The sequence below is a fragment of the Alligator mississippiensis genome, chromosome 4, assembly GCF_030867095.1.
Source record: "Alligator mississippiensis isolate rAllMis1 chromosome 4, rAllMis1, whole genome shotgun sequence".
NCBI classification, from domain to species: domain Eukaryota; kingdom Metazoa; phylum Chordata; order Crocodylia; family Alligatoridae; genus Alligator; species Alligator mississippiensis.
Window position 1 is genome coordinate 115,575,451 of NC_081827.1, and position 259,309 is coordinate 115,834,759.

General features: G+C 45.4%; 3 protein-coding genes across 11 annotated transcripts; all 3 read right to left on the minus strand.

Annotated features, from left to right (window-relative positions):
* Window positions 1-16,624: 16,624 nt before the first annotated feature.
* On the minus strand, window positions 16,625-73,548 carry SLC6A12 (solute carrier family 6 member 12). Of its 6 annotated transcripts, none has more exons than XM_014609113.3 (16): window positions 72,416-72,501; window positions 72,219-72,315; window positions 59,851-60,047; window positions 54,388-54,522; window positions 53,691-53,831; window positions 50,951-51,038; window positions 49,105-49,237; window positions 47,072-47,206; window positions 43,109-43,212; window positions 40,917-41,041; window positions 40,319-40,431; window positions 39,288-39,425; window positions 38,385-38,487; window positions 30,205-30,305; window positions 28,209-28,379; window positions 16,625-21,045 (listed from the first exon to the last, which is right to left on the minus strand). In XM_014609113.3, the coding sequence occupies exons 3-16, from the start codon at window positions 60,041-60,043 to the stop codon at window positions 20,884-20,886; spliced, it is 1,842 nt and encodes a 613-aa protein (XP_014464599.1). In that variant the 5' UTR covers window positions 60,044-60,047; window positions 72,219-72,315; window positions 72,416-72,501; the 3' UTR covers window positions 16,625-20,883. The 6 variants fall into 6 exon arrangements, with proteins under 6 accessions (XP_014464599.1, XP_019345184.1, XP_019345186.1 ...); XM_019489639.2 differs by lacking the exon at window positions 72,416-72,501 and adding an exon at window positions 68,497-68,711 and having other exon boundaries at window positions 72,219-72,395; XM_019489641.2 differs by lacking the exons at window positions 72,219-72,315; window positions 72,416-72,501 and adding an exon at window positions 73,291-73,548.
* Window positions 73,549-85,232: 11,684 nt separating this feature from the next.
* On the minus strand, window positions 85,233-134,913 carry LOC102563415 (sodium- and chloride-dependent GABA transporter 2). 3 transcript variants are annotated; one of them, XM_019489721.2, is made up of 16 exons: window positions 134,823-134,913; window positions 133,004-133,288; window positions 127,241-127,324; window positions 123,174-123,314; window positions 122,550-122,634; window positions 119,568-119,700; window positions 112,891-113,025; window positions 97,235-97,338; window positions 93,104-93,228; window positions 92,307-92,419; window positions 91,232-91,369; window positions 88,525-88,627; window positions 88,149-88,249; window positions 87,387-87,557; window positions 86,538-86,665; window positions 85,588-85,694 (listed from the first exon to the last, which is right to left on the minus strand). In XM_019489721.2, the coding sequence occupies exons 2-16, from the start codon at window positions 133,209-133,211 to the stop codon at window positions 85,679-85,681; spliced, it is 1,785 nt and encodes a 594-aa protein (XP_019345266.1). In that variant the 5' UTR covers window positions 133,212-133,288; window positions 134,823-134,913; the 3' UTR covers window positions 85,588-85,678. The 3 variants fall into 3 exon arrangements, with proteins under 3 accessions (XP_006265753.2, XP_019345266.1, XP_019345265.1); XM_019489720.2 differs by having other exon boundaries at window positions 127,241-127,375; XM_006265691.4 differs by lacking the exon at window positions 86,538-86,665 and having other exon boundaries at window positions 85,233-85,694; window positions 127,241-127,375; window positions 134,823-134,912.
* Window positions 134,914-162,745: 27,832 nt separating this feature from the next.
* Window positions 162,746-247,533, minus strand: KDM5A (lysine demethylase 5A). 2 transcript variants are annotated; one of them, XM_019489381.2, is made up of 28 exons: window positions 246,926-247,533; window positions 245,313-245,390; window positions 244,140-244,262; window positions 241,145-241,315; window positions 240,541-240,675; window positions 224,790-224,895; window positions 224,130-224,218; window positions 214,015-214,173; window positions 210,507-210,626; window positions 210,103-210,261; window positions 203,952-204,133; window positions 200,963-201,125; window positions 196,651-196,770; window positions 194,692-194,886; window positions 194,399-194,580; window positions 194,015-194,139; window positions 193,562-193,712; window positions 186,744-186,861; window positions 185,877-186,232; window positions 185,221-185,359; window positions 184,047-184,226; window positions 182,226-182,387; window positions 179,965-180,516; window positions 179,115-179,258; window positions 175,301-175,460; window positions 174,801-175,021; window positions 171,387-171,797; window positions 162,746-164,706 (listed from the first exon to the last, which is right to left on the minus strand). In XM_019489381.2, exons 1-28 carry the CDS (start codon window positions 247,097-247,099, stop codon window positions 164,503-164,505), a joined length of 5,079 nt encoding a protein of 1,692 aa, XP_019344926.1. In that variant the 5' UTR covers window positions 247,100-247,533; the 3' UTR covers window positions 162,746-164,502. The 2 variants fall into 2 exon arrangements, with proteins under 2 accessions (XP_019344926.1, XP_019344927.1); XM_019489382.2 differs by lacking the exon at window positions 240,541-240,675 and having other exon boundaries at window positions 246,926-247,532.
* Between the last annotated feature and the right edge of the window lie 11,776 nt (window positions 247,534-259,309).

Genomic DNA, 259,309 nt, shown 5'->3' on the forward strand with positions numbered 1-259,309 from the left:
GGTTGATGAAGTGAAGTTTGTAGGCTCATCTGTGAAAGGTGTTTTGTAAATTCCCTTTGAGGATTAGAACTGAAAGATTTGAAAGAGAGTGGTTTTCTTGTGAGAAATGTGTCCCCAACAGGTAATTGGGTATTCTTGTCTTTGACAGATTTCCAGTGTGCGTTCATTCTGGTATGCAGTTGTTTGGTTTCTCCTACTTATTTTCCATCAGGGCATTTAGTGGACTGGATGAGAGACGTTACATTTCTGGAGGTGCCGGTGTAAGATCTAGGAATGCAAATGGTTTTGTTTTGGAGTGCAGTTATCATGGGGGGGGGGGGGGGTGCAGGGGGGGAGGTGGAGATATGCTGACAGATTTTGCAATACAACCTTTATGGGAGAGTCAGTTCTTGTAACTGAAACAAAACAGACAATTTTCTGCAACTAATACCATTTACCAACGTGCAGAGAAAGCAAAGCACAGAGCAGTTGCTCTTGCTGAAAGGATGAAAAATAGGTTTGAAAGGAATGCCTGTGTTATATATAAAAAATGAACTATACATACATATAACATGAAAGAAATATGTTGCTGGCATCAAAGGCAGTGCATTCCAGGCTAATAAGGACTTACTACAATATAGCACTGAACTGAGTAAACCTTCATATTTGAGGCCAAAGGACAGTAAACTCAAAAAGAACAGAGGGGAAGGGAGGAACATTCCAGGCCTTTACAATTAGATGTTGGCATTTGGAGTACTGTTTAGAAGAGCAGAAAATTCATTTTGATAGATGGTATTTGGAATCCTTTAATTGGTTGTTTTCTACAGACATTCATGTAAGTGAATTCTCATTCACTGGAGTGTTTGCAGAGAGTGAAAGTGTTGCAAATACTCACGCAAACATGTGTTTTTCTTGAGCATTCAAGGCAGCCACCTGCAAAAGCTCTTTGCAATTTGGAAAGTTACCCAACAGTGGAACGGCAAACCTACCACATGACCTGGGTAACCAATCATGTTGTGCAAATAATGTTCCATGAATAATTGCCTTTTAAAGCAGTAACAACAGTAAAATAGCTTGCAAGTTTAAAAGTCACTCGCATAAATTATTAGCTAAGCATTTTTAAAATAATGAACAAAGCCATACAAATTTAAGCCTGGCCAAAGGTAATTTGTAAAGAGTACACTATTTATTGAAAAAAAATTAGTTGTAGTGGTTAGCCTGCCTGACTCTTAACAAGATATTAACAACATTCAGGGAGAAGGTGAAGAGCTAAGCAATGCACACTTGGCAGCATCTGGATTTCGAAGCCCATTAGGAAAAAGATTTTTCTAAGATTTTTAGCAATCCAATTATTTAAATTCAGGACCTAGCTAGACACATTTTTTACAATAATTAGACAGACTGGCCTTAATAAAATCAGTTCATCTCCAGCTCTGTTCAGCACAGGAATGAGGCAAAAGTGGGTTCATATCCTTTGTGCTTCCACAACTCTTCACATAGCCAGGCATCTGCCCAGCTAAAGCCACAAGCCAGAGCAGCCTCCGGGCTGTTCTAGCTTACACTCAGGTGCTAATGCCCTCCTCTTGCACCTGTTCCTGAGTTGTGCGGAGCAGCAGTTACCAATAGACAAGGACCCAGGTCTTCACATCTTAACTAGTGTTTCCAATTAGTTACACTAAACATTGACATGCGTTCTTTTCAAAGCAACAGACATTAAAGACACTCCACAAACATGGATAAATATTAACACCATTTTACAGATAGAAAAATCTAGACACAAAACAAGTTCTTGCCCAAGGACACTCTGTATGCTATTGGGCATTAGGAGTCTGACAATATAGAAACCTTTCCCTCAGATTGTGTTGTCCTGCTCTCTCCTCAGATTTTCAGAGGCTCCTTCATAGATTTCATAGACATTGGGGCTGGAAGGGACCTTGGAAGATCGTCGAGTCCAGCCCCCTGCCCCAGGGGCGGGAAGTCAGCAGGGGTCATAGGATCTCAGCAAGATAAACACCCAAATGTCTCCTGAAGGTATTCAAAGTAGGTGCTTGAACCACCTCCAGTGGCAGTCCATTCCAAACCTTGGGGGCTTGGACAGTAAAGAAGTTCTTCCATATGTCCAGCCTGAATCGGCCGTGGCGGAGTTTGCGACCGTTCAATTTTGTCATCCCTTGGGGCGCTCTGGTGAATAGACGTTCCCCCAGATCCTGGTGAACACCTCTGATAAACTTATAGGCAGCCACCAGATCACCCCTGAGCCTGTGCTTTTCCAGGCTGAGTCCCATGGCGCTCAGCCTCGCATCATAAGGTCTGTTTTCCTGACCTCTGATCATGCGCGTGGCTCTTCTCTGGAATCTCTCAACCTTCTCCACATCCTTTTTGAATTGTGGAGCCCAAAACTGGATGCAGTACTCCAGCTGCAGCCTCACCAAGGCCGAGTACAAAGGGGGAATGATTTCCTGGGATTTGCTTGAGAAGCATCTATGGATGCAAGCCAGTGTTTTGCTCACTTTACTAGCAGCAGCATCACATTGAAGGCTCATGTTCATCTTGTGGTCAATCATGACCCCCAAGTCCCTTTCATCCATAGTGCTAGCCAGCGTAGCACTGCCAAGCCTATAAGCATGCTATGGGTTTTTCTTCCCAAGATGGAGAACATTGCATTTTTCGGTGTTAAACACCATCAGGTTCTCATCTGCCCATTTCCTGAGCCTCCCAAGGTCAGCCTGGATCGCCCTCCTGTCCTCAGGTGTGGATGCTTTACCCCGAAGTTTGGTGTTGTCGGTGATGTTTGCCAGTCCGCTTCTGACTCCAATGTCCACATCATTAATGAAGATGTTGAATAATATAGGCCCAAGGACAGAGCCTTGAGGGACCCCACTAGTCACAGGACACCACGATGATAGACTTCCATCAACCACCACCCTCTGGGTCCGACCACAGAGCCAATTCCCCAGCCAGCAGACCGTGGTGAAGCTGAGGCCGCAGTTGGCCAGTTTTGCTAAGAGGTGATCATGGGATACCAGATCGAAGGCTTTTTTAAAGTCAAGATATACGACAATCTCTTCCCCCTTATCCAGGTGATAGGTCACCTGGTCGTAAAAGGAAATAAGATCGGTCAAGCAAGACCTACCCACAACAAACCCGTGCTGGCTATCCCTCAGGATTTTGTCATTGGCCAGTCTGTTGAGAATGGTCTCTTTGATAATCTTTTCTAGGATCTGGGATAGAGGTCAGGCTGATAGGCCTGTAGTTTGCCAGATCCACTTTCCTACCTTTCTTGAAGATAGGCACCACAGTGGCCTTCTTCCAATCATTGGGCACTTCACCAGAGCACCAGGAGTTCTCGTAGATCTATGCCAGGGGCTAGGCTATGATGCTAGCCCACTCCTTGAGTACCCTGGGGTGTAGATTGTCAGGGTCGACTGACTTCCCAGCCTCTCAAGGTGTTCCTTCACAAAGTCAGCACTGATGGAGGGTAAGGAATCTCCCTCTCCCAGCCCTTCCCATCCTGTAATGGGCAGGGGTATCCCATGGGACTGGTGAAAATCCTACGCAAAATACCCATTTAGCAAGTTGGCTTTTTCCTGGGCATCGGTTGTCAATTGTGCCATCGGGTTTAGCAGGGGTCCAATGTTGCCCTTATTTTTCCTCCGGCTCCCCACATATCTAAAAAAGGACTTTTTATTGTCTTTGATACTTGTAGCCAGCTGGAGTTCAGTCACAGCCTTGGCTTTCCTGGTTCACTCCCTGCAGATCCGGACCAGTGCAGAATATTCCTCTTTGGAGGTGGATCCCGTCCTCAATCCTTTTTAGGCCTTTCTTTTCAGATGCAGGAGGTCCGCTAGTTCCCTGCAAAGCCAAGGGGGCCGCTGTGCCCTTTTGCTGCCTTTCCTCTGAGATGGGATAGACTTTGCCTGTGCATCCAGGATCGCTCCCTTGAGGAGCAACCACTCTTCCTGAACATCCCTCCCTTTTGGGTAGTGGTCCCTCAGGGCCTCACTGACAAGCTTCCTGAGCTTGTCAAAGTCAGCTTTCCTGAAGTTGAGGACTTCTGTATTGCTGACTGACTTGCCAGCTTTACGGAGGATGGTGAAGATGATCAGGTTGTGGTCACTGTCACCCAACTTCCCTTCAATCGTTAGGTCACTGATAAGGTCATCCCCCATTGCCAGTACCAGGTCGAGCAGGCTTTGCCTCTCGTCAGCCCGTAGACTTCTTGCGTCAGATAGAGCTCATCTACACATGTGGGAAAGCTTTGCGACCATTTGAATTTGGCTGAGCACTCTTCCCACAAGATGTCCGGGTAGTTGAAGTCTCCCATGACAACTATGGACCAGGAGCATGTGGCCTTGGCAAACTCCTGGTCAAGCTCTTGACTTTGGGTGGGAGGTCTGTAGTAGACTCCCACCATTGTGTCCCCTGTGCCGTGTTCCCCATGGATTTTAACTCAGAGGGTCTCTAATCATCCATCCCGGGCACCAATGTTGGCTTGCAGGGATGCATAGCTTTCCTTGACATTGAGTGGATAAAAGGGGTGGGGGTGTAACTCTCTCTCTCTCCTTTACAAGGTATAGCCATCTATACCTGTGGCCTAGTCATGGGTGGAGTCCCACTAGGTCTCCATTATCCTTATGACATCATAATTATTTGTGTTGAGCAGAAGGACAAGCTCCTCCTGTTTGTTCCCCAAGCTCCTGGCATTTGTGTACAAGCAGGCAAGCATCCCTATGGGGGCCCTTGCCTTGTCCACAGATTGTTCCAGGGCTGGGGCAGGGGTAGGCTTCTTAGAGTGCCTTGGCCTTCTGGCTTTGCAAGGGTTGTTCAGCGGGCCGGCAGTGGCTGTAGTCCCCCCAGCCCTCGGCAGGCTTAACCTAAAGGCCGGTGAAGCAGGTCAGCCAGTCTGGCTGAGAAGAGCTTCCTCCCCAGTGGAGAGAGGTGAAGGCTGTCCCTTCCCAGCAGCTCACTGCCTCTTTCAAGGAGTGAACTGTGGTCATGGAAGCTGAAGCCTTCCCAATGACATCAGTGCTGCAGTCTTTGGTTCACTACCTCGATCCTCCTCTCCCTACTCAGCCCGTAGCCCAAGACTGGGAGGACCGAAGAGAACACTACCTGCGCCCCTGTAGCAGGTGGGCCTCTCCGGGGTCTGTCTACTGGTGACCCCACCCACCTGTTATGGGTCAACCCCCCACCTTCTCACCTGCCATGCCTTGTTGTTAATTGATATTAATTAGCGGAAAGCTGCCCATTTAGTGCCCCCTGGCATTGGGGCAGTATCTGCGGCTCCTTTTCCTCCCTTACACCACAGCCCAAGCCTCACCGATGGTACTGACGCTGTTTGTCCGGGCTTTGTTATAATTTGGCCCCCTTGTCCTCCCTGGGCTCTCCACGGCCCTATCTTGCACTGCACCTCACTAGTGCTCAGCAATCACTGCCCCCTCTCCTGGGGCTTCTCACTGCCCCCTCCCCTGGGCTGGGGTCTCCACACTGCCATGGGTCCCCTATGAGGCCTCCTCCATCCCCTTATAGTCTCACCCAAGCCACCAGTTAAAACAGCAAACAAAACACAAGCCCCTGGGTTATAACACAAATCCTAGCCACCCAGCTATAATATTATTCCAGCCCCACTAGGGATGCTCCATCCTTCCCCAATCTCGGGGCTGTGCCTGCTCTGGGAGAGCACCTTCCCCCTTGGCTGCTGGCAGGGAACTGCCTCCTGGCCTCAGGCCTGGGACCTATATGTGAGCCAGGCCCTGCCCCTTCCTGTCAGCTGACCTGTAACAGGTGGGTGCTGCTGGCTCACTCTGGTTGCCCTGGTAACCCCCAGCTGGGGCTCCCTACTCACTGCTAGGGCTCTTTCCCTAGCAGTTCCCAATCTTATAGGAGCCAGGCATCTAAAGTGCCCTGTGACAGCCCCCAACCCCTTAAGCCCCGCCCTCAAATCCCTGTAGCACTTCATGACCCAGCTAGTATCTTCCTATGTCTGCCTCAGGTCATCTTGTGCAATTGCTCTCTGTTGACTTGACACCAGAAATGTATACAGTGCTTGCCTAGGGTATGCCCTAATGCTTCCAGTAACACACCAATTCCTAGCAACACTCCCATGGCCCACAATGAACTTCCAAAACAGGCTGTCAAATAAGATCAACAGCCAGCCCTTTTATTTACAGTCACCCACTGCACTTCAATACAAAATTTATGTGACTTGCCCCTGCAGCTTCTTGGAGCCCATGGGAACAATTCACTCTGATGCTTACTTGTCTCAGACATAGGGAGTCCTTAATCACCTTCACTATATTGCCAGCAGAGTAAGCAAAGCAGAACAAAGTGAGAGAAGCAGAAAGAAGAGAAACACATAATGAAAGAGAGAACACACAAGCAGCTCTACTGCCTCTTCCAAGATCTGAGGTCTACTGAGCAGCAGCAAGTGAGTGGGGCATGATTTTCAGTAGGACATCTGGACTCAGCATAGAAGCAGCGCAGACAAGTCCAAATAATGCTATTGTGATGGCAGCCATTTGATCAATGTACTGGGGATTTACCCAGGGCCCTCCAGAGCTAAAAGCATTAGAAGCTACAGATTGAGCTAAAGAGCCAAGACAGTTACGGACTTAACAGCTTCTCTGAATCAGGAATAATGATGAACGTGTAGCTTGCACTCACCCACAGGTTACATATCTGGCACAAGAGGTGTTAGAAACTGTTTTAGGTCTGGTCTACACAAGCTTGAACCAATGGATTAGTTAAATGAGAGCAACCCCCTCCATAAAACTGAGCAGGGACAAACAAGCTATCCTGGAGCAAAGAGGGATGGGCTTTACCACACATCAGTTACTCTGCAATAACTGCCGGTGTGCACATTCTTACCCCTGGTAAGTGGGTACTAAAGTGCAGTGGTTTAGCCCTCAATGAAAGGAGTAAGTTACCACAACTTACTTCCCACTTACCACAGGATAACAGCATGAACACATAGTGAGAAGTAACTGATTTATCCCTGTATCCTTTTACCTTGCAGGAAGTGTTTCATATGCCCAGACTCGCTCAGTCTCAATTAAGTGTGGTTTAGAAGCTGTTTAGAAGTAAGAGTTAAATTCGCACAACTACTGGTGTGCATACACATACATCAATATGAAGGCACTTCTACCAGCAAGACTTGTCCTGGTCATTTCAATTAAAGACACGAACATCTTTATATCAATTTAACTGCTGCCACACAAAGGTGTGTGACAATTTTAATCAATGCAAAAACCGTATCTAAGCCAAAACTACATTAGGGCATCTGAACACGTTCCCAGGCTGAGATCTGCAATCACAAAGGTTGCTTTAAGCTGTGTGATCATAGATTGGGTCCCTGCTTGTGCACATGTTCACCAGTGCTGGGAGCCACACCAGGAATGCAATCTAAGTAAATTGGGATGGGTGGGGGGAGGAGGGAGCAGGAACAGTGAGGGATAGCAGGTCTACTGGTGGGTGGGGGTCAGAGTTGGTGAGTCTGGGAGGATTTTCACAGGTCCATGGTGGGGGTCATGTCCTACAGCAAAGGGTATGGTTCATCCAGGGGGAAGGAAGGGGTCAGTGGGCTAAACATAGCCCAAATGGAGGGAGGAAGGGGTTAGAAAAAGTGCATCGCCAGGACTGGAGTGAGTGGCTAGGCTTTTCCAGGCCCAGGGCTGCTCTGAATGCATGCACACATCTGGTTAGATCAGGCACAGGTTAGCCTGATCTACACCATGAACCTCCTTAGGTGAACTAAATTAAATTGGGCCAGCCACTTTTGCCCAATCTAAATTCCCCAAACGTATATACAGATAGGCCAATCTAAGCGTAGCATCTACATGTACCTTTAATTTACCTTAAACCTGATCCAAACTGACTGAAGTTGAGTGGACATTGGCCTAGTTGAAGCCTAAATAAGTACTCACATGGTCTTCTTTGGTAATTAAGTCACATTCTATGTTTTAAAAATTACCTTTCACATTGAACCCACATCACGTCAACGTAGCAATTTAGTGTGACCCTCAAGCATGCCACATACTACTCTGTTCATGTTCCTCCCTAACTAGAAGCAGTATAGATGCATCCACATGGGGTGCAGACAGAAGAGCAGCTCCCTGCTGCAACGTATAGTGCTTTGTAGGAAGCATGATGAGTTGCAATGATCCCCTTACCCAACAGAAGCTCACTGTTCAGTCCAGGAGTGGGGGAATCCAGCTGCTTGCTGTAAGCCTGCAGCCCAGTCTTTGTAGCAATGCCTCTCCCCCCTCCCACGCCAGATGCTGTTTTCAGAATGGGAGGGGGGAAAGGGAGCAGAGGGACTTGTTCTTGAGGTTCCTCAGCCAGCACTGGGGGGTGGGGTGGGGTGGGTGGATTGGAGCCCCTCCACTTTTAGCAGGGGGAGGAGGGCTCCAATCCGCTTGCCCCACCCTCCAGTGCCAGCTGAAAAGACCCCAGACCAAATTCCCTCCGCTCCCTTTCCTTCCTCCCATTCTGAAAACAGCAACAGACTGGGAACTCCACAAATGCAAGTTACAGAACATGCACTGTTTTGGAGTGTGTTCATTTGGACCCTCATGCAATGAGGGTCTAGCTTTTCATGGGATCGGGCCCTTTTAAAGTGGTCTGTAGCCATGCACTTCTGTTTGGTCACACCATTTTCTGTTAATGGTCTGTTTGGTACATCATTTTCTGTAACCAGATCAGGCAAAAATTGTCATTTCTGTCTGCACCGATGGTGTCACAGGTGGGCTAATTCAGCCATGTTAATTAGCCCACCCAAAGCTGCAGGGACATGGATGTGATGCCTCTGGTTTTGAAGATAATCTGGCCTGGTACATTTGTTGTGTAGACATGACCTGTAGTTAGATAAACGTTTAGGTCTGGTCTCCACTTAAAAGTTTTACAGATATAGCCAAGTCTACCAAGCCAGTAGGGGCATGATTTGTTTGGGTTGTGGTAGGGGATTATTTTATTAATGTAGCTATACTAATACAAGCCCTAGAGAAGAGGCTGTTGCACAAGAATAAATAGATTTACTGGCATAGTTTATGTCAATTTTCCGGTATAACTCTAACAGCAAACCTCTTTCAAAGAACAGACAAAGCCATAGTCACTATGGCAGTGTGAAAAATGTGACCTGCCCATTGGACTCTCACCTTAGAAGCACTTGCGGGAGAGGCTGTATGAGAGTAGAGTGGATAAAAAGAAGAGAACAGCAGACTTGTTTAGGAGATGTGAGAAGGACAAAGGGGAGGAGAAAAAATTAGAGGTAACACAGAAGGAACACCAACCCCCCTTCTTTAATACTATGATCAAGAGGCTAGAAATAAAAACTTGAAGAAAAAAGAGACAGCAGAAGAGATAAAAATGTCACATGAGACCCAAAACCTCCTGTCAGTCACAGATCAAACATATTGGTAATGTAGAAATAGGAGAATATGGAAGGTTTGACCTTAACTTTAAACTTTCTGAACCCTGTCTCTTTTGGGGGGAGGGAGGAGTAATACTTTCCCAGCTTCAGTGTAACCCATGAAGAGAGTGGATCTTTATACCATCTGACCCTATGGTGGTAAGGTGTTTTTGCGTGGCTGTTTTTTTCCACAATGGCAAAAAATGTCGCCCAAGAAAATGGTGTCCTAGAAAGTTTTCTATATCTTAATATATAATGTTATACATGTCTTTTAACCCTACAAGTTAAACTATTTTATACATTTTTTTTAAATGTTACCTTGGAAAGGCTGGTGCTTTCAACTGCATGTTTATTAAGATTGTGACCTGCTGGAGATGGTCAGTGAATGAGCAAAAGAGAAGAGAAGACTTTGAGCTGGCCCAGAAGAGCAACTACCGGACTCCACAATCTGATCCACATTTGAAAGTGCTCTGCTGATGAAAGCTTGGACACGCTTTAGTGGTAAAGTAAGCAGAGAGAGAACCTGTCTGTGTGTGTGCCTAAGGAGAAAGAGACAGATAAAAAATGTATGGGAGGGGGGGAATAAAAATCTCTCAAGCCTGGAGTACTGCTCTTGTTTGCTCATGTGACCCACTGGCACAAACGGAGCTTTTGTTTTCAGTAATAAGTTTTCATATCCCCAGTGGGGGAGTTGTTGCTGTCAATGGAATTGGACAGCTGGAAATTGCTTTGCAGTCGTTCGATGGGTCGTACGTCAGACTGTCGGCAGGAGTTTTGCCAGAATGACCCAGAGGTGCTGCTGACGTTTCTGACCACTGTGCATAGCACACCCTTCCCTTTCTTCACACAAGGAAGAGGCTTCAGAAAGCTTTACCCAGGTTATAAACTACCTCTATTTATAGCTGTGGCCCACAGTCTTTTAAACTTGAAATGCTAACCATGAAGTGTTTATTCCCCAGGATTTTGTCACAGCACGTCCGTCAGATTGGTGCAATCAAGAAACAGAAAATACACGGGCATAATTCTCCCTCTGACTTGCAGGCACACACAGGAAACCAGAGAAAGCTCCAATTTATCCCATAGATGAGGAAATCATCTTGAGCATGCAAAATTAAGTGATCAGGTGTTAACCCTGCATTCCTAATCCACCACAGGGAAAGAGAGGCACGTACAAAAGTCAACCTAGAGGAAAAACAACAGGCATTCCTGCTGTAAATAATGCACATTGTTTATAACTCCACATCCATGGGATCTCCACTGGTAGAGCCTGCTGAGGGGCTGTGCCAAATCAGTGCACTACCCAGTCACACACATCTCCTTCCTGGCCAGCCTCACCCCCTTTTTTTGGCTTGATGCAGGTTCTTGTTGAACAGGGCTCCAGTTCCAGCCTGAACATCTTGGCCTATGTCCTTGAGGACTTCAGGACACATATTTAGATGCCCAAGAATGTAGATAGCTACCTCATGGGCTTTTCAAAATAATCTATCTTCAGTGGACAGCCATCTTTGAAAATCCAATAAGGCATCTATGTACATTTGTAGACACAAAGACCCACTCCCTTAAAAGTCTGACCCTGTCTGCCACCATACAGTATCCCTGTGCATGGGAATACATCAGGGAAGGCTAGCATAAACAGCATTGCCATAGCATGTGATTATCACTAGTCTTATAATTGTCTCATCCCCAGGAATCAAGAGTGTGAGAGAATTTCAGCTTCCACAAAAGCTGGGGTCAGCCACCTACAGTCCGTGGGCTGGATCCTGCTCTGCAAATGGTCAAATCCAGCCCATGAACCCAAGGTGTCTGTGGCACTTTAAAGGCAGGGGATGTATGTGGGGCTTCTGTGGGAGGCTGGCACAATGAGGAGAAGCAGTGGCAGGTTGGCACAGCACAGTGAGGGGAAGCAGAGCCAATACTGGCAACCAGGTCAGAAAGAGTGGCTTGCCTTTGGAGCTAGTTCTGTTAAAGCAGCCCACCACTTCAAAAAGTTGCTGCTATCTTCACTAAAGCATTTCTAACCCTAAAGGTTGCAAGTAAAAAAAACTTGAAAATGTCCAAGAAGTGCACTCTGAAAGTACAGAAAACAATGGAAAAGAATCATAAATTTACTATTATTTTCAAAAGTACTCATGCTTTGTTGGGGTCTCGAGTCACGCGTTTTGCATCCTAACTGTTAGCAGGCTCAGTTTCACTCCCATCAGTCTATCAGTCACTCCTGTAATACCTTCTGGAAAAGACATGATTCCTCTTCAGAAGAGTCATTTTTGGATATCCCTATAAATCAGGCTTTGGAAGCCATCAGTATAGAATTGTCAGAACTGTTTTAACACCCATCCATCAGTGAAATCTTGATATTTTCAGATCCACCAAAGCTATCCCAGTTTCTATCATTCTTTGACACTGCAAATAGCAAAGCTTGCAATGGGACTTGTGCATATTTGGGGAACATATCTTTAATGAATCCAAAACTATGTCAACCAGCCAATTTCAGAGGCAGAACTTCTTATAAAAGCTTAGTCAGTGTGAATTCACATACCTGAAATCTGGAGAAGGGGGCATTTAGCGCTCACATCATTTTTGCTTCACATTGCCTCTCTAGAGGCTTTAAGAGAAGGTATATAACAATGCTACCCTTTTAGTGATTTTTTTTCTGAATTCAAGGCAAAAAGTACCTCCTAGTTGGTGTTTGTACAGCACCTACTTCAGGGGGGCTCCATTCTGGTTTGGTTCTGAGATACCACTGTAGTAAAGAAGACTATTACAAAGAACAGCGACAAGAATAGCTTTGCTTGCCTGTATCAAAGAGACCCAACACTTTTGAGCATTAGAACCATCTTTTGAGCATTAGAGGAGGTAATATGGCATGTGAATCACTATGTGGTTTATTTTGCATACCTATAACACATCTATCTATGCATATGTATTCGCAATAATGCATTATATGGGAGAGCCCCTATGCGCATTACACTTCCTTCCAGAAAATTCCCAGCCTGGACAAAACCAATTAAAACAGTCCCTGAATCATACCATTACCCAGGCTCACGCAAAGTGGAGGAAAGTATTTATTTATTTATTTACTTAATTTTCATTCCATTGGTGTGATCTTGAAACGGGAGTCATCTGAAGAGGGAAGAAAAGAAGAAGAGGGATGGCTAAGAAATAATGGAAGATGTTGTCAGGCTTCTCTGCTTTCATCCGTGGTGGTGTGAGTACTGGCATCAGTGGCCATCTCTGCATCAGACAACCTCAATTACCAGGAGATGCTCAACAACTTGCAAAAAGACATGAACCCCAAACAGGTGATCCCCCCTTCATGCAAAAACATAAATAGTAATGTAAACCTTGTTCAAGGCAGTGTCTGAATATCCTGCCCTCCCAAGGGGGCTGTAGATCCACTTAAAGAAAATGGAATAAGAATGATATGTTCTCACACACACACACACACACACACACCCCTCCCATCCCTGGACAGTGTGGTTCCTTGAAACAAATCTAGTCTCGTTGGCTTGCAATATTTATTAGAAAGGACAACCCTCTACCAATCTAAGCAACAACCGAAGCTGCAGTTTCGCTTAACAAGTAGCTGTATCATTCTGGGCTGTGATTGCATCAATTCTCACAAACTAAGTAGCAGAGGGTAAATATCACCTTCAAGAAAGCATGACAAGATGGGAGGTTTTTTTGGCCTCTCCTAGCTTGTATCAACTACTGACAAAGCAGGGGGCTCAAGAACTCAACTGCAGAATCCAATCAATCGCCTGCTGCTGGTCTCTGCTTGTAGCACTGAGCCTGCTCTCAGATGTGGCATGCAGCAGTCTTACATACTGCAATGCATCATCTCTGAAGCAGCTGGAGCTGCCCATTGGCAGAGGGAAATGCTACTGAAATAGATGGACAAGTAGTCTGATCCACTGTGGCAATACCCTTGCTCCTCAAGGTGCTAGCCCTCCCTGTACTAGGCATAAAGCCACCTAGTACTGAAACCATAGCTGTTGTGCTAAAAGCCCAGGAAAAAGGAAAGCAGAACAATTGCATTTCCTAGCACGGTCACAGCTTTCGCAGCGTGTTACAACAAGAGATGACAATAAGCAGCCGATGGCTGGATGTGCACGGGCACTGAATACATTTCTCTGTGGGAATTCCTTTCCTTCCTACATGCTTTTCCATACAGAGGCATGACAAACCAAAACAGACAGATCTAAAAATAAGTGTCCTCTGTTTCAGTAAAGGGATGTGGGTCAGGGATACAGAACAGTCCTGCGATCCAAACTAGTGAAGGGCCCAGGATATTTTGGGTATTAAAAGAAAGGCTTTGTTAGAATTGTTTCCATTTGCATTCTCCCTAATCCCATGGGTAAATTCTTCTTCCTTGACAACTAGTACTACAGCAAATGAAGCATAAAACAGCAACAAAAGGGAGAAACAAGTTATGTCCCTTTTGGTGCCCAGGACAAGGAATTGCATGTTTCTTCCTAGGCTGATGAAGTTCTAAAGACTAAAGAGGAGAGAAATCTCATCTGTCATTTCCAATGTCAGTTCCCACTGTCAGAAATAACAATTCATTGCATTTCTACAGAACGTTTCTTAAACGACCAAAGGGCCTTCTGGGCCACTTTTACATGTGCTCCCTGGGTAGGAGGTCTGTGCTTTAATTAGACTGGCTCTGAGAGCTGCTCTAATTAAAACGCTGCTGCATCTCCTGTGTCAGCATCCCCATGCTTAAAAATGGTAGCGGGAGTGCTTGAACTAAAGCTCATTTGACAAACTTCAGTTCAAGCACCCCCAGTGCCATTTTTAAGCATGGGGATGCTGATACATGAGCCACATGAGGCTGCTGGAGCGCAGCAATTACCACGCTCCAGCAGACTCAATTAATCGAGTCTGTTTTGATGCATTGGAAATCCAGTGTGTTGGAGCAGACTCCACACTCACGTATAGGCACCATTGTCCTTCATTTGGATCTGCCAACCTGGATTCTTCACCTGCGTGGAGGCCATGGGGTTTGAATTTTTAACCTTCACTGCACTTGAATGAGGAAGGTGTCACTAGGACAACTGTACAAATGGGGAAACTGAGGCACACATCTGCCTAAGAAGTTATGGGTACAGAACCCATAAAGTTTAATCAACAAGCCTGTATTCTGACCACTAAACTCTGTTCCCTGCTTTACCAGTTTACTTGTGTGCTTTATTTCTCAGAGAAATCCTTCCCTTCTGCAGACCTGTATGTCCTGGTCTTGCATTCTGGGATTCTGGAGACAGCACAAAGCAAGAACATGACCCCTCTTTTAGCCAAATTAAGTTTCTTCAAAAAGTGCCAAGCTGTCCAAACTCTTCTGGCTGAACTCTCTCTGCAAAGGGTCAGATGCACTGCTGTTGGAGTATAGTATATGTCTGCATTATTGATTCATTCAGGGACTCTAATGAAACAAAGTGGGGTGGGTCAGCTGGGCTAAGGCTAGAGACAGTATCTTTAGGCTGAAGACAGAACACCTAGTTTCTGTCCATTGGGATACTGAACCCACAGACCCCGAGTTACTGTCCAGGGAGATTTTCTTAATTCTGATTTCCTGGTTATGCTCTATTTGATTCCATGCCAGCATGTAGGGACTCAACCCACACACCCATGGTCTTGTCTGAACTAGGAAAAGCGTTTGAATGTATGTCAGGTTTAAATGGCATATGATTTCATCCTGTTTTTAGAATCATAGAAGTAACACCCTCTACCTGGATTTAGCTGGTTTAATAATTGCCTAAGTTCCTGAAAGGGTTAGCTGACCTGGGCCTACATTTAAACACTGTTCCTAGTCAAGTCACTTTGACTCCCAGTCAACACACACTGTGTTGGAGGGTTCCTCCTCCCCCCACATGTTAAAGTGACAGATGGCATGTGTGACTTGACTAGGAACAGTGGTCAAGTTTAGACCACAGTCAGCTAACCCCTACAGAAAGATTGGCAATTATTAAACCAACTAAATCAAACTAGAGGGTGTTACTTCTAGGATTCTAGAAACAGGATGAACTCATATGCTAGCTAAAACTGACATACGCTAGGTGCAACTAGAAGTGCAGCTCCCAGCTGTAACTTGGAACGATTTTTGCAAAGCGTTCTGAGTTACAATCTTACCCTCAGACCAAACAGAAGTTCACTGCCGGTACCCGGGGGGAGGGAAATCTAGCTGCCAGCTGGGAGCCTGCAGCCAGGTTCCCATATCAATGGCCAGGCCTTTCTGCCCGTGCTGGCTGTTTTCAGAACAGGAGGTGGGAAAAGCAGCAGAGGGAGGTCGTTCTTGGAGCTCCCCAGCTAAGGTTGTCAACTCTGTTTGAATCTATTCTAGGAAGTTTCTGGAACACTAGTGTACCTGCAACACACTATATAAATGCGCCCGTGTGCTTGTGTATATCAATTACGGATTACGGTGTATAGAAGTTACATCAGGAAGGCAAATGCACGTGACTATTACATTTTAAAAACTCACTGGACTTCTGTACAAATCGGATTCAACATTTAATATTTATTTTAATGAATGCCCTATCATTTATCTCCTGGGTAACTCTCAGCAGTCTCCTGGAGATTTATACCTAATTCCTGGAGACTCCAGGACAATCCTGGAGGGTTGGCAACCCTATCCCCAGCTGGTGCTGAAGGGTGGGTTGGGTAAATTGAAGCCCTTGGGGGTGGAGGGGGGAGGAGGAGGGGGGAGCTCCAATACACCCATCCCACCTTTTAGCAGGGACTGAAAAACACTCAGACTGAACTCCCTTCCCTCCCTTCTCCTCCCCATTATGAAAAGAACAATAGGCTGGGAGCTGGCAGATACAAGTTACAAAAGATGCTACATTTTGAAACATCTTTATCTGATACTTCATACAAGAAGGGGCCAGATTTTCACTGGATTGGCCATTTTTGAAGCTGTCTGCAGCTGTGCACTTGTGTTTGGTCACAGCTATAAACTGCTTTCTGTGGCCAGATCGGGCAAAACTTGTCACTTCTGTCTGCACCCAAAGTGTTAACCCATTTGTTAGAAACCAGGTTGCTCAACAAACGAACAAAGCAGGGGAAGCTTTCTGAACATTTGCAGACCATTTGGTTTAGAAGTTGCTGAAGAATCGGTTTGTTTCTTAAAACATTTTCATTTCCTTTCAATTTCCTTCCCCCTCCTCCCCCTTTATTCTCATCCTTTTTCCCCCCTCACAATTTGCCATTGCAAAGGCAGAAATGAAAGCAGAACGAAGAAACTGAACACGTTTTTGTTTTTATTAAAGTTTTTAAATGAAATATTTTCATGATTTTCATTACTGGAGGGAAAAATGGCCTTTTTGCCAAAATTGTGTTGGCAAATTTCTTCCTTCCTTACTACATGCCTTTTATCTAGCCACAAGCAGCAACAGACAGCAGTGATCCTGCAATTTTTCTTCTACCTTCTGATAGCTTCAGTTTTAACCTGCCACTCTGTGCTTGGTCCTAATGACAAGCAAAATAATCAATTGCTCTCCTTTCCACATCAACCCCTTAAAGTATCTGCAGACTGGTTGCATATGGCAGTGTAGTAGCTCTTTAAACAGAATATGAGAATTAAAGTGGCACACACAATATTCTGTGTTCTCGAAGCTGCCTAGAACCAGTTGGAGCAACCCTGTGCATGTAGCTAGGCCTGTCATGTTTGTATTTGGGGATGTTGGTTGTAGCCGTGTTGGTCTAAGGACATAGGTAGACAAGTTTCTTTGGGTAAATGTGATATCTTTTAATACACTAAATAGTTGGAAAAATTGTTCTTTACAAGCTTTTGGATACAAGGGTACTTCAGGAAGAAGGGTGTTTGTACCCAAAAGCTTGCAAAGAACAATTTTTCCAACTATTTGGTTGGTCTAATAAAAGATATCACATTTACCCAAAGAACCTTGTCTGCCTATGTTTGCATTTGTGCACATTTAGCAAACCTGCCTTTTTGGTATCCACCTAGGCCCAAGTGTTTTCTTCATATTGTTTTGTGATATAAAGAGCAAAGGACACAGCCGCTGTTGAGTGTCTTCTTAGTCTTTTCTTTAGGCTCAACCTACCTGGTTCTCTTTTCCACAAATGTTTTAGTATTCTATTGATCTCTTCCTAACTGATTAAAAAAATACCTGAGTGAAATGCAGAATTGGAGTCAGGGGGAGTTCTACCATTGATTTCAACACAGCTATGATTTAGCCTTCTGACAGCATTAAATTGCACTGCACCGAGCATTGGTGGAGCACTGAAGTCCAACTACAGGCAAGCAGAGGAGAATCTTTGCCGCACAGGGGATATTCCTTTTAGTACAATCCAGTATTTACACCAACAAGACTCAGATCAGAGTCTGAATAAAGACGGTTTTCTTTCGAATGAGCAAAATCCTTTCCACCTATCTAGGAAGATTCACTGTCCCCTGGCCACAGCACGGTATCACCTCACACACGAATGAACGTACCCTCACATCTCTGGGAGGCTCAGAAGTACCATCTGGCCATATTTTTTTTTTAATTATGGAAAAAGAGCTTAGCAGCTTGCCCAGGGTCACGAAGGATGGCTGAAACTGAACTTTTGCCTTCAATGTCATCCCTGTGCCTTAACCACCCTTTCCTCGGTGGTTTCAACCTTTCCCTTGTATCATTTGAATTACAGGTGTGAGAATTAAAATGCCACACTCTTTCAAACAGGACTGCAACAAAAAATAGCTAAAGCCATACACTTTAATGGCCTGGGCATAACTTTATTGAGGTCTAGCACCAGTGTTTGGCTGGCAGAGAATTAGAGGAATAATGAGGGGGGAAAATAAAATGATGTAAATGGGCACTCTGAGCATGCTCAGTAGACATCCGCTCAAATTTTAGCAATCTTAAGATCTGCCACTTTTGCAACAATACACATTTGCACTGGCTGGCAGCTGCTGCCACGCTTAAGCTACTGCCAGCCTGAACATTGTTCAAAGAAGTATTTGCTACACTGAAACATATATAGCTCCCTCAAATAAAAAACAAATCACTACAACCATCAGGAAAAGCAAGAAAGAAAAAAAAAAGAACAGTTGCCCTTCTGATTTTAAGCCTTTTCTACCACACAATCTGCAGATTTCTGACATTTCTAAAATTGTGTCCTTCGCAATGCTACACAATGAATTATATGTGATGTAGCTCTATGTCAGGGGTGGGCAAAATGCGGCCCGCCAAGCCATTCTATCCAGCCCACGGGGTCCCTAAAAAATTTAGAAAATTAATATTCATCTGCCCTGGACTGCCTGTCATGTGGCCCTCAATGGCTTGTCAAAACTCAGTAAGTGGCCCTCTGCCCAAAATAATTGCCCACCTCTGCTCTATGTCCTCCCACCTTTGCCAAAAATTCCCCCCAATCAGATTTCCCCATCTTCCCACCATTCACCTTCCTGAGGTGTGAACTTTGACATTTCATGGGTACCATTCAAGTGCTAATTACACCAGCATTTTTTCTTTCCTGTTCTTTTTTTCTTTTAAAGGAAGACAATTAAATGGAAAGAAACTATGTTAGTTTAGCCATTATAGTCACAGAAAGTGTAAAAGCCTCCAGCTGCAATGTGAGAGCTCCTATACACATGCAGGGAGGCGGCTCGGGCACGCTGTAATCACAGCATGTTGGAGCAGACTTGATTAATTGAGTCTGCTGGAGTGTAGTAATTACCACACTGCAGCAGACTCCAGCATCATGTGTATCAGTGTCCCTGCACTGAAAAAATGGCAACTGAGCACTTTAAAATAAAGCTTGTTCAATGAGCTTTAGTTCAAAGTGCCCTGCTGCCATTTGTAAGTGTGGGGACACTGATACACGTGATGTTCTGGGCACTTTTAAATACTGCAGCACCCAGAACTGCACTAAATAAAGCATTTCCTCCCCCATCCCCTCCCCCCCCACCTCCCAGAGCACATCTATAAATGCCCTCAACGTCTTCCAGATCTGAGACATGGATTTTCTACTTTCTTTCATTGGTGCTGCTGTTTTACAGCCACTGAGCATAGGTGTGAAAAACTACTCAAAGTGAAAGACATAAGAAAACTGGTCCCCATCCCCAGAATTGCTATTTCTTTCTGTTTAAGTGCATACATTAGTTTTATAGGTTAACATTTGACCTGAAATATATCAAATAACACAGGTACCATTGGCTTGAATGAGGGGACCTGTTGGGACCATAACATATTTTTTCCCTGTGATTTTAACAGTGAAATCTTGACATGCATTTATGTAGTGTTTGGCATTTAATTTTATGGAGGTTCCATTTAAATGCACAGACTCCATAGGAGAATGCCATGTGGAACTGTAACAAATGCCTTATTCAGACTGAAATACCACCAAGGCTAAGGCAGTCTTCTCATGTGCTAATGTATTAAATAAACAAAAAATTGTTTGACATTATTTGTTTCTGGTTAACTCATCTTGCTTAGCCTTTATTGCCCTATTTTCCCATAGCTAGTCTCAAGTCCTGCCCAGGTCTCCACTGTCACAATACCTCACGTATTGTGGTAGAAGTGGTAGAGACCCCTCCTATTCTGTAGTGGGGTCACTTTGTCCTCAAGCTGCAATGCAGTAGCAGAGTGGGCCTGCTAACTGCTTCAGTCATTCATCTACAGACTGGCCGGGAAGCACAATTAAACTCCCTAGGGTGAAATCCCAGGCGTGCCTTCTGTCTACAACATACTACGTTCACTCTTCGCCACCCTCTGGAACTGTGCCTGGACTGCTCCATAAGATCCCCTAAGGAATTGCTAATGTTTTTAATATTCCTCTACAGAACGAACTGTCACTGAGCTGTGTTAATCTGAATAAGTGAGAGCCATTTATATGCTCTTCATCCTGTTCCATCCTGAGACTGCCATGAGCTCTGTCCCTTTCTTCAGTAACTATGATTTTATTAATCATCCTGTCAGTCTTAGCCTTCAAAAGTGACAACGGAAGCCTAACTGGTACTGCAGCCTCCTTTATTGGAGCTTATGATATGCTATTGGCTCTCCTTGCCTGGTGTGTTGGTGACCTAACTGAGTGTTTTCTTTTGTCAGCTCTAGTTTCATACATACTTATAAACCATTTAGCTTGTTCCCTTTGCTAACACCCTCACATTTTGTGCCTTTCCCTTTGACTGCTTCAACTTGTCTTTAACTCTGCTCTCCTTCACCACTGGAACTTCTTTATTTTTTTGCCATTTTCTATATGTGCTATTCCCTTTTTCAGTGGCAGGCTGTACTGTCTCTGGTAAAGCCATGTTGCTTTTTCCCCGGGCAGAAGGCAGGGGATATCAAAAGAACTGCAACCCCCGGTCTGTGCAATTAAGTGTCAAGTAAAAGTAGGGAGGGAGAAGGGTGTCCCAAGGTCATTAACTCTGCACCTGGAATGCCTGTCTCAGGTGTGAGGAACAGAATTGAAGAGTGCATCCCTTAGGTGTGAAGAGAGGCCATTTAAGGAATGCAAGGATAAATCACTCTAGATTAAGACATGGTCTTCTCCTGTGTGCCTTAAAAGCGGGTTCCCTTCTCTGTGGTCACAAACACTTTCTTAGCTGAAGGGGACAAGCTCTTGTATCCTGATTGAGAGGTCTCCTGTGCTTCACACAACTCAACCAAGTGTTTCTTTGGCTGTGGCAGGTCCTCAGCTGGAGTAGTAAGCTGTTTTAGCCGCTGTGGAAAGACAAGCAGACAGAGGAAGACTCTTGTTAATTAAGCTGCTTAACAAAGTAACACCCAATACCAATCCACACCAATTGCTGTGGGCAAAGGCATTTAGAGAGCTATTCCTCTCCACTTCCCATCCCTCTCTGTACACACACAATTTTCTTTATTATCCATGTACTGTGCATGAATGTGTGTATGTATGAAATTATATATATATATATATAAAATCTCATACATACACATATTCATGCACAGTATATGTATAATAAAGTGAATATAATTATATATATATATATATATATATATATATATATATATATATAAAATCTCTGTCTCTTGGTATATATATAAAAAGAGAAACTAGTTTACTTTTTTACCTTTAAAGAGTTCTCAGCCATGATTATTTCACCTCCATGCTCACGGCATTGCTATTTGTTTGCATCCTGGGGCATATTTATCACAGGGTACATCAGACAAATAATTATGGGAGGAAGATGATCTATGAATTACTACATAAGGACCCAGAATTCCCTTCTGTGGCTTCAGATGAGCTCTCTTAACATCCATTTTCCCTAAAGACCTGAATAGTCAGACCTCCTGATTTGTTTGTGGTTCCTCTGAACTTAGCAGACTTCCAGGGCTCAGTCTGAAGTGCTCATCACCCACAGCTCCAACTAACATCAAGGATCTTAAATCAGGATCTAAAATTCTTATTCCTTCATTGTCCCCATCTGCAGGGCAGGGTTGGTAAAGGTATATTTATGGTAGAAGTGCTGAACTGGCATAGCAAGGCTAGTGTACCATAAAGGGAAGGTACTCCTTATACCAGGGCTGTCCAACTTCTGAGTAGCTATGAGCCACAACCTCCTTGGATACATTATGCAGGCCACACATCCCCAGGACTCCATGACATGCCATGCTGTGTGCCCCTCCCATAAACATCACAGATACCCCCCACCCTACATTAACACACCCATGTCCTACACACCACACCATGTGGGTCCCCTCACACTGTGTCACATAACAGGAGTCCGCCCCCAGGGGTTACAAGAAATAATGGCCACAAGCTAGCAGAGAGCAGATTTAGATTGGACATTAGGAGGAACTTCTTCACAGTTCGAGTGGCCAAGGTCTGGAACGGGCTCCCAAGGGAGGTGGTGCTCTCCCCTACCCTGGGGGTCTTCAAGAGGAGGTTAGATAACCATCTAGCTGGGGTCATCTAGACCCAGCACTCTTTCCTGCCTATGCAGGGGGTTGGACTCGATGATCTATTGAGGTCCCTTCCGACCCTAACATCTATGAATCTATGCCTCCCCCGTTCCCCAACTGTATTGTGCCTGTGCTCCTGCCCTGCACTGTGTGGGGTTCCCGGGTCCCTCCAAGCCATCCAGCAGTAGGCTCCCGTGGCTCATCCCCAGTGGGTGCAGAGACGGGCAGCAGAAACTGGAAAGGGAGCAGGAGTCTAAAGACTCCAGCTCCCCTATCCTGGGAACTCCAGAAGCAGCTGGAGCAGTGCCCAGACTGGGAGCCCAGAGACTGTAAGCTACCCTTTTGGGATCACATGTGGCCTGAAGGCTGCCAGCTGGTCAGTTCTGCCTTATACAGTCACAGCTATACTACAAAGGTTTGCATTGTGTCTCTCTAGTATCCAGCCCTCACCCCCAGTGAGCAAAACAGTCTGCACTGGAAAAAGCAGTTTTCCTGGTATAACTGTCTCTATTAGGGTGTTCATCAGCACAGCTATGTCAGTCAGTCACACCCTTCACTACTTCGAGTGGCATAGCTGTGCTTCCAGAAATCAGTTGTGCACATTTAGCCTAACACTTCCTTATGTCAACAGGGAGGAAAAGTGGGGTTGTGGCACCCCACAGTCATTAAGGGCTTTGAAGAGCTTTGAGATCACCGGATAGAAGGGGCTAACTGCAACTGTCCCCTCACACCATACTCCTAACCAGTCCCCCCAGAAGGATATGTTGTCAATGTTTAATCTTTCCCCCTCCATATTTGTCAAGTTCTTTGCACACTGTACCTTCCCAACACCCTGCACTCACTGGGCCTACTCCAAAGAAGTGTTTCTCCCTGGTTTGCCTGGACTCCCTGAGCACCATCACATTCTTCTACCAGACACCATTTATTCATAACTTCTGGCTTGTTCTTGCTCAGTCTGTCTGGCTCGGCACACAGCACATGTGATCAGACATTTACAGACCATGTCACAAGCAGAGCTCGACAATTCATTTAGAACTCATCTGACTAATTTTGATGCTCTCTCCAGTTGTGAATTGCCTGCCAACAGATCATGATTAGCCTAATTTACTCAGAGTTATTCACCCAATAATGTCTGAAATCATTCTTTGCCCATAGCTTATTTGCAAGCAGTTCATTGCAAGGGTACTATGTTTGGAATTTGAGCTGTTCGGATTGGATGTGTTAGGTAATAATGTTTGCATCCCCTGATTGTCCAAGTGTAATTCTAGGATCAGATTATTGGTGGGAAGGGTCATTTGCCAATCAGAAATGTGTCTTCTTTTAACATTTTTTCAATATTCATTTCAAATATGCTATTCCCAGGAGTACTCATTCCATGGAGAGTGAAAGAAAGGGATCACAATCACATTTAAACAGTATGTTGTTGGGTTTTTTTTTAAAAAGGCACAAATATTCAGAGTGGTTTTTATTGAGGGTGGGGAGGATAAGGGGTACACCCAAGTAGTGAGTTTTTCTGATACTGTTAATGTAACACAACTTAAAAAATCCTTTCCTAATATAAATGAAGCCAGACAGGTTAAGGCATTTTCCTAACACCCCAGAAGTCATCAGTGATAAAAGCCAAGACTAGACACCAAGTCTCCTGACTGCCAGGGCTGTGCCTGCTCCAAAAGGCTGCATTCCTCCTCCAGCACACGAGAGCCTCTCTACAAATATACTGTCTCACAACAACTGTAAACCATACATCAAGTAGCTGAACAGTACGGGACCTGGCAGATTATTTTACTATATTGCAATCCTACTCCCACCCTTCCCTCAGCTGTGCTTTTTGTGCCCTCTTCTCCTCACCATTGGCTCAAGGCTTTCCATGCCCTCTCTTCTATTTGAGGCTTTGCTTTGTACCTCATTATGAACCCGAGGTGGGCATTAATCAGCACTGCCACAAAGCCTGTCATTTCTTATTAAATTAGAGCTCCTAGGCAGTAAATAAGAGCCTCCTGGGCACAAATTCACCTTCCCCTCAGTGACAGAGCTGGAAAGGACATGCTGAGCCTCATCCATTGCTAGCTGTATTAGGAGTGCAGGGTGCCTCTCTCCACTTATCTCGCTCAGCAAGATTTGAGCAATCCCCCTCCAGCTCCCCAGAGACACTCCACCTTGCTTACTTCATTTGAGGATCCATGCGCCTGAGCTGTCATTAAAACCAGAACCAACTGTGGGAGAGATGGCATTTCCCAAGATCCACATAAGATGGTAACCCACAGGCACTGTTCCTCCCATGTGGAATGGGAGGTTATCACCTCCCTGCTACCGTTTCCCCATCCCCTGCCCCCCAACAGGTCTGTCACCCCTAGTACCTGGTGTGAGGTTCTCACAGGGTCAGGAGTCCTGTGGCAGAAGAAGAGGGTGCTGGGCATGGGGAAGGCAGCCATGTGCAGGCTGGGAGGGAAGTTGGATGCCCTCCCACCCACAGGCTTGGGGAGAGTGAGAGGAGACCAGGAGACTAGTCAGGACTTTGCCTGGTCCGTGGGCAGGAGACTGAAATGACAAAAACTAAAGTGGGGACCTACAGGCAAAGACCAATGTGTGGATGCACAACAACCTCTGATCCTGGAGTGAATCTGACTCACATTGGCGTGGTTCTAGGGAGGGGTTGTGAATGAAGGCAACTTTGTACCATCCTCACTTCTGCTGATCCTGGCACTAGCTGCCCACCAGTGTAAATCAAGCGCAGCAGCTTCCAATTTCAATGGACCTTGCTGAGTGTCAGAAATTGCCATGGTGTAAAGAGGCCCCATTCAAGGGTCATGAATGACAAGAACTACTGTGACAGTCCTATACCACCATGGGACTTTCCCAGGCTGCAACAGTCATTTAGGCTAGCACTGTTCTGCATCACAACAGTCAGGTGTATCATTCGCAGTAGGATTGAGAATCTGACCTCTCCACAGAAGGTCCTAAATATTGCCAACTCCCTGGAAGTCTTGTTGACCCCTGGGCACTTCCCCTGATTGGTGGTGAGCACTGCAAACTATTCTGTGGGAAGACAAGCTCCACCCCACCCTGACTGAATGACCGGGGAAGAACTTGCCAAGGGCTGTTCTTGTGGCTTTTACCAGGGGAGGGGCAATCCAGACTGGTGGGTTGCCCAATGACCATGGGTCCCTATGCCTTATTCAGTCCTGGCTTCTGAAGTCACTGGGAATTTGGCCTGAATAAGAGGTATAATATTTGGGCTCCTGAATGGAAGTTCACTTGTCCCAAGAAGGCCACACACATCAAATTCAGTCCCAGCCGCAAGTGATCCAGCTGCTTCCCTATCTGTTCCAACATGTAGTTCAAAAGTTCTCTCCTTTTAAAACCTCCCATAGATTTGTTCCAGCCACTGTGCTACACAAAGGTTGGCTTCTCTCTCTGCTTTCCTTCCTACTCCAAATATTTTCTACGCTGGCTTCTTCTCCAGTGTTGCACACAGTCTCACCACTTCTATCGCATTCTCATGACGTCTCCTGCATAGCTTCTTCCATATAGCAACACTCTGCTAGAGAATCAAACAGCCAGAGGGAGAAGAGATGCACTGGAAAGAAGTGACCCGTGAATGACATACCCTACAGAAAACCCCAATGGTCCCGAGAGGAAACAGGGTACAACCAATCTGCCCCCTAACCCAGGGAACTTTACTGTGGTTCTAATTCTGAGTAATTTCTTCCCAGAGTAAGGTAACTTCTTTCCAAGACATCTGCTTGTTTCTCCTAGTCTACATTGCAAAGTTTTATACTAGCAGATCTATGTCAGCAAATCCTCCCTCCTCTGGCATAGGCACTCTGACAGAAGAAGGCTTCTGCTGTCAGACCCTCTGCTGTTTACAGACGTGGCATTACAGAGCCAGCAGAAAAGCACCCGCAGCTGCCATACACTGCACTTCCAACTCAAGGGGTGGACACATGTAACACCTGAGCCACTTCAAAATTTCACCACCCATTCACATGTCACAGGTCAGAGGTGTCTACACATACAGTGCCCTGGCATTCCAGGTAGAAGTCACCTTTTGGAACTATGGTAAAAATCCCTGGATTAGGGCAGATTAGTTGGACTTTGTCTGCTTTTGGCACTGCTAGAGTTTTTCATAGATGTCATTCATGGGTCAATTCTTCTCAGTGCATCTCTTCTCCCTCTGGCTTGGATTCTGACACCAAGGGGTGGGAATGAGCACCCAGTCCAGCAAGCCTCACAGTGAGTGGAGCGGGGGAGCAGGAGAGGAAGAGTGCTTGTACTCATGCTTTTTGAGCCCTGGGGGTGAGTGACCTGTAAAGGGCAGTGTTTTCACTTTTCTGCTTTCCTTTCTCTCCTAAATACAAATTCAATACAGTTCAGCAGCCTGCACTTGACTGAACTCTGTAGTGTGCTTGCCTGACATGTGGTGCCTGGGAAAGTGGGGGTTGGGAACTGCCTGAACCCATGTTTTTGGGTTCCCAGGGGCTGTGGGGTGGGGTATGAAGCATGATGAGGGGTTGCAGTAGAGTAGAGTGAGGACAAAGCTGGTTGTTAGAATGCTAGCTTTCTGAATAAGCAGTGCAAAGGAGCTCATTGATAAAAAGTGCCAACAAAAGGTAAAAATAAAAGGGGGGGGGGGCAATAGAGTGCTGGCTGTGTACAAAAGCAGCCAGTTAACAGCAGTGAGGTTGGGGGGAAGCGTTGCAATGCAGAATTGCCTGGAGGACCAACCAGACCCAGATCACAGAACACTTAGTTTCCTCACATACTGACCTGGCTCAGGATAAACCAGTTCAAAAATAATACTGGGTTTTCCAGATACACCTTTGAACCATTCCACAGTCTGCTAAACCAGTTTAACTGACCTGTATGTCTATCGATGTCAGATTCAAACTACATGTATACCAGTCTAACAGTTACATGCATCTATACCCTAAGGCAGTGGTTCCCAAACTGTGGGTCGCAACCCCAAATGCAGTTGCAGCATCAATGGATGGGGTGGCAGGGGTGGGAGGCTGTGGCTTGGAAGTGAGGGGCCATGCTGAGGAAATGGGGTCATGCTAAGGAAATGGTGCCATAAACGGTGTCATGCTGAGGAAGTTTGGGAAGCAGTGCCCCAAAGGGTCCTGTCACCATAGCTCTGCTAGCAAATCAGCAGCTGCACCCAGTAGACAAGTCTGCTGTGCATAGTTGCTCTGAAGCAGTCACCTCAAGGTTTTGCCTCAAGGCTCCCTGTCTCAGGGCAATGCTGCTCCTAGAGCTATAGCTTGAGAGAAGTGTTCCCATCTCTACAGGGCAGACACAGACAATAGCAAACATTTCCACTTTGGTACATGCCTGGCTGAATTGCCAATCTGTTCCAAAATACTGAAGCAGTCTGAGCCCAATTCCTCATTTCCCAGCACCTGGTATCACTTCACATTAGTTCAAAAGGTTCCCCTTCCTGATTTACACCTACTTTGCACAGGTATAAACAATGATGCATGGGGCAGGACTATGGTGAACCAGCCCATTTATTCCTAGCCCTTTAAAAAAAAGTGTTATGAGCTGAATTGTCTGAATGGCATATTCTTGCTGGTGCAAACTACTGCTCTGACAACCTCAAAGACTGAAACCGTTTTTTCCTCTATGAAAGAGGGGCTGCAAGAGTAGTGGCAGTGCCAGTGCCAGCTTCACTCACACACTCTCACCATGTGCCTCAGTCTGGCCTGCAAAGATCGCCTCCCAGAGCAAGCAGGTACTAAACTCCCCACACCTCCATTCATCTGCAGCCTGCCTTCTAAGCTCATCAACAAGAGATTCAAGTAGTTCCAGTTGTACAGATTTTTTTTAAAACCAGTAGTTTCATACTAAGATTGAATGGAGACCACACATTCACTTCATGTAAGAGACAGCACTCTGACCACCTCTCAGGCACAGCTCACCTAGGCTGAATATGAACCAAGAAGTTTTCAACCTTCTTTTACCTGCTTTAATGATCCCTTGGTTTTCATGAGGATGAAAATGGCGTAGAGCGGTATACATATCATGGAAGAGAGAGCCATCAGCCAGCCCAAAGCATAGCCCCATGGAGGGTATTCATAGACATTGTTGTATTTAAGAGGCATGTACTTGATCAGTGAAAACAGGAAGGTCGCCTGGGGAACGGAAAAGACAGCCACAATCAGAATTCCACACTGGTAAATGATAGGTCTGAAAGAGGCACTGAGAGAGAGTCCTGAAGAAGGGAAGTATAGGCAATGTCAGATTCGCGATTGACTTATCCAGTCATTGCCTACTTCCTAAGTGCTCGGGTTTGGCAAAAGGCATGAAAAGTAAGGGCAGTGGTATCACTCACATACCTTCACCAATTTCTTAACCAGGTTTTCATGGACAAGTTTTTCCAAATTTCTTTTTAGGTTCAGAATTTTACTTCTCGTAGTTTACTGCTTCCTATTCACTAAAACTCACCAGGTGCTCAACACACACACACCTCAACACCCCACCTCCTTCTCTCCCCCGGAATTTAGGGGTTCACATCTCAGTGCCTTCCACCTTCTGCCATTTGTCTATCCCTTATCCTAATCCTCAGCCCCCTCTAATTCCTCCTTCCCAATAGGAATCTGAACAACTTGCAGAAAACTTCCTCTCCTATGTGTGTTGGCTCAATATTCAGGCTGAACAGACACAAAAGCAGCGAGGAGCTATAGGCATCTTGACTTAGTCATGCTTCTGATCTGACTAGTTATGAGAAGCTGAAAAAACCCTGGGACACCCTGGTGCCCTTTTGAAAATACTCTGGACACTGATCTCCTAAACCAGTAGTGCTTAACCTCCAGCCCCTGGGCCAGATCCGGCCTATGGAAGTGTGCCATCCAGCCTGTAGGATTCCTCACAGGTCCAGAAATTTGGGAGTAGGGGTGTGGTATGTAGCAGTGCTTTTTGCCACTCCCTTGCTGCCAAATTTCTGGATCCATGGGGAGTCGCACAGGCCAGATGATGTGGCCCTGCATGCTAGATCACTGGTCCATGGTGGGACCATAAACAGGGTCAACTCCATGGCTGGATCTGGTGCATGGAGTCAGGTTAGCACACAGCCAGATCCAGCATATGGGGTTATGGTGGGCCAGCACACACAGCCAGATCTGGTGTGTAGGATCCAGCTGGTACATGGGACTGGACCAGCCCATGGCCAGATCCAACACGCAAGATCAAGCCAGCACATGAGATCAGACCAATGAGCTTCCCAATCTGACATGTAAGATTGGCCTGGTGTATGGGAATGCACTCGAGGCCAGAAGATTGAGAACCACTATTCTAAAACAACCACCCAGAGGACACTCAATGCACTGAACTTGCCAACAGAGATGTGTGGTAGGACATTCACTTATAGTACCCCTCTATGCCATGCACACCACCCAATTGTAGGAGTTGGGTACATGTGAGTAGATAGGGCTTATTTCCACAGAAGAGATCCTGGGCTTGGCAATGCGGCAGTATAAATATGGCCTCCATGCAAAACTGGCTTAAAAAATAGTTAATAACTTCCCAGACTTATATTTTCCTCAAAGATGGTTACTGGAGAAGCTTTCAAGGAGATTTAATCATATGGAAAGCAAAGGGTAGTAACAAGACATTTTTGAGCTAGAGGGAGTAACAAAAATATAGGCAGAAACAAACATCTCCAAGCAGGTTAATTTTCAATGATCTGCAATTCAAGAATAATTTGATCAATTCCCTTCAGACTTTGAAGATGCATTTTGCTTTGCCTTTTAAAATAAACATGCTGATTTTTAGCTAAATGAGTTTTCCAAGCCAAAGAAATCTTTACAATGGAAAACAGCAACCTTAACTATGAAGAAGCTACTATTATTCCATAGTAATTCTATGAAATTATAGCATACCTCACAAATTTTCCTTTTCTGCTCAAATTTCAGGGTTCCTGTAGATCTATACCATGCCATTAAAAGATACTGTACTTACCAGACAGACACCAGGGGTTAAAACCAACCAGCATATCTTGATCATAGGCCATGGCCGGTGACCAATCATGTCCTCAATATTATCATAGAAACGATCAGCACCTTGACCATCATAAAGAGGAGGGAGAGAGAAAGAGGTGAGGCAGCAAGAATTTTTCAGAAAGTATTCCTGGTAAGTTAAAACCGACTTAACTCCTATTGTTTTCTGCCTGAAAAATGAAAACTCTGACTCACTGCAGCAGAGGATAATTTGGTCTTCCAGGTGCTCAACATCTTTGATATTCAGATGACCTGTTTAAATACTTAAATATCAAGTAAGTTGTCTAATTTTGGACCCCACCCTTAAAAATTTGACTTAAAAAGAACTCCCTAATCTTACTGAAACTCTCCCCCTCAGAATAAGAACATAGGTCTGAAAGCACTTGACAGTCAATGAAAGGAAGTTCTACATACTGTGCATATACATAACTTTGCAGGGAGAAAAATGAAGATTGAAAAGAAATCCTGCCCTAGTAACCAGACTGGCATCTGGGTTTTCAGGTCAAGTGGCCTATCTGATATCTAGAAACAGTGAAACAGCTTTCCCCAGAAATCATTGCTTTCTTGCTTGAAATCAAAAAAGCTGGAAACTAGAACTTGCTGCTAAAAACCAAGCCACTGCAATGCTTCTTGGGAGCTGTATCTGGGATGCCCAGTGGTTACCTCACCTTTCTCTATGGAATGGATTGCCTAGCTAGCCCATATCTTCATGGCATGCTACAGCCATGTGGTCCCCATGATGTGTATCATGAGAAATGGACATATTTAGGAAGATGACTGGTCAGGCAGTCCAACATGCAAGTAGTGAATGGGAATATGGGGCACTCAAACTACAGCTCCCGCTAGTCACCAATGTACCATGTGCAAGTACAGTTTTCTTTCGGTGTTGATTTTAAGAAAAGAAATTCAATTTCCCCCTCCCCCATTTTTTTTGGCCAGAGTCAAAATTTTCCATGAAAAATTTAAAAAGCAGTTTTCTGAACAGCTTTTAGTCACCAAATAAGTATATGACCTCAGGATGGCCTCTTACATTGCACAGCCTTTCCATAGGTGCACATTGTCATGACAGCTATGAAGCTAATAATTCATCCCTGATGTAACAAGGCTGAAGTCAATGGATTAGCATGAATTTTTGCTATATAAATGTATAAGGGGAACCCCCAGAAGATTAGGAAGAGAGCTCTTATGGAAATAGAAGTAAGCCAAACACTAAGCAAGGAGAACACAAAAAAGAAAAGTCCACAACATTCTCGTAGCATTAATTACACTGAGTAACAATTTCCTTTTTCAAGTTTCCTCCAGCAAAAACACTGTGCCCTGCAGTTTCTGTGCCTTCATCATAGGCACTGGATGATTTAGTGGAACACAATGAGACCTGACATGAATGGACTCAGTATGTCTTTGAATAAGATGTTTGCATGATCTATATTTCACGAGCAGATGAAAAAGCAATCAGGCTTAAGAAGCCATCAGTTCAGTCGATCAACATTTTTTTAAAGCTAATAAGAAACTGCAGAGAGCAGGCATTCTGTTTTCTCCTCAGTATGTGTTTAGAAGGATTAGCTACGTATTTGGCTGGAATTACTTTAAAGATCCCCATTAAACAGATCTCTCTCTCTTGGACATCCACAGATATAGGAGTTGCCATAGCAGAATAGAGCACTAGGCCATGAATGCTAATATCTTGTTTTCTGAGAAGCCCAGTTCTGAATATTTCAGAATGACCATTAAGCCCCATTGGCAATTCACCTAATTTTGCAAACATAAGGGAAGTTTCCTACCAAACTCAGGTACTGACAGATTTATGCCCTGAGACATCATGATTCAGAGCCTTTATCATTTTTACCCAGTGTATAACTGCAGGTGATATTCAACTTCAAATATTATGTTTGAATTTGACATTGATAAAAGGAATTAGGTGGATTTTAGTGCATAATTAAGATCCAAAAATAAAATCAGCAGCCATGTAAACTAATACAGCACTCCCCTCTCCAACTTGAAAATCCCCTTCAGTATCTGCAGTTCTACTTCTGGTCATATACAGGAGTGTTCCCACCTGAGCAGGTGGGTCCCTAGATGTAACTCCTTTTACTTTAAGGAGAGAAACTGCAGCAGATAGACCCTGGGAAGCAGAATCCAGGCCAGATCCAAGAAGGAAGGCAGTAGAGGAACACTACTGCCTGGGCTGGGAGTGGCTCAGTAAAGGGGCGCACCTGCAGTCTGGTCAGGAGAACTCTGCTTAGAATAGCCTATTATTGCAAAGCTAGCTTCAAGGCAATAAGACAGTAGGACAGAGTCTAGCAAGGGCAGCAGGGGTACTACCAGAGCAGCAGTCACAAGCTGCCATGGAAACCAGCCATCAGACCCTAAGGACAAAGCCCAGCAGCTGGCCACCTGACTGGAAGGGCCAGGATTTAGGCATTTTATAAGCCCAGAGTCTGAGCTAGAAAGACAGGCTAGCCCTGTCAGCTGCAAAGAGAAGAGCTCCTAGTCTGGAAGGCTGCAAGAGAATGCCCAGCTGACTCCTAGCATGCCCTGGGAATGCAAGTAAGGCACTGAAGGCTAGCTACCAGGGGAATATGATCTATTGGCAGGGAAGAAGTTTGTTATACAGCCAGTAGGCTTGGAGTTTTTTGGATTTTGTTCACAGCCAGAGTGCTTAAGTTTTGGTTTGAGTTTTGACCACTGGTTTGGGTGCGACTGTAAGGGGGGGGTGTGGAGGCCTCAGCGGGGTGCTTGAGGGGCCGCATTACAGTTAAGCACAGCAAGGTACTAGGGGCTCACCAGTGGTCTGGAGACCTGCCTTGGGCTGGGCTCAAGATGAAGGAAGCTGGGCTGGAGAGGGCCAACACCTAAGACAGAGGGGAAGTGAACTAGGGCCAAGAAGGCTAGAACTGGAGGCCAAGAAGGGAAGAAACCAGGGCCAGGGGCCCACAGAGAAGAGGGGCAGTAACTAGGGCCAGGGGCCCAGGGCCCAAGAAGGGGCAATGACTGGGGCCAAGGGGCACAGGCAGACCCAAAGTAGACTTGGTATCCAGATCAGGGTGGAGACAGAGCCAGGGGGGCCAGAAAGAGCCAAAGTAGGTTTACTGCCTAAAGCAGGGTGGAGACAAGGCCAGGAGGCTCAAGAACAAAGTAACTGGGAAAAGGGCTGGAGCCCAGAAGCTAGGTCCAACACAGGGGGCCTAGGCTAAAAGGCCCAGTGAGAGTAAAATGTCAGGGGCCAAAAAGGCCGAGGCCCCAACAAAGGAGAATGGCTGAGCAGGAACACCTAGAAGGCACGGACACAGCTGTAGGAGAGGTCAGAAGCCATGAATAGACTTAAGACTACAGGTGTCCTGCAGTACATGAACAGATCAAGAGGGTGCACTTAGCCCAAGAAGGGCAGAACTGAGACCAGGAGTGCCTGGGAGAAATGCTCTAAGACCCTTAAGAAGTCTCCCTTTCAAAAGGGCATGGCAGACAAGCAAGAAGGGGAGGGTGCCATAGAGCTGGAGCAGGGCAGGGGTTGCCTGGTCACCATAGGGTGTCACAGCCACAGCTGGAACCAGAACCTTCCTTACACTTGAACATGCCTAAACCTAAACAGAATCTAAAAAGGATATGGAGTAACACTTACATGCTCAGGGAGAGGAGCAACCCTCAGTTATATTACCCAAGATGCTGATGTTTGCATTTCTACTGAGTCTTATCTGAGAGGAAATCACCATATTGGAATGCAATGTTCACAAAAACACAAGAACTGCCATGTTGTATTAGTTATGTTATTTCTATCTTAATGTAGCTTCAGTCACTGCTATACCCTAAGCAGATGTCCTCACTGAGCTGACCATACTGGTATCTGTATGTCTCCACTGAGAGGTTAAAAATACTAATTCAGAACCCATCAGTGAGTGGGTGCATTTGAAATTATTCCTCTCATCTTGCATTGCTTTGCATTCATCTGCAATGAATTTCATCTATCCTGGTACTGACTTCTTGAGCTACTTTTGAAACAAGTCATTTCAGTTCAGTGTGTGATAAAGAATAAGTGTAAAAGTATTAGCCTCCGGACTGCAGATTAAATTAGAAACCCCATGTGCCCGGGACCAGCTGCAGAGTAATCTGGTACATCACCCCGACCACGCACTGGTAGAGCAGCATTTCTCAACCTGTGGGGTGCAGGAATATATGAAAAGGTCGTGAACAATCACAGAAAAACATGGAAAAATGTGAATGTCACTTGGGAGTAATATAGGGCCACATGTTGATATTGCTGTTAGTGTTTTCCTCTTGATTTTGATTTCTGTCTTTAAAATTAAGACTGTTGATCTGCTTTAACTTGTAGTGTGTAATAAGTATTTGGGGGGCCAAAATACTTGTGTGTTTTCTACTTAAACTATTTACTGGTAGGGACTGGCCATTGATGTTTACAGCTGGGTCCTGGTACCAAAAAAATTGAGAACTGCTGATCTAGAGCACAGGGCCACGTCATCAAGCCCACAGGGCTCCACACAGGTCTGATGAAACAGCTCTGTGGGCTAGATGTTGCCTACAGGGCTGGAGGTTAAGCACTACTATTGCACAGTATTTACACCTGTGCAAAGTAAGTGGAGCCCTTTCATGCCTACAAGTGAGTGTGAGATTGCCCTCTGGTGGCTGGCTCACAAAGAGGATTTGTGCAAGGCTGTGTGTTAGGACCTATTAGAGATGTATAAGCTGCAGCTTCTAACACCTGCTCCCCAGTTGAGTGCACGAGAAAGAGAGAGACTGATTTAAACACAAAAGCCAGAACATGGCTGGAGAATACGACCACCCACAGAATTACCATGGGCATTGTTTCCCCTCCTGTCAACTCTGGTTATCTACAGCAGCCCTAATGGCTTCAGTCTCAGCTCTGCTCTAGCAAGAGGAACCTGTGCCAGTTCTCTTCTAGAACAGTTAATCCCACTGCGCTCACACTGCGACTCTTTGGCATCAGGTTTCAAATCCCAGAGCTCAGAAAACTCATCAGCTTCTTCTACAGGAGGTTTTCCGAAGTGAAGGGAAAAAAATCCTAGCACTTCCCTTTGGCAAATGCAATCAGTATGTTTGATGCAGCATGATCCTTCCGTAGGACTAAAGCATATATGGGAAATCCTCAGATCCCAGGAACAGCAACAAGCAGGAGGAAGCTGCCAAGCAGTGGGTAGCATCAGCACTGCTGGGAATAGGGAGGCTTGGAATGTGTGTTTGTGTCAGTGATATTGCTGCGACAGTTCACAGCGCAAGCAAGAGGCTTGGTCCTGCCAACTCAGGAGCAGAGGAAAACCATTAGCTGGCATGAGGCACATTTCTTCCACAAGTGCACTCAGCTTTTTCTACTGACTAAATGTCAAAATTCTCCAAAATAAAGTCAGCAAGGGCAAATTAGAATGTAAAGATGCTATAATCGCAACACATAATTATGCACGTTAGAACACAGCAGCGACATGGCTCCCAACAGGGAAGGCTCTCTTCTCTCTTTCCAGCTGCTACGTCCCATTACAGGCTGCTAATATTGTATGATCTGCTCTGCTAATATTTTTTTTCCCGTGTGAGCAGTTGCCAGTGAGATGGTGCACGATCACAGATGGGAAGGTGCTCAGTATGTGTGACTGTGGATGGGAGAGGCAGGGCCAAAGAGGCACTCTTGCTTCCTATTTAAATGTAGTCCAGGCCAGGACAATGTTTGAGAAGCCTTGCAGCAGGCGGGAGGAAACTTTATTGCCATGGAAAGCTCCTCACAGAGCAAAGGAATGGAAATTCCCCATTAACGGAACATGTGCTTGCTCCCTCAAGGTATCCAGGTACCTTGCAGGGGAGCAGTGGGAACATTCATTGCCACATCTTTCAGAGGCATGGCAATGAATGCAGCCACCACTCCCCCACTGCCAAATTTCTGGAACCGTGGGGAACCCTGTGGGCCACATGACGCAGCCCCAGGTGCCAGATAGCACCCATGCATAGTCAGGCCATGACTGGATCCCATATGCGGAGCCAGCATGGAACATGGGGTCACTTCATGACTGGATGCAATGCAAAGGGTTGCTCTGCAAACCAACCTCTGCACACTGACTCCATGCTGGATCCAACCTAGCTCTAGCCCTATCATCCTGCCCATGAGGCCAGAAGGTTGAGCACCACTGCCTTAAACAGTTCTCCAGATTTTGATTTCTGGTCTGGAGAAGGACCTGGTTTCTGGCTGATTCTGGATCTATTCCTGGTTTTACTAAAAAGGAAAGAAAGTAGCTCCTTTGGGAAGTGTTAATATGTCTCTAATCACTACAGCAACTGGCTCCTTATATGTATGACAAGTTACAAAGAACAAGTAGTCTCCCTGCCACCTCCATCTAACTTTGTGTCCAACTGCACAGGGTGCGCAGGAGCTGCATGGGGGTGCACTTAATAAATTCATGGTCTGGCATTTCCAATATTCCTCATCCTATATGAGTGGCAGAGCACCTCCCACTCTTACTGGAGTCAAAGGGAAATAAGGATGTTCACAGCTTGACACCAGCTTCTTCTGCCTGGAAATGTACAACCTCCAAGCACTTCTTAACAAGACCAGTTGTAAAAGATGTAACCAGGAGCCATGCATGTAGAGTGGTAATATCTTATATCTTATTATTATGCCTCAGAGTATATAAAGTTTCCCAATTAACAAAATGGGGTGTGCTCCTTTCAACCCTTACAATAATCACAATGACCAGTTACAGGATCTGTAAAGATATAATATGACTAGAAAAAAAATCAATTCATATAGTTTCATTTATATAGGAAAATAAATCATTGCTGTTAAAAAGATAGCTATACAACTACATAGCCAAATTTTCCCTGTGATAGAAACCAAACATTTCCCCCAAATTACGGTAATTAAAAAATTGTTTGCAAGTATAATATATAAATCACTTCAGTTCCTCTGTGACTTCCACAGATTTCAAAGGGTTTCAACATGAAATTAACTTGAAAATTCCAGGTTTTAAACACAGCTAAAAAGGCCTGTTTTAAAATATTAAGTTTGAGATAAATATAAAAAGGAAAGGTCCGTTTAAATCCAATCTACCTTAATTACATGGCAAGACTAAGTTGTAAGACATCAGTCTCCAATAAATTGTGGCCTTGGGAGATCGAACTAATAGTAATGACCTTGTGCTGCAGCAGAGGAAATTGAGGTTGGAGATTAGGGAGACCTTTCTCACTATAAGGGTGGTCAAGCATTGGACCTTGCTACCTAGAGAGGTTGTAGAATTTCCAACCCTAGCAATTTTCAAGAGCAGGTTAGACAGACATTTGACTGCTTTAGTCAGGGATGATCTTGCTTTGAGCAGAGGGATGGATTAGATCAGCAGTTCTCAACCTTGTTTGTACCAGGGCCTATTTGTAAACATCAGTGGCCAGTCCCGACCCAGTGCCCCTCGCTCCCAACCCACTACCCCCCATCCCTAGGCCCCAGCCCTGCAGTGTGTGGGATAGAGGGGTGTGTGTCAGGCATGGGGGGGCTCCAAGCAACCCCTCACAGGCTGGAATTCTGCCAGTTTGCAAGGGAAAAGCCATGGTTTCCCATGTTTTTCCTCTTTAAAGGGGAATCAATTTTTAAAGTTTGCTTGTGACCTTTTTGTGTGTTCTTGCAACCCACTTTTGGGTCAAGACCCATAGGTTGAGAAACACTGGGCTAAATGACCTTATGAATTCTCTTCCAGCCCTATTTTCCCATGATCCAATGAGAGCATGTAGCAATAATTTTAGATTAGATAAATTGTGACGCTTAAATTGAGAGAGATACAGAGAGATCACAATAAGTCAGCCAAACAATGCCAGCCACAGGTAGTGCTCTATGGATAATCACACTCTTCTAATGTAAAGAAAGGTCTATTAGCAAAGCTGTACAGCATGCAGGAGACAGAGACTCTGAATGAATGAGCAGAAATGCTGGATTCACTTCCATTCTGTAGAGAATCCTAAGAAAAGAAATGAGAAGATCCTTCCTACCTAAGGTGCACTGGGGTTAAGGAATTCCACACATAAATAAATTAGATCAGAAGAGAGAGGGTTATGCAGAGTGAGTCTCCCCCAGGACAAATGTGTTTTCATTTTCTACCCCACCCCACCCACAAGCAGTATGGCTCCTTGTGTTCCACTTACCGTATACCCACCCTACACAGATGACTTCAAAAATGGCCAGGAACAGTAGGCAAGTGCCGCTAGCAGCATAATAATCAAATAGCTGAAATATGTACATCCCACCCTGTGAGGGAAACAAAGAAAATGTGGGGGATCAGCTAAAGAAAATGTGCAAGAGAAAGTAAGGAGGATGGAGATGGGTCAAGTACAGCAACAGAAGGAGATAAACAAGGAAACGGCATATACGACACAGGAGAATAGATCTCTCTCTAGTCCTGCCTACACTAGGAGATAAATCATGCTACATAACCAATTCAAATTCAAAGGTCTACTTGCACATAATAGTCCTGAGGGTTAACAAAATTAAGGTATACCAGTTTCTGTAGCCAATGGCACACTATGCCAGCATCACATCCAGCCACCTTTGGCTTCCCTGCATAAATGATCAGGTACCTATAAAAAAGCTGCCTCGCAGTCAACACAGCTATAATCATGAATTAAGTCCAATACAGGAATTAAATTTAAGCTGTAGCCAGATGTCTTAACCACTCTGTACTGCACCTCACCTGCTACATGCCCCCTTGTCCTAAAAGGATTGTTAGGCATAATGCCAGTATCATTTGAGAACCCTTAGCATCATTTCGGTGTCCTCATTTTTTTTTAAACCAGACTACAGACTATTCTTCCCAGCCACTTTCTAGCACAGTTTCTGGATACCATCTGTGCTGATCTTGATCTTTTAGCTAGAATCACAAAGTTTGGAACCAGGTGTAAATCCTGACAAAGTTCAGGATATTCTTAATCCAGGCACTTCTCTGCATGTGACAACGGTTCCAAGGTTGTGAGAGGCCAATATAGTATTCTCTAAATAGTTTTTGATAGCTTGTATGTCTGCCTGCTACCAAAACACATGGTTCTTCTCACCTCAGTGACCAGCATCAGGCCAAGCAGGTAGCATATGATCGCAATGAACAGGATCAGCAGCTCCCGGCGCCCTTTCCTACGGAACACTTCTGGGTACATGTCGACGATCGCTGTCACCAAGCTCTCAACACAGACAAACTGCAAAAGACCTCATGTTAGAAAACCAACGGTCCCATGTCCTCCCTTTCCCACCTATCTTCTCTCCTTCTTTCATTCTCCTCCTCAGGCAGCGTCTTCTATTAGTATGGAAGTATGACTTGCTTGAATAAGAAACAATAAATCTTCAACAGGGGTAGACAAAACAACACTGCAGCAGTGGTGCCTGTGGTTACTCAGAACATACAGAAGCCAAGTTATTATAGGGGCACCTCTGGAGCAGAGAAACCTACTAATGTGGTCATAAGCCTCATACCTCAATATTCTCCCTATTCTAGGAATAAAAGGAATAATACATGGATCCCATAAACAAATAAGGGATTTTAACACAAGAAGAAACAACTGAGGGAATCCCTATGAGGGAAAAAAAGAAATACAGGTAAGCAAGTACTACTGTAGAGCTAGCTGACTGTAAAGGGGCAACATGTCATAGCTGGAATCAAGAGGATGCAGAGTAAGGAGTGGGCCATCTACATACAGTGATGATCCTGGTTTTCTGGTGATTGACATAAACTGTGTCATAAAAGTGCCTGATGCAGGAAGGATGATTTCTAGCCCTAACCAGCTGACTCTGTGGGAAGGACACAGGCAAGCATGGCTAATGACCAGCCCTTGATTGTTAGGATGTAAGATGGACAGTACAGGAGCTACAGTTCACTGTTGAGGAATAATTGAGAGCATGCCAGCTAAGTGATGTGATGTACTGGCCAGTTGTAAGTATGGTATTACCATTTTGAAGTAACATGCATGTATGATTGCTCTGAGGCATTTCCCATCAGCACAAGAGTTATAACCTTCACAGATGTGAAAAACTCTCACAGATGTGTTTGACACCTTGGAGTAAGGTAGGGGTTGGAGAGTGTTATTTACTGTACCTGACTGTCCAGTCCCAGGAAGATCAGCATAAGGAAAAAGAGGCAGGACCAGAGCTGAGACACTGGCATCATTGTTACAGCCTTTGGATATGCAATGAATGCTAGGCCAGGACCTGCCAACCAGACAGCTGAGTGAGTAAGAGGTTTCACAGCCATCTGCATGCACTACACAAAGCAGTTTAACATGCTGTTTAAAAACTCAACCCACCAAGATCTCCCCTCCCAAAAACGTAGTGGCAGTGATGGTGTCACTGCCATACAGCTCACTGACTGCTGACTCAGACAGACTAACTGGGTTTGGAGAAAATAACCAGGGGGTCCAGAATGGTAGGAAATGCAACTTTAGTTGTGGGGGGGTGGAAGCAGGAACTTCAGGCTGGCAGAGAATGAAGTAGTTGTTCTGAACAACAGCACCAAAGACTTCTAGGCTGACAGAATATGCAAATAAACTGGGAACAGCAAAGGTTGCTGAGGCTGTAGGACTGGTTCTATGCAACAGCACTGATAACTTTATAAACATGTTTAATAATCAAGTGTACCAGCTCCTAAAAAACCCACCCAGACTCTTATGGGTTACTTCTGGCCCTGTTGCACATACCTGACTCTGCCACTTCTGAAATGGGCACGCCCTGTTCTTGCGCCATGAAGCCCAACACAGAGAAAATGGCAAAGCCAGCCACAAAGCTGGTGGCGCTGTTCAGAAAACATAGCATGAAGCAGTCCCTGTTGGGGGAAAAACAAGAAAGGACATTGTTTTCCTCTGCAGATTTTACCACCTTTGGTCACTGCTTCCTACTGGAACAAAGCGTATGCATGAACTTGATTATATTAACATTCTGCGTAGAATCCTGCAGAGTCCAGCCATCCAGAGCTGAATTCAAGGGACTACTGCCTTGATCCCTGATAATGCAAGAACTGTAGGATTATGTTTGGCTATAAAAGTGGCAGAGGACAACAATCATGCCTTAGGAATAGAATGCTCAAATGAAATCAGTAGGGTCTCAACCTCATGCAACCAATAAGAGTCAAAATATTACAACACAGCAAGGAAAATGAAAGAGAATGAGTTTTAATGAAGGCCTTGTAAAAGTAGCATATGCTCCCCAAGAAGAGAGAGAAGAACCTATGGACAATTTGAATATGTACTGATCAACAAGTCTGATAAATTAAGAGAATGGTCAGCTAACAAGTATTAGCAAAAGCAACACAAATACCAAAACAATCCATGTATAATGATTACCTTTGTAAAGCCATGGGAAGGTAATGACATGCTGACTTAAAATAGGTGTCATGCCAATTTGAAATTAAAAAGTGAGGTATAATAATTCTGGAAATTAGCATCAGGTACTTATATCCCCAAAACAATAAAATAAAACAATTGAGAGAAAAAGAATAGTTGAGCAATGTGGGGCCTGCTCCAAAGGCCACAGAACTGAATAGAAAAATTTGTATTGACTTGAGTTGGAGCTAGGATCACATGTCCTAGAAGAAAAGGGAACTAGAAGCATAAGATGAAAAAGAACAAATTGAGCCAGACAAGCCTGATTATTTGTTTCTGATAGGATTAAGGCACAGTACTGGGTGCAGTAGAAGCAACATCACCATGTTTTAGCAAAGCATTTGATGCAGTGGCTCAAGCTGCCCTCTCCTCTATACCAATTTGAACCTGAAGTACCCTGTTTATTTGAATTTAAGATGACCCTAAACTTAAGATGACCCCACAATAATTACATTCTACACATAGAAAATTTATAAATTTGTTATAATTTTCCATGTATAGAACTGAAGTATGTGAGGGTTATCTTTAATTCATTCCCCCACCGCTGCAGGAGGGCAGGCATTGGGGGTGCAAGTGGTATGGGGAGGTCAAGCAGCTTGCCCCCTGCTTGTGCACCTGCCCCCCTGCAGCCTTGTGCCCCCCTGCCCCTTCCTGCCCTTCCCCTTGTCCTCTGCTTTCCCCTTCCCCTCCTTACCAGCCCCTGTGGTGTGCAGGCTGTGTGCTGCTGCTACAGGTCAAGCTGTGGCTGGGCTCAGTGCCCCAGGTTGCAGCCAGCATGGAGCAAAGGTAAGGGGGTTGCGAGGGGCAGGGCTGGGGGAGGGGGAAGGGAGTAGAGGCTACATGGGTGGGAAGATGGGGGAAAGAAACTGCAGGGAGGAGGTGGCAGGGTGCCGGAGCAGCTGGGGGGCCAGGGGGAGGAATATGAGGGGCAGGCAGCAGTTGTGGCTGCAGCTACAGTCCTGACCCCAGGTAGGGGCTGGAGCCCAAATCTAAGACACAGCAGCCACCTGCTTCCCCCCCTTCCCCCCCAGCCCTGCCCTTGTACATGATCCTAAGACAAGGGGCTTTCCCGCCACCCCATGTCAAATTGGGGGGGGGGGGGGGGGGGGGGGACGACACACCTCATCTTAGAATCAAGTAAATACAGTAATTCCTCTGAGCTGTGCAACTGAATAGCCCTTTCCCTAGAGCTCCCACCATTTTGTCTCCAGGATGATTTATCATCTTGCAGTACACACATTAAGTGAATAATGGCACCTCCAGCAACATTCCTTAACACTAGGGTTCAGGTCTGACTTGGACAGAAAGCTGACACCCAAGCCATTGCTTGCAGTACCCTTTTTTGCCTGAGCAGTCTCCCATGCAGTTGTCAAGCTCTGCTCAGCTTGAAAAAATCTGACAAAAGCATATCACAAAACAATGCGAGTCCCTGTTTTTGAGGTGGCTCATGCACATTGTTTGAGCTGCCCATCTACACTTCTAGCTGGATATGAGACACAGACTGCTCTTACCTGTAACAGTTGTTAGTATACTTGTTGTAGCTGCCCAAAGCGGTCAGGCACCCTTGGCAGATGGCATAAGAAAAGAAGATCTGAGTGCCTGCATCCATCCACACCTGGAACAGAAAAGGACAGTGATTTCCAGCCGTGGCAGATGAAACAAACGGTTCCAAGAATGACAGCTTTTGTGGCAGCGTCCTGTCTAAGGCAGAGAAATCCCCATCCAGCACAAAAAGAAAGAACCCACAAAGTACAACACATACTTGGGCAGACCAGGCTGACTAGAGCCAAGTATAAAATTCTTCAGGAAAAGAGAGGGTTTCCTTCTTGTCTCCACTGAATTTTCTCAGCGATCCAGGAAGTAAGGATTTAAATGGGAAGGAAGGAGAACAATTTCTAAGCTGCAGGGATTTGTTGCATAAACTGTCCTTCACCCAGTAGCCTGATCGAGGGCATACCCTGAAAGTCATTCACACTGCAGATGCCAATGACTTGGACAACATTGAGTGCAAACACCATTCTCTTTTTTTTTTCAAAGCTAAAGGGCATATACAACATTCACAGAGAGTCTGGGACTGGCATGGGTATGGGACCTCCTCATTGCATGGAGTCACAGAACCATGAATGCCTTACAAGAATCCCCCCAAATGAGTGCCAGGAAAACCTTTACACAACATCACACAGCCTCATTTCCCATGCATGTGAGACCATGGACAGGCTGTGGGGAGAGCAGAAAAAGAGATGCTGGGTTTGGGCATCACACTTCATGGGAGATATGGACATATTGGAAAGAATCCAGAAAAGAGTAATGAAACTAATTAGAGGTCTAGAAAACACAACATGAAAGGAAAGATGGGAAGAATTTGGATTAAGTTCTGAGAATAGAAGATGGGACCACCTCTGGGATTTGATGCAAATACAGGAAAAAGCTTGTTTTAAAGAGAAGGTGACCAGTTGTGTTCTGGACTCGCATGGAGACAGGACAAGTACCACAGTACTGGGCTTGAATTCCAACTAGAGGGATTTAAATGGGAAACTGGAAGGAGCTTTCTAACGCTGTGTGGTTAAGCACTGGAACAGATTACCTAAAAAGATCATGGAGTCTCTAGCATTGGAAGTTTTTAAGTGCAGGTTAGACAAACGCATGCTTGCCTGAGCTGGAATAGACAGGGTGACCCTGCCTTGAGCAAGCAGTTGGATCAGATGGCTTCTCATTGGGCCTTCCATGCCTATTTTCCTATAATTTTAAAATATCACCATAGTTTTCATTAACTCAGTTTCTCTTTTCATTCTGGCACCTACTGAAAGTAACAGAATCTGTTTATTATTGGTGTCTGTAGATGTGCAGGGATGCTGCTCCGATGTGCTGTAATTACAACACGTCAGAGCAGACTCGAGTATACTAATTAGTGCACTCCAGCAGCTTCTGCATCTCAAGTATTCAGCATCCCTACACTTCAAGATGGTGGTGGGGGAGCTTTAACTAAAGCTCATAAAATGAGCCTCAGTTAAAGTGCCTTCACCACCATTTTGAAGCGCAGGATGCTGAATACATAAAATGCTGTGGACGCTTTAGAGCAGCTTCAAGAGCCACTCTAATTAAAGAGGCTCTTTCCCCACCCAGAGCATGTGTAAGATGCCCTTTATTTCTGTTTTCAGCCTCCAACTCCTTCCCATGCTCTCCCTCCCACCCTGGCCCTTCATATTAATGCCTTAACAGTTCCTTCTCTCACACAGCACCATGCAAGGAGCTATATGACGTACATAGAAGCACTGCAGCACGTATCTTCCACAGATGGTCCTTATCAGAAGGTTAATGGGCTCGGAGACAAATCCCAGCTAGCATCCTCACAGTCCCCTCAGCAAAACCCAGCAGCAGGCATCCAAATGGCTGCAGTTTGGCAAATTTTCAAATACTTACAGTTATCCACCACTACTAACATTCACAGGTGCCCTGATGGATAGGGCTCCTGTGCTCTCTCCAGATTTATGCCTATATGAGTAGTTATCAATCTTTTCAGACTCAAGGCACCCTTCATGAGATGCAAGGCACCACTCAGAAAATGTTAATTCTTAGCTTGTACTTGTTTTTAAGTGCCTAAAAAAATAGCAATTCTTCTTCTGCAAAAAAACTCAGAAAGACTGCAACAGACCAGAATGCTTTGGCACCATGGATTCCTATTTGAAATCTCTGGGTTTATCTTGTTCAATCATGTAGGTGTGTGCACACCTAACAGTGCTGATACTACATAGCATCCTGCATCATCCTCAAAAGGATCTTGTAACACCCTGGTTGAGAATCACAGGCCTGTACACATAGAAGGCCTCATGTTTTACCTAGCAAGATGGACCTAAATTCTGCCCCTGGCTCCAAAAGCACTGTAGTGCTACAGACTGGAAGTTTCATGCCAGCTTCATTTGAGTTAAAAAAACCAGAGGTTAGTAATACATTCATCATGAACAGGAACTAAACATTCTGTTCAGGAACTCCTGTATTGTTGGACAATGACATTCAATTTATTTCAGGCCATCTCTATGTTTATAGCAAGCCACCATTTTTTAATTTTTTTAGCACATCAAGAGCACATAAATGCATCCGAAAATCATCAGGAGAAAGCTGGAGGCTTTGGCAGCCAGGTAGGGAGCAGCTGGGGTGTTTGTCATCTAGGAAGATGCAGGCAGCGGTTTGGGATTGAGGGGAAAGCACATTTGTTGGATGGTTCTGCTAAAATAATCAGCAGTGAATTTATGAGTAGTGTTGATGTTCATGGGCTCATCTTTAGGTCTCAGGATTGACACCTCACTGGAATGACAGAGGCATTGGGAACAGTGCAGTGACTTTAGCTTTCCACTGAGCTGACTTCCACCTAGGTATCTGGGGTTCCAGTACCAATCTAGCCTTGGCAGCCAAAAACTCAGAAAGGGTTAATTTACCCTGCTTTTTAGGCCAGTTCTGCAGCCTGTACTGAGCTCCCTGTTTCTGTGGCTGAGCTTTTACCAGTACCAGGGCAGTGACTACAAGGCCATCCCCTCAGGATGATATAACACTGCTGGGCACATCAGCCATTTTCAAGACTTTGTTCAATCATAAAGGCTAGAAGCCTAATGATCTTTTAAAAATCAGAGCTGCAGCTATAGGGCACCAGCTCTGTAGGAAAGAACCAACTTCAATGCCTGTTCTGAAGTTACAAAATTATAGAAAGAGCAGGGCTCAGACTGCAATCCCTGTGCATTAACTCTCACACAGGACATGGTGACACTGGCTCTACAACTTTGGAGAAGTACTGCTTTCAGCCACACCACATCCAGCCATTCCCACACTGCATATGTCAACCCCAGGAATAAGGCAGTAAAAGGGCTCAGAAAGCTCTCCACATTGTTGCCCCCAAACATCCCAGAGGCTCAGTTGTCAAGTGTGAAGGAGACATCCTCAAGGCTGATTCACTTTGAGGCATGATGCATGCACAGTGGGCATGTATGAGAGCAATGCTGGACAGAGCTGGGGAAGCAGTGTAGACATACCCATAGCCATCTACTACACTAGCTCTCTCACACTAGGAGACTGATGTCTCTGAGAAGCTCCAGCCAGGCCAAAAAAAAAAGAGAACGGGAGAAATACCTCTCCTTAATCATTTTAATTTAACATTCAGCAAAAACTGGAATCTGGTGTATTCCAAATATTTAATAGATGTGTCTGCATTTGCCAAGTTCTTCAATGGAATTGACCTAATGATCCATGTGTTTCAAATATGTTGACAAAAGAAATCCGCATGTATCCTGAGGCAAGATGCCCCCACTAATGCTTTTAGTGAGACCCCAGTATTTGGTCAGTCCCTTGGGAGAAGACAGTTAAAACTAGATATAGATAGCAATCAAGGAGGGCCCAATCCTACAAGGTGCTTAGTATCTCCTGTCCCCATCACTACCTTGCTGAGACTGCATGCACCTCATAGGACTGGGTGTTCGTTCACTCACCTGTGGGTCTGTAAGCCTGGAAACATCTGGATTCAAGTAGAACTTGATCCCCTCCACTGCCCCAGGCAGAGTGATCCCTCGAACAAGCAAGATAATAAGCATCAAGTACGGAAATGTGGCAGTGAAGTAAACTACCTGGAAGCAAAAGAAATAGTAAGGAGAGGAACTGAAAGGGGATGCTGTCACCACATGAATTATACAGCCCCAAAATTCCTTTAACTCTATAGCTAACAGACACATCTGAGATTACTAGGTTGAAAAATGGTGGTCTGAAAAAAATCACATTTACTTTTTCCTGCTTATACCTAAACTTGATTTGTGGACTTTATGGGACAGAGAATCTACCAACTCCGTAGGGTAAGTTGCTAATTGTTCTGTGGCTAATTGCTGTCACTGTTAAAAAATTGCCCCTTATTGTTCTGGTCTGAATTTATCTAGCTTTAGCTTCCAGCCACTGAATCTCATGATGCCTTTTCCTGCCAAATTAAAGAGCCCTCAGCTGCTGATGAAATATTCTTCCCATGGAGTTGCTCAGGACCCCAGTCACCTATGAATCTTCTTTGGTTAGGCTGTGTTTCTCTCATTTCCCACCATAAAGCAGGTTTCCTGAACCTTGGATCATTCTTCAATCCTCATCAATTTTTCAAGATCCTTTTAAAAATATGCATATAGCCCACACCCTATACATGAGCAGTTTTTTTTAAGTCAAAATAGGAGGTGGCCACCAACAATTGGGAGCTGAAGCCTGGAGTGACTGAGTAAATTTGCATTAAAGGCAAGCAGTTGTGCAGATTCCACAATTCACCATCTGAAATCCAAGCCAGTCAGAGCTCAACAGGAAAAAGATTATAAGTATGGGACTGGGAGACGACCACGGAGATTCCACGTCTGGCTGATACAGGACCTGTTTTGGAATCTGTCTCAACCAGTGCCAGGAGAAGCCGTATGTGCTGGGAGAGGACAGTATAGGTAAGTCAGTAGTTACTCTGAGGAATAAAGGGGTCACCTACCCTTCAAGGATAGTCATACTTCCTCTGGAAATATATTTCTTATGTATAACCTAACATCACCACCTACTATGACTTTGATTAGAGCATCCAATCAAAGCTACAGAGACTTCTTTGACCCCCTCATCAGATTTATTATGCTCACCCTGTTCAGAAATGGAAACAATGCCATGTGATTTGTGACTCAACCCAACGTGCCAGCCCAGATCAAATTTTTAATGTCAAATGTGAAACGTTCAAAGCAGCACTCCAACTCTGAGCAATCCACTGAGCTAAAGAAAAAAAGTAACGTGGAAAGAGCAGTGGATTATGTAATTACATATAAAGAGGAAGTAATTGCAATAGATCCTGAGTAGATTATTTGCAGTGGGTTATACACTCAGCTTCATTGTTGATTACTGTAGGGTAAGTGGACTTTTGCCACTGAAACTGTTTAGTGTTGCAAAAGGCACCAAACTACATGGGGTGTATGCATCGGTGACTAGGTCAGGGGTGGCCAACCTGGAGTATGCAGTATGCACACACAAATGGCATGGGCAGCCCGCATGTGCGGCATGAAGCAGATTAGGGAAGAGGCAGGCAGCACAGTAGCAGATAGTGCAGGGTGCAGAAAGCAGAACAGTAGATCAGGCTGTGGTAGTGAACCACAGTGGCACTTGGGGAAGGGGCAGGGCTTAATTTGTGGCACACCTGCCAAAAAGGTCGACTCCCACTGGATTAGATGATTGTGTATTGCTACTAGCACAGTAGCCTCTTCCCTCATCATGGTGGGTAGCATTAGTCTAGGACTTTCCTGCTTCTAAACTCTCCTTCTCTGTTCAGTTTGATCTACTTCCTTTGTTTTCCATGTTATGGACCAAACTGAGATTTCAGTTTGTGTGGCCCAGTGCAGTGGTACCCACTCAAATCTGACTTGGTCCCATGTTCTGTGTGCCTTGCCTCTTTTCCTCTTCTCTGACAACAAAAGGTTTAGCCTTCAGGGGAGATATAGCAGCAGCTAAGAAAGGGAACAGAGTCTGATTTTACCTTGCCTGTGGACTTGACTCCCTTCCAGATGCAGAAGTAGCAAACAACCCATGCAAGCAGGAGGCAGAGAGCCAGCTCCCAGCGCAGGGTACCCAGATTGTGAATACCATCAGTGATCCCCAAAGCTCGTCTTCTGCCAGTGCAGGGGTGGGGAGAAAGGAAAGTTAGTGTCCCAGACCTGATTCTTCCAACATGCTCTTTCCAATAGCCCCCCAAATCAGACATTTTCATACATGTCCCATAAAAATGGCTGCCCAGCACCCTCCCACATCCCGAATGACCCCCAGCCATTCTGCAACCTTCATCTCTATAACACTTCTCTCTGGGATCCTGTTAGCCTGGTCCATGTGCTTCATCAAGTTCTCTTGTTAGGCTGAGCTTACCAGCTCCCCTAAAACCTTCCACTATGCTGATAACTCCATTATAGTCCCAGGACTTTGAACTTGTATAGCATAGAAGTCAACTTGCACAGAACCTCTATCCCTTTGGCTTCCTTGCAATCTATGGGCTCCCCTGCTACTCTGCAATATCAGTAGTGGTTCCCAGTCACTCCTTGGGCTACTTGGGTTTCTCTAGTCATCCCATGTTCTATTGCTAGTATCTCCGATTCCCCTAGGCTCCTCCCCCACCACACAAAAAACCCTTCTGGCCCCTTCTGCAGCTGGCAATGTTGTTCTGAAATTGCAGATGGTTATTCTAGTGGCATCTGGGGAATCTGCTTGAGGGGCCCAGTAGGCAGGGCACAAGATGGGGAGCCAGGAGCCTCATGCTGAAGTCCCAACTCTCCAACTCATCTGCCATGGTGCAAATCTCTTAGCTTCTCTGCATCTGTTTTCCCATTGGTCAAATGGGTAGGGAGAAAGGTTAAAGGACCCTGGTCACCTTTGTAAGTACTTTGAAAGCTATGGATCATAGGATCATAGAAAAGTAGGGCTGGAGGGAACCTTCAGAGGTCTAATTCACCACCCTGCCAGAAGCAGGATTGTCCCTATCCAAACTGTCCTATACAAATCCACTGTCTAACCTATTAATAAAACTAGTCAACCCTGACACAATCCTGACCCTGGGTCCATAATACCTTAACCTTTCCAAGATAAGGCAGGGGGGTAGAATAGTGCTTCTAGCTTCCTGAGAACTCCCTGGATAAGGCATGGGGAGGGACCGGGTGTATCTAGGTCTCGTAATGTTCATTCTCTCTAATATCTGGTGCAAAATGATTCCCTTCAGTGCACTCTGATGCATTTCTCCCTTCTGTATATTTCTCTTAGGCAATAGGCCTGTTTGCCCTGGGGCAATTTCTTGGAATTCACAGGCATATACTCCAGCGGTAAGGAATCAAAGAAAGAGCAGTTTTCCTCAGGCACTGAACAAGGAGCCTTATTAGAATAAGAAAAATAAGCTGCTTTGTCTCTCTCTGCTTTACTGCAGAGCATCTGTTCAGAATCTCCCCTGGCTCCCTGCTTCTAGCTATTCTTCTAAACAAACTGTACCGATATACTCCTACATGAACTAACTGCCTGTGTGCCCCCTAGGTATTACCAGGGCCAACCTTACCAAAATGGGTACAGGGCCTGTGTACCCACATCTGGAATACTTTACAGTATCTGCCAGGTCAGTAGGGGGATGTGTACATACATGCTTAAGGGGGTGGGGTTTCATAGACTCAAGTCAAGCTGCTTCTGTATGTGCCCCACAGCGTTTTGATGCATCACATGCCATAGGCCTGGGTTCTGAATCTGAAACGTGGTTATAGCACATCTTTTCTGTTACAACAGAGGCAGCATTCCAGGTATTCACATTGCCATGACCTTTGGAGGTAAGTAGGTTCAGAAATGGGGGTACGTACTCCCAGAATTCAATAACTGGGGAGGTAGCGTTGGCTGGTGCTGTCCAGTTCTCCGAACCAGAGGCATTCAGGAAATCCACGCACAGGTCTAACAAAACAGAAAAGCAAGTTTGTCAGCCAGCAGAAATCTCTTGCCTCTCAGCCTGGATGCTCCCACCTCCTCTTCATTTACTGCAACTGCAAACAAATCCTTCACTTGCTATTACAAAATGTCACTTTTTCTCCCCTCACCCAGAATCCCAGCCTGGGAACAGCTAGAGGGCTGAAGGAAGAGGCAGATCCCTACTGAATGGAAACCAGATGGCTGTAGAATGCAACTACAGTTATCCAGGATGTTAAATCTCATTCTTCTCTGCCCTCCCCGCACTTTTCCTGGTTCCCCACCACAAATAGGTACCCCTTCCTCCCCCCCGCTGCTTTGCAAGTACGCCTCCTCCTCCCCCCTCCCACAGAGCCAAAGTGCAAATGATATGTGAAATTCCTAAAATGGGTAGATAGAATAAATAGTGCCTCATCATTTATTTAGCAAACAATAAATTAAACGCGGGGTGGGGGGGGGGGCAGGGAGAGACAGACAGACAGAGAGCCTGTCTCTAGGCTGAGCCTTCACAAAATGTTAAGAGACAGGTCAGAAAGGACTTTCCCTGCCTTTCTACAGGCCTGCTCATGGAGTGGTGGGAATCAGACCCCTTTTTTTTTTTGGAAGTGTAGGGAAGACAAGGGAAGGCTGCGAGTGGACTGAGTATGGAGGGGGATATTCAGACATGTCAGAAATGAATCATATAACACAAGTGAAAGAGGAGAGGAATGGAGCAGATGCCAAAGCTCTCTCCAGCTCTGCTTTCTAGCATACTGCTGGGAAGGGAGCCAGATCAGTGTAGTAAAAACAAGGCCAAAAAGTCTGTGAAGAAATAGGCTATAGGCCAACACTGAACCCATTTCACCCTCAACAGGCATTACAGGCACTGAAGGCAGGGTTACTCTGCAAGCTTTTGCCAGCATGGCTACTTTGGTCAGGGGTACATGGAGCTGTGATCCCTAATCAGGATAACTGGACTTACAGTAGCTCCTTGTGTTGAAGCAGTTACATCAAAACAACTGGACTTTTACCAAACAGGTCATGTTTATCAGGGAGCCTTGAAGAGGAGAGGGAAGTCCAATTATGTTGGACTAATTGATATAGATTACTGTTACATCCACACTTTGGACACTTGACTGCTACATAGACCTGGCCTGAGTAAACACAGACTGACAAAACAAAGGCAAACTCTTGAGGTGGGCATACACAGAGGCTAACTGAGTCACTTGCGGGTGTGAGGTGTACTTGAGTACGAGAGATAAGAGGCAGTGCCAGCCCTAATGGAAAGTTGTGACAAGGACTGCAGACCAAAGCTGATATGAAAATGGTCTCTCCTCCTGCTGAACAGTTTAATTTTCCAGCAAACCCTTCCCTGCCAAACTCAAAATCTTCCCATTCAGCAATAGTGCTTTATGCCCCCAAGTTTTTTTCCAAGGGCCAAGCTCCCTGGTCAGACTTTGCACCCAATGATGCCTCACAGTCTCCCTTCCTGGTGAGGAGAGACACCCAGGCCAAGGTGCAGCATAGGAGATGCTATCCAGCTGGGGAGTTCCCCCAGCTGGGGAGAATGGGAACATTAGAAAACCATACTACAATAATAAAGATGAACTGCAGCAGGATATCAGCATTAAAGTAACCGGTTTCTCAATGTAAATATTGTAGGATTACCATACGTCCAGGTTTTCCCAGAAATTTCCTCTTTTTGGACCCTTCAATCTCCATCTGGGCAGTTTTTTGAAATCTGAACCAATGTCCGGGATTTTGCTCCGCTCCACTGGCAAGAGCAGGGGGAGGGCAATTGGAGGCAGCAGGCGTATGTCCGTCTGTTTGCACAAGCACATGGCCAGCAATGCCAGGGTGGTGGGAGCAGCCCTGGCAGCTGGATGCAGGTAAGTCTGGGGGGGGAGGAGTTGGAGGGCCAGGGCTTGGGGACTCTCCAGTGTATGCATGTGCATTGCAGGGGTGTGTATAGGGGATGAGTGTGTGATGGGGGGCAGATGCCTGCCGGCACTGAGGGAAGCACGGTGTCCAGGCGCTTGGGCTGTGGCAGGCAGACACCTACCCCTCCAGTGGAGGAAGGGGGCAGGGGGGCAGCAGGGAACTCTGTAGCCAGGCCAGCAGCACAGGGGCCAGCGCCCATGCTCACAGGGCTCGACCAGCTGGGAGAAACTGCCCAGGGGGACATGGCCAAGCCCCCTGTTGCAGCCCTGGAGTCCCAAATCGGAGCTCCTGAGCTCCAGCCCAGTTGGGACAGGGGCACCTGGGGCCCCCTCCGGCAGGGCTGGAGGAGTAGGGGGCTGTGGGTTGGGAGTGAGGGGTACTAGCAGGGCCGGGTGGGGGGGAGTGAGGGGTACGAGCAGGGCTTGGGGTCTGTGGGTCAGGAGTGAGGAGCAGTAGCAGAGACAGGGGGCTGCAGGTGGGAGTGAGGGGCACTGGCAGGGTCAGGGAGCTGTAGGTAAGGAGAGAGGTGTCTCCCTGATAGGTCTTTTTTGGAACTGGAAATATGGTAACCCTAAATATTGCAAATAAAAAGTATTTTCTCCACATAAAGCAAATGCATCTTGTGCAAATTTTGTTTAATTGAAAAAATCAATTTTATGTTTTGTTGACAATCCCCAACCCCTGGTCCTCTTCCCAGGCGCAGATTGACTGGAGCTGTACCTGAGTTCCAAGGATTATTGCAATTGGACCAGGGTAGCACAGCAGCAAAGGAGCTGAACAGGTAGAAGAGACCCCAGGACAGAATGACAATGTAGTAGATATTCAGATAGGATTCGATGACTTGTGAGGCATATCCAATTCCTGTGAAGACAAATTAATGGGGAGTTAGGCCATCATTTATAATAGCCCCCAGTATATCAGTCTTTACCCTCAAATAGTGACACGGACCATCCCACTGGAGCGGAGGCAAGGAAAATCAATTGGTTTGCTAGAAAATGCTGAAACATTCATTTCAGGGGAGTATTCTTGGTGAAACAGGAAACAGTGGACCTTTTATCAAGTTCAGGCAGGGAAAGAGCTGTATGAGGCCATGGAGAATTTACAGCTAGCCCCCTGCGGATGATATTTTTCTAGCCTGTGTCAGTGTTCAGAGTCATTTACTTCATCCTCTCTTCCCCTGTTCTTCCTGTCTGTTAGCTCCACTGTCCTGCTGCACCTTCCCTGAACTGGACGCTACGCTCCATGTCCTGTCCTGTGTTGGTCCAGTGCCCACTACACGCAGACGCTAATCATTCTTGTGGGTGCTACTGCAGGAAACAACCTGGACGGAAAGGAAGGGAGAGTGAGAGGAGAGGAAGGGAAGAAGGATGAGAAGAAGAAGGACTTAAAAGGAAGTGCTATCCAGTAATGGACTCACCTTCAAAGATGGGGCAAATCTTCCTCCAGGCAGTGACGCCTCCCTGACTGGTGTACTGCCCCAGAGCAGTCTCCAGGAAGAACACAGGAATCCCACACATAAACAAGAAAATGAGGTAGGGGATGAAGAAAGCACCTGCGGAAAGTGAGGCAGTTAATGATGCAAGGATCTGTACTAAGCATGTCACTAATTTCCACACCACCCCCTGCCATTTGATATGCTAACCAGGGAGGTGGAATATTTCCTTTAGACATGGCTGATCACAGAATATAACTGCTTGTCTAAACTAACTGACCCTCTTGGTCTGCAGAGCTATGGGGAGCTTATAAGAGAACAGGCTCTCCAATTTCTTCTTGAGCTGGAAATACTACCTGCCTCAGGCTATTTTAGTACTTCTGCGTCTGGTATTGGCCAGGATCTGGAAGTGCAAAAATTGCTGTGGGGGAAATGAGAGCTGACCCTTTTTTTTACAACCTTCATGATAAGTTTGAGCAAAGTTGGGAAATGTAGGGGGAATTCTTATTATACCTAACAAAAATGACTTTTCCTACCCAGCAGGAATAGGACTAATGTCTCAGCTCCAGTTGATGCAACCTGCATATATTTTTTCAAAAACCACTACATTTGCCAAGAAATTATATTTTTAGAGGAACCATGATATTCATGAATTCAATTCAAATTTGATTAATAAGTTTAGCCTTAAAATGTGGGGGGACATTCAAATGTCAAAAGATTTTAGCTTTGACATTTTCCAAATTTCAACATTTCTTTTCAAAATGACATTTTCTTTTAACAGCTTGCCTACATTTTTTAAACCAGGAAAAAAGGTTTTAAAAAGTGTAAAACAACCTGAAACCAAAACCAACTGACTGGGGGTCAAATGCAGCAGCATAACTAAGAGAGGAAAATTGGGACACAAGCCACGAGTTCTCAGTAAGGAAGGCAAGAAGGCTCAAAGCAGGTAAAGCAGAGAGGGGTTAGGATTTCCTTTGTCAGCTCCCTGCTCCTCCTCCTCTTGGGAAACACCAGGGCTGTGAGGGGTTGTATTAAATGTCACCATCAAGAGCCAAGTTAATCCTTCTCCGGCCTTGCAGCCACTGGTGAATTCAGGGCTTTGGATCCTCATTTATCACATAAAAGTGCAGTGGTTGCTGGGCCAGGGGAGGGTTAACCTGGCTGTTGACAGTGACATCTCCCCCAGCAGTCTACTCTGTATGCTAGTCATGACCCCCCTGCCTCTTTTTCAGCATCCCAGGATGCAAGTTCTACCTCTAGTTGGTTGAAACACTGCTGGTGGGAAAGCGGGGTGGGGGGAGGATTGATGTTTTAGGGGGGTTGTTTCTTCAAAATCCCTTCACAAGTTATGTTTTGGTTCAGCCTGACCTGAAAATAGTTTTCCAATTCTTGCCACAATCTCAGTTTAAACTCCAGCCTTTCCTTCCTCAATCTTGTAATCTGTATTTCCATAATACGCATCTGGATTTCAAGCCTCAAAACCACCATTGTCCTCCTCGTTGAAACAGTAACCCTAAAGGCCTCAAATGATCATTAGCAGCTTTCTACCCCAATACCCAGTCCCATGGCAACAACACAGATGTTTGTAATAGGCGTCTTCTCCTTGCAGACTCTGCGCTCTCGGCCTGTCTTTCCAGGCCCAGTAACAGTCATGCCGAGAGAAGTTCCTTTCTATGATGGATAATTAGCAACTGGGTTTAAACAGAGAACATTTCCCCTTTGTTTTGTGCCAGTAATGCTAAACTGAAGAAAAACATCCAGATGTTCCCTAAGCACAGATGTCTCATAGCTGCTGGGAACTTGCAGAAGGATCTCTTTCCACATCCAGAGAGCCAGTCTAGGGCCAGAGAATATATATCCCATACATCAGGGACAGACAAAATATGGCCCACAGGCCAAATCTTAATATGGCCCACCAGGCCATTCTATCTGGCCCACAAGGCCCCTAAAAAAATTTAAAAAAATTATTATTTATCTGCCCCTAGTTGCCTGCCAAAGATGACAGGAGACAGGGGCAGTAGGACCCAGGGGAAGCCACCAGCAGGCTGAAGCAGCTGCAAAAGCAAGGTACAATGAGCCGCCACTTCTTCCCCAGCAGGGAAAACAGGGAAGAAGGGCAGCGGTGGTAGACAGGGGGAAGTAGCTGCAAGCCACACACTGGTGCCCTGGGGGCAAGAGCGCGGAACCCAAGCTTGGAGAAGTGCTGCAGGGGGCTCTGCCTGCCGCAGGGGGCTGTAGGCAAATCTTCCCCGTCCACACATGCCACAATCCTCCCCAGCCACCTGCCCCTCAACACACTCACAGTCCCCGACAAACCCCCTTACCCCCCCACACCCAATATCCACACACCCACCCACACACATGCTCCTCCCACCCCACATACACACATCCCCTGCACCTATCCACACCCCCACACTGTCCCCACAGTATACAAGAGTAAGACTTCATTTTAAGCTATTGTGCAATCACCTCTATGTATACTACACAAGCACATGTAAATCAGGATGTGCCGGTTTATCAAATTAATGAATGTTGCAGTAAATGTTTGATTTTTAGAATATAATTTGGTATTTTTCTGGTTCTGAGATGGCAAAACCTCTTGCTGAAAGGAGTACTTCTAGGGAGGCAGGGAGGGACTTCCAGTGGCAAAGGCCAGGGGCTAGGTGTGGGACTTTCAGTCCCAAGATGGTGACCAGGGAGCGGGGCACATGTCAAGGGGCGGAGCTACCCTTACAGCCCTCAATGGCTTGCCAAAACTCGGTAAGTAGCCCTCCACCCAAAATAATTGCCTACCCCTGCCACACAAACTCAGCTAAAGACTGCTGCCCCTTTTGATGCCACATAAAAGGTCATCACAATCAGAGTTTTTGTGAGAGAATAATATCCTCAAACACTTGAGTAGATGGTTGCATAAGGAGATCCTTGGTCCTGTTTTCTAACACCAATTGCCCCAGTGGCTGATCAATTTAGCACATAATAACAATTAATTATAGTGCCATTTTACATTTATCCAGCTTCTCTTCTCTCTGAATTTCCCAAAGCACTTTACAAACTACAGTTATGACCTCCTGACTGTGTTACTGTGCCACTGAAGGTGTAAACACATTGTGGAAGACCAGCAAAAAACAGGCACACTTGTTTTTTTTATTAGTCAATTATATGCTTAGGAGACCATGACCATGTAAAGGAAGTGTAGCCATTTGTATGGTGGACACCAAGAGTTTCACATTAACACTGCACAACAATTAAGGATAGGAAAGTGAAGAAGGAAGCACAACCAATTTAATTTGTTAGGAGCATACATCGCATCATTATCCAGTTTGGAGTATACAACCATTAAGACATATTGAGGTCTGGACTAGATGACAGCTGGAGGACCCTTCCAGCCCTACTTTACTATGATTCTATTTTTACAAAGGGTGCTGAAGCCATTTCAATGAACTGATTTGCTGGGAAGCTTTGATGACCATACAGAAAGTCAGAGTACATGTTGGTGTTGTGTGAAAGAAAGCACTCCCTGACTTTACACCCTGCTGGTCCACTGGTCCAGAGTGCAAGTGGGCTGTCTACTAAAATCTTCAGCATCACTTTATGCAAGCTTCCTGGATTTTCTGTAAGCAGCTCCCATTTTAGTGCTGATTAGGTTTAGTTCTATTTACCTTGGGAGATCTAACAAAATCAGTGCCTGAGGGGACATACCAAGTTAAAAATAATAATAATGTGAATAATAGTAATTTTAATGCAATAGGCACTTACATTTCCAGTTATGCTAATTGGGGTGAAATTTACAAGGGCTATCAATCCTAGTATAACTGGGCATGAATTGATCAGATATAACCTGAACTCAGGAAGGAATGTTCTCAGTGGTATTCAGAGGTTTCTATCCTTTTTCTCAAATCATTAGGAAAAGGGATACTACTAGATGGACCATGGGTTTTTGCTGATGTAGCAACTCATATATATGTTCTTATGCAACTCCCAGCCAAAATTTAAAGAATTACTGACAATGGTTAGCCCTCAGAGAAGACATTAAAGTCTCATGAAGATCAGCTTAAATTAAGAAAAAGCTCCTTGCATTTCAGAAGCTGATCCAAACCCCATTAAGTTAATGGGAGATTTTCTATTGACTTCTATGGACACTGAATCAGGTCAGTGCAGAGAAGTTCTGTGATACTAATTCAGAGGACAGAAATCTGGGAAGTCTAGAACTATTAGTCAGCAAACGAGTCAGTGTAGGAGCTGCACATGGGAAAGACCCAAAAGTATGGAGTGTCAGGCCTCTGTAACACAGTCGGTAGAAAACAGGAATTCCAAGGTCAAGGAGAGGTGTTTATGACTGTAGACATTATCTCGAAATGTGTTCATAGAATGGGAGGACCGGGTATGCCCTTATTGCATTATTGGGCCATATTTTTTTACTCCTAGTTTTCCTTTATAAAAAAAAGTTGGACTTTGGCTTATTAAGAAACTGCTTACACTCAATTATCCCCTCTTTGTTTCATTTTATTGGTACTAGAAAATTTAATTTTTAACCATGTAATGGTATTATTGCAGTTTTATTGGAAAAGGAATTAAGGAAGTCATGCAAGAAAGGGAGGTGAAGGGGAATGGAAAATGTTTCCCTTTGCTATGGATAGGCTATTCAGAGAACTATGACTAGGGAAGAGGTAGTGATGCCCTTCTCTCCCCGACCCTGCCAAGAATACTTCCCTGAGGCCCTGTAAAATTTATCTTTGCCTACATGGCAAATTTGCTTGGTTATTCAGCATTGAAACTCTGGAGCCTTTTCTCTTTTCTAGAAGTTAAATGGATACTTGTTTTTTTCCAGTCAAGGTTGTTACAAGACATATTCCTGTACTGTGAGGAAGGTTTTGCTTCCCCATTTCAGGAAAAGGGAGCAGGTATTCAGTTGGTTTGAGAAGGAAACCAGGCCCTGGAGCAGATAAAAGCAGCAGAGCCTTTTACTCTCAGGAGACCAATTATGATCAGAAGGAGCTGAGGTATGGTTGGGATGGGAGGAGGTTTTTCAAAGGGGACTGGTTGAGGAAGAGAAGGTCCTAGGGATTGTTGGGTGGAGGTGACTGTGGGGGAAGTGACAGGAGCAGCGAGCTCTCCCCTGTTTTAGGAGACCTCAAAGGTGTTTTGACTAAGCTTCTGGCTTTTTGGCTGTCCATAAACATGTTAAATCTTCTGATGGGTCACTCAGATGGGTCCCTACTAAAAAGCTGAGTTTAGCAGCTACTTTGAGAAATGGCCCACCTGAGCTCACCTTTATGGGGCTAGATTCATCTACCCCTACAAAGCCTTCCCTAGTCCATGAAAAAGACACACCAAAGAAGACGTACACGTGCGTGCGTGCATGCGTTGGGAGTCAATGGATGGATGAATAGATGAAACTTTCTCCTGTACCACTCACATCTCGTATATGCCGCACATTTCCAGACTTACCGCCTCCATTTTTGTAACAGAGATAAGGAAACCTCCAGACGTTGCCCAAGCCAATGATCTCCCCAGCCACGGACAACACAAATTCCACTTTGTTACTCCACTGGCCTCTTTCCTCCATTTGCTCCTTTTCTGGCTCTTCAGGCACTATGATAACCCCATTGGGCTTAACCTCCTTTGCTGCTTTCTTCCCCATGGCTCTGTAAAAGAGAGGATTACCCCAAAAAAACAGAGCATGAGAAATGAAACAGAACACCAAACCGATACATTCACGTATCAGCTACTCCAGGGAAACACCATTTGAAAGTCATCTGCTCCATGCACAAGGCGGTTTCTTACATTGTGTAAACTAGCTGATACACCCACTGAACTCAGCACTGGTGAGACCGCAGCTGGAGTACTGCGTCCAGTTCTGGGCACCGCATTTCAATAAGGACATGGAAAACCTTGAGAGGTTCCAGAAAAGAGCCACCCATATGATCTGGGACTTGCAAGGCAAGCCATACGAGGAAAGGCTGAGGGACCTGGGCCTCTTTAGCCTAAAGAAGAGAAGGTTGACAAGGGACTTGATAGCAGCTTACTGCTATATCAGAGGAGTGCATCAGGAGCTCGGTGAACAACTGTTCACTAGGGCAGCCCTGGGGAAGACCAGGACCAATGGATACAAACTCCTGGAAGGCTATTTCAGGCTTAATACCAGGAAAAACTCCTTCACAGTCAGGGTGTCCAGACTGTGGAATAAGCTCCCTCCAGAGGTGGTGCAATCGCCTACCCTGGAGGTTTTCAAGAGGAGACTGGACGGTCACCTCGCTGGGGTCACCTCACACCAGTTGTCTTCCTGCCTAGAGTGGAGGGGCTGGACCCGATGATGTGTGAGGTACCTTCCAGACCCTAACAATCTATGAATCTATGAATTTATGAATAAAAATGCCCTGACTATGCAGGTGGTCAGGCATTGGAACAGGCTACCCAGAGAAGTTGTAGAATCTCCATCCTTGGGAGCTTTCAAAAGCAAGTTAGGCACTTCATAGGGATGGTTTAGTCAGGGGTGATCCTTCCTTGAACAGGGCCAGCTGACCTTATGAGGTCCCTTACAGCCCTACTTTCCTACTACCCTATGAGCCTATGATATTGGTTTCTGTCAGCAGCAGTCAGTGACTCTGATAGATCCCTACTCTGAATGAATATAGAAAACCCTCCACTCCTATAGTCAGGATTTCCTGTTTTTGACCCCCCACTGGCCAGCTCAGCTAATTAAAGTATAGTACACACAGAAAAATGCAAACCCACTTCTTTGACTTAGGTTTGCTTCCATAGCAACGAGAAAGAACAACAAACCTCCACACCAGCGTCCACCCCTGCAAACCAAACAAGGTAACAATGCCCCTGAGATTTAAGACACATAAAATCTATACTCCTGTAAATGCTTGTGAAATGTTCAGGTACTTTAGTGTTAGGCTGGATATAAGAATATTAAACAGGTAGATTAAATGACTAGTGAAAACATTAATAGAAAAAAAATGTTGTTTAGCCATGTTTTGGCCACATTTACACTGTGAAAATACATCCTATTAGAAAATGCATTCAGCATGATATCAGGGGTATAGGTTGTAGCCATGTTGGTCTAAGCACATAGGCAGACAAAGTTCCTTGGGTAAATCTTATATCTTTTATTAGACTAACTCAAACAGTTGGAAAAATGTTTTTTTACAAGCTTTCAGGTATGGCTCTTAGAGAGGTCTAATGAAAAATAGTAGAGTTAATCATGGCCAGATAGCAAGTTTATAAAGATGACTTCCCCTTTTCATATTAAGTCCTAAATTGTATTTATACCTTCATATTAATTAAAACATGTTCATGAACACCTGTAACAAGGTGCCTTTCCCCAGTGTTGACAAGATCCTTACAGCTGGCTAGTAAACTGGAACCTAGCCCAAACTCACAGAAACAAGGTCAGGCCTAATCGGCATCAACACCTTCACTCTGGCTGCTAACATTCAAGTGTCAGAGAAAAGTTGTGGGTAAGGTTAGGGTTGAGCCTTACTCATGACTGATTGAGCCAAAGGCGCCATCTTCATTCTGCCTAGGAAAATGATCCGGTGGCTGCCTAATTTCAAGTGAGCCCAAGTGATGCCACTTGGAAAACACAGAGATTCACCTGAAAGTGGTTCATGTGGAAAGTGTGACTAGCTAATAAACTGTCCCAACAAAATCCTAGTTATGGCTAAAGCTCACTTGTGACACCACAGAACAAATATCATTCATAATTTTAGCTGCAGGTGGGCCCAACTATAGGATTATAAATGGTCTGAATCCAAACTTCCCAAAAGCAATGATGTTTTACTTCAGGGGTTCTACCCTTGCCACCCCCAAGTACTCAGAAATCAGAAGCATGTCCCTTCCTCTCCACCCCGCCTCACAAAAAATCACTAGATTAGATCAAAAGACACAAAGAGATGTTTTTGTTTGTTTTTGTTTTGTTACAAATATACCTTGAGTTCTTTTCCCTTCTAGTTTTAAGTCTTTACAGCACATGTGGGTCACACTTTCAACTATTCTCTATAGCCATGAGCTCTAGAAACACATACACACACACAGACTTCTCAAATAATTACATCCCTCCAGGAACTGGAGCTTTAGGAAAATCAACTATCACAAGACTCCTGATACAATCATTATCATTAGTAGCAGCAATACCACATTCCAGCTGGACTCACTGGAAACAGGCCTGAGACAGAAAGATGGGATCCAAATCTGTATCCAAACTTCTTCAACAGCTGGGCTAGGGTCCATCTTTAATGAGCACCCTCTATGTGTCTGAGCCAAATAAAGCCCATGTGTAAATCCTTTGCTTGTCAGTACCCCTGCAAGTCTACAGTGCACAGTGAAAATGGATAACTCTGGTCTTTTGGGTTTGGCTGGATAACCCTGCCCATTAGAGCAGGTGGTGTTCTAACAGCTTGTTAACTCAATAGCCTGACAAACACAAATAATGCCCCGGGCACTTTTATCAGCATAAGGCACACCAGGGTGGAGATGAAGCAGGATTTTGTGCTAAGTGGCAAAGCTGACACAGTATTGTACAGAGGAGAATGCTATCATTACTGTACCTTGGTCATTTCCATAGGTCGCACAATGCAAATGAAATGGTCTAACAAATGCCAATTCTCTGGAAAAAATAGGCCAAGGGGGGAGGAAAAAAAGAAGACGACATAGGAGAAAGCAACTTTTATCTAACTTTCATCACAAAATAGTCCATAATTGGAACAATGCAGCTTTTCACCATATTTCACTGAAGTAAACATCAAACAAGAATTGGCTGGGCACGAAGCAACAACATCCTTCACTCATACAGCTGGCCAGATGCCACAAGGCTGCATCCAGCTTGCTTTGAAAATCACTGGCAAACCTCCCATCAACTTAAAACACAGATAGGATCAGTCTCTGGGCAAAGCTGTTAACATGGGCTTTTGTGAGGGAGACTGCAGCAACAGGACAAAAACCTTGGGTGGGTTTAATAGAATTCTACCATACAATTCAGCTGCAAAAAATCCTTAGAGAGACTCTGACTCTATTGAGGTGCACACAGTGTTAGAGACATCTACTAAGGGCTAAAAGCATTTACAATATTTAAAACACATGTCTAAACACAGGCTTTGGATCACAGCCAAAATATTGAGCTATTTACAGACTTGATCTTCACATCCCTGTAGAACTCAGAGGCAGAATGTCCATAAAGAAATCCTTTAACCCTTCCCATAAGGGTTTGTTTCCCCCTGGCTGGCTAAGGTGGAGAACCTGTCAAACCCAGTTTTGCCCTCTTCAGTCAGATCTCTGACTAAGCTGTCAATCTGGATTGCAGCTCTGAGATGCAACTTGCTCTTGCCAATCTTCTCTAAGCTTTTTTAAGCAGGGAAAGCATCTTTCACTGCTCCCTAATCTGTAGCAGACATGTCACCCAGCTAATCAGTTCATTGAGGTTTCAGCACAGGCTCCTCCTCATCTAAAGAAAGCAGAGTTCTGTGTCCTGTCAAATGAAAAGGTATACTTAATGAAACTTGTTTGATCTGTCTCAGTCTTTGCCACATTCCAATTTGCCACAGTCTAGTGCACATCATCAAGCAGAATGATGCTTTTGTCTAGGTTTATTAAGGATGACTTAAAATGCTGGCAGTAGACAGTTTAGGAGTGTTGGAAATGGACCTAAAGAGAACCACAAAGCCAACTGCCTTTGCTTGATATTTATTAGTATTACAGTAGTGCCTTCAGGCTCAGAGCTAATCAAGGTTTTCTTCTCCTCAGTCCCGCACAGTCTCTGCACAAGCTAAAGAGATGAAGCACAAAGGCAGGATTCCCATCCTCATCTCATAGATGGGAATTGAGGCACAAGGAAATTCAAATCACTTGCTCTAGGTGATGCACAGGAATTTGATGGTAAAGTAAGGAGCTAACTCAAACTTCCCATGTCCCAACCTATAGCATTAATCACAAGACTGTTCTGAGCCTCAGAGACACTCGAATCTGGACTGGAACTTTGCAAATGCCTTTGTTTGCCCAGACCAAATGCCAACAACACTGAGATACCGAATGATAATGAGACGGGGAAAACATCTACAGACAGGCAATGAGAGGCCTTGTGCATAAATGACAAAGCATGGTATCTTTGTAGCTTTATTTTCCTGTTAAAGAGGAGAGACTTATCATGCATCTCTTATGTCTTCTGACTTTCCAAACGGGCATGTGACCGCCAAGATTGGAGTTGTGAAATAGATGCCCACAGTTTAGGTTGGCCCTAGCTTCTCTTTCATCAGCCAGACTCGTACAGTACCTTACTTAGGCTGGCTTTGGTGAGTTTGCCTCCTCTGCTTTGCTTGATTCTAAAATGCGCACACACTGCAGAAGTGTGGCCCTCTTACATTTTTATCTCATGTGCTCGTAAGTCAGATATGATCTGGGATAGTTTCTTGCTTCCAGTTTAGAACAAGTCTCCCCTCAGGCAGCAACTGAGGAAATATCATTTAAGGATAAAACTTTCTCCATCTCTAAACAAACTGGCTTTGAAAGCAGCTTTTCCCCATCTCCACCTGCCTGGCTATGTTGCATATCTCAATTTGGAACAAAAGTGCCCCCTGAAGAGCATTCTTCAGTCTTCCAGTGTTGAGACACTCACAGTAAGTGTTTCTCTGAGACTGCCATTCTCAAGGGGGTTTTGATTTCTTCATGCAGCACTTTCCACTCTAAGGCTATCATCCCACTTACATTGACAAAGTTTCTATCCTCCTTAGAAACACACTAGACCTATATTAGAGTCACAGGACATCTCTCATCCTTTCTCTCATGCTCAGCAATGCCTTCTTTTTCAGCTGCCCAACCCTCGGTGCTTCAATGTGGGGTTTCTGGCTGCATCTGTGGGCAGCCTTTCTGTGTGCAGCAATCAGCTTGTCAGCTCCCAGGGCACATCAAGTGATTTTCCTTCTAGCCGCTTTTAACAGGAGTCATAGCATAAAATTGCAGCAGCCATGGGGGGTCAGCACTGGAAACACAGCTTGTAGGGCAGTAGTGTAACGAGGGGTGGGCAAGCAGGGCATGAACCCTGGGCACCAGGTTAGAGGCATGGGAAGCCCCTGTGGGGGTTGCTATTGTGAGGAGCCTGCACTGCAGCAGCATGGGAGCAGCAGCCTTCAGTCCCCAGCCATCATTGCCCCACCATAGTCCTTTGAGAAGGATCTATGCTGCAGACAGTTGGTTTCAGCAGAGATTGAGAGCCCACTCTGTCTACCCTACTGCTTAAGCTACCTCAACTCCCCTATATATCAGGAGAAACTGTTTCTATTAGACTACCTCATTATCTTAAGCAACTGGATGATGGATGAGTGCAAGGTAACGTTAATTGGAAAGAGTCTTTTGAAGCACCCCCTCACAACAATGGCTTCTGAGTAAGCTTCTTTCCATTGGAAAGAAATCTAGCTGGCACATGGATCACAGTTCATTTATGATTAACCTCATTATGGTAGTCACCATTACAACACACAAAGGATATGCCCTGTCCTAAGGAATTGGAACCTTAACATGGAAACCAGCAGCAACAAGAAGCAAGATGAAGACAACAGGAAGGACAGGAATCGACGACTAGATAGGCTGTTGGGCTTGGGGAAGAAGGGAAAAGAACCACCTGGGAAATGTTCTGATGCTATTCTACAAACTGGCAGCTCATTTAGTTGAAATGCTGCATTACATTTTAGTTACTGAAACAAAAGGGCCACTGACAATGGAGTGAGACACTATGGAAAGGAATCCACAGGAGGACAGATGAAAACACAGGATCATCTAGGGAAGCATTTCTCAACCTGCGAGTCATGACCCAAAAGTGGGCTGCAAGGAGATTTCAGAGGGTTGCGAGCCACAAGCTGAGAAACGCTCATCCTGGGAAAGCACCGAGACTGCGGCACGGCACAGTGGCGGCAGGAAAGCGCCTGCCCCTTCCAGTGGGAGAAGGGGGCGGGGGAAAGCTGCAAGGCTGGGCTGGGTGCTTATGGGGGCAGGGTAGCCAGAAGATGCTGCTCAGGGGGCAGAAGGGGCTGTGACCAGGCTGCCTCATGCAGCATGGCAGCTGCACCTAGGGCAAGGGCTGCCACAGGCCTCCTCGCTCTGCTGCCACTTGTGTGAGCCAGAGCCGCCGCAGCTACTGCATTCTGGCCTGAGTGGGATGGGGACAGCTGGGGGCCCCTCCGGTCAGGAGTGAGGGACACCAGCATGGCCCAGGGAGGGCCAAGGACTGTGGGTCATGCACTGGCTGGGCCAGGGGTGTGTGTGTTGGGACTGGCCATGAACCTTTGCAAACGGGTCCCAATAGGAAAAAGGTTGAGAACCACTGATCTAAGGGATGGGTGTCAAACATACAGCTTATGGGCCAGATCCAGCCTGCAGAATCATGTCATTTGACCTACAAGGCTCCTAGATGGTTCAGGGATTTAGGGGCAGGGTGTGCACAGGCAGGACCCACCACAAAACCCAGGGTATAGAGACCCACTGGGGACACATGCCAGCACCAGGGGGAGTGAAAATCCCTGTATTAACCCCCACAGCTCCTTGATGCTGCTTGTCCTGCCTCTCACTCTGCTGCCAGAGGTGGGGATCTGAATCTAGCCCCCATGACACAGATCTGACCAGAAGAATTTGACATGCCTGAGCTAGGTGGTGGTTAACAATGTTCCTGGACAGTGTTTGAAAAGTTCCTGAACCGGTATAAAAGTCTAGGAGGTCTCCAAAAATTATGGCAGTGAAACAACAAGACCACGTCCCACCCATGGCAATACTCCAGTGGACAGAGGTGATTGGCACATATGCCAAAATTAAAGTGCACCTACAAAGGCCATGTGTTGAGCATGTCACATGACTACTTACCAAAGCAGCTTCTCTATTGTGAGTTGACATCTAGTAAATGAAACTGTGGTAGACCATACAAATGCTTCAAAGACTTTCTGAAAGCTCAATGCAAGCTGTCCAATATTGACTCCCACATAGGATAGGCAACAAGCTGCCAAACAGCCTACTCAGGTATAGCCCATTTTAAGAGCCCACAACAATCAAGATATTGAAAGAAGTGTCAAAGGGAAAAAGTAAAGGTCACTTAATGCAGCGTTTCTCAACTTGTGGGTCACAATCCAAAAGTGGATCACAAGAATATTTCAAAAGGTCATGAGTAAGTGCCAGAAAAATGTACGAAAGCATGGATTTACCCTTGTAGGCTGGCAGGGTCATGGGAGCAGCCCCAGCAGCCAGATGAAGGTAAGGGTACGGGGAGCAATGGTGAAGGGCCAGGGCAGGGGGACAGCGTGTGCGTGTGTGTGTATACACACAGAGTGGAGGACAGGTGCCTGCTGGCATTGGGGGAGGGTGGCCAGGTACCGAGGCGGCAGCAGGGCAGCAGGGCAGTGGGTCAGGCACCAGAAGGACCATGACTCTGGGTCAAGCACTAGTAGGGCCAGGGGGGTGTGGGTTGGGACAAGCCATCAATCTTTACAAATGGGTCCTAGTACATAAAAGGTTGAGAACCACTGGCTTAATGCATCCTATATGATAGCATGATGTATCCTCTTTGATGAGAAAGATTGGTAAAGTAGAAGAATGCCAGTTTAGAAACAGATACACTTAATAAGGGCCAAAAGTGCATCTATTGGTACATGTCATACCTGTAAAATGTACAAAAAAACCCCCCTAGACCGGTACAAATGCACTGGAATAACTCCATCAGATACCAGTTCTTTAAAAGGAGCATTAAAAGAATGTGGGCTTGTTTTTATTCACATTCTATCATGTCTGCTTGCTTCCCCCTGGTCTAATGAGTAGTTCTAATAAGGATTTATTGAACAGTATGATATCAAATACCATGATGCTGGTGTGGTAGGTAGGGGGGATATACTGCTTTAACTGTATCTGCTTCCAAATTAATAGAATACCTATAGCATGGTAAATATGTACAGACAAGCTCCTAGTTTCAAAGGAGAGTAGCAAGAAGGAAAAAAAATTACAGAGAACACATGCTCAACATACCTATTTGCCTTGTCCTCCAAGAGGTCACTGGAAATTAAAGTGGTGTTAATTTGAAGCTGATAAAAGATAATTGGGTTTTACACCTCTAGTAATTACCTTGTGACATGCTGCTGCAGGGCATTTTCAAGGCATATGCTCCATGAGAGCCATGGAGGACAGTGGCAGGAGCAAGGAGGGCACAGGACTGGATCCTGCTCTCATTTTCACCAATGCCAATCCAGAGTAACGCTGCAGAAACTGGTGCAGTTGCTCCAGCTTTACGCCAGTGTGAGTGGGAGGAGCATCTGGCTCTGCATCAGCAGATATGCTACCTAGGATATGAATGACTAGAATTATTGATCCTCAGGCTTTAGAGTAGGAAGGAGCTTCTACGGTATCACATGTTGGTCATAGGAGGATCTCTGTATCTAGAGCAAGTTTCTCCTGTCATTTAGTGACTCACCTGTAGCTGATGAAATCAGCAAGATTATGCTGCTGTAGGTGAGATCAGAATCAGGTTTCAAAGCCTCTGTTTTTATATTAAACATAGGTAACGTCTTTGATCTACATAAGGTAAAAGAACTCAGCTCAGCACACGGGCTGGTTCTCTTTGCTCTCATAAAACACTGAACCCCCTGCACATTCCAGCAATGGGACCCCTGGCCTGACCCCTTCAGCATCTCCGAGAATGGAAGCTCTCCTTTTCTCAGCTTCAGAAAAGATGTTCCACAACTGCACCAAGCTTGACTTCTATTCTCCTATACGGGGTCACTGGAGCACAGCACATTGATGTGGGTTGAAAGAATAAAGCCAGGTAAATGACACAGAGATTAAAAGACATGTACCTCAGATGTGCATGCTGAGTAAACAGATTTGCAAAGGGCCCTCACATCCTCCGGGGATGGGAGGAGAAAAGAGAGGCAGAACCTATGGATGAGGCACAGAAAGCTCATCTAAAGCAAAGAGGGAATGCAGACTGAATCTTCGAAGGAGACATGAAGGTTAATATTGGGAATGGTACCTGATTGCACTGAGATAAATGCAGAGCTAGTGACTTACCACCCACTAAACCCAGACATTCCCTCAAATTCACAAGGGCAGGATAGGAAGGATAGTCTCTGGCAAAGGGGGAAGTATTCCTACCTAAAGCCCTATCAACTCAGCTGCCTTCCCCAGAACAAAACCAGTCCCAAAAAGGGGGCTGCAAGGATCCTAAACCTCAGCTGGAGGCTAGTGTCACTGTACTCTCAGGACAGGAACACAGCCAAACTCAAGTGCCAATGCCTCCAAACACTGGGGCATCTGAAATCTGCATCAAAATTGTACAGCTGGGACCCATTTCTGCTTTAAAAGCCTCATGAGGCCATCGTTTTGCCAACAGAATTGCCAGTACAAAGGTCAAAAGGGGCCAGAGCCCTGGAGATCACTGGTGACTAGGAGAGCCAGTGTTTTGGAAGCTCTAGCCTGAGACCTGCATCTCCTACAGTCCTTCTGCAAGGTCCCAGGCAACAGTCTCTCTTTCTCTGGAGCATGCATGGTGCCTTGGCAGGGGGTGGCTGAATCCAAGCCAAATGGGTGATTAAGACACAGAGCTGGGGACCTGGTTTCATACTGTTCTAAATACACATCTACCAGATCCTCTCACACTGGATTATGCTCTGGCATGGGTGACTGGTGTGGGAGAGTGCCCCAGTGGTCAATCCCTGAGCCCAGAACCACCAGCAGCAAAACCGGCGAACCCAGAAGTGCACTTCTGCCGGCACTTCTGGTTTCACGGCTGGTTCTTCGGGGCGGTGCACAGCCAGGGGGTCTACACGCACCCGCGTGCACCCCCTACATGTCGCCAATGCTTTTTGGTGTCACTTGAAGTCACATACCAGGATACACACAGGCAGATCCAACCCTAGGGGGACCCTTCACAGCACAGAAGACAACCAGTTAAGCAAAATTCCCATAAATGCGGAAGGGACCCATCAGATAGAGGGAGAACCAGGTCCCCATGTTAAACCTTCTCAGATGTGGAGCGTGCAGGGGCCAACAGGCAGGTGAGGTTACAGGCAGTGTTTAGCAGGAGTGCTCACAAAATCAGGCCCCTCAACACATAGGAGTGTATATACAATATAACCACTGAGAAAGGAGCCTTCTTGGTTCCGACATGATGCTCCTATAACAGCCTTTGCCAGAACTACAGAGGTCTCATGCTATGGTCATGGAGAGCTCCAGAAGTACAAAACAATCTGCCATTCACTTCATCCCTCCATATGGTACATGCGCCAGCCCTGCCCCACTGCTCAGACACAGGCCTGTCAAGGAAGGGGCCTGCCCAGCTGATTTACTGATAATCCCAGATATCCAGTCCCCTCATGGCAGGTAGGAGAGAACTGTAGAGGCAACACACACTTGGAGCTGTGATTGCAATGGCAGGACTAGGAAGCATAGGTAGAGATGTGTGGGGCCCAGGACTGGAATATCAAAGAATTCTGCTGGCAGAACTGACAAAGCAGGGGAGAGGAGTCAGCCCAGGCCCGCCAAAGGCATGCCTTGTTCAAGCTAAGAGAACAGCGCCATTCTCTAGCATGCCTGCGGAAATTCACTGACAAAGTAAAGACTCACACAACCCAGCTGACAGCAGCACATTTTACTATTTGCCCAGACTTCCCTCCAAGCATCCCTGCAGCCTGCACTTAGCAGAAGCAGCCTGTGCCTGCCACAGGGAATCCAGTGAATGCAGGAGGCAAGTGCATCCAGTGGGAAGTCTGGCCACTATGTGACTGCTTTGCTAAAGTCCAAGGTTTAGCAAATTTCTGTCAGCAATTATTGATTGGAAAAATTAAGCAAGGATTTTTTTTTCTATTGGGATAGGATTACCAGCAATTACACAGAAAGCTTTGCTGGGTCAGAGAAATACGGAATATCTTTTCTATAGTGTTCATATGATCAGCTGCACACATACACACACACAGACCTACGCACATGGGCATCTACATACACAATCCTTTTTGCATTCAATCACCCTGTCTTCACAGAGCGGTGCACACATGCACAGAAACACACCAGCACCAGAGCAAGCATAAATGGAAAACACTAATGAAGTCACTGGAGCTAGAGCAGCGGAGAATCCGCCAAAGCGACATGCCAGTTGGTACCTGGGTGCATATAACCTGACCATTCACAGTAGTACAGAAAAAGCCTCTGTTAAGGGCATCTTGGATGCCCATCACGTCCTCTAGCTCACAGCAGAGAATTCACAACGCTTCCCCCTGCCCCCGTCCTCCCCGCTCACAGCAGGGGATGCCTGCAAGTGGTGCTGCTCTAGGCAGGAAAGGATGTAGGAGAAGGAATTCCTCCTCCTTTTCTCCCTGTACCTATCCCTCCCTACCTTTGCTGATGAGCCCCCAGTTTGTCGGGTGCTGTCACTGACCATTCCCTTGGCTAGCTGCCCACTGAGTCTCTCCAGCATTCCTTGCTGTCAAGCCCCGTCCTTGCCCATTTCCTTTTCCAGCCTCCCCATCTTCTGTCTCCAGATTCTTCAATGGAAAATTGCTGACGAAATAGGACCCTTTACTAGGCCCCTCCAAACTAATTCATTTATTTCACCACCTCTCTCTTCCTCTACTATGCTGGAGGCTTCTCCCTTCTCCTCCTCCCAAAATGCTCCCTGCACCCCTGGGGCCAAGCGGGTAGCTCTGCAAAAGCCTTTGTGAAGGCTCCAGAGTTACTTCATGAATGACAGGAGGTGTGGCGCCCTCCCCCACTCCCCCCATTCGCCCCTCACCATGGCCCCGAGCACTTGCAGTACAGCACACAGACTCAGACAGGGCCATGGACAGAGCACATACCCAGCTCACCAAAATCTCCTTCAGGCTGTTCAGTCCCGTCTGGGGGCCCTGGACACTGGCAGGGAATCCAGTGAATGTAGGAAGCAAGTCAAGGTGCCTATAACTCAGAGAGCAAGAGACAGAGTTAAAAAAAAGATCCCGTCTCTCCCCTGCTTCTGTCCCTCCCCTTCAACCAGATCTCCATGCCAAATTATTACCAACTTCACTTGTGGGTGGTGAAATTAGAAAAAGGGGAGTGTGCATCAGAGAGAAAGAGAGAGAGAGAAAGAGAGAGGTTTCATTCCAGCTGCCTTACAACATTTCTCTTGTCAGACCTTGAACTGTAATATGAGGCCCTGACAGAGGCAAAATGAGGCAGAAGCCATGCTCGGCAGAACTAAGGCCAAAAGTTTGCAGCCAGCGATTACAACACTCAGTGGAACTAATCCAAATCCTCTCACACTCACTGGAACGAAGCAAACTCTGTTCTTGTAGATAAAGCCTGACCTGACTGCTATGCGAGCCCAGCTCTTTAAATTGTGGAATCCCTTTAGAGCACCCTGAGACATGGGATGGATTGCCTCAACATCCAACAGGAATGATTATGTTAAACCTGCTTAAGTGGTGGAGCGCAGAACATAATAGCAAGGATCAAGCGTACAGCTGCCAACAGGCAAAATGCAATGCAAGAACTGGGAGAAATGTTTATTCCACTGCACTCCTCTAGTTCACTAAAATGTGTAAACTACTACAAGTTCCCTTGCCACATTCACTTGCTTGATGAGGTCTCTCATCCAGGGTAAAGAGTCCCCAGGTTTTGTTTGATAAAAACACCTTGCGTTCCCCCTTGTCTTAATGTTTTGTTAAAATGAACCCTCTGGTATCTTATAACTGGACCTCTCTCTATATTAGAGCAAATTTGTATCTCTCTTCAGCTGAGCTGTTCACGTGGTGAGTAACAGGGTGGGATGTGCTAGTTCCTCCAGTTTGCTCACTGGTATTTGGCTTTCCCCTCTGACTCTAAAATGCTCTTTTGTCTAATTGCCTGAATAACAATGGTGTAGCCGCTCCCCATAAACATGTGCCCACATACCTGTAAGATAAACTTTGTGTTATCAGGAGCCAGAAGTTCACACAGGGTTCCTAGCACATTCTTTGACTCCACCATATGTTGAATTGCCCATTACTGGAAGGAACCACAGGTGGAAGAGCAAAGCCGCTGGGAATCAACACATCTCCTTGCAGGGCTGGGTCCTTGAGAAAACAAAGGCAGTGTGCAAGTGTGTGCAGGCACTCCAGGTCACAGCTAAATATTTTGAATGGCTCTTGATGGTGCAGGACAGGTCTGGACGGCATTCGTAAAGAGACTATAAAGCCGTGCTGAGTGACTTCTCCAGACTGAATGAAAGCTTCTCACTGCCCTTTTCCAGCCCTCCCATTCCTCCTACACAGCAAACACATCCAAGGTGTAGCCAGGGATTGCCTCTTTCCTTTGATTCTTATGCTTGGCTGATGTAGCAGGCTCTAAAGGTTGGTAAAGCTGCTATAAGTCAAAACCAGTTACACTGGGACCCACAGTGGCCTACACTACACCCATGGGCAGATCCAGGATTTTTAAAAGGGGGGTGTGCAGGGTGCAGTATTCCTCCCTGTTCCCAGTCTCCTTCCCCTCTCTCTCCCTCCATCAGGGCAAGCAGACCACAACATGGGAGCAGTAGGTAGGGACTTTTTTTAAGTCCCCGAGTCACGTAAGAATTCTCCACCCTGCTCTCGGCACCCCAGTCAGCTCTCAGTTTGAAAATGGCTAAACCCCTCCCCTCCGTTCCTTACCCTGTCTACTTACACCTGAAAATGGAGTGCGGCCTCACCACTGTATCCCTTCTGGATCCACCCCTGAGTATTCCTGGGATTGATGGAAACCCAGCATGCCTGCCAGTTATGCCACATGCCAAGCCAAAGTGTCAGAGCCCCTTATCCAGTATTCAGCTCAAGCACACTAGCCCTTTTTGTCCTACTTCAATACAAACATTTGATTTTTTCAGATTTTTCTGCAGAACAGGATTTGTTATTTGTTTGTTGGTGTGGTTTTCCCAGCGATAGCTATAAGGAACCTCCTACTGGCATAGCTGTTCAAACTGCGTATTACCATCTTGGTAAAAAAGAAAAGAAAAGTTAAACTGCTGCCTTGTACAATATGCTCTTTTAGACCAGCCATGAGAAAGGCCTCATGAAGATTTAGCCCAGCCACAGTTCCCTAGCTGCCATGTTGTGCTGCAAGAAACAGCCTCCCATGGATGCGAGTGTGTGACCAGAGGCATTTTATGACATGCAACAAAACAGACTCCAGACAAGAAATCCCTGCAAAGGATAAGTAACATGACAGCAAATAGATCCCTCTATTCAAGTTTTCTCTTCTCCAGCCACTATGCAGCTAAGGCAACTCCACACAGTGGGTAGTAGAGGAAGTTAAATATATGTACATGACATTTGCAGGAGGTAGTAAAGGACTGAGGATTAATGCAAAAGGGCCTATCCACACAGAAATTAGGGACACAGGCAAGAAGAAGAAAAAATGAGGTTCACGCTGGAATGTAAATACAAACCAGTGGAAAAACCTTGAAACAGATATGCACAGTGCTGAGAGAGAAAGCAGGAAGCAGACATGCTGGCAATGGGGCTCCAACACATGGGTACATGGAAGGAGTGAGAGTAGCCTTCTTAAAAGCTCTGCCTACGTAAGTCACCAAGAGATAGCTCAGGGTAGATTTGGGCTGTCATTCAGTATAGAGCCATGTGTACTTCTTGGGTTCACTGGCCTCCTTGAGCTTGGCTGCCCCTCAGCTGGACCACAGTGGGCCCAAGGGCTCTGCCAAGTCTTTGGGTTTAGATCAGGACAAAAATCAGTGATGTCAACTCCAAGAGGTTTCTGACCTGTGGCACCAAAATGAAGCAGCACCTGCAGTCAGATGTAGGGATGCATGATCCTCCCACTCCTTTCCTGCAGGAGCAATGGGATAGTTAACACTGCTGACATTTAAATTATCACCACTGGGCATCCCAAGTTAACACCTCCACAGCTCATGAGAGGCAGTTCACACCTCTCAGAGCAAATGGCCCAGTGCCTCCCCAGATCTACTTGCACACCCTATGTTCAATTCACATTGCTGAGGCTTTCTTCACAACTCTAACAGCTGGAGAGTTCATTTTTCTTTAAAAAAAAAAAAAAAATGAGAGCAAGAGATTCAAGCTGGTGGCTTCAGGGAGATGCCAGCATGCTGTATTGGGGCAGGCTGGATGTTTACAAGCCCTGGCTGAAAGAGAACTAACAGCCATAGCAGAAAGAGAATCTGACGCAAATTTGAATAAAGACCCGGTCACAAAAATAGCCAATGTGCTTTTGGGCTGTGTACAAGGAAGTGTCATGCCTCGGAGCAGAGAGCTTAATAGTCCTTCTGTAGATGGCTCTGGCACAAGAATAGCCTGCTTTTGTACAGCACTGTTTATCTGCAACTCTGAAAAGTGCTTTACAAGGATGTCCGTATAATTACCCCCATTTTACAGATGGGGAAGAAAACTTATCTGACATCACTCAAAAGGCCAGAACCAGAGCTGGGAATAGAACCCCATTTCCCAGGGCCCAGCCCAGTACCCTAAGTACTACCTCCAGCTCCTTGCACATAAATTGTGATGTACCATTCTAGTGGTGTTGTGGAGCTATCCTTCCTCTAGAATCTTTATGGGGTGCAAGAAACCAGAGCAAGGTGTGATCCTACTCTGCTCAGAAGCTGACAGCACGCTTCTAGAGAGAATTTGCATGCTGCTTTAGATTAGAGATAATTTCATAGTTGGTACGGTCAGAAGGGACCTGAGCAGATCATCAAGTCCGACCCCCTGCCATGGCAGGAAAAAGTACTGGGGTCAAACGACCCCAGCGAGGTGTTCGTCTAACCTCCTCTTAAAGACCCCCAGGGTAGGAGCCAGCACCACTTCACTTGGAAGTTGGTTCCAGATCATAGCCGCCCTGTGAAGTAGCGCCTCCTGATGTCTAGTCTGAATCTACCCTCTGCCAGCTTGTGACTTATTTCTAGTCACTCCTGGTAGTGCTCGGGGGAACAGGGACTCACCCAATGCCTGCTGGTCCCCTCTGACTAGTTTGTAACAGGCCACTAGATCCCCCCTCAGCCTTCTCTTGTGGAGGCTGAACAGGTTCAGGTCCCTTAGCCTCTCCTCATAGGGCCTGCCCTGCTGTCCCCTGATCATATGGGTGGCCCTCCTCTGGACCCTCTCAATGCTGTCCACATCCCTCCTGAAGTGCAGCACCCAGAATTGGATGCAGTACTCCAACTGCAGCCTGACCAGTGCCGCGTAGAGGGGGAGGATCACCTCCTTGCACCTGCTCAAGATGCATCTGTGGATGCATGACAAGGTGTGGTTGGCCTTCCTGACCGCGTCCCCACACTGTCGGCCCATGTTCATTTTGGCATCAATAATGATTCCAAGATCCTTTTCTGCCTCTGCACTGACAAGAATGGAGTTCCCCAGCCTGTAGGTATGCTGCTGGTTCTTCCTCCCCAGGTGCAGCACCTTGCACTTGTCAGTGTTGAAACCCATCCTGTTCTCATCTGCCCACCCCTGTAACCTGTCTAGGTCCAATTGCAGCCTATTCCTCCCTTCTAGAGTGCCCACATCTTTGTGTCATCAGCAAATTTGAATAGGGTGCTTTTTACCCCCTTGTCCAAGTCACTGATGAAGATGTTGAACAGTGAGGGTCTGAGGACCGAGCCCTGGAGGACCCCACTGCCCACATCCCTCCAAGTCAAAAATGACCCACTTTCCCCTTGCAGCATCACTTAAAACTGCGCTGGAGTATACCACATCATACACACTGAAGGCCTTGCAAAGTCATTTACACTCCGACTGGAAGATGCACTTTGCCATTAGAAACATGAGCCTGGGAATTTCACCCATGAGTCATGAAAGTTTCCTTCCTCTTTTGCTCCCATCCATCTTCAATAGGCAGGGGATGGAGAAGGACTTTCACGCAGTTTTCAACCTAATCCCCCAAGGAGCAAAATAATGGGGAAGGGCTTTCCTGTGTAGCTGAGGTTAAGAAACACAGAATTCCCCTGTAGTCAGTGTCAAGGGGGGCTAAACACTGGCACAACTCCATAGCTATGGAGCTTGACCTTCCTGGTCAAGCATGAAAGAAGGTGGTATGAAACACCAAAAGCAGGACTGCCCACACTGTACTTGTTCAGAGAAGGAGGACTCTGGACTCCATAGCTACCAACCCGGCACAGGTCACACTGAAGTACCCTTCTTGGGAGGATCGCTCCTGCTCTCAGCCTGGCAGGTAAGCAGGGTTCCCACCAGACATGGGCATGAACTTTGGCACTGCTAAGAGGCCAAACACTGAGCTGGCGCGCTGAGATGTAGCAGGCTTCTTCAGCCTGTGGATGCTTTTGTTCTTTTCCATTGACTGCTAGCCCTCACAAAGGCAACATGTTATGTCTCAACAACCTTCCTCTTCTCTATTTACTTCTTGCCAGCTGGCAGAGCTCCTCTGCTTCTCATCCCTTTCTTCTCTAAGCAGGTGCAAAGTTTTAGTGATGTTATTCAGGTTCCCCCACCCCATTTATTTCTTCTGTGTTTTGTTGTGACATGGCTTTGAAATGATCAGCTTCGAGCAGTTCCAGGAAACTCCCTTCCTGGCACAGAGCAGACACACAAGGATGGGGTGGAACAGATGCCAGCAGCACTATCCCACGGACACACCAGTTCCCAGGAGCTTGGGTACTACTGTCAGCCCATCAGCTCAACGACCCTTGAAGGGCCACAGCATGTGAGACTGCACAGCAGTGCAGCTCTGCCAACTCCTATAAGTGCATCACGATCATGATCTGTGTTTTCCCCCAAACCCCAGTGAATGTGTGCGGCCTAAGAGCACCTTAAAGGTTCTGAAACCAGAAGCCAAGGATAAATGAACTCAAACCTTACCGGTAGTTTTTTTGTGTGTGTTTTTTGGGGGGGTTTTTAACAACATAATCTTAACAGCCAGGTTTTGATTTCTCAAAGCCTGGGATAGCAACACTGATAATGTATTGCACTCAGCTGCTTTTCTCACTGTGACCGCATGGCCTTTGTGGTTATTGTCAAGGACAAAAGGTAGCACTTTCAGTTTCAAAACCACTGGCCTCTATAACCTCAGCTATAGACAGCTGTCAAGTGTATTAGCTTATGTATATCTTCTGAAAGCACTGAGGACAGCAGAGTTTCCCATTCTCTCCTCCTCCCCTTGGCCTATCCTCTTCTGCCTGGGTACTGCTGGGTTTCTCAAATATTACCTCTGCCCTGAAATCCCCTCCCTCCTCAGGCACTTGCAGAGAGGACCCGAAGAGCAAGGACAAGACTTAGCCATCTGAGGAGTGAGGGAGCTGATGCCAAAGTCGTCGGTAGATGAACTTTGTTGTAGGACCCGGGGTCAGGAGACCAGCAGCCCCCTGGACTCCGCAGGCTGTAAGGGTACAAAGGGAAACATGGATCTGGAAAGTTAGGCAAGATAAGGCTGCCTGTGACCTTTGCTAGCCATAGTGCTGCAGAGGCAGATACACATGGAATGAAAGAGAAACTGGAAGAGGGAAGTAGGAGAGACCAAGTGGAATGGTAACACCATGGCTTCTTTATACTCTGTCCTGGGGGGGTCCCCTCCTCTACTGCCATGCCCACTGCCCCAGAAAGAGGGCAGCAGACTAAAGGAGGGCAGCCATCTTTGAAACAAATCCACCTCATGCAACCTAGTTGTAGACTAATCCCAAACTGCAGAGCTCCACTCAGAGGGGGACTCAAGAGCTCTAGATTAGGGTATGCAGCTCCCTTTTATCCTCCATATTGTTATAAATGCAGCCTCCTCTGCAGACCTCGCGACCTAAGCTTCTATTTCTGGCATGGCTGTGAGCACATTCCTACTTAAAAGCGAGACTGTCACCATCACCTCTTCTTCCAGTTATAGAACTCCAAATTCTTCCCCAGGCAACACTGACGCAAATGCTGTAGTGTGGGAAAAACAAGAGGACAGTTTTCTTTTAAGATTAGATATCTAGAAAGGTCCAACTTCCTTCTGATGATCAGTGACCCAGTTTGGGGTCTCGGAGACCTCTAATTTTAATGTAAACCTCTCCCATGTGCAGGAGAGGCCTGAGTCTCCAGCCTCATCCCCATTTTCCCCAAACTACCATATTTTCTCACCTACAACACACAACAGCATAAAATATGCACCTTGCTTTTGAACGGCAGAATGAAGAACAAAACCCCTTTCCTTCTGGCAGGTAGCTGAGTAGCAGCAGCTAGGGAGCCGAGCCTGTTGCTGTTTTGTTCCCTGAAAATCATGTGCAAATTTTACTTTTTGCTTCTGCCCAGTGGAGCACAAACTGCTTGTATCGTATGTCTCGCACATAATGCACACTGCAATCACCAGCAGCTGGCTTTTCAAAAAAAAAAGTGTATGTTGCATCCAAGGAAGTACAGTATTAGATTCACTTTTCAGATTGGTCAATTAAACATGCAGTATTCAAGGTCTTCAGCTGTCTCTCAGCTAAGATACTATCAAAATGTCTCCAGCTGAAGGAGGCATGAGTAACAGTAAAGCTCTCAGGTGACCAGAGTGAGCACCAGAAACATGTTCTAAAGCAGGGGTCAACAACCTACAGCTGGCAGGCTGGATCCAGCACATGATCTGCTGTGATCTGGCCTGCAGAAGGAATTAGCAGCATGCAATGAGAAGGGTGCCAGAATGGAAGCATCCCCTCCCCACAAGAAGTCTGTTTCACCTTACAACAACCACTAGTTTTCTTACTGCCCGTTGTTGCCAACACTGGCAACCAGCAGCACTCAAGGTGAAAGGTGGCAGGAGCTGCAGTAGGGAGCATAAGAGGACTCACCTGGTTTGCAAAGCACAAGTCCAGTAGACATTGTCGGGGGAGAGGGATAGTCAGGGAAGTGTGCAAGGGCCAAGTGGTGATCTGACTTGAGGCTGAAGTATGTAACTTCAGTCCATCCTTTGTAGACAGTAACTGACTCCTTCCAGAAAGAGAATCCCAAAACTTTGCTCATGTCAAATTCAACCCCCTGCCAGAACAACTGCACCCATATAGGGAAAGGTAGTACTGGAAGAGGCCTCCCAGGCCAGTGCATCCAGTGCTTTCTTATGTAGACATCCATTTATCCAAAGATTCCTAAAAACAGTCCACTCCAAAAAACTGCACACCACAATAAGGCACAAAACTGGAAACACCATAAACACCTTGCTATGTGCCATAGATAAAAGCAGGAGACAAGGGCACAGTCAATGCCACTTCAATGGCAGATAAGTAATGTTTTTTAATGCATGCTCACAGGATCCTAAAAAGAAAACCATGCTCTGCACCACAGAGAAAGACAAAACCCCAGCCACACATACCTTGCAATTTAATCTGTGGGGAGGAATTCCTTCCTGACCCCAAATTTGATTATTGGTGTAACCCTGAGCAGAAGAGCTATATCTCCTAGTCAGGAACTTAAGGCACTACTTACCAGTAAGTCCCCAGTCCAAAACCCCGATCCTCAGCTGTGGCCAATGTCCAGTACTTCAGACAAAGGTGAAAAAAGCCCACAGAGGTTCACATAACAGATTCTGCTCCATTGTGCTCCAAGCTTGACATTGTAGACAGAAAGAAGAGTGTCTTAGATTCATATTCATACCATGGTTTACTGGGTTTGGGGTTTTTTGGTTTTACTCAGACATCAGGGTCACTGGAAAAAGGACTATTTTGATAACCAAACTGAGGTGGAACCCTCTTAGCAGACTACCACTCTGCATATAGAAAACTCACTGGACTTCAGACATCAGCCATTCCTGAAGGCAACTGTGAATGATAAACAATGGTTTATCAGAAGAAAAGTCTTAGAGAGATGAACAGAAACATTAAAATCTCTGTAGATTTTTTTCTTTGAGCAATCCTGAACGATTTTATAGACAACAATAACTCCACAGTTGAGATCTCTGGCAGGATCTCCACAAAATCCAAAAGAAAGGGTTTAATTCTTGATTGGATACCACAGAGTAAAAGTACTACAGGTCACTATTAATTTCACGTGGAGTCCTTTTGAGTTCATCCCCTTTCAATTATCTGGGAATTTTCCTTAGGAGTCTTTGCCACAGATTTCAACACACTTTTTAGACCTGAATCCTCACATCACGGGGTGGGTGGTGTAATCCCCATGTCACAAATGAAGAAAACTGAGGCACTGAGAGGTTACGTGTTTTGCAAGGAGAGGTCACACAGAGCTTGGACCTGAGCCCATTTCTCATGACTCCTAGACCTGTGCACTGGCCCCAGGACCTTCTCTGCCAGCAGAGGCCTTTGGTTGATCCTCTAAATGACAATCCAGGGGATGACAGCAGAAGCCACGCATGCAAATAAAACCCATGAATGAATCTAAGTCTGCCCAATGTCATGCATAATTCTGGGAGGGGGGAGGGAGGTGATCAAGCCTTTCTCTGGACATAGGCAACCAAGTCTCTAAGGACCATCCCTCACACTCTGCCCCTCTAGAAAGCCACATGCAGCCACAGATGAATGAGTTAGAAGAACATCTCTTCTGGATGAAGCAATGTAGAAGCTGTATCAGACAGTCCTACACTTGCTGTTTGAGTACAGTCATATTACAGAGTCATAAGAATCCTTCCAACAGATTTGTTCAATTCTTTGGACTTTGCCATAGTTCCATGCCAAAAAGGACCAATAGATTACCTAGGCTGAATTTGTGTCTATCAAAGGCCATTCAGTTATAATCAGATACCCCTATATTGGGCTTGATCACTTGGGCTTAATAACTTGAAATAGACTAAAATATTAGTCTCTCAGGAGACTAAACTGTTTCATGCCATGGGCAGTGAACAGGACTTGCGAGAGCAGGGAACTGATGTGGTAAGAGGCACTCTGAGGATCCTCGGAGGTGAGCCCCACCCCATATTAGAGGAAGGCAAAACCTCACAACAGGTCCCTGCCAATCTGATACAGGGGAAATACCTTCTGGTGTCCAGTAGGACCTTGAGCAATTAAATTAAGATCTAAACATGAAAAAGAAAGATAAGTTTTAAAAGAGGAGGATTTTCAGTACTCTCTCAGGGCACTGCTCAACCCAGTCTGATATCCCACATCCAGCTGTGATCAAATCTCTCATACTTTGGCAGAAGACAAAGAAACCCCCCCAGAATACATCAAGCCAGGTTTGCCCCATGGAAAAGGAAGTGGTTAACTGTGGTAGTCTGAAGTCAGGCAAAAGGTAGGGCAGATCAGCACCTCAGAAGCTAACTGGTTCAAATAGGCATGAGTTGTCACAATAAGGCAACAACCTACTTCATCAGATTTTAGGAATGGATTGGCACTCAGGGGGACTGATCAGATCAATTAAGATAACCAGACAACATTCTTTGTGTAAATCTGATATCTTTTATTAGACAACTCAAATATAAACAGGGCATTGAGCACCTAGAGGAACACTGCTTGGATGAAGGAATAGAGGCAGATGTTATTTACTTAGACTTTAAAAAGGCCTTTGACACAGTGTCACTACCAATTGTTATAAATAAACTAAACAGTTGCAATGTAGATTAGTACAGTCCAGTGGGTAGAAAATTGGCTTATGGGATGCACCCAAAGAGTGGTGGTGGATGGGTTGGTTTCTACCTGGCAAAATGTAGGCAGCAGAGTCCCGCAAAGCTGTGTCCTGGGACTGGTACGATTCAATATCTTCATTAGTGACTTGGACGAGGGAGTAGAAAGCATCCTGTCCATGTTTGCTGACAACACCAAACTATGGGGGGAGGTACACAAACTAGACAGCAGGGAGCAAATCCAGGCTGATTTGGACAGGCTGAGGAAGCGGGCTGAACAGAATAGGATGCAGTTAACAAGGATAAGTGTCTTGTGTTGCACCTGAGGAGGAAGAATCATCCACACTCCTGTAGTCTGGGAGATACCACTCTAAGTAGCACAGCTACGGAAAGGGATCTCCTAGTCAACTCCAAAACAAACATGAGTCACCAGTGTGATGAGATAATAAGTAAAGCAAACCGCACCCTTTCTTGCATAAATAGGTGCATCACAAACAGGTCTAGGGAGGAGATACTCCCCTCTATGCAGCGTTGGTCAGGCCCCAGCTGGAGTACTGCATCCAGTTTGGGGCACCGCATTTCAGGAGGGATGTGGATGGCCTGGAGAGGGTTCAGAGGAGGGCCACTCGTCTGGCTGAAGGCCTACAGAAAAAACCTGTGTGGACCGATTAGGAGACCTGAACCTCTTCAGCCTCCGCAAGTGTTTACCAGGGCACCTGTCAGGGTAACTAGAAATAATGGCCACAAACTGGAAGAGAGCAAATTCAGATTGGACATTAGGAAGAAATTCTTTACCTGAATCCTCACATCACGGGGTGAGGGGTTGAGGGGAGTGAGGGGAGGGGTGTGAGGGTTGCTAAAATATGGAATATGCTTCCAAGGGAGGTGGTGCTGTCCCCTTCCTTGGAGGTGTTTAAAAGGAGATTGGACAGACACCTGGCTGGGGTCCTCTGACCCTAGCACTCATTCCTGCTCAGGGCAGGGGGTCAGACTCAAATGATCTAATAGGTCCTTTCTGACCCTAACTTCTATCTATGAAACTATAAAAACCTAAATAAACCTCCTTTGGGCATCAGGATCCTATTGCACTGGGGGCTGGTAATAAGAAACCTAATAGTGGCTGGGCTGAGCTCCTCTTTGCACTCAGGGGTTGGGAAGACAATTTCCAGGATGACAATGTGGTTACTTTCACAATCTTCCAATAATGTCAGCCTGCTCAGGGATGGATGCACAGGACTGACATTTTTAAAACTGCTGCTAGAATATCAAGTCCCTGAAGTAGTAAGGCCACCTTGTGGCTACTGGCAGGAATTGCAGAGGAGATTATGATTATTCATCCATTAGATATCCCCAAGCAACAGCACTAACGGAACGGGTAAGTAGCACCAATATGGATTCCCCAGCAGTCCCCAGACAGCTGGGGACCTTGGAGTAGTCTGTCAACTCCTTGTGGTTTCCAGCACTTTTCAGGTTGTGAAAAGAGAGCAAAAGGGGTACATGGTCTCTGAAGACAAGTAGCACAATGCAAGGGTTTACCACCCACCTAGCATATTTATCCAGGAACCTGTCCTGCATAGATCTAATCTAATCAGGGTTCCTGGTTTCCCTTGGACTGGACAGCCCAACAGAATGTCCCTCACTCCTGGCCTCCTGTGAAGGCCTACCAACATACCAGCCACCAACTGCTCTTCTAGTTCTAGGGGCCCGCACAGCTCTAATGCAAATCCAGCTCGGCATGAAGCATCCCAGCTCTACCCATGCATCTAAGCCCTGTGCAAAAGGACTTCCTTGTCTGCCCTTATATTGTAGCTCTTGGCCTGTGAACGCTCCCTGTTATTTCAGCCCTAAGATCAGTCCCTCTCTCTAAGTCTCTGCCAGCATATCCTGCCCCTGGCTCCAATGTACCTCCCCCATTACATCCATCTCAGGCCCCACAACACAGCTCTGCCAATAAGCATCACTCCTGACTTGCAACAGACAGGACTCTTGAGTTTCAGACATACGGATATGAATAACACTTGCTTGAGATTTACCAGCTTCCTTTGGATTTATTTGGGGCCCAATAAATGGATTTATTTATTTGGGGCCCCTGGGGGCCACCTCCATGTCTTCCTCTATGGCAGGGTACAGCATATTTTGCTAGTTCTGGGAGGGGAGTGAAGGGAGCAAAAGGGTAATAACACTAGCAACTCCCCTCATTGCCAAGGCTCTCTTGGCCATCAAAATGACCAGTGCTTCTGCCTACAGAGGTTGCACTAGCCAAACAAACCCAAGGCAGCTCTGGGCAAAAGCACCAGCCTCTAAGTGACAAGGACTCCTTGAGCGGGGAGGTAGTCCCCTGTAAAGAGAATGCAACGGACAAAATGGAGTCAGAGCCACTCTGGAGTAGAAAGAACAAGTGTTTAATGGAATGAATGGAGAAGTCCCCAAAGTCCACATGGGAAAAAACGCCCCTGTATAAGACTCCAACCATCTCCACTCCAGGGCTCAGTCCTGGCTTGAATTGGCTCTGGGACGCATTCTCCAGGGAAGGAATTAAGGTGCATCATTCGCTCCACAGTGTCCCTGGTGACCGTTCCATGGCAGCCCCTGCTGAGCACATCAAATCTTCCAGGAAAGGGAGATTGGCTCACAAGTCCTTCTCCCCTTGGCAAGAGGAGAATCGTTGGGTTATCAGACAGGTGAAAGGGGTGCACACAACAATCCACAGGGCTGTGCTGGCCCTAGCAGTTAGAACCAAGCTCTGTCAGCATTAAGAGACCAGCTCTGGTGGATGGAGGGGGCTGCCCCACACCCAGCCTGGAAGACAGGTCTGCAGCTGGGCATATTAACTGGCGAAACCTCTGCAAGGCAAAAATCAGACAGTCAACTGACCTGCAGGAAAGGATCCTGCCCACCCCACCAGCCTGCTTCTAGCAAGGACAGCACACAGCAGTGGGGCAAGGAGGAGCTTTGTAGTCATAGGAAAAAATCGCCTGGGATCTGAATAACTCATGACACCTCAAGCCTCCCTTGTAGAACTTCTGTCTTTAACTGCCAGGGATGTTCTAGACCAGGACTGTCTAACTTGTGAATTGCCCAGGGCTGCAGCCCCCCTGGCCACATGCCACATTGACTGCACACCACACCACACAGTGCTGAGAGCTCCCTCTCCCCACTGCACCATGCCAAAGTCCCCACACCCAGCACCACGTGGCACTGCGTCCCCCCCAAGTCACCTGACCAGCTCCAGCAGAAGCAGCACCTGAACCAGGAGCCACAAGTTAAAACCTTGGGAGCCAGCTGCAGCCCATAAGTTGAAAGTTGGGCAGCCCTGCTCTAGAGTTACCCTGGCCAGCACACCTGCACACAGTAATTTAAACAAGAGCTGGAGCCAACCTCAATGTTGGAACCCTCTGGAGATCGCCCTCAGCTGCGCTTGTGTGAGTTCTGGGTATGGAGTGAGAAAGGCTCCTTTCCCTGCTCCTTACCAGGACTTTGAACAGCCAAAATACAGGCAAGTGGCAAAGCATCAAACCCTGTTTTTACAAGGGATCCATCCTCTGCACAGTACCAACAGGTGACCATGAGACCAATCATCCCCTACACCTCTTCCAAGCAGCAGCACTCACACTTATCCCTCTGGTGGTCAAGGCTGCAGGAATCCCAGAGCCACACATAGCACTGGCATACAGGCAATAACTCACCTTCCACTGACCTCAGCAGGAGTTTGCCAATGGAAGGCTTGCAGAAAGCAGAGCTGCCTCTGTCTGGATATGCAAACCACAGGGACTCCAAGCCAGTCCTCTGTTCCAATCCATCCCCATGCACTGCTCTGGGGTGCAGGAAGTCTTGTGAAAAACTCAGGAATTTCCCAGTGCTCATGGTTCCAGCATAGCCAACATGAATGCTTTCTACTAATGTTCCTCTGCAGCTTTGGGAAGCCTCATTGAAGGAGTGAGGGACCTCACAGCATGGTCCAAGCATGCTGTGCTTTAGCAGGCCTCTGCTTCCCACACTGGGCCATAAGAACCACAACATAACTACTGGACAGCAAGCTCTAGCTTGTACTAGAGACTGAGCAGGTACCTCAGTGCCCCCAAATACTGCAAAAATGCATGCAAAGGTGGCTTCAAGCTTCCAGTGGTGGCACTGCTGCCCTCTGTTACAGCACAAGTGCAGCCTAGAGGTCCCACTGTGTGGCCTAGCCAGTCCTGCGCTCCGTGGTGTCCATATGCCAGATGTCCCTCCCACCCAATAATGTGGACCTGTCCGCCTTCCACAGAGCTGTGTACTGGCAGCAGTTGAAGAGATGAGTCAATACTAAGAGGCACAGGATGCGAGACAGCTCTGAACAGCCCTCCAGCCAGCCTGAATTCAATGATGCTGCTCATTTTTCAGAGTAAGAGACTAAGCCTCAGTAAATTAATTCAAGATACTATTAATACCACACCAAGGCTGCTTTGTGAGGCAATCATTCCATTACACCAGCGGCTTTTCAAATCCCTCCCAGCCCCAATCCAGCCTGTATCCAGACCCAGGAGCAGCAGCCTTACCTTTCTCAGGGAGCCCTTGATTGTGGAGAGCTTGTAGAGGATCCAAAGAGGGATGCACACCATGGATGAGAGGGCCAGCAGCCAGCCCAGTGTATCTCCCCACCAGGGGTATACATACTTCTTGTTGTAAGTCAGTGGTGTGTATTTAATCAAAGAGAACAGGAAGGTTGCCTGTTGGGGTGAAAGAGGCCAAAAAAAGAGGAGGAGAGGAAAGCAATCTAGCTAACTAAAATGGTCTCCCTGGGGACCTTACCTTCCTTAGAAGGACAGCAGGAATCAGGACATCAGTCAAACCTTCTGTGCTGCCACTGACCCAGCAGCAAAAGCCCACTACATCTCAACCAGCTTGCCCTAGCAGTAGTCATAGCTACTGTCTAGTAATCTGCTCCCAGTTATTCCATGACTAAACCATGTCCTGGGCACATACAGCTGCCATGGGGATCATTTAGTCCATTCACACAGAAGCAGATTTCCAAACCACGGGCCACTTCACCCAAAGGAGCAGTCAAAGGTCATAGGGTTCTTGTTGTCCTTCACAGATACTGTGACAAGACACCCCAAGACAGCTCATTATATTACAATCTTTGCTCCTTCCCCACTGCAGTTTCACAGCGTACTTGCTACCTATTTAACTTGGTCCCAAGACAGGGACCCAAGCACTACGAACAGTGACCCAGTCTCCCCACTCCCACAGCGGCCGAAACCCAGTTCTACCCTTCCCAGATGCACACTGGTGGCCCCCAGTGTCCTGCCAGCTCTCACCAGGCAGACCGCTGGTGTGATGAATAACCAGCAGTACTTGATAAGAGGCCATGGGCGATAGCCAATCATGTCTTCAATATTATCATAGAAACGGTCAGCTCCTGAGGGGAAGGGAAGAGGTACCCTATTAATAGAAGGAACAACAGTAACAGAGGTAGCTTCTCTTGCAGGAATCCAACCAACTCCCACTGGGCACTGCTGTGAGGCACAACCTCCCATCCTCTTCATCCCAGGATGCTCAAGCAAGGACACATAAAAGGAAGGGTACAAGGGTATCAGGTTTATCAAGAAGACCCGTGGACTGATTGAGAGACCAGCCCCACAGAGAACCAGGCAGAAGGCTCCGAGTCATTAAAACTCATCGACTCCCACTTACCATACACCCAGCCAATACAGAGCGTCTCAAAGATGGCAACGAAGAGCAGGCACATGCCACTGGCAGCATAATAATCAAATAGCTGGAAAACGTACATCCCACCCTGGGAAGGGGAAAGGAGGTAGGGAAGGGAGAGAGGAGAGAGAAATCTAAATCAGGAACTAGTGAAGAGGTTTATCCAGAGAAAGAACCAGCTCCATTCTACCAAGAATCCTTGGTGACTTTCTGCCCCCTTACAGCACAATTTCAGTCAACTGCAAGCAGAAAAAGCCACTCCCCTTATACCCCAAATATGAAGCAGTGCCAGGGACCTGCCTCAAAATCCCACTCTCAGTAGACCATCGGTGCTCTGTCTATGGACCCTCATTTCCATGAGAAGCAAAAAGGCAAGTTACTGTCTATCTGGGCACCTGTGGCTATTTAAGACAGACTGGAAAAAATAATTCTGACAAAAACAAACAGAGAAAGACACCTCAAAGGCAAAAAGGCTTAGTGTCCCTGATTTTCCAAACTCAGCCTCCAAATATGCATCAAGACTGTGCATGAATTCCTCAGGCCCATCATCATGGGCTCACCTCTTGGCCCTTCAGGTACTTACCTTCCTTGATCTGCAGGCACTGCTGCAGTGAATTCCAGGCCCCAAAGTGCCAGTACAAAGCTAGAGGCAGCTGTTCAAAATCAGGCTCAAAGAAATGCAGGAAGAGGCAAAGAAAGACCACCAGCCCCTGGACAATAGCCCCTTCCTCTGCTAACAGGGAAACTAGGCATGATTCTGGTTCATCCCAGCTCGTACACCAGCAGAATTTCACCGATGTACATGAGGTCAGAGTAAGTCTCATCATATTTCACTGTAAATGCAAATTGCTAGCTAGTCAGGTAGGAGGAAGGAGGGCAAAAGGTCTCAATTAATTTGCAACTGAGATGGGGCTATGGCTTGCTTTGCTTTGCAAAACAGTGACCAGAATCTTAACTTCTAGCAATTCACTCTGATGTCAAGGTGGGATAGTTTCATAGTTGGTAAGGTCAGAAGGGACCTGAGCAGATCATCAAGTCCGACCCCCTGCCATGACAGGAAAAAGTACTGGGGTCAAATGACCACAGTAAGGTGTTCATCCAACCTCCTCCAAAAGACCCCCAGGGTAGGAGCCAGCACCACCTCACTTGGAAGTAGGTTCCAGGTCCTAGCCACCCTGACAGCGAAGTAGCGCCTCCTGATATTCAGCCTGAATCTACCGAGTTGGTAGTTGGATGGATGTCCAGGCAACATGTCTACAGAATAACAGGATCGAAGGGTTTAGGACAGGAAGGGAAAAATGCAGTATCTGAAAAGTATCACATGGGAAGAAAACTGCAGTTGCCTAGGCTGGAATTGGGTGGATCACTGCAACTACCCCCACTTTGTTAGAAGACACCCCAGGATCTTACAAGTCCACTACAAGCCACTTTAAAACCTTACCCAAAAGTTGACACCTCCAGCATGTGTGCGCCTACTAGCAATTTGTACTGAGTTCAGAGGAAAAAGCACTACCTGCTGGTCAGGAATCCAGGTTTTCCATTTCCCTCAGAAAAATGGAAAAAACCCACAGATTTTTCCTTTTAACAAAGAAAAAAAGTGGGTTTTTAATTTTAATGAAGATACCCACAGATTTTCCATGTTTGCAAAGAGCTCTCTGCAGGCTGGTAGAGTTCAAGCATGCATGGGCTTCTTGCAAAAAGGGTGACAGACCCTAAGACCTGTCCCAATGGAGAGGGAAAGGGGGATGGGGCAGGGCCTGAGACTCTCAGGCAGCCAGGGCTTGGCTCAGGCTCACTTTCCCTCCTGGAGTCTTTGGGGTAAGTGGGACTTGCAGCAGGCTGGGGGCCCCCTCCAGTGGTCTGGGGTGGCTGGGGGTCAGGGATGGGGGGCACCAGCAGTGCTGGGTGAGTGGGCCCTGTGGGGTGGGTGCAGGTGTAGGTGCAGGGCTGGGGGTGGGGCTATGGGAAGAGCCAGCAGAGCAGGTGGGGGTGTATGGGTGGGGGCTGAGGGAGCCAGGAGGTGTCCATGGGAAGCCCCATGGCAAAGGCCAGCCAGCCCCATGGCATGTGGACTGGGAGCTGCGTGCCACCAGGCCAAGCGGGAGCCACACACGAAGTCATGGAGTCATGCACTATCAGTCCAGGCAGGCTCCATGGGTGGCTTCCTGAAGGAGTGCTGGAAGCCCCATGGCCAGCTCCGTGCCTCCATGTAAGTGAGGGGGGCAGCAGGAACTCTGATTCTCCATGATGAAAAGCCCAAAATGAAATGCCAAAATATATAGGTATTTAGAATTTCTTTTATTAGAGTAATTGAGGCACTGGTAGGCTCCCAAATTTCTTTAAAACTGTATACACATCAATAAAACATTGTATTCAATTGATACAATGTTTCAGTTGAATACTGAACATTGTATTCAGTATTCACAGAGAATTTGCAATTCACAATTTTTTTTGTACTAGAGAATTTGCTATTTTTATCTGAGAAAACCAGGATCCCTGCTGCTGACCCAGTAACAACACATCTAACAGCATCTATTGGCCTTCTTTGGGTCTCCCATCTGAGCACTGACCCACTGAGCCTCTGGAAAAATTACATGCTCCCAGGCCACCCACAAGGCCTAGGGCCCTCTTTCTGTTCCAATTCCAGTTGGGCATGACAAGAGCATCACACAGATTATGAGCTGTAACCTACCTCAGTAAGCATAATCAGTCCTATCAGGTATGAGAGGATGGAAACAAGTAGAATGAGGATCTCTCGGCGGTTTTTCTTCCGGAAGATGTTAGGATACATATCAACGAGTGCTGTCACCAGGCTCTCCACACAGACAAACTAGGAAGAGAATTCACATGCCCATCAGCTCACTCCTATTACACCAGCTTCATTTCTCCTTTACTCTTCATTCCCCCACTCTCAGCACATGGATACTGCAAAACCTGAAGCCCAGAGAATGCCCCAAACACTCTGTGATCCTGTGATCTTTGAATAAGCTATGGGTACTGTATAGGGGCTGCACAGTTTACAGGATATCTATCCAAATCCCTTCCTACACAGCCAAGAAACTTTCCCCATGCCATCTGGAATGGGGAGACTCGAGGTCATGGCAACAGCATCAGACTGGGCCCAGATCAGACTGCAGCATCCAGCATCAGATCAGCATCCAGATCAGACTGGACCCTGCTGGTACTAGGCACTGCAAACACAGACTAAGTGGCTGGACACACAAGAATGTCTACACTCATGTAACTGACTTTTATATTACTGTGCAGATGGTTCAATGAGTGTGCAGATGGTTCAAACCTCTGCACACAAACTGAATAAAGTCACCCAACCTGGTATAGAATTACCCCCGAGAGCCTCAGTAATAAAACCGCACTAGCATACTGTACAACACGGTAGAGGTTATGTGTCTTATGTACACTCCAGGGCAGATATTGCACAAGATAAACAGGCATAATTGGCAAGGGGAAGATCTCATAACCTACAACCTGTAATACTGGAATAAGCTGCTGGCTAGTCTGCTTCTGATCCTGGTGTGATTTACATGGCTGTCCAAAGCTACTGCATTGCGTGTTGTGACAGTAGTGTGTTGCATGTCCAGGCTCTGAAACAGTCCTTTCCTCAAAGAGCATGCAATCAAAAACATATCCAGGCTGGTTTTAAACAAGCAGGCTTAGGGACAGATACCAGCCCAGCCATGGAATCACAAAGTTTAGTGGGACTGCCTATCTGCCAGTCAAGAGGGACAAATGTGTGCATGTGTCTTTACCTGGCTATCCAGTCCAAGCAAAACGACCATCAGGAAGAAAAAGCAGGCCCAGAGTGGGGAAAAAGGCAGCATGACCACAGCTCGAGGGTAAGCAATAAATGCTAGACCAGGCCCTGAAAAGAGAAGGTAATTTATGGCAGGTAGTGATGGCCAGATCTGAAAGCCAGCAGCTATACTAGCAGCCTCTAAGAAAGGGAAGAAGAGGTCATCATAGCAGCTCAGCACTGCTCAGAACTGGTCTTCAGAGTCCATCCAGCTGCACAGTACATACTCACCTTCCACAAGGCACTCCCTGTCACTAGCAGCCAGTGACCAAAAGGCTTCAGTGCTGGGGGACAGAGAGTGGAGGAACAAGAGCAGGCTACATCTATAGGACCAAGGGGGAGTGGAGAAGAGCCACAGCAGGCTCCAATTCCATCATGATGGCTGAGGGATGGAGCAAAACCCTCTGAGAAGAGCCTTAGTATCCAGGCAAGGCAGACATGGCGTTAGCTCTTAAGGTTGTGTGTAAAAGATCCTCACACAGTAAACACTATGAGACATTTCTTTCCTATCTCAGGAGGATGAGTTGACTCTGCTGAGATTTGGACCTGCAGTTGCAATAAGTCTAGTTAGGCTAGAGTTCATTACTATAGGGCCAGCAGCCTGGGGATGGGTATCTATCTACCTCTCTGTACATTGCTCTGCTCTTTATGTGGACTTTTTTCTCAGAAAGATAGTGCAGAAAAGGAACCCGATGTTAGGAGCAGGCAGACACAGGATGGCCTCGCTGTGTCCTGAACACAGAACCTACTCACCTGACTCAGCTACCTCAGAAATAGGCACTCCCTGCTCCTCAGCCATAAAGCCCAAGATGGAAAAGATTGCAAAGCCAGCCACAAAACTTGTGCCACTGTTCAGAAAACAAAGAGCGATGCAGTCCCTGGGAAGGAGAAGAGATGAACATCAGCCTGGGGGCCCAGCCAGCCAATAAAAGAAAAGTATCAGCATATTGGAGAGGGTGAAGGAAGGGAAAGGCAAGGCAATCAAAAATAAGCACCAGCCAGGGACAGCAGCAAAGGAGACAAAAGTGTCCTCCTAGAGATGCACACAGGTTCTAGTCTATACTAGCACTTTCTGTGCAGGTGTCTGGACAGCACGAGCCTGTGAATGTATGTAAGGATAAATACAGGATATTTGCACGGCCACAGCATGATGCAGCATCATCACATGTTGAGGCAGCATCCTCGTCTTGCACACTGACAACCACATAATGTCACAAGACCTGAAATAAACCTGGACCTCTCAATAATTAACACTGATTTCTCTCTGCTCATCATACTGTACCAATGGAGTCCTAACAATCTTATCTGTCCACACCACACCCCCATCAGGTGGGCATTACTCCCCACTGCAGACAGACTGAACTGACCCATGGAGAGACAGAGTGATCTGCCCTAAGCCACACAGCAAGTCTAGGGCAGAGCAAGGGACTTGAACCTGGGGGTCCCAATCTCAGGTCAGCACTAATCATGGGGGCCTCCCCCCGCCCCTCCCTTCCTGCAGGAATTGCTATGCAGGATCAGACCCATGAACTGTCTGTGGCAATTACTGGATGCATCATAAGAAGGCCCCAGAAAAGTTACCTCTTTAAAGCCCAGTTCTTTTTGTTGTATCCCATTTAGCCCCAATGAAGCCTTATGGCAGCAAGTTCTAGAAGTCATTTGTGCTTGGAAGTACATGCGTGTGGGGAAGCACTAATACATTTCTTAACATCAGTTTTAAATTCAGCATTTTTAGTGCCATTGGATATCCTCCGGTTCATACATTAGGAGAAAAAATAAATAGGAGCACCCAATTTACTTTCTCTAAATCACTCATTTGAAAGCATTCTTTTTAGCATCTACCATGTCATCTTTTATTCATCTCCTCTTTAATACTAAACAGCCATGATCTATATTCAATTTCTGTTCATATTCTAATCTCTCTCCATACCTAATTATTGTCAATGGCTGTCTTGGATCCCTGTTTCTGCTACATGTTTAGAAATGTAGGGACCAGAACTGAACACACCATTTTGGGAAAAAAGTATACTATAGATTTCTGTAAGAGCATTCAATATAGTCAGTATTACCATCTCTCCCTTTTTCCTTAAAGAGCCTAACATTTTATCTGCGTTATAAATGCCCCCACACACACATCGAATAAATATCTTTATTTATACTCCCCCCCCCCACACACACACACATCGAATAAATATCTTTATTGAACTGTCCACAATGGCACCCAACTGTTCTATGACAGAAGTTTCAGTGTGGTTAGCATTCCTGAGGTGCAGAAATAGTTAAATTAGTCTTTCCTGCATACATTACTTTACATTTGTCACCACTGAGCAGCATCTGCCACAATGTTTCCCAATCACCTATTTTAATTATGTAGGAACATCAGGCTGGAAAGGCACTGTTTACATAGTTCACTCCAGTAACCTGGCAACCACAGGCTATCATCCCTTTCATAATTTTATCAAACTCCTTCACAAAAACTAGCTCAGCTTTTTGTGCCACCAAGATTTCCTATTGGGAGGCAGTTCCAGACCTTCAATGTCCCAACAGTTAGAAACCTTCTAATTTCCTACCTAAATGTATCTGATACCAGCTCATACCATTTGTATGAGCCACCACTGCTTGTGCCACCACTGTCTTTTACTTTAAATAGCCCTTTTCCCACTCTGGTGTTTACCAATTTGATGTATTTATTAGAGGTTTGTTCTTTCTGCAGTTCTCCATGATCTGCATTAGTTTTGACCCACCTAAATAACTTTGTCTCACTAGCAAATGCTGTCACCTAATGTAGCCCCCTTTTCCAGGTGATTAGTAACAACACTGAATAACAGTGATCCTCATAGGACTCTTTGGTGCCCCATGGTGTTATATTCCTTTGCTAGATGGAAAATTAATCATTTTGACTATGTAAGCCAGGCCTGCAAAAGGTAGGGCAGATCTCTTGAGATGCGGGACTACAATTGGGGAACGAAAAAGTTGAAGGATGGATACCAAAAATACATTGCTATTCAACTGCAGAGTTCAGTTGCAAATGATTAATATTTGATGGTAATGTGATTAAATAGCTTGTGCAGGACAACCACACATTCTACTGCTTTTTAGTGCCTTGCAGTTGAGGCTCCTGAAATCCTACACAAACTCACTGTGAGGCAGACCATTGTCACAGTCTCCATTTTATAGTGGGGAAATGGAGAGACAGATAATTAATGAAGTTGCCCAAGACCAGCCAGCAGGTCAGCAGCAAATCCAGAACAGAACCCAGACCTTCTAACAAATTGTCCCAGATCTAAATCACTAATCCACAGTTCCTTCCTCTCCCATACTTTTTCCTCCCCTCAAATGAAAGAATGTCCTGGTGCAGTTCTCACTGGACAGGCATCCAGAGCCTCATAACTAGCAATGAAATGTCATCTTAATTTAACGGGAAAAGACCTCGATATACAGCTTTTATCTTTTAGTAGTCTGTAAAGCACCATGTAAACCTGCCATAACAACAACAAATGACAATGCAAAGAAAAGAAATCACTTACTCTTTACTAAAGAGTAAATTTTTCTGGCAGATGGAGGGACTTGTTTAGATAGCAAATGCAATGTCCCAGTTTTTCCTGCTGTGTGCAATTTATAGGGAGATTGCCCTAACAAAGCCAGTGCTTGCTCAGGGCCCTCACAAGTCTGAGGCCAAGATGCGAGGCTTGTCCACGTCTTAATCCCACAGTAGATGACTTGCACTTACTTAGCTTAGTTGGGCCCACAGCAATTGCCCTCATTACTTGTTCCTAAAACCAGCTCTGCTGACAAATAAATATTGCATCAAAATAACAAGTTTTCTTACTTGCAAGTGGGCAAGTCTCTGGAGCTCCTTAGCTTATTGCACTAGCCTTTTACCATTGGACACTTTTGGTTCCAAATGTCAGAAGTGTCTAAACTGAAAATGAGTTTCCTCCAACATTATTCCCCACCTGGGCACTTCAGTCTGACAGTTCAGTACAATTTAACAGGATTGAGTGTCTCCATTCAAGGGTAGCCCAGCACTGAGCAGAACAGGAGGAGGGCAATGAAGATTAGGAGTGAAATATATTTGGCACTATTATTTGCAAGTTCCAAGATGAGTGGCAAGACGTGTTACTGGACAGGAGGAGTGGGTGCCTTGTCAGCTGTGTGAGGGACCGGGCCAAAGCAGCAAAGGGAATTATAATTACAAGGTGAAGATAGATTGGCTGAATTTCATGGAAAAACATTTCATGGAATGCTACTGACCCTTCATTTTGCTATCATCAAAATCAACTCACAGGCCTCCAAAAATGCTGTTTGTGCTTATTGGAATCAAACAGGTTTCTGTCCCAAGTAGGATTTAAAAGGACTCTGGACAATATAAACAAGTGTTACATGGAGAGGCAGGACCTCTCAGCTGGGAGATAGCTGGGAAATTTCTGAAGTTCTTCCTAGGGACAGAAAATGGAATTGGAGAAAAACAGCTGTAAGGGACCTTAAGAGGTCACCTATTCCAGTCCCTCTGCTCACAGGGGAATCACCCCAATCTAACCTATCTCAGACAAAAAGTCTTTCTACCTGCTACTTCAAAATTTCCAATGAGAGATTTCACAGACTCTAATCTGTTGCAGTGTTTGACCCTCTCATAGCCAGAAAGTTCCTCCCAATATCTAACCACAGACTTGATTTCAAATATGAGGCAAAAGCAACTGCATTAAGTAAAACTACTGCAAAATTTGTGCTGTTTTGTCTCAGGTAAAAAGGGACCATGAGGCCTTTTCTCAAACCTAATCTGGTCAGTTGTCTCCATCAGCACTTTTGTCTATCATCTGTAGCAGTATTTAGAAAGGAGGAAGGAGAAAGACTACTTGAAGAATATAATTATGTCCCAGTTACCTGTAACAGTTATTATGGTATTTGTTGTAGCTGCCCAAAGCTGTCAGGCATCCCAAACAAATGGCATAAGAAAAGAAGATCTGAGTGCCCGCATCCATCCATACCTGCAAGGGAGACACAAAGAGAGGTGAGGAGGAGAAAAGGCCAGCACAGTGTACAGATACCCAGATCTACAAAACCATGTAAGGACACACAGCTGGGCTCCGAAGCTGACGTAACCTGCGTGAAGGACAGTGACAGTGAGGGAAATTGGAAGGTGGAATGGGGCAGGCATACAAGCATGGTCTACAGTACAGCAACATACTGAGATACACTGTAATATAGAGCTGCGGGCAGAGATATTCTTGAATTCTAGGGCACAGTCCATGTTAACAGCAATGTACAGGAGAATTTCCAAGACCTTGTGAAGACAGAGGTACCTATGACTTTCAATCTTAATTTTTCCTTTAATGCAATCTACAGGGGTTTGTGGCTCTCAGAGGTCTCCAAATAGCAACAAAGAACATATCAGACCAGAAGCTATAAGACACAGTTGGGCAGTTCCAATCCCAAGCATTAGAAAAGTGCTTAATGAAATTCATTATAGTATCATTTGGCTCAGAGATTTGATTTTAAGATACAAAACAATTTCATTTTATTGAAATAATGCTAGAAGTAATTAAAACTGTTATAATAAAAGATGTTGCTAAAAAATAAACCAAGGTTTTAGTCTGTCTCAGGGGACATGAGGTGCATTGGAACAACACTTCTCCATCATTGTCAAGAACACATACAAATGGTCTCAGGAAGTTATATCAGATGAATGTCAATGCCAACTTCAATCAAAGTCTAGTTTTACATAATTGCAGATACTATTCACTTTCATTCATTAGGCTTCATCAAAGCGTTAAGCAGAGAAAATCCACAAAAGAAGTTCTCAGTGAGGAAGAAGACAACCACCATAATTATTAATCCTAACACCTTCTATGTTATACTGCTTTTCTCATTAAGATTCTTGATGCTGTTTAAGAACTGTATAGAAAAAGATCAACCAACCACCACTGAAATGTTTCCTCTTCTGGGGAGAAGAGAGAGAAAATGTCTCTTTGTTATAAACACTGCAAAATAATTGGGGGGAGAGGGGGAAGGAAGAGGGAGGGTAAAGAACAGTTTGCTAGGAAGGTTATAATTAGTCAGATTATAATTTGGCCCACACACCATAGATACCATCTAAGCTTTCTGATGCAAGAGAGGCTATGGAATATTTAAAGCAGAGATTCTCAACCAGGGTACCATTCAGATCTTTTCAAGAATGCCACAGGATGCCATGCAACATTCACACTGGTAGGTAAAGCAAACATGATTCACAGGATAAACCTAGATATTTCAAATAGGAATTCATCATTTTAAAATCATTTTGACCTGTTGTGGTCTTTGGAGTTCTTTGCAACAGAAGAATTGTATTATTATTTAGCTGTAATCAATCAGAGCTGGCATTTTCCAAAAGCTGCCTCAAGTTTAAAAAGGTTGTGAGCAACTGATTTAAATGAATACAAGGTAGTCAGGAACCTTGGTTTCACAGTCTCATCAGTGTCCATTGAAGTTAATGGGAAGACTACTTTAGATTCCATCAGGCTTTGAATCAGACCCCTGTTTCTGAGCCTAAGAAAAGCCACACGTCTTGGGGCACAACTGAAACATCTCTCGTAATGGCTTGGCTTTTGTCATGTACATGGCCCAAATACCCCTTTCTCTATAGTTACTCCTTGAAAAGGGTGGCAAAAAGGATCTCTCTTTGGTACAAGTTCGGTGAACAGCAATACTAGCTAAAATCTCATGCTGAATGTTCAAAGCAAAGGTTTCAACTAATGTTTATTCTCCCCCCACCCTCCACCATTGAATTGTTCCTTTCCCAGAAGTCTTCTGGTTCATCAGCCAGTGCTCTTTTCCCCCAGGCTATTATGTGTGTCAGTGTTGATTTGATTCAATTGTCATTGTTGGTTTAGTTTTGTCTTTCTTTTTACTTTTGTTCCCATGTCGATGTGCATTATATAAGGGATGCTATGATCCTTTCGCTGTTATTTTCTGGAGGAAAATCTGTTCTACCTCATTAGACAGCTGCATTATATGTTCCTTCCCCCCTTAAGTCATCATAAAAAAGCAAAATCTGTATAATAGAAAAGGCAATGTCCTTATGCTAAACTTTGTTTTGAATGCTTCTGTAGACTGTCTCTTCTGTGAGCAACCCAGCCAGCATTCTCAATCCAAACTCCATTAAAGCCAATGGAAAGACTGCCAATGATGCCAGGGGAAAGTTGGATCAAGCCTTTTAGGCTAGGGACAGAAATTACACATAAACCAGTTTAAGTGATCAGAAACTGGTTTAAACCTATAACAGAACAAAAGTTCAGTGCACATAAACCAGTTTCAAAATGGAAAAAACTAGTTTAAGATAAACCGGGTTGAATGTAGCATCAGATTTAACTGGTTGAGGTCAAACCAGTTTATGGAACTTCTGTCCCAGACCCCTTCCTGGTTTAAGTTAAATCACAGTCCCCCAGCATCCCAGCATGTTTTTCAGCCCTGGGCTGGGCTGTGCTCTCTGCTCCAGAGAGCAGGACTGGCCCCATCCCTCTGCTTTCTAGCTGGAGCAGAGGCATGGGTATAGCCAGACATCCACCCAGCATGACCCCCTAAGGCAAAGGGAGCAGGGAGGGGATTTTTTCCCCCACCTCCCTCCCCTCTCACTGGGGGATTGCAGACAGGGTCTGCCAGCCCTGGCTGCTGCCACTTGCCCCTGGCCAGGCAGAACCCAGCTGGGGTCACCCAGGGGGAGAGGGGAGGGAGGAAGGAATAAACCCCCTCCATACCCGCTTTGCCTCAGGGGGCCATGCTGGGGCCAGCATCTGGCCATGCCCACGCCCCTGCTGCTGGAGCAGCAAGCCTCTTCCCAATGTTGTGGGGAGGCTGCGCTGCAGGCAGGAATGGGGTGGGCAGAGCTGCCGCAGCCTGAACAGGGCAAGTGAGAGGATTTGGGGGGGCTATGTCCACCCCAAACTTTGGCTTAGCCCCTCCATGGCCCCGCCTCTGAGCCCCACCACTGTTGCCACACAGGCTGTGGCAGCTCTGTCAGCCCTGCTCCCACCCACAGTGCAGCCCCCCACCACCGGAAAGAGGCTTGCGCTCCCCAGGACACCACAACAGGGGCTGCTGCCTCTGTCAGGGTCTTTCCCCGCCATCACTGCTCCAGTGGCAGGGCCGGGGGTGGTCAGACACCAGCCCCCAGCATGGCCCCCTGAGGCAAAGGGGGCAGGGAGGGGGTTTATTTCCCCTCCCTCCCCTCTCCCACCAGGGGACCCCAGTCAGGGTCTGCCTGGCCAGGTGTGAGCAGTGAAGGCAGCGGCCAGAGCTGGCAGACACTGGCTGCAGTCCCCCAGTGGGAGAGGGGAGGGAGGGGGCAAAATAAACCCCCTCCCTGCCCCTTTCACCTTAGGGGGCCATGCTGGGTAGGCATTGGGCCATGCCTCTGGAGTAGCAAGGGGGGAGGGACCCTGACAGGGGCTGCTGTTCCCTGGCCAGGCAGACCCCAGCTGCAGTACCAGGGGAAGAAGGGAGAAATAAACTCCCTCCCTGCCCCGCTTCACCTTAGGGGGCCATACTGGGCTGGCATCTGGCTGGGGTCTGGCCATGCTCCTTTTCTGCACCACCCAAAAGCCTGGCACACCCCCTCCTCCTCCAGGCACACCCCAGCTGGGGTCCCTGCAGACCAGGGTTGGGGTTTAAACCCCTCACCAATCATACTCAGGCCTGCTAAGGCCTGGCTATGCCCCACCCTCAGCTCAGCTTCCCTCCCGCCTTCCAGCCACTGCAGAAGGGAAGGGAGCGCTTGCTCTAGTGCCCCCTGGCTTCTGGCCTGGGCCGCTGCAGGCATGTGGCTGCATTTCCAGAATCAAAAGTGAATGTTTGCTCACTTGCTTGCCAGTGAAATCTATGCAGGTTAGACTGACCTGCAAAGATTGAATTGACTCAGGCTCAGCTCTTTTGAATGTCTGTACTTAGGCCCTAGGTGTGAGGCCAGGAGATTCAGAGGGTAAAACTTGATTGGAAACAGCAGAATAGTAAGATCTAGGCATAGGAAAGTTTAAAAAAAAATAAACCACAAAAAAACCCAACCCAAACAACAACCAGCCGTGCACTTTAAGGGTATATCAAAATCCTCCCATGATTGATTATTGAAAATCTGTTATGAATGGAAAGACAAGGGTATTTTTTTACACTCAGCTCAAAGGAACAGTGTTTATTACAATGTATTTGTGGGTTGGCAGATGGGATAGACAAGTAATCTCCTTTTCACCAAACTAAACATACCCAGTTCTTTCAGCCTTTCCTCATACAGTCTGCATTTCAAATCCTTCACCATCTCTGCCACCTTTATCATCCTCTTCAGTTTCTCCACATGCTTCTTAAACTGCAGCAGCCAGATTTGTATGCAGTATACTAGCTGGGGCTTAACTAGCACTGACTAGGGTGATACTATTCCCTCCCTCAGTCATATGTATTCTATTTTATTTAATGGTGGCTAAAGTTGTATTTGGGGTTTTTTGTTTTGTTGTGGGGGTTTGGTTTTGTTTTGTTTTGTTTTTTGGGGGGAGGGACTGCATGACACCACTGAGTCATAGAGAGTCTGTGATCCACCAAACCTCCAAATTCTTTTCATCAATGCTACTGCCTAACCACTCACCTCCCATTGTGTAGTGGTTCATTTGTTCTTTCTTCCCTAAGAAAACATGTTTACAAGCATTCTTATTTTTCAGTTAAAAAAAACTGGGTCAGAAGACACTCCACTCCCTTCTCTTGCCTGGTTGAAAGCAGATCTTCAAGGGCGATCTGAGGGAGCCTGCCATTGGTTCAAAGAAAATACTTGTTATCTGTGAAGTTCTATTGTACAGGTTCCTCTGATTTCCCTCTACTTGTGTAGGCCAAGTTCTCCAGGTCCCCTTGACAAGTCGAAGGTTCTAAATTTATCATGATGGGTTCCTCCCCGTGCCTAACGCAGAGCTACCATTAGACAACATTTCATATTTCATAGATTTCATAGACATTAGGGCTGGAAGGGACCTCGGAAGATCATCGAGTCCAGCCCCCCGCCCAAAGGGCAGGACGTCAGCTGGGGTCATAGGATCCCAGCAAGATAAGCATCCAGTTTCATCTTGAAGGTGTTCAATGAAGGCGCTTGAACAACCTCCGGTGGCAGGCTGTTCCAGACCTTGGGGGCTCGGACAGTAAAGAAATTCTTCCTTATGTCCAGCCTGAAACGATCTTGTAGTACTTTGTGACCATTTGTCCTCGTCATCCCTTGGGGCGCTCTGGTGAACAAACGTTCCCCTAGATACTGGTGGTCACCCCTGATAAACTTGTAGGTGGCCATCAGATCACCCCTGAGCCTGTGCTTTTCCAGGCTAAAGAGCCCCAGGGCTCTCAGCCTGTCATCGTAGGGTCTGCTTCCCTGACCTCTGATCATGCGCGTGGCTCTTCTCTGGACTCTCTCAAGCTTCTCCACATCCTTTTTGAATTGTGGAGCCCAAAACTGGACGCAGTACTCCAGCTGCGGCCTCACTAAGGCCGAGTACAGGGGGAGAATGACGTCCCGGGATTTGCTTGAGAAGCATCTATGGATGCAAGCCAGCGTTTTGGTCGCTTTACTAGCCGCAGCATCGCATTGCAGGCTCATGTTCATCTTGTGGTCAATGATGACCCCCAAGTCTCTTTCTTCCATAGTGCTAACCAACATAGCACTGCCGAGCCTATAAGGATGCTGCGGGTTTTTTTTCCCAAGGTGGAGAACCTTGCATTTATCGGCGTTGAACACCATCAGATTCTCATCCGCCCACTTGCTGAGCCTGTCCAGGTCAGCCTGGATCACCCTCCTGTCCTCTGGTGTGGATGCTTTGCCCCAAAGTTTGGTGTCATCGGCGAACTTGGCCAGTCCACTTCTGACTCCAGTGTCCACATCATTAATGAAGATGTTGAACAGTATGGGTCCAAGGACAGAGCCCTGGGGGACCCCACTGGTCACAGGACACCACGATGAGTGACTTCCATCAATTACTACCCTCTGGGTCCGACCCCGGAGCCAATTTTCCAGCCAGTGGATCGTGGGGGACCCAAGGCGACAATTGGCCAGTTTCTCCAAGAGACGATCATGGGACACCAGATCGAAGGCTTTTTTGAAGTCAAGATATATGACATCAATCTCATCTCCCTTGTCCAGGTGATAGGTCACCTGGTCGTAGAAGTAAATGAGATTGGTCAAGCAAGACCTACCCGCAACAAACCCATGCTGGCTATCCCTTAAGATGTTGGCGTCGGCCAGTCCATTAAGGATGGCCTCCTTAATAAACTTTTCTAAGATCTTCCCCGGGATAGAAGTCAGGCTGATGGGCCTATAGTTAGCCGGATCCACTTTCCTCCCTTTCTTGAAGATAGGCACCACGTTGGCCTTCTTCCAGTCTTCGGGCACTACACCAGAGCGCCAAGAGTTTTCAAAGATCCGCGCTAGAGGCTGGGCTATGATGCTCGCCAGCTCCTTGAGTACCCTGGGGTGAAGATTGTCAGGGCTGGCTGACTTGAAGGTATCCAGCTTCTCAAGATGTTCCTTCACAAAGTCAGCATTAATGGAGGGCAGGGGATCACCCTCACCCAGACTTCCCGGCCCTGTAGCAGGCATGGGCGTCCCATGGGGCTGATGAAAGACCGACGCAAAGTACCTATTTAATAGGTTGGCTTTTTCCTGGGCGTCAGTTGTCAGTTGCCCCATCTGGTTCAGCAGGGGTCCAACGTTGCCCCTGCTTTTCCTCCGGCTCCCCACATATCTGAAAAAGGACTTTTTATTGTCCTTGATGCTCAAAGCTAGCTGGAGTTCAGTTGCAGCCTTGGCTTTCCTGGTCTGCTCCCTACAGGACCGGACCAGTGCAGCATAATCCTCCTTGGAGGTGACTCCCATCCTCCATCCTTTGTAGGCCTTTCTTTTTAGCCTCAGGAGGTCTGCTAGGTCCCTGGAGAGCCAGGGGGGCTGCTGTCCCCTCTTGCTGCCTTTCCTCTGAGATGGAATAGACTTAGTTTGTGCATTGAGGATCGCTCCCTTGAGGAGCAACCACTCTTCTTGAACTCCCCTCTCCCTGTGGTCACAGTCCCTTAGGGCCTCACTGACAAGCCTCCTGAGCTTGTCAAAGTCGGCTTTCCTGAAGTCAAGGACTTGCGTGTTGCTGACTGACTTGCCAGCTTTTCGGCGGATGGTGAAGGTGATCAGCTCGTGGTCGCTGTCACCCAGCTTCCCATCAATTCACCCAGCTTCCCATTGATACACCCAGCTTCCCATCGATGTTAGGTTACATGGACTAACTACTCTGTTTAAAAAGAAAAATACCATTCCCCTCTCTCCCCTTCCCCTTCACCCCCAATTCATTTCTCATATTTCTCTGCACTAAAGTCTGGGAGGAAATATATTTTTTCAGCCATCCAAACATTCCTCTCATCTCTAACAAAAAATCCTGACAGGTAAAAATGTTACAGTAGCTGATCATGACGTTGTGCTAAAAGAGGATCTGCTTTAGTATACTGAGCTCTTTTTCACCAACAGTATAAAAGGAACATCATTACCAAGGACAGCAGTTCAGTTTTATCTGGTTTATCAGACTCCTCTGGCATCCCGATGAGCTGGATAATCATTTGATGCTTGGTAGCAATTATTTGGGTTATCCAGGACATTCAATGCATGATTCATTTTCCTTTATGCTTCATTTGTTCCTGTCCACCAAAGTAACCTCCTACTCTGCTTTTAACTTGAACCTCCATGCCCAAGCTGCAGTTATCCAGAATGGTTATAGCTTGCTAGAGGATGTTCCTTTATTTTTCTCAGCTCTGTTTGATTCATTACGTAGCCTGGAATTTAATAATACTCTGCACTGAAATAGCTCCTTCCTTTGGAAGATCTCAAAGGACTTCACAAATAATGGATGGTGCCATTTTAGGAAAGAATGTTATTACAATCTGCACATAATGCACAAAATAAGGACATCATGCTATGAGGTGCTGAACTGTTACTGTCCCCATTAAAGACATGGGACAACAGAGGCACAGAGACATGAACTGGCCTGTGGAAGGTCACACTATGTGTGGCAAGAAAGGAAGGACTAGTCAGTTTTATTCTGTGCCCTAGTCACAAAATTAATCCTGCTCTTCCTTCAGATTCCAAGATAGATATTTCTGACCTGCCAAGGGCTGGCCAGAGGCTGTGATTCCCATGCCTCTGTCCTTTCTCAGCTGTTTTAGTACCATTCTCACTGTTTGCCCAAGTCCCCAGCCTTTCTCCTGAAATAATGAACTAGCCTTATTTACTTAGCCTGAGACCTGGGGCATTCAAGCAAGTTTGCCTGGAAACACCAGGGGTCATAATCAGCCAAAGCATGAAGTAAAGCCAATAGGTAGAGCTGGAAGCATCCTTCCCCCTGTACTTCCACCTTGCTATTGCCTGCAGGGGTTTCTATGGCCACACTGACTGCTGAGTAAGAACAGTTCCTGTCTCCTGGTTTCTGGACCCCCCAAAATACATCTGCCAGGAGGACCTCTCCACTTCCCAGTGCTGCAGTGCATATTAAAGACCATCAAAACAGAGACACACAGCACGACACTGACCACTGAAATTGCCATTGGTATCAGCTACACCCCCATACAAATACTGCCCTTGCTCCCTCTGCAAAACTGCTTTTATCCTCCCTTAATTTCTTCCCACCACTTCCCCCTGGATGGTCTCACTACTTTGAGGACCATGGTCAGAGGCAGTGCAGTTCACCAAGACAGGAGCAGGGAGAGGGAGGCGCATTCCAGCAGCAACTTCCCTAGCCTCAGTTCAGCCTGTATGTGACAGTAGCTTGTACCTAGTGCTTGCCATAGAGAAAGCTTAGCAATCTGGGTTGCCACCATACCACAAGCGACTGGTAGTGCAAGACAGAAAGTCCGAGCTTAGGTCACGTGATCTTGTTTCTGCTCACTGACTGGGAAAACTAGGAGCATATAAAAGCAGGAAAAGAGCACATAGCATTTTCTTCTTTGGAATTTACATGTCCTTCTTTTCACAGCTGCAGATAGTCACCTTCCCCAAACACGTGTGAACACAAACCAGGTTACATCACCATTCACAAAAAACAAAGGAGGCACTTAACTTGGATATAAGCCAACGGAAGAGCCATCAGAAACTGGAGCCAGTGGGCATAAACAGTACTTGGAGGTGCTACCTGCTTGCTGGAACATGGTCCTTGCTCACTAGGCAACAAGGACAAGTCTCTTAGGTCTGAATTTACTAGAGGGGTTTCCAAGATCTCTGGATTCCATTTGGGACACCAAAGGCCCAATTTCCCATAGTGCTCAGCTAATTATTATTAACATCATCTGTTGTAGGAGTGGGCCTATGAGCAAAGCCATATGTGCTTACAGCTGTATCAGCACATAGAAAAAAAACGTTCTTGTCCCAAAGAGTTTATAGCCCAAGGGCCAGAGTATGTCTTTTGGGCACAACCCTGAGCAAAGGGTGGCATGTAAGCTGGACTGCTCCCGGAGTAGAACTGGGAGGGATCGCACTGATGCCCTCTAACACCACCATGTTGAAAGGAGCTGAAAGAGAAGCTGCCACAAGATACTAATGCCTTTGAAAGGATTCCCTTTACTTCTCATATCTTGTCTGCCCAGTGAACCAGGACAACAAATGGCAGAGCATAGACACCGCTATCACTCTCCCTCCTTTTCTGAAAAATCAGGCTATAGGCATCTCAAGTCACCACAGCAAAAACCAAGGCTTTGGAGTTTGGAAGCTCCTGCCTCCCAGCCCCACACACCTCCCTCCAGCCTACGCTTCCTGTCAGAAGTGCCAAACATAATCACAAGGCTATTATAAAGTATGCACATTGCACGGTGCACAGAGCAACAAGGGCTCTTTACCTCTGTGAGCTCACAAACGACTGAGCTGACAGAATAGGGCCAGCATTCCTTTGTCCTTTAAACCCCACAAGGAAGCAAATAGGTTTCAGTTTTACACTGCAAAGTGCAGCAGCTTGCAGAAAGAGCTGGGGTAGGGGGCATTCACTCCCTGCCCCTTGTTTACACAGCCCAGGAAGCAGAGTTTTACAGCCTGCCTTTTGCCTGGTCCCGTCCTGCTGTTTGATGGATTAAAAAGATTTCACTAATTGTTCTTTCAGTGTCAGCACTGAGGACAAACGCAGCGTGGGTGTACAGCCACAGGCTGAGCGACCTGGCCAGCAAAACAAGGTCCCAGTTCCACAAACTGGGCAAGTCTGAGACACATAATGAGGGGAAGGAGAAAACACCAAGACAAACACAGCTGTAGGCCATCCCACTTAGACATCCCATTACAGGCCCACAACAAAAGAGAGTAAGGGATCTTTGGCCACTGGAATGGACACCCTGGCCTGAACCATCTAGTACGTGGGGCCCAGAAGACAGGAAATACAAAGAAGCATCATTCCTTCACATCATTATCCTGCTGCATGACACCCCTGCAAAGGAACAAGGAAAAACCTGGACATGCAAAACAAGAGCACAAGCAGAGGCTCAGGACATCTAAGAGATGCTCACATAGTCTGCTAGGACAGCTGCGGACTAGGCAAGTAGGCACATCACTGCCCCCATGGATGGATGGATGGAAAAAGCAGCAGTCTACTGTAGTCCCACAAGTTCCCTGCCAATGGAAAGCCAAGGAAGCCCTGCAGCCATGTGTACAAAGATACTGTCAGGGATAGAGTTGCACAGCAGAGAGCAGAACATTGTGTAAGCAAACAGCCTCTGTGCACATGCACGCACACACATAAACACAACCCTGCAGGACAAAAACATACAAACGCACGCACACACAAGGTTTCTCAGAGCTGGAAAGCAGGGGTGGTGAAAAAAACCACACAAGAACGTAGAGTCAGCTGAAGGCTTGCTGGGAAAAATAAATAAAGGGAACAAATAACATTTAGCAGGTCCAACCAACCTCCATCCTTGCTGTGAAGCATCAAGGCCCCCCAGCAGTGAAGCAGCAGCGGGTGAGGGTGAGGGGCTCATGCTCATGCTTCTCTGGACCTCCAACTGCAGCAGGGAAATCTAAACCTACCCCTTCCCCTCCCCTCCCAAACTGGAAATAAGGCCTAGTGTTTAGCCATGTAGGTCAGTCATATCCCCCTGAGACACGTGAACACTACCCTTCCTCAATCATCCCAGTGGTTGGCTTGTGTTGTGTAGCTCAATCCTGAGCAGCCTTCTGTCCCCAGCAGTGGCATCTGTCCAAGGCATGTTCAATAACAAAGTCATGAATGTGTCTGATCCTTCCCGGTGGGCCACCCTTGCAGACCTAACCCTGCCCCTCTCAATGTATCTGAGCACCCCTGCTGCAGCACATTCCTACAGTGCCATGCTACATCCATTCCTCCAGACCTGGTTCCCCGTAACATCAACTGGGACCCTCCTCTGATCCATGAACTACAGCTAACAAAGAGCTATAAGTGCAGAACAAAAGCAGTCACTGTTTTGAAGGAGGATGAAGCATGGGGTCTTGGGCAACTGAGCAGCTTAAGGTAAGCATTTGCGGGGGAGACAGAGACAAATACTGGTTAAAAAAACTGGAAATAGGAAAAAACTAAATAATGGAATGAGAGGGGAGAAAAATAGACCTTTTTAAAAGGCAGGGATGAAGAAGAACAAGCAAAATTTTGAGCAACAAAAACCATAAGAGAAGTAGACAGCGCATCATAAAAAATACAAATTGGACTGGACAGCAGTTTATACCGGCAGCTAAATGGGATTCAGTAATGCACACCAGGCTCAGTCCTCACCTGCTGAGTACTCTAGATCCAGAACAGCACAGAGGCATGTGCTTATTTTTAAGCAAAAGTAATGCCACCAAAATCAATGGATCTCCTCAGGTATGCATGTGCTTACTGGGTATGGGTCCATGGGCTAAGCAGCCTTCAGAGTTGAGCTCGTTGTTAAACGATATAGCCCTGGGATCTCATTACTTTTGTTGTTGGCCATACTTGCTTATTATGGCTTTTCCCAACTTAAGCCTCAGTTCTGCAACTGCTTCATTTGGTGGCAGACACTTGACCCCTCAAAAGCATGCAATGCCTCAGCAGCTTCAGTGGGACTGTGTAACCAGACAGGTCCAGCTGTGTGGGTGTGACTACAGAGGTGGGACCTAGACTGGGCCCTTTGGATCAATAACCATATCTTCCTGTGTATCTATACAGTGTAAAGGGGCTACATGCCCTAACAAGGGCCTTTTAGCACTGCTGTAATACAAACAACTAGCTCTTATGCAGGCAGATCTAGTTCATCTGAGCCAGGCAGCAAATGAGAGTAGGACAGGCTTCTAGCAAGACCTGAAGGAAAAGTTCAGTTTGTTCATTGTGTAAAGGCCTCTTTCTTGCACTTCCTCCAGGAAAAAAAGAGAGAACTGGTCACCATCTCTTTTATATCAGCCTTTTATCTACTGAAAAATCTATGCCTCCTACACTTCCTCCCCTTCAAGACTAAACAAGCCAAATCTCTTCAACCTTTCCTTATAGGTCAGGTTTTCTAATGCTCTTTATCATTCTGATTGCTCTTCTCTGGACTCCCTAATTTTATCATCATCTTCCTTCAAGTGTGGTACTGAAAACTGGACACAGTATTTCAGCTGAGGTTCCTCAATGCCAAATAGGAAGGTATAATTACACCAGCCAATTGCCCATCAGGAATGACAGGGGGTGGAGGGGGACGGAGAGCCACCACCCACTGCCCTGCATGGCCAACACCTCCCAGGAGCAGTGGGGAGAAGGGGTGGTGGAGCTTGTCCTGCCATCCCCTCCATCCCTGCTGTCATGGTGGCACTCTGCAGACCACTCTGTGCAGAGCACTCTGATTGGGTATTTCAGTAAACATTGTGATTGGCTGCTGAGACAACCAGTCAGAGTGCTCCAAGAGTGTTACGGACAGACAAACAGACTGAGAGACTAAGCCCTTTATATATATAATTCTGTCTTGCAGACAATGCTTCTACCAATAGACCCCACAACAAATATTGCTTTATCACAGCAGAATTGCATTGCTGATGTATGGTTAATTTGTGACCCACTATAACCCCCATGCCCTTCCCTACTGCACTGCTGCTTACCCAGGTGTTACCCATTTTGTATGAGTGCATTTGATTTCTCCTTCCGTAAATGGAGCACTTTGGTCCATGCTTTTTGAGTTTTTCACCCTGTTGGTTTCAGACACTTTCTCCAATTTGTTAAGATCATTTTGAATTCTGATCTTGCCCTACTATCCTAGTGCAGAGGAGCTTTTGGGACCAGGTATGTGTCAGGTTTTAGATGCTAATGAGCCCATTGCTTCCCTTGTGGGAAAGTCTTCAAGAGTTTAACAGAAGTTCAGAGCATTGCTGTTAAATTCTATAGGATGATCAAGAACAATCAAAAGTTGATTACTTTCTCTACAATTCACTAGGATTATAAGAAAAAGGGAGAAGGAACAGCCATGAAACAAAGCACTTCCCAAACCTGACATTTTAAGGAAATAAACTCTCCACCTTATAGGTTCTATCCTTATTAAGTTCTTTGAGACTGTTTTGTGTGGGGGTTAACTTTGCATTTCCAAAGTACTTCCACCAAGGAAGTTCAGTTACTTACAAGTAGCTAAGCTGGGATGTTCAGTAGTGCCTCATAGAGATGTGGGTCACTGACTCTCAATAGGGACTGTGCTTCTAAAGCCTGGACAACACTATAAAGGCTTTGCTAGTATGAAGGTAGCACAGACACATTTCATATCAGCAGAAATATGCTTTTTCTTCTATAGGTAATACCAATTCCCTGAGTGAAATAAGCTGTTTTGGCCAATGGACTTTTATGCCAGTGTAAGTGAATCTTATAAAAATGTCATTTAAAAAAAAATCCTCACACCTAACCAACATTTACTATAGCGACAAAGATTTCCAGCATAGACTGAGAAGTCATTTAGCTGCTTTTGAATAATTCCATGCTAAGGTCTGTTCTATACTACAAAGTTTTTCAGGCAAACACTCAGTCTGGACTCATCTCTGCCAAGAGATGAGAGCTTTGCCAGCTAAGGCAAATGTCGTCCTGGCATGATGAACCTACTTGGCAGAAAAAACACTTCTGTTGCCATATGCTGCATCACCACTAGGGGGCTCTGCCAAGAGACTGTGGGAATAGCTATAAATAAGCAGCAGCAGCTCCCTAATGTAGGCAAGCCCAAGGAGGTTTTAGTGAGGGAGGTCAGTACCAACACCTTCCTTGTACAGATGGAGAAATGGAAAGACAAAAGGCAGCATTATTAGTTAAGCTTCTGAGTCGCTCCTTGGGCACACAGGTAAGTGTGATTTGCAGAAGTGCTGAGCAGCTCTGGCTTCCCCTGTTTTTAACTAGATAAAAACCAAGCTACTTTTAATAAGATGCCTAAACTCAAATGCTGGCAGCTGACAGTGGGCACCCAGGCTTGAGAGTTTTGGTCAAAGTGACCAACTCAGTTCAGCTACAGCTTCTCTGGCTTTAAGAACTGAAACAAGGGAATCCTGCCTCCAAGTACCTTACTGGAACCATTAGATAATGGTCCTCACATCCCCAAGAGCTGCATTCTCAGTGCACGGGAAGGTTCACTGAAGGAGATGGATATAGCATGGGCCATACCTCCCTATGCCTTTACACAGTAGACTGCAAAGAGAAAATGCTTTGGCTGGACCAGAAAGGGTTAAAAAGGGTTACAAGGGGTTTTGCTGACCTATTTTCCAGGCAGGCACCCTTTAATCTCCTTTGGAGACACCTTCGCACAAAGACTGGTACAGCAGCTCAGCTGGAGCCAGGATTTAACGTGGAAGAACTTGTCCTGAAGAGATTAAAAACGGCAGTCGGGCACTGAACCTTCAGTCAAACTGGCAGGAATTTCTAACTGAGGGAAGGAGGGTAGAGAGGAAAACAAGGGGAACTGGGATCAGGGGCTTTCGTGGACTGACATTACAGCAGTGTTCAGAAGTACCCTCCCCCAACATACTGCAGGAGGGGTTATGTAGAGCTGATGGCCTCCAATGGCATTTGTCATGGCAGCACATCCTTAAAAAAATAAAGAAATAAAATGCATAGTTTCTGGGGGCTTCAAACTCCCTGTGTCTACTTTTGGAGAAGGGTGGAGTTTTACCCTGAGTTTCTCCAGAAAACAGTGTCACCAAACAGCTGAGAGACCCTATTAATAGTGTCTACAGCCTTCATCACCTGCCATTCACACCAGCCTCCAGCCCACCAAGAGCCATACCAGAGGTAAAGGACTCTGGGATTTCAGCAACTCTGCTGGAAAGTAAAGAATAGAAGAGTGAACAGAATAGACCAGTGAGGTCAGCTGGTGATGTCAGCAGCACACTTACCAACATCAGTGTGGACTAAGTTCATACAGGAATAAAAACAAGAGATAGAGAATAAAGAATGAAGAAGAAAGAGTAAGTGTTGGAGCAGAACAAGAAAGAGAACTAGAGAAAGGAGGGAAAATGGGGATGAGACGATAAGGAAGGGAAATGAATGGGAAAGAGACATGCACACATCATAGCCCAGCTCAATCATACTATCCTCCTTCCATCTTACCTGGGGGTCCCTGAGACGAGTGAGGTCTGGGTAAAGATAGAACAGGATCCCCTGGAAAGCTCCTGGCAGAGAGACTCCCCTGATCAGCAGAACTACCAGCATAAGGTATGGGAATGTAGCAGTGAAGTATACCACCTGGAAGGAAGATAAAACAGAGTAAGTATGAGAGATCAGCTCATAGTAACAGCTAGGAACCCTAAGGTTCCAACTGATCATTGCTATCAAGGACACAAAGGCAGTGCAAGAGAACATAAGAACATAAGATGTGCCATACTGGCTCAGACCAGTGGTCTATCTAGACCAACAGGCTGACAGTGGCAGGAGCAGAAGCTTTAGAGCACTGGTGCTCAGTTTCAGATCAGGTGCCAGGGGCACCACACTGCCCCCCACCCAGCCAGAATCAGACTCTGACAGCTCCCACACTGCCCCTGCCCAACTCCTGTGCACTGGGACCAGACCCCACACTACCCTATGCACTTGATCTAGCATGCAGGCCCATGGGGGCTCCCCACAGGCCAGATGACACAGTGCTGGAGGCCAGAGTTTGAGCACCCCTGCTTTGGAGGGACCGAATGGAACAGGGTATACCTAGAGTGACCTGCCCCCCCATTCATTACTGTTCCTGGCATTCATAGTCACTGGTTTAAAGATGCCAAAAGAAACATCTCTGACCGTTCTGCTTAATAACTGTTAATAGATCTGCCATACATGAATTTGTCTAATCCCTTTTTGAATCTGGCTGTGCTATCTGCTTCTACAACTTCCTGTGGCAATAAGTTCCATAAAGTAGCAAACACACTGCCTAAAAAAAGAAGTTTCTGTTGTTAGTTTTAAACCTGTCTCCTATTTGCAGAGGGTGCTCCCTAGTTCTAGTATTCTGGGACTTGGTGAATAACAATTCCCTATTCACTTTGTCCATACCCTTCTTGACTTTGTATTGATGGTGGACAGAGTGAATAGGGAACTGTTATTTACTATGTCTCAGCCTTCTTCTTTCCAAACTGAAGATTCCTAACCAGTTTCTTCTGGTATGACAATTGCTCTGTATCGCTGATCATTTTGGTTGCCCTTCTCTGTACTTTTTCCAGTTCTAAATACATCCTTTTTGAGATGCAGAACTGCGCAGCATTTTCAAGGTGAGGGCCCACCATAGATTTGTATAGAACGATATATTAGAAAGACACAGATCAGACAAGAGGGTCAGTAAGTGGGAGGCAAAGGAAAAGTTTGGGTTTCAATTATAGTGTCTTGGTTAAAGCACAGGAGAAAGGAATTCTCTTTTATTGGATGGTTAGTAAGGTCACCATGGGAACATCATAGACATATAGTATATATACACATTATGTATAGTGAGACCTCAGGCCAGGCCTTTTGCCAAAATAAGTCAGAGTAACTTTATTGAATTCAACATAGTTGCACTGATTTATCTTAGCTGAAGATATGGTGCCTCAATATCCTGTTTCCATGTGTTGGTTCAAATGAACACTCTGTTAATCATGGCAAGCTCCCTAGGTGGGAGTGGTCCAATAGAACATTATCTAAATAAACCCATGAGATGCATGCAGGTAACAGTAGCCCATCTGAATACAGCCCTTCATAGTATAGTATCACCAAGGAATTGGTTTGAGGTGAATCATACCTAGAAGGAAGGAATAATCATTACAGCTCTTTTTGGTGTAAAGAACATACCTCTGCTGCCTGGAGGTTTTAAGACAGCAGTCCATTTACTCCATGCTGTTCTATCTAAAACCCTGCAGTCTAAAATTTCCCTGAGCTTTTCTGGGCAGGCATATCGGGTAAACAAATAGATATAGGTGCTTCTCAATGTCAAGAGGGCAACATAGATCCAGCCAATACTTACAGAAGCTCAGTTTGTGATTGCAAATAGAAAAACAATGCCTACAAGTCCCATTCTGATAGGTGTGCCTATCAGCTTCTGATACTCTATGTTCCATTATAGTAAAGATGGAGTGAGCAGGTTTGGAGAACTCAATGGTTTTCTGCAACTAGACCAAATTAGAGGTGCATTAATGTTCGTTTTTATTACTACTACACAATTTGCCTCTTGCAAAGCAAAATACTTCCAGTGGCCACCATCCTGTCTCAGCTGTGCTGAAGCACCAGCATTCAACTCTGGGGCAAGCAACTGGCTTATGTCTTACACTTGCTGCTTCATGTTGCAGGTGTTCCTAGGTAGAGAGCAACATGAAACAAAGGCATCTCACTTACAGCAGGACAGAATGACATGGGTCTGTTAACAGAAGCATCCTGACACTTAGACCCAGACAGGGTGAAGGTATCTAGCTGTTGCTTGATGCAACGCTTCTTACTGTTCTCATGCTTGTCCCATGGATAATGTGGACTTACTCGGACGTGTTTGGAATCCTTTACTTTAACAAAATAGCTGCATTGTTTGGAGGAATATTGACGGCCAAAATCAGAGTTAATCCTTTCAGGGATTCCATGTTTGGCAAATATAACCTTCAATTTTGAAATTACTGTGGTACTTTGGGGATTGTTCAGGTTAATTACTACAGGATTTGATAACAATGACACACTGTAGTCTGTTTTTCCACATAAACAAATCATGCCCAAGTGCTCCCATTGGTTTACTAGCATTTCACGTAGTGTTGCGCTGTGCTTTTCTTGTATTTCTCCATATACTTTTTTAAGTCATAGTGAACATCTTCCAAAAAGTTGCTCAATTTGTTGAGGTATATTAAGCCAAAAGAATGCACCAAGGGGTCTCTGGATTTTTTCATGTCTATGTGTTTAGTTAGGATTCACATTCATTTATTTTGTTGTAATGTGATGGTAACTGTTACATGGTAACTGTTCATGATTTAATCTCTTCAGGACAAGTTTTTCCACTTTAAATGGTAACTGTTCCTTTACAGACAGGGAAGACATGCCAACAAAAAGCAAAAGTTCATCCTTACTTGAGGACATGAAATAATCTTTCTAGTGTCTGCACATCCATGTTATATTATTTGTTTCAAATCCTTTGTTTATCTAATCTTCCTTTTCAGTTGCCTCTAATTTCCATCATTTCCTGATTATGTGCCTGCATACTAATCCCAACATTAGTGTTGGCACAGATACTAATGTCCATAAAGGATGTATATTTTCCTGGGCAATATATAAGACCATTATCTTTCTGCAGCTGGAGAGTTTATCATGTAATATGGACAGGGGTCCAACAAGGGGTTTCCTCCAGACTGATCTAAGCAGTTGAGAGTTGGATTCAACTACAGTACTTTACATATGTTGTTGAAAGTGCTTGCATCCAAATCTAGTTTCATATAGCTTGATTCCTCATTTGTACATGATATTTGTTATGGTGGCATGAAGGATTTTCATATATAACATAGCAGCCAAACTCCCTAGAGCATTGCTGCACCACCTCTGCTTGTAGTTTAGTTCCTTGTTGGGATCAAGGTAAGTACTTTATTAATTCATTTTACTAGGATTATCAATTATTTGTATTGCAACAGCAATGAGAGGCCTCGGGCAGGAACTGGATTCCAGTTAAAAGAGGGTTTCTTCCAGAAATAGCTCTCAGTCTAAAAAAAAATCCTGTTTTGCCATCTATAGAAGAATATATTTTGCTTTTGTAAGGTTAGGAGGCAGTCCCATGATCTCTGTCATAGAATGAATCTGTAGCCAGCAAAGTAACTATGTGCAGTAATGCAGGGTCTATACTACTTTACACTGAAATGCAAATCATGCTTTTCTTGAAATCCAGATTCACACTTTTTTTTCTGTGCATCACTTTAGGATATGACAGGGCAAAAATGTTTGCATTATATCCTCACTTGAAGTGAGGAATTACAAGAATGTCGTCCGTGATGCCTGCTGCTTAGGTGTCCTTCATACGTTCAAATTTCATCTCGTACTCAAATGATGCCAGAGGGGCAAGTAAAGAAACCCAGATCAGCAACATTTGCAGTCATTCGTAATGAATTTTCCAAGAGTGTGTGTGATGCTCTGACCTTACACCCCATACAGAGAGTTTCAAACACTGGCAGATGTTTATCACTCATTTAAGACAGGGCTTTTCTACATTTAGCAAGTTAACACAGTCTACTCTCTGTCACTTAATTATTAGACTATATTTACCATGCAATCTAATTCCTGCTGCAGATGACTACTGAATATAATTGATCTCTCATTCTATGGAAGGGACTGAAAAAGATTAAAACAAGCTTCTGATGAAAACAGTATAACTGCTTTAAATTTATTTCTGTGTTTTGCCTAAATATCAGATTATGTATTCTCAGTTGGACCTAAAAAATACCACTTACATAAATTCCAGGTCCAGATATGATTCCAAAATGGTGCAGCCCATGGCTCCAAAAATACATAATTCAGACTTCATTACTGAAGTTTCACATCTGCTTTGTAGCTTGCATTTGCTTTATCCTCAGCCTTTTTGCTCAGTGGTAATTAGGGTCTATATTGAAACTGAAGGTCTGATTGTGGAGAAATGTGTCCTCTAATGTAAGCGAGCCAGACTTATGAACAGTATGAACATCTGGATCCAATGAGATATTATGAAATTGTTTGGCTCTGACACAATCTTTTTATTTCTTGAGCTTTGTTAGCACTATCTTACTTACTTTAAACCTTGCAGGGATCAGAAAGATTGTATCACATGCTGATCAGTAGTGTCCATCGTTTTCTTTGAATTCCATCCACATGCCTCTGCAAAGTGATTCCATCTGTGACAACCATCTGCAGAAAAAACGTCTGTACTAATGTCTCTTCCTTCCACTAGTTATGTGCACAGCATCTGTCTTTAGATGCATGGTGCTGCTGCTGCTGCTTTTAGCATGAGTGATTTCTGTTCCCTCTGTTTGTCTCTCTTGACAAGCAGTAACTCCACAATAATGGCCAATCCTTCCCCAGCCAGACTTGCTAGTGTATCAGCACTAACATGTCTATTTCTAAGAAAGCTTTCTATTGACTAGTTTTCTCTCTAGATAAGGACTCTGCCAAGGTTTTCACTCTCACTGTTTCTTTTAGTTAAGATCTTCCATATCGTCTCATGGAATCTGTATCTAGTATAAACTAGGTTTGCTTCTGGCTTAGCATATTCATTAGTAAGTTTGTTGTGCTTTAGTGTGTCAGCTAATAGTCCATGCACTCTCAATGCCTTTGCCTTCTTCCACCAAACCACAGCAAGAAGTAGCTCACCTGTTTTTTGTCAGATTTTGTTTTGCAGAAACCAGAAAACATCAACTCTTCAAGTCACCTGATTTTTCTGTGAGGTTTGCCAGGTGCTCAGACCATTTGGGGTATAGGAAAGCCATTAACAGCTATGTAATAGTTTATGCCTTGTTTAAAGCACACTGGCAAAACACATTTGGTTAATAAAACCTTTTTACTTCCATCTGCTCTTGCTGACTCCAAACAAAGCTGGCCAGGAGCACTCAAGAGGCTTATTTTCAGGAGGGTATAGTAGAACCTAGCAAATGAGCTTAATGCAAAGGACAGAAGCATGTTCTGTAAGAAAGATCCAGGAGACAAGGAAAGGATGAGGTAGAGTCATAAAGACAAAGACAAAACAGGATCGCCACATAGCCTTTTTTTCCAAAGGGAAAGAGTAAGACAGAACAAAGCACTCATGGAAGCACAGCTCAGTTAACTATAACAATTTACTGACATCTCTATTACCACAGAGGAGAGTGCAAGGGGTTTGGCTGCTGAGATTATGCTAGGGCCCTTGTCATGAGGTAGAGAAGTTATTCTTTCTTCACTCCCATTCTACCCATCTCCCTTCCTGTCCTGCCCACTACTTGGCCACAGTAATTGCCACTTAAACCTTTTCTCTGAGGATGCCAAGAGGTCCTATAAACACATGACTAAAACCTTGTCTTCTGCAGTGCAGGTAACATCTGCTTGCAATTTCTGTGGTCCTCTCCATCCTTTATTAAAGGACCCTGGGACACAGATATCCCTATTTGGGCTTTTGTAGTGCTTATGCATGTTTGTCCTCTTTCCAAATCAGTTCTTGCAGGCACCACAAATCAGGCTGCTCCAAAACTGGAGCACTCATATATAGATGCTCTTAGATGAAGGCAGGGAGGGTGTCTTAGAATGGGGAACAGAAGACACCTTGTGTCTGCGGCAGAAAGGGGCTCTAGACCTTTAAAGGCTCCTTATCTAGTAACTGAGGGTCCTGGAGACTTCTCTCAGCCCCAGCCCCTACAGTAGAGGCAAGAATAGTCTCTCTCTTCTTCCTGTACCAGTAGGGTAAATGAGGTTGGCAGCCTCTGTTCCTTGAGGATCTGACCTGAAGGAGTCTGCCTATACCTCAGGAGGAAGGCATAGAAACGTGGGGAAGAACATTAGGGTTCATTCAACTACTTTGATTGGAAGGGGTGCCAAGGATTTGTTGGTGTGATGGGACAGCTATCAGGGGAAACGGGGTACTCTTTTGTGAGGCTGGAAGCCAGCAGGGAAGGTTCCATTTCTAAAAGCCCATCCTCGTTCCCATCTCTTGCAAGCCAAGCTCCAGGGTCTGGTGTGTGATGTCTTAAGAGCTGAGCCTAAGTTCTTGAGCCAGCTCAAGAGTAGAATACAAGTTCTCTTCAGACATAAGAGAACCGGGTGCAGAAATCACTGCAGCACATCTGACTCTGATGGAGAGAGCCAGGCCAAAGCCAGGTACTCACCTTGCCTGTGGACTTGACTCCCTTCCAGATGCAGAAGTAGCAAATGATCCACGCAAGCAGGAGGCAAAGTGCCAGCTCCCAGCGCAGGCTCCCCATGTGCTCTATGCCATTGGAAATCTTTAACACTCTCCTCCTGGAGGGAAAGAGGGCACACAGATGGTGAGTCTTGCAGAGGTCAGTCACAAGATCTTCAGTGCCTAGGCCAATTCTCAACAATAACCATAAAATACCTTTGCAGTTTAGGGAGGAGCAAACCCCGACTCCACCCTGTGCGCCTCAGGACAAGCCAATGGACATTCCTCAGCTACCCAGCATAGAAGACAGTGGCCTCATGGACAGGCAGAGGCCTTGAAATCAAAAGGCTTGCATTCTATTCCCATCTGACAATAACCTACTTAAGCCAAACGCTTATCACTGTTGGTCCTCCCTGCCTACCCTCCCTCCCACTCCCCACAACCACCACCCTGGCCCATCCTTTGCCTCACCTCTTTGGGGCAGGAACTCTCCCCTACTACCTGTATACTGGTGGTCTATTGTAAGGGGTCTCTGAACTCAATTTGTGCCTACCTTAACCCAAATAATGAATTCCCAACCTTTTTGAGGTGCCTTCAATGTTGGATTAGCTGGTGCTTTTCACATCCCTAGCCAATACAGTTCTGCCAGCAGAACATTATAGATAGACAGGCCCTTCTTGTCTCACCTATTTCTTTAGTGTTCACAGACGCCTCCTTTAGACAGTGATGAGTGGGGGAGAGCTTACAGTGGGAAAGGACACCTGCAGAGTTTAAGAGTGTTCTATTGCAGCCTGAGGAAGGAGTTACAGGGATCCACAGAAGCAGAGTGCAATGCAGATTTGTGTCTTTCAAGCAAACTGGTAGCCTTCCCCCTCCATACTCAATGCCTACATTCCTGTGAGAGTGAGAACAGATCCTGTGACAGAGGCCACAGAGATCAGAGGAGCTGGGACAATGGATATGTCCAGTCCCATGTGTGGATGCCCCAGTAACACAGGACTGATTAAACACTGATTTTAACTTCAGCCTTTCAGCCAAAAACCCAAGGAAGAATGAGCCAAGAAAGAACAGTATGGGACAGGAGATAATCAGAGCATAAACACAGGCCCAGGGAGAGCCAGGGAGCTGCAAGAATATTTAGTGGAGGGCGAAGCATTAGTAGGGGGAAAAAGTAGACTGTGAGTGCATTAACAGTTTGTAATGGCTTACAAGCACCTTCCACTCCAAAAAGATCCCACTGTGTCTGTAGGCAAGAATGTGTATATATGAATCATTTGGCTTGCTGATGAATAGGAGTTGCCATCAGGGCCAGATTAACGCACAGGCAAACTAGGCACATGCCTAGGGCCCTAAGCTGCGGGGTGTCCTAGTCCTTCCCTCCATGGTGATGGCACCAATGGCCCTGTCTGCCTCCCTTCCCTTCCTTTCCCCTCTGCAGCAGCCACAGCTGGTTCCTAGTGGCAGCTCGAGCCCTGCTCTCCATGGGCGGCAGTGCCGGGGGGGGGTCTCAACCGGCCCAGGGCCCACAAGTTTGTTTGCCTAGGGCATACTAAGGGTTAATCTGGCCCTGGCTCCCACAGGTAGCTGTTCAACAATACAGAGCAAGATTATACCTTGATCTAAGACTGAAAGTGAGGTTGAATATGTCCATCTAAATCTGCAAGGAAAACTCATGATGGCAAAAGGAAGTTTACCCCCACTGAAAGTTAGCCAAGACACTGTGCCAAATCATCCCCATTTCCCAAGGGGTGTTTGGACTCATAAGTGATCACAAGCCAGTAGGCCTTTTTTCTCTTAACTACTAAGAAAATCTGTATTTTTTACATAGGGCTAATTAACATGCATGAGCTACCCCAAGGGGGGGAGGGGGGGCGGAAAGCAGTGAAGATAAGACATGGGATAAGCTACCACCATTTGGATTGATTTTGGTGAGTTTAGCTTAGGGTAAAACTAAAGTCTTTGTCTAAACTACATTTTCCCTTCAGGATAGCTCATGCTTACTAACTACCTTGAGGCAAAATATGCTGCTTGCTATCAGCAGCACAGAAAGATCATATACAAAATTCACCATCTACCAAGGTATAATATCATATGCCAGCACCAACATAAAGAAAAGGTACCCCCCTACTCTTCTCATTCAGCAGCATACCATTTATTAAAAGCCCTTTCATTCAAGAGACCTTAAGTTGAGTAGGTCCAGCCTTGCAAAACAAACCCATAAAAAGTGGTATGGATCACTTCTGACATATCCCCATTACCAGCTCTGAAGTCAGTGTTACCATATTCTGAGCATTTTTACACAGGCCTTGGATACAGTTACCAAGGTCACCCACAGCAGAGCAGCTGCAAGCAAAGCGAATGACTACACATGGCAAAGTACCCTGAGGCTAGTATCACTCCATTGGTGCAACTACATCATCTCGGTGCAGTTCACATCAAGGATGATTTTGGCCCAATGTGTTTTAAAGAGATTTTGAACTGAAAGTGTAAAACCAACCTCTCGTTATGACGTGGGAAGGAGGGATGGTGGGGAAAGAAGAAGAGTAGTCAGGTAAAGAGCATTAAAACAAAGGGGGAAGGAAAAATAGATGAAAAAGAGAACAACCAAATAGAGCAGGCCCAAAAGGACAGTGAGAGTTAAGTCTGCACTGTGACCTCATTGACATCAGTGAGATTTCATCCTTGTGAACAAACCTTGTTTCAAAATGCAAGAAATTCAGGAGGCCTCAGTAAATCCAGAAGAAAACGATTATCCCCATTGTAATTACTCCAGATTAACAGCAGCATAATAAAAAACATTTGTCCCCACTAGCTACCCTATATGTTGTCCAATCTGTGGGGTCACTGCTTTGGTTCTAAAAGCCCTGGAATGTTTTCATTGGCAAGAAGTGCTATCACAGAGTGGATGGTCATTGTTGGAGGATGGTAACCCCCAGAGGGATCGTGGAAACACAGGTTGTTCACTTACTCCCAGAATTCAATGACAGGGGAGGTGGCATTTTCAGTCGTCACATTTAGAGAAGAGTTTGTCTTCTGAAATTCCACGCAGTTCCCTGCAGGACAGGCCCAAGGAGAGAACATGTAAATGGATGCAACTGGAATACCAGAATCCCCAGGAAAATACTCTAGATCCCTCTTCCCTCCAAGCAAGATAAAACTCAATGGGAGACAAATATTCCGGAGTCCTTATTGATGCTCAAAAAGAAAGGTCCTTCCTCCAAGGCACACCACTGCTAGGGACAGACCTATCACTGAATCATAAGAAAGTTATAAATTCCCCTTTTCCCTCCAACGTATATAATGTCCCATCACTTAGGCAGAGCACAAAAAAAAGGCAAAGGACTGAATAAAACTAGAGTGAATACCTCCTCCTACCACCTCCATCCATAAGGGGAAGCCTTATCTCTGCAGGTGGGATCCATTGCTGGAACAGCAAGGGACAGTTTGTGTGACATCATTGTTTAATAGCCATCCTTGCAAGGGAGGAACTAATTTCTCAGGTTGGATGGTATTCGCTAGCAACAGATTTTTCCCAGAGAGCTGATGGTAGGCAGGGGGAAGATGAGACAAAGAGGAGGGAATCCAGAGTTACCTGTGTTCCATTCGTGGTCACAGCTGCCCCAGGGAAGATCTATGGTGAATGAACTGAAGAGATAAAATAAAGCCCAGGCCAGGACAATAATGTAATAGAAGTTCAGGAGTATGACGATCACCTGGGAGGCATAACCAATTCCTGCAGAGAGAAGGTCCTGTGTATTGATAAATAAGCAGATGAATGTGACCTGGCCAGGCCTCATGTCCAGAGCACCGCACTGTCCTGTTTTTTGCTGCTTGCTCTGCAAACTGCCTATTACTCCTATTCTCTTTCCATTGCCCACCTCCTCCTAATTTTCATCCTTTATTTTGGAGTGTCCATGGCATGCTCTATACACAGGCATGGCAATCAATCCCTCCATTACCTGCTTCCCAGTGTAATCCAGAATGCCTCCCCACTGTTTTCTCTCATCATGGCAGTTGTGGGGGAGAAGAGGGGCTCTCAGCTTGTAGGTTGCAAGCCTTACAGAAGTTACTTGCAGGTATCAGGGTTTTACAACCACTCCTGCCTTCCTAGCAGTGCCAGATTTAGGCTTAAGATACTTAAACTACATCTTACGGCTTCACAATGCAAGGGGCCTCTAAATAAGAAAAAAAAAACTCTGGACATTTTCATTCGAATATGACAAAAATATATATATATATGGCTCCACAGTTATTATTCATATTGAGCTCATACATTTGTGCAGAAATAACAATAATTCATCTTAAATTTCATGAAAATCCATTTGCATGGATTTCGTGGATTATTTTTATCATATGGGGCCTCTTAAACTGGATATTGTTTAGGACCTCAGCATGTCATAATCTGGCACTGCTTCCCACATAGAGGAACAGCAAGGGAAATCCTGACAAGCCTCCAGTCAGATAGGTGAGAGCGCTCCACCATGGAAATGGTGGACAGCCACTGATATGAGCCTGCTAAAAGACTAACAAGTACAGGAGAGGAAAGTCAGAACTGTACTTTCATGAGCACTTGAAACAAACATGTGCCAGCTAATTGGCTTGGAGAAAAGCCAAGTCTATGGATTACTTGCAAAAAATTAAAACTCTATGGATTATGAACTCATGGATTATGATCTAGAACTCTATGAACATGACGTCTATGGATTAACATTCCAAACTCCACTGGATGTCGTCAATGGCTCTGTAGGCACAGGGGCTCTTTCTATGAGGATCTCCTCCATGTTCAACCCAAACATAGCTACTGGGACTTCCATGCAACACACAGTAGGGGTGTGCGAAGCGGGTCCTATTTGATTCGGATTCGGCCCAAATCAGGGACAGTGATTCAATTAGTTGATTCAGATCACTGTCCCCAATTTGATTCGGCGGAATCCGAATCTGAAGATTTGATGCTGATTCGGAGAATCAGTGATTCAGACATAGACACAACTTTAAAAGTTTTTTCTACATACTTCGAGGTACCAGCACAGCTTGTGAATGCTGCGATGCTGGGGTGCATGGAGTGTCCCACAGGAGGGCAGGGACCCTCCATATGCTCGGCGGCAAGCCCAGAAGTGGACTGGAAATACTTCTGGTCCACTTCCGGGTCTGCTGGGGAGTGTGCTGGGGGGGGGGGCCCCGCAGCTCAGTGATCAACCACAGGGGGACCCCCAGGTGCCCCCTGCCAGACCCAGGAGGCACCAGTCACCAAGCCAGGGGAGTGTGGGGGCCCCCCCCCCGCACACCTCCCAGTGTACCCAGAGGTGAACTGGAAGTGCTTCTGGCCCACTTCCAGGTCTGCTGCTGAGTATGCTGAGGAGCCCCCCGCACTCCTGTGGGATGCTCCATGCACCCCAGCATCGCAGCATTCATGAGCTGCCTGCTACCTAGAGGTATGTAGAAAAAAACATTTAAAGCTGTGTCTGTGTCCGAACCGCCAAATCTTTTCGTATCTCTCTGAATCGATTTGGAGGGTTCCGATTCGATTCAGAGAGATTAAAAGGTCCTCTGATTTGATTCAGATTTGGAGATTCAGCCACCGATTCGGAAGAGATTCAGCCCGATTCAAATCAGGGACCGAAGCATCACACAGCCCTAACACACAGTGTGCTTCAAGCTATTTCACTCAGAACTCACATTAGGGAACAGGGGCAATACGTAGAGGGTACACGGGGGTGCACGTGCATCCCCTGAGAGCGCTGGTACACACCCTGTCAGGCCACACTCCCTGTTTAGCCGGCGGGACCATGCCACTTCTGGAAGTGGCGCGGCTGCTTTTACAGTGAGCGAAATCGGACCCCCCCCCCCCAGCCGACTCAAGAGGCACTAGACACCCATGTTAGGGAATGATGTAGGAGCTTCTTTCTCTGTCTGCAAATATCTCCCAGCAAGCTTCTCACCAGTGATCTCTCACAACAGGAGAACATCCTGCATAGACTGCTCTGAGCTACTGCGGTACCAGTGTGTGCTGGGAACACCACTGCCTATTTGCTGGCAAAAGGGTTCTGCAGGCAACTTGCTAGTTTACCTGGAGAGAGGAGTGGTTATCTGGTATGAGAGGATCCGTAGGTGACTGTGCAATCCTGAGGGAGGAACCCTAGAAACAGCCACGCCTAGGGGAAGGTGTGAACCAATCTTTATGTTATCTTATCACTGATATATTTAATAAAGCCAAGCCCTAGGAAGGACTGCGAGCTTGAACTTTGCACAGCTATGTGGATTGTTTTGGCACAACTGGTTGGAGAGGCACCTGCTCACCTAACGAAACACAGGAATTTATACCACAAGTTCAGACCCACCAGGTGACTCTGAGTGAGTGCTGCAGCTAACTTCCCCTGCCTTCTACAGTGCTTGGCATCACTGTCTAAACACTACCCTTTCATGTATGCTGGAATGTGAAGGTTAATTCATGAATGTTAACTATGAAAGTAAGTAAGTAACATCTCTTCCAACATTCAGTTCAAAATTAAGCAAGTTTGCCCTGCTTTAAAACTTTACTTTTCAATATTCTGGACATTATTAATAGTACTATTATTGATATTATTATTGATAATAATAATGATAATAATTGAAGTGATTGAAACTTTTTGTAGTGGGGAGAAATCATGGGTTTGGAACTGAGGTATGAACACAACACGGGAAGATTACAATAAAAGATCCTAATTGGGTTTCAAAGTTAACAACCCTTTGGGAAGAATGTGGTAGGTGACACCACTTGGAGCAAAGGTTTCAGGCTTTCTGCAAACTCAGATGATGATGTAGTCATCAGTTTAAACGAGAGCTCGTACATTTTAGATTCTTTGCAAAAATTAAGGTTAGACGTATTATTTAAACACAAGTCTAGACTACAATTCTGCCTGTGGAAAATTTCATGGCCAGATATCACACCCAATGCAGAAGGTGAAAAAAAGCGAGTGACGTGATTTGATAAGAGGTAATGAGCATGACCAACGTAGTGGGAAAGGCAGGAGAGTTTTTCAGCACCGTTGTGGATAAATAGTGGGGCAGTGAGGCAGGAGACTAACTATTATTAGATTCTTTACTTTGAATAAGGTTGGCAAGCTAGTCAATTGACCAGTCAAATATTGTCAATTGCATACATTTTGACCAGTCAAAGAAACCAGCAATTTTACCCCAAAAAACCCCGAAAAAACAAACCAAAAAACAAAAAAACCCTACATTTTTTGTCGTTTTCTTGGCAGAAATACGGTTTTTTAAATTGTTTTTGACACATTTCTTAATGAAAAATGTGTGCTTTTTCTGTGTATTATTTGGACCTACTGGCATTTTTTTTAAACAATTTTTGGCCAATATTTGACCAGTCAATTGACCAAACTATATTTGACTGGTCAAGTACCCAACCCTAACTTTAAAGCACCATGTGTGGGTGTTGTGAGAGGCATCAGGATTCCCAGTGAGAAGCATAAGTAACTGATTCGAGAGGACAAACACAAATTCCAGCCCCACGGTTTCACCAAAACCACTTTCAAACAATTTCTCACAAAACAGGATATGTTTATAGTGAGGAGGATTTTACCTGGGCCACTTTTAAGAGGGAAAGAGCAGGTCCCTTCCCCTCCCTCCCTCAGCCAAAAGGTCTGCTTTCCAAGGGCTACTTACCTTCAAAGAGAGGGCAAAGCCTCCGCCATGCTGTGACCCCACCCTGGCTGGTATACTGCCCTAGTGCTGTCTCCAGGAAAAACACTGGAATCCCACAGGTGAAGAGGAAGATGAGGTAGGGGATGAAGAAGGCACCTGGCAGGTTCAGGCATTGTACATAGGAAAGAAAATCATGTTAGACTAGTGACTGTTTTAGGTTTAGTACTGAATAATCTCCCCAAGAGGGGGAGGAGGTCCTGAGGAAAAAAATGATGGCAACATGGACCTCAAAAAACAGCATGGGACAAAAAGGCACAGATGCCAGGGGTCTAAGAAAACAGGGCATGGAAACCCTGGTAGCAATAATCAACTGCTGCCGGCACAGTTTTAACCAGAGTTTGAATAGTGATGAGTTTTTCTAAAGCTCCTGCTCCTGGAGCCCAGTGGTTATATAAGAATCCCAGCATTACATTTTATCAAGAAAGACAAATAAGCTTCTAGCTACTGTTGCTGCAGAAGAAAGCTAACAAGTGTGAAACCTAAGTGCTCAAAGTCAGAATTAAAAAGGAACACTCAATTTCTGGCAAAAAAAAAAACAAAAAAAACCCCACATGATTTTTAAGCAACTTATTTTTTCCTTGAAACTCAAATCCAAATTTTTACTGCCTTCATCACTAGTAAAATATTAGCATCTATAATCATTTCAGCCTGATCCTATTCATTCCATTTAAGTTTAAGTTTTTCTTCAGTTTACCACCTATCTTTTAAAAGGCAGGAACAAAAGTGGGAGAATAGAAGTAGGGAAAGGCATTTCACTAACATTGGCAGCCCAGGCCTGCTCCTGCTTTAGTGATGGCAAAACTAACTGGGGTGGGAGTGAAAAAGGACTGAAACATGTTTGAGAAGCCATGGGTCAAACCTATGATAAATCCATACTAAGGTAATATTTACAACTGGGTCTTGCCTGACTGAACTTAAGGAAAAGGTCCAAGAACTATTCCATCTCCAGTCCTGTCCTCCCCCCCTTCCCACCCCCAACTTTATGAGTGCAGAATCAATTAATATTTGAAAAATAGAAGGAAATGTAAATACTAAGTTTCCCACATTCAGATAAGCTTAGCCATATTGCACAGTCCAATTCATGATAAGGAATGCAGACTTTCCTCTTTCTTTCTCTCTTTTTTCTTTTTTTAGATGCATTTGAGACATAACCCATCACAGTGCCTGCTTATAAACCAGTCCTGAATCTAATATACAAAGTTCAAATAAGTTGCAGAGCAGTGCACTGGTAAATGGAGGAGTATTAGGGAGGCAGCTTCTGAGGGGCTGGCACAACCCAAAAAGATAACTTTACTGGCCGGAAAACTAATTTTCCGAGTCTAGTTCTGCCTTTGTCAGCAAGATTCCACCTGACTGTAAGAAGGTAGGTAGTGATGTGTTAGGAATAACAGCATTAGGGTAGAAGAAAACTGGGAACACAAGATAAGACATTAAGAAGCTTAACTCAACTGCATGAACAGGAGAAAGCGAGGGGAAATATTTTTGGCTTTTCCAGAGCTTCTCCTACCCAGGTCTCCGAGCAGGATGACACCCTGAGCTTGAGACAGAAGCAGTACTTCTTTTGAATAAATATCCACTGGGGACAGATTTTGTTACCTAGCAACTATGTGGGGAGTGATTAAGACCTTGTCTGTACATAGTGGATCTTTGCTGGTAAGAGGTACAGAGTAGTTCTACTAATACAGCCTTTCCTGGGACAGATAGAGTTACATCAACATATAGGAAGTATCTTATTTGTGTATAGAAAGAGGAATCACCCATACTGGAATAAGCTTTGTCAAAATAAATGCCCTTATATGCAAGCTACCATATTGCTACCAGTTGATCCAAAGAGACCTCCGAACTAACAAGAATACCCGTCTGCCTTGGGCTTTCTCTGCTTGTAGACTGAGCTGAATGCCATCCTCTTCTTCAGGATCCCTCTGGGCATCATTAGTTCTATCATTAGTAAAATGGTTCCTAAACAAACCCAAGGGTTTCCTCTCTGAGCACCTGATCTCAGACTCTTCTTCTGGGACACAAATGATGAAGGAACTGAAAATGATTTCACATACAACACACGCACGCATGTATACATATGCACACACGAGTGCCAACTGTCATTTCCTAAGGCAAGCTCACCTCCACCCCAGCTGCACTTGAAGATGCTTATTACTTCTTAGCTTGAGACTTTCTGTGAAGTCTAGGACCTATTGGAATTTGTCCTTCATTACTACATGTGCTAGTCAGGTGCTGGCTTTGGGACACTATACCATTATAAACCTGAGACATGAGAATAGGAGACTAGGTCATTATGCACACAGCTATCTGGACCCCAGTCCTATTGCTCCCCATCTCATTGTCAAGCAAAGCCAAATACTGCACTTTAGTACTTCCCCAACCTAGGTACTGTGGTATGTGCACACCTGACCTGCCACCAGCCTTCATTATATTCTTTTGCCTTGGAACACTAGTGGATACTTCACATACTCTGAAAGTGTTTAAATGTGAGGGTATACTTAGAAACCTGATAGCACATGATGTGTACTATATAAACATGTAAGTAAGAGGTACCAGAAGGTTGAGCTCTAAACTTTTAAAGGCCCTTTACTAGGTTCTTAGAAATATACTGAATAGCAAAGGAGGACTCTGTGCTACAGCAGCCCCAGAAACATCTTAGCTTCCCTTTGTCCCAGCTTTTAGCAAACATCACAAACACAAGCCTCCTGCCTGCACAGAAAAAAAAAAAAAGATGTTGCAAACCTCAGTATGGAATGATGGTTCAGACTAGCTAGGTACGAGGTTTAATGCATGAGTATCCCTACAGTGGGTGGAGGGGGTGGAGGTGGGCTTGCCTCCACAGACTGACTCAAAAAAGAGTGGCATAACATAGGTGAGCCACAACTACATTTCAGAACTACCTGCACCTTAGGCCCCATCCATACTACAACTGTAAGGGAAACCAGTTATGACACACCCATGCCTCGAGCCAAGTTACAACATGGTTCCATTTTGTAATATGAAGCAGGAACCCTTAACTGTGGCTCCAAAGCACGCCAAGTCTTAGCTCATTTTCCCAGTTTGAATCTCCTTTCATCCTGCCTCAGGGCCAAATGTTAAAGTCCTTACTGACTTTTTGCCTGAGTTTTTGATGTCAGTAGGGATTTGACCCAAATAAGAACTCCCTTGTCTATCCCTGTAATTCTAACCTCTCTGTGTGTCCTGACAAATAAGAGTCTGAGCACAAGAACAGCGGGCAGTGTGTATATGGGTGTGACACAGAGGGAGGTGTGCACACACACCCAGGGGCTTCCCAGTATTTCTCAATCAGTGAGGCCAACTTCCTTAGGGCAAGCTTGACCCCATCCAGAGGAAAGAAGCTAATCCCGGCACAAGTGATAAAGAAGGATTTTTTCCCCAACCCCCATATACAGTCTGAATCGTTAACTGAACTCTAACCGTTGAAGACTATTGTTTGCTACGTAGAAATGACTCGAAACAAGGGAAAAAGAACAAGCTGCCCTAATTCACACACTTCAAACATTTCTCAGAAGGCCCCAACTTCATTCACATTCTCTTCCTCTCTTCTTCCAGGAAAGACTTTCTGAAAACCACCTCTTGGCTCTGCTAGCCAAGGTCACGTGAAACATCCTTTTCCTAGCTTTCAGGAGAGATGGTTAGAAATGCTAGACGCCAAACACATCATGGGCTGAGGATGTTCAACTTTGTGTTGTTTTGGTCCTAGCCCCTCCCTAGCCATGTTCAAGTTGGGGAAGTCCATCTCTTTTTTTTACCCTCATCTGTGTGATCAAACCAATTTCCTCTCCAGCCTCACAAGTGTGCCCCATTACCTAGAGCTCACCCCTTTCTCATAGGACTCCAGCACTTGAAAAACAGCCCTGCACTGGGCTCACTCAAACATCCAAGCAGCAGCTGAGGCAGGAAGGTGCTGCTCTTTTCAGCATGGGCAGTGCCCACTTTGCCCCTAGATCTCTTGTGGGTCTATGTAGCGAGTCCACAGGAACCGCACAACAAATGAAAGCAGAAACCAGGCAACTAGCAGCCAAGAAACTTTCCAGATTAAAATTTAAAACAAGAAACATTCTCCTCTCTAATCTCTTTTCAACAACAAATTCCCCAGCACCAGGTAAAAAGAAACACGTACTAAAACAAGAGCCAGTATAAAAGTAGCTAACTGGCTAATCCTCTTTACTATGCCATCAAGATGGGAAAGTGGTTTAATTAGACCCATGGGACTGCTCCAGGTTAAACCGAGGAGACTTCAGTGCAGGGTCCCACAGCATACTTTCTTTGCCATTTGACAACTGGGTGCCATTTTCCCACTCTCCTGAACTTACCGAGTCTGATGAACAATAAATCATCAGTCCCAAATAGGCAGAGTATTTCCTGTTCCACTCTCTGGCAAAAATGCTCCACAGAAAGCACAGAGAGGTCTCTAACCTTGAGACAGGACATAGGGATTTCAATTTTCACTTAACAAAAAATTGTTTTAAAAAGACGCACACAAGCCCGAAGCAACAATCCACCCGCACAGAACCTAATGTACTGGGGAATTCTCTGCAAAGATGATGCATGGAAATACCACCACTAAGTTACACCCACTCTCACTCCTTCATCTAACTGTTATTGTTAATAGTAACCATATTGCACCTGTGTGCTCTGTGTTTTACAAATCACTATGAGGTCTCTCAGTCTCTCCTTCCTATGTGCAAGTGCACAATCCACCTCACACCTACATAGCACTGAGTCAAGATACCCGCTTTCTCTCACCAGCGCGTATGGATAGTCATGCAAGGAGATTGACAAAGGAATAGAAGCAATATTGGATTTCTAATATTGGATTTCTTGGCAGAAGCAGGAGGAGACTCTGAACATCACTTCAGCTCTTTCCTACCATATACCTGGGCTCAGTGACACTACAGTCTCTAGATGTTCTGGCACATGCAGGGCTCTCCAGCAGACAGTGCTCCACTTGCATGAGTATGCTTTTTCCAGCTATACACAACAAAGACACAGCTAATGTGACACACACGCTGGCTGTGAACCTGGCATAGCTGGGAAATTGGCTCCCAAATGGACATTTGTTTATTTAATTTGCATTCTCATGGCACTTGGGTGCTTCCCTTAAAAAGATTTACCACTGACAAATGACAGGAGCAATCCATAATGAGCATGTGACCATCATCCCTCGGAAGCATTTGTGTGAGCCCAGTGGGCATGCTAAATACCCTCCAGGAAGTGTTCATCACTGAGAGGATTTAGTCTAGTAAGACCTCCTGTGAAACATGCAGACATACCAGGCAGCTTCAGGAAACTGCCCTCTTAGGTGACAGCCACTGGGAAATGGGCCTTTGGGGCATGTACAACCAGACCTAGAAACCACTCCAGTAAATGGGCCCTTGATACACAGACAGGGATTGGTTCTGGTTTTTGCAAATCAGATCTCAACGTGAGGATTAGCTCAACAGAGAGACTCCCAGAGCCACAAAGGTACCTGGTACTCTAGGAAATACACTTCTTGGGCATGTCAGGTGCCTCCTGGAATCAGGCCTTGGTGTAAACAGTGTCCTTTACTCCTCAGGTTCAAATGAGTGCACTGGGTACAGCTAGGAAATAAATCTCTCAAATGCAGATGGTGCTTTAGACCCATAAGAAACAGTGGAGGTATGACGGTGGCTAGAGAGAGTACCTAATGTTAGCAGCTAAAGCTAGGGCTGCGCTTACCTCCACCATTCTTGTAACAGAGGTAAGGGAACCTCCAGACATTCCCCAGGCCAATGATCTCTCCAGCCACAGACAGTACGTATTCCAGCTTGTTGTTCCACTGGCCTCGTTCCAGTGTTCGATTCTCCTCTTCTTCCTTCTTTTCCATGCTTCGATGAGCAGGTATTGTCTCTCCATTGCTAACTGCACCAGGGACTCTGTAATCCATCCCACCTTCAAAGGAGTGGTGCTGTTTTTTGTCACGGTGTTTATATAATAATTCACGTAACAGCCTGAACTGCTAACCTACAGCAGTGGAGAGAAGTAGATTCGCATGCACACATACATAGCCAGGTACTCCTCTCTCATTCCTTACAGTTCCTACACACTAAGAACATCCATCTACTTACAGTCTCAATGGTGTGCTTTGGATTGAAGGGACACCATCACACTTAATTTCCATTTTAAATCGACTCATTTTGGAACACTGCAATTCCTGAAGGAACATCCTTTAAATATTAGATTCCTTCAATGTTTATATTAGGCCAGGGCCCATTTGGGATGGAGCCTCCATTGGGCACCATTCCAACATTTTTTTTAAATTTCTTCCAAATATCTTTAAAAGATATTTAAGGGCTTTTTCTGCTCCTTGGTTGCCATTTATAAGGCTCCTCTCAGCTAGGGAGAAATTAATTGGATTGACTATGCAAGGGAAGGAGTTATACAAGCCAACTGAAACTAGGGACAGGGAAGGTTTTGCTTTCAGTCACAATCGTACTGGTGTTATTGATAAATATAGGAGATTCAGAATTTTCAGACAGAAACGGGATCAGTCCCGTTGACATGGTCCCTTCGAAAGAATAAGAACAAATCAGTACAGCAAGCTTTCCATGGGAACATGCAGCAGGTCTCCTCTGAGGCAGGCTCCTGGCATTCACCTTGTCAAAACAGTTGCCCCCCGCTCTGCAGGCATTCCCTATACTGATTCCCCTTGGCAAAGGCTGGGACAGCAGTCCCTGTGGATCCTAACAGAGCCAATCCCCCTATGTTATTGGATCAAGTAACTTCTGCTAGCTGAAGGGAGGATATAAAATAACTACAAGACTCTCTATTTGTTCAGCCTCCTCAAAAATTTCCTAGAGAGAGTCTCTTCTTGATGGGGAGAATGACCGAATTAAGCAACAGCTAGTGTTTCCAAATACTGCGGGGTGGCAATGGGCTAGAGTGCAGACAGACCACACTGGTTCTGCTGCAAGGTGGAAGGTTTGTGTGATATTTGTACCAGCTCATTCCCAAGAAGGGGCAAAAATCTAGCCTGCCATTTCTGCAGAAATGGGTGACAGTCGTAGTTCCTTCTTAAGTCCTGTACATAAAGCCAGGATTACTGAGAATCCCTTGGGTAAGGGAGGGCATATTCCTGCACACGACATCTGCCATTGGCCATCCATCTTACTTGTACCCTGCTGAGGCAGCGTCTCAAATCCCTGTCTAATCCTGTCATTCATTCACATGTGCAGCTCTCCCCAAGAGCAGAATGCACTGGTGACAAAAAAGACTCCCCAAAACAATGGGAGGAGAGTGGGTTCGATCCCAAAAGTATTTCAGGAGAGGAAAAGCAATGCAGGGTAGCAACAGGTACCCCTGACAGTTTGACAGCAATGCTTGGATTAATGTATGTGTGTGTAGGGAGGGAGTTGGGGGGAAGGTGGTACATATTTCTAGTGTACATAATGTACACTAGAAAACTACTAGACCAACAGAAAGCAAACCATGACCTCTTGACCATAAGCTAAGCACATGTGCTGGGGAAGAGAAAGAAGAAGAAAAACTGAGCTGTTACCTTGAGAAATGAGCTGTCAGGGATCTGGCCGGAGGGAAATGTGAAAGCAGTAGTGAAAGGTACTGGCTATTTAAAGTGTGGAAGAAAAATTCTTCAGTGGTGTAATTCTAGACTTTGCCCAACCCACATTCCTCCCCCTCCCCACCCCCCGGGCTGGACAACAACCTACACATGACTGATTTCATGGTCATTGCAAAAGGGGCTCTTCCCCCCGTCTATGGGAAACTTAAGTTTTCCTTGTTTGTGCATGGCTTACTGGCTCCATGTGCAACCTCTTTCTTGCTTTGTCAGTCTCCCCCCTTGCCTATATGAATCTCTTTCTCTCTCCCCCCTCTCTGCTTATCTATTTCTGTCCTTCCTCCTGTGTTTCTGGTATTCACTCGTGTGTGTGCATGTGTACGTGTGGAGTAGAAACTACCTCAGTTCTTCCCTCAGTTCAAGGGGAAGTAAATGATAAAAAATCATACAAGCTTCTCAAGTCCACGGTAGAGACAAGTTTAAGTTGTACTGGGAACAGGCAAGACAAGAATCATAACTTACAGTAAATTTTCACTGTGGTCACTATTACATGGCTTTAAAACTTTCTTAGGAATATTGCCAACCAGCACAGCCCACAGAGACAGACCTCAGTGATTGCTGCCATGGATTTACCTTCTTATGATGGGGAATTTTTTCCTGTGTAATTTTTTAAGTCTCCATCATACATGATTATACCATCATGAATCCCAGTAGCAGGCTACCACTACAGCAGTAAAACGTGGGAGAAGATACCAGTAAAATCTGTCCCACTCTTCTCTCAAAAAGCAGGGAGGAATAATCCAGTGAGCTCCATCCTGGATCTCTCTTCCAGTGACAGGGGCCATGCGCCACTGATTTCTCCCAGGAGAAAGACCAGCACATATCTACAATTGTGGTAGATTGCCAGGGATTATATCCTATGTCTTAATATCTGAATGAAAAAAGTAATCAATATTTTGGATAAGGATATGGGAAATAGCAGGGCCAAATTAGAACTTGCATAATGTGCACACCCATCCTTCAGGAGAAGAAATCAATCAATATAGAAAAAATCCTGGACTTTCTCAAAATTACAGACCTAACTACCCAGATGCACACTAGGTAACAAGTGTAAGCAACAAAACACCGAAGTAGTTCCCAAGTTTTAATTAAAACACTAGGATATAGAAAGAAGATTGTTCAGGTAGAACAAAAGCCAGTTGGAAGGAATTGTTGGGAACAATACAGATGCATTCAGTTGGTGACCACAAACTAGACTTCAGCCAAGTAAGAATGCACAGAATGTAGCTGCATAAAGGGAAGCAAGTTTTCAATAATTAAGAAATAAGGAGCATGGTGCAGTAAAAAAAATTAAATTCCACAAACCTGCAAAAGAGCTGCAAAATGTGCAGCATCACTTATCTGAGTTGCAACGTTACAGTTCCTTTTGTAACAGAAGAAGCAGCGAATACAATGCCTGCATAATTCTGCAAGAAGTTACTCAAAAGATACTAGAAAAAATTCATCTTACTGTACCCAGCAAGAATATAAACAATCAGCTGAGGCTTACACAGAAAAAAAAGGAGTCCAATATGAATGTTTAAAGATGACACCAGTACCTTTTTTTTTTTTTTAAACACAGTATGCAGTTTGCTTGTGGAACTCTTTGCCACAAAGTTGTAGAAGCAGATAACAGAGAACTTCAAAAAGGGGATTAGACAAATTCATACATGACAGGACCATAAATGCTATTAAACAGAACCCCCAGGGATAATATCCCTAAAGCAATGATGGCGGATGCTCAGGTTGGTATGACGGGAATGCGCCTTGTTCCTATGCTCTTCCTCTAAAGCATCTTCTACTGCCAGTCAGAGACAGCATACTGGGCTAGATGGACTGTTAGTCTGATCCAGTATGTTACTGCTTATATTCTTATGTACCAGCCAAAGTAGTAAATGGAAGTGAGAAGTTTTGAACCAGCATAATAAGGACAAAGGTGGTCTCAGGGGTGGAGGTTATGGGAAATAAATAGAATGAAATCAAACTGGTTGAGATAAAGACATTTTTAAAACGTCTTTAAGAGGAAGAAGGCATAAGATAGGCTTGAGAAAATCAGAAATAGGTTTCTATAGTGCAGGTAAATGCATTTGGGAAAATATGGATCTAGAAGAAAAACTGAGTCAGGGTGAGATGTATCTTAGAATGCCAAGAGAATTATTTACTTTTCAAACTTCTCAAAATACCAATACTATTTTTAAAAGGCCACAGAAAACTGGGAGGAAGAAGGACCAAAGAGAAAGAGAGAGAGAGAGGGGGGGGGGGGGGGGAGGTTTTAAGACTAATCTTAAAAAAAAAAAAAATTTAAGTGAAGATCTTACAGCGATAGCAAATGACTGATTTCTGTGCTCTCTCATTAGATCATTTTGAGTGCACCGAACTATTGCATAGAACATTTTTCTCCACACAACCCAGAGAAGTACATGTACACTAAGAAATGACAGTTCAGTGGGCACTGCTTTTCCTTCTTCATGACTGTTGAGTCAGTCTCTTACCTCAACATTCATGGTACTGAGCCGCTGACAGTCTTGCCTAAAGACATGAACAAGTGGGTCTGGACTGTATCTGGCATTACTTTCAGTAAGAATATGGACATTAGATCTGATACCTGAGCGAAATCCAGTGGAAGTAATTGTTCTATTTAAATTCCTCAAGTGATAAAGGTAGTCTTTACTTCCTGTCTTTCACTATTATGTTGTTCAGCAGTGTTAAAGAGCTGCCCCATACCATACTAGAGACAGCTGCATTTCACTGGGGAGTGAGCCTTGTGACTGCCTCACAAGACTGCTGTGAAACCTGTCACTTAATGCCGTATATTTTATACTGGTTCTAATATTGCCCACGTCAGCATAATATCTGAAGTGCCTTCCAGGGGTGTCTTTCATGGAATGAGTAACATTAGTCAGGTCTGGTCCACAGTTTCTCTCATCAGGGGAAATGGTGTACAGCAGAGGGCTTGGGGTTGGTAGGAATGGAGCCTAGAATGCTAAATTCCAAGAAGATCCTACTCCCCTTTTCACCAAAAAACTCAACAATACCATCAAATCATTTCCATCAAGACTACAAGAAAAACTACAGACCTTGATCGCCCCGCTACCTAACCCAGGGACTTTTTACATGCTCCTTAAAATCCACAAACAAGGGAACGCTGGCAGACCTATCATATCCAACCATGGGACCCTAACTGAGGAAATATCAGGTTTCATTGAATCAATCCTAAAACCACTTGTCACCCACAAAGCAAGTTTTGTACAAGACACTACAGACTTTCTACGGAAACTTAAAAACATAGACCACCTTCCCAGCAACACACTCCTAGCCACCATGGACGTTACCAGCCTATACACCAACATCCCACACCAGGATGGCATCCAAGCCTGCCTTGCATATCTACGGGAACAAGATTACAACCCAGAATACAGACCCAAAGATATTACTGACCTTATACACTTCATCCTCACACACAACAATTTCACTTTTAATAATCAACACTTCCTCCAGAAGATGGGAACAGCTATGGGCACTAAAATGGCCCCACAGTATGCCAACCTTTTTATGAGCCACCTGGAAGAAGACTTCCTCAAGAACTGCACCATCAAACCCTTGCTATACTTAAGATACATTGATGACATCTTCATCATTTGGACTGAAAACCTGCAATCTCCGATCGAGTTCCATCAGAAATTCAACAATCACCATCCCTGCATCCGATTTTCTTTAGAATACTCCAGCACCAACATCTCCTTTTTAGACACAATGATCAGTATCCAGAAGGGTAAAATACAGACCACAGTATACAAGAAACCCACAGACCAACGTACATATCTGCACAGAACCAGCAATAACCCTAAACACACCAAAAAAGCTGTGATATACAGCCAAGCCCTCAGATACCACCGCATTTGTACTAAAGAGAACACCCGGGATTGCCACCTCACCAATCTTAAAAAGGCTTTCACCCAGCAAGGACACTCCTCCAGGGAGGTAGATCACACGTTTGAAAGAGCCACCCGGATACAACGTGAAGAACTGCTGCAGTACAAAAGAAAACCCCCCACAAATCGCACACCGCTGGTGATGACATATCACCCCTCCCTTGAACCTGTACAGAAAATCCTCAAAAAATTGCAACCCATACTAGAAAGAGACCCTATTCTTTAAAAGATCTTCCCAGAGCCACCCATCCTAGCCTTCAAACAAGCACCAAACCTCGCCAACCTCATTACCAGAAGCAAACTTCCTCAAGCCCAGAACACACCAAAAGGATCCAGACCGTGCCATGACAAGAAATGCAAAACCTGCCAACACATCTCCACCACCCCCACAATTACTACACCCCACAACAGAGCCATCAGCATCCCTGGATCTTACAGCTGCACCTCCAGAAATGTAATATACCTCATCCAATGCACCAAATGCCCTGATGGAAGATATGTAGGAGAGACCAAACAACACCTGCGCGCCAGAATGAACGCGCACCGTAAATCTATCAGAGACAGAAATACCCAATTACTGGTGGGGGCACATTTCTCACAGGAGGGCACATTTCTCACTGTCCCTCCAATCTCAGTCCTGATCCTCAAGGGAAACTTACACAACACTTCCCAGAGACGAGCCTATGAGCTCCATTTCATCAACCTCCTGGATACTAGAGATCATGGACTAAACATAGACATTGGATTTTTGATACATTATAATCTGCCTGGCAACTGACTCCCCAGCCCAGCCCCTGGCTTCTTTACTTTTCATTCCATCCAGGAAGAGCATACACCAACTGCTGAAGCTTTCTTAGCCTGATGAAGGGTTTTTGAACCCGAAAGCTTGCTTAATAACTATTCTCCAACTATTTGGGTTGGTCTAATAAAAGATATCAAATTCACCCAAGGCACCTTGTCTGCCTATGTCCTTAGACCAACACGGCTACAACCTAAACCCCTGCAAATTCCTAGTCAAACACTTTAGCTGCAAGGTTTTCATCTCCTCTTTACAAAGTCACACTGATGTAGTACTCTTCATTCTATTTACCTTAAGATACTCAAAGATTCTTTCAAAATGTGGTCCATTATTCCGTTAGCTATCAAAATTACAGTTACTGGATGACACCTATAATTGTCAGGATAATGCTTTATATAACTGCATAACTCAAGGACATCAAAGGGCTCTAAAAGCATTAAGAGTCAGATTTGCAGGACTGAGCACCCACAGCCCCATGTGGAGTTATTAGAACAAACATATATGAGCCCTAGCACATTGTTTGCAGCTAGTCAGCAAACCAGGGCTGATGATAAAGACGACATGGCTGTTTACAGGTAGGTATATAGGAGGTCTCACCTGGAAATCTTGCTAGGTCTGATCTTATTTTACATTAGTAAAAGGGTAATTAGCCATATTAGTTTAAAGTCAGGCAGAAGGCAGGGCACGGTGGCACTTTAGAGACTGACTGATTCAGAGAGATGTAAGTTGCATAGGCAACAGCCTAATTCATCAAATGCTATCCATAACCTATGAAAGCTCATGCATCTCTGAACCAGTTAATCTCTAAGGTGCCACCCTGCCCTACCTTTGCCTGACTTGAGACTAACTGGGTTAACTACTTTTCTCTACTCATAGATACCATACTCAGTTGAATGAAATGCCCTGCAATCAATCTGCACAAGAAACTTGCTCTGGTACACTTAGACATCTTCTTTCCAACCAGATGCAAGCAAATGAATATTGTGCCCGAGGGACACCAGGTGACCAATCCACTCCATTCTACATACAACACAGCCTCCTCTAACAAGTTGCACTTCACTCCTTACACAACATCTGACAACGTAGATGGTCAGCTACGAAAGTTTATGCCTGAGTCAGTCAGTCTCTCAAGTGCCACCCTGCCCTGTCTTCAGCTTTATGTTAAAAGGGAATTGCTTGAGTATTTGTTTTGTAAAATACTCCATGAACCTCCAGCTATCTGAGCTGCTATACAACATTAAAAGAATGAGGAATTAAAAGCCAGCCATTCAAATGAAACTGTGCAAAAGAGATAAAACAAAAAAAGGACAGAGTTGCTTATTGGAAAAGACAGAGTGATGACCTGAGAACAGCAGTGTTCAACTCCCAGCCTGTGGGCCACATCCAGCCCATGGAGCCATGTCACCAAGCCCACAGAGCTTCCCAAAGTTCTGGTAATTTGGTGGTGAGGGAACACTGGCAGCATTAATTGCTACTCCCCTTCTGTGAAATTTCCAGACACATAAGGAACCCTATGGGCCAGATAACATGGCCCTGTATGCCAGATCATGGCAGCACACGGCAAGATCCATGTGCACAGGATTGGGTCCACACACCAACTCCACCCAGGATCCAGTCTGAATAGCACGTAGTCCAGGGGTGGGCAATTATTTCGGGAGGAGGGCCGCTTACTGAGTTTTGGCAAGCCATCAAGGGCCGCATGACAGGCAGCCAGGGGCAGATAAATATTAATTTTCTAAATTTTTTAGGGGCCTCACAGGCCGGATAGAACAGCCTGGCGGGCCGCATCTGGCCCACAGGCTGCATTTTGCCCAACCCTGACGTAGTCAGTCTGCATCTGGCTTGCAGGGTCAGAAGGCAGGGTGCCACTGAGCTAGGGCATACTTCTTATAAGGTGAGATTTCCAAAAGTATCTTAGTAGCACAAATCCTAGTAACTTTCAATGGAACCTGTGCTCCTAAAATCACTTTTCAAAAACAAAACAACTTTAAAGAGCATTGATTTCCTAAAAGAAGGTAGGTGGAGCTGTACTTTGTCCAGATAGTCTATAGTATATAGTAGAGGATATATACCATGAAGATGGTTACTCTAGCACTTCCCACACCTCTCCTCTGCAGGTCTGTCCTACATTAGAAACTGCTTTCACAAGATTCAAAACTATGTAATCCTGCAATTAATGTAGGTGATTCCCAGTACTAAGGAACAAGATAGGCACTAAACCAGGGGCAGGCAATTATTTTGGGCAGAGGGCCACTTACTGAGTTTCAGCAAGCCATCGAGGGCCACAAGACAGGCAGCTCAGGGCAGATTAATATTAATTTTTAAAAAATTTTTAGGGGCCCCGTGGGCCGGATAGAACGGCCTGGTGGGCCACATCTGGCCCCTGGGCCTCATTTTGCCCATCCCTGCACTAAATTCTCAGGAACTAAAGGCCATGGTAAACACATTTTCTCCATGTGACATCCAATATGCCATTAGCATCATTTTAAGGCTGAAATGGCTTTAATGAAAGTGCTTGTAGCAAGAAAGAGCAGAAAGTCTGCCAACATGTATATAAAGTAGATAAAAACACTGACAACCAATAAGCTACCATACTACAGGAACCTGCAACAGGCTAGAATTGGCCCATATTAGACTGGAGACCACCTAGTGAGAAAAAATCAGGACAGACATATATGAGTGATTCCTGCTTGAGCCAGAACTAAGTTTACAGACAGAGGTATTATTAGACTACCATAGAAGAAGCAGACAATAATTCAAGGAATCTCCAAAGCATGGAGCAGCTAAATCAGTAACAGAAGTACTAGAAAACCTTTAGAAGCTTAATTCAAGTGCAAGGTGCTGAATGCCTTGCAAGTATTTGCCTTTATACAAGTGCACTGTCAGCATTCTGGGCCAAAAGGAAATAAAATATCTCCACAGGAGTGCTACCAAACAAGGAACCTAAAATGCATGGAAAGGCCCAAGTTTGTTCTAATGTAGGTTTTTCAATTCCATGCCTTGCAGACAGTATATGGAGAGATCCAAGCTCCTGCAGTAGTCAGAGTTCACTGGCAACCAGGAAAACAGACCCAGACTACCATGGTGAGTACAGAACAGCAATTCTCAAGCACAGTGGTAGGACACCCTGGGGTGCCATGCAATCCTTTAAAATGTGTTGTGAGGTGTAAGAAGATATGCAGATAAGTACAGGCTCAGGCTTGTCACTGCCCGGCCATGCCCTTGGTCCCTGCAATTAGTTAGTTAGGCACTGTGTTAACTAATTAGTTAGTTAAGCACTGTAACACATAAGTTAGTTTTGAAGTGGAGTGCTACTCAATTCACAAAAGTTATGGAGGGGTGCCTTGAGTCTAAAAAAGTTGAGAAATATTGGTGTAGAATCAGAGACCTGCCCTGTCTGCTGAAAATATTGATGTATCTGTTGTCTCCTTTGCATCAAAAAGCAGGTGACACTACATCCAATTCTACCCAGTCTGTATGTAGCATTATACCAGGGCATGCTGGTGAGAACATTCCTTGCATGACCAAAGCATACTGGTAGAGCAGTAGGCAGCATTGGCACACAAGCGTATGCTGCACTGGGAATAGCTATATCCAGTGTGGAACAGAAAGGATTGCTTCATAGTTTTGGAGTGTGTGATTACAGATCTGGAGCATCAAAATTAGACTGTGGAAAAGTGTAAAGGCATCTAACTATATATGGGTGGCAGGTCCTGACAGAAGTGTAGAAGGGCAGGTCTGTGCCTGGGGCAGCCCCTGATACACAGGTCGGTACTAGCTCCTACTGTGCTGATTGCAGCGGCATGGGTGGCTGCCACTCTGGTGGTCGCCATTTTTATGCCAACACCACACCCCAAAGGTAGCACCCAGAGCTGCTACTCCAGTTGACCCCCTCAGTTACACAACTGGTTTCTGACAGTGTAGATAAGAGCACAGACTTACTGGAGTTTACTAGGCAGGCAGTAAGTAAGCACAATACATGGAAGACTTGCACGTTATATTTACAATTGCTGTGATTTACATCTAGCATTGCATATTCTATATTAAGTTGAATCTCCCCTCGTATTCAAGACTTGCAATAGTCACGGTCAGGATTGCTCTTAGAAACTTCAGACATGGGGTGAAATAGTTTCACAGCTGTGAGCTCCCATCATTCTCAAGATTTCTAGTAGCAACCCTTGGACAGCTGCTTCCCATTCACTGGTTTGGGTGCTGTTAACTAGAGTGTGCTACTATACAACATAAAGAGTTTTCACCAAAAGAGCTTCAGATAATTAATAATTATCCACTGGTACTGACAGTAAACCAGGGAGCCAAATACAAGCATTGTATGTTATGGGAAGGGGTGTGGGGTGGGCAATAGCACTGCTACATAAAGCAGAGCTCAAAGGCTGGTTAAGAAATAAGCATGCATTTACAAAAAGCACCTGGTCCATTTTAGATGGGGGCAGAAGACAGTTGACCATATAACATAATGAGCCACGTTCCATCTCTCATGTTCTGTTTATCCATTCTGCCAAGGATTAGGATTTACACAGAGGTAAAGTGACCTAGATGGTAAAAGACTGAAGAACTGAAGGGGGACCAAGAGAGACTGGACTGCTCAAAAGCCAACTGTGAAAGGGAATTGAAGGGACCAAGAAAAGAATGACTCTTAGTATGGACACACATTAGGACTGTGCAAAGCTTTGGGTGCTGATTCGATTCGGAGGAGATTCGGCCCAATTTGGTGGCCGAATCTCCAAATCTGAATTGAATTAGGGGAGCAATAAAAAAAGTCGGAATCAATTCAGAAAAGATTCAGAGAGCTGCAACCATTTGGCAGTCCCCTCCTGCTGCAGGAGGGAGCTGGAGCCAGACTCAAGGCTGGTAAGGAGGGGGTGGGGGAGGGAAGGCTGGAGGGGGAGGGACCATGGGGAGACCCTCATCAGGTGATGAGGGTGAGCCCAGGGTTTTTTTTGTTGTTTTTTTTCTTAAAGGGCCAGAGCTGGGGCAGGCAGGGCAGCTATGGGGAGAGGCTGGGACAGCAGGGGGGAGGGGGGGTTGAGGGGCTTGTGCACAGCCCCCCATGTGGCGTGGGGCAGCGGGGATTGGGGAGTACCCAGTGAGTCGGGGCTTTTTTTTACCCAAGCGCAGGGACCTGGGGAGGGCGGGGGATGGACCTGGCCTAAGTGATTTGGAAATTCGGCAGCAGCTGAATCTCCAAATCAGATTTGGCTGAATCAATTCGGGACAGTGATTTGAATCACTGAATCAAATCACTGTCCCCTGAATCGACCGACTCCAAATCCAAAGTGAATACTAGCCGCTTCGCACTGGCCTAACACGCAGAGCCATTTCAGGAAGGCAGAAGCTGTTACATTTTAATTGTTAGGGGCAGACAATCAAGTCATGATACAAACATAGCAAAACCACTATAATTTTAACACTGTTTCATCCAGTGCTAAGTTGGAGGTGTTTTGCTACATTTGTATCCTCCCTGCTTGTCAGCACACTACATTTTGAACACGTGCTGTGCTTTTGAAGCTGCTCAAAATATATACATGTTTGTACTCTTAGCAGCAGCCAGTGTTTACACCTATTCACCTAGGTCTTCCATTTAAAACTAGGCAAAGAACTGCATTGTTTTTAGATCGCCTTCTTCTGATTCAATTAGTTTCTTTTGAATGCAGGGGAGTTTCCTGTAAACACAGAACTACAGCTATCCAGAAAGCTAAACTGCCATTCTGAGAAAATCCAGTATTTTGTCTTTTTTTTTCTTGACAAAATAAGACGAAGAATAAATCATCATAAAAAATAAAAAGTTACAATTAGGAAATGAAAAAAAAATCAGGTTTGCATCAGGTCAATTAAAAAAAAGTCCAAATTCCCCCCAAAATGTGTGTGCACATGCATATATTAAATGTGTGTGCTCCCACATAGACATAATATTATCAAGACATATATCCAGTTTTACAAGTCTCCTTCCCTATTTTTTCAGGACTTTTTCTTTTTTTTGGTTTCACAATTTTGACTGTCTCTGGTCCCGGCGCTGAGACTATGACAACTGGAAATTAGGATCACCAGCAGAACACAACAGAAGATCAGCAGAGATTTAAATGCAGAGTTATCAAGTGCAGTCCTGTTGCTTCCATCCCTGCAAGGTACCTTCATGTTTCAGTACAACCCCTACAGAGAGTATCAACTTCCAGCTGCTTCTTGTCAGGAACATTTTGTCTCCTGCTTTGATTGGACATTTGATTCCAGCCCAAAGCATGGGGGGGAGGGAAAGCTGTGCTACACATCTTCTCTAAGGTACAGTTTAGTTGGTCTGCACATGCCTCTCATGCACATGTCCAGTGTAGAAGAGTGCAACAGGCAGGTAAAGCAATAACTCTCTTTACACACATTATCAAAGTCTGAAACCTAAAAGCTAATTAGATGTTTAATAAAGTCTTGATATGAAAGTGCTGTCATAGCACAAGAAACACACAGATTTCTCTGGCATCTCTACAGGTAGGTAGGATTGTGCCACAAACAGGTTCCACATTGTGCTTGGGGTTTGTTCCCATTAAGTCTCTAAGTCATTCCTGATCTGGTGGCAAGCTGCAGTGCAGTATGGCACCACCTCTCTCTCCTCAAAGTTAGAGGCAACATTTCCTGAACACCTGCTTTTTTAGGGTGTAAAATCCATGGCAGTTCCTCCCTAACAGCTTAAGGAAGTGCATCTCTCCCCTACTCTCATCACTCAAAAATAGGAAGTACAAAGCATGGGAAAAGTGAACTTCAGCAGGGATTAGGGTTGTGTCAGAGGAAAGCTGCAATCCCTCTGCAATTGGCAAGGGACTTGGCAGTGAAACTCTAGGTCAGGGGCAGGCAATTATTTTGGGCGGAGGGCCGCCTACCCAGTTTTGGCAGCCTGTTGAGGGCTGCATGGATAGCCCTGCCCCTTGACAGTTTCCCTGCCCCCTGGTCACCATCTTGGGACCAATGTCCCAGGGCCAGCACCAGTGGGGCCCAAAGCAGGGCGCAGGCTGGCAGGGGTCTGTGGAGCTGGGCTGGGCTACACAAGCAGGGAGGGGGGAGCTGGCCAAGCTCCACAGAGCCCCTGCTGGCTGAGACCCCGTGCTCCTGCCACTCTACTCTGGGCCCCGCCGGTGCCAGCACCAGCCCCAGGACACCAGTGCAGGCCCTGTGCTCCTGCTGGCTGCTGCACCTGCTAACTCCCAGTGCCCCCAGCCCTGCGGTAGAGGCAGGGGGCAGCACACAGCCCCGAACCCCTGCTCACCGGCAAGGAAGAAGCTGATGCTGAGCACAGGGAAGAGTGGCCCCTCACCTGCCCCATGGCCAGCGCTCCCTGCTGCAGCTGCTCACAGCCCACATGAGGCTGTCCTGAGTGGGCACAGGCAGCCCCATGCGGGGTACAAGTGGCTACAGTGCAGGTCACTGGCCATGGGGCAGGCAAGGGGCCGCTTTTCCCTGCGCTCAGCACCAGCTTGTAACCTGCCCCGCTGCCAGCCTGGGTCCCACCCAGCTCTGGGCTTGCCCATTGGGGCTGCATGCGGCAGCAGCAGCTGCGGCCTCCCTGCTTGCCACACAAGGCAGCGTTTGCTACTGCTGCCCACCTGGAGTGCACGTGCTGGGCAGCCCACAGGCGGCAGTGGCAAACACTGCCTGGCGTGGCAAGTGGGGTGGCCACAGCTGCTGTCACCATGCACAGCCCCGACAGGCGAGCCCAGGGCCAGCGCGGGGCTGGGTTACAAGCTGGTGCTGAGTGCGGCGGGTGGGAAAAGCAGCCCCTCACTCACCCTGTGCCTGGCACCCCACACTGCAGCCACTTGTAGCCCACTTGGGGCTGCCTGTGCCTGCTCAGGACAGCCCCGCTTGGGCTGCGAGTAGCTGCAGCAGGGAGTGCTGGCCATGGGGTTGGGGAAGGGCTGCTTTCCTCTGTGCCGGGAAGGAGCAGGGAAGGAACTCGGGGAAAAGCTAAGTGCAGGGAAAAGTGGCTCCTTCCCTGTCCTGTGACTGGTGCTCCCTGGTGCAGCTGCTTGCAGCCCGTGTAGGGCTGTCCTAAGCTGGCACAGGCAGCCCCAGGTGGGCTGCGAGCGGCTGCAGTGCGGGACACTGGCCATGGGGCAAGAAGGGAACACTTTTCCCCGTGCTCAGCTTTTCCCCAGGCCACTTTTCCCTGGGCTCCTTCCCTGCCCCCTCTCCCCCCTTTACCTGAGGTTCCGGCATAGGGCAGCCACCTAGGCCAGAAGCCCCTGCTGGGACTTCCAGCTGGGGGGTGGGGCTGGGCAGGCTCTGCTGTTGTGGGAGCCTGCCGGGCTTTCCCTGGGTCCTACTGCCCTTGGCTCCTGTCATTTTTGACTAGAACCAAGGGCAGATAAATATTCATTTTCTAAATTTTTTAGGGGCCCCGTGGGCCAGATAGAATGGCCTCGCAGGCCAGATCCAGTCTGTGGGCTGTATTTTGCCCACCCCTGCTCTAGGTGCACTGTGGACAGGAAACCACAGGAATGAGTCATTAGAAAGGCCGCATGCAGAAGAAACGGTGAGTAGACAGCTCATTGGTAAAAGCCCTTAGGGCAGAAATGTGGGGGGATTTCTGTTTGCACAAGTATTTAGTGGCAGGTTCTGTTTCATGAAATCTTGGAATTGGTTATCCAATGATTACATCACCTTTTGCCTTTTTCTATGTTGAATTCAGATGTTGAGGTAAACTCACAGGGACTCTAATCTGTGTAACTGGATTTCAGAGACAGACCCATTTCAATCATAAATTAAAATACTTGCCTTTGGTCAGATGGCGCAGTCATGTTTACCTGACAAAACCCTAACTTTGTTATGGAAGGGACTTAATCTGTGAATATCTGTCCAGCTGCATCTACAGCTCATTTCAAATGGCACTATCAATCTCAAATGACTGCCAGAGATATGGCTTAAGTCAGTTTGATACTTGCCACTGCCCTGATGTGTAATTTGCACAGTAGTGTGGGAGGATGTTGGCATTTAGTTTCCTCAGCCACATGGCATTCAGCAATAACCATATTCTGGTAAGGGATGAGGCAAATGGTAAACAATGCCGAGTCAATCAAATCTGCAAGCCCTGGCATCTTCAAGAAAACTGTAATTCCTTCTCACCGCCCCTTTGTCTAATTAGAACATTCTACTAGCACAGGTATAGAAACAGATATGTCAGCTAGGGGTGTGCAAAGATCATCCCACAGTAGCCAAACATGGTTCTGCCAACAAAACCACTAGTGTGGACGCAGCTCAGCTGTCAGGAAGTCCTTCAGGGTTGCTAGTGTTGCTCTGGTGGCAGAAATGCTTTTGCCAGCACAGCTGAATCTACATCATGGGGTCTAATTACCTCAGTGTTGCCACTATGAGCATAGTGGCCTCCTAGCATAGAGCATTTCATCTCCGTGGAGCAGTCTGGATCTGGCAAATCAACAGAGACTGCAGACTTTGATACTTTACTTTACCTGGGAAACAACAAACTATACATCTCTGTGGCCTGGTACTGGCTGCAACAGAGTCTGTTGAAATCAGTGCTTCTGATTTATACCATGCCACAGAACAGAACTTGGTCCTTTCCTTTATCACAATTCAAATCCTCATTATGGACCTATTGACTTCAGAGGGATCAGGGTTAGGTATTCAGTGTACTATGAAGGAAACACAAGGGCTAGAAGCTTTAGAAGTAGTAACTTACTGCCGAGTTAAAGATGGATGTTTATTGGTATGATATGAACAAAGAAAGCCACATACCCAAAGTGAAGTACTGATGAACCTATTAGGCTGAAAAAAGATAATTAGGTTCTTCCATCCAGGGTGAAGTTACAGGTTATTCTTAGACCATACTAAATCTATGAAATACTAAGTGGTGTTAAAGTTAGAATATGCTGTGAGCAGTTGCACATGAAGGGTTAATGCTGTTTTCTGCCTAACTGGCAAGCAGGGACATGGCTAGCAGCCAAAACACCTGGGCTTTATCCTTGTTCTGGATTGGGAGGGTGCGGGGGGGGGGGGTGAAGGGAGGGGGCTGGGAGTAGTGCATTCTGGGATGCTGAAGGACTGCAAATTTCTCATTTTATCTTCATGGACGAAACTAAAATTGTCCTAATACAAGCTAGGTAGCACAACCTAGAGTTAACCCTTGCCTGAAATGGCATAACTAAGATGCTCAAAAGGCACTTAAGTTAACAAGCTTTAAAGTACAAATGTTTGAGGTTTAAGTGCCCTTAGTATGGTCTAAATGTAATGTGTAACTTCACAATGCTATTACAAAATTGAGAAAGAACTATCCCATATACCACACACTTTCTCCTTTGGTTGTTTCTGATCACCACTTGGCATAGAGTATGCCCCACTGGCATTGATAGCACAGGTGTTCAAGTAGTCAAGTATTCAGATAGCTTTTTCCTGTAGTCCATGTCCTGGGACAAGTGGGAGATGATGGAAGAGAGGCTCCCAGCCCAAGCTTGAGAATGTCTCTAGTCTAGGGCAGAAATGGTGGCTTTATCCCTCTCACAACAAAGGAACAGTGCTAAGGATGGCTTCTAGTGGCTTCTCTCCTCTCATAGGATTTGGGAACAGTTTTAGAGAGACCAATTTCTTTGCTCCCCTATTGAAATTGGAAAGTAGCAAATGGAACCTGCCATTCATTGCCTTTGACAGGCAAAGCAGTCCTGGAGCAGGAGATTCTCCAGGTGTAACAGGAAGAGCCTGAGGAAAAAAAAGAACTCAGGCATTTAGATGTCTTTGTGTTAAGTGCAAATCCTACAGAGACAGACAGGAAACTCAGGTATTTGCTCTGGACAGATTCTAACTACTGCTGCTGAAGGAAACAGGACTTGTTTCCATACTGTAAAACAAGTTATACCAAGAAAGCACCTGACTACATCACCAATTTTTGTTTCAAAGAGGAAACTGACCTGCCAAGGCTGTAAACTTGCTTTGCTCAGCGAAACAATACGCGCATGCTTATCTCTTTCTGGACTAGACGCAGTGGGCCTGGAGACATGCACCACACAGACAGTTTAAATGCAGCTTAAACCCAAAGCAGACAGGCATATAAATCTGTTAAAGCCACCTGGAATGGTTCAGAAGCGTGCCTGGAAAATCAGGTACTAGTTTGAACTTGTTCAGTTGCATGTTAACACAAAGCATTCCACAGCACAGGTCAGGTTCAATCCTCCAGGCATCCCATGCTGCATCACCCCCAGTGCTGCAACTGGACAGTCTGGTACAGTCAGAACTCTCTTGCCACCTTTTCTTTCCCTTTTGTTGGCATTTTTTTTTTTAAATCAATGAGCTCTCTTGCACTGCTTGTTCAATAATAAAATGCAATTTTTCTAACAACAAGCTTCATCTCCTCTTCCTACTCAACTATAGTCCATCATCATGCACCCCCACAGCCACTGGGAACCAAGAAGCATGAGTCCAAGCACTCTCCCAACTTTCCCCAGGGTATTCCGAGTCAGGTAAATACACTGTAGACTTCAGTCAATTGCAGGCTACTGAACTTTATTGAACTTGTGTTTAGGAGAGAAAGGAAAGCATTAAAGTGAAAACACCTCCAGCCACCATAGGCCATCCACCCTCTGGAAGTTCTAAGAATGTGTGCAAGCACTCCCTCTCCACTCACCCACTGCAAGGCATGCTAGTCTGGGTGCTCATTCCCCACCCCTGGTGTCAGAGCCACAGCAGTTTACAATCAATGATATTTGGGATCAATTCAAGTGTTCTGTGCTGCACCCAGTGTTATTTCTGATATGACTCCTCACAGTTCTCCTCCACTCTGTGTCACTTCCTGCAGCTTTCCAGTATAGTTCAACCTTGAGGGCTAGACTTGCAAGGTAAATTTCAAGCACAGCAGTAGCTGGGGTCAGAGAGAGATTTAGCATTCCATTTTTTTCAACTACAATTCCCTACATATACATGCTAGAAAAGAACTAGTGTTGCAAACTGACCTCTATCTAGCACCACCAGCTGTCTGCTTTCAGAAGCTCATGGAAGAGAAGTTAAAAACCCATTAAAAGTCAGTGGAATTTAACTACCTCCTTAGGCTCTTTAGAACATCCTAGTTCTAACCCCCTCCTACATCAGTGCAACAACAGGAGGGAACCAAGGGCTATGGCATCAACTCCACTCTAGCCTGCCTTCTTCCCTAGTCAGTGAAGAATTTGTACGTATATCACTAGTAGACTACTACTGCCTGCTCGACTTAGGGAGGAAAAGTTGCTAACTTCTCTTAGGGTGGAAACAGACGTCACCTTTATGCCACCATAAAAAAATAAAAACTGCAGTTCCCATAGAGATCCCAGGGAACCTCTGAGGTGCATCTCTATTAGCGGGGAAAGCCTTGACTCCCCACTTACAGAGATATGCCCCAGGGAATTTCTGAGATGTCTCTCTAAACAGGAAAAGTCAAGGTTTCCCACTTAGAGACATGCCCCAGAGACTGCCTAGGGTGCAACTCAAGGAATGGGAAACCCCAGCATTCCCTGCTTACAGAGACACACTGCAGGGAATCTCCAAAGAGGATCTCTGGAAGCAGGGACCATGTTCCCATTGTCCTACAGGACTGGGCCCCTGCCTGATGCAAGACAACAGGATATACATTACTGGCTGACACACATCCCACCACAGCTGATTTGCTTCATTTGGCAACATCTGTTTATAGTCTTCAAGAAGCTATTGCATAGTTCTTGGTCATGAAAGATGTGACACCAACTATCTAGCTAACTTTTGTCCAGTATCCAATTACATATTCTTGATTTAAATTTACAAAGGAGACTGGTGAGACAACTCCACCTGTGTCTCTCATCTCAATTTTGCAATCTGAATACAGACTCTAACCTGTGATAGGGGTATATACAATCACACTGGTTGTAGATTCTCTTCTGGCAACGCAGAAGAGCAAGTGCTTATCCTGGTATTATACCAGGGCATCAGCTGCCTTTGATACCACTCACAGCAAACTATAATGTTCTTTAGTGACTCCATTCCTTCCCTGTCAGTGGCTTCCAGAGATTGGAGAGAGCAAAGATTCTCTACCTGAGTTCTACTGTGTACACGGCCATCAGCAGTGTTAGCAGTGAGACGTACAATATACTAGGTATCATTATGCTGATAACACTCTGCCTTTTTTCTCCCCAATTCCTGACACTATCAGTGCTGATGAGAAGCTGGTCTAGAGTTTGGGACCCTATGTAGCTGACTGGCTAGAGCTTGATCTATTTATCATAAAGTTAGCAGGTTGAGAAGAGTACTCAGATCTGACACATCTTACATCTAATGAGTCTGCCCTGACATTTGCTTCCCAAGACCTGGGACTAGTGTGGGATTCCCAGCTACTGCTGGATGACCTCACAGCCTTAGCCTTAGTGGATATTGAACCCAGCCCCCAATGATTCAAGACTCTCACTTCAAGTGTGGAATACAGCAATGTACTGTTTATGAGGCGGTTAAAACTCAATGTGGAAACAAATTAATGCACATAATAGGTGTGCCTGGCAAGTGTTATACAGTAAAAACTCTGTTATCCGGCATGAACGGGGAATACCAGGTGGTGGTTATGTAAAAATTCTGGATATCTAAAAATACCTAGTGGGGGGCGGCAGCAGCACAAGGTGGTTGCACGCAGGTTGCATGTAGTGGTGGTGGTGTGGTGCCAGTTAATAGAGTATTCTGACTAGTAGGCCAGATAACAGGGATTTTACTGTAGCTTGCTAGAATGAGACCCGTATGCTGTACTGAATACTTTCATAGGGAAAACCAACACTTGCCTAAATAACTACCTACCTGCTTCAGAGATGACCTCTGTTTCCTAACAATCCTGCCAGAGCTAAAATCAGCCCAAGTATTCAACGTGAGAGTCCTATTGATTTAAAAGGAGTTGCCAACAACCCACCTGTGTCTAAAAATGGTTTATTGCTATTGAGAGAGACCACTGCTGCAAGGCTTGTCTTTTTACTTAGGCCTTTCAGGATGGAAGAGAGGAAGAGTAACAGCTTGAAGTGGAAAAATTAGATACCCGTGTCTGAATTTCTCTAAGGAGTATTGTTTGTATGCACATCCCCCTCTCAGGTATGCATACACCTCAGTTACTCTGTCTTAAAGATTTTTGCCTTCTCCTTGAATATCAAGTGTGATACACACTTTCTCTTAGTTTTAATGTTATCACTTCGAGAATCAAGTGTGCCAGACACTCCCAAGGAAGAGAGGAAGATCAGAATGCAAAATATGCATAGAGGACAACACATCTCAAAGAACTCTGGTTACTGGTAATTTCTCTTTTAAGTACCTCTCCATATGCACATTATCACTGTGGGTGACTCCCAAGAATTGCTGATGTTACTTGCAGGCAGGTCTCAGGGTCCTAGATGAACAACAACTGTAAGAGCATTTGGCTAACCCTGGTGGCTTCTGCAATGGCAGAGCATGGTAATGATATGTATGAAGCTCCAGATGGCCAACTTGCAAATGTCAGGTAGGGAAGCCACTGAAGTCTCCTGGTCTCTGGTGGAGTGAGCTCCTACCACTAAGTGCAGATCTACTTTAATGGTTGCATGGCACCCTTGAAGTATTTCATATACCATGGGATGGTCTGAACTGAAAGAGATTGCTGCAGTTCTCAGTCTTTCAGCTGAGGAAGCAAACCGCTACAAACATTTTCTGCAAGGCTTAGGCCCTACTCTCCACACAGAGGTAGGGAGACAAGCCTTTCTTCTGATAAGCATGTGCAATGCTGCCTCAGCTCTGGAGCAGTTATGTTTTGGAAGGTACACCAGAAGGCTGATTTTCTACCTGACATGGACTTCAGTGGAACATGAAGCGAGTCCTCAAGGATACCTTCCCTAGGCTTCCCACTGAAGTGAGAGTCACCAAGTAGGTTATCTTCATAAAGAGGTGGGAGTTGCAAGCAGATGGTCATATGCTGTAATGACAGCCACATTAGGGAAGATAAGCATTCATTAAAGTATTACTAAGGATCAGGATCTGTTGCTGGAAGGAAAGCTTTGGTTAGGCTTTGGACAGCTGGGTGGGAAAAGAAAGATCAACCAAAGAAAGGGTGGCGGACAAAGATGGCAGCAGCATCCAGCTTAACTGGACTGAGGGAAAAGTCACCATTCTTCAACTCTAGCACATAATGTAGTATATAGGTGGAATAGAAGCCTCACAAAGGGAAAGATCTTGAATGACACAAGAGCAGAAGCTTGCCCTTTAATTAAGCAAATCTGGCTAGTCAAGTCTTTCCTGATTTGAATATTTTTTTACTAGAAAGAAGCAGACATGCATCATCACTGGTTGTGGTAATACAAGTCGTCATGATCTGGATGCCTCATGGACAAAAATTCTCACTGAAGTCATCAGACTGACCTAAACCTTTGAGATGAGGGTCAGCAGGAACTAGAACCAATCTTGTGGCAAGCAGAGCTTGGTTGATGGTGAGTACAGGGCAGCCCATATAAACTCCAAACAGGCATTAGACACACAGCTTCTGCATTCACCCTCACGGCCAGCATATGAAAAAGATGCAGTACCATTAAGACACCTTCACTTGCTCAGAGGTCCTGACTCATTATGAACTAGAGATGCTTTTTGGGGGTAGGGAGGGGTGGTAGGATGGGATGGAATGGTAGGAATATGAAAGTAAACATCCTGAAGGGCAAGAGATGCAAACCAGTCCCTCCCCTCACTATGACAGTACTCATTTCAAACTTGAGCTTGCAAATGATGCTGTTGTGCTTCCTTATGACTGACATGGCTCAACTTTTTCCTTTTACTGGAAATAATGAACATAAAACATTTTCCCCCTAAGAACAGAGGAACTTCATATATATCCCCTATGGCTAGGAAACCTAGTTGAAACATCTTGAGAAAGGTCCTGGAAACAAGCGGAGAAGAGATATTAGAGAGCAAACTGAACTGGGTGGCATAACCAGCCATAATAGTATCTAGAATCCACTGATCCATAGTTATCTATGCCACACGCTCCTCAAAAACAGACCAAATAGTTGGCCAAAAAAGGAAAGAGGATGACTGGATTTCAGAGGGTAGAAGGTCATCTTCCAAATGCAAAGACTTTTTTTCTGTTCACCGGACAAGGCAGAGGACCTATTCTTACCAAAAAAAAAACCAAAAAAAAACAACTTTCATATTTCCTCAGTACCTCTTGTGGTTAATATTCAGATGGAGAAAGAAAAGCAGCAGAGAACTGCTAAGAATAGCGCTTAAATCTGCTTTGCCCTAGGAACTGGTGTGTTAAGGAAAAGATGTCCCCTGAGCCTTTAAGGGTGTGCAATGTCTCTTCAGCTGTGGAATGAAGAGATCCACTCCTTCAAAAGGAAGGTCTTCTATAGCAGGGGTGTTTGACCCCCAGCCCACAGGCAAGATGTGGTCCATGGGGCAATTAACATCCAGCCTAGAGGGCCCTCCACAGGCCCAAAAATTTGGTGGTAAGGGAGTTGTGGCAGCTAACTGCCGCTCCCCTGCTGTCAAATTTCTAGACTGGTGGGGGGAACCCTGCAGACCAGATAGCATGGACCTACATGCTAAGTCAAGCACATAGGACCAATCAGGGTGGCATGAGGCAGCAAGGAGCCAAGCTGGGCAGTGTGACGCCTGATCTGGCCTGCCTGGCCAAAAGATTGAGCACTACTATTGTACAGTATTCCACACTTCCTTCAGGGAACCAGATACCTGAAGCTAGAATGAACATCTAACTGGCCACAGCTATGACCTGGGGGAGTAGTTCTGGTCCCCAACTGTCCTCTGGTGATGAGCAACATAAAAGCATCTGTCAAGTCCAGCGACAATGGACAGAAAATTCCACAAGTACACCATTACAGAAGTTGTTTGGTGCTAGCCATACCACCCTATATGTGAGGAATATGAACTTATCTTGGCTCCTTGCCCTTTGGATTGGAGTGGAGCTTTGTATTTGTTTGCTGTAGCAATGAGAGGAAGAGTAGAGGTAAAAGTATTTGGCGCTCATGAGGGGACTCAATATTGCTTGTCCACACCTTCCTAACAGTTGGGTAAGAGATGTCTGCCAAACTATCTTTGCAGGATCCATGATAGCTTTGTTTTTAGGAAGAGCAACTATGCTGCCTATACAGAATATTGCAGCATATCCACCAATCTACAAAGGGACCACCAACTACCAGAGGTTATAGATCAGGGGTGGGCAATTGTTTTAGCTAGAGGACCACTTAATGAGTTTTGGTGAGCTGCAAAAGTAGCTCTGCCCCTTGACAGGTGCCCTGCCCCTTGGTTGCCATCTTGGGACCGGAAGTCCCACGCCCTAACCCCTGACCTTTGCCACTGGAAGTCCCTCTCCTTGCCCCCCAAAATACTCCTTTTGGGGGGTGGGGGTTGCAATCTGAACCAGAAAAAAAACAAATTGTATACTAAAATTCAAACATTTACTGTAACGTATCTTATTACAAAAAATGTTTGTCATGATTTGTGTTTGTGTAGTGTATATATAAGTGACTGCATAATAGGCAAAAAATAAAGTCTTACTCTTGTATGTTGTGTGTGGGGGAGTGTATGGGGTGTGGTTGGAGGTGGGTGTGTATGGTGGATTGTGCAGGGTATGTGTATGAGGGTGCATGTGGTTTGTGAGGGGGTTTGGCTGTGCATGTGCAGGGTATGTTTGGGGTGTGTGCAAGTGTGTGGGGATTGTGGGGACAGGGTGTGGGTATGTGGAGTGTGAGGGAGGGTGGCGGGGCTTTGGAGACCCCCATGGTGCACAGCCCGGGTTGCTAGTGGACCTTGGACTGCTCATGGTCCATGGGCTGCTTGTGGTCCACACAGGTGCACGGCCCTGGCCAGAGCTGCACATAGAGGCAAGGAACACAACCAGGCTGACCCGCCTCTATCACATGGGGCCCCCTGTGGTGCACGATCAGCTCCTGGCACTCACGTGCCACCGGGGGAACCCCACGCAATGGAGTTGGCTGCCTTACCCACTCCCTGCCACCACAGAAGCAGCAGGTGGGGCTCCCCACTATATCTGGTGGAGTCAGCCAGCTCCATTGAGCAGGGCTTCCCCTGGTGGTGCACGAGTGCCAGGATCTGCACATGCACTGCAGGGAGCCCCACATGATAGACAGGCTGGCCTTGCTGCACTCCTTGCTGCCACATGCAGCTTTGGCCAGAGCTGCGCACTGCCAAGTGGCAGCGCCTGAGCAAGCCCAACTGCCCTGAGGGTCCCCACCTGCTGCTGCTGCAGACAGAAGGGATTGTGTGCCATGGGGGGGGGGGGGGGGGGGTTCCCTCACCCCCCCCACTCACACCCACACCGTTCCCACCCAAGCTCCACGCTCCTACCGCCCCCCCCTCCTCCCCAAGTGCAGGGTCTGCACTCCTACCAGCCCCAGCCCCACACTCCCTGCCCAGCTGCAGCTCCTCCCTCCTTCCCCACTGCTTCCCTATCTGCTGCCCAGAGCAAGTGCTGCAGCAGGAAGACAAGGAGGAGCTGCTGGATGCTGGGGAAGCTGAAGAGGTCCCCTGGCAACTGCAGCAGTGGCAGCAGCGGCCCTGCCCAGAAGCTGTGCGCTGACTGGGCTGGGCCCTTCCATGCACCAGGGTGGGAGTGAGGTGCATGGGCTGGGTGGGGTACAATTGGTGGGCGCCCGTGGACCGGATGGAATTGCCTGGCAGGCCAGATCCAGCTCGCAGTCTGTATTTTGGCCGCCCCTGTTATAGATCCTCATCCAGAAGAAAACAGGTCTCTAATTCTGTAAGTCAAATCAGGGGAAAAGAGTGTAACGTTGCAGGAAGATACCTGCTAAATAGAAACAGACGAATAAGTTAGGAGCTGGTCTACCACTGATAGATGAGAGATCCAAGACCAGAAAGCATACATCAGGAAGACCAAGAAAAGAACCCTAAGGTCACTGAACCGGACAGTAGGGGCTCTGTGAGAAGACTTTGGACTCAGTTGCTTACCCTTTGAAGAGGTCTTAAGTTTCTGACAAGGTCCAGCAAATCAAAGGAACGGTCTTCACTAGAACAGTCAGAAAAAGGCTAACGAGGCTTTTATCTGTGGTGTCATAATTCTTCGTGTTGAGGCACTGTAGCAGTTCAATGGTATCTATATGGGGCCACTAAATCTCTGATAAGGGTAAGGAAAAGTTAAAGGAGGTGTCCTTGTGGAACCTGAAGCTGGAGACCTTCATCTAGATCTGCAATCCACAAGTCTTTGGCACAAGAAGTCAATGACCTCTTCCAAGAAGCTGTATCCTCAGAAGCCTGGCATCTAGTAAAGTCTTGTGCTCTGGGATCAGAGGCCAACACAAACTTGCCCAGACCTGGCTTCACACGTCCTTCTGGCCCTGAAGGGGAGACTTTCAAATGGATTATTTTCCAGGAAACAGGACACTTACAAGCAAAAAAAAACAAAACAAAAAAAAAAAGAAAAGAAAAGAAAAAAAAGGCTCCAGGAGAAGTCATGATGATGGAGAAAAACAGAAACAAGAGCAAAAGTTTTTAGAGATAAAGGCCAAATAAAAGGAGGCAAGACACCATATGGTACAGATACAGATACAAAAGAAAGGGCAAAGTCTGCACTAAGATCAGAAAGGACAGAAGAGGGAGGGGAAGGGCACATGCCCCCCAGAGTGAGAATATATTTATGGACAAGCTCCCACCGGAGAAAGGAAGTTGATTTTTATTGGGATTACCAATGGCTTTTGTGGACTAGAGGCTGTTTCATAAAAAAACAAACTAGGGGCCTCCCTTTGTATGTCTAATTAGAAACAGACTGCCGTTCCCTGAAGTATTCCTATTTGTTTCATTACCCTTATCATGTAACTTTACTGTAATTTGTACTGAACTTCAGCCATGAAGTTTGCAGCTGTCTTGTCCATTTGTCACTCCTCCCTGTCTGGTACTGTTAAAATATGACTGTTGGTACTCCAAATGAAGATCATGTTTGGCTCAGGTAGACTTACTGGACTCCTTTGGCACCTGAGGGAGAACTAGGAAGGAAAGAGGAAGCAGAGGCATATATCTGGTAGAGTTCCAGTTCTGGGTGGCTATGGGCTTTAGCTGCTATCCAGGATCCAGAAGGTCCCAGTACCAATGGGGAAGGTGTCCTCCAGCCAGGAATTAAGCCTTTCACAGCCCCCACCCCCCAACAGCAGGTGCCATTGAACAGCATCATGCTGAGCAAAGAAGCAAAACCCCTAAAATCAGTGCCCCTCTCCTCCCCCCATTTTCATCCCCTGCTTTTTCCTACCCAGCACTTAGCTACGAGGACCCTAGAGCCTCCCTGCATCACTATCTGGCTCCTAGCCCCACTCTACACAACCCATAGCTGCATCCATTCCAGCACCCCCTTAGTCAGTGCCTGGGGCTTATGCCTGCTCACCCATCTCTAGTTACATTATTGCTTGCGTCTGCAGATTAGTGTGATCTGATGGACCTTGCTCCTTCCCATTTTCATCTCTTTCTAACTAAAGGTGGTCTTAATTCTGTTTATAATGGGTCACAGGGGCATCGACACTTCTGTATCCAAATCAAATGTTATGAAACTGACTTTAAAAAAATACATCCATCTATAATTTACAATATGGAAAATGAACAAAACAGTTCTCATCCCTCTTTTTAACACGTACAGACAACCAAAGTTCAAACCCACACATGCAGGAAGAAAAAGTAGCATATTCTCCACGTTGCTGATATTTGGGGTGGGGTTGGGGGTTCTTTTTACTATGTATTCCTTTACTAGTAACCCTGAAGAACTCACCTGCTGACAAGAGAGATGGCTCTAGCCTAGCCACAACTGGCATTTATCTTGGAAGGCTGGTTCTATTATACAGGGCAAAAGGCAGAAAGCTGCCTAGTAACTACTTACTGTGCATATGAAGAAGGGTCTGGACATTTTCTAGTTCATTCTCCATCAGTTTACCTGTTTAAACTGGTTATAATAGGTAAAGCTATTACATATTTTACTGTTGACTTGGCCTTTCTAAACAATCACACTGAGGCTGTACATGGAAAAAGTTCTGCAGAAAAGCTGTGTGTGAATTTAGTAGATAGCAATTATTATAGTTAACAAAACTAATGAGCAGAGTGAGGAATCATCATCTTTTGAATGAGATCTGCAACAAAAATGCTGACCAACGTTGGTTTCCATCACCCAACCCCATTGTCCATAAATTATGAACCCAGTACTCTTAAAAGATTCTAGTGACTTCATACAAAAATCCTAAAATCAGTTATCAATAGGATACTGTATTCTTGACTTTTTGACCCGAACAGCTGTGCAGTCTTGTCATAAACTATCAAACAGCTGCTATGGGAGCCTACATGTGGCTATAATTCAGCAATGGGGAAAGCAATTCCCCATCAGTGAAGCTTGTATAAAGAAAAGTGCAAAAATTTTTGGTGGGAATTATGGAATAACCTTTGCACAGAACTTCCAAACTGCTAAGTTAATTAATTTGGGCTATGAAGCATGAGGTTTTAGAGTTCCAGATGAAACCTAAGTGTACATATCCAACGTGTATACCCATTTAGCTAGCAGTAGGTACTTTCATTAGCCACATTAATACTAATGCTTTTTGAATACCTGCTAAGCTCTCTGGGAATGTCTTCCATCTGGTAGCTAGGCACTGGATGTTTCTCTCTCAGGTTTTATGGAAAAGTGAGTCTGGTGGATGTGAACTCCACAAATTATGGTTATCTTCTTTTGCAGAGTGCAATATGGGGTTATATTCAGAAATGTGGATGCACCAGAGGACATATTTTGCACATACTGTATAAGTCTTGTTATTACAGGTGAGATTCACCACATCTGAAACATTTTGGAAGTTTAAGAAGATACGTTCTGCTTCATTTGTTTTAGTTTTGCTGTTAAGCAACTAAGGATCTGTGTTTTTTAATAGCATTTTCTTTTACCACTGCTACTTTTTCTATAAGCTTTCCAAGAGTATTAACATTTAATCAGGATTGAGGTAAGCTTACACTATCAGTCACCTTTTGCAAGGGGTTACATTTTATTTTTTAAACAAAGATAACACATTAAGATGTAGAATTAGCTATGGGCCTCTATATTGTTTTTGAAAAAGCTTACTTGAAATGAAACTGCACATCAGTAAACAAAGTCAGCAAGGCTTCTCAGAAAGTAAAAAGTATGCCAGCCTTTCAAAGTGGTAACATGAAGATGATTGATTCAAATAGTCCAATTTCAATACCTGCCCACACCTTTTAGCTGTTTCCAGTTCTCGCTGTCTGTAAGGACTAGTTAAGAGTGACTGAATAGTGCATCTTTAGCTGGTAGCTTTTCCCTCAATGCTCCCTTCACTCTTTGGAGGGCACCAGGATTCTCATCTCAATTCAGGGAACTGTGGACATTTATTATTTGTTAACAATTTCCTTATGGGTTCTCTTCACAAGGGAAGTGTGTAGAGAACTGCCTCCCCAAAGGCAAAGCATGTTCAAATCACTGAATTAAGAGGAAATCCAAATCCTGTTTTTCCCCTCACCAAGTTACGCATTTTAAGAGTTATGAAAGAATTCCAGTCTTTTGCATTCTTCAGATTTCTTACAGAAGCATTCACCTTATTGCCAGTGGGTCCTCCGTCTCCTCCACAGGAGAAGACTAACACAGCCTCCAATAAGAAGAAGCAGAATATATTAACCTTTGACATGTAAAAGAAGGTAAGACCTTCTTACTGGTTTATCAAAATCAAAGGTATGCTAAGAAGGATATTTATAAATTTGAAACAAATAACAGCAAGTGCCGAGTTACACGAAAGACTGCTAGAAATGCAAATAAATGGGAATAAGATGCTTTCTCAACAGTACTCCCAGGCAACGATTTCATCACCTGGATATAGTTACTGAACTAAATCTGCAAGCAGCTGAAATTATGGCTCACCATTGTAAGTCAATTTCTCACTCCTGGGTAGGTAGTCAAGCCTCTTGACATTCTATCCTCCATACTGATGCCTAAGCCTCTTTTCCTGTGGCTAACGGTACAAGTCTCTTCCTTTAAAGCATCTGTTAATCATCGCTTCCCAGGTGTTGGGCACAGACAAACAATCTGCGGAAACTAACGTAAAGGAAGTATGCCAAGTTGGATTTTCTAGTTACAGTTTTTGGCTGGAAAATGTTGTCTGGTATCTGAGTCAGCTGAAAAACCCTCTTTAATATTAGAGTTCAAGAGAAGGGACAAGGAAGAGTCAAGACAGAACACTCATTTTTGTCAATATTTTTTTAAATCCCAGCCCAGCTTCTAGTAAGACTGGACACTACTTACAACACTCCTAGAACTGCAAAAAGAATGGAAACACAATAGGAAAAGGGGCGAGACGGCACAGTGGCCGGCTTTAGACATTCACATACATAAAGCCAGCAAAGACTGGAGTCAGCAAGGCCCCAGGTGCCCCACTAACATGAACAAACCCAAACACGAAGGTAGCACATGAAATGTATTTACCTATTTAAACACAGGCAGCTGGTCTGGCTAGGATGCGGAAGGTAACTGCTAATTCCTTGTACTACAAGGAAGGAATGGAGTAAAAAAAACCCAAGCCCATGGGCAGGTTTTTCCTTTGTGAACCTCTGTCTCTGTGCTGCTGGTAACAGTGGTAAGTATAAAAAAATCAAAGAAAAATAATCTATTTATAGAACAAGTCAGTAGTCTGAGACATTTAGAAAAAAGTAAAAACAAGTCCTCTTTTAAAAATGGATTTACTAAAACAATTGTCACCCAGGATTAACCCAAGCCTTCTGTCCCCTGGCAAAGCCAGGGACAACTTTAAACAGGAACTACTGCTGATTGTAGGCTTGTATCCAGCAAAGCCAGTAGGGACAGGATCTGTGCTCTGGACAGTATCTGCAGACTGCTTGCTGATATCACTCAAGGCCATATCTGTAGCCTAGTGATACTGGAAATACTTGTGAATGGAAGTTCTCACAGAAGTACATCAGTGTAACCTGTGAGGTAAGTGGGTTGTCCACTTTCTTCCCCATCCCTGGGTACAGATCACAGAAGCTGGATCCTATGTTACTGCACCTCTTCACCAGCTTCATCCTGTGTCAGACAACTGTAACATACAGGAGCACAGGACACCAAAGAAGCCTAGAAGAGAAGCAACTCCTTTAATGGGGAAGCGCTCTGCTTTCCAAGCTTAGGCATGGCTAGATGTCTTAACTGATGCTTTGTGGCCATGCTCAGGACAGGAAGATTGACTGTGCCCCTCAGGAAAAAAAAAAGAATATATTTAGTGGAGTAGGGTTAGGTTTCTTTTTGGTAAACAGAACCAGTGCTGATATCTGAGACCTTGAGCTCCTTTGCCCTCTAGCTACAAGAGAAACTAACAATTGATCCACCCACACCCATTCCAACAGTGTAGTGTGAGCTGCCCTGGCATGGAGGCAGGTTCATTATCCCCATACACTGCCTTCTTGGCTCAGCTAACATGAGAGGCCACCTGGCTTAAGGTAACTTCCAAAGGCTCTGCATGGATAATATGCCCCCATGGAGATATCTGGTAGAGCTGAAAGCTCTAGCCACTGCCCACCAATTCCAGGCCAACCCCACTTCCTAAACGCAGTGCTAACACACCAAAGTGTCCCATCCACCAGCCACATGTTTGTTCAGTCTCTGAGGGCAGCCACCACACTCACTGCTGCAAACACTTGAGTTAAAACATTGGCTGGAACTGCAACAAGGTGGTGTCTGCATAGATGAGTTGGTACCACTGTGCCTCTGACATCACCATTGTACAGGGGAAGCCAGCTATTAGGAAGGGACCATTTCTGCTGCAGGGCTGTACATCCTTGGAAGTGAGGCTCAGTGGCTACATTAGCTTCAAACCACCCACTTTCAGTAGGGTCTCAGTGGTCCAGTTCCCAACAAATCCCAGAGACCAACTATCTGCTAACTTGTCCCCTTGAGGTCCTCCTCGAGTCTCAGTAAGAAAGGGGGTGGTGATACATGTACTGGGCGACTTGGCCCCTGCATTGGTTTCTTTGCACAGTTTATACAGATGTAATCTTCATTCTCAGCCATTTCCGGAGAGACGCCAACACACACTTGATGGAACCACTCGTCACAGCCACCGTCGCACTGTACCCAGTCTACCTGCAAAAGACAAGATCAACACACATAGTATAGTGCAAGGGAGAAAACTTACACTGAACTCTCCAGACCAGTACCAGAAGAAAAAAAATATATGGGACTGACACAAATACTAGCATGTAAAGTTTATTACAGATCTTTGGAATGTTTTAGGCTGATAGCAAAGCATGAAAAGTAGGCAGGCTAAAACCTGTCATAATCTTCTGCAGCTGCATTAACTTCATATTCTTCCTATGCTGTCCTAAAGATATAGAAGCTACATGGTTTCAATATGGCCTATATAATTAACAGAAAGCTTCCGCATAGATGAGTTGTTTCAAAAGATCCCAATAAAGGAACCTTTCTGTATTACTAACAAGCTAATATGGGGAATTCTAGAAGTCTAAGGAAAACTTGCCTCACAGGGGACCTATAGACTGAGAACTGTTCTCAGAAATAATGCTTTGTGATTATGCTTTGAAATCTACTAGCAGAAGGCACTAAATATACTATCAATGCCTTCATAAGTACTTAAGGAAACAGATACACTGGGAACAATAGTCACTGCATAGAAATCCATCCCAAAGCAAAATGCAGTAGTAATGCAAATGAATGAGCTGGCATCCTTCTGATTTGGAAGGATCGGTAACAATGCAACAATCAATCCTAAAATGCTTAGAATCCACAAGGCAAGAATTTATGACCAGTCAATGGGAAAAGAATAAATATAGATACAAATACTGTATTTCCTTTCTGTACTGCAATTATTCTCCCTCCCAGCAGGGGTTGACAAATTACAGACTTTACGCTTAGTTTTAGAAAACTGATAAACCTACCTGGAAGTAAAAAACTATAACTAAAAAGCTATACCTCTCAATTTTTCAATACCCCTTCTCCAATCATTTACCTGTTAAGATTTTAAACTTCAAATTTAGTTCCAGACAATGAATGTTTTGCTTAGAAAACAGCCTGAGATCCCATGAATATTTACTACCATTCCCCCTACCTCAGACCTCATCTTTGCTTGCAGGGCCAAAATAAATCCTGGATTTTCACATCCCTCTCGGTAAGCAATACATAGATTTGGAACGCGAGGAACACTGCTAATATTATCTTTCCCAAATAGAGAGGTGAAGAGAGATGGGATTTGAAATGAATTTATAAAACAAGTTTCAGTTCTGTACAAGTGACCAATCACTCCAAAATGGAACTTAACAGAAATCTTTGTTCTGAAACAAGTGCGAGGCACAGCTGAAGTACTAACATGGAGTTCACTTGAGCTATAACATTTTTTTCTATTTCTGCTTGAATGAGGTCTTCATTTTATCCACTTTCCCAAACCTCTTTGAATTTCATTTGGACTATGACCTGACAGTAAATTTTACAAGACAGCAACTTTTGCTGTAAAACCCAACTTTCCAAGCATCTGATGGAAACTGAAGTCTAATTCTTTTCTATTTGGATAACCAACTCTTCTCAGTGACAGGATCAAAAGGTATTTGCCCTGGGTAAAATGAGAATATAGAAAAGGTTAATAGTCACTGTGTGTCAATGGTTACAGTGTAGTGGTGCAAAGATAAAAATCTATGTTGTGCATCTTGACAGGAGATGAATTAGGCAACAGGTGACTATGAAGAGGAAGCACAGAAGGGGCAATGCAGTTGGCAGCTGTTGAAGAACTGTGAATGCAAAGTATTGCTATGTGAAAAAAAAACCAACTTGTTCTTAATTCTCAATATGGTACATTGAGACTCTGGGCTTGAGATCAACTGAAAACTGCCCTTTCGTTTTACAAAGTTCCTATAGGCGGCCTAACTTGGTATATATTTGTCTTCTGACTCATGTTCTCACTTCTGAACTGTGATCTCTGGCATCAGTTCTTCACAAGTAGAATTAAGGGCAGCTCATTCACTTGGGCCAGACTGACTACTACTCTTCCCCACCTCACTTGTTTCTTCAGTTTCTATTACAGTTACAATACTTGCACCTTTAAATTGCTGATGAATGCTAATCCTCATCTTCTGCTGCTTGTAGACCAAACTAGTCCCCAACAGGAATGTAAATAGGACAAGACAAGCAGGGCACCCGCCCTGTTCACCAATTTGGAGGGGGTGCCAGGATCTCCCCCACCAGGAATCTTTGCAGCAGTGGAGGAAGCCCTGTGCTGCACCTGCCCAGCCACAGGAGTGGCAGAGTCTAGCACTGCCCCCCACCACAACCCACCAACTTATGTTTCTGGGGGGTAAGGGTGAGTGCACAAATGAAATGCTGCTCCCCTACCCCAAGATATGGTGCTTGTGGTGCCTCACTGAGAAGGGGCAGGGCTTCCCCCACTGCTACAAAAGCTTGGGGGGAGGAAGGGTAGAGGAATCCCCCCTGTTCCTCCCAGGAGTCTTTGCCACAGCAGGGGAAGCTCTGCACTATTCATGCCAGGTCACAGGAGTGAGACAGCTCAGCGCCACACCAAGCAGTATACATGGGGGGGAGGAGAGCACCATTATACTTGCTCTCACCCTCCCCGCCCGCAAATACACTGCTTGGTGCAGCACCAAAGGGCTTCCACCCCCTCTACAGACTCTAGTCCCTACCTTTCATTCCACTGAAGAATTTCTGCTGAAGAAAACCCTACTCTGCTATCCTAGCTCAAGATACTCATAGCAACCACATGAGATTACAAAGAGTTTTTACTTGACTGACCCCATTCCTTATAAATTTCCTACATTTTTCAAGTTGACAAACAGCAACAAGACCCCATTTCCACCTTCTCCTCTCCCAACCCTTCAACTTAACATCAGCTCCAACATTACATTAGTTCACCCAACACCACTCCCTTTCCTCAGCTTCTTAGAACAAAAGTGCTACCTTGCACATGGACCTGCCCATCTTAACTGCAACTTTCTGCCCATATTTTGACACCCCATTCAACAAGCAATCTTCACGGTTCAACCCTCCCCCACACAAAGTAATCAAATACATTCTCTGAAATACTTCTGCTTGGCCCTTTCTCACTTATAAGTTTGTTCCCTATGATCAGCAGTCTTGCATAAGGGCTTCTCAGAATTAGCTGCGAGAGGTGGAAAACCAAACTATTTAAATCATTTCAATGCCAAAGTTGCCTAGAGTTATGTTAAGCAAGGCTATTTCACCAACAGTGGCTGCTCTCTGAAAGCCAGCAAGGGTCAAGTAATATAGCATAGCATCTTCACTTAATCTGAGGAAACAGCTTTGGCTCCTTTCCTTCCTCTCATCTTCACTAGGGCTCAGCTCTAACAATTTCCTCTTCCTACTTCTCCCTTCAAGGCTTTATTAGTGACACCAATTATGATAATTTTGAGGTAATCTAGCTATACCTCTCAATTTTTCAATACCCCTTCTCCAATCATTTACCTGTTAAGATTTTAAACTTCAAATTTAGTTCCAGACAATGAATGTTTTGCTTAGAAAACAGCCTGAGATCCCATGAATATTTACTACCATTCCCCCTACCTCAGACCTCATCTTTGCTTGCAGGGCCAAAATAAATCCTGGATTTTCACATCCCTCTCGGTAAGCAATACATAGATTTGGAACGCGAGGAACACTGCTAGAATTCATCCCGCTCCTGTTGGCTCTGCCTCAACTGGAATCCCTACACATATACTGCTTAAAGCAAGCCTATCCTATGGCTACCGCAGGAGAATGTTTATTCTTCATGGGTCCAGAATGCTGCTGCTAGACGAGATACAAAGCAGAACAGCAAGGGAACTTCAGATAGAAGAATACTACTTCCATTCTCTCAGTTCCCTCCACTTCCTGTGCATATCATGTCCATCCCCAAATGGCTCTTTATTCAAGAAACCCTATGGTCTTGCTTGACCCAAACTCACTCAACCACCTGCTCACACTATGGACTTTCTGATCTCCCCCAAAATTCTCCATAACCAGACTAAAAGATGAGCTCACTCACTCTTGCTACCTTACTTAGCTGATTTTCTTCCCTGCTTCCTCTCAGCTACCACGCTAATTCCTCCTCAGTTTTGTTTTAATCTTCCTTCTCTTTTTAACATGCATGTTTACACCCCAGCACATGTATAAAAAGCTGAGAGTGCAAAAATAGAGGAAATTAAATGCTGGTAAACCCCTTCAAGAGCACTGAACTGAATTCCACAACAAACTCTTCAACTTCAGTGGCTCCCTGAAAGTTTCAGCACCCCACTCAAACCCAGAGGCTCTTAGTCAATAAAATATGAAACTAAATATTGACCCACTAGAGAGATTAACACTTGGAAGGTTATTTTTGTAACCACAAAGACTAAAAAAAAATGACAAGTGAAAGCTTGGATTTTTCAATCAATCTATAACAACAGGTAACTTCTTCAACTAGAGAAAACAAAAGGGATCCAATTACTGCAAGGTGGATCTACAAGGTCCCTTCCGACCCCACTTCTATGATTCTATGACTGCATCTGGTTGCATATGACCTTAGTTTCAAAAACTTCTGTCCACCCAGGAGTCCAAAAGCAACAAATGGCTAATGGGCTTATTGAAGAAGTTACAAGGAAAAGAAAAACCCTTAACTATGAAATGAACTTGCCATAGAACAAAAGTGGCAGAAAAAGTTGGCAAAGCAGCTTTGAAAATTTCAAAGGCATAAGAAGATTTCTAATATTTTCTGAGTAGACACATTTAAATTGAATGAGATGGATAAAAGTTGAGATATGAAGTTGGTAAATAACACTATCTTTTATAGCATTGTATTGATCAAAGCCATTATTGCTGAAACTTCACTTTTACCTTATAAGAAGAGATATAACTGACTATACATTGGAAACTAAATTAAGATGCAATATAAAGCAAAGCAATGCAAAAATCCAGGGGTCACAGTCAGCTGAAGACTGTACTTTACAGTAAAACTATTTTTGCATACGTTAAGAGACATTAATGCCTCCAGCTTCAGCTATTACATTCCTATCTGTCTCATTTTCTATCCATAGGGCGTTTTAAAAAGTTTTATTACGTGGGCATACTGAAGCATATGGCAAACACAGCTTTACGGAGAGTTATGATGACTAGGATTCTACATGTAACATTAAGCATTTCCTAAAATTCTTACAAATTAATCTATTTTAATAAACAAGGCCCTTACAAGGAGGTGAACTCAGACACTTTCTCTACCTAGGAAGCTCAGCATTTTCAGTACATAGCACTTTTTATGGAATGTACTAAATACTGCAGTATCATTTAAAAAGTAGATGGAAGACTGATTAGATCATCCAGTCTACAAATCCACCAATGGAGAATGGCTCTCAATGGCCTGGTGCCTGGTTTTGCTATCTCTAGTTCTTACAGGTTCCCAACAGTGAGTTTTCTTTCAAGTCTACCAAAACAAGAATGACACAACCCAATCTCCACAAATCAGAAGAATCTTCCTGAAATCTATGAAAATATTTGAGATGTTACACAGACCCTCATGCTCACACAAAGCTTAACACTTCAAATGCAGCTATTAAGGGTTTTTTCACCTCTAAAAAACTTTAATAAATAAATACATAAATAAATAAATGAAAACTGAAAGAGGTTGATCTCCCCCAGTTACTTTAAGCTAAAAGCAGCTGCCAAGGCCACAAATGGGACCAAATGACCTCTGAAGACGGATGAGATTTTTTTTTTTTTTTGGTCGTAATCCGATCAATTCTAAAACCACTGCAGATTTACCTCCCGCAAGGAAAGTGGGGCACTGCAGCCTGTGGCTTTGCTCAACCTGCAGCCTCACAGCTCACTGGCTTTATTATACAAGAGCTTTGGAAGATTAATTTTCATTTATAAGGACTGTACATCCAGCTTAGACTTTTGCTCAGAAACATACTCGAAACAGGGAAAAATAGAATTAACCCCTCTGAGGTTCATCAGCATCTTTTCCTAATGCCAGCAACAAAGAATTTGGAAGAGGGCTTGAAGGGGGTGTTAACTTTGCAATTTAAAAAGAAAAAATGTTCCCAGATTTTACATCCCTACTAGCTCCTCCCTCTCACCTCCTGCTCAGACTGAAGTGCTTAGAGCAGCGATTATGAACCAGGATGCTGGGGCATCCTGAGGTGCTGCCAGATTCTTTAAGTGCCCTGAAGTGTGAGAAGACAGCAAGATATGAAGAGATAAGCAGGTATTTAAGCAGATAAACACAGGCTCAGGCTTGCCCCTGCCTGGATGTCTCCCCACCCACACTGCCTAACCACAGTGCAAAGTGGTACGCACTGTAATATATAGTTTTTGAAAAATACTGTAGCTACTAAATTCACAAAAGTTACAGAGGGGTGCCTTGAGCCCAATAAGGGATGCCATGAGCCCAAAAAGTCTGAGCAACACTGGCTTAGAGAAAGATAGGGTTAAAGTCGATAAATATACAATTATACCAACATTCAGATTCCAATTGTTATGGCTCAAGACAGCAAAGCTGCATTCTACAGAGTACAAGGGTTAGAGGGAACCCCAAGAGTCTTCTAGTCCAAGCCTCTGCATAAACGCAGGATCCACTGTCCAGAAATCATCCCAAGACAGACGCCTACTGTCTAATGTGGATCAAGCAGTATCCATACATCTACCTGTCATTACTAACACATCTAATATATTAACCACCCAACTCACTGTTGTTCAAAACTGGTTAACCTCCTGGACAAACCTTAAAGGGATTTTCATTATTTCCCCCAATCATTTATGGTAGAACTCACCTTGTCCTTGCAGGGTCTTTGGCAGTTCTGGGCAGCGCACACAGCATTCTCGTCATCAGACTCTTCAGCTCCTGACCAGTCATATTTAGAAGGAATATCTAGTACCTTCTTCTCTCTCTTTTTCTCTGTGCTCTCCTTTACTAGCTCTACCTTTGCTGCAGCTGCCTTCTCTCGTTTCTTCTTCCGCTCCTCTTCCTTGGCTAGTTTCTTTGCCAACTTGTTCAACTCCTTTGTCTTGTCCATGGTTAATTTTAGTTTCTTCTTTTTGGGCTTCTCCAGTTTCTTCAACTCTTTAGATTTCTGCTTCACTTCTCCAAAGAACTGCTCTGCCTTTTCCAGCTTTCGTTTTCGTTTCCTCTCAGAAGAATCTCTCCCTCTCATTTTTAATGGCTTCTCATCCAGGCTGTCATCCTTCACAAAAAAGGTGACAAGAAATTTTAAAACAGGATTCTACATGTTACATTTTCATCATCTACTTAAGACATTTTCCAACCACTACTGTACCCACTCTATCTAAAGAGAAAGGACACTGCCTGTCATAGAATCATAGAAGTAGGGTCGGAAGGGACCTTGTAGATCTTCAAGTCCGACCCCCTGCCTGGGCAGGAGGAAAACTGGGCTCAATTGACCCGTCAGGTAGGCATCAAGCCGCTTCTTAAAGACCCCCAGGGTAGAAGCCAGCACCACTTCCCTTGGAAGTTGGTTCCAGATCCTAGCCGCCCTTACTGTGAAGTAGTTCTTACGGATGTCTAATCTAAACCTACTCTCCAACAACTTGTGGCCGTTATTCCTTGTTATCCCGGGGGGCGCTAGGGGAAACAAGGTCTCCCCCAAACAATTCTGGTCCCCCCCTAGTGAGTTTATAGACAGTCACTAGGTCCCCCCCTCAGCCTTCTCTTGTGAAGGCTGAACAGGTTCAGGTCCCGTAGCCTCTCATTGTAGGGTCTGCCCTGCTGTCCCCGGATCATGCGGGTGGCCCTCCTCTGGACCCTCTCAATGTTGTCCACATCCCTCTTGAAGTGGGGTGCCCAGAACTGGACACAGTACTCCAGCTGTGGCCTGACCAGTGTCGCGTAAAGGGGGAGAATCACCTCCTTGGACCTACTTGAGATGCACCTGTGGATGCATGATAATGTCTGGTTAGCCCTGCCAACCGTGACCTCGCATTGTCGGCGAGGTCAAAAAATGTGAATTGACAAGCCCTAATTTAAAAAGATGCTCATCTATAGCATTCAACAAACTAGTGTAAGGAGATAATTGAAGTTAACTGGATAAGAAGAAGAAAGTGTTAAAAGTCAACACTGCCCTATGGAAAACGAAGATCAAAAGGTTCTGGATAAGCTGTAGATACTATTCCCTTCTTTTATTCACTACTATAACAGCTATTTGTAGGAAGACAAATGATTTAGGTATTTAAATGTTAATCTGTTACTGCTTATTACTTATCTCAAATTAATCTTGTTTGCAACAATTGCTTCCACGAAAACCAAACGTTGCTTTGGTTGGAAAATAAAAATATCGACTAGTGAATTATGAAAAACAAAGGTCCTCTCTCTCAAGAATTTCCCATGTGCTCAAAAATAAGGGGAACAAGAAATGCTGATGTGTGATCAGAATGGTTTCTGAGAAACACTGTGCATCTTAAGTAGCATTGGTACTACTTAAAAAACCCACCACCATAATTACAATTTAAAACAAATAAGATGTCAGGGCAGTTAACATTCAGTGCATCAAACCCTACCTATTTATACTCCAGGGCTTCACAAGTAAATAATGATCTTTGTACAAGCACAAGAACCTTGCAACTGCAGTCAAACTATGCACTAAACTTTAATGACTTCAGAGACTGAATGTATGCTTCAAACCAATACAGCAAGATTCAGCCCTCTGATTTATTGTAAGACATATAGTGAGGTTACTCAGCCCAACAAATCCACTAGGAGATTCTGTTCAATTAAAAAGAAACAACATAAAAACTAACCGAAATATTTTTCATTTAAAGTAAGCAATTTGGTCAAACAAGCTTTCAAAATGGTTACGCTAAAACTCATTTGGTGTATAGCACTTTACTTGCGAGATCTGTATAACAAATTTGCTAGCACTCATGCTACTTTTCCCCAAAGCATTTCCGTAAGAAAACAATTCAATTAAAAGAATGTTAATGATACAAAACAAAGTACTCGAATCAGAAACGGACACATTTATGATTGCACACACAACCCTAATCCTGCCCTTCGGTGCATATGTATTATGTATGTATGTATGTATAATTTTAACTAACGACATTTTCTGCAAGCTTCATGACTTATTAATTGCACAATGTGGATGATCAAAATACCTTTCTTCCTATTCAAATTGCTTGGTGTTCCTATTTCTCATTTGCTGCATACTCCCAAAATGGACTCCTCTCCTATAACTTTACTGTGATGCTCATTAATTGTCTTAGATATTCATTTTATACTCAATAACCATGCAAGATCAGAAATTGCTGCTATTCCCATTTAACAGATGCAGAAGTGTTAAGTGCCTGAGGTCACTTAGAAGCTTAAGTTTTCTGGGTTCCAGTCCAGTTCTTTCAACCATGAGAGCTTGCCTCCTTTCTTCCAGCAAGCACGTAGGTCATTCATACAGACTATGTAACTTTGCAGTGAACGAGACACAGGTACTCTGACCAGAACCTCTTTCTCTATTAAGTATGAGAGGTGAATGAGGTGAGCAACATAACTGTCTTTTTATGATAAAATAACAGTAAAAGTCCTGTAATACATATGGCAGAAGGGAACAAGAATTTAAGTTGCACTGGCAACTTTAACTGCTCTTTCTCTTGTTTATTCCTAAACTATATTTGTATTCAAAAGCAGTGTGTCCATGTGCAGTAAGGATTGGTTTTTATTTTGAAACCATTTTTCTTTCTAATGTGTTTTTATTCCAAGCAACTCATTCAAGCATTCTGAATGCTTTGCCCTGCAATCTTAACATTTTTTAAATGAAATTTGGATGCGGAATTTCACTTTTAAAAATCCACTAAGTTTTAACTATTTTCAGGACAGCTTTGGGATGTTTTGCACTGCACAACATGAACAATCAAGACAAAAATGTTATTGCTATAGAGCATATAGAAGGAAAAAGTGTTTGATCTATCCACCAGACCCATCTTACAAAGGAATGGCAAGCTGAACGAGAATGATGGAACTGCACACAGGAGAGAAATGCATCCTACTTAAAGTGAATTAGCACAGCGGTGAAAGGGCAAATATTTTTGGACTGGAGGCATCTTTAGCCAAGTCAGACTGAACATCAAGGGAACAAGCTCTTCTTAAGAACAACCCAAAATTCCATCTTTTTTAAAAATGGAAATTAAAACATATTGATCCAATTTCCTCCTATCCTAGAATTTTTTCCGCCTTTCTGTACCTCCATGACGTGAAGGAATCTGTCCTCTGAAGGTGGATGCGTGGCCTGTAAAATCCGCCAGATGTGCTGGGTCTCATCCAGCGATACCTCTAGGAGATCTCCTACCATCATCAGATCCTCTAATTGGGACTTAGCTCCAGGTGACAACTCCAGTACAGGGGGTTCCAAACTGCGAGGTACCAGAGGGGTCTTCCGGGGCTGCTTTCTTGGGGTGCTAGAACCTTTCAAAACAGAAGGCAAATCACATAGAACAAAAAAGAAGAGACCAGAAACAAGAAAACCGTGTGTTACTTCCCAGCAATGCTCTAAGACAGAGATGCCCAAAAGAGAAAATATGGGCACTGGTACAGCTAATGGCCAAATAGTGTTGATAGAATATTGATGTATATTCCTTTATGCAATGAACACCATCTTCTCCATGTGTAGACATTGTATTCCCAGAACCTAGTACAGATGGCAAGCATTTTTCAGCCACCTTCAGTGCAAAGAAAAGGAAATACCTTGTGAACAACTTTTAGAAGCAGATGAATATGCATGTTCAGCGCAGAAAGAGGGAGCCGTCCACATGTGTGTCACCACTTCCTCTGACTTGATGGGGATCTCCTCATCACAGAAGAGGTTAGGTTCCAGGCTGCTGGAAGATTTCACACTGACATTGTCCTGAAAAAGGCAAAGCAAGAAAATAAATCCCAGCTTTAATAATCTTTACGTACTTAAATATCTACCTCTATGAAGCAGATCTTTGTGGAAAATGATCAAAAGCACACTACTTCCAAGAACCTGCTCAGAAGTGACCTGCCAAGGAAACTAACACCACCAGCACATGGTGCTATTAACATAAGTAATGGGATGGTGGCATCATTTATAGAGAAAAGTCAAAATGTTTGCTTAAAACTGTACTTGCTAGCATGTCACATGCCCTGAAAAGACACACGTGTTGTTTATGGAAGGCAGAAGCTATACAAAAAGATTTTTCCACAGTCATGGCTGATGGTATGACAGAATATGTCCTGGAAACACAGAAATGTCCAGTAAGTGTGACATCCCAGGATACAGTTTGGGTGAGGCAGCAGGGGGCTTTCTGCTGTGGCTGGACAGAAACAAGGCTAGGCCCCACACCCATATGCTAGCAAGACTGTTACTTCTTTATTGTAAATAGTTCTTTACTCAAGTGCCCATAAAGAATCAAGTGTTTCCACACCACAAGCCTCATCAAGATATTACTGCATGAAGTGGCTCACTTTCCCCGAGCTAGCTCAGTTGCTTCTTCAGGTACCAGCTATGGCACTCAGCTAAGCACTGTGCTCAACTACTACAAATTCCTTAGCAGCTGTGAGAAAGTCAACCCAGGACACTGTTCCTCCAGCTTGCTGGGGCCAGAGATAAGCGGGAGCCATCTTGGCAGCCATTAGAGCACAGCATCTCCATGCTTCTATTCCAGCAAAGGAGAAAAAATCAGCTTCCCTGCTTAAGATATGCACCCCAATTTTGGAGGGCTGATAATGGGGGAGAGGTGGCGCAGAGGAAGGTATGCATAGTATGTGAGTTAATGCAGTACTACCCTCAACTGATGTGTAAGAAATCTAAGTCCCCACCTGTGAACTTCACAGGTCAAACAAAAGCCATTCCCTGGAGATCCCTGCTTTAGAGGCCTAGGGTTTGTGGATTATGTACATTCCTAGCTACTAGAAGAATTCTGATTTACAGTATGCCACTGCCAAAGCCTGTCAAACTTAGCATTTGTCTATGGATAGAGAGAAATTCTTTAGACCACAAAACCCCCAGGCCCAGCCATTTTGTTAAACCTGAAATACCATAAACATTTCTTGTCACCAGTCCCAAGACTTTGAAAAACAGGCCACATCTAAAGTAGCTACATTATGACTATTAGTGTGAAACCAAAGAACTTGTATTCTCAGTTGACATCTTGTGTATACTATTATGCTAGAAATTAAACAATAAATTACTGGACTTTTGCTGTTCAGGCTTTTAAAATTGAAAATCTGTTATTTCATGACTTCATGTAACATGAAGAAATTGAAGTGACACAAGTAACAAACCAGCTGCTGAACTCAGACTCTACATCAGTTTGAAATTATACCTCTCCCAAGTGGAGAGGGTTCAGAAAGAATAATTAAAGGAAGCTCATAACAACATAACAAATCTACTAATATTTGTTTAATAGCTGTAAACATTCAAGGATGCAAGGGACATGGGATGAAATTAAGAAAATATACAATTAATAAGCCAAGTAAAAATTTAATTGTCAGAAAGTTAATCAGGTTATTAGTAATAGCCTCAATATTTGGGGCATACAAAACAGGTTACAGGACTAGTAATCAAGTAGTTTTGATAGCAAGAAAAGCTAGAAAAGTAGGATATGATAAAACAAACCTTTCTAGGTCAATTTGCATAATTCTATACAGTCAAAAGTTCCAGAATCCTAAGACTCAATAACCAAATTGAAATCCTGCGACTGCAGAATGTTTTATTTTTTAGAATTCAAGTTGTACTCCTGCAAAATCCTCAAAGCTTGACAGGCAGTTCCACTCTTCTGAGCACACGACTTGATACTCCACATCTCTTGCAGAAAAATCTTCTGATGACTAGTTCATTCTAGTACATAGGGCAGTTCGGAAATATTTGGATATTTTTAATGACAGTTTAAAACTCCACACTAATTGCAACCTCCGATTACCAGCATGCCTTTCTCTACACTTCATATAGGATTATAAAATTATTACACTAATATTTTTAGCTGCTACCAATAATTAGAGAGTCAATTATTAAGAGGATGAAGAATCTGAAAATACTTGAAATAACTTAAATGCTTAAAATTAAAGGCTGCTTACAGATGTTAAAAAAACGATGCTTTAAGTTAAACTCAGTGCACTCCCTCACTGAGGCCAGTGCATGACCAGAAAAGGCATCGCGTTAGTTGGACATGGCTCACCCAACGTCTGTGTAGACTCAGTGCTTTACTGAGGCTCTTTTGGCATTTTTATCTAATAGCTGACTGAATCAGATTTAGATAAAAGCACCAAAAGGCCCTGCTGAAGCACTCAAGCTATACAGATGCTGCGGAGCCAGGCTGAACTAATGTATTGCTTCCTCCAGTAAAGCACAGGTTTTTGTTTGTTTGTTTTTCTAACATCTGTAAGCAGCCGAAATGCATTAAGATAAAAAAATCAAAAAATCAAGGACCTATTAGAAAATAGATAGGACTTATCTTAAAGCAAGGTTGAAATCAGACAGATTTATTACCATTTTAAAAGTAGCCTCTATAGTGTCTAATGGGTCTTATTTTTCTCACCTCTAATGTGTCTCATGGAAGAAATACAATGCTGCATCCCTAAGGTGGCCATCCACACAAAGAAACCATTGTTACACATTCAGTAAGTGTAGAGACGAACATAAAAGTGACATCTCAGAACCATTTTAAAAATGTATTGTAATAGTCTCATTAAGACCATTCAGCTGTCTTTATAGATTTGCATTTTTCTTTTGAAACATTCTTTGCTGCTAAAAACTAAATAAATTCCAAAGCCAGTAAAAGCAGTTTTGTTTTGTTTTGTCAAAATTCCTGAAGTTAACATTTACTAGCCAGAGCTATAATCCTAAGCTTCTACACATGGTGGAAACTGAACAAATTTTACTTCTTCCACATGCTGGACTGGGGAAGAGAACCAACAGTGAAGTGAAAAAGGAGTCTAGGTAGTAAGAAACTTTTTACAAAGCATGGAATTGCCAAAGCCCTCTTTCTGCTACACTGGAGCTTGAAAAAGGAGTTCCCTCTATCAAAACTGCAACTAGTATGTAACATCTATGAAAAAGGCCATGGAGTTATACAAACAGTCTTCCATTCTGATCTTCAGAGCAAAGAGTAGGGTTCAAGTGTTGTAGTTATGATAATCCAAGAGTACATTCTTCTCAAGTTTGCTTGTAGTCTCAAATCATGCTTGAAAAGCTTTTTTTAAGCCCTGGAAAAATATTTTTGTTTCCTTCCTCTAATCATAACACATTATAAAACTGTGAATGCATCCTTTTGTAACACTTAATATCCCCAATTTATGTTTAAATAATCATATACAGGCCTTATCACAGAAATAAGGCTACAAGATAGGTAGCCAAGCCTTAAGGTACAGTATATAAAAATCATTCTGGAATGGTGAGGGCAAGTTAATGTGGAATAGTTGTTCCAGAATAACTCCATACATGAATATTTATTCCAAAGCATCTACAAATACAGTTATTTCACAACAGCTGGTCTACACATGGAGTTATTTAAGTTTGTTATCCATGCTGGTTACTTGCCTTTATGTCATAGCCATAAGTCTCCCTGATGTCTTCATCAGAATCTGTCTCTTCATCGTCATAATCCAGGGTCTGTCGTGGAGATGAGGAAACACTCCCTATCACTCGGTTAAAAGCAGATTGTTGGAAACTAGTCAAGTGGCCCTACAAGGCAATGGAACACAAATGGAACATGCTTTAAGGGAGTGCAGCAAGGCTTGCTAATACAGAAAAGGACTTTTCAAAGGCTGGTGCCATCCTTTAGCCTATAGATTGCTACCTGCTCACGCACAAGTAAAGCCTGTGTGAAGCTGTGACCCAAAGGTCTGGGCAGAGAATATGGGATGATATGCCCAGAAGGATCCTGTATTTCTAGCCCTTTTGAGAACTAGTAGCTGGACAGCCATAGATTTATTTTCACCCAACTGTCATCACAAGATCAATGGCAACACAAGCCTCACCTTCAACATTACTATGTCATCAATGAACATTTCTGAAAAATTCTGATGTGGCAGACATCTATAGAAGCTGTAGTAGCTACTTGCAGTCCTTTCTGAAATTATTAACCTGGCTATCAATCACTCTATGGGCTAATATCCACAACAAACCAGACTAAGGCCAATTATGTACTTCATACATGTCACTGACTTTCTGGCCAGAGGGTACCTAACAGATGCCTTACAAATCCCTCAGAAAGTGTTCTGATACCCTTCACTTATTTACTTACATCAGTGACAGACAACTGACATAATTCTCAGTCTGCAACTGCTTTTTTCTGAGAGGCTCAAAGGCAGACAAGACGTTTCACATACTGATAAAATGCTGGTGGATCTCAGCAATGAGGCTAGGAGTAGGATACCCAGATGCTTACCTGTAGGTCAGGATTAGCTGCTGCTTTCTGTAGCTCTGCACTGATTATTTTCTCTGTCTTCTCCCGTGCTGCCTGCTCCACCATACGCTGGCTGAGCACAGAAAGCTTGGCCAAAGCAGAAGACAGTTCATCAGTAGCCAGAGCCTGACGTGCTCGGTCCTGCCAGCCCATGGCACGTTCTGTCAGGCACTGCAGTGCCTCCCCCTCTGGCAACCGTACAGGAAGCTTCTGCAGGGACACCAGCAGAGACAGGATGGTCTCAAGCCGGGGTCTTCGAGAACGCATGCAGAGTGGGCACAGGAACTTGACTTCTTTGGCCTGCCAACTGGAGCCCTTCTTTTGGGAACTGGTTTTGGGGAGTGGCACACAGCCACTGTGAAACCAATCCTTGCAGAGCTCACATTGTAGCATGAACCCACTAGCTGTTTTTCGACAGATGCAGAACTTCACTTCCTCAATACGATCCACCATGGTCATCTTAGCTAGGTTAGCTGCCCTGAGGGCATGCATGGCTTCGATCTCCTTCTGCTCCCGCTCCCTGAATATAGCCACCTGCCCAGCACAGAGAAACAAAAATAGCTGGTACCTCTATCACAACAAATGGACTCAAAGTTTTATTAGCGAGGAAAAAAGAATGAAATTAATCAAAAATCTTCCAGGCACAAAATCCAAAAGAAAAATTAAATTTTAAGTTTCACTTCAGAACCGTGGTATTCCACCACTCACGCAAAGAAAATATTTTTTTATGGTACGATCTTTCCCAAAGTTTCCAAAACAATTTGCGAACTTCAAAAAGGAACCAACCTCTACCATGGAACATTTCCAAACTCACCAAAACAAAAGCATCTCTCAGGTAAAATGCTGACCCAAAAGTTATTGAAAATCCATTTCATAATGTGAGTTATGGATAAAAAACAGAAAACAGAATGTGCCTGCTTAAGTTGGAGTTTGATTAAAAAACCCAAATTAATTCCTATATAAAGGGAAATGGAATCTTTAATCACAGCAAAAGGAAACAGATCCCGGGTTTAGGGTAAAAAATCCCCTAATGCCCCCGCACATGCACTCACGCACGCACATACTAACAGCAGATTCCTCCTGACACAACCTAAGAGGCATATTATATATGTCTAAATGGGGCATAGCTTCATTACACATCCAATTAGGTGTTTCTTAGCACTTCTCATTCAAGACATGATCTAATCCACAAGGGGCCTGAGGTCTGATGGTTCACATGCAAGATAATGTAACTACAGGCTTTCAGCACTGTGCCAGTTTCCCTCATTCCTGCAGAAAATAAATCCAGAGGATAACTATAGTCTTATTTCTTTAATTTCTGGTATCATCAATTCACTAAAGAGATCTTAACATATTTTTCTCCATTCCCACAAGCTGGCCATTTTAAAAGAAAATGAGCACCAGCAGCAAGTGATTCAAATGATTTGTGTGGGAGGGATGGAATGGAATGGGTAAAATGCTAAATAAACAGTGCAGCTTTACCAGTGGTCAGGGTAGCTCAGGCTCTGGTATCTTACATCAATAATGCAAGAACATGAATTACTCATAAGCACCCAAGCAGCTGTTCAGTAAGAGTAAATTTGCACACTTCTAATAAAAGTTTTGCATAGGCACCCAGTGGCATCACTGTTTTGCTGTAAATCGGTCTGCTTCTTTAACAGCAATTTCTGGAGGTTGTACTACCCGACTGCAATATATTTCAATTTGGTGCGTAGGACAGGTCTAATCTAATCCAGTCTTGCCCTTTTTTTTTTGTGGTGCCAGGTATTTTTAAGGTATTTCCATTTATATTCATAAGTGATGGCAACATAAACATTAAACTCATAATTAATCTTCTTTAGCCAAATACACATGGCAACACCTCAGTATATGTGCTTCCTTCTTCTACTATCAAAACCTATTTAAAACATCCTTGGAGTGCCACAATCAATGCTGTGTGAACTGCATATTCTGTCAGGCTTATTACTGTGAAGTATTTATTTCACAGAGATTTACGTAACAGTTTTCAGTATAAAAACTATACTTAAGCATCTGGAATTTACAGACAATCAAGTTATGGAATCAGAAAAGGAAGGCTGGAAAGGACCTCAAAGTCATCTTGCCCACTCCCTCCTTAAGGCAAGAGCATCCCTGGCTAAACCATTCCTGTCAAGTTATGAGTAGTTAGCATGCAGACAGGCTTCCCTTCAGATCAAAAACTCCTAAAATCCAGGAGATGCCAGCCCCACAGCATAGCCCCTTACCACAGTTGCAGTGTCCCTAGCTTCCTCAAGCCCATCCTCCAGTTCACTCAGAGATTCCAAGTCAAGATCCTTCTCTTTTTCCTTCTCCATTAACTCTTTTACCCTTTTCCGTCTATTCTTACTGCTTCCATAAACTCCAATATCAGTCCGGGGACTCAAAACCTGTAACCAAAAAGACAAGAACGTAGGATCTTAGGACAACAACAATGTAAAGAAAAACATTCTAAACCAATACTGCTATGTTGGCTGAGGAACAGATGAGAGCACATGTATCATGTATGCAACCAGCCTTGTTATGCTGCAAAATAAATACCTCATCTCTCTTATAACCCTGCTGTAAAACAGATGAAAAACTGATGAGCATCTTTGATACCTATAAAGTAATGGCAAAATGGAAGGGAATAAACACAAAAAAATAAGACCGAAGTCAGTCCCAAGTATTATAGCTTGCAGCCCTGGAATATTAGTGTAATAAAACAGGTATTGTAGCTATTTTCAGCTGGATTCTGAACCCCAGGATCCTGCATAAGGCAGCCTCTAGTCTTGAACTGGGACCTGAGGCCTCATTTTGGCCAATGCTGATGAAGAGTCAGACACATGGCAGACCTGAGTCTGAAAACCAAGGCTGCACATGTGATATGTAAAACCCTGGTGCATGGGAACTCAAGATTAGGGAGACACTCACCAGTTTGGGACTCCCAGTGCTCTGGGACATTTAGAAATGCATATACAGCTCAGCTGGGCTGCACATGCAGTTTTTAGACCCAGGGCTGCTCTGTGTCCAACCCTGATGCTCAGCTGAACACTGATATCTGACATGGGGCATGCACAGGACCAAAGGAGATGGCCACCCCAGCTGTGGAATCAGGCTAGGGGGCAGCCCCACATCCAAGTTTGGCCTGCCAGCAGCTGTATGATTGGGATTTGAGGAATTTTATACCCAGTCCCAAACACTAAACATCCTGCCAGCAGAAAGCAAATAGCTTCAAAGAGACAGTATTAAAAAGGCACAACAGCAAGCTATCCTAGACTATCTATGCACATGTTCCAACATGCTCCAATTAGAACATGTTGTCAGAGTAGACTTGATTAATAGAGTCTGCTGGAGAGTTCTAATTAGAACGCTCCAGTGCGCCTCATCCTCACATGTGTTTAGTGTCCCGCATTTCAAAATAGTGGCAGAGGTGCTTTAGCTAAAACTTGACAAACGAGCTTTAATTACAACATACCTGCAGCCATTTTGAAATGCAGGATGCTGAATACATGACCCTGTGCTCTAATTGTATTTAGAGCAGCTGTCTGGGAGTCATTCTAATTAAAACACCCTCCCCACCCCCAACCCCCAGGAGCATATGTATAGACACCCCTAATGTCAAGGAAAGATGGCACAGTAGGAGACCAATGTGTCTTCATCAGAAGTTTTTAACAACCCTAAAAAAACCAAACAAACTAGTTCTGCAAAAAGGGGAGACTGCTGAGGATGAGTATGAAAAACAAATCTTAAGCAGAGCAAGCGGACAAAATCACGTAGGGGCCTAAAACATAATATGAAAAAATTCTATAAATACACTGGCAGCAAAAGACAGACATACATGTAGTAACACAACCCCTTCTTCCCACAAACCAGTTTTTACCCACCTTCCCAGCAGCAATAGCTGAAGCTCTCAGTATGCAAAAGGAGACAGACGGCCCTGCCACCTCCCTCCCACTTTGCAGGAGCGAACCTTACATGCCATTCTATCATAATGAAGAGGAACTCAATACAAATACCTCCATCCAAATCAGGTCCCTGGGCCTAATACAAATCTGCATGCTGCTCACCTGTAACAGAGTGTAGCTTGAGTTCTTCTTCAGAAAAGTCCTTCCTGTGCGCTCCCTCCAGGCACGTGCTGCTGCTACCTGAGACTCCAGCTGTGGCAGTGCCTCAAGACGTACCGGTATTGGGCGGCCTTTTGCAGACAAGCTTTCCAGTTGCTCCAGATAAGCGTAATTGCTACCATTCTGGGGTAGAAGACAGTTCTCTGAGCCATGGGACTCTGAATTATATACCACACCCTCTGACTAAAACAGAACTTCACAGCCTTTAAGTTTGAGTGCCACTTTGTTCTTTCTTTCTTCCCATCTCACTGATATCCAATACCTAGTTCTACATGTAATACATTTCCCACTTGCTAATGGACAATCTGTTGTGAATGGCTGCCTCAAGAAACTAGCATGGAGATCTTTCAACCTTTGGATTCCCAGTTCTACCAGTCAAACATAGCAGTCAACTGCTGGTCAGGAGCCCAGAAGAAATGAGCTGTTAGTCTCAGTTCAGTTACCAGCATGCAAGACTGCACAAGGTGGTCACCATTACCAATGGTATTCTTGGTCCAGAAGACAAAAACTGAAAATTCCCCTTTTCTCTAGAGATGACTTCCCTGGGCTAATGCCAAGGTAATATCCACAGGGTACTGGAGAAGGGAAATTTGGACTATGCTTGCTCATACTGTACCTATTCCATAGATAGAGGTCCTCAGTCTACAGTGGTGTCAAATCCAGCACCTTACAATATGTATACATGGTAAAAAATAAAATGAAGTCCTTTCCAGCAGCTCCGTTACTTAAGGACCTAGGTGCACCAAGTCTCACCACAGCTAAGCATCTCTAGCGGCAATGTGTAGAAAAAACAACTTTGAGCCTAAATATGCGTCTCAACAGATTCGCTGTGAAGGTAACAGGAAAGGGAGAGAAGACCCACAGAACCTGTTGGCCTTTGTATTCCCTAAGGGGATGCACAAAAGGAAGGGGAAAAACCTGGAACAGAAATCCGATGGGGAAACGGATAGCAGCCCAGAAAGAAAAGTACAAAGGTCAAACAAAGACTGGGGTTAGCAAGTTTAGGAGTTAAAAGAAGGTTTCTGCTCTGGCTTTCCTGGGCAGTGTCTGGGAAGAGCACACATGCCTATCGGAAAAGATGCAAGCAAGAGATTACAGTCCCTGCTGTTACCCCTACCTGAATGGCCTCCACTTTGGCTGTCCAGTCTCTAGCCCGGTGCAGGGCTTCTTTCAGTGTCAGTACATTAGGCAGGTAAGCTGGGATGTTCTTTGCTTCGTTCACGATGCCCTCCAGAGCCATCATGCTTTGACGTGGTCTAGAGTGAGAAAAACCTGATTCTAGCCTCTTCTCAAAGTGCTAGTCAACTGTAGCCATGATTCCAACAGGCTGTCTGTGCAGCTGATATCCCTGCACTGCAACAAAGTATACCATGGCTCTATTCTCATCAGGAGGGGCCTGTTCACTGATGCCAGCAGAAGTGAGGAAACTGATGATGTACCACCACCTTGGTTAGCAGACGAAGCATCAGACCTCAAATTCAACGTTACAACCCTGAGGAAGCTGGTGCTGGTAACATACTTGGAGTAAAAAAGGGTAACAAAAATAATGGGACTTCTCACACCTTCTTGCTGTGATCACTGACAACCAGAATGGGGCACCATCTCCACTTCAACTGACTGACCATCTCAGATTCCACCTTTTAGGAAGTCAGGCAGCAGGAAGCTGGTGGTAATGTTCACAGACCCTACTCTCTGCTACCTTTGTAAGAGACAGGGCACACATTTCAAAGGAACCTCCAACTGTTACTGAATAGTTACCAAGGGAATACTTACCTTGCCTGTAGACAGACTTTGGCCTTCTCCTCCCACCTCTCGGAGACAGTAAGCAGCTCCTGCAGCTCAGCCATGGCCTTCTCTACAGCATGATGTGGTGCCAGCCCAACACCTGAGTCAATCAGCTTCTTCATCACATCCAGGGTGACCCTCAAGGGGTCTGAAAGGGTGGACCTCACCTCATCCAGCCAACGTGCCTGCTGCAGTTCTTGCTTCAGCCGCGGCAGTTCAGGAAGTTCCACATAGAGGCCAGAACCCATGTCTATCAACATTTGCAGCTTGGAAGAGTCTGGGACCTCATCCATCATGGCCTCTTGAGCACGCTCATGAAACTCCTCCACATCATCCAGCAGGTTCTGAAATCATACACATCAAACATGATCAATCAGCAACAAATGCCATGACAGATTCAAGCTGTGAACCCAAGAATGACCAGCCACATCTGGGTTCACACCTACTACAAACAAACTAATCTATTATAAGCCATGAAGACTGAGATCTGCAAGAAACAAGACTGTACGAGATGCACTCTAGGAACATCAGCCTCCATCAGAGTGGGCAGGCAGGACTATGGTGCAGCTGTGACTATGGTGACTGAGCATGACCCCAAAAAGAGCTTTGTGAACTTCCCTTAGAACATTAACTTAAAAGAGAAAGTTTGTGTAAACAGATGATTCATTCATTCCAGCAGCAACCTTCACCAGGGTGGCAACATTCTTCAAGGAGGAAAGCCCATTCAGTCCACCTCCCTACCAATAAAGGACTACTCCTGGAAGCAAAAATTACCCTGCAGCTTTTATATCAGAAAGCTTTGCCAGTTGCATTTTTAGGCTAAAGAAAAAGAAAAAAGAAAAGATCCAAACGCACCTTTACTTGTCGGGCTTGGCTGATAACACAGGGTAGGCTGAATAGCTGTTGAACAAATGCTTTCAGTTCTTCCATAGTCAGCTTGGTCCGAGTCCTCCCACTATCCTGGCTCAGCCTGCTACACAAGTGAAGGGACAATTACAGACAAAATTCAATAAAAGAGTGAGAAAGCAATCACTGGGGCAAGTTCCCAACCAATAAAACTATACCAACTACAAACAAGTTACAAAAAAAGTCTTGTCACTTCAGTGTTCTAAGAAACAGAACTGGATCATGAGCCAATTTATTCAGAGACTACAAAGCTCCAAATTATGCTTGCTTTGGAAAAAAAAAACCTGTAAAAACCTGTTATTTTCCTAGACACATTTTAGAGATGTTGAAGAAACTACAGCATAGATGGGCAATATATGGTCCATGGGCCAGACCTAAGTGATTCTATCTGGCCCAAGGCAGGTCCCTTGGCCCTACCCAGTCCAGAAGCAGGGGGCAAGCCCAGGCCATAACACAAGTGGCCAGTCCTATCACACCCAAGCATGGAGGTGTTGCCTGGTGCAAAGCACAGCATATCCTCATGTGTAGCTCTAGGGCACACCAGGAGTTGCAGTCTGTGGGGCTGGGTAGTATGGCGGTGGCAGCCAGACTCGGCTTTCCAGCAGCTCCCACAGCAGCAGCAACTTGCTCTCACCCTCACACTCTGGCTGCTACTGCCACTGTCTCCATTGACACCGCTGGACCCAGCCCTGCTGCCCAGGCACCCACCACAGTTCTGCTCTGGGCCCCAGCCTCATGCTGTCACTGATCCCTGATCATGGCCCCAGCTACAGCCCCATTCTGCTCCCACTCCCTGCTCACGCATGGCCCCATCCCATCCTCTCAGCCAAACGTTCCCGGTCTGCAGGGGTCCTAGGACATACTCCATGGAGATCCTGCCTGCCCACTTGGTCTGGCATCCCCAGTGGTAGGTACAGGACAGACGGGGCCAGAGAGGATCAACTGACATCTTCCTCCACCCCCTCTGCCGGGCAGTGTAAACTGCCATGACTGGGGGCTGAGACCAGGTTGGCACTCCTCTGCCCAGCCCTCAACAGCTCACCAAAACTCATTAAGTGGTCCTCAGCCCAAATAACTGCCCACCCCTGAACTATGGTGTAACATTACAGAGGAAATTAATTCAAACAGCCACTGTAAACAATACTCTAGAATGCTACATGTAGAGAAAAATTACCTTTACAGCAACTGAAACTCTTCAAGATGCTTTTGTCAATCCCCGTACCAGTGCAGGTGTACATATACCCTAAGCACATGAACCCAGAACCTTTTTACCAACAGTGTCTGTTGGGGTTGTAAATGCACCCTATGCTGTCTCTCCGACATCAGAGAAAGGGTAAAAAAGCAGAAACAGCCCAACCTATCACTAAGTGCCTTCCCTAAAACAGAAACTCAAAAAAGGACTCTGCACCTTTTTTGAGAATGAAGGTGGGTTGCATGTGGTCTAATACATCTCACTGGCCTTCTCTGAGCACCTGTCCACACTAAGTCTACAGCAGGTGAATAACTAGCAGGTACCACTCAAGTAGGAGTCTCAGGAGAAAAGCCCTTGAACTAGGCATTTGATCCAGAAGCTGCCAGAATGGAGTAAGTTAAATGTAAATTAATTAAACTTCACGTATGGCTGTTTTACAGATTCAGAGAAACACCCCACTGAGACAAGCCACCGATATTAAAAAGGGCCTAACACAGTTCGCCTTAAAGCAGGGGTGTCCAACCTTTTTGAACGTGGGGCCGGATCATGAAGTTTTTATTACCCGGTGGATCGGCGAGCCATATTCAATGACCTCAGAGGAAGTGGTATCACATCACTACCCCCCGCGAAAGTACAGTGTTTACTTTCGTTTCCTGTCGCAGCACCTCAGGCCTCAGAAAACAGCTTGGAGGGCTGCATGGTGGCCCAAGGGCCATATGTTGGACAAGCCTGCCTTAAAGCAAGAGGAAGAAGGTAGTTTATTCAAAGAACAGAAAATTTTAACGTTGTTTATAACCCATTTAGTAAGTTGCTGAGAGTGAGCTCCTTTGACTCTTTATGGAAAGCTATCAGTCTAGGTCTGGTACCTAGTCACACACCACACGCACATGTCCCCTGAAAATTAGCCTTCCAAAACTGGGGTTCATACCATAAGCAGAAAAGTTGATTTTATGCCCAGAATGGAAGTACCCCACTTTGATGCCTCCTCCACCCAAAGTTTAAAACCAATTGCCCTGCAGCAGCAGTGGCATTTCTATTCAGGCAGTTGAGGGAGTCTATTGACTTGATGCCTGACTTGATGCCTCACTACTCCTCACTTTACAGGTGTTAACAACTCTCTCTCCTTTTTAATAGTCTTGATGTTCTATTAATCAAGCTAAACTTTCTTCTGGCAAATTTGCTGTCAGCTAGCTACATCTGGTCTCTCTCCTCCTTTTTCACAGCTCTAGAAAGGATTTGGGGGTTTTTTTTCGTGTTTCAAATCCACAGATTCAACCCTGACGACCAGTCTTCAGCAGCAGCTACAGTTTTGAGTTTCTTGCTGAGGGTGAGTGAGTTGAAGATCAGACTCTGTCTCTGTTCTATGCAGCCAAGACTCTGGAACAATATTTTTTCTTCATTCCATCTTCCCAAAAATAAGATGCAGTCTTATTTGGAGGAGCATGGTATGAAAAAAAAATACAGTGATTTACAAAGAGGCTTTGTTCTGGAACAAAAGAATGATGGTCTTTAGAACATCCACTGCATGGAGTTTATTGTTCCCAGGAGAGACATCAGGTTTATGAATAATAGCTTAATTGAATAAATTAATGTTTATGAAAGTTCAAAACTATATTTAGTAATAATTTTAGATGTGGCCCAAGTCATGGTTCAGAATACAGAGATGGCCAGCCCAAATTTTAATTCTGCTCAGCATCTATACAAAGTGATGCCTACCAAATCATTTTAGTAGAGAAGTAATACAAACATCAGGTTCAAATGGAAGATCCATCACAGCAGGTAAAGCACCATCATTCAAGGTTTGGGTAGAGACCAGTCTTTAATTGTTGCAAATGTGTGAATTTAGCCTAACAAAAGATGGATAGGGAGGGAAGATTTAAACCACCACAGATGATCATAGAATCATAGAAAATTAGGGTTAGAAGGGACCTCAGGAGGTCATCTAGTCCAACTCCCTATTCAAAGCAGGGCCATCCCCAACTAGATCATTCCAGCCAGGGCTCTGACAAGCTGGATCTTAAAAACATCCAAGGATGGAGATTCCACCACCTCGCTAGGTAACTTGTGCTTCACCACCCTCCTAGTGAGAAGGTTTTTCCTAAAATCCAACCTAAACCTCCCCTGCTGCAACCTGAGACCACTGCTCCTTGTTCTGTCATTTGTTACCACTGAGAACAGTCTAGCTCCACCTTCTTTGGAACCTCCCTTTGAGTCGCTAAAGGCTCCTATCAAATCCCCTCTGTCTTCTCTTCTGCAGACTAAATAAACCCAGTTCCCTCAGCCTCTCCCCTCAAGCCCTAGCCCCTGAACCATTCTCACTGCTCTCCACTGGACTCTCTCCAACTTGTCCACATCCTTTCTATAGTGGGGGAGGGGGGGGAACACAACATTGGACACAGTACTCCAGATGTGGCCTCACCAGTGCAGAACAGAGCATAATAATTACTTCCCTTGATCTGCTGGCAATGCTCCTACTAATGCAGCCCAATATGCTGTTAGCCTTCTTGACAACAAGGGCACACTGCTGACTCATATCCATCTTATTATCCACTGTAACCCTCAGGTCCTTTTCTACAGGGCTGCTGCTTAGCCAGTCAGTCCCCAGGCTTTAGTGGTGCATGGGATTCTTCGGTCCTAAGTGCAAGACTTTGTGCACTTGTCCCTGCTGAACCTCATGAGATTTCTTTTGGCCCAGTCCTCCAGTATGTCTAGAGCCACTCTGAATTCTAGCCCTACCCTCCATTGTTATACTACACCACCCAGCATGGTGTCATTCATGAACTTGCTGAGGGTACAATCCATCCCATCTTCCAAACAGTTAATGAAGATATTGAACAAAACCGACACAAAGACCAATCCCTGGGGCACTTGATACCGGCTGCCAGCTAGACATTGAGCCGCTGATTACTACCTGTTGAGCCCAACAATACAGCCAACTTTCTATCTGCACTACAGTCCATTCATCCAACCCATACTTCCTCATCTTGCTCGCAAGAATGCTGTGGGAGAATGTATCTAAATCCTTGCTAAAGTCAAGGTATATCACATTCACTACTTTCCCCGCATACACAGGGATAGTCATTGCATCATAGAAGGCAATCAGGTTGGTCAGACATGGCTTGCCCTTGGTGAATCCATGCTGACTGCTCCTAATTCCATTCTTCTCCTCCAAGTGCTTAGAAATGGATTCTTTGAGGATCTGCTCCATGATTTTTCTAGGGACTGAAGTAAGGCTGAATGGTCTATAGTTTCCTGAATCCTCCTTTTTTCCTTTCTTAAAGAAGGGCACTATATTTGCCCTTTTCAAACAGTCTGGGACCTCCCCCAATCACGACGAGTTTTCAAAAATAACGACCAGTGGCTCTGCAATCACATCAGCCAACTTCCTCAGCAACTTTGGATGCACTGCATCTGGCCCCATGGACTTGTACACATCCAGCTTTTCTAAATGGTCTCTAACCTGTTCTTTCACCACTGAGGGCTTCCATGTTCTCCCCAAACTGTGCTGCCTGGTACAGCAGTCTGGGAGCTGACCTTGCCTGTGAAGATCAAGGTAAAAAAGGCACTGAGGACATTAGACGTTTCCTTATAATCTGTCACTAGGTTGCTTTCCCCGTTCAGTAAAGGACCCACATTTTCCCTGACCTTCCTCTTGTTGCTAACATATTTGCCCTTCTTCTTGCCCTCCATGTCCCTTGCTAGCTGCAACTCCAGTTGTGCTCTGGCCTTCCTGACTTCACCCCTGCATGACCAAGCAATACTCTTATACTCCTCCCAAAGTATCCGTCCAAGCTTCCACTTCTTGTAAACTTCCTTTTTGTGTTTAAGCTCACCAAAGAGATCTCTGCTAAGCCAAGCTGGTCACTTGCCCCGTTTGCTATTCTTCCTGCACGTCGGGATGGTTTGTTCTTGTGCCCTCAGTAAGGTTTCTTTAAAATACAAACAGCTCTCCTTGACTTCTTTCCCCCTCAGACCAGCCTCCCAGGGGATCCTGCCCATGAGTTCCCTGCTTTTCTGAAGTCCAGGTGTATAGCCAAAGTTGAATACAAGTCCCAAGTGCTTCTAAGGCAAATTTCAAACTAGATGCTTGAAACAGAAAAATCCAAAGGCTGGATACAAATCTGAACAGAATGCAAGGAGGAATGTTAAATGGTACCACAAAAGCAGAGACCAAGGAATGACGCCAACTTCTTGAAAACCACTTTCAGAAAAGGCACAGATCTCCTCAGGGAGAAAAGGATGTGGCAGATTAAAACATTCTTCTAATGCAGCCAGTTCTTAAGGTATAGATACAGGAAGGGCCTCAGATTGAACAGTATGAGTAGTAATTACTAGTACTACAAAGGATAGGCAGAGAAATATTTACCTCTGGTACTGGCAAAAGTTCTGGAAACTACAAACTAAGAAGTAGAGATCCTACAACAAAAACTTATATCCAGGAAAACAGTAACATCTATGGAAGCTGCAAAAGTAAATGTTAGTGGTCCAACGAGGTGTAACAAACAGAAACAGCATATGATCAATAATACTGCTAGTGGAGTTCCAGCAGACATCCTTGTAAAAATGCAGTACTGATGAGAATTGTACAGAGGCGTGATGTGGATCAAAAAGTGTAGAACACAAACTGCAACTAATATGGAAGATAATTTCCAATCCCTGAAGACTCATGGTACTGATGACGTTTCAAGGAAGTTTGATAAGTCAACATGACAACTCTTGGCCTTCTCTGTCAGTGTTCAGACACAAACCATGCCAAGGACCATCTGGAAAATATTATTCTTTCTTGGCTCAGGCTGTAGGATCAAACTCACATAAGGAGGGATGATCAGAAGGTTGAGAGTGCTAGAAGCAACACAAGGTCTCAAGAGCCAGAAGATCTTACTTCCTAGAGTGGTACTTGATAAAACTAATTTTGACATGAGAACAGACTGGTCCCGAGAGCGAGACATTTCACATAGACCTTTGTATTTAAAATAATTTAAAACAGGCATCACTAGATGTCTCTGCACAAAGAAATGGAATTACAAATACCATATGATCATGCACATCAGCAGCAAATATAACAGTCTTTCAGGCAGGGTAGATTTTAAATACTGTTGGCTCTATTCATTTAAAAGATTTAAAAAAACAAAACAAAACCAAAAAAACCCGCCTCAAACATTACGCAGAGAAAAAACTACATTACATTAATATTTAGGTTCCAAAGTCAAACACATACAAATTAAATGTCAGAATGCTTATGTAATCATAATTTGGTGTCTTTGCCTGAATGCACAATGGCAGTCTAATTTCAAGATCATGTTCTCTCCACAGGATAGACACACAAGAAAAAGACTTCAGCCTGTGTGGAGAACTAAAGATTTGTTGTTTCTTAACTGAAACACTTGATTTTATAACCCAAGCAACATTTAAAAAAATGTTTCCTTTGGTAGATTTAAGCTGTTACCCACTGCCATTGTGTGCTTAGTCCACAATGCTTAAACTGTCATTAGTGTATTAAACTTCACTTTTAACTACTTTTACCTTTACAAAACAATATTTTAACTTTTACAAAACTGAAAACTCTCAACCTTACCTGTGTTTTTGTTTTTTGCTTAGAAGTAGCTGAGCCACCGAAGCACAGGTCTCTGCCTCTTTCACAGCATCTCTGAGCCTACGGAAGAGATCGTTCTCTGGATACTTCCTGTCTTCAGCATCTTCCAACATCACTCTCAGCTCAATCACATCTGCAATAATAAAATATAAATAGTCCATAGACAGAAAAAAAGTCCTTTAAAACTGCTTACTAGTCCTCAAACAAGTTCCCAATATACTTGAAGTGAAATGAACAACAATGTAGTATACCCATCTAGCATTACAGTTACTTTAGATTCCCTGACTTCCACCAAGAACATCCCTCCTTTCATATGCTTAAAATACCAACCTTAACCCACTCCAATATTCCAGCATCATTCTCACTACACAAGCAGCCTAAATGAAGGCTGGGATTCCCTACACAAATACCTACAATGAACAATAGAAGTCTCACCTTTCTTGTGGTTGAGGTTGGAAGACAGAGCCTCTGTAACTCTACTGACCCAAGTGTCATAGGACTGTGCTCTAACTTTCACTCCGTACAGCAGAGAAGGAAGGTCCTCTAATGGGTAACGGTACCTGGAAATAAACAGAAGGAAAAAATACATGAGTGTTGTAAGTTCATATAAGACAAGGGAAACTGTTTGTATTCAGAATCCACCACATGAGGTTTATAAGAAAAAGTCCCTGCATCAACCCAGACTTTTGTTTCAGGGGCAAAAAATAGGACATGAGATGACTAAAGATATTGTTTGTGGCTTGGACAATAGCTGTATTTAACTACTGGTCTTCATACAACAGATTAAACATGGTATGGGAGAGATGGAGACTTACAAACCTTAGACACTTCTTCTGCATAGAACAGGGACACAAGTCTGTGGGATGGTACAGGCACACAAGCCTCTCAGGATTACAAGAGCAAGTAAGAGCAGAAAGGAAGCATGTAGTTCTGCAGGCTGTACACTGACGCTCGTCATCTGGAACCAGTTCAAACACCTCCTCTTCCGACATCAACACTCCCTAACAAAAAAGTGACACTTGATAACGATAAGCAAACTGCCTTTCACAAAACTCGTATAAAATCCGAATCACATAAATAGGATGAAAGGAAGGAGTATTTATGGTACTCACCATCTGTACAACAGATTCCCTCAGGCGTGTCTCCTCCTCTATCAACAAAGTCATTTCTTTGCAAACCATAGCAGCAAGTCCCACATCCAAACACTCTGGATCCGCTGCCATCTTGAAGATCAGCTCCTCATGGGAGAAAACACAGTGACGCCTTAGCCGCCGATAATGGTTCACACACTGACGCCCAATGGGAAGCTAGAAAAGGATGAGAACCAGCTAAGTCAAGAGATGGCAACCTATCAGAGGACAAGAAATTGGTCAGATTTATGCCTGTGGTGTCCGAGACTGGCAGAAGCTTCTGAGGACTTGGGTGGGTGGAGAGCAGGCTAGGTCCAACTGGGCAGTAAAGAATCAAGGGGAATTCCAAGATGGTAGTAGGGTCTCAGAAAGAAAGATACCTGATCAGAAATCTTTAAGTCCCACCTAAGCAACCGATCAGACCACCAAAGGGCTATTTTAAATCAGAACAGGTCAATCCCATTCATAGGGATTTCCAGAATTTGCGCCGCAAGTACACAGCATGGCATCTTCTTTAATCTTGGAGTTTCCCCTGCACATTCCCCTACCAACAACTGGCGGAGGGGTTGTGCTCACCACTTGTGCCTGATGACTGGGAGGCGAAAACTGTTGTGGTAAGGTCCCTCTGCCAATCAGTGGTGGTGGGACATGCAGGGGAAACTCCAAAATTAAAGAAACCGCTACACTATGCACTTCCAGTGTGAATTCCAGAGATTCCCTACCCATTCATTTCTACAGGGGGTTGACCTGTTGCCCAACCCTCCTAAGGATCAAACTGTGTTAATCCAGCCAGCTGTTAGTGAAAGACTGCCAACCCCCAAATTACATCACTGGGGTGGAGTGGGGGGAAGGGCTGCAAAAAGAGGTTTCCTACTTTACTTCCCTTAACAAGAGGTAGGGAAAAGATACTCAAAAATACATCCTAAAGAATAGTGCCTTCAGGAAGACAGTTGACTATAGCAGTCATAATTGTAGCACAATAATTAAACGGCAGGTTTCCAGAGTCCAGAGGAAGCTATACATCTTTTTAATAAATATCTGACTAGTCAGATATTTTAATAAATACATAAGAAGCTAAGGGAGTTGGCCAGTGGATTCCTGGATCCCAGTGGGTCCATATTCTAGGTTAAGCAAAGGAATCTCATTTTACTAGTCTGAATTCAGCAGTTGTTTCAAAAGCTATTTGCCAGCTGAATGACTGGTATAGGCAAACAAGACTAGAAAATACTGTAATCCTGGAAAGAGCATCTCCAGTCAATGTCCAGGAACCCCACTAAATTATAAGTCTTAATTTATAAGACATTAAAATGGTTGTAGTGGAAACAGTTAAGGTCATCTGACCTTGGGAAGAATGTGCACAAAATGGGAATGTGATTCTTACTTTATAAATATAGCCCTATAGGCACTGGTAGAGCATTCAGCAATATCACTAAACTATTGAAATAAACCTTATGTCAGTTTCTTGATATGTTTGGGCATTGTGAAGAAAATGACTTCAAAAGCACGTATGCAATTAAGAACTGAAAAGATTGACACAAAGAGAAGAGTGAAGGACACCAAAATCAAAACTGAACCTCTACCATACAACAGCATTACCCCACATTAAAGCAGAGAGGACAAAAAGTTTAAGAAAAATCTTTGCAGCCCTAAAGCTAACCCAAGTCTCAAATGCTGAGTTACTTGCTTAAAAGGGTGACTGCACTTAACTTTCATCTAGAATCTTAACTTTTCATCTAGATGTAATTTTTCATCTAGAAGGACTGAATTATAAGCCCCTCAAATTAACTTTCTGTTATAAAAACCTTGACTAATCTCTAACTATAGCTATGCCAGGCACTGCTTCAATAGTCAAGATAATGATCCATCTAAACTAAGTAACTAAATCTTTCCTTGAAATAAGCTGCTAACAGGGACATGACAGATATGTGCAACAGAACAGACCCAGTCAGCAGTGCAGAAGTTCACAGCCTCAGCAAAGTTGTAACCTTGGTTAAATCCGGAGTGATAGGCACGAGGAAATGTCACAACAAACTCGCCAGCACACTGATTAGTTCTGTACACCTAAATACAAACAAGAATACAAAAAGTAAGGTGGGGGAGGAGAAAAAAAATCACTGAGAGTTGCAGCAAAGGTAAAAATGTTATCAAGAGATGTTCATGAAACCTTGCGAAATTAGCTAAGTTAGGACAAATTAGAAGGGTGCTTACCCTTTTAAAAATAAGAGGTTCATTGATAACCTTATAAAAAAGGGCTGAATATATGAATCAGCACCTGAAAGTCTCAGCATGCAATTCTTCCTGTCTGGATCCCAAAAGAAACATTTTTCTACTATCAGCAAGGGATCATAACTTAGTCCACAACATGACAAACATTAAAAGCCTCTGGAAACTGTGTGTTTTGCGATGTTGAAACAACTGTCAGAGAAGCAATTTAGACTATCAAAAACTGGCTGTAACAGTGTTATTTAAGCACCAGTGACAGTTTCATCAAATATGGGGAGTTTATGAATATGAGCTTTTACAAAATTTTTGACAAATAGAAATGCTTTCTTTTTTTTTTTTTCATTTCAAGGGAAAATTTTTAACACAAAAAATACATTGTAACCACTGCCCCAGTGTTTCATAGCAAAGAATTTAAAGAGCAAAAATGACTAAAACAAAATCAAGTAGGAAGCTGAAAAGAAAGAAAAAATCCACCATATATTTAATTTAATTTAGTTCATTTTTATATATTTTTGCTTTGTATGCAATTCAAAGAGAAACCTGACATCTGTATAGATGAACACTTTCCAGTGTTGTCATAATGCACACCACTTTTGAAGCCCTCGTGCTTCAGGGTTTAAGCCAATCTTTTATTATTAGATATGAAATATCTTTTTCTGATGTTACCACTCCTTAACAAAAATTTGACACTTAATAGGTTACTTCAAATCTGACTAGTCAGGGCTCTTACTACTTCTCATAAAGCAGCATGGACTGACAAGACATAGAGACCAAATTAGATGGACCTCCAGTCTAAATCAAGCGTGTCAATTCCCACAAACAGTGGGAATCAAAATATAGTGGTTAAGTGGTATTTAACCAGATACTAAATTCTGATATTTGGTCCTTTAATAGTTACCAAATATAGGAACAAAAATAAATATGATACGTAGTGCAGTGCACTCCACTTACATGCATATCAGGTAAGTGCATAATTCCTTCCCTACCAGCAAAATGCCTATTGGTCATCTGCACATCAGCTAAGTACATAGATAGCATCTTTTAACCCCACTGCTATTCTGTAATGGAAATGCACTCTGTTTAACTATAAATGGTGAAGGGGAAGTGGCTATTTGGAGGTCTACTATTAAAAGCCCTAAAATTGACAGGACCTGGTCAATTTCAAAGCTGCTAATAACACAGCAGTGAGTAATTAATAAGCACTGTTTACATTAAGTTGGCTAAATATAGGGGTGCACTGATAAGATTTTTTGGGCCAATACCAATGGCCAACTGCTGACCAGCCATATTGGCTGATACAGATCTGATTGCCAATAATGCAGCCTGGCAGTTTAGAGAGCAGTGTCCAGCTGGTAAGTCTGTTGGGGGGAAGAGAAGGAATGTGGCAGGGGCCAAATCGAGGCCCCTATGGTGAGGAAGGGAGTGGGGCTGGGGCAGGCACTGCACAGCTGGGGCAGGGCAGGGTAGAGTCGCAGACAGCTTGTCCAGGGGATGTAGGGGAGCACAGCTCCTGCCACTGCGCACACCCCAGGTGAGGCATCTGTGCATAGGGCGAGGGCAGGCTGCCCATTCAGGGTCAGAGCTGTGCCAGCCTCTTCCCAGCAGAAGGGCTGGGCTGGGGCTGCACTTGGGCAGGGCTGGGCAGTGGTACTGGGTGGGGGGCTATATGGTGGGCTACAGCCACCCCAAAATTCACTGTAGCTCCTCCTCCCAGCGCTGCTACCTGGCCCTAGTGATGACCCAGCCCAGCCCCATCCTGGCTGGGAAAAGGCTGGCGCAGCCCTGGCCCCAAGCCCACAGTAGGCAGCCCACCCTTGCCCTGTACACAGATCCAGGGGCACGTGCCCCTCTTCTTCCCCAGGGGTGTGCGCAGTGGCGAGCTGCGCCCTGCCCTGCCTCTTTCCCCCACTGCTCCCAGATGAGCCACCTACAGCTCCATCTCACGTTTTGCCACCCTGGCTGTGAAGCCCTGCCCCTGCCACAGCCCCACTCCCTCATTTACCACAGGAGCCTTGATCTGCAACCCTCATGCTCCTTCCCTCCCCCAAGCCCCTTTCCCCCCCACAGACTTACCAGCTGGATGCCGCTCTCCAAGCTGCTAGGCTGCATTTCTGGCTATGTGCATGCTGCAGCTACGCATGTGCACGCAGCATTTATCGGCGACATTATCAGCCACATCAGCCAAAAAAAGCCTACTGCCAATAATGTCAATTTTCCTTTTATCGGTGCCAATACAATATGGACTGATGTATCAGTGCTCCTCTAGATAAACAGATACCTCCAGTAACTGCAGAGTCTTTTCTTGGGCCCAAGGCAATGCACTTAAATAGAACAAGCTGTATTTGTACAAGATAGTATTTTCTTTCATTTAAAGGGTTTGGGGGGCTTTTTTAGAAAGAGGTTTAGCTGCCAAAAATGAACTCTACTGTATCTACCATGTACTCATTGCTTCACACTGAGTCTTCAATCAGAACGCTACTTGCTGTCTGGGGTGTCCCCAAAGTACACTTCAAAGAACCTTCCATCACTATCCCACAAAGGCATAGGCATGTGGACACAAAACTTCTCCAGTGCTGAATTCCCTCTTCCCTAGGTAATCCAGGATGAGCCAAGCTTTTTTGGCAGGCATGCCACAAACTAGTCCTGCACTGTCCCTGATCTCCTTCCTCTGCCCAATCTGCTGCTCTTTCTGCTTCTGCCCTATCTATTGCTGTACTGTCTATTCCCTTCCCAATTTACCACATGCCATGCACGAAGGCTACCTAGTGTGGCAGGCCAGTAAGGGGGGCTCCTGCGCTGAGCCACCCACCTCACTGCACCCAACCACCTTCCAGGTTCTGAGTGCCTCCCTGGGGGTGTCTCAGTTCTGGCCGACCCCCTTCCTGGAGCACACCCGCTAGCCTGGGGGTAACGCTCCCACCACCCAGGGTCTGGACTGATCCTTGCTCTGTGCCCCCTGGGAAACACAGGCCTAGTAGCCCTTGAGGGTACTCAACCCACTTCAAGAACTTGGAAGGCTTCCCTCAGCCTGAAGCACAAATAGTGGTCTCCCTTAGTCAGCCGAACCAAGAGGACCCCAAGGCATAATCTAGACCCACTCCCAGTAAGTCTCCCACACTAGGTAAAAAAGGAGAACGTTACTGGTTACAAGGAATAGATTTGGAATAGGGTACAGGGTAAAGCAGTATCAGAGAAATCCCACAGAGCAAACTGGCATGGCTGGGTAGCCTTTGATCATGCCTGAGTTACTGCAAGCTATATATCTAGTTAGATCTCAGGTAGCTTACTCATGAGTATCATCCAGAGGCAGGTGGAGATTCCCTCTGGAGGCAGGCAGTTCATTGATCATGAGTTTCAAGAGAGATAGCAAGTTTCAGATGGTCCAGCTTTTCTCTCTCTGTCTCTCTGTGTCTGTCTGTCTGTCTCTCTCTCTCTGTCTGTCTCTCAGTTTTCATCATGGCTACTGCTTCTCCTCCTGGGCAGTCCTTAACTTATATAGATCTTATGACCTCATTTACCTGGTCCAATGGAGACCAGCACACACTGGCTGCCAGCCAACCAATTTGAAACACATCACTGGATGCCAGGTAGCCTGGCAAGGTCTCTAGAGCCCTCCCAGTCAGCTCAGCGTTGCTTAAAACAATAGGGAGTGTAAGCCCCTCATCCAGGTATGTGATGCCAGTCACGTAGGCAGAGGAAACAGGCTTCCCCCATCTCTCAGGAATGTATCAAACTCAGGTTACAACTCAGTGTCACCTGAGAGAGGGATGTCTGCCCTCTGCAGGGACCATATTAACCAAATTGTCACATAACAGAGTTTTTGGGGAGAGACAGAGGTGGCATTCTGCCACAGGCTACGCCACTTATGGCATGAGTGTCACAGGTTGGCAAGCTGTACTCTAAATGAGCTAGGGCAGTGCGTACTCTCCAGCTGAGTTCTTAAGTTCCATTCCAAACCATTATTAGACAATTCAGTCATAAAACTGTGTATGTAGAATATATATGGAGAAAGTTCTCCTGTCCTACTCACAGGCACACCATGCTCCATTAGCACATTGGGGTTCATGATGGTGACCAGCTGATGCAGGAGATCAGGCTGAGATTCAAAGAGCTCAGGGGCCAACTCTTTCATCACCTCCTCTAGCTGTTCTGCTGCGTGAGAGGGCACCCCATACCACGTCTTTGGCTCTCCCCTGGCAGAAAATATAATCAACAGTAATGCACATGTAACCTGTAGAAAAGTCAGCAAATCATCCTGCTGTCAGGTAAGCTCCACAGAATCTTCACCCACTTTCCTCCCCTTCAAACCAAGACATTTTTCAAGTGGGCACAAACATCCTCAAATCAGAGGTCATTATTTATTGGATAACATGACTGAAGCATACTAATCTGACAATTAAGTTAATTATTCTAGAACAGTGGTGCTCAAACTATTTGGCCAGATGGGCAGTGCACAATCCCTCTTTGGGCTAGATCTAACAGGGCCTCATCTGGCTGTATTGGGGGGGGGGGGGGGGAGGAGAGACCAGCCCCAATCTAGCTCTGCAGAAGGAAGGGGCATGGCCCAGCTCCATGGGAGAAAGGAGGCATGGCCTGGCCCCAACCTGGCCATGTGCAAGAAAGGGGGGCATGAGTAGAGTGACCATCTGTCCCAGCTTAGCCAGGACAGTCCCGGATTTAAGAAGCCAGTCCTCACTGGCTGAGTAGAATTATACTGTGCATCCCAAAAATGGCATGGAGTGATGCAACCCAGCTTGCTAGCAGCAGGCAGGCCTGGAAGTCCCAGTTGTCCGGGATCTCCCTACGGCCAGCCTAGGCATGGGCCAGCCCCATGTGGAGTGTGGAAGCACAGCCTGGCACTGAACCAGCCATGTTGCTGGGTGTGGCCCAGTTCTAACCTGGCTGGGAAGAGGGAAGGGGGCATAGAATGGCCCAGCCCTGCAGGGAGGGGGGAGGGGGCATGGCCCAGCCTCATGGGGAGGAGTGGGTGCAGCCCAGCTCCAAGCCAGCTTTGCAGAGGGAAAGGGGCATAGCCTGGCTCCAGTCTGGCTGTGCAGGGGAAGGATCATGGCCCACCTCCACCCAGCCCTGCAAGACTTGGAATTTGGGCATCAGGAATGGATGACAGTATTAACTTCCACTGTCCTCCTGTCACCAAATTTCCCAGTCAATGGGGAGTCCCGCGTGCCAGATTCCAAGGCTCCACAGGCCACTTTTGGCCCACAAGCCAGAGGTTAAGTATCCTTGCTCTAGAACATACTCCATAATTATATTTTCTACTAATATCTAACAGATAACAAGCAGGCATTGTGCTATAACAGGCTTAAGTGAGAAGTCAAATGCTACACACAGACAGTGATGTTTCCAAATACCGTTTTTCCAGGGAAAAGTCTGATAAAACTGTGTCAGTTATCTGGACAGCTAATCCTAATACCTCAGAAGGGACGTTAGCAGTCTCCACAATCACCAGACTGGGTCTGGAGCAGCCCATTCTCAGAAATCAGTCGGAAGAGAACACAACAACTGAATCCGAGATGGCAAATGCACCACACGATTCTGACATTCTGACAAGACAATGCAGCTGAAAGCAACCATTTTATTATTACACATGATCTATTACTGGAAATCATAACTCTGAGCCACTGGAGAGAAGGCCACTGACAGGGATTTTTTGAAGTGCCACTTATTCACAGGTAACATATATAGTCATAATAATACGTTAAACATGAAAGAGAATAAAACCACTTGGAAAAAAACTCTCCGCAGTCAATGGCATTTTGAAATTCCTCTCTACTGGAATTAATATAGAGTCCATTTATAAAAACATAGCTGCTGCTCCGATATCTAGACAAGCTCAGTTTTTCCAGTTAACCTTAGTACTAATGTGTTGTATTGGGCTATGAGTCAAAAATGAAGTTTCTATTACTCAAGAACTTAAGCATTATTTTATATCTAAATACATTACAAAAGTACTCAGAAGGCAACCAAAACCTAAAGAAATACTGTAGTCATAAGACTGATTTGTGTTCATTTTAACACCTCATTTGTTTTCTGAAGACTTCAGTGACACCTGCTGGTAAGACACAGCCAGTATTACCATCAAGTAACAATTTTCCCTAATTCACCAGAAGGCACCAAAACCTACCAAAACGATGTAGCTAATAGCATGCAAAAGCCAGTACCTGAATTCTAACCAAATATTCCCCCTGAGCTCTCAGGTCAGATCTTGTTAGCCAGCATACTTCTCCAGAAATTTACAATCCGAGGCCAAAGACATTTATACTGTCCTTACCAGCACACAGGCAGGAACAGACTTTTTATTCTGAATAGGGATGCTTTCTGCAGCTTTCCCTATACACTGCTCCTTTGTGACTACGCCTTGTATACTGGAAAGATGACAATGCATGTAGTTTGCTTACAGTGATTTTTTCTTTAAAAAAGAAAAAAAACAAAAACAAACCAAAAAAACAGCCACCTAAACCAAGTTAAGAGTCACTTTGAGGTTCTCTCCACTGGAAATATGATTGATACCTTACATAGAGACACATCTGCTGTGACATCTGGACAAGTCATAAATCAGCCCCCTTTAATTCCAAAACAGGGACACACCAACCTCTAACCTTTGCAACAGGATATCTTATAGCTAAGCCAATATAATTATTTGCAAGAAAAAACCCTCAAGATGTGTGTACACATGCACACTTGTTTAAAAAAAGATTTACTCAGAACATAATATTGTCACCAGTATTGGAAAGCTATTTAAACATTCAACCAGAAAGTTGATATTGAGGTGCTTTATATAATGATACCTACACCCCTCTCTTTCTATTATCACCAGTTTCATTTCAGGGAAATGAACTACTCTTCTTTAAGTCCTTTGCTCTTACAAACAACTTGCACAGCATATCAGTAAGAAAGAATACCTGCAGGCATTACTATACAGAACTACGCCAGGTCTTAACAGCAAATAGAGCAGTGTAGGAAAGGAGGACAAGAGAAAAGTCCACAAGCGTCCATACCAGTGCAGGTAATTGATGGAATAGCTCCAGTGATCCTCGATGTGCCAGCAAAATGATGAGAAACACATCCCTACATAAAGCCAAGGCACCTTCATGCCAGAGATATCTGCATTGATGTGAGCAAGGACTGACTGTTCCAGAATGGGCATGTTATTCAGGTTCCAACCAGAAAGTGCATACTCCTGCCAAAAAAAGGGAGAAAGCTATGAAAAAGTCAGAAGACGTGTGAACAAGCCTCTTGAGAAGGTAACCCCAGAACAAATGATCCAGCCTATTAATTTCAGTATTAGCCAGTGACTGGTATTCTGCCACACACTGGCTTCAAAACTGGGATATATTTCCTTACATTTGAGCACTTAACAGAACTAGATGCTGATCTAGGGTCTGATTACTTCAATGCAATCCTAATTCTCTTTGTGTACGCTGCTTTAGATCAGTACCCCAACATGCATAAGAGTCCACTTACACAAATTATTGTGCTCTATCCAAAATGCACTGACACAAAAAAGTGACTGGCAAATGACACTAGCAGATATACAAAGGAAACTAAATTGAAGTACGGCTTTCAATGAAGCCAAGAAACCCAAGTTTTACTATGTCCTCTCCTATGATTTCAGTTTAAGGCCCATTTCACTGCAATATGATTCACTAGCCAATTGCCTGTCAAGAATGATGGGGGGGGGGGCCACCCAATGCCCCATGCTGCCACCTGCCCTGTGGGCCCTCCCACCTCATCTGGCTCCATGTGCCCTGCCCCCCCCTCCCCTGGATCCGCCCCATGCAGCCCACCCCAACCTTAGTGGTGAGGACAACACTACAATGACAGTGGGGACTGAGGGGCCAGGCCCTCTCCCACCCCTGTCCCCCGTGTCATGGGGGAAGGTGTGGGGACAAAAGCTGCGTCCAGGCCCGCCCCCGCTTCTTCTCCAACCCCATTCCTCCTCCTCATGTTGGATCTGGGCCCCTTTCTCCCCTTGCTCCATGGTCACTGCTAGCGGGGAGCAGGTCCAGCACCCCTCCATCTGCTCCGTTGTCACCGCCTGCAGGGATGGGAGGCATGGCCAGTGGCTTGCCCCCACCTCCATTTTTACACATTGCAGGAAACAGGGGGGCGGGGCCAGCAGCACTGGCCCCACCCCTCTCCCCTCCATCAGCTCCATTGTTGTGACCTGCAGGAAGTGGGGGGGGGGGGCAGCAGCCTGCAGGGAGCAGGGCAGTGGGGGGTCCCCTGTGCCCCAGCTCCATCCCCTATGCCCCTGCCATCATGGGGCCCCACCATTCCCCCTCTCCCCTCCAGGCTGGGGCCACTGCCATCCTCGTCCCACCACTTCAGGCCAAGGCTGGGGCCAAAGCTGGGGCCTTGACCACCCCCCTACCCCATCACTGCTGTTGCTTTAGGCCATGGGGGGGGGGCGCGAGGCCGCTACCTGCTGTTCGAACGCTTGCACTCTAATTGGGTGTTTCTGACAACTAATCAAGCGTGAAAATAAGGCATTATGGACAGACTAAAGCTTTTATAATATCAGAATTGCAAGTTTCTCCACAGAAACTGCTTGAATGATATGACCTTAAATAGAGGAAACACCTTAACTATCACTTCTATGATAAAAGTACAGAAAACAGAACATTAGCCACAAATAACTAAAGTTTGCTAAACTTAGCAACTAGGCCTGTGCGAAGCGGCTAGTATTTGCTTCGAATTTGGCCGATTCGGGGGACAGTGATTTGATTTGGCTATTCGAATCACTGTCCCAATTTGATTCAGCTGAATCTCCGAATCAAATGGCCAAGCCAGGCCCATCCCCCGCCTGCTCTCCCAGCCCGGCAATGGCTGTCCCGCCCACCCCAGCTCCTGGCAGTTGTTAGAAAAAAGCCCCGATCCCCGCTGCCCTTCACTGCATGGGAGGCTCTGCACGAGCCCTGCAACCCCCCATGGGCGCTCTGCCTGGGCCAGCTCCGGCCCTTTAAGAAAAAAACAACCAAAAAAACCCCCAGACTCACCGCTCCTGCCGGCGGGGGGCAATTCCCACTGCCCCTATTGCCCTACACCAAGTGAGGGGCTCTGCATGAGCCCCGAAAACCCTGAGGCCACTAGCAGGAGCAGCAAGTCCAGGGGCTCTTCTTTGCTTTTTTTTCTTGGGACCGGAGCTGACACCTGGGTGGGGGGGGCGACAACACCCATGGGAGGGCCAGGGGAGTGAGAGGGAGCCAGGGGGCTCATGCAGAGCCCCCACCATGCAGCATGCAGCAACTAGTGAGCACTGGGACTTTTTTTAAAGGGGCAGGAGCTAAGGGAGTGGGCAGAGGTCCCCTGTTGGTAACCTACACTGAGCATAACTATAAAAATACATGGCCATATGGGGCAAACATACTGATACAATCCTACCACAAGGATAAATTAAAGAAGCCCATCTGAATAAGATATATACTACTGTTCATTGTGCAGAGTCCCCCTCAATGCCGACTCTTTTTCTAGTCATGGTGAGCCACTGAATCAAATACATTTCTACTTCCTCTTCACTCCCACAGCTGAGCTGTGTTTTTCTTTCCCTTTTCCAGTGATTCCTGTTTCTTCACCAGCCTTAAAAGTCTGGCAAACATCAACAAACGGGGCTCCTAACAGTTCACCCAGAATCCCTCTGCTGCCGCCTCTCAGTCTGTTGCATATGATTAGTGTGGCCCCGCCACCCAAGAAACAGAGCCAGACCAGGTTGCCCTGCACTTCATCTGCATATAAATTTTTGAAGGATCCCAGGACTTGTGACAAGAACTCCCGGTTCCATTCATAAGTGGAGGGCTAATTACCACGTGGACCTTTGGAGGGGGAGAAAGGTAGAGGAGGCACGTCTAAAGCATACACACATATTGAGTAGTGTTGAGCTATGGGGTCACCGTGGCTTGAAATGCTGTTGAGTTTGCTGGGGCACAGCCCAATGAACTATATGATAAATCATGGGCTTTGGACTAACATCATACACAGTTTGTATTATACATAAGTAGATGCCGAAGTGGTGCTAAAACTTGCAACAGCTTCAAAAAAGGGTAACTTGCATCAATTCTGGATGAACCAAGTCTATGGGTACCCACAGTAATTTACCTATATGGAAATTACTACAGGCATGTTTATTTCATAGAATCATAAAAATAAGGATTAGAAGGGACCTCAGGAAGTCATCTAGTCCAACCCCCTGCTCAAACCAGTACAATACCCAACCAGATCATTCCAGCCAAGGCTCTGTCAAGCCAGGCCTTAAAAATCTCCAAGGATGGAGATTCCACCACCTCTCTGGATAACCTGTTCCAATGTTTTATTACACTCCTAGTGAGAAAGTTTTTCCTATTATTTAACCTAAACTTCCCTTGCTGCAACTTGAGACCATTACTCCCTGTTCTGTCATCTGCTACCACCGAGAACAGTCTAGCTCCGTCTTTTTGGAACCCCCCCCCCCTTCAAGTAGTTGAAGGCAGCTATCAAATCCCCCCTCTGACTTCTCTTCTTCAGAGAAATAAGCAGTTCCTTCAGCTTCCATATCTATTTTCATTGCCCTCTGCTGGAATCTCTCCAACTTGTCTACATCCTTTCTATAACAGGGGCCCACTATAATTTCGAATTCAGTGTTTTCACATTAGCCCCTCACTTCCACATGCTCAGGGAGAGCAGAATCTGACACTGGGGTGGGGAGGGGGGAGACACTCCAGGGCGAAAGAAGTTTGGGGGAGGTGGGGGCAGAGGGCAAGGACATTACCTGACCTCTCCAAATTTATTTTCCCAGCTGTAGCAGTGACAGGGGGCCAAATTCAAGGCAAACCTCCAGTAATTAGATCAGGTGCAGGCAATTATTTTGGGTGGAGGACTTCTTAGCAAGTTTTGCCAAGCTGTCAAGGGCCACATGGGTAACCCCGCCCCTTGACCGGTGCCCCACCCCTGATCGCCATCTTGGGACTAGAAGTCCCACCCTGACCTCTGACCCTTGCCCCTGGAAGTACTCCTTCAAAGAGGGTTTTTGCTATCTTAGAACCGGGAAAAAAAAAACAAATTATGTACTAAAAATCAAATACCCATGATATTATATTTTAATTCAATTAAAAAATAAATGTTTGTCATCATACCTGTGTGTTTGTGCTTTATATGTAGAAGTGATTGCATAATAGCTCAAAATGTAGTCTTACTCTTGTATAGTGTATGGGGTGTGCAGCGGTGTTGGGGGGTATAGGTGAGTGGGTGGATGTGGGGTTTGTGGGGAGATGTGGATATGTGTGTAGTATTTGTGGGATGTGTGATTGTGCCTGGAGGGGGGTGTGGCTGTGGGGTTTGCAGGAAGGGTTGCAAGGGGGGGAGCCAGCCGGGTACTTGCTGCCCCAAGCTTCATGGCCGTGTTTGCACTCCGGCAGCTTCTGCTGCTGCCAGGAGGCCGGGGGATAGCAGGAAAGAGCCTGTCAGGCTTAAGGGGCAGTGTGGGGGACTCCTGGAGCCACTGGAGGTGGCACGAGTCAGTGGCAACATGGCCCGGGACATAGGAAGCCCAAAGAGGTTGTGCAGAACTTGCATTGCGCGTCTGAGGCTTGGGGTAGCAAAGGCTTGGCTGCCCCACCCCCAAAGGTGACCTGGGGGTTGCCACCACCCTGGGGGGGATGGCCCAGCCCCCCCACACCCTGCAGGGGCCCAGCAGCCTGACAGGAGCTTGCCCCCCGGCCCTGGGACAGGCAGGGAGGCGGCGCCAGGAGCCAGAGCAGAGCAGCAGCTGTTTTTCTGCTTTAGAAGCTCCTGCAGCTTCCAGGAGGCCGGGGGCCCTGGGAAGCTCCTGTCCAACCCTGGGGCCAGTGCAGGGGACCACCTGAGGCCAGTGGTGGCGGCACTTGGCCCAAGATGCGGCACGGAAGTTGCATCTTGCGCCTGAGACTTGGGATGCCAACAGCCTGGCTGCCGCCACCTTGGGGGGAAGCCTGGTCCCTCCCGCCTCACAGGGGCCCAGTGGCCTGGCAGCAGCTCATCCCCCAGCCCCAGGACGGGCAGGAGGCTGCGCCAGGAGCTGGATCGGAGCCACAGCTGCTTTTTTCCTCTGAAAGCTCCCGTAGCCTCCCCGAGCTTCCCGCGCACTAGGCCAGGACCCTGCCAGGTTGCGCCACCCCCCAGCAGCCTCGGGAGGTGACCCGTGCTGCCCCTGGGGTTAGCCAGGAGCTTCCCCAGGGCCCCTGGGCTCCTCCCATCCACAGGAACTTCTGGAGCAGAAAAGTGGCTGCGGGTCCGCATCCTCTCCTGGTGCAGCCTCCCCACCCGTCCTGGGACCAGGGAGCGAGCTGCTGCTGGGCCCCTGCAAGGCAGGGGGGCCCGGGCCTTCCCCCCGAGGCAGCAGCACCCACTGGAGCCTCCCGTGAGGGGCAGCCAGGCAGTTGCTGCCCCAAGCTTCAGGTGTGGGGTGGAAGTTCCCCACTGCCTCCCTGCACCCTGGGCCATGTCCCCACTGGGCCATGCTGCCCCCAGCAGCCCCAGGTGGCCCCTGTGCTGCCCCCGGGGCCAGACAGGGGGGTTGGGAGCCAGTGACAGCCAGGCAGTGCCCCGGGGCCAGTGCTGGCAGGAGCCCGGGGTGCAGCTGCCTGGGCTCCATGGAGCCGGGCTGGGCTGCCCCAGCAGGGAGACAGGGGAGCCACCCCACTCTGGGCCCTGCCAGCGCTGGCTCCCGCATGCCCCCTCGCTCCCAGCCCCCCGCCCCAGCCCCGTGGCCAGACGGGGACCAGTGTGCCCCCCGACCCGCTCTTACCTGAGTTTCCCGCTCCGGCACGGCAGGAACAGCCACATGGTCCCTGGCTGGGGGGCTGGGGCGGAGAGGGCCCTGCCCTTCCAGGGTCCTGACTTCTGCTGGGTCCTAAGGCCCCTGGCTCCTGTCACTTTTGACTGGAGCCAGAGGCAAATAAATATTAATTTTTTAAAAATTTCTCAGGGTCCTGCAGGCTGGACAGTATCTGGAGCAGAACCTAATTCTTAGGAATTCCCTGTGTTAACCACTAGGTCACATTTGCATTAGAAATAGTTAGAAACATGTAAAAGCTGTCATCATTTTTCTTCACAAGACTGCAAAATTCCACATAATTTTCGGTCCTAAATATTTAACTAATGTGCAAGGTCTAGGGTCAATTACACAGTGATTCAGACCTCCTCCTCTGGCATCAGCTTTCGCCTGCCATCCTTTACAGGAAAACCACTCCCAAAGTCCTTGGATGAGATATCAGCTCCATATTCCACAATGACATCCTCCTCAATGCTGCTCACCAGTCGCCAGAACTCCTTCTCTACCAGCTCAGTAGGAACCATCTGAAAAGACAAAGGCATATTAAAGTGCAAACCAATTCAACCAGCCTACTACACAAAAACAACAAAACGAAGGGAATATGAAATAGATGCGTCCAGATGCCAGAGAGCTAAATCACCTCTTAACCAATTTCAAATTGACAGTGTCCCTTTAAATTAAGTCAGGAGATTCCCAAAAGAAACTCAGAGTCAGATGATATACATCTCTTTCCCCAGTAAGAGATCACAAAAAATTGGGATATACTCACATGGACTGGCATGTTGAAGTAATCAGACTTGAAATTATCTGCCATTTCACCAAAACTCTGGAGAGTGTACTCCCTCACAGCTTGCTCAAATCCAAAGGCCTCACGTGGCTTATTACACTCCTAGGAGAAGCAATGTAAGTTATCACTCACTGCAGCGAATCATGCCAAGCAGACTTTTTCCTACTGGAATATACTAGTGTATGTTTCTCTGCCAAATGAACACACAAACTGTTGCTTTCCAGTGCTTTCTCCAGACAATATGGTTCCTGCCACATTGGAAATTGAGCAATTAACAACTGGGAAACCAAACCAAAGTGTTCAGTAACAATGTCACGCAGATCCACTGCACTCCTAAAGGCTGAAACTCAACACCTGCTACAATAGGCATCGGGGTGAGAAGGAAGATAGGGAGGCCACACTTCAACTATGAGGATTTTATGCAAGGTCCTGGCATTGAGACAAGAATCTACAGCAGAGCCACTTGGCACAGATCCCACAACTGCTTTTATCTTAGTAAATTAGCAGCTGCTTTGGCTGCAAGAGGGAAAATTTACGTGGGGAGAAGAAGGAAGAGGGCTTTACCAGATAATTGCCTTTAACTATTTTTACATTATCTAGATAATAATGAGCTGTTCACTTAGCATGCAGAGCTTCAGAGAAGCTTTCTTCCTTGTCTTACACCAAAAGGATGGGCAACAAGAAACTTTGTCATATCTTCACTGCTTCACCCTGCTTATTTCTATGATGCTTTTGCCAGCACATCTTGAGCCCTACAACATTTACATGTACAGAAACAGGGCTGGACTGGCAAGCACGTGGACAAATTGAAGGCTAGCTACTTTTATGGACGTACAAAATGTAAGGCAGGAAGGGACCTCAGTCAGGGAGCCCCTGCTTTAAGGCAGAAGCAAGTATAACAGCTAGACCATCACTGACAAATATTTGTCTAGCCTATTCCTAAAGGCTTCCTAATGTCTAGAGTTCCAAAACCTCTCTCAGTAACCTTTTCTAATTTTTTAAGACATAGAAAGTTTGTCCTAACAGCTCATCTGATTTTCCTTTCCTGTAATTTAAATGCTTTATTTCATTTTCTGTCCTCAGTCAGCATTTTCTTTATAACCACCGTTTCCACATTTGAGTGTATTAAGTTTTCCCTCAGACTTCTCACATCTAGAAAACCATCAAACCCAATTATATTAATGTTTCCTCAATGGCCATTTATCTTTGTTGCACTCCTCTGGTCTGTGTAATTTGTCTACATCTTTCCTAAAGTGTGGTACCCAAAATTTGATGCAATACTCCAGCTGGCAACTCATCATCCATGTTATTAACAGAAATACTGAATGGCACCAAACCCAGGTTAAACCTCTTCTAATCACATCTGATCCACTCTCTAGTTTGAAAGCAAATCATTAATAACATCATTGGGGTATAATTTTTTGCACCAGCTACACACTCATCTTGCAGTAGCTTCTATACTGTCTTCCTTAGTTTACTTATGAAACTACCATAAATAAACCACCATGTGGTAGAACTGTGTCAAAAGCCTTACCAAAGTCAAACGACATCACATCTCCTGCTTGTCCCCCCTACTCACTACACTAGTTACCCTGTCAAAAGGAATTTAAACAGACTTGTCAGAAACAAAATCACATTGAACCAATGCTGGCTGTTTCTCATTACCATATTATTTTCTAAGAGTTTACATTTCAGTTCTTTAATAATTTGTTTTAATATTCTTTCTAGATAATGCAGTTCGGAAAATTGGTTTTTTATTCCCTACGTCCATCCTAGACACCCCTTTTGGAAGACACATACTTTGTAGGAAACCTTTTTTGATTTTAAGATTGTTAAAGGTTCCTGGATGCACCTCTACAGGTCTCATATGCTGTCTCTTTCCTCCACATGAGGAAAGTCTGCTATTGTGAGTTTAATACCATTTATTTGAACCTGCCTGCTCTCCTGAATTCCTTCTCCCTTGGGAATTCCTTCCCCTGAGACCCTGCCTATTAAAGTCTGGTTTTGTGAAGTTTACTGCTGTTATTCTGCTGCTGTCAACTTCTTCTTTCAAAAACCAGGAATTATGTAATTTCACAATCACTTTTACCCAAGCTCCCTTCCATCCTCAACCTTCCAGATTTACTTGAATCTAAGATCACTCTAAATTTAAGATGACCCTCCAATAATGAGATATTCTATACATAGAAAAATTATAAATCTGTTATAATTTTCCATGTATAGAATCCAATTATTGGAGGGCTGCTTTTAAATCATCTCCCCGGACACTGCTGCAGGGGAGAGGGCAGTGGAGGGGTCAAACAGCTTGCCTCTTACTTGTGCCTGCTCCTCTTGCCTCTTCCCCCCAACTTGCGCTCCCCCTTCCTAGCCTCTCTGCTCGTCCCCTCCTTCCCTGCCAGCCTCTGCTCCCTGCTTCCCTCCTCCCCTTATCTTCACACCACGCCAACAGGCTCTGTCCCTGTTCTAGCCTGAAGCACTGAGCATGGCCCCAGCCCAGCCCTACCCCATAGCAGCTGTGTAGGCTACATGTTGCTACTATGGGATGGGATGGGGCCATGCTCAGTGCTCCAGGCTGCAGCACACATGAAGTTTTCCAGTGTGAAGCAAATGTAGGTGTAGGGGCAGTCAGGAGAACAAGGCTGCTGTGGGGGGGAGAAATGGTAAGGTGTGGGAGCAGGGGAAGGCAGCAGCTGTGGCAACTGCCCCAAACCCAGGTAGGGGCTGAAGCCAAAGCCACAGCAGCTGCGTACCCCCCCTTCATATGCAATTCTAAGATGAGGAGTTCTCCCCCTGCTCCCTCCCCCATGTTAAATAGGGGAAAATGTAGTCTTAAAATCAAGCAAATATGGTATTCCTCCCTGTTAGTTAGAATCAAATCTAAAATATTGTCCCCTTTAAATTACTTCCTTTATCACTCAAACACAGAAGTTCAAGAACTTTCTGGGCAGGCTTGTCTGGCCAGATTACTTTTTCAGTAAATATTCATGTAGTTAAAAAGCCCTGTTGTGACCAGATCCTGTCTTTTGGATGCTTTTCTGTTAGTTGCTGGCGTTAGTGCCTTGTCACCAGCTCTTTTTGATTTAGTGGTCTATTATACTCATTTGTTATGGCATCACCCCTGTTCTTTTCCCCATTCATCTCCATCCAAACATTTGATAGGTCTGCCTTTTTCTTATTATAATGGCTCAAGGTCAATGCCAGGGCTTCATAAAAGTCATCTGCCCACAAATTTTTAGATATCATGCATGTGAATGTACCACACTCTGGAGCAGACACGCTTGTACTAAACAGCAGCTTTGTTTTATTAGAAAAAAAGACTGCTGAGCGCACCCAACAAATTCAGTTCACACTGTGGTAATACCCCCACATATACACAAAACTACATATTCTCCTGCAGTGGCAAGAGAAAGAAAGCTGAAATATCCTGGTATACTGTTCTCCTCAATATCATTCAAGGATGAGGCAAGTTTGAGTAGGTCTGGGACTGTACCTCAGCAACACACTTTGGACACCTCCAATCACCTTTGGGCACATCAGGCAAAGGGGGAATCAGGCAAAATGTGTGGTAGCTGTCATCACAACCATCACAGAGTAACAGTCTGTCCTCGTTGTTTCCTCGGCCACAAAACAAGCAAACGTATAGATCAACCTGTAGAAAAAAAGTAAGAGCCCAGTCAAAACCAGCCTCCAGCATCCAACAGCTGTCATGCTAGTCTTATAGATTTATAGATTCATACATGTTAGGGTCGGAAGGGACCCCAATAGATCATCGAGTCCGACCCCCTGCATAAGCAGGAAAGAGTGCTGGGTCTAGATGACCCCAGCTAGATACTCATCTAACCTCCTCTTGAAGACCCCCAGGGTAGGGGAGAGCACCACCTCCCTTGGGAGCCCGTTCCAGACCTTGGCCACTCGAACTGTGAAGAAGTTCTTCCTAATGTCTAGTCTAACTCTGCTCTCTGCTAACTTGTGGCCATTGTTTCTTGTAACCCCCGGGGGCGCCTTAGTGAATAAATACTCACCAATTCCCTTCTGTGCCCCCGTGATGAACTTAAAGGCAGCCATAAGGTCGCCTCTCAACCTTCTCTTGCGGAGGCTGAAAAGGTCCAGTTTCTCTAGTCTCTCCTCATAGGGCTTGGTCTGCAGGCCCTTGACCATACGAGTTGCCCTTCTCTGGACCCTCTCCAGGTTATCTGCATCCTTCTTGAAGTGTGGCGCCCAGAATTGCACTCAGTACTCCAACTGCGGTCTGACCAGCACCCTATAGAGGGGAAGTATCACCTCCCTGGACCTATTCGTCATGCATCTGCTGATGCACGATAAAGTGCCATTGGCTTTTTTGATGGCTTCGTCGCACTGCCGGCTCATGTTCATCTTGGAGTCCACTAGGACTCCAAGATCCCTTTCCACCTCTGTGCCACCCAGCAGGTCATTCCCTAGGCTGTAGGTGTGCTGGACATTTTTCCTCCCTAGGTGCAGCACTTTGCATTTCTCCTTGTTGAACTGCATCCTGTTGTTTTCTGCCCACTTGTCCAACCTATCCAGGTCTGCCTGCAGCTGTTCCCTGCCCTCCGGCGTGTCCACTTCTCCCCATAGCTTTGTGTCATCTGCAAACTTGAACAGAGTACATTTGACTCCCTCATCCAAGTCACTGATGAAGACATTAAAGAGTATCGGTCCAAGGACCAAGCCCTGCGGGACCCCACTGCCCACACCCTTCCAGGTCGAGACCGACCCATCCACCACGACTCTTTGGGTGCAACCCTCTAGCCAATTCGCCACCCACCGGACTGTGTACTCATCCACATCACAGCCTCTTAACTTGTTCACCAGTATGCGGTGGGATACCGTATCGAAGGCCTTCCTGAAGTCTAAGTATACGACATCCATCCCTCCTCCTGTGTCCAGGCGTTTCGTAACCTGGTTATAGAAAGAGACTAGATTGGTCAGGCACGATCTGCCCGCCACAAATCCGTGCTGGTTTCCCCTCAGCATAATTTGCCCTGCCGGGCTCTCACAAATGTAAGCCTTGATAATTTTTTCAAAGACTTTACCAAGGATGGAGGTGAGACTGACCGGCCTATAGTTGCCCGGGTCCTCCTTCCTCCCCTTTTTGAAAATGGGGACCACGTTAGCCCTTTTCCAGTCCTCCGGGACTTGGCCCGTGTGCCATGAGCGTTCGAATATTCCCGCCAGTGGCTCTGCAATGATGTCGGCCAGTGCCTTCAGCACCCTTGGATGGAGCTCATCCGGGCCTGCCGACTTAAAGGCATCCAGTTCTTCCAAGTGACTCTGCACCACCTCAGGATCTACATATGGAAGTCTGGCGCCTTGCTGCTGCCTCTACAACCCCAGTGAGAGACTTGTCGTGCCCCTCACTTAGGAACACTGAGGCAAAGAACTCGTTGAGAAGTTCAGCCTTGTCCCCCCTGTCTGTCACCAATTGTTTCTGCCCATTTAGCAGGGGTCCTATTCCTCCCTGGGCCTTCCTTTTATTCCCAATATATCTAAAAAACAATTTCTTGTTGTCTTTTACTTGGGTTGCCATCCTCAGCTCCATGGTAGCTTTTTACTATACATATAACAAAGTACACACTGAAGAAATCTGATACTTGGACACTATGTAATCTCTACACCCTACTGAGAATGCACAAACCATCATCAGGCTTCTGCTTCCCAGGCCCAATATGTCTGTGATGTAAAAGCACACAAGATGATGGGGAGTGAAAGAACTCTCACCCAATCTAGCTCTAGAAGGAAAAAGAACATCCATCAAGCATCACGAGGGCAAAAACCAACTCGAAGCAACAATTCATTTATGTCAATTTTAAATTCTGGTGATGGCCTTCCCTCTCTGGGCCCCAATGATTCATAGAAATTAGGGGTTGGAAGGGACCTCATGACATCATCAGGTCCAGCCCCCCCACTCTAAGGCAGGAAAGACTGCTGGGGTCAGATGACCACAGCGAGGTATGCATCTAGTCGTCTTTTAAAGATCTCCGGTGAAAGTGACTGTACCACCTCTAGGGGGAGTATGTTCCAGACCTGGACACATGAACCGTAAAGAAGTTTTTCCTTATGTTTAATCTGAAGCGATTTTCTATCAAGTCTATGACCATTATTCCTGGTCTTCCCCTGGGAAGCCTTGGTGAACAGATGTTCTCCTAGCTCCTGAAGTTCACCCCTTATATACTTAAAGGCTACCACCAAGTGTCCCCCCTGAGTCTTCTCTTTTCCAGGCTGAACAGTCCCATGTCCTTCAGCTTCTCCTTGTGTGGTCTGCTCTCCAGACCTCTAATCATTTGTGTGGCCCTCCTTTGGACTTTTTCCAGCTTATCTACATCTCTCTTAAGTGCGGTGCCCAGAACTGGATACAGTACTCCAGCTGCAGCCTCACCAGGGCTGAGCAGAGCGGTAGGATGACATCCTTAGTCTTGCTTGTGAGCATCACTTGATACACGCCAGAGCTTTGTTCACATTGCTGGCTAAACCATTGCACTGGTGGCTCATGTTCATTTTGTGGTCGATCATGACCCCTAGGTTGTGGTGCTGGCTAGTGTAGCACCACCAAGCCTATAAGTATGTTGTGGATTATTTCTCCACAGATGGAGCACTTTAGATTTCTCAGTGTTAAACATCATCAGGTTTAGATCTGCACACTTTATATGCTGAAGCCTAACTCTAAATACATTCCTATGGGGAATGACACTACAAGAGAGCCTCCATAACTAGCTCAGAAGTAGGCACTGCATCATTAGCAGCAGCACAAACTGTGACTGCATTTGAATTGGTTATCAAAATCAGGGACAAGAACAATCCACAGCAGGAACAACACAGCAAATTTCAACCTGAGAATGCTACAAGTACAGTAGGGGTATGCGGAACGGGCCGCACTCAATTCAGATTCGGCCCAAATTGGGAACAGTGATCGGATTTGTTGATCTGGATCACTGTCCCGATTCGATTCAACCGAATTTGAATCTGAAGATACGATGCTGATTCAGAAAATTAGTGATTCAGCCGCAGACACAGCTTTAAACTGTTTTTCTACATACCTAGAGGTACCAGGCACAGCTCATGAATGCTGCAATGGTGGGGTGGATGGAGTGTCCCACAGGAGCTCAGCCCCCCCCAGCGATCAGCCACTGGGGGACCCCAGGTGCCCCCACCTCCACCCCAGGAGACAGCAGTCACCGAGGCGGGGGGGGCGGCCCTCTCCCGCAGACCCGAAAGTGGACTCCTGTGGATTCACAAGCCGCCTGCTACCGTGAAGTACATAGAAAAAACAGTTAAACCTGTGTGTCTATGTCCGAATGGCTGAATCTTTCCAAATCTCTCCAAATCAATTCAGAGGGTTCCCATTTGATTCAGAGAGATTAAAAGGTCTTCTGATTCAATTCAGATTCAGAGATTTGGCCACCAAATCAGGCCAAATCTCTGCCAAACTGAATCAGGGAGCAAAGCTTTGCACAACCATAATGTACAGGCATAAACCTCTCTCCCTTCTCTTTCACTAATCTAGGCCAGGGGTGGGCAAATACATCCCGTGAGCCACATCCAGCCCAGCAGGCTATTCTATCTGGCCTGAGGGGACCCTAAAAAATTTAGAAAATTAATATTTATATGCCCCTGATTCCTGTCAAAGATAACAAGAGACAGGGACAGTAGGACCCAGAGGAAGCCCCAGCAGGCGGCTGCAATAGGAAGGCCTGCCCAGCCCCACGCCCCCCACCCACCCACAACTTCTGGCCTGGGACTGTGGAGCTGTTCATGGCTGCGCCAGCACGGGAAATTCAGGTAAGAAGCAGGCGGGGCGGGCAGGGGAGGACCACAGGGATCTCCCCAGTCCTCTGAGCTGGGCCAGCTCCTGCTGAGACCCATGGTCTGGCCATGCAGCCGGAAGCCAGTGGGTGGGCAGGAAAGTGACGGCGGCGGGGGGAAGCGGAAGTGAGCGGGAGAGTGCGGCTTGTGCCAGGGTCCCAGGGCTAGCGCTGGCAGGGCCCAAAGCAGGGCAGTAGGAGCACAGGGCATGTGCTGGCAGGGGTCTCTGCAGCCAGGCTGGGCTGCACCAGCAGGGAGAGGGGGGAGCCGCACCTCAGCCCCAATAGATAAGCCTGGAGCAGGGCCCAGGCTACCAGCAGCAGCAGGGAATGAGCTGGTGCTCACTGCAAGGGAAAAATGGTCTCTCCCCTTCCCTGTGGCCAGCGACCTGTGCTGCAGCTGCTCAGAGCCTGTATGGGGCTGCTTGTACCTGCTCTCTGTTGCCACCATTGCCCCATGGGGTGACAGTGATGCGGTGGAGAGGCAGGACAGCCCGGCGCAGGCTGCAAAGGTGGGGGTGCTTTTCTCCCATGCTGAGCACCAGCTTATTCCTCGCAGGCGAGCGTGGGGTCAGGGCCACACGCAGCTCCCCACTTGTACTGCAGGGCTGGAGTGGGGGCGCTGGTAGTGAACGGGAGCACAGGAGCCAGCAGCAGCTGGGTTGGAGTGTGGGGCGTGTGCCACTGTCCCGGGACCAGCGCCAGCAGGGCCCATAGCAGGGCAGTAGGAGCATGGGGTCCCGGACAGCAGGGGCTCTATGGAGCTGGGCCAGCTCCCCCCTCTCCCTGCTGATGCAGCCCAGCCCAGCTCCACAGACCACTGCCAGCCCGCACCTCATGCTTCTACCACCCTGCTCTAGGCCCTGCCGGTGCTGGCCCTGGGATGCTGGTGCAGGCCCCATGCTCCCATTTGCTTCCACTCCTCCCACACTGCTTTCCCCACTTTCCTGCCCAGCCACTCTGCACTACATGGTTCCCATACCCACATCCATACCCACATGCACACACACATCCCCACAACCCCCCATATGCAATCACTTCTGAATATAAACCACAAATGCCCACAAAACGGAACAAAAATATATTTTTTAATTAAATTAAAATATATTATTATGGGTGTTGGATTTTTAGTACGTAATTTGGTTTTTTTCCCCCCAAAGATGGCAAACCCTCTTTCCCAAAGGAGTACTTCCAGGGGAAAGGGGAGGGACTTCCTGTGGCAAAGGTCAGAGGTTAGGAGTGGGACTCCCAGTCCCAAAACAGTGACCTGCCAAGGGGTGTGGCTACCCATGCACCCATCGAAAGTTTGCCAAAACTCAGTAAGTGGCCCTCTGCCCAAAATAACTGCCTGCCCCTGATCTAGGCAATGAATGCACAAATATAAGGATTCCAAGTAGCAGTGTAAAAGTGTCAAAATCCATGCCCGGGGACACATCCTGATCTACTGTCAACCCAAGGTCATTTCCCAAGGAGCAGAAAACCACCATCCAGGATGCATCTCCATGACCAAGGACTAACTAAGCAACCAAAGTCACAAGTTTCCTTTTCTTATAGGCCTGATATGACAGGACAGCCCCAATGTTAACATTTAAACTAAGGACTCTTCCTAAAAATATTGTCAAGCTGTTTTCATATCATTACTCTAAAATTTCATATAACTACTCAATAACATTTGAAATGAGGATATCTAGCCCATGATACTCATCTATTACAACTGATAGCCCATTTAAAACTAACACTGAATCGTATTACTTATTACTTACCCCATATTCTCCCATTGTTCCCCAGCCCAAACTGTGGATCTTTCTATTATGCAGGCCAAAAATATTAGCCAGGTCACTAGTTTCAAAAAAGTCACTGAGTGCACCAGCATATTAAGTTCTTTCATTTCACTTCCAGATTACACAATTCAAATATGTCACAAACTTGAAGCATCTCATTCTATTTAAGTATGCTCTCTCCTAGCAGGTCAGCCTTGCACTCTTCCTTAAAACACTATATTATCTATTGAAATGGTCAAGCAATCAATTCCAAAGAAGCCAACAAATCTTCAAAGCATCTCATAACACTGGTTCTCATGGACTACCCATGTCTAGGCTGTGTTTCAAACTACCTACCATATTTACTGAAATCCAAGACAACTTCAAGTTTAAAATGACTGACACGACCCCCCGCCCCCGCAATAATTAGATTTCTGCATGGGAAATTATAAATTTGTTACAGTTTTCCACATATAGAATCTAATTATTGGAGGGCAATCTTAAATTCACCCCCCACCCCCAACTGCTGCAATGGGGAAAGCAGCAACTGAGGGCAGCAAGCAACCTGACCTCCAACCACCTGCCCCACCCCTTGGCTGCACCCCCTCTCTACCCCCTGCTACTTGTCTACACATCCTCTAACCACTTTCCTCCTTACCTCTCTTTCACTGCTTACCCTATGTAACGGCTCAGACTCCAACTTCAGCCTAACTGGAGCCCTGGGGACAACAGAAGCTCTGGCCTATGGCCTGAGGTGAAGCCAGAGTCGCTCCCCTTCTGCCATGCAGTCTCCCTCGCATTTGTCACCCTGACACTCTCTCTCACCCCACATGGCCTCCCTCATTGCACAAACCATCTTGGCCCCAACCCAATAGCAGGGGCAATGGCATCTTCAGCCTTGGTACAGCCCAGCACTTGAATCCTAGCTATTCCCCACTCCCCTTTCCCCCAGTGTTCAATGAGGAAAAATTCTTCACCTTGGATTCAAATACACATGGTATTTTTGCTGTAAGACTTTCTAAAAGCATGATGGGTCCCCCACCACAAACACACAATTTTATTTTTAACATGGGAAAAACGTTCAATTTCCTTCAAGTTACTTAATGGAAGTCAGTCATACTTTAAAGAAAACTGACATGGCAGAAACCATGCATGGAAAGCACCATCCAAACAAGTGACATTTTCAGGACTGAAATGGGTAAAAAAAAGATTATAATTGAAACTGTTTTGAAACATTTACTAGTTACCAAGCAATCAGTATGATCTAAAGGCAATGCTCTTCCCTCTTTAACCTTAGACGTACACACGCAGTACTTTGTATTATAACATAGATAATGCATGATCAAATGTCAAAATCATAATGCAATACATACACAAAGGAGGAGATTTTTGGTTGCTGCTGTAACCACAAAAGTTACCCGACTTTTATGCAATTAAGATCTTGACCCTACTGCATTTGTACTGATTGTTTGTATAGTATTATCCTTTCAACCAAAGCTACGATATAGGAGTTGAGAAAAAGAAACAGAACTACAGCATGATATTCTTCAAAGAACAATTGTACAAGACCAGTGTCTTGGAGATCTCTTTCAAAGAACAATTGTACAAGACCAGTGTCTTGGAGATCTCTTAAGTACTACACAGGCCCTACTGGGATTCACTTATGGAATTTCACAAGATCACAGGCACAGTAATACAACTACAAGGAAATGATCTGTAGCTATATTAATTTGTCTCCCAAAAATGAGAGAGAATACAAACAGGGATCAAAATCTCAGCTCTCCTGCTTAAGTAATCAACAAAATGACTTGCCCAAAGCAAAAAAAAAAAAAGTAAATTTAAAATTCAATCTTTTGTAAAACATAATTTCAAGTTGAAGAACTTAGAGAGCCTAGCAATACCATATATTCTAGAGCAATAAGCCATCTAAATACAGTAAAAGTTCTATTAACCGGCACCTTACAAGCCGGCATGCTCTGTTAATCAGCATGCCGGCTTGTAAGGTAAAGTGAAACCAGAAGGGCCCACCGTGGAACTTCTGGTTTCTCTGAGCCCCCAGGGTCCAGGGCAAAGCAGCCTACGCTGCTGAGCCCCCACGGCCCAGAGACATAACAGGCTGCGTGGGGCCCGCCTCCCTGTCCCACAGGGTCCATAGGAGGGTCGACAATGCTGTGGGAAGAGCAGCACCACCCCGGATGCGGCGGGAGAAGGGGTGGCCCAAACAGCCAAGGATGCCTGTTTGGGTTGCTCAATTAACCGGCATATTTTGTTATCTGGCATCCCCCATTCCCGGTGGATGCTGGATAACAGAGCTTTTACTGTACTAATGAAACGCAAGGTTTTTTAGTTTTTAAATTCAGGCAAGCTCAAGCTTATTCATACTGGTATGGTTGTCTGCTTTCAAGCATCCATCTATTGCTGCAAATTTGCAGTTTGTGCCTCTTATAATTTATCCCAGGAGGCATTTTACCATCTAAAAGATTACTAGGATTTCTCTTAAAGGCAGTTTTTGCCCTCGATGACTAAAGTCTAAATTAGTCACAATACACTTTGGAAATATTTTCTGAAGCTAAGAAAAAAATAATGCATTTTGCGTATTCAGGGTGCTGCTTTGAACAGTCCCTAAACCTTATTTTTTCTAATATGTTAGAAGTACAAATCCCTATTCAGCACTGTAGTACACAAGCCAAGTGCAGCAGGTTAAAAACAAGCCCTTGAGTTCTCCAAGAACATAAAAGCAACTAGATAACTGTTTTCCTATATTCAAGTATCAGAAAGCTATATATCAGAGATCTTATTTCTTTCCTTGAAAGCTTTCCTTTATGTTTTACCTGGACAGCTTACAAAATAAGAAGTTAAAACTCAAAATGGTAATTTTAGAGAAAGATAATCCTCTGGTTTCTGCAACTGATACTACCTTGGTACTTGCATGGCACTCCCCCTTAGCACAAGATCAGAACACCTCTGAATATTCCCATAATGCTACAGGACCGGGCCCCAGGTTCTGAACCCGGCACACTCTGGGACAGAAGCTATGCCACTACTGCTTATCCATTTTTTTGCACAGCATATTAAATGCAAGGTGTACAAAAGCCACTGGGAGCAGGGGCTGGAGAGGAAGCCAGAACCAGGGCCCCTACACTCCAGGGTGATAGGCCTCTCACTGAAGGGCTCTTCCCTCTGGCTTGCTCTTTTCCTGGCCCCACATCTTGCCCTCTTGGCTGTTCACTGGGCTAGCTTCAAGAGGGTCCTCTAAGCAATGTCTGGCCCATGGAGGGCCAACCTTTTTGGCAGGTGCGCCACAGGCCCACACACACCCTGAGTGATATTCCAATCCCCTTCCCCTGCCTGATCTGTTGGTTTGCTTTCTACTCTGTTCCCTGCCCTGTACTCCCTGCCTGATCTCCTGCTCTGTCTTCTGCTTCCTGCCCTGTTTTGCTGCCTGTCCCCTTCAGGATCTGCCACTGTGCTTCACACAGATGCTGCCCATGCCAGTTGTGGCACCCTTGTCAGAGGTGGCCACCCCCAGCCTAACCCATTGCTGGCAGTTAGAGCACTTTGCTGTAATGCAGAAGATGAAGATTCGAAGCCCACTCTGAGCAAGATAGATCTAAGTGTGGGTCTCACATACCCTGGAATGGAGTTACTGAGCTAAAAAATCAAATCAAATCAAATCAAACCAAATGGGCAGGGTTTCCTCCATCTTTTCCTCCTCCTGAATTAAACAGTTCCTAGACACAGTTTTTCTCCAACCACACTAACACAGTTAATGAACCTACCCACACAATCCTATTCTGCCACAGACCATGTAAGGCCATACTGGAGACTCCTGAGCATAATCAAAAGGGAAACACAGGACAAATATAGTAATGCCACTGGAAACTGAACCAAAAAAACTATGCAAGTGTAAAAAATGGCACTTAAGTGCAACTTGTGTGTTCAGATATAGTAATTTAAGGCACATGAAGGTAAAATAGCTAAGTTTCCTATGCTTGCCTACTTAAAAGCAAAGAAATTAAACTTACAAAGTTGACAGAGAGCGTCCCTTTGCGCTGCCTCATCTGCATGCCAAAGGCTTCTGACCTGGTGCCTTTGCGTCTTCGAGTCACCTCATCTTGGAGCAAAGAGAGTGTCATGTAATTAAACATAGCACAAAGATCATGTAATATCCTGCCTCTAGCAGCAAAGACTATCCAATGCTTCCAAGAAAAACAAGAATGGGTTGCTGCACTTGGATAATTTGCACCAAAGCTGTGTAACTGAGGAAGGATAAAACTTCTCTTGCTGATCTTAACAAGTGATCAAGTCACCCCATGAAACATATTGCAATACTCTCACACCATGCGCTCAGCAAAAATGAATGCTCTTAAAATTAATGCACCACTTTTCTAATCCTGTTTATTCGCAATTAATTTGTGCAGCAGCTGCTTAATGCTCATGTTTAACCATATGAAGACCTAAATCAATATCAAGACAGTGGAACAATCCTACAGAACCAGTTAGGTCACCTGGGTTTCATTATCTTCCTCAAAAAAAAAAAAGTTTTAACTTCCTTTGCCCTGTTACAGTTGCCCCACTTTAATCTCTTTCCACTTGTGTCTGGAGACAGCAGAGGTCTGTTTCAATGGACTGTTTCAGACTAACTAGTCCTTCCCACCTTACAACAGCAACAGAGACTTACTTACCTTCCTTATCTTTTGATCCCAATGCCAATCCCATCATCTTAGGTCCAGCTCCAAAGATCTGCAGCTTCTTCAGTTCAGTATTTCTACTCATCTCTCCTGTCTCTGTCTGCAAATAAAAAAATAGCAAGTCAGTATAAACAGTTTTCTTTCCGATCTCCTCTCTTTAACGTCTACTTATACATCTAAACCCTTCCTTCCTTGCATCTCCCCAATCATATCCCTAGCAATGTGAACCATCAATAGGTAGAAGGCATGATCTTCCTTCCCCATACTTGGTATCTAGATGCAAGAATGAAAATCAGATGAAATAGATGAGAATTTCTGTTTCATTCCTCCAAATGAATATATCCATTTAGTATTGCAAAAGATTGACTGAGGATTATGACATTGGACTAATTTGAATTCTAGCAAAAATTACCAATGCAGTATTCTCTAAAGCCGCTACTGAACAGGAGGTTCAACTTTCATACATTGTTTGTAGAGTGTCTATCACCTGCTTTCTTGGGCAAATAAGGGGATACTCTGTTTACCAGGGCAGCCATAAACTGAAGGAGAGCAGATTTAGATTGGATATCAGGAAGAAATTCTTTACAGTGACGGTTGCCAAAATATGGAATGGAATTCCAAGGGAGTTGGTGCTTTCCCCTACCTTGAAGGTGTTCAAGAGGAGATCAGACAAGCACCTGGCTGGAGTCACTTGACCCCAGAGTTCTTTCCTGCCCAGAGCAAGGAGTCAGACTTAATGATCTAATAGGTCCCTTCTAACCCTAGAAATCTACAAAATCTATAAGCATATCTGCATATATAAGTTAGATTCAGTCAATGAGATGTCTTGGAATCTTGTTTAGGACTTCCTAGGGGTGTATCGATAGATATTTTTGAGGCCAATACCGATCCGATTTCCAATACAGCTGCCTCCAGCTCTAAGTCCAGTGTGGTGGAAGGGGCTGGGGTTGGGAAGGGGCGTGGGGGAAAATCAATGTCCCCTGCGGTGAGGGAGGGGGTAGGGGCAGGTGCTGCCCAGGCAAGGGGAGTGGGGGGGGCACCGCAGCCGGGTAGAGGGCAGCAGCTCCTGCTGCTGCTTGCACCCTGGGAGGGCACAGCGGAGGTGTGTGCCCCCCAGAGCTGCGCAGGGTGGGCTGCAGCCAGCACTGTGCAGGGCTCTTCTCGGGAGGGCTGGGCTCAGAGTGGGCAGCAGAGGCGCTGGGAGGATGCTGCATCCACCCCAAATTTTGCTGCTGCTCCGCTCCTAGCGGTGCCGCTAGGTATGGAGCGGCAGTGAAATCTGGGGTGGATGCAGCATCCTCCCAGCGCCTCTGCTGCCCACTCTGAGCCCAGCCCTGCCAGAGAAGAGCCCTGTGCAGCCCCGGCTGCAGCCCACTCTGCCCCACCTTGCGCAGATCCGGGGGGCATACACAGCAGCAGGAGCCAACTCCCCCACATGCCCATCCCACCTGGGAAGCGCCTGCCCCTGCCCCTCCCTCACCACAGGGGGCATTGATCTACTCCCCCCACACACCTTCCCTCCCCCTCCCTTCTACCACACCGAACTAAACAGCTGGAGGCAGCTCTCCATGCTGCCAGCTCTGCTCCTCACTGCCTGAGTGCTGCACTGCAGCTGCGCACAGCACGAGCATTTATTAGCCAAATTATCGGCCCCATCAGGCCGATATGCAATATAGCAAATTTTCTTTAGATCGGTACCAATCAGGTATCAGAACGATCTATCGATGCAGCTCTAGGCCTTACCCATTCATTTCTGATGATGACCCATCACTGACCCCCTCTACTTTCTCAATCTTGTTTTATGCATCATTGCCAAAACTCTAAACAGTGACAGGATTCTAGATGCCCCTTTTATCTACCAAGTCTCTCAACCACCTTGTAACTTTCCATACTGCCTCTCTAATGTTGCAAAGTTTTTCAGGCACTTGCCACTAAATTTTTTTCATTCAGCTCCCTTCTCTTAAGCCCCAGCACTCCTGCAAAATGTTCAAAAAAAGCAGTCCATTAAGATAGCAAATACGTATTTAAAAAGTTTTTAAAAATCCATGATACCATGCAGTTATGTTCATTAAGTAATAACTCAGAGGTACTCAACCCCTAGCCTGTGGGACAGGTCCAGCCTGCCTGCACCTTGTCATCCCGCCTTTGGGGTTCCCCACAGATCTGTGCACAGCTGCAATGAAACTATGAAGAGGACTGTCATGTATTCAGTTCAATCACTGGCTCTTCTGGCTGCCAAAATAAACTGAATACTTAAGCCTCATTTGCTAGTCACCATCATTCATTTCAATACTATTCTTGTCCAAATTTCTCCCTTCTATTTAATTCTTTGTTTATGGATTGTTTACCTATGCATCATATTGATATTCAGCATAAAATACTTAACTGTGTTCTGTTTGTATTCCCATCTGCATAAATAACTTATACTGTGCTGGTGTTCCAACTAGTGACAACAGTTCCTCCCATTGTAACGAGATACTATCAATTGTAACTGTTTTTTAAAAGTTCACTTTTATTAAATCCATCCTGATATTAAATCCTGATTTTTTAAAGTTTATTGCCTACATTTAAGGATTTTCTGTTCACCTTCTTTGTTCATAAAATGAAAAAAAAGAGTCAGTGGATCAATTATAATGGGAAAGTGCGTATATTCACTATGCAGAAAACTTATTTATGAAGTACACAAAAATATTCTGCTATATTAGATTACTTAAGTATAACAACATTTAGACATATTACATCAGAGCTAATACTAATTTTACCTGAAAGTTGTTTTCTAAACACAATTTACTCACTCTGAGTTGATTACTGCAAACAAATAAAATGAAACTTAAAAGATTCTCCTAGTATCAGATTACATTCCCCAACACAGTACAATCCTGTTTCACATTACTGTTTATTAATACTTCCTGCATAATCTAAGATGATCTTCAAGTCTACTTGAAAAATGAATTTGAATATTATATCCTTTATTAAAATACAAACATACCTTCAAACATTAGTTTTGCAATTCTGTAACAAAGCTTATGACTAGACTTGTAAACCCATACTACTTTTCTGATTCCACCATACTTCAAAGTCAGCATAACTTGAAAAAAGTGTAACCACTTTCACATAATCTATGCCACTAATGCCCTCCAAAACTCTGTGAATAATCTTTGCTTCCATCTCCAAGAGATAACAAAAAGTGATATGCCTAACCACCTTCATCAAATAAGCACTCTAGCACAAAAATGAATGGTGACCACAGATACAACTGCAACATAATACACACACCCTGTCACACACTACATACCTTTAGGAAGAGATTCTATTTTAATAACTCAGGTGACACTTGTGTTTTTGCACATGCCAGCACACAACCTTCTTATCCCTACCTAGAACATTTGACAGAGCTTACAATGAAGCAAGTTTAATAGACTTTTCTATTTCCTCCACCCTCCCACAACTGTTACATGAGATTAAGGGGGGAGGAGGGAGCAAGGGTTTCCTCCATATGGCACAACAGTATGACATGATCAAATTATGGTTCTACAGAAATAGTGCCTTACCCTTTGAAGATGACCTTTATAAAGCTGAGGGAAAAAAAAGCCCACACAATATTTTTGTAACTACTGATACAGGCAGTGTCCAAGGTTATAAGTGAAAATTATTACATATGTACTTGTGCCCGCCTAACTTCATGGAGCCTCTCCCATGAGGCCCTGGAGCACACACTAGGGGTATGTCGTGCAGATGGCTCCGGTTGTCATGACATGGTGTCACGTTCTCCATAGGGAATACCCTGGTCTTGGGTGTGTCTCATCTTGGGTGTTCTGTTCAGTAGTAGGGCTTCCTTCCTTCGTGCAGAACGTGCCAGACATTGACGAGAGATCATTCTTGGGGCTCCACCTCCCCTACACACCAGTCATGCACCAGCCTATCAGCGCTGCTGAATGATGGGTGATTCGGCTCCGCCTTGTTGTGGTATCCCCCTCCCTCTCTGCCTCTCTGGCCCTCGGTGCTCACAAGTCTTTCTTCCCACCGCCCAGGTTTGCCCAGGCAGTGCAATGACCTCACTGGTGGGCCTAGCCTTTCAGCGTTGGGCTCTTTTGAGCGGCCCTGGCTTGCTCACCCTTGGCGTCTGCCCTATGGCCTCCCCTCTGACCCGGGGGGGGGCGTTCAAGGTAACTCAAATACAACTAAAGATCCAGAATTCCAGGGAGGGGCCTCTGCCCACTCTCACTCCCACGTCCTGTGTTTGCCGGCTTTCCTGTCTCTCGGTGTTCTCCTCCTGACTCCCTCACCATCCAGGGTGGTGTGACCCTTCAAATCAGGCCTTGGACCCTCTGGCTGGGTCCCTCTTCAGCCCCTCCTTGGCCGTGTCCAGGGTCTTCATTTGGCTCAGTGGTCCCACAGCTGCCCCCCTGTCCCCAGCTTACGGTGTTCATACGGTGTTCCTCGATGACATCATGGGGGCACGCCAGCCCCAGTCGCAGAGAAAAGCAGCTGATGAATCGCACAGGCACTCTGCCCCTCTGGGGCTCATCCAGCCCGGCTGTGCCTGCGGGTGGTCAGTTTGCCTGTTATCAGGGCTTTTCTTCTCAGCATCGTGGCAGGCTGTCTCCATTGCGACCCATGCCAAGGGAGGGGTCTCCCACCCCTCTTATTGACCCTCTGGGACAGTATTATTTTATGCAACTACCTGCACTTTTTATGTAGTAGGTATCATTGTTTCCATGTATAGCTAGCTTCCACTCTAAGAATCTTCTACACTGCAAAAAGGAGAGGAAAGTTTTCAAAATATGAAAATGACATAAAACCCTTAAAAATCTGTATAAGAACTCAGGGCAGATGTATTACCCAGGTCTGCTTTAAAGTGTTCAAAAAAAATTCTCCCCAGAATTTGATGTTAGTGTCCCTTCAATAGCATCTTTTTTTTTTTGTCATTATGATTTTTTTTCACTACCATTATTTTTCAGAATTTATAAGTGGATCAGTAAATTTATTAGCCAAATCACTGAGGAACCCAGGCTGTATCCTGATGGTTTTGGCTTTTTAAACATTCGCCTACCTGATCTACACTTGGGGATTACAATGGACAATAAGATGAATACAAGCCAACAGTGTGCCCTTATGGCCAAGAAAGTTAACAGCATACTAGGCTGCATTAGTAGAAGCGTTGCCAGCAGATTGAGGGAAGTAATTATTCCCCTCTATACAGCACTAGTGAGGCAACATCTGGAATACTGTATCCAGTTTTGGGGCCCCCCACTACAGAAAGGATGTGGCCAACTGGAGAAAATCCCCAGCCCAGCAGAGAGCAATGAAAATGATAGGGCCTGGGGAACAGAGCTTAAAAAGAGAGGCTGAGGGAACTGGGATTATTTAGTCTAGAGAAGAGAAGACTGAGAGGGGATTTAATAACAGCCTTCAGCTATCTGAAGGGGGGATGCAAAGAGGACATAGCTAGATTGTTCTCAGTGGCAGCAGATAATAGAAGGAGCAATGGACTCAAGTTGCAGCAAGGGAACTTTAGGTTAGATATCAGGAAAAGGTCTCTCTAAGAAGGTAACTAAAGCACTGGAACAAGCTACCCAGAGAGGTTGTGGAATCTCCATTCTTGGAGGTTTATAAAACCCAGCTGGACAAAGCCTTGGCTAGGATGATATAGTTGAGGATGTTCCTGCTTTGAGCAGGGGTTTGGATTAAATGACCTCCTGAAATCCCTTCCAACCCTAATAATGATCTTTAAAAAAAGTATGCCTTTTCTAATTACTTAATTTACCAAAAAGTTTGAACAGAAAATGTACCTAAACTGTTTTTCAATTAACTTAATCCTTCTCATTCAGAGTGATCCACCTTCCCTCAACCTATTTTTCTCCCCACAAAATATGTAACACCATTTTTATTTTCTAGTATTAATTCTGCTTCTTCATTACCATCCTCTTTTTCTTGAAAATTGTTAATTGCTTGTCTTTCCCACCATATCCAATAGCAGTAAAGGGAAAAAGAATGAGCCTGATTAATTGCTCACAAAAAAGGGCATCCTTCTTTTCCTTTTGTTTTATTTCAGGGAATTTGTTGTCAGTTGCAATTTAATTAAACTATCCAAAGACTTCCAAGCCTTCTTTAACTAGAGGACTGTAATTCTTTCTTCTCTGGCAACTTCCCTCCAATACCTACAAAAAAAAAATGGACTTCCTGAAAAATGGCATTCTTGTACTAGTGCATTCTATAAGCAGTTTCTTAGGTTTACTTCATTAAGCTTCTGGTCACTGGATCCACACTCTTTTCCACTGATTTCACATTCGCTAATTATTTTAGGGCACTTTTTAAAAAAGAACTGTTTCCTATTTAGAAACTCTTATTAGACGCAGTCCACCACTATCAGCTATACCTTCTACCTGCATTTAGGGTTACTGTGGTACACCCTACATAGAGCTAAGAGTATGAGCCAGGAAAGAATACAGTGACTTTTAGTAGGCCTGTGCAAAGCAGCTACTATTTGCTTCGGATTCGGATTTAGCCAATTCAGGAGACAGTGATTCGATTCAGTGATTCAAATCACAGTCCTAAATCAATTCAGCCAAATCTGATTTGCAGATTCGGATGCTGCCAAATCTCCGAATCAGCCAGGCCCATCCCCCGCCTCCTTTCCCAGCCCCAGCAATGGCTGCCCTGCCTGACGTAGTTTCCGGCACTTTGGGGGAGAAGAAAAAAAAAAAGTCCAGACTCACCAGGTGCTGCTGGACGTTTGGGGGGGGGGGGGGCAAGATCCTGCTGCCCACCACTGCCCCACACATGGGGGGCTCTGCACAAGCCCCCCAACCCTCCCCCCTCACTGTTCCAGCCTCCCCCATGGCTGCCCTGCCTGCCCCAGCTCCCGGCCCTTTAAGGAAAAAAACAAACAAGAAAAACCCCCAAAGTCACCAGTTCCTGCCCAGCGGGTGGTGATCCCCTCTGCTCCACTGGGGGTCTCTGCCACGAGCCCCCCAGAGTCCAAAGGCTGCTGCAGGAACCGGTGAGTCCTGGGGTTTTTCTCATTTTATTTTCTTAAAGGGCCAGAGCTGGACCAGGCAGTGCAGCCATGGGGGAGCTCGTGGCAGAGCCCCCCATACAGCGTGGGGCAGCAGGGAATAGCCTGCTCCCCAGCAGCACCTGGTGAGTGAGGCTTATTTTTAAAGCATCAGGAGCTGGGGCGACCAGGGCAGCCATGGGGGGGTGGGGCTGGGGGAGTGGGCAGGTGATGGGGCCTGGCAGGGGTCCCCCCATGGTCCCCTCCCCACCCCTTACCGGCACGGAGTCCAGCTCCAGCTCCCTGCTGCACTGGGCAGGGACTGTCCGAATTGTTGACGCTCTCCGAATCTTTTCCCAAGATTCAGAGAGCTTCAAATCAATTTGGAACTTTTTATTGGTCCCCTGATTCAATTAGGATTTGGAGATTTGGCCACCAAATTGTCATGACCCAAAGGGTATGATTTTGTGCGCGCTTCGGCCCTACAGAATTATTTCCCACCACATGGAGCTTTCTTTGCACAGTGCAATTCTCAGTTGCATAGAGAAAACCCCGGTGCAAAGGAGTTCCCGCCACCCGTATGTAAATTTGTTTTCCACTATTGGCTGTTTCTAAATTATTCCCACGTGGTGGCTAGCGATTGGCTTGCTAGCCTTATAAGAGGCTTGAGCAGTTTCCGCCCAAGTTGGAGGAGGAGGATTTCACATCCATCTCGTGAAGAACTCTAAGCGCACTGTGGAGCCTAACAAACTCCGCGTGTGCCTTAAAGGAGGATACAGGAGCCTGATCAACCTCTAGCCTCTCCCCATCACCGCCTGATCCCTCGACATACCCTTCCCTGCATGCTTTTGGTTGGTCCACAGAGCCTAGCAAACTTCGTGTGTATGTATCCAGAGCTCTGTCCAGGTTGTTTCGAGAGGCTCGAGTTTTCTACGGGTCTTGTTCGTGTTTAAGAGGCTTGAGTTTTCTGCGGGTCTTGTTCGAGTTTTGTTTTCGTTTTGTAACTGCAACTCAAGAAAGTTTTCCTGCCTGCACCGCGACCATCTATGGTGTAAGTAAAACAATCTTTAATCAACCTCTACGCATCAGTGCCTAATTCTAGTTCGCCGTGCCGACCCTTTTCCCCGGCCCACGTGCCCGGGCTGCTGGCCACAGCCCCGACACAAAACAGGCTGAATCTCCTCTGAATCGAATCAGCACCTGAAGCTTCACACACCTTAACTTTTAGTTACTGTACATTCACGTGAGGCATTATTACTTGTGCTCTGAAGGGTATCCGATTGACTTCTGGTATAAATCTAAATGTTCATTTTATTCTATGAAGTTTTACATATCTTGAGGCCTGCCTACGATAGAACTTATTCTACTTGAAAGAAGCACCACCACAGAAACTGAAATCTGCAACATTCTGTAAAATCCTTTGATTGGGGGGGGGGGGGGGGGGGGGGGGGGGGGGTGTTCTCACTAGGGGAATGAAAGACAGGCCTCTGCTCTGAAACCCAGTTCCACAGCTAGTCTAATAAGTTCAATAAGGCCCTCTGCTGTATGCCAAAACCTATTTACTTGAATTTCTCCTGATTAAGGTAATGGACTGTTCCCCAGGGACTAGAGTTTATAAGTGTCATTTTTCATAAATAAAAAAAAATTAAAGAGCACTGCATATTGTACAACAGATCACTCACTCACTCAATGAAATTTTCCCCTCTTAAATGGAATGAAGAAACTGCTACAAAATAGTGTTGGGGGATGCAGAACAACAACAATATTATTTTACTGGAACTGTGGTATATCGATTAAGCCTGTGGAATGCAAATAACTCTATTACAGACAAAAATTATGCATGACTATTTACAATGAGGTAACAGTTTTTCCTATTGCCCTTGCAAAGGTTTTGTGGCCTTGCAAGGCCTGGCCTGTTCCTGTTTTGCCACCTGGAAGTTCCTGCTAGTCTCACCCAGGCTGTATCCTGGAATGCCACACTTCCTGGATGTACTCTGTGTCACATATTCCCCTTTTTATAAAATTCCCAACTACAGTAACTGCATTAAGAAATCAATTATTATAAAAACCTCAAACTAATGTGTCTCAATAAATCTCTTTGGACATTTTGGCAATCTTTCAGCTTTACTGCATCACAGGCCCTGTTTATCAACATCTTTGTACTTTCAAGTTCTCTCTATTGGGCAGATTCTGGGTTAACTTAGCAATTAGTTCCAACTGGTGTTCCTGGTTCTATTTCACTCATATCATCCTCTTTGTCAGGGATTTTGAGCAGATGTCTGGAATTCCTTCAAGATTTGGCCTTCATCTCTGATCACAGTATATGATGGAGGTGACTCTCTAATTCACAGGAATTTAGGGCTGGAAGAGACTTCACAAGATCATCAGGTCCAGCAATGCCCCTCAGGACATGGCGCTGAGAGCTTAGCAACCCTCAAACTGCCTGGCTGCCTCATGTGCAAGCTCCTACTAGTTAACTTATGCACTATGATGAAGCCAGTTTCACAGCTTCTAACACAGGGTCCCTTGCAAGCAAAGCCTAAATTATACCAGGGGGAATTATGTACCCATGCAATTTTGCACATAAAACTCCTCTGGGATTACCTTAGCTTTAACTGGCCAGTGTGCATCTTCCCACATTTGCATTCATTCCTTTTTAACTGTGGAAATAGTCTTCCATCTTTGTTGTAGTTATAGAATCATAGAAAATTAGGGTTGGAAGGGATCTCAGGAGGTCATCTAGCCCAAACCCCTGCTCAGAGCAGGACTATCCCCAATTTAGTCATCTGAGCCAAAGCTTTGTCTAGCCGGGTTGTGAAAACATCCAAGAATGGAGCTTCTACCACCTCTCTGAGTAACCTGTTCCAGTGTTTTACTACCCTCCTAGTGAGAAAACTTTTCCTAATATCTAACCTAAACTTCCCTTGCTGTAACTTGAGACTGTTGCTCCTTGTTCTGTTAACTGCCACTACTGAGAACACTCATAAGCTAACATCAAGGCTAACAGCATACTGGGCTGCATTGTTAAGTGTGTTGCCATTAGGTCAGGGGAAGTGATTATTCCCCTTTATTCGGTACGGGTGAAGCCAAATCTAGAGTACTGCATTCAGTCACGCCCACCACCACCACCCCCAAAAGGATGTGGGCAATTTGGAGAGAGTCTAGTGGAGGGCAAAAGAAATGTTGAGGGGGCTGAAGAACATGACTTATGAGGAAAAACTGAGGGAACTGGGTTTATTTAGTCTAGAGAAGAGAAGATGGGGGGGGGGGGAAGGCATTTAACAGCAGCCTTCAACTACCTGAAGGAGGGTTCAAAAGAGGATGGAACTAGATTGTTCTGAGTGGTAGCAAATGACAGAACAAGGAGCAATGGTCTCAAGTTGCAACACAAGGGAAGTTTAGGTTGATATGAGGAAGAATTTTCTCACTAGGAGAGTAGTAAAACATTGGAACAGGTTACCCAGAGAGGTTGTAGAAGCTCCATCCTTGAAGGTTTTCAAAACCTGGCTAGACAAAGCTTTGGCTCAGATGACTTAGTTGGGGATGATCCTGCTTTGAGCAGGGGGTTGGACTACATGACTTCCTGGGGTCCCTTCCAGCTCTATCTTTCTATATACTGAATGATGCTTTAAATCACATTCATACATATGGTTATAATTTGCTCCAGATGATCAGATTGTGGATGGTTTGATAAGGGGTAATATCTTTTGAAAGCACGTCTGCCATCACTAAGTGGCATCAAAGTTGGAACTCCAGGGTCACATCATGCTTTTGTAATTTCAGATGTAATCACTGAATCCTTGGTGGCACATCTCGCAGTGCTTCTCTGAATATTTCAATCAGTGTTTCGTGATCTATTTCTGCAGTGAATCTCTAACCACACAGTAAGTTATGGAGTCTTGTACATCCATAAACTAAGCCAAGGAGCTCCTTTTCAAGCTGTGCATGTATTTTTTCTGCAGCTGTCATAGCCCCAGATGCACACGAGACTGGCAAACAGTTTCATGATGCTATAATATTACTGCTTCCAACACATCTTTTGAAGCATCTGTGTCTTTTAATGAATCAAAGAATTGTAGCACTGGGGCTAATGTCAATATGCATTTTAGATCATTAAATTCACTTTCATGCTCTAAAATCCAGACCCATTCCATGCCTTTATGGAAAAGTTGCTTTAAGCAAGTTGTGCGAGTTATACAGTTAGGGATAAAGTTGCTGACATAATGCAATAGTCTTGGCAATCTTTGATTTCCTTTTCTATCTTCAGGTTTTGGCATGTTCAGTATCACCAGAACCTTTGAGTCATCAGGTAAGATTCCCCTTGAAGCCAGTGGTCACCTAAATGCAGTATTTGTGTTATCTGAAACTGATGTCTATCTTTACTCGAATTAAGGTTGGTAGCTCTTGCAATACCTAATACTTTTCTCAGTCCCCCTTTATGTTCAGTGGCACTGCTGTCCCAGATTATTGTGACCAACATAGACCTTCACACCTACTAGATCTTCTAGCATCCGACTCATTTTTGCAATGAAATACTTCTGGAGCTGAGCATACTTCAAAAGGGCTATGAAGAGTAGGAAGCAGTACCTTCCAAGTGGACTGCTGAGAGTTGCAGCTCTTGGAACTACCAAGGATCAAAGGAATCTGCCAAAATCCTACCAAAGCATCCAATTTACTGAAGAACTTGCTTTTTGTCATCTCTAAAAATAGCTTACTTCTTCTGGGTAAGTCAAAGCATTTTTTTTTTTTTTTTTCAAATTCTTTGCGTTTAAAACATAGCCACAGTCCCCCTACTTTCTTTTCTACAGTTACTAGGGAATTGACTATGTCCATTGTTTCTTCTATTCTACTAATGGTACCATTTGCTGCCATATTTTTTGTAGCTCTTTTAGTCTTTTGCTTAAGGCACATGAGACTTTTCTTGTGGCATGTATCACTGGTTCTGCATCTTCTCTTACCATATTTTGTATGTCATTGGGATGCACACATTCCCTGTGAATACATCGTCATACGATGCAATTAGTGCCTTGAAGTTCGGTTCAGTAGCACCTTTCAGCCTCTCTATGGTATACATACATCCTCTTCTCTTAATAAGACCAAATATTTCACATGTGTACAAACACAAAACTAGTTGCTTTCCTCTGTGTACCACCATGAACTCCTGTTCTATTGTTTTACCTTTGTATCTAAGAGTCAAAGTACACTCTCTTAGCACTGGAATGGTCCCTCCATTACAATCTTTCACAGATACCTTAAACCAGGGGTGTCAAACATACAGCGCACGGGCCAGATTCAACACAGTATGCCAGGCTAGCATGAGATGCATGAGCTGGACCCAGGGATCTATGAGTCACACAGGGTCCAGGCTGCACCAGGGGGGATGTCAGTCTATGTCTAAATGTACAGACAACGCAGCGACTCATCCAGCTGATTCCCCTGCCTTAGACTCTCTCACTTCCATGAGCCCCTTACACCTCTTTATTTCAATTACTGCTTTGTTTGCTTGTGCCCCAATCTTTCTTGTAGTTAAATAAGGGCCATTCAGCAGCATTTTAGTTAGCCAATCTTTTGAGCTTTTGGGCTCTTCTTCAATTGTGCTTCAAAACAGCTCTTCCTTCTCACTTCAATCTCCTTCTGAAGTAACTGCATACAGGTTCCCACTTGCTTTGCATATTTAAGCCTAATGGTTCAGTTTACTACATCTCATACATTTCTGCCTGAATGCTGGGCACTTTCTTGTTATTAGCTTTCCATGTGACCATGCTGTCTCAAGTTAAGTGTGTGGGGGGTAGTGTCTCTCAGTAATCTTAGACTTTTTTTATTGTAATATCCCAGGACTATCTGTGAGCGTTCCATATTCACAGGACTGAGTTTTTAGTTTCAGGTCTGTGACAAACTCTTCCATTGTTTCCCTTTCCTTTTGTGCCCTCATCAGAAAGCTCTCTCTTACAAGTAATATTTCTTCTAGAAACACAATGATTTTCAAACATTTTCATTATTTCTTCAAGCCTTTCTTATTTCCCCTCTTCCCCTTCTGTATGGTTGACATTATACACATCCAGCACTTCATTGCCTGCAACTTAAGAGCAGAGAAATATTTTGTTCTTCTTCCAATTATCTGTTCCCCATGGCTTTCGTATACACCTCAAATAACTGTTTGAACCTTTTCCAGGCATTTTTAGCATTCCCCTGGATTCTCAAGTGCTGAGGTAGGGTAACTTGCAGTCTCACAAGCTCTGTAGCAGCCATTTCTGTGTTACCTCTTTTACTGGATCCTCCAGCATGGTGTGCATCCCACTTCTGGTACCATGTGGTATTTTGATGAGGTTCATGGTATGCAAACAACTCATTATGTACAGAAATGTATATATAATTATTTACAGTAAAGAGATAACTGCTTTTACTACCGCCCTTGCAAGCATCTTGTAGCTGACCTGTTTCTGTTCTGCCACCCAAAAGTTCCTGCTGGCTTCACTGAGACTACATTCCTGTAATGCCGCACTTCCTGGACACACGTCCAGACGGACTTACTTTGTCACAGGAACAACTGGGAACTCTTGTGCAGAATGACAAGATCTTAATAATGTAGTGAAGTGGCACAATAACTTAACACCCGCTACAGTAGATCAAGAACTCTACATTCCTGCAACGCTCCGGATTCTTCAGTACAAACAGTGACCAAACCCTAAACAGCATCATTAGAAGAGTAGAGGTGCACCAATACATTGGTCCCACATCAGATCGGAACCTATATAAGGAAAACTGATAGAACTGGCAAATCAGCTCTTTCTAGTTGATGTGGCTAATAACTGCCCCATGCACGTGCGCATCCACAACACAGCACACACGTGGCTAAGAGCACAGCCCGGCAGCATGGAGAGCAGCCAGGTACAGTGGTAAGTCTGTTGTGGTGGAAGACGGAGGGGGAGAGGGGACAGACTGAGGCCCCTGCAGTGAAGGAGAGAGTGGGAGTGGGACTGGGGCAGGCACTGCCCAGCCAGGGCATGGCAGGACACAGGACAGAGCCACAAGCAGCATATTCCAGGGGGAAGGAACGGCTCCCGCCACTACACGCACCCCTGGATCTGTGCGTGGGTTGAGGGCAGGCTGCTGGTACAGGCTGGGGCTGTGCCGAACTCTTTTCAGCTGGTGGTTGGGCCGGGCTGCCCTTGGGGTGGGCAGTGGCGGTGCTCAGAAGGGGGACACCATGATGAATTTTAGGGTGGCTGCAGCCCCCCTCCCCACCCTGTAGCCCTACTCCCAGTGCTGCTGCCACCCACCCCAAGTGCAGCCCCAGCCTAGCCCACGGCATCCACCCCAGCCCAGCTGGGCAGCATCCACCCATGCCCCAGCTCCACTCCCTCACTGCAGGGGGCCCAGATCTACCCTCCACAAGCCCCTTCCCTCCCCCAACCCCTTCTACTACAACACTTACCAACCGGACTGCTCTCCACACTGCTGGGCTGCATATCAGCAATCAGATCGGTATCAGCCAATACGGCTCATTAAAAATTGGCCATTGGTATGAGCCCCCCCAAAATTTCTATCGGTGCACCCCTATTAAATGAATTTCTATTTTCACAGCCTAGGGCCATCGGTGGATACGCTCGCATATATTTACATAATGCAAAATTAGCAAGTCTGCCTCAGGAAGTGATATGATGAAGACAATTCTGACTGCATGAACCAAGGTGCTCTTCAGCTTTATAGTCAGCAAAAAGGGGAGAAAACAAAATTACCCGAGATGTGGACTTTAAAAGACAGAAAAGTTTTAACAGCATTAGAAAGGAAAAGAACTGCAGAATGTTAAGTAAGCTTTACTATTTTCTTCATGCCTTTTTGAATTAACTAAAATACCCAGCTTTCACTCATTCCCCACAGACTGACCAGCAAGGAGCCACTGGAATATGCCACATGGACCTGGGTCAAAAACCCTATGAAATTCTCTCTTTGCAGTGAGCATCTCACTTATCAGAAGCAGAGAAAACTTGCTTTAAAGGACTGAAGTGAAAGAAAAAGAGCAGAAGTCAAGCTAAGACTGCAAGTTTGTTTTCTGATATGCTGGCATTTGACATGATGTGTTTTCCTTGAGGGGAAAGTTATTAGGCATATTTTACAGAATTTTGAAACTGCCTATAAGAAAACTAAATGTTCCTAGAGGCAACAACACATTTAACGCACATAAAAGAATTCTCAGGGAAAGGGCTGGAGAATTGCAAAGAAGCTGCCAGCAATTATTCAGCATTAGCCCTTCCACCTGAGAATTTTTCAAAAAAAATCTCTATGTTGGCATTATTAGGCCTAATTCCCCACTCTCCCCATCAAGTAAAACCTTGTCTACACAAAAGCTTGCATTTCTTGACTAAATGTATCCTTAAAAAAATCCCAATTTTAAGTTTCATGTGGACTGATATACAAATATACAAACGCCTTTAAATTGCTTAGCTTTCATTGGTACCTTCATGGATACAAGACAACATGAGGTTGGTGAAAGTTCAGAGTTTAAAATCTGTTTTAAAAGAATTTTCAGTTCAGCCAGGGAAACTTCCGTATGTGGACCAGGCTGATGAGACGCACACCTATGAATTTTAGAAGAAAAAATGGAGGGAGGAGGTGGAAGGACTACTTTCTTGTGGCGCATTTGAGTGGGCTCCCACAGCCAGACAAAGGCTGTTGCACTTTCAATGCTACTGCACTGGTGCAAGGAATAAGTGCACTCTGTCTACAGCAGCCAAGCAACATGGGTACCTGGGACTTGACGCGTCTGGTTCTCTTCAGCGTAACATTCATTCTTGTACCCTGCTTTGGGGAAGCCTGGGCATCAGAGCTGAGGTCCTCAGCTTCCACTTTTTCCTTAAGGTCCAAGTTTGGCTTTTGGATACCCTAAGGGATCAGAGCACAGAAGGATACCAGGCTAGTTGATCAGGGAATCAAACTCTCTGATCGGCTAATCATCCTGTTTGCTGAGGAATGGGACTATCAGCGAAGTCATAGTGTACAGCACATGCTATTTGTGCAAATTAATCCATGCAGTGAGAAATAAAGGAAACAAATCTCCACAGCCACCTAGCCAAGAGAAATAAAGACATCCTCCTAAGCAAGTGTATCATTCTTTCCCTTTTTTCCCCTCCCAGCAAGACTGATCTCACACCTATAAAGAGATAGCTATAAATAGTAAGTACACTCAGTCACAATGCATCTTCCAATTCCATTATGCCACACACGAATAAGTGCTGTTTTTCTTAAAGAAACTGCTGTTTTCAGAACCTTAAACTGTTACAATACAATAAATGGCAACATTCCCTGTGCAACCTGGGTACCATCTTTCTATTCTGAAAGGGAAGCATCTCACCATAAGGCTGACCCCAGATTGGAAGAGCTCGTAAGGGTACAAGATCCTTTCATAGTGAGACTTTAGTAGTGATCCAGTGCCTTTTCCTGGCAGGTACCCCAGCCGACTAGCCACTTTGGACCACTTCTTTTCTTTAGTGACCACATCAAAGCCTCCTTTGCTGGCAACAATCTGAAATAAAGTTAATTAAAAAAAAAAAAAAGAAAAAGTTACTTAAGACTTTTAATGTTCTCTTGCCACTGCATATGAACCAGGAGCTGAGTCAACAGATGAAACATCTGACAGTTCTGTGTACCTCAGAGTCCTGTCATTATGGCATTTTTCTTCTTGCAGAGTCAGAACTTTAACAAATAAGCTTTCATCTGTTTCAGTCACTTAATACATTTATTAGAGCCCCAGTGCCAAGACACGAATACAAGGTATATATTGTCCCAGGCAGGAAGAGTTCAACAAGCACTACCTCTGATGTGCTGGAAATTGTACAAACCCACTAACAGAATAAACTAAGAGTCAGCTCTCCTCAAACCTGTAGCATGATGGAAAAAAAACAAGTCTGGTCAGGAACAGAGCCAATTCTAACAGACCCCAGGTAGACTGAAGTATTGGAAGTTCTGGACTCCACAGAGCACAGAAATTCTGCGAGAAGCCAAAAATGGGAAGAAAAAAAAAAAAAAAAAAAGACTACAGTTAAAAGGAAATACTGGCTGTTACTGCAGCACAACTGATATAACGAGAAAATAAACTACTGCATTTTGGCTTTAGTCTTTCACTTTACACTGTAAACTGTCATTGACTACATATAACTAGTTTTTATTTAACTTGAAAAATAACAGACCATTTGTCACCAAGTGAAAGTCAAAGTGGCACTGGAGATGCTTCCTCAGAAACACCGACCAAATTTCTTCTCCCACTCTCCTTTTAAAAAAAATCATTGCCAAGCAGCTTAAAACCCTATACAGGATCATCCACGGCTTTGTTTAATTTGTTTTAAAAAATTCAAAGTACTTTTACACAATTGGCTGCATGATAGTTCCTTTTTCCTCCTCACAAAAGCCAAGAATTGTACACCTAACATTCCAAGGACTACCAAAAACACAAACACAAGAAGTAGCATGTCACTGCAATGGAACCAGAAGCATAACTGACTAGTTTAAAGTGCAGAGACACATACGCTTTCTCCAAAAACCAGATGCTGAAAACTGGAATGCGAAAAAGAACAAAAATAAAAGCAGAATCTGTCACAAAACGAAAACAAAACAAAAAACCTACAGCAATCCACAGGGAACAAAACAATGAGCAGGCTCATTTCCCAATCTGCTGCAACTTGGTTACTTACTACACGGAAAGATTTTTTTTTTTTTCCCCTTAATATTCCGGAGCATAAGATATGCAATAAAATATAGTAACTGCTTAAGCAAAAAGTTCAAGTTCATGGCTTTGTACTGCCAAGATGTTAACAAAGGTTAAATTACATTTTAATTACAATGCATTTTCCTCTATTTGCTCACTTATTGTTTTTAACATGACTACAACAAGCTATTTTCCAACTTAGTTACAGAAATCAATATATAGCAAAAGTTACATCTTTGCTTAAGTTCACAGCATACCCATGAGACGAGAACGCCTAGCACATAACTACATGCTTAAACCTGAAAAACCTTAGCAATCTAAAAGCATCTCAGCCATGTTTTTAAGTAGTCAAACATCTTAAATATTACCTCATGCAGAACTAAGCTCCCCCTCCAATTTCATGCTCATGGCTTAAACATTTCTAGTAGCAGTAAACAGAAAACCAGTCCATATCAAACTATGGCTGACTAGAAAGTAAATTTCAAAAGTCTTTCGAAGTCAACTAAGCTAAGCCAGCAACAACAATATATGCTACAAAGTACCCATAAGGTCGGTCAGAAAAAAGTCTTTCAAAGCATAACCTTTAAAACCTATTCTTAAACCTTCATCATATGTGAAATAAGTAAATGTTGGTAAGCAACTGAAAACTGGCCCTTTGTTCTAACAGTGTCAGCAGCACACCTCTCTATCCCTTGAATATACTAGAAAATTGTTTGCCTCTAAGCCTACTTGTAAATCTTCCTTGTGTGGACACTTAATACCAGTGAAAGCATTCTTTTTGCCAAAACACTGCACCCACAGTAAGGTTTAGACCAGTATTAAAAAAAAAAAAAAAAAAAAAAAAAAAATCAAAGTAAGTCTCTAGCACAAATTTGGCCTTAGAACTTGTAGAAACTTGAAAATTTACCAAAAATGCCATTCCAGAACAGGTAAATCATCCGTGGTATAAGGCCCAGACTAAGATTGTCGCCATAGAGCTTTATACCAAACAAGGTGTTCAGGAATTGCCAATTCAGAAAATATCAACTGTAAATAAGCTCTTAGTCTTGCAATACACTATGTCCTGCAGCTCTGCCTTACAAGGTTGGGGGAGTCATAGAGAAATAAAGTTGGCAGATAACATCAGTTTTGGAAAACTTTCCTGATGTATGATTGGCAATTAAATCTATCATAACTAGCAGACAAGGTTCCTTGGGTGAATTTGATATCTTTTATTAGACCAACCCAAATGGTTGGAGAATAGTTATTAAGCAAGCTTTCGGGTTCAAAAACCCTTCGTCAGGCTAAGGACGGTGCAGCAGTTGCTGCGTGCTCTTCCTGACGAAGGGTTTTTGAACCCGAAAGCTTGCTTAATAACTATTCTCCAACCATTTGGGTTGGTCTAATAAAAGATATCAAATTCACCCAAGGAACCTTGTCTGCCTATATCCTTAGACCAACACGGCTACAACCTAAACCCCTGTATCATAACTAGCCACACTTGTAAATTTTCTGCTCTCTCTTCACAGTCACTGACTGAAAATATTTTGTCTTGCCTCCTTGTTTTTCATGAACATACTGCTTACTGTCTTTCCAGTAAGAAACCACCCTCTTATAACAGGTAGACAACCCCTGCCTCATCAAAACCTGCGGCCCCGTTACTCACTTTGCTCAAACCGTACAGATCCAAGATTTTTCTCTCCACCACAGGAATTTTTAAATTGGATCCCTGAAGTTCCCAAAATTTTGCTAATTGATCCAAGAAGTCCAGCTTCACTCTGGTCATTGCCTATAATGGGGGGGGGGGGAAGCAAAGAAGCGTGTAAAACATGAAAGAAACCTAGACAGAAGTGAGACAAAGCTTTACACAGTTTAGGATCTTATAACATAATTCATAATATGATAATTTACTGTTCCTCGGCTGTGTAAGACAGCAAGAAGCAGAAATGTGAACATGAAAAATTTGCCATAAATTTGGAAAAAAAAAAAAGTTCTTTGCTTTCTATAGTTGAGATCTTAAAAAGACAAGTTCCTACCCAAAACAACCTCTCTTTTTTAAACTCCTAAATATACAACATGCAAACTCCTAAAAATAAGCATTTTGGACAAGAACTGAAGAACATTTTTAATTAGGAGATAAATTGCAATATCAGCTGTTATAAATAAGAACTTCTCCTTAAGCATCTCTGAAGCCAATAGCAGTCTTTCTTGCACAAAAAATGCACATCTACAAGCCAAAATTCATATGCTGCTTTAATATTTGAAGAGTAAGGTTCTATGAGCCACTAAGAAAAAAAAAAAAAAAAAAAAGAGAGCTCTTTGGAAAAACATGGACATCACAGGACTTGCACTAATTTTAAAAAGGCTCTTGTGATTTATATTTAAACTCAAATTAACCTATTGTGACTACAGCCATAAAAAACAGCACTAGCTCATTTCAGGTTTTACAGGACATTATAATGGTAGTTAAGTATTAGGTAATTTGGGGCAAGATCTGCAGTACATTAAGAAAAATAAATTTATTCAATGCCTGTGGAGTTTTGAGGGCTAGACACTGATGGCTTTTACTACACAACATGGTACTTGGCATTCATTTTCCATATTTCCAGTTGAGCGCAAAAAACTTGTGTGGTTATTCTGGGTACTAAAATAAAAACCAGATTTTTCTCAAAGCCTTGGAGAGTTATTTTATCCAAACACTGGCAATTATAAACACTGATGTGGTCAGTGGGTTTTGAATGCCTCCCATCCAGAAACCTGCCAAAATGCAAATCCTAAGCAAGGAAACCTATTGCTTTGTGGACGAATACAGACGTATGTCAACAGCGGAAAAGCTCACCTCCAGTTCATTCAAGCGCTGGATTCGTGGGGTGAAACGAAAACTCTGTACTTCACATGCAAATGGAGGCTGCCAGTCCTAAAGAGAGAGACAGACATATGTTATTGACATCTTAAAAGAAATCTTGACTTCTTCCACAAATGCAAAAAAACCTTCCCAAAATTTGAGAACTGCCAAAGAGTGAATCAGAGAAATAGCAAGTTGAAGGTTTTGAACACTTTGACCTGCAAGAGAAGTTTCTGTTTTTTAAAACCAGAACAACTTCATAAATAAGCTTCCCCCCATACTTACTTATATAAAAGCTTGTCAACTGACCTGGCCATACAGCCTAGAAAAATGGAGATGCTGAATAAAGGGTGAACATTCAGATTTATACCACCTTGACTGTATTACAACGTAGGGCACACTGTCAAAGACAGACATAGGCTGGGACTACCACCTTGTAGGATTCTTAGAAAAGGTCCATATTTTCTAGATAAAGATATCCCAAAAAATCTTACCAATAGCTAACTTCAAATAAATTGCGGCATTTTAGATAAAACTGTAGACATGCATACAGATGCAAACTATGCTGGGCATATAAGGAATGCACTATAACAGGGATAAGGAGAGGGTCAGCTCTGCCCCTCAAGCTTGGTGTTAACTTCCAAGCAAGTCTAATTTAGTTTAAATACTGTACTTCTAAGCAATAGCTGAGGATAATACACAGCATACCTTCCTACAATAAAAAAAAAAGCACAAATATTTCAGGCAGAGAAGGAAAAATAAAAGTTATCTGAACTGCAGTAGCACTTAAAGGCCCCAACCAGGACTGTACAATATTTACTTTCTAACTGCCGAGAGAAGAATAAGGGATTGGTAAGACTAGTGTTGGGCACCTAATTCAGTCCTAATAGTAAATCTTAAAATGAGCCTGGCTGTCCACCCCTGCATGGCAACTCATGAGTAAACATGCAGGGGCCAAGCTATACATCCAGCTGCTTAGAGATCACAAACTGCTTTTACTGGACATCAGAGCACCAGGCAAGTGATAGTTTCTGCTTCACTTGGGAAGTGCAGCTCTGTGGAGGTGAGGTCAGGTTTGCCCCCCCCCAGCCTATTCTGTAGATCACAGCTGCTCACAGCGCAGAAGCAAAAATGGCTCCTCAGCCACTGGGTCTTGGTTGCCTTCATGCCCCCTCCTCTCTGCTCCTCCCTCCCCTCCACCACCTAAACCTTGGATTTACTCATTTCCTACCCTGGGCTGAAGACCTGGGGGTGTCTGGGGAAGGGTCCCAAGGGCCTTCCACCCACCTCTGCCCCGGTCCTTCTGCGGGAGTAGGTGGCTCCAATCCTCAGCCCATCCACTGCTCCAATTTAAATGTTTGCTTTTTAAAAGAAGCGTATAAAGCCGAAGCAGGGGGGGAAACATCTCCCCCCACCCCCACACAGCACCAAGGGCCCCGACCAACCGACCGCCCAACGCCCCCCCACAGCGGCGGTTGGGGGGGAGGGGAGCGCCCAACGGCCCCCGGCGGCGGTTGGAGGCCGGGGGATGGGCGCATGGCCCAAGCACTGCCCCGGGGGGAGGGGGAGCAACCGACCCAGACCCCGGGCCGCGCTGCCGCCGGTACCTTGGGGGGTCGGATCTTGCAGATGCCGGTCTTCTCCGCCAGGCCGCGGATGCGGCCGATGAAGCCGAGGGGATCGCCGAACTCCTCCCAGCTGGGCTCGAAGACGGGGCACTCGGGCGGCGGCACGAACTCCGCCGCGTAGCGCGACCCGTTGCCGCCGCCGCCCCCCGACATGGCGGCGCCGAGGGGCTGAGGTGGGGGGGGCGGGCCCCGGCACCAGCTCCGCGGGGCCTGGCTCGGGGCGGCAGCACCTTCTCCGCGGGGCCTCAGCGCCGTGGGCAGCCGGGCCTCATCCTCGGGGGTGGGGGAAGCCGAGCGCAGCGGCCAGGCCAAGGAGAGCCGGAGGAGGCTCCTCCCGTTTGTTTTTGTTTCCCCTTCGGGACTTTTTATTTATTTATTTATTTTTTTCCTCTCTGGCTTCTCCGGAAGTGACGCGTGGGCAGTTGCTGAATGCCGTCGGAAGTAGATTCGAAGTGTGCCTCCGCCCGAAGGAAAAAAAGTTCCTGTCCACAACACCCCACGCAGGCTCGCCCTTCCCCGCCGCCCCACGCGCCAGAGGCTCAGGCAAAGCCCAGCTCGGCGGCCCCACCTCGCCACCTCTCTGTCCCTGCCTCAGAGCAACCTCAGTGAGGGGGCAGGGCGGTCCTTTCTACTTCCGGCGCGGAGGAATGTGTGAAGCATTTGGCAGGGTTCACTTCCCGTGCTGCGGTGCTATTTACCCCATTGTCTGTGCGAACGTAGAGGAAAGAGAACCGACCGCTCCCTCCCCCTCCGGGCCACGCCCCCAGCGCCCTTCTAGAGAGCCTCGAGTCCATAAGCCCCGCCCCCTCCAGGCCAGGCTCTCGAGAGACCTCCCTTACAGACCCCACCAGAGCCTTGCCTACATAGGCCACGCCCCGAGACCCCTTCCTCACAGGCCCCCACCTCCTATAGAGCCTCGAGTCCATAAGCCCCGCCCCCTCGGCCACGGTCTCGAGGGCCCTTCCTCATAACCGCCGCTACAGAGCCTCGCCTGCACAAGCTCCCCCCCCTCCAGGCCACGCCCCCTGGCAGCTCTTCATTACTAACCCTGTGCAGGTTCCCCCTGCAAGCCTCTGCCTGAGCCCCTCCCTCATCTCCTCAGGGCCCAGCGCCTGGTCCCGCATGCGTAACCCGAGCCGTCCGGCTTCCCAGAGCACCTGGACCCCTGTCACTGTCCTCGTTCTGTGCAGCCCCACATGAGATAAAGGCAGCAAACAGCCTCCTGTGCACTCAGCCAGCCATTCAATTCCCTCACCTGGCTGTCCAGCTCTCCTCAGAGCCATTGAAGGAAAGGTCTCTTCCTTTAAAAGCTTAAGGCTGATCCCAACAAGCAGTATTTTCATTTGCTTGCGATTGTTCACTTCAATTCCATTGCTTCTTGAGAGAAGAACAGGATTTTCCTCTGTCTATCAGGAGACATACAAGCACATGCTCTGGGTGAGCTGGCCATTTGCAAATATCAGCTTGGACAGCCCAAGCTCTGTTCTGCTGATGTCTGCAAGAAAAACCTTAGTGAGTTGCGCGTCAATGGCCAACAATGGGAATCAGTCACTTTGGACCACTCCGAGTGGAAAGCTGTCCTGGAGCAGGGCCTACATCACCTTGAGATGGAGAGGGTCAATGATGAGCTCGAAAAGAGGTATCAGAGATGGAAGACAAGATCGTACCCAGCATGCTAGTGCAACCTCAACCGAGTTTGTATGTGCAACTTGCCAGAGAGTCTGCCTGTCACGCATCAGATTCCTCAGCCACTTAAGAAGCTGTGGTGGTACCTGGTAGCCTACCACGAGTTCAATCCCCATGGTCTCCCATGACTGATGGCTGCCAATGATGATCAGGAAACTAGCATAAGGCGAATTGGAGACTGGCTGCAAAGGAAGTCTTGGCTCTTACAAGTCTGGAAGTTTTTGAGCTGACCACATGCAAGTAAAACAGACAAAAGCACCATGTGTTCTTTTTGCAGTTGGTGCCAAATATGTGCCTGTATCTTAAGGCATTTGTGTTGTATATGTTAAAAGTGATGTACAAGCTGCTACTGATCCTCAAAACACATCAATGAAAAAACCCACTTTATAAATGAAAAACTAAGGCAAAGCATTCTTAAATAGGTTGCTCAAGGCCACATTAGTTTGTGACAGACAGAAACACAACCAGTTATTTATGGCTGTTCCAAATCCTACTCGGTCCCCAGGCCACTCCCAGTGCCTGCACGTTCCAACAAGGTGGTTTACCAGTGCTCCACAGCTACGTGACCCAGAAGAGCTTTCTTATGGCAAAGAATAATAGTTGTCACAATCATAGATGCCAGCTTTCCTGATTTGCTGTGGTTTGACCAGTCCCAAGTTTTATCTCAGTTAACTGAAGAGTCAGTCCAATGTAGTGAGTTTTGTTGGCAGGTAGGTCAATCTAGCCCTGAATGCTGAGCTATTGCTTTCTGCCTGAGAGCTGCCAGCAGCCCCATTACACTTTCTTCTGGGCCTTCATTTGATCTTGGGGACAAAGACAAGGTCTTTGAACACCCCGTCCCTCACAGCCTCTTACAGATTTGGTTTAGCCCACAAAAGACAGATTTTGAAGGAAGAGGGAAACAATTGTGGGTCCTACCACCTATCTGCTCTCTTATAAACTGTCTATATTTGTGTTTCTACTGCCAGAAGTTGTGGTCATAGATGGCAGTTGTCACCAGCAAGCAACAAGAGCACTTACATACACACATTTCTGCTGGCTCAATACAGCTGTACTGCCAGAGTGCAAAGTCAATTCTGGGAAGGCATCTGCTGCTAAATGGACCACCACAGCTAGCTGAAGGTATCGGAAAGTCTACACAAAGCCACTTCCACCTGGCTGGGTAACAGCATAATACTTTTCCTACTCAACAGATGGGAGGCAGTTCCGTTGACAGAAAAGGTGATTCTGCTGCTTTGAAAAGACCTTAAGTATGAGTATGTTCAAAGTTATGTCAGCAGAACTTTATACAGTAGACTAAACCTTACTTGTATGTAGATTAAAGGGAAGTCAAATTGAGAAGACCTAGAACTCTCAGGCAATCAGCAGTGAGAGAAATAAAGAACTTAGAGATCTGGTCAGTAACTAAGCCTTACAGTTACCCTGTAGTACTCCACATGCAGTCTCTGACCTATGTGCACACTTCAGTTAGTCCAAATCTACCCTGCCTTCTGCAGTGGTCACTTAATTCCATACTTCATTATTCTCAACCCACAGTAGTATCTAAGTGCTTCACAAATGGTAATTAATTTATCTTCACCAGACCCCTGTCAGCATGGGGGGGTGGTTCTTTCCACTTTAGAGATAGGGAACAGATGGTTTCAACTCAAACACCAAAGTTATAAGCAATTGAAAACAGAACCTTCAAATTAAAAGGCAACCTTAATTATAGACAATGCTACCTGCACTGACTCAACCATTTTTACAGGGAGTTATTTTTCCAGGACTGTCATATAGCCTAATGAATGTGAGAGTACAAAGGGCACAGATGCTTGTTACCAGATGCTTGTCACCAGCTCTCTCTGCCTAGAAGGAGAAACAACATAATTCCCATCTCAAGAAATTTCCCTATTGCTTGGTGGGGGCAGAGGGTGGGGAGATAGAAACAGGTGATCCTGCCCAACTGCCTGGCCTCTTGGGAACCAAATCAGGTGTATGTGTAGATGAACCAACCTTCACTCCTCCCTCCCTCTCCTCCATGACTGATGCCCAGGAGGAATACTGTAATAGATTAAATGCCTATGGACTATTACCATGGAACATTAAAAACAAGTCTAAAATCATGTTTGTGCTAAAAAGAGCCTAATGGAAGAATTGTTGTTTTGAGAATTGGTCTCTTATTGATAAACTTTGCCACTGTTCAGGGGTGTTTTGGCTTTAAGATATTTTGATTAATAAGACGAATTAGAGAACTCTGGACAAGACTGCATCAGAGCAATTCTTTGTGGACTGAGGACTTTAAAAACCCCAAGTAAAGTAGAATGGGCACAGTAGAAAGTGTCTCACTTTCTCAGTTTTGGTAGGTCTTTTTTTTCCTTTTTTCCTCAATATTCTACTCCAAATCAGTAGCGGGCCAGCCAATTGAAACCTAGGCTATGGTTTTTCAGGTATTTAGCCTGTCCTAAACATGTTTTCTCTGCTCTTCTGAACCTGTCTGTACTTTCCCTTTTCCTGCAAAGAGAGGGAATAACCTATCCCATGGAAACACTTAAGTTCTGGATTCAGTCTTTCTGGTCAATATTGGGCCAGAATAAAAACACTCTGTTCCTCCCTCCCCCCCCCCTTTTTTTTTTTCTTTTCAAGGTTTGTTTTGTTACTTGTTTGGGGTGGGGGCTTGATGCGATATGGAATTTTGAGAAATTTGTTTGATAAAACTCACAGCTTCCTAAGTAAGTTAGGATGATTAGGAGCAATATGAATGCTTTTAACCATTTAAGAAAATAATTTAGAAACAAATCTGCAATTTAGTAACTGGCACTTTTTCCCCCACACATTCAGGAAAGTCAAAGTTTTAATATTTGACATGGTTAAACTAAAACTGTAAAATACAGTAAACGCTCATTGTGGGGTGCAAAAGTAACATCTATATAACCCATGATATATGAGAGGACTCATGCAGGACTTGTACCTGTGGCTTTTTATAACTGCATCAACATTTGCATATGCCTTTTGTTTTTCTGATGAAGTTACCAGTAAATGTTCTACCATCTGCCTGCTGTTGTCTACCTAAGGAGTTCCCATCATAGTGATTGTATTAATCAGCTCCCCAGAGAGGACTGAACCTATTACCATGCAGATAGTAAAGCCAAGGCAGTGTAGTTCTTCTCCCTCTTCAAATGGCAAGTTAATGCTTTCCCTGCTGGTTTCTAGGCTGAGTTTATATATACTGCCATAGCAGCATCCCCAACCTAAGAAACAGCCTCTTTGCAAAATGGAATCAATATTGAACAAGGGTCTCCAGCTGCAAAGAAAAGTATTATTTTAGAAATTTTCTGTAGAAACTTAGTAAACTGTCCAAGTCTGGGGCCCCTCAAAATTCCAGAATTCTCAAAAATCCAGCACTGCAAGCAGATGGCATCAGCTGCTCCTGGGGCTGCAGCAGAGAGCAAAGCGGAGGGAGCAGTAAGTGGGTGCGGGGGCGTGGTTCTTGCTGCTATGTGCACCCCGGAAGGGCTGCAGGCTGGGGAGCTGCGCCAGGCTCTTTCCAGGGGGCGCGTTCCCCTGGATCGACAAGAGTGGAGATCTGCTGCCTGCCCCAAGCACCGGGAAGAGCCCGGCCCCAGCCTGTAGTGGCAGCCTGCTCTCGTCCAGTGTGCAGATCTAGGGGCACATGCCCCCCAGGAAGAGCCTGGTGCAGCCCGCAGCCTTCCCAGGGTGCGTTAAGCAGCAAGAGCTGCACACCCCGCACCCACTTACAGTTCCCTCTTCTTTGCTCCCTGCTGCAGCCCTGGGAGCAGCTGATGCCACATGCCTGTAGCCACTGAGCTGCACCGTGCCCCTCCCTCCGCCCCTTCAGACCCAGCCTCACTCATTCAAAAATCCAGAATTTTCAGATTTCCAGCAGGCACTAGGTCCCAAGCATGCTGGATTTATGAAGTGGTACTGTCTATTTATTGCTCAACATGTAAAAAGTACCAGAGTATACATAATGCTGAAAAAAGTAGAGTATACATATTTTGATTATATTGTGTCTTACTGTATTTTCCTTGCACTGTTCCTTTAAGGCCAAAGCCTTCATTTTCAGCACTACAGAGTTCAGCTCCTTTTGTGGCAGTTTTGCAGCACTGGGGACTCCATTTTCACTTCCTCCAGGAGCCAGGGGTTATATTCTTGGTTTCTCTCACTCGCCAGGACTGGGCTGGGTCAAGTATAAGTTTTGCATACATAAAAGCAAGTATAAGTTTTGCATACATACTAGGGCAATTGTTAAGATCCACCCTAGATATGATTCCAGAGAGATATAATAATAAATAACTCTTAGTTTAATACAGGAGTGTCCAGAGTGTTGTTGCGGAATTCACAACATAACTTCTGACAATGAGGATGGGATTGCTTGCTAAAAAGACACCCCTAGATTGTGAGGACAACACTCTGAGGCCAGGCCATATTTTGTGATTGGAGGGAAGTTATTTTTCTTTATCTTTTTCTCTCTATTACTGGTGATGTTAGTTAAAATGGCTACATTGTGTCATATAGAAGAATTTGTGCTGAAAGGCTATCTATTACTTGAAGCCAACAAAGTGGAAAACCCAGAACAAAAGCGTGCGATCCTCCTGACAGTCTGTGGTGCCAAAATATTTGCCTTTGTGCGTTCCCTCATAGCACCTGCCTTGCCGAACACAGTCTTATGGTGAACTAATTGATCTGCTAAAGGCACGTTTTTGTCCAAGGCCATCTGTTACCCTGCAAAGATTTCATTTTTTTTAATGGGACCAAAAGGCTAATGAAGGCATAGCAGATTACCTGGCTGAGCTCCGTTGCCTTGTGTTGCCAAAACGGCTAGTTTCGTTCCCCTGGAGGCTTGTTCAATTACCCTCAAGGAAAGAGTCACACATATAGGCTGGGTCCATCTAGGTTTATTGTTTGCAAACAGTTCGACCGGGGAGCAGAGAGCTCAAATCAGGGCCGACGATGAGTCCGGCCTGGAATCACATTTTTATAGCTTACATTCAACAGAGTCTTGACGTACTAGAAGTTTATTGGCTGCAGTACCAGTTCCTAATTGTGACGTCTTATCTCGTAGGCTGTACGTAACTAGTTATTGGTTAATGTGACTTATCAGGGTTAGTACGTGCACACTCAAAGGTAGAATTGCAGCATGCTCAGAAGAAAAGAGCAATTTCAACAAAGTTAAACTTTAGTAACTTCTTATCTTAACGTAACCTTAAGGCACTGGACAGAGATGATTTAAAAATGCAAGGCAAGCAGTAAGAACCACAGACCACAGCTTGGACATTAGACCTCCTGATCTTTACACAAAAGGGTCATAAGATGGTCATAAGACACTTCTATCATATGGTTGTTGCTCAAGCATTACTGCGAAATTATGGGGGCTAACGTCTTTTTACTACACTTGCAGAATTTTGTGATTTTGGTGGTGCTTCGCAACCATCTTGTCTGTGGGGTTCAAGATTAAACAATCCAACATCGCCTGCTCTCTGAACCACATTTGACCTTGGCTACTGCACAAGAAAAAGCCTTGACAGCTGAAGCAGAATCCCATAAAATGAGAGACTCAGAGAAGTTTTACAGAGATTTGATAAAGCAGGTATCAGAGTAAAAAGAGAGAACTGTCAATGGGGAGTTTCCAATATCAACTTTCTGGGATATCTAATTGATGCTTCTGGCAGTCACCCAGTTGAAGACAAGGTAAAAGCAATACATGATGCCCCTATACCAAAATGCAGACAGGATCTTCAAGCCTTCCTAGGACTTCTTCATTTTTATCACATCTTCCTGAAAGACAAAGCCATCATAGCAGAGCCCCTTCATCATTTATTGGATAAAGGAGCTCAGTGGAAGTGGACTTACCAGCACAAAGAAGCTTTCCAGGGCACCAAGAAGTTTCTGACATCAGACTCTGTCCCTGTTCACTATGATGAGCAGAAGCCACTGTCCATTACTTGTGATGCCTCGCCATTTGGTGTTGGCGCTGTCCTCAGTCACACATTGCCTGACAGCACAGATGCACCCGTTGGTTTTTACTCAAGAACAATGACTTCAACCAAGAGGAACTATGCACAGATTGATACAGAAGCACTGGCACTCATTGCAGGAATAGTAACATTTCACAATTATGTTTATGGCTGCAAATTCAAAATCCAAATGAACCACAAACCCCTTCTTGGAATTTTTAATAGGGACAAACCAACTCCTCCTATTTTGTCTCCCCATATGCAATGCAGGAGCATCATGCTAAATGCATGACTATACACTTATGTACAAACCTAGGAAAACATTTGCAAATGCTGATGCACTGAACTGCCTACCACTACAAATACCTGATTGTGCTACTCCCCTGCCAGCGAAAGTCCTCATGCTGGAATCCATGCCAGAAGCCCCTCTTCAGGCTGATCACTAATAGAAAGGATGAGTGCAAAAGACCCTATCCTTGCCTGTGTCCTTAACTGGGTGTAGAGGGGATGGCCTGCATACAAATGGGCTGAGAAATTCAAGCCATTTTCATCACAGTAGCATGAGCTGTCTGTGCACAAAGGGTGTCTCTTGTGGGGAAATCATGTTGTAATCCCAGAAGTAGGACACCAAATCATACTGACAACACTGCATGCAGCACATCCAGACATTGTGAGGATGGAAGCGCTGGCTAGGAGTTATCTATGGTGGCCAGGTATGGACAATGGCATAGAGAGGGTTGTAAGGGAGTACAGTATTTGTCAAGCGACATATCATAATTCACCGAAGGCACCAGTATTCTTGTGAGAAATGACAAAGGAACCCTGGTCACTCATCCACATTGATGCTGCTGGCCCTTTCCAAGGTAAGAACTTCTTAACTGTGGTTGACTCTTATTCAAAATGGTTTGAAGTGATGACTGTCTCAGCTCTTACTTCAACTGCCACTATAAGAGCTCTGTCAGCTGTTTGAAACCCATGGGGTGCTCGACACTATCATTTCTGATAACGGGAGCGCATTCACTTCAGCAGAGTTCCAAGACTTTGCCAGCCACAACTTCATTTGAACTGTTATCATTGCACCTCACAGGCCACAGGCCAATGGGCAAACTGAGCGAATGGTGCAAACCACAAAAGATGCACTGACAAGGATTGTTGTAGGAGACTGGCCTACTAGACTGGCCAGATAGTTCTGTTTGCTCAACATGTAATTCCCTGCCCTACAACAGGGTCCAGCCCATCAGAGCTTATTATGGGCCGTCATCTCAAGACATGCCTTGAGCATATTAACCCAGACCTTGTGAGAAACACACAGTTCAGGAAAGAAAGAGTTGGACTCTGCATTGGCATTTGGTACCTTACGTTTTTTCGTTCCACAAGAGACTGTGTTTGCTTGGAACTATGGGACAGGGGCCTCAGTAGGTTCAATTTAAAATTGTAAGCGTCTCAGGACCTGTATCATATACAGTCCAGACTGGCGAAAGATGAGTTTGGAGATGTCATGTGGACCAGCTGCATGGGTGTTCTCCTACTGATAACCCTACACCTGAACAATCTCTAGGCACCAATCCACCACTGACAGACACGGAGTCGTTGGGGAAACTACCTGTTTCCACCAACTCAAACCCTTTTCCATCACCGTCAGAAGGAAGCATAGGCAATGGGTAGGGGAGGCACAGGGGGGGCATGTGCCCCCCCCCCAAATTTGCCCTCACCGGCCAGGGAGCGCCAGCTGGTGCCTCCCCTGAGAATCACCAGTGGCACTTCTGTTTTTTCCAGTGGCACTTCCAGTTTGCCTCCAGCAATGGGTGACTGGTGTCGCCTTAGTCAGGGGGGGCATGTGCCCCCCCCACCTCATGACCAGTCCTGCCAACCACAGTCAATCTTGCTACCCAGGGGGACCCCTGTGACTGATCCCGCGATGGCCAATCATTGCAGCCAGTCACTGCAGCTGCTTCTGGGAGTGGCTGTGGCCACTTCTGGGAGCAGCTGCAGCAATTGGTCAGCGCTTGCAGTGGGGGCACTGGCACTCCTGCCTGCCCCCCTGCCCATCACCTAAGTGGTGAGCATGTTGGCTACAAATGTCCAACTCGGGATCCTTAAAATTCTAGTTTATTAGGCGGATTGAAACACTGTAATCATAAACCTTGGGGTTGGTCCCCACACACACACACACATGCACACATGCACACGCATACATACAGTAGCAGGCTACAGAGTCAGGTATATCTATCCTACAAGTGCTGGAGTCTGCCGTCGATGGCCAGTCGAGGCTTCTTTCAGCATGGTGTTATCCTCCAGAAGGGGGTCACCGGCTGGTCCTTCTGGCTGGACAGGTCTGGTCGAGTTGGGGATCAAGAGGGCACCACTGAGGGTCACTTTTCACTGCCTTTTATCTGTCCCTGGCAGACTTTGGTGACTCCCCAGTTTTCAGGTTTGCCCAATCCAGGGGTCATTGACCCTCGTGGGACTTCCCCCCCCCCCCCCTCGGTGGCTACTGGACGACACCTGTCAGCCCCGGGGGTCGTCCGCATGAACGTGCAGGTTTGGGAGTCCGTTGATGTATTTAGAATAGGGCTCTGGGAGTGGTCGATCTGGAGATATTCAGCCCAAAAGTTGGTCTCTGGCGTTGATTAACTCAGGCCAGGGCTTCTAGCCCTTGATCAGTGATGTTTAGAAATTTCCAGGTTGTTACATTGTCTTCTATTGAGTTCTTCCCTTGGTTGATCTGCAGCTTCCAGGTGATAATTGCTGTCTGCTACTATGTTACACATTCAATCACATTACACATTCAATCACTGATTCACTCACTCTTTCAGGGGCCAGCCTGATACAGGGAAGGGCAGTTTGATTCCTGCCCTTGTTAACATTGTTACTGTCCCAGGGACGCCAGGGTTAGAAGGGTACCCCGGGGCGGACCAGGGGGGAAGTGACCACCTACTTACCCCACACAGAGGCCGGAGCAAGCAGGGACACGCGCGCGGGGAGACTGCCAGCACGATTTGTAAGCCGTGCTTATATCCAGCTGGGGCCGGGCGATGCCGGCGGGAGACGCCGCCCGGCAGAGATAAAAGGTGGCGGCCCCGGAAGCGGGGCTGGGAGAGAGGCGAGGGAAGCCCGCAGGGAACCCCGAGAGTGGGACCCGTGCCAGCAGGGCACATGCATCCGGCCCGACGGGGTCAGCCGAGGCAGCGGCGCTAAATGCAGCAGCTGCCGGGAGAGCGGCGGTGATAACAGCACTGGCAGCAGCAGAGAGAGCCACCGCGTTAAAGAAGCCGGGAGAGGAAGCTGCGGCTACAGCAGTGAGGACTGCGCTCTTAAAGGAGCCGCTGATAAAAAGGAAGACGACGTCGGCAGCACAACGGGAGGAGGAACTGGCTACAGTCGTAGCAGGAGTGCGGGTGGCGGAACTGGTGAGGCAACCGAGCGCGGACCCCACGAGAGAAGTGACAGACAGGCCGGCGGGGAGCCTGCAGTGGACTTGGCGAGGGAGAGAACACCAGGAACAAGACTCCCAGAGAGAGGGAGCCACAAGCCCAGAGAGTAGGCACCCGGGGAAGTCGGTGGCCTTAAGCCTCCTGACAGGCCAGTAGCCAGGGGGAGCTCATCGGTCGGGGCTTAGGCACCCGGGTCAGAGCCTGGGCTAGGCGTGATATAGGAGTTGGAGTTTTAGTTTCAGTATTCGTTTTCTTTTTGGCTAGCTCGTTGTTGTAGTGTTGCGGAGGCCTCGGGGCCATACGGGCTAGGGGCAGCCGAGAAACCAGGAGGGGTGAGACCCCTAGGCAGATTCCAGCCTGGGTAGTTTGGGTCCCTGGAATAAGGACCACCGGGAGATTCAGGACCGGAAACGCGGCGGGGCCACCGGAGGAAGGCCACTAGAAGACCAGCAGCAGCAGGTGGCGATTGGCCGGGGTGTAGGGGAGGTCGGAGCCCCGTGAGTGCCCGCTGAAGGCGCGATGACCCCGGGAGGCGGCATTAACGGAGACCCCCACCACTGAGGTTACATTCAAAGTCGTGGCAGGCAGGGTTAGGGGGCCTCCCGTCACCACCCGAGGCACCTCCCTGGGCCCTCTCGTGAGCTCGTGGCCAGTGAGAACAGCCACTCGGGCTAGAGCAGCCCGAGAGTGCCTGGTCAAGCGGAGGCGGGCACAGTTACAATGTATAACCTACTTATGAAACTAAAACACATTTAGTTGAAAGTTGAAAGGTGAGGAGTATAAAATATAAGCTACAAATGCCATGGCACACAAATAGATAAAAATACCAAACTACAAGGGGAAATACAAAATGCACACACAAATTTTAAAACACAATTCCTTATCTTAAAGTGAAAGAGAGGAGGGAAGAAAAGGTAGAAAAAGAGAAACATATCCAAAGAGGGGAGAGCAAATGCAGGCAAGAGGAAAAGGGGGCTTTCTGCTACAAGCATGGCTGGTCAAGGGGTGCATCAGCACTCTTAGGGGATACACATGCACCCCAGTGCACCCCCTATGTGTCACCACTGTCACCAGTGCTTCTGGGGTGGGCGATTGGCTGCTGGGGCCCCCCCGCCCCTCCCCACATCCGCAATCAGCCACTGGTGCCCCCCTCCCCCCCGCCTCTGAGCCAGGAGGCACCAGTTGCCCATGGAAGGAAGCATCGCTGTTGATTCTCCAGATAGGCTGACAGGGCCATCATCTGCTGAAGCCCTCACTGAGTCAGGCTCTAGGGAAAGACCACAGCAGAA

Coding starts and splice junctions, on each gene's coding strand:
- SLC6A12 (XM_019489641.2), bottom strand. CDS start 60,043: ATGGGGAAGAAAGCAGCAAAGGAGGTTAAGCCCAATGGGGTTATCATA. Junction 41,042..43,108: donor TATACTAACAACTGTTACAG/GTAAGAGCAGTC, acceptor TTCCCCCAACAG/GGACTGCTTCATGCTATGTT. Junction 40,432..40,916: donor TTCAGAAGTGGCAGAGTCAG/GTATGTGCAACA, acceptor TCTGGTTGGCAG/GTCCTGGCCTAGCATTCATT.
- LOC102563415 (XM_019489720.2), bottom strand. CDS start 133,211: ATGGATTACAGAGTCCCTGGTGCAGTTAGCAATGGAGAGACAATACCT. Junction 122,635..123,173: donor TGACCACGAATGGAACACAG/GTAACTCTGGAT, acceptor CCTGTCCTGCAG/GGAACTGCGTGGAATTTCAG. Junction 88,250..88,524: donor CTGTATTGGCTGGGTGTATG/GTAAGTGGGAGT, acceptor CCTTCCCCTCAG/GAGCTGACCGTTTCTATGAT.
- KDM5A (XM_019489381.2), bottom strand. CDS start 247,099: ATGTCGGGGGGCGGCGGCGGCAACGGGTCGCGCTACGCGGCGGAGTTC. Junction 210,262..210,506: donor ACTTCAACATGCCAGTCCAT/GTGAGTATATCC, acceptor TTGTCTTTTCAG/ATGGTTCCTACTGAGCTGGT. Junction 194,140..194,398: donor ATGCAGAAGAAGTGTCTAAG/GTTTGTAAGTCT, acceptor GTTTATTTCCAG/GTACCGTTACCCATTAGAGG.